General features: G+C 39.8%; 1 protein-coding gene across 4 annotated transcripts; it reads left to right on the top strand.

The window, feature by feature from the left end:
• The first annotated feature begins 48791 nt into the window (after window positions 1-48791).
• BCL11B (BAF chromatin remodeling complex subunit BCL11B) lies at window positions 48792-138600 on the top strand. 4 transcript variants are annotated; one of them, XM_008492680.2, is made up of 4 exons: window positions 48792-48894; window positions 62523-62888; window positions 90561-90776; window positions 136589-138600. In XM_008492680.2, the coding sequence occupies exons 1-4, from the start codon at window positions 48837-48839 to the stop codon at window positions 138598-138600; spliced, it is 2652 nt and encodes an 883-aa protein (XP_008490902.1). In that variant the 5' UTR covers window positions 48792-48836. The 4 variants fall into 4 exon arrangements, with proteins under 4 accessions (XP_008490902.1, XP_008490895.1, XP_008490917.1 ...); XM_008492673.2 differs by having other exon boundaries at window positions 62520-62888; XM_008492695.2 differs by lacking the exon at window positions 90561-90776.
• The last annotated feature ends 138723 nt before the right edge of the window (window positions 138601-277323 follow it).

The raw sequence follows: 277323 nt of genomic DNA, 5'->3' as shown, positions 1-277323 counted from the left end.
TCAGATTCTTTGCTTAGCCATGGAAACTTATATTCTCCCTTACACTTATAGTACATTAGCTTCCGTGGCACATACCCTGATTCCCACACATGTTAACCTCCACTTTATTTTCTATGAGGAAAAAGTAGAAGTGAGGAGGAGGAGGAGAAGTAAAGCAGTGAAAAAATAACAGGGTTGGCTTGGTTTTTAGACCTGCAACTCTCTGACACCTGAGCCAACTTGACGAACAGAATTAGTCATATTCTGTAGCATTTATTTTACTGTTTTCACCACTATGGTGACTCTTCCTCTAACCTTCCTTCTTCTTCCTCTTTAGGAAGAAGAAAGAGAAGGAGGAAGAAAGTGTTAGCCTTTGTTTCAGGACAGAGTCTCCCTTTTCCCTTAGCCAAGTCAAAGGTTAGAGCAGCATGCTCCTGTCACATATTCTCCCCTAAATACCTCAAGCCTGTCTCTTGCTGGCCCCAATGAAGTCTTAAAACTGTCACCCTTCAGGAGGAAGGGTAATTTCCATTGATGATGTGATATGTTTTCAGATTCAAAGTTCACAGTGTGGCTCCTCACATGGTAATGTCCCCAGTCCTGGCACAGAGCATGATGTGTGCATTTCATATTTTTACTTGTATCACAAGATCTGTTTTTCCACCTCTTGCCAGAGATAGTCCAAAAATTTTGTCACCTTCCACTTGGCCTGGCACCATTTTCGGCAGTGCTGAACTATGGCTGTATATAATCCACCAAATAACCTTTTAAATGACATGTTTATGCACTCTTTCCTGGGTCTAATGCATGGTGTTAGGAAGCTCAGAAGAGCTTCACTTCTTGGCTTCCTGTTCTGCAGATCTTTGAGTTAACCTTTCCAGCTTTAATCAAAAGAAGATGATGTCAACAGGAATCATACTGTAGCCTTTTCTGGTGTCTATTGTAACATTTATTGTTGGTTAATTGACAAAAGGGCTAAAAATCTGTTTCAGAATTTCTGTTTCATAAAGATGCCTCCTTTGTTGAAGTATTATCAGGGCTGGTTCAAAGTTTATTTCTCTAGCTTGCATCTATTTATTCTGTAATAATTATATTCTCACATTAAATATAGTAATTTCTTCTGCTATGCTTAAAACCACTTCCAAAGGCTTCTAAGTTTTATTTCCTTCCCATTTTCTACAGAAATAGTTGGAGTTTGTTCATTCTTGGGGAGATTAATCAAACTATATTGTAGTTTGCGAAATTCACCCAAACCAAAATATGAGCTCCGTTCCAAGACCTCCAGCAGGCTCCATTTATGTAATTAAATTTATGCCAAGGTTCCTCTCCATGAAGTAAATATATAAAACTGCATATTTGAGGGCAATTATAAGCTAGTATATTTTGATATTTCTTCACTGCAAATCTCTTAACCTTTATTAAGGAAATTCTGGTTGAATGGATTTCTACCTGAGACATATATATAAAAAAAAGCTTAAAAATTGTATGAAAACTAAAGAGAAATCTGAGGAAGTGTAAGTAAATGAAACCCTGATTTTGGTTCTATCAAACAGTGTGGCCAGCAAAAGCTCATCATTAGCAAGAACTGTTGAAGTCAGGAGAAGGTGTTTGTGCTGGGTCAACTTCACCTTCCACCTGGCAGTCAGGCTTTGCTAGTGCAGAGGATGTTGTGTTTCCAACCCTTGCTGCAGAGGTACCACAGGAAAGGTAAAGAGTTAGGGCTGGTTACAAATGGTGTAAACGCTGATTGTATGATTCCAATTAGCCAAAACAAAAGGCCTCTAATCCCACCCTCTGATTTGTTTTGAGTGGGAGCAAGACATTGTTTGGCTTTGGCTGATCTTCCCTATGTCTGTGGTTTCTTCTGACAATGGGCAGTTGAGAATGTGAGATGTGGATGTGAGGGCAGCCCTGGAGAGATGAGCAGGGTGGGATGGGCTGTGAATAGGGGCTCTGAATGAGGAAACAATGCATGGACAAAGGGACATTTATGGGTGTGTTGGCAGTAGACAGGAGTGAATGGTCCCTCAGCCTCTGGGGATGGGGGCTGATGTGCTGCCAGTGGCAAGAGTGAGAATGAGATGGCACCCATGGTGGTGGGTGCTGCAGGAGAGACACCCAAGTCCTGGGACAGGTCCAGGTTCCCACTCCTGGAAGAGGACAGAGTTATGCTGAGCCTTGCATCTTTATCTCAGATCATCTGGCCTGCTTGGTCTTTTCCTAAAATGGTTCTGGATGTCAGGGGAAAGGGATAGGAAATTTTTCCCGGGAGGCTGCAAAAAGGATTAAAGCAGAGGGCACAGGTGGGGTTCCGATTCAAATGTGTCCTGAGGCAGTAGGAGTTCCTGCAGCCACCCCGGCAGATACTGACATGTTGGTACATTAATGTGGGAAACCCCTATAATATGAGAAACAACCTAGCAAAGAAGATGCAGCTCCTGCTTGAGACAGGAGACAGAAGTGTGCCCATAGTTTGGCTGTTGTTCTGAGCAAACCCAGCAGTTTTTGGGATCTGCTGGAGGCTAGTGGTTCTTTGCAAACTATCCATGTGGTTCTGCTTTGGGTATAACCTTGAGCTTTACTGAGGGTTCTGTCCTAGAAACACAGACCAACATATGCTGCACTTTATGTACTAATAAGCTCAAGCCTGTTGAAACGCGCAAACTTGACAGCAGGCTACTAGATGAAAGCAGGGTTGGTTTACTTATCATCCAGAAATAGAAACCTCCAGAAGATTTTTCTTACACAGCATAGAAGTTTTTTCTTGTTGCTGATTTGTTGGTTTTTTGTTGGTTTTTTTTTGTTTGTTTGTTTGTTTGTTTTTGTTTTTTTAAATGGTAACCATTCTACCATGGGAACAAAAGACAGCAGGATAAAACTTGAACTTGCCATTTTAGCTGGTCAAAATATAACTTCTGTCTCCATAACTCTAACTTTCCCTTTAAATGCATGTGTTGAAATTCTGCCATGGATATTTTCCTGTTTTCTAAGAAAAAACTTTAGATGATCCATCTATAAGAGGATTTTTGACATCAATTGGTAATGGATACTGCACACTAAAGAGTCATTCTGAACAGGTCATGCCCTGCACAAACCCTAAGCCTGTTTGGCCTGACCTTCTGTGGCTTTTCCTGCCTGCAGAACAACTTACAAAATTTTTAACATTCCTGCAATTGTAACATCTGGGCCTCATTGTTCTACACCTTGGAAAAAAGGGAGACAAAGACACATTTTGCATTCACATCCTCTTTCACCTGGTTTTCTACATGTTTTGGATCAAGATGCTCAAGCGTAAATTTCTGCTGGTCATTTATGGATGCACTCCTGAGGGGCAGCTCTCAGAATGAAGGAGGGAGATAACCCAACCCAAGAGTGCTTTTCTGCATACAGCACTGGGGTGCTGTTTTGTGCTGTGTGAGCCAACAGAAGAGTCACTTATTTAAAATATGCTGGAAGATTTTTGGCACACTATTAAAAATACCAAATTAGTTCTGGCATTTGAGTTTTCTCTATTTGAGAAATTGAGATTTGAGATTTCACTAATCCCTTTCACAGATCAACAAATGTTTTTGTCTTAACCATCATCAAACTGTAAGCTATGCACATTAAGAGTCATAGAATGATTTGGGTTGAAAGTAACCTTAAAGATCATCTAGTTCCAATCCCCTGCCATGGTTTATTTAAAGTAAAATATTTTCCTGTGCTTGTTGCAAAGAGAAGTTCCATAGTTAAAAATTTTATTAAGACCCTGAGTATTTTCCTCTTCTCCAATAATTGGTTTTTTGCATCAGCTGTGGACTGTGTAAGAAATCCCATCAATAACTTGTAACATTTCAGAGGTCAGGGGTTATGATAACAATTCTGATGGACTAAAGCATTAGGGGAGCAATGTGTGTGTGTCTTGGGACTGGAAAGGGTAAGACTGAAAGTTTCAGTTGTAGACTTGTTAACTTAAGGAGTACAGTGCAGCTTTGTTGTTACAATTTGTTAGAATGCTTGGAAACAAGCAAAAGATCAGTTTGTGTTTGGGAAGGAATAATTCAGTCTCATGTGGCTGCCTTTTATTTTTAGAGAAATGTGTCTCCCTTAGACCCTTGTAAAAATAAATTGTGTGGAGCAGAGGGACATTGCCTGCATGCAGAATCAACTATTTGCCAAATGTTTTCTTTGTTTAAAATATGCACTTGCTAGACTGAAGCCCAAACTGCAAAGTTCAAACCAACACTCAAATTCTAAACAGTGCAGACTTTAAAGTCACTGAAGTCCAACTGGGAATTGTGGCATTACAAGCAGTCCTGGAGTTAAATTTCTGCACCAGCCTTTGCTTACAAAATATCAGAAGAGGTGCAAGTGCTACCACCTGTTTCCTTCCTCACTACTCCCAGCTTTTGCAACAGCTCAGTGGTTAGTGTGCTCTGCCAGGATGGGAATGACCCAAGTTCAGTTTCCAGTGAGATGGAGAAGTGCTTGAATCCACAGATTTTTAGAGTATCCTGAGGAGGTACTTCTCTAGTCAGCTGTTAGAGGTGTTTACACACTGTTCTGTAGAATAATAATCAGATGATAGAATTAAAAAAAAAAAAAAAAAAAAAAAAAAAAAGGAAAAGAATGGAATTTGAGTATATTTTTTAAAGGAGACATGGGTACCAAGCCTTACTCCAGGAAAAACTTCCTTAGGGCAAAATACTTAAACAGGGGTTGGAGCTTAGATCTGGAACCAATGTTGATATGTTTTTTCTAGGTGAATAACTTAAATCCTTGCTAAATTAGTGTCAAGCACATGCTTTGTGTCCCTACCTGGATGGGTTAACACACCGGATTAGCACAGGCCAGGCAGGGCAGGGCAGTCACAGATAGCCAAGAGATGGGAGGGAATGCAGGGGTGGGGAGCAGAGAAGGAAAGTCTCCATCAGCACAGGAGGGGCCACCCTTGCCCATCCTGGGTGAGGTACATGCAGCCACTAGATAGAAGAGGGCAGTTAATGCCCTGATATTCTTTGCCCACCCTGATTTGGTAGGCACATTTGAGGCCACTTACTAGATAGCCACAATGATCAGCAGCTGCAATCAATGACAGCCTTCAGGGGAATTTTGGGTGGCAAGAGGCAAATTCTTTGTTCATTTGGCTTAATAACTAATGAAGATCTTTGCCCATAAGAAATTTTTAAAATAAAGGATTTTTAAAATTAGCATAGCCCAGGACAATAGCGAGTGATAGTAGTTCCAGTACATGAAAACAGAGACTTTACGTTTTAACCTCTCACTGTGCATGTCTTGAACGCCCAGACCAGCACAAAGAGCTGCTTCTTAGCAACTTTATAGTGCTGTTAGTGGATGTTGGGCACCTTTATACTTCTAGATCCTTGGCCTGAAGTGACAGGGCTATCCTGTAAACCACATTCAGAGCTTTCAGTGGGGAAGTGACCCATGAAAGACTCATGCTTCCTCTGTCATTCCTGGTAATCTTTTCATAAAAGAAAAATCTGCGTCACTGTGTCTTGATTTAAATATTCAATCAGAGTTTGACTTCTTCCCTTACTATATAATTAATATAAAAAGTATCCATCTCCTGGCAGTATCTCTGGTGTGGTATGTAACATGCTAGGACTCAGACCACCTGAGCCCCAGAGGTGGGATTTGCTCCTGCCACCAAAGTGGACAGTACCAGGGGAGAAAAAAGCAAACTGAAGGAAGGCTGCCATGCTCAATGAAGTGACCTGAAGAGAAAGGCGTTGATGTGCCTAGCTAGGATGACAGCCACTGAGAGACCCCAGTGGACATCCTCAGGGAAGAAGCTCCATAAATGGAGTCCCCACCGAGAAGGTTCAAACAGCAAACCCGAGCACAGCAAAACTGTACAGCTAAAAAAAAAAGAAAGAAAAAAAGATATTTTTCATGTTCCATAAGGCTATGATTATGTGATATACATATTTTTATTCGAGATCAAAGCGTTGTTTTTAATAGCTACATATTCACAGATGCAAATGAGCCTTGATTTGCATAAAGTGATAATTATGTTATTCATTAGGACTTGGTAAATGTTGTGTTCAAATTCCATGATCATTTTGCTTTAGGGTTACTGAGAAACAAGTTTATGAGTTTGAGGGAAACCTATTGTGAAAGTAAACGGCAGAGTTTATTTCCACCAAGCCGGGATGATTTACCTACCTCCTACGTTCGCAGTGTGGCATGTCCAGTCTAGCCCATTATATCAGCTAATGTCTGTGGGGAGGCCCAGGGCTGCTGTCCCTGCAAGGTCATCTGTCAACGCCAGACAGGGAGGGGGAGCTGTCAGTCTCCCGGTGTAATTGTGTCTTCCCAGCTGCACCGCCAGCCCGCCGCTGCCCCGCTGCCCGGCCCGGCTCCCGGTGCTGGGGGACGGACCCATCTCCCCTCCCCGTCTCACTCATACACACACAGACACACAGACACACACACACACACAGACACACACAGACACACACACCTTCCCCTGGGTCAGGAGGAACAATGGAGCAGGGAGGACAGGGCAAGCCTGCGCCGAGCTGCAGACACTTGATAAATGGGTGGGCAGGCGGCAAGTGACAATATGCAGACAAGTGATATCATTTGCAAATGGATTCAGCAAGGGAAGCAAGAATATAGAAAGGGGGAAGACAAAGTCAGGGGCATGGAAAAGGTTTCTCGTTAACCCTTGCAGCAGGGTGAGAAATACGATAGCTTGGCTTGCTGGGAAAAAAAGGTTGGGAATGCTGCTTTTCAATCCCTCACCTAAAACCTCTGGGAGGATGAAGCACCCCATGAGGAAGTCACATGACACTAATGGCCTTCTTAAAAACCGCATTTTTTAATATCTATACTGTGAGCCTTCTCCCCAGATGCATAGATATTGGCATCTTGGGATCTACCTGGGTTTTACTTTATTTAAATTCTTGATTGGAGAGATTCCCACCCCCTAGTTCAGAAGCTGAGATTGGTAGCTCAGAATACGAGACCTGGTGCTTGAGCTGCACTGACCTGACTCTTTAGACATCCCACACAATGATGCAGCACCATCAGCCCAGTGAGCCAGCACCCCGGGAAGACACCCATGTCCCACTGGCAGGCTGGTGGAGATGGGCGTTATCAGGACTGCTGCAGGTGCAATGAGCTATTCGGGAGGGGCTTACTGAGCCAGAAAAATAGACAAACAGGTGCTATGCACAATTTAAATATTTGTGTATGTAAATACTTTGTAAAGGTCAGTCATAAGATTATGCCACCTCCTTTCTCCCAAACCGTTTCTAAACAGTGCTACAAGAAACTCTCATCATCCAGCAGGCTGAATAAAAAAAAACAAAACAAAACACCAAAAACCCCACCATTGAACAGTCTACGTAGGCTGTAGGACCACTTATTTTTTTTTCATTACAGAGCTATTTTTTTGTCTCTCCTGGTAGATGATCACCTCTGTCTTTTGTCCTCATGTGCATTTTTTTCTTGCCTCAGTCACACAAGAAGGCTGGCTGCATTTTATAACTCTGCTATCTGCTTCCAGTGAATGTGGGCTGTGTTCACACACTATGAGATATGCCTTTCTGTCTCAGAGGCCCAATTATACCAGTGGAGTTGATCCTGCCCTGCTGGGTTCGGGGCATTCTGGTGCACGCCTAAGGGTTTGGGCTATCTGCTTGGACAGCACGGTTAGGAATGGCTGCTGGCGCAGAACACTTTGGCACCATGGAGTTCCTTGCAATCTGCTACACAGGTAGTGACAGTATCACCTCTGCAAATAAGTCCCACACAGAATCTTGAAGACCATCAAGCATCGGGAGTGTTGTTACCTTCTGTGTTTAAAAAGACTTGTGTCACCTACAGCCACAGACTGTATGTAGAGGCAATGCTATAACCAAGTTTTTGTTTTATATTTTGTTTGATTGTTTTGAGGAGGGTTCTGAGAGCTGCTATGAACTGGGCAGATCTGTAGGATGTGCCTTTGCTGTCACAAATTGTTCTTTCGTGATGTGTGTTTAAGAGTGTTTCAGGCATAGAATCTTGGACTCATCTAAACTGCAACATAAAGAACCCCTCTGTTCCACAACAGATAGGGTTGGATTGCAGTGAACCCTAGTAAAATAAACTAGATCAGGACATGATTCTTCCCTGGTGTTATTCATGGCCAGTGTTGCACCATGAAGAGTTTTCTGGAGTGCAGTGTTTCACGATACCTCCTCTCCTCTTTGTTTCCTTCCACTCTTGAGAACAGTGTGAACTTTGAAGGAATGTTTCCAGCCCTTTTCCTGTGAAGAAATGTCATCTTCCTTTTTCTCTCTCTCTTCTGGATATCGACTGTGGTTACCATATTATAGTTATTCTATTTAATTGCACTAAAAATATAGATCAAATAGCTGGATCATCCATTAACCGCCCCATTATCCTATTGAATGAGGACTCTTCTGACTTTCACTGTGGATATGGAAAGGATATATTAGAACTTGTCTGTCATTCATAGCTTTACACACATACATACACACTCACACATCAAAATGGCCAATTAATGTCCATATCTGCTTTAATGTTACTTACTAAGTTGTATTACCTATAATGGACACTAATGCTTTTGGAACTTATTTCACTTAATTCTTGTCTTTTCTTCTTGGCCCCACATTAATACTGTATTTTTTTCAGAACCTCTCTCATTCTAAGGAGGATGGACAAGATGACCTGATAGCCTTTCCCATCTCTAATTTCTATATGCACACTTCCCTCATTACACCACTCCTGCACAATAAAAGGCAGAAGAGCAGGTTTAGCATCTGAAAAAATGTTCTCTTTTTCCCTAGCCATCTTGCTGTGCTGTTGGCCCTGATTTAGCCTTACCAGCTACTCATCTGTTGATCTTCAGGGCACTGAGAGCACGAAGATGGGAGGAGGTCAGTAAAGGTTGTACAGACTCCATCATTAGAAACAAATATTCACATCTCCTTTCGTAGCTGCTGCTGATCCTCTTTTTTAGGAGACAGAAATAGGTTTTAGAGTCAGAAATAGGTTTTACTTCTCTTAGGTCAAGAACCAGCGTTCTGACAATCAATATCATGGTCTTTTACTTAAGTCTTTTTGTGCCAGATCACTCAGTTGTCCATGGAAATTCCCACTTCTCATGCACATGGCTTCAACACTGAGGACATGCCTTTGGAGTTGCTTCATCTACATGACAATGACTGGCAATTGTGAAAAAGTAAAAAGGAGGTTGTTCTCACGGTCAAGGTTTTGGAAATGTACACCAGACACTTGGGTTTCCTTTGCTATTTTGTGTGGTCACAGGGAAAAAATCATGTAGATTTCTCTGTTCCTCAGTTTCCTCATCTGACAATCCAGGTTACAAATTTTGTGGAATTAAATTCTTCTTTGCAAGATAAGTGCAAATCACACTTGGCTGCTCCCTGTTTCATAATCTCTGCATTAGACTATGAATTCGGGCTTATTCTGGACCATCCTGGAAATCCTCATAATGACAATTTTGCTTGATCTTGAATGTGATGGCCTTTCATTTCACCTGAGGTGACTTAAAAGGAGCTGAAGAGCAGCTGAACAAACAAAAAATAGTCTTAAGAAATCTGTAGACAGAGTAAGACTGAAAATGTAATATTTGGAAAAACAGTCAATTCTCATCCTAACTGTTGATTTCTGCACTGGTACTTTGGAGAATTCCTGGTCCAAAAGAAGCAATGCCCCCTTCACTGGTTATCCTTGCAGACCTGAATTACAAGTCCCATGGGACTACCTCTATGAGAGGTATCTCTGCCTATGAGATAATTCTAGGTGTTGGTCCAGCACTGTGATTTTGAGACTTGTGAAGTGCTTACAAAGGATTGACTTCCAGTTGCTCTAAAGTCACTCTTAACATAAGGCAAATGTTACGGTAAATGCAAAGACTGTTTTTATTGCAATCCAAATTTAACAGCATAGTTACTCAATTTCAAGACAGGTGGATAGAAATAGAAAAACATAATTATAACTATCTATATGTTAGATCACCCAAGAGGTGTCTCTCTCTGTTTCATCCAGCTAGCAAGCTGTCAGATGCTTATGCAATTTCTTGGCACAGCGCTTCCTTACACAGAAGTGTAGTCTTCAGATGAGCTTTTAGATTTAGGAACAGGTTTATCTTTACAACCCCCAACCTTCCCTGAGGATCCATTCTGAACCTAATATCTATGCAGGATAAATGCTCCCTTCTGCCTTGCAGAGCAGGGGATCAGCCCTTAGCATATGACTTCTTTGTATACTGAGACCGACATTTTGTGTAACCACCTGTACTTTATTCAGCCCTACTTCTACAAAGAGCAAAATGAGGATAGTGTGCATAGTGCCTTCCAATTTCTCATCAAGATTAGACATGATGATAAGTAACCACTTTGGAGTGATAGTAGGTGTTAGCTGGGGTGAATGAACCTTGGGCTGGGCTCTGAGGCATTCTGGGGCAAGGAATTTCAGTGCTCTAGATATTACTGACTGCTGATAAAGAGGCTTACATTCCTGAAGTCATCCTTTTATTTTGTATCTGTTTAATTTTAATCTTAATTTATTATAAACATGGGGGAAAGCATATTCAAACCTCTACAAAGGCAGAAGGTTCTGGTTTTAATATTAAAATATGTCATTTGCAATAACCTTTATGGCTTTGTCATATACCTTCAATAAATGACTTCTAAGATTGATTAAAGACCTTAGCTTTGCTTCACATGTTAATCAATCTCACCAGCCAATTAGAGCTTTGGTGCTAGAGAGGAACAGAGATCATCTCTTAGCTATATATGGCAGCATTTATTGTGCTAGCCAAACCTTTATGACCTAATGCTGGTAGAAGAACTTATGATAGTTTATGGGAAAAGAACATCAAAGAATTGCAAGACTATTCATGCAGATACTTAATGAATAGATATTTAGAAGTTCTGTTTCTGAAGGAGTAAAATCTAAAAGAATAGGCTTTCCTGGACTGAAGCAGGATTGGTGCTTAAGGACAGCAGACTCCTACTTCTTAGCCACTCCATGCTCTTCCTTCTTTTTCTGACTTGGTGTATGTCAATTAAATTTTCTTCAATTTCACTGCTTGTAAAATAGGATTAAAACTACATAGTTTTCCATCTAAATGACCTAAGGATGACATACCTCATTTTGGAAGTAAACGTTAAGCAAGACATTCATTCCAGCAATACTAGAGTTTCCCCCCTGAACAATTTACTGGGAATTTGGTTGGCCAAACAGGGGTAAAACTACATCAAGCTAGTGGGCCACTGCTTCCCAGTCCGGACTGCAAAGAGCAGAGGGAGCTGCAGTCCATTTTCTTCATGTATCCAGAGCTGACCTTCTTAGTAGCTCTCATAGCAGAGAGGCCACAAGATAGACATGGAAAATGAGCACTTGTTGTGTCAGTTCAGCTCAGTGCTGAGGCACACTGATGTGCCTGAGATATACATGAATAAACAGATTATTTCAGCCACCAGGGCTACAAGCCCTTGCATATTTCAGAAGATTTTTAACTCACTCTAAACATAAAGAGAAATCCTTCTCTGTGTAGGACGTAGTGATTAAGTGTCCAAGAAAGAACTGACTTTTTAAGTTCACAAGGGGTTGTCATGTCCTGATTGGGATCTCTGAGTATTAATGTAATTTGAATAAATAGCAGTACTAATAAACTAAGAGATAAAGTAAAAACAAAAATTGAAAATAACTGAATTTCATGTTTGCTTTTTCTATGGTGAATACTTATTCCAAAATCTTTGGTATCGTGAGGTATTGTGAAGTACTTTATTTCACAGAGTATACATTTGGAAATGTTGAAAGATCAGATTCCTAGGATTCATCTGTTCTTGAGCTGGATGCTAACAACATGTTACTACTAGACTGAGGGCATTATCTGAGTTCCATGTATAGCCTGAATTCCAGACGAGACTGAAGCCAATTTTATTTATGTTTCGTCTTGGTATAATATCTTTCTGTCATTCAATTGTCTCGGTCTAAACACTGCAGGAAAGTTACTTTGAAACGAATGTCTGGGCATTAGGGTATAGTGAGCTAATAGTATAATTACTTTTGTAGTCTTTATTAGTTGAAATGTTTATTAGAAAGGTCACTTTTTATCCAATGAAAGATGACAATCTGGGTTTGATTGAGCACTGTTTGTTGTTTTAATACTGTTAGCTGTGTGAATGGGTTAACACACTTCTCATCTTCCAGAAGCTGAAGGCTATGAGAAATCCCAGGGGTAGCCAGTCCTCAGCCCACATTTGCTGCCTTTGCCAAGGAAAGATCCCATAAGATTTGCCCCCCTCCATCACTTAAGGGTTGTGATGATTTTTAATGTCACTGTCTAGATGGCCTGGAGATTTTTATCTATTGCACTTACAGGTCACCTTAATATTATCTCACTCAGAGGGGGGAAAAAGTTTCTAGTGGGATAATATTAAGTTATACAGCATGACACAAGGTCAGACTGTGAGAGACAAGAATATATGAATAAAGCCAGTGGCCATGAGAGTCACCAGTGTGAAAAAAATAAAAGAAAGAAGAAGAGAAAAAAGAACAAAGAGTAAGAGGGGGAAAGTGCTAGTGGCGGAGAAAAGAAGCAAGGAGGGGGGAAAGAAGAAGGAAGAATTAAAAGGGAAAAAGAAAGATCAGGGTCAGAGTGGATGATGTAAAATCATCCTTCTTATCACAATCAGCTGCACACTGTGTGCTCTCAGTGACCATGTTCATACTGAATTAGCTCCAGACTGTTTCTTTTCTCTGGGACTCCATCTTTTTAAAAATACATCATCAGTACAGCTCCATCCTAAAGGCATATTACACTAATGCATCATTATTGCAATGGCTGACTGATGATGTTCTGGTGTCATACATCACCAGAGCTGTGCTGTGCTCTGATGAAATGTTGGTGTGGTACATAATCAGGAAGAAGCACATGGGCCCCTTTTCTAACAGATCCAGAGATGTAAACTACCCAGAATTAAAGCTAAAGCCTTAGAGAAGGGGCATCAGGAAGAGCAAGCATCCCTGAGAGTCCAGCAGCATTCTGAACCTCCTGAGGAAACCTACGTAACTTTGAGTTACATTAGTGGAAGTGCCTGGAAAGCTGCCAAAATCCAGCTGCTGGGCTTGGACAAGAGTCACAAAAGCCTTAGCAACATGGCAGTAATGAGAGTCAGCTACCATGAGCCAGAAAGGGCAGACAGAAACATCCCACTCCCACCCTGCCTGTGAAGGCGAAATCGCAGCTTGACTGACAAGCAGATTCACAGCAAGGGAAAGGAAGGACTGGGGAAAGTGGGGTAGAGGGGATACCTGTTGTTGAGGGGCTGGTCTTGGCTCTCTTCCAGATGAGCATCTCTCCTCCCTTCCTTAAAACACACTCATGATGTCTTTGGCCCCCTGTGAAAGCCATTGGCTGCCTCAATGGATGGACATGCAGAATCCATCCCCCACAAGTAGGAGGCTGTATAACCCTGTTGTTAATCTGACTGTTTTCGGAGGGGGGTGGAAGAAGAATGAAAACTTGGCTGGCTGGCAGTCTGAAACTTGGCATGAAACAATCATTTCTCTATTTCCCCCCCTACACACACACTTCCTCTCCTGCAAAGAGTTTGCCCAACCATATGCAAACACCCCACCAGCTGTTTTGAACACACCTACATTTGCCTCAGTGCTTCCTTCCAATACAGCAATACAGCAATACACCTATCTCAGCCCCCCAAACCAGTCTCTGGTCCTCCCTCTGCTTGTGGCTTCCCAGCACCCTGCAGCAATTTCTGTCTCTGTGCCCAAGTTCCCCACCAGAGTGGGACCAGTGTGACAAACCCCCATTACACACAGTGTGGTATGGCTCTGAGTGAAGTCTCTGTTTCAGACTGTTCCTTACAAAATAACTCTGAAATAAGATTTCCTATCAGGGATGAATCTCTCCCCTCACCAGCTGTAGTCCCCCTGGGGATAAGCACAAGCAATGCTCAAGCCATTGATGAGCTTGATTCCTCTCTTAGTCTTTTTTCCATCATGTCACCTGTGTAACAGAGGGTCTAGAGTACATTTGAAGTAGATCTGTTGTTCAGAATGGAAATATTCCAGATCTACACCCACATTGCTGAGAGTTGAATTTTCTCCAGTGGTGCTAACCAAAGAGGATTTTTACCAGATAGCTTAGAAATGTGAACTGTCAAAAATTAGAAAAGGCCTCAACTCAGCATATCAAGGTATCATTTTTTCACTCAGTCTTACAAAATTGCTGTGCACCTGCCATACTTCACATAGCTTTTAATGGACTTAATATCCTGCATTTTCACAAGGGAAATAATCCCAACACAAGGCTGCAACTATATTAAGGACCATTGGTTTGCAGTGTTCATCATATAAATACCAAATTGGGCTGTGTGCATTGAGTCTGACATTTAAGAATGAATATGTTGTAGCAAAAAAATCTGAGGTTTTGCAAGAAGAATGAATGAATTTTGGAACCATTAAACAATAATTTTTCTTTTAAAGCATGATTTCTTTCAAGTCATTGCTGGCTGCAAGATCTTCTCAGGTATTTCTTTGTAAATTTTGTTCTAATACAGAAGATCCCAGGACAGGTCTCTGAAAGGTTAGCTTTAGATCTTTGAGAGATTCATTGACAGCTGGGGTTCATTGTCTCAAGGAATGATGGGCAGAGAATGCCTTCACTACAAAAATCACAAGGGTGTGTGCAAACAACAACTCCGTGAGCTGCTTATTTGCAGAATAATTGTTGTTGGGTTCCCAATGCCTAATTTGAAATTTCTGTCGGGCCATAACCAGAAGCTGGAGTAACTGCCAGTGGGTCAGTGGTGCCAGTGGGTCAGTGGTAACAGGACTAACAAACAACACCACAGGACACCTTGAGGCAAACCAGCTCCTCACAGGTACATCCCTTCTGCTGAAGGTGTCTGGAGACAGACTGGACAAACAGCTATGTTCTTGCTTTCCCTGACTAGACCTGACGAAGTTCTGTTCAAAGCTAATGATAAGCTTGAAGTTATTTATTTTTTTTTAATGACATTCACATTCAGGTGAGCAGTGCCAAGCACAGATGGGCTATGTGGGCTGCCCAAGTAGCTTTGGCCTGCAACAACAGGGACTGCAAAATTGGTCTGAAAATACCTGCTTTTTCTGATTTTTATCCTGTCAGAAGCCCTATTACAAGTCAGTTTTCAGATATTCTAGCACTGAAACTTACTGAGTTTACAACTCCTGCCCCTCCAATACTGGTCTGGACCAGGAGAGAGATTCAGAAAACAGTAATTGAAACACAGTTAAGAGAAAGGGTGATAATGCCCTCAGGGACAGACAAAGCCAAAAGTTTCAGAACTGCACTGTTGTATTTGCTTGAATTTACTTTTTGGGTTTTTTTAGCCGGTGGTTACTATTTGTTAGGACACTCACAGCTCCACAACTTTGTGATATCTACTTCATAGCTTGTGTCTGTGTCCAGTAATATAAGAAGATGACACAGGGAAGGTGCCTGAAGTTAGTCTATGAGGAGGTCATAAGGCTTGTAACACCTTTGTATCAACCAGAAGCATCTCTGGGCAAATCAGTAATGCAAATTCTTTCCTTTGGATTTAAAGAAAGAGTTAAAGCAGCGTTTTGAAAGCAAATACCAAAAAACCCCCCAAACATTGGCTTTCTCTTACAGCTGCTACCTCCCCAGTGCACTGGAAAGTGAGGGGGAGGAATCAATCTCACTTAACATGTAGAGAACAATTATTTTAATGTCTTAATTATTTCCCATGTGCATCATGCATTTCAGTCCTATTGTTTCTTTTCACAATCTGTTCGGGGTCATTGGTAAGAAGATCACTTTGCCCACCCAGAGGACTGTGGAACTCCAGGCAAATCTATAGAACTGCCTGTGTGTTTGCTGGTCCAAGGTTACCACTCCTGATGTTTTCAGCCTCCCCCATGTTCTTTGACAAATCAATTTATAATATGCAGCCTGAGTCTAGCTAAAAGCCCAGTCAAGACAATGCAACTGGTATGAAACCTATAACAGTGCACAGGTTATCAAAAATACATCAACTCCTCCCATGATCTTTGGCTTTCGAATGGATAAACATCAAGGGAAATGTCAAGCCTCAGCTATTTTCTCAGATTACTTCTCCCAGAGAAATCCAAACTAATGTTTCTACCTCCAAGATAAAGACTGAGTGGAAACTCTGAGCCCTGTGCTTCCTGGCATAGAAATTGGATTGAGTAGGGGCTGAGCTCTTTCTTGGAGAGCAAGGTGGTCCTCTCCTGCCATGGTACCATGTACCTCTTTGCTGTTCTCCTACCAGCATTACGAAGGAAGAGATGCCTGAGTTTAAAACCATTACAGCAAAATGTTTATTCCAGAACAAACTGTCCGTGAAAGATGTTTATCAGAATTTTAATGCACTTCTGCTTACTTCATGGAAAGTAAGAGTGGGTAAAGCTTGAAGTTCTCTGGATTTGGAAGATAAGAATTAAATTTGACTGAACATGTGTCTAACACCAACACTGCACCAGGCAGGTTCAAGCCAATTCTAGACAAGTATTTTTTGATTGGCAGTGTGGAATTCCTTGTCACTGTCCATGGCATTTGACATACTAATCGAGTTACAGTCATCAAACCCAAATTATTAAAATTAACATTCAGTATGTTTCTACTGGACAATCTTCTATATATGTTATGTTTGAAGATATTCCAAAGATATCTTCTTCTCAGCAGAGGTAAATAAATGAGTGACATTAGAGTATAGGTAGAATCTGTTAAAAGAGACATTAGCTGTGGAATATCTTCTGGAAAAAGAATCACATATTAATCTTTGAGATACTTATTATACAGAGAGATATGTATATTATGACTTGAGGTTATTCAATCACATGTAAGTTAACCCCCCCTTTTAGTAAAAGAACTTCTCAAGGATCAGAATAAGCAATTGGACACTTGAAAATATTTCCTGCTGCACTATGTAATGTCTCCTCATTTTCCGGTTTTACTACTTTTGCAATTCTGAATTAACATTTATTCATGGCAGTTCCTAAAGAGTCATCAAATGAATTCTGCACTGAACACCTATGCAAGTGAAACTCTGTCCATATTGCCTCCCACCCCTACTTGCAAATACAGTTGGGCAAAGAGATTTCTCCTGATGAAATTTCTTTTAGTCTGAACCTGGGGCAGAGAATCTGTGCAATGCAGCAACTTTGTCAGGTTCTTACTCCTGTTTTTCAACAACTGGACCCTGGGTACTCAAAGCACCCTGAGCACTGAAGTTCAGGATACCGTTTTGCAGAAGGATGTGGCATTGACTGTGTTATGTTTGGAAGGCATCTGCCTCTGGGGTGGATTAAAGACCTATCAATTTCTGTTCTTATTATATAAAGTATAATTATTTTTTTTTTTCCCTGAGTGAACAGTAATAGGAATTCAGTAGGAAGGCACAACAGATGAACTTGAGAGATATTTAAATCTTGTCTTCTTTAATCAGGGAAGAAGTTTGTCCTGCCATCACAATTACTTTTGGATTTGAGAACAAGGAAAGCAAATTTGGGACTTGTAATTGTTAGACAGGTCACTTCACTCTCTTAGAAAACATCTGCTTCTGAACTGGCCTAGATGAGACCTGTGGCCACCCTGGGCTCCTGGGTCTCTGTGGCACACAGGCTTCATATGACTGTGTTTATCAGATGTTGTGCTAAGCTCGGTCACCGGTGGAGGCTGTAAGCTTGGAAGCTCTAACATGCAAGGTTGTTCAGCTATTCCTTAGTCTTCCAGGCCAGATTTTGCACGCCTACAAATGATGGCTGTTAATCACCAGAAGGTCTTTCCAGATTTCTTGAGAAAGGCTCAATATATTAATGCAATGGGCATGATTCAAAGAATTTTGCAGTAAACACTTAGGAGACTGGTGAAAAAACACCAAATTCTATCTACTTTACTTCTAAATTCTTGGTTTCTTTTCTTTCACAGACAATAAATGTAAGAGGTATCACAAAACGTAGATTTCTTTTGCAAGTGCAAAGAAATTTTCAAGGAGATCCTAGGGAATCTGAAGCCCCAGAGTTGACCGCAGATGTGAATGTCCCTAGGGAGAATGATAAGAAGTTGTATCTTCAGTTTAATGGCACAAGATGGACAGAAGGGGAACAGCGTGTGGATAAGCTGTCACTTTCATCCCTTGGCAGTATCATCTGATAACACAAAATTCTCCTCAAGAAATCTTCAGGTTAGAATTTATAGCATGGCAGAAACACCTTTCCTGAACAAAGATGATGGGGAAACATGCTAAGGTATTTGAATGGTCTTTCCAAACAGTAAAGCAGCACAGGAAAGCTACAGGCATCCCTGGGACAGGAGTGTACAGGTGTTTCAGGCAGAATTGCCAGTACTTTAGGACATGATTAAGAAGATACTGTTTTCTTTTGGAACAAATTGAAAGAATATGAATTTATAAAATACATTTTACTACTGTGGACTTTAGCCACCTAAGGAGAGAGTATTTTTGACAGCCACATGTGGCCAGTACTTCAGCTTTATACCTCCTAAAGGCCCAGGTCAATGGTCTCCCTGAGCAGGCAAATGAAATGGGGAACTCTCCTCTGCCTCATCATGTGCTTCTGAGATTAAATGCCTTTGCATCGTTTAACCACGTACTGAGTGCATACATCTAACCTCCCAACAGCTCCTAGCACACCTGTGCAGCCTGAGGTGACTACATAAAAGAAGCTAATAAAGCAGCACTTACATTTCATTCATTTTATTCATCGGCTTGAGATTTCAGGGATGGAGTAGAGCACAGCTGGCCTTTGGATGTTAAATATGCTTCCTAAGCCAACACTGGTTCAGCACACAGGCAGAAGCTTTCCCATCTCATGGCTCTCCACAAGCAGTAGAAAGGAAGTATGTTGGCACTCTCACAGCTGGCAGTAGGGCTGGCACAGGAGAGCTATAAGTGCTGTGTAGGCATGATGGTGCAAGCTGCCAGGGTGAGAGCGGGTCACCATGCCTTGAGGGGCTCCTAGCCACCCGCAGGAGGGTACAATGAAGAGTGCCTTGCTCTTTTTTAACTGAACTGAAGTGAGGGGCAAAGGGTAAGGTGAGTAACTGAGATGTTGAATCAGGTCTGGCATGACAGAGAGGATGCTGGGAGTGGAGATGCCTCTGAAGAGGCTTTGGAGCAAGGAGTTGCCCATGGTTGTGACTGTAAAAAGTTCCACACTCAGAGGCACTGCATGCCCTGGGGTTTCTCCTTGGCCTAACAGAATTACCCATGAGTGCCTGCTGTCCTGAACTTTCCCTGGTGCCTAGTTTCCCTTCTTATTCACATGGCAAAGGCAATCTTCTATTTCCACCCCATATCACTTTGTAATATGCAGATGGGTGGGTATGAGAGTCCCTCTGAAGGCAACATCATCTTCATGTGATGTAGGCAGCTTCTAGAGAGGAAAGGAGCTCATGCTAAAGAACTATGTCGTGTCCTTTGAGTTTGCAGACCAGAATGTACCTTATCATCTTGTTCTTCCTCCTCAGAGCCAAAGAAATTTAAAGAGTGAAGAGGTGTGTCTTCTAGGAAAGCAGAGACAGGCTCTCTGACCAGGTAACGCCTGCATTGGCTTATCTTTTACTGCTTATGACTATGTGTACAGTTCTAGCGAATTTCTGACTTTATTAAATTATCCAAAGCAGTTCCTTTTTGGACACATGTTGAGCCCCAGGGGAACTTCCTTTAAATGACTTTCCCAGAGCAGGATGTCTGGTTTTGGAATGTGCTCTCCCTGGCTGGGTTCCCCTGCTTGTGGGGTGTGTGAGGGGCTGCCTGGTGGGACTCAGCCCTAACAGGTACCAAAATCAGTGTTCTGACACCCAGACCTACAGACTAAGTCCAGAGAACTCTCCTCAGGCAGCTGTAAACATGGAGAGCATCAGGTGCTGAGCACAATGGAGAAGTGGCAGCCCAAAACGTCCTACCATTGGACCTAAAGTTTCTTTGTTAAAACTATTCTTCTCCTCGGGGCTATCCTCACACCTCCTCCTGAAGCATGTGAATAGCCAGTCTGCAGACTCAGCACAGAGCTTTTCTTCAATCAATCCTACTTGACTAGGGTCCACACGGAAGGACCAGGCAATCCAGTTAATAACTCAGGAAGTAGCCACAGTTAAGGTAGCCCATACTGTTGTTATTTCTCACCAATAACTACTACATTTAATAGAGCGCTGAATTTCCCTGATGGTAGTTGAGAGGTTGATAAACAACAGGATTATATATACAGACTCTATGAGCAAACATTGCATCAAAAAAACCAAAGCAACAATTAAAAAGGCACTGATATTCAAAAAGGCTCGAAATGCACAGTCTGGCTCCTAGTTTCAATTGTTCCCAAGGACGCGAATGTTCAGAACTGAGATTTCATCTTGGTCTCTTGTAAAGCTGAAGAGTCATATGAAAAATTTGAAACCGAGTTCCTTAAATTCAAGTCTTTTTTCAGCCTTGACATCTCATTTGGTCCAATTTTTTTTCAGAAATGGTAGGGTCTGAACCCTCCGTTAGAGTTTGCATTGTTAAGTAGCATCCTAATCTCAGTATCACTCCATTGACACAGAAGCATTGCTCAGTAGTTTAGTAGAGTAGCCCATATGGCTGTAGAGGACCAAATTAGGGTCCATCTTTGTGATAAGATGCATTTTTCAGGCAATTATGAAACTGTTCTCATCTTCTTCTTTTTATAATAACTCACCAATATATCTGTACCTCAATTGTAGTCTTTCTTTAGACACTTAATTTTTAAAGACTCCTGAAGAATTTCACTATTTCTGAAAATTATTAAAAAAGCCCTTGGTGCCTTTGAATTCTAACACTTCAAGTATTTTCCCTGGGGCACTTGATTACAGTAGAAAATTGTCTTTTTAATTTGCAGAACTCAGAAAAGTCAGAAGATGGCAGCAGTTCATTCATGCATTAAACAATCCCTAAATCTCATGAACAGAAAAGCTCTTCCTTGAAGCTGTGTTATGCAATCACCTAAGAATAAAGATTTATAATTTAGTAAGCAAAATAATTTTGCTTACCCAGTTTCCACAGTCATCAAAGCTATTATTTCTCATATTCATTTGCTTTTTTAAAGTTTTTTTGTTGTCAACATTGCAGTAGAGAAACTTTCAGTGGCAGGGGAAAGTAAATTGTCATGAGAAGAGTTTTTAGATGAATCCTTTTCATTACAGCCATATGGTTAGGGGATCTCTAAACTTTCTTCCTAACTTATTGTTCTATTTTACGAATACCACATAAGGGAAAAAAGAGCTAAGATGGTCTTGATATTTCCAGACAACAAGAAGAAATAGGTTTTTTCCCCCTGCTTTTACACTCAAATATTTTTCTCTTACTCTATGTGAATCTACACACCTCATAATATCCAAAACATCAGCAATGGGGCCTCTTCTCCCCAAAGATTTGATAATGATAATTTTGCAGTAATGATCTATATTACTAAATTTTCTCTACCTCGAGAAAATATATCATAGTACATTTAAAGCAGAGCATAAAGGGTTAGCAGAAATAACTAAACTAAATTACAGCCATCAAAAATCAAGGCAGGCCAGATCCAAGATGCCTCAGAAGAAATGTAGTGTAACTCCATTGCTGTCAGTGGAATTATTCCTGCCTGACACTGGCTTAAGGGATGCAGAATCTGGTGTCCTAGCTTTTGTAGCACAACCTCCTTGTCATTGTGTGTTCTTATTCACTTAATTCATAAAATTCAATCAATCACAATGGGCCACCCAGCCACTAAAGTGAAGAAAAGAAAATCTATTGTATATGATATTTCTTTGATCAACTATGTCTGAAAGTGCATCCCCCCCCTTCCACCCCACAGCAGAAGAATGCATCAGAGACCAGGCTGACATTGTGGTGCTGGGAGCTGATATTTCCCTCCAGCCTCATTTGTATTGCTTTATTGACATGTTAATGACAAAGTGCTTCCCCAGGTCCTATGAAGTACAGAACAAGTCAGAGAAATTAGAATAATACCTAGTCCTAATTAGAAGCCAGGTATCTGCCTGACATGCTCTGTTGTTGTATTTAGCAGTTTCAGATACTTGTATGTTGATTGATTGCCTGCTTGCTTGATAGATTGATAGAGTGGCTCCACCGAGCTCATAGACACACTCATGAAGGGAAGCTTTTGATGTCAATATGAACAAAGATAATGATAGACTTACAAACAATGCCAAATGCTGAGTCTATGAATTAAGCATAATGCAAGCAGAAAATGTGCCCAGCACAGTTCTCAGAGCAATGAGACTGGAAGGAAGATGTGTTGTGTATGACTGAGTCTTATAGCTACAGGCAAAATTGTACTGTCAGGAAGATTTGCAGGTGATGTTTCTGATTGCCTGAAGATCTCTGCACGTAAACAGGGCAACAGAAATTAATCCAAATCCTTCATTTGCAGCATCATAAACACTGCTTTGGAAGCGGGCTTCCAGAGTTATCCTGCTCCGGGAGACAAGAGTTTCTCCAGAAAGGAATCAAATCAATTTTCTGTATGTGAAGATCACAAATGTGATTTTAAATGGGAGCTAGGGCGTTAATTGATGAGAAAGCTCAGTGAGCAAAGGACAGAAATGATCAGCAAAACACAGAACTAGAGGGCTGCAGATTCCTCTTTTCACCTCACCCTCCATCCACCCCCAAATAAAAATATTTAACAAATACAAAACCACAAAAACTTTAAGGGGCACCTTGATCCTTGGCTGCTGCTGAGCCCATCTTTCTCTGCTGCCTTTGATCTGTACTCCCTTCCTCTGTTCTGCACAGTGACAAATGCACTGCAGACAGGGTACAGAGTGCAGCACAGCAGGACAGATCCTTTTAGCTAGAGCTGTGCAAAAATGTTCATAGCAGAGCCCCAAATCACAAGAAACTTGCCTGGCTTCAGGTTTCATTGCAAACTTGGAACTCAGACCACGTTTGTCAAAAGGTTACTGAGATTTGCTAGCCCTTTGAGAAATTTGTCTCTTTCTTTTCCTTGTGCAATGCTTTTCTTTCCTTCTTTCTCTAATCTGCCTGAATTCCTAAAACTATTTCCACAGTGTTTAGGAACTAGGTATACTCACAGGTTTGGATTTAAGAACCTGTCAAAATCACTCTCTTATGGTGTCAGTTCAAAACCAGGTGAAAGTTGTTGATTCATTCCAAGAAAAAACAAAACAAAACAAAACAAAACAAAACAAAAACCACAAGACAACAGCCAAATAACATTCTTTTAGCTTCTGCAAATTTGTGTGCCACAGGCTCAGTTCACTGAGTGCTTGAACATCTTCTTTGAAAGTGTCTCAGTAATCTTAGTGACTGTCATAGTGTTAAGACCAAGATAGATTTTTTGAGCCCCAAAGTCAAAATGAAACATAGATGCATAATTCTTTTGCAGACCAAAGTGAAATGAATCCCTGTGAAATGAAACCGCAGTTTCACACAGCTGGTTTTTTTCAGTATGATGTTTAAAGACACCATGGATCAACAAAAGTTTGCATCACCTTGCTCTTACACCATCCCTGACTTGAAGATCTCACATCGCTTTGCAAAGATTATATGAGTAATTAATTGCCATGAGGTCAAACAGAAAGTCAGTGCTAAGGTTGGAGCCCAGGTCTCCTTAGAGCTGTAAACTCAAGCTCTGCTGCCTTGCTGATAGAAGTGCTGCCTATCTCTGTGCCAATGACATTTCATGATTCAGTTTTCATATTTAAAGAATAGGTGAGTGATCTCTCTCTGGACATACCTTATGTGCTCTGGTGCATATAATATCAAGTGGCATATGAATTCAGCTGAGTGTTATGCACTTTTTTTGAGCTTTTTGCACAGTATCTGAAATATCTACCCTTTTAGTACCTAACAAAGAGGCCGAAACTTATGCACAGGCTTAATGAACATCAGTTCAAGCCAGACTTTTAAGCTATGTGTGAAGTTATCACACATCAGTAGGGGATGCTTTTATTTTTGATTGACCAGACCCATGAATTTCAGAGAACCTAAGGCTTTCAGAGATGCTTCATGAACAAGATCACTATTAAGCTAACACCTCTTGTGTCCTGATACGTGTCGAGCTTCCTTTATAAGCTTGGAGGGACATTTAAAACAAAAGAAGATAAAGAGTGCCTTAAGCTAGCATGGGTTCAGTTGAGTCATTATGTTTTAATGCCCAACCCTTGTTTGTTTTCTGTTTCTCTTTGGAGATCTTTTGCCACAGAAGGTTAAAGATTACTGAGATAACTGACAATAAATGTGTCTGGCATTGTGACTTTTGACCAGTAGTTATAACTGAAATGAATCTTAATCCAATTTTATTTTACATCCTATTGCAACAAAATTGACAGGGATGTGAATTAGGACCTTAACCATGTAGATTAATATCAAAATGAGGATGGCCACTTCTCTGAGCTTTGACAACAACCCAAGCCCTTCTCATTTATCAGCAACGTGGACTGCAGTGCTGCAGTAATTGCTTAACTGCTCCTTTGCCCGTTAGGGCTCAAATGACTTGGCTTTGGAGTGGACTTGAGAAATGACTCAGAGTTTCAGCAGACACACCCAGTTACTGTCTTTCTAGTACACTGAATGCTTTCCAATATAACATATTTTTAAAAGAAAGGTTATGTATTGCTCTCTGTAGACCTGAGGGCATATATTCAGTCACAAGATGGGTGCAGGTTGAATGATAGCTGTGCAAACTGCTGTCTCACACCCTGCCAGCCTGCTTCAAGTCCTATTCTGAAAGGGAGGCAGGAGTGGAGAGAAGAAACTCTCTGTGTAAGCCCTGGTCTTGACTGCTGCAGCTACTAGGGTTAGTGACAGGCATACTTACACAGAAGTTAGTGCCCTCACGTCCTGTGTACATTAGGGGTTGCAGGTGGCCATCAGCACACTTTCTTGTGCAAAGACACAGATTAGGTGATATTTGCATAAATGATCAGTCATTAACAGTAGTCAAGGCTTTGCTGGTCTACATTGAAAACAAGAACCTTACAGACATACCAATCTGTAGAGCTTTAACTGAGGCAATCCTAGTTTTGGTCATACCTCAGATAGCAATCAGTTTTTTGAGAGCAGCATTCAGATGTGGGCAGGTAAATACCAAAGCTGTGTTGGAACCAGTAACTGAGGCAAAAGCTCAGTAATTTGCATCCTCTAACCCAAGCCACATAATCTTTACAATTCAGCCCAGGAATCAACACTCTGGTCCATCATGGTCAGCACTATATAATAGGCATACTGCAAAAATATACAAATCTTCAAACAAAATAGTCTGACCAAAAAAAACGCAAAACCAACAAGTTTCCAAAATTTCTTACATTTCTCCTGCTGTCTTTGCTTTATTTATTTATTTTTTTATTTAACACAAATTAGGTGAATCTTCAACTAGAAAAGCTTTAGGAGCACTGACTCCCACAATCAAACATGTTTATTAAGCAGATTATTATCTTTCCTGCTTCAAGTAGTTTCTAGCATTTGGGTGCCACAGAGGAAGAACAGCAGCAGGTTTAGTTATTAATAATATGTTGTCATGACAATTTTTTTTGTAGTGTTGGAAAAATGCTCTCAGTAGCATTCTAGGTACAGCCAGTGTTCAAGGTAGTTACAATGGCTGATTTCTTTGGGGAAAGGCAATAAGGAGTAGGACTTGTCCTCATCTGAAGTTTGAAAGATTTTCTAGGAGAAAACCTGTGATCTCTTTGCTTGCATATGTAATTGTCCATTCCCCTAACTGGTCCCATGAGACTTGCTAAGATTGGTACGAAGGAGAACACAGCATCCATGGTACAGTTGCGATTTGTTTATTTTCAAGTTTACAAATGCAGAACAATTTTAGAAAGGTTTTTGAGAACTTCTCTTTTTGTCTTGGATCAAGATTCAAAGACAGAAATTCTCAAACAAAAACCCTGCAATTCCCCAGAAAGGGGTCTATGTCAGAACAAAAAATGTGCTAGAAATTCCTCTGTTTTGAAGGGACGTATTGTCTAACCATAGAGAGATAAGGAGGTGGTTCTATCTTTGGGTTTCATAATCCCTAAACTCCATGAAATTTTTAAGGAAAAAACCTGGATATTAACCAAATGTGACTTCAGTCGCATCAGAGAAATAAACTTCACATTAGAGGAAGTCCTCTCAGAAGAGCAGAGTAACATTTGAAACTATTTAGATGCCCACTGTGTTTGGGCCTAAGAAGGCTGCTAAAGCAGACACGTACCACATTTTACCCCATGGCCACCACACCATTTGAAATGGGAATCAGAGACCACCTTTAAACACTTTGCCTGCTTAGTGCACGTCATCTCAGCATCGTGCACTGCCCCCAGGCAATCAGATGCTCTCATCTTCCAGTTAGTCTACTTTATATGAAAAATAAATATCCATTGAACTGGAGGAGGAGGGCACTTGTGCACGTGTGAGGGAGAGAGAGACTTACTCTGCTGCCAGAGATTAGCGCACTAATGTGAAATAAGGAAGAGAGGTCCAAATCTCTTGGCAAATAAATATTTTATTATCTACAACAAGTGGAAGGGCTTCTGCAAGAGATGTCTTGATGCTGAAAACAGTGTACAGTGGATTGGGCCTCTTATCAAGGGAAACCTGGCCTTGAGCTCAGGCAGGCTGGTAAGAGAATAACAAGCTTTCCCTTCTGTGTTTCATCCCTATCCACAGGGCATAGGAGGAGACTTTTTTGGTTCTTTCCACTTAGTTTTTATGAGAAAAGTCTGACCTGCTTTAGGCTACTATAGCAGCCCCCGGTTTCAAAGAGAGATGGATCCCTATCTGCTTTTGTGGGGCAGGAGTTATGTTAATTTTCTCTTCCTAGCAGAAATACCCCTGTTTCCTGCAAAAATAACCCATCACATAACAAATAATTTCTGTCGGACAAGAGCTGGGCATTGATGTGACACCAATAATTTCCCAGTTCACATGGGTGAGTACCCCCAAGAAGGACAGCACTGGCTGCAGCCTCACCTGAACCTGGGAGAGACACAGGATCTCTACACAGAGGAGAGATGAAGGGGCAAATGGCACATGAGAGGTACTGATAACCTGGCCAAGGAGGTTTGGTGCTCAGCTTTACAGAGGCCTTTCACTGCATGGGACTGACATGTGACTTTTGCAGAAAAGGTCCCTTAGATCGTCTGGTAATCACATTGATGAAGGAGGAAAACCTCTTAACATAGGACTTGGGGAAAAATGTTTTTTTTTTAGGAGACACAAAACCTTTTCCTATAGCTTCAGTATGTTTGTGGGAAGGACACACATCCTCCCTGTGTGAGGGATGGTGTTCATGTTTTTCAGAAGGGCCCTGTATGCTTGTGCTTTCTGGGTACATGAGAAGGGGAGACTGAAGTCTAACCTATATGCTTTGTACCTGGAGGAGAACAATTCTCTACTGTCTTTGCAGAAGAGATGACTACTGTTAGATATGTGAGGGTAGGGTTTATGAGCACTGATAAGGTAGCTCATTTTAACCTGAGGAGCCCAAGGTGTTATATATTAAAATGAGTTCAGTTTTAGCTTTGGGCTGTATGTCTTCACTGGCTGTACACATTTCCTGATACACCAGGAAACCAGCCTGCCTGTGGCTGTGTGCATCCCATGTCTTTGTATCTTAAACCCCGGGATGAGGAGCAGCACCAAAGAGGATGCTTTCATGTGAAATCAGGCATCACGCGAGGCACAAGATGTCCAAGGTGTGCTGAAAAGTCCCAGTCTGTGTAGCACAAAGAGCTGTGCAAGAGATGTTACAGCAAGAGGTACTCCATCTAGGATGTGGTTACAGGCTACAGTTGTATCTGGAAACCTGAAATGCCCATGGTGAAAGCAGCCCAGGGAGTCTCTGATCCGATTTTTCCACCGCAATCGTTTCAGGACTGTGGAGGTCCTGGCTGCGGTACCGACGGGCGCTGCTGTGGGGAGGATCAGGTTGCAGCACTGTAGCAGCTGATGCACAGAGAAGATGGCTGAGCTCCGCCTGTGTTCCCATAACATATGGCTGGGCCATGAAGGATTGCAAACACAATCTCTACTGCGCAGAGCAACTGTAGACATTTAAAGCACTGTTGAGCTCTTATTGCAGTGTGTTTCTAGTGTTTTCCCAGGCCATACTAGCACCATGTATGTTGGGGGATTAAAGCACTCCTTGGGTACCAGAGCACTATCTGTCATCTTGTGGCTATGATGTGAAGAAATAACCAGAACATATGGTTAATTATATTAATGAATAACACTTAAGGCTCTAACACCTACCTGTGCTGTGGCTAACCATGCAGCAGGTGATGTGAGCTTTGTAAGGATGAGTCATATTTTTATTAGGAAGTTGATAAACTTGGAAAGAAATCGACAGCCTCCTAGACACACAGCCCCTTCCTCCAGGCAGAAGCAAGAGCAAAAACCAATAAGCATATCCCTTAAATCATGGCTCTTCCTGCACACCTGTCCTTACTTATATTTTTATCAGGTATTCAAAACTAAAAAATCCTCTTTTTTTTGCTCCTGTAATCTAATGGGATGGCCTTTGAAAACATAGTGGGAACACAAAATAGCAGATCTTAATATGACCCTGGACACACTCTTCCTGGTGTCCTTACAGGCAGAGCTGTCTCAGAAAGGATGTCCATCACTGAAAGAGTTAAGAACATCTTGTCAAGGATATGCAGTTATCTGGAACTTTTGTTTATACAGGGAGGCAATAAAACGTTCAGTGCCTTAGACCAGTGTAAGAAGGGTCAATACAAGCTCCAGCAGTTGTATATAAATTAACCTTTTAAGTATGGCCTAATCCATAATGATTCATTGACAGGAATTATTCCAGGAGGCTGAGCTGCAACAAATTGTAGCAGTTGTAGCTAACTACGGTGTCTCACAGCTGCTGAAAGCTCAGCTGCCTCTTAAGATGAGGTATCTAAGGGAACATTTTAAAAGGCTTTGACAATGTATTTCCACAATACTTGTTAGAACTAGGATGTCTCAAATGATCTTATGTTCCTAAAGTGGAATAAAAGTATGAGGAATCTGAATATATACATGAAGGATGTTTTGAAAGATTTTGCTTTTGCTTTTACTCTAGTGCTGACAGAATATGAAAAGGATGCTTCACTCCTACACACTGGAGTGGTCACCCAAGAGAGCTCATTTCTTCTCCTCACTAGGATTTAGCCAGGGTAGTGCAATGAGTGCTTCATCTGAGAAGCCTGCAGTGTATTTGCAATTGTCAGAATTAAAAGTGAAGGAAGACAAAACAACCTCTCCACTCCCACCCTCTGTCAAACATGCCTAATGAATAGCTCCACATGCACTGTATCAGAAACCCCAACGTTGATGGCAATGTGAGGCACTAATTTGTTAGTTATCATATCTGACAAATTGTCATCATGGTTCCACTCCTTCAGAGGGTGTTGTGCATGTGACCTTGGGAAGGGCTCTTAGACTTGAGCTAATGGGTGTACAACTTGGAACAGAAGATGATGTGCCAAGATGGGAACCACAGAGTGGGCTGCCAAAAAAGAACAGTATAATTATCTGTGCATAATTCACGGCCGGAGAATAAGCTTTCCTCCAAAGTTGTCTGCTGTAGAGCTGTACCATATTCATAGCTTTTTCAGTGAGTATTCACAAAGTAGTGACAATCTGTGCAGAAATGTTCACTTCTCCAAACTTTTTTTTCCTTTTGGACTAAAATAGACATTTCTATATCACTCTTTGCTCTCAGGACTGGTCTGTTAAGACAAGTGATGACTCACAGATGTATATTCTTACTTTCTTAGATAGTTATCTCTCCCCTCACCCTAGCTAATCCCTTCACTGATGGGATTCGAAAAAAACAAAACCAAAAACCTCTGCAAGGAAAAAAACTAAAAATACCAACTACTGCAAGAGTACTGGCTCACTGAATCTTCAGAGATTCTGTTATACTGTGGCAATGGTGGTCCTAGTTCTCTGCTTCTCAGGACAAACACCCAGAGAACATAAGCCAAAGGAAAATTTGGTTTAATTCTTACCAGTTTTAGACAACGCAACTTGCTAGTTCATGCTCCTTTCAGCAGATGGCGAGGTCTGAATGCACTTGTGAACATGCAAGTGTACAGCCCCCCACTATTTCAATTGTTATTGGCCTCTATGAGAGTTATTTGATTCTTTTACCCTCATCAGAGATACCATCTTTGCATCACTGATATGGAAAATAGATTATTTTGTCTCAGCAATGAGTCAAAACTAATTTTCTAAACTGTTTTCATTTTCTTGAAGGAGATTTACCTTCCAAAAGGGAAAGGTCAGGAAATTCCTTACCTAGTAAGCCTTTTTGGAGGAGATCAGGTTGAAGGACCAAATGTCCCATAAAGACTGCTCTGAATGGGAGGGAGAAGGCTCTTAAAGAAAAGCAAGAGATGGAAAATGTTCCCATTATTGCTGGCAAGGAAGATGCAGATTTTGCTCGGGCACATTTCTCATTTGAAATCTGATCCTGTTTTGTCAGGGTAGACAAGGAAAAGTTGCCAAATTCATAGGACAACAAAGTTTGGAAGGAGTTGGCAAAATATGTGGATTTGGATTAAGTTTGACAAAATGTCATATTGCTTTAAGGCTTCTCAGGGTATCCTGAACCATTTTTGCTCCATGTAGTGCAGATTTCCTATAAAGCTTTGGCACCAACTCCTACATCCTGAGCTACTAAAAAATGTTGCTGTGGCCATGCCGAAACTGTGGGGATCCTGTCTCATGGGAATTTTCCCAAGGACTTGGTGCTGATCTCCCTCTGGTCTATGTGTAGGAACTCACCACCCATATCCCAGGAAAGTCCTGAGGAAAGTTGCAGGGAGCTTGTGGGCATGTGTATGGCATTTGTGCCATCCAGGGGTGCTTGGGAAAAGCTCACTGGATCCAGTTGGAGACTGGAGGGTACAGTGTGAAGAAGACATGAGATTTTGGATCTGGTAGTCATGTTAAGTACAAATATGCTTTCAAAGTCTGGACTATTTGCTTCTGGTGTTGGTTGTGTGAGATGATGCTTGTGCACTTGTGGTGTGAGCCTACTCTGTGTCACTGTTTTGTCTTCTCTAAATTTGATATTTTGTAATCACAAAATGAAAAATCAGGAATGGAGAAAATGTCCTGGTTCTGGCAAAGTGCTTCAGTCAGTAGGAGAGTTTTTAATTTTAAGTTTGTGCTTATTTTCTTTTCTGGATCAGGGTGCAACTTTCTTGGGAGATAGTGCAAGACTTACACTTTCTGGGACTGCTGTTGGAAAAAGGAAAAAAACTCCTTTTCCTCTTTAAATTTTTGTGAAAAATGAATAGAAACGTGTGACTATGAAATGAAAATTAATTTCCCCTTCTTCATTGTGTCTGACAAACAACGCAACGTAGCAATAAGGGCCTTACATGAATATCACGGAATGAGCTCTGCAGCCTGCTAACCTGAGTGTAAAAATTTTGGGGTATGAACATGTCCTATGGTTTGCACTCATGTAAATGTCTTTGTCAGATTTTCCAATGGCCCAGAGGGCATCAAACTGGAGCTACCTGGGGTGTCTCCTGGAAGTACCCCAGGGACAGGTTGGTGCCACACCTGAGGCTTCTGTTGATAACCAAATGACTTCAATTTTCTTCCATCAGCATTCAGAGGAAATTTAAAAAAAAGAAAAAAAAAGAAAAAAAGAAAAGTACTGGAAAATCAGGTGCATACATGTAACCAGCCCCAGCATTGATCTAACATAAATGGTAGCACTTATGAGGCAGATAATCCAGCTTCTCATTGATCTTGGCAGTACTAGTAGGGGGTAATATTTACATTTGGTTGAATTGCTCTTGAACAAATTTTCTCCACAGTATTAAATACAAAGGAGCCTTCCATTAACACCAGGAGAGCAGACCTTTTCATTCATCTATTTTTTTCATCTATTTTTAAAAAAATACATGGCCTGGTTCTCTGTTCTGTTGCTGGTCTTATACTGGGATAGCTGCACTAAGTAAAGAAAAGTAGCAACTACATCAAAGTCTGCAGCACAGAGGAGCTGGATGCTGAATATTTGCAGCAAACAGCAGAATTCTCTCCTTTTTTAAGTACAAAAGAACAAGGAATTATTATCCTTTTTCTCCCAGCGAAAAAAAAGAGCAAAATCAATATTCTTCCCTAGGTCATTTCTCTAAGCTACCTTCTTTCCTAAACACTCACCTCATGCTATCTCCATTCTCAAGATATTCTGCTCCTTTGATGAAAAAAGGAGGGAAATAAGCTTTTTTTTTTTTTTTTTTTTTTTTTTTAATTCTTTAGATGCATTTTGGGCTAACATGTAATACAACATAAAGTGCCTGTTACTCCAGGTATGATAGAATTCAAACCCCACAAATGTGTGTGTGTCTGTACAAGTCCTGCCATTGCATCTGGGCAGTCCCAGCACGTCTGGCCTATTTTCTCCTGCTGTGTGGCAAAGATCTTGATGACTTACTGTGTTCAAGCAGAGAACAAAAGTGCAAAGGAGTCTCTGTCCCTGCATGTCCCACCCCACCACTCTGGCAGCAGATAACAGTAGTGGACTATGCCTTGCTGGACACTTCCAGTCTCCTCCTGGGAACATCACGGGGAGAAAAGAATTGTAGGACAGAATCGTTTATCAGCACCAGGAAAGCAATGTCTGTGGCATATCAGCATAAACAAAGAAATTGTCTTAATAGAGAGCCACACCTAGAAGTATTGCCGTCCTCTCGTGGGATCAGGCAGCATGTGGTACATGAAACCAGGTAGTGAACCCATAGAACAAGTTTATAGAGCAGTAGCTAGAAAGAGAACAAACAAGTAATTTGAAGGGAGACGAGACCCCTCATATAGTAGCAGGGAAGCCAGATCTAAGTCTGTATGCAGAGCTGACCATGAGAGATAAAGATGAGAAAATGAAGGTAAAGAATTTTACTGTTTCACTGGGAATTAAAGGACAAGAAGAAAGTGAGGTGCTGTTGCCAGGAATAATGCCTGAAATGCTGGAATAGCTGATAAAGGTGTTTGATTAGAATCATGACCCTGCAGACAGAATGGGACTCCAGAGAAATATTGTATCTTTTACCTCACCTCAAGAAACCGGAGCTGAGATAGACACTGTCTTGCAGAGCTGCAAAATCTATAGCTTTGGAGATGTTAAACACTCCCTAAATGAAGCCAAGATCATCTGTAGGACACCTAAGTCCCTCTCACAGCCAAGTATAAAAAGAGGAGATGTAGCCCTAGAGAAACACTTCCAGATAGCAAGGGAACAGCTGACTATCCCAGGAAAAGGTCAAACCAATGCAGCAAAGGAAGGCAGTGAGCAGGAGGGAGCAGCCTACCAGTAACACAGGCAGCAGAGACCCGTGTAGGAGCTCTGTAGTGAAACAGCAAGAAAGAATGGAAGAAAAATGCCTGGCAAAGTGTAATATGCAAGAGAGGTGGAGAAACAAAACATTTCTCTCAATTGTACAGCTTCTTAAGAATTGAGATGCCTTTCAGATACCCACAGTGTTGCTTCAGCAGCAGGAGGAACTTTTTAGGTCCTCACAGCCATCAGAGCATGGCCACCCCACTTTAGGACCCACATCTTCCCTTATATCAGCAGCCAGATGGGTCATGAAACTGCAATGTCATTAAAAGAAGTGATAAGCACCAATTCTAACCTGGAGAATTGTGACCACACTATGGTGTTGTACAGTAAAACCGCCTTGAGGTCAATGGTCAATGCAGGCTGTTGATAATAAATCCATGAAACAAGAGATGTTATTGCTCAGAGTTTATAACAGTTGACATTCAAGATCACCACCCAGGGCAGAGCCCCAGGGCAGTGTACAGCCTTCCTCCAGTCACAGTACAAACCCTCAGTACCCTCCACTTGTATGAAGAGACAGACAGTCTCTGTGGGCCATGTCCAGGATTCAAACAGGACCAAAGGGCATAGCTGTGTTCCCTGTGCCACATCAGAAATGATAATAACGCCCGGAGAATCTGGCCCAGGCACTGTCTGCATTGTGATCAGAGACCTCCTTGTTGTACAGCCCTGTGTATCATGTGTAAAGAGCAATGGGGAGGGGGGAGATAAAACATTTTATCCTGACCTGGTAGCTTTGAGCACTCGTTTTTGGGCATGTCTGAATGCCTATGCAAGGTACCAGACTGGGATGGATCAGGTCCAGAGCTTATATGTTCCTTTTTCAAAAAGTGCATTATATACTTTACAATAGTACACTGCTAATTTATATAATCATCAAAAACATTTCTTCAGCTTGTATTTTTAAGAGGTGTCTAAATTTGTAATTTCACTACTGTGCCAAGAGCCTGGCACATGGCCACATGCTCTCACACATCTCTTTGCAGACTATGGGGTCAAATTCTAAAACCAGTGGTGCCATGCTACAGCCAAAGCAATTCCATCTACACAAGCTCAGGTGCAATCACAGTGGGACCAACTGTCTCTCTGCTTGGCATCAAGATGTATAAATATCTGATAGTATACAGGTATCAATATTTATCAAAGTAAGGGACATGATAGAATTATCAGTAAAAGAAAAATAAATTACACAATAATCATCACTTTCTGACAGCTGAAATTTTCATGGGGTCAGCCCTTTTTTAGTGAAGATGAGTAATAAAACCTTACCTATGCAAAGTTTGTCTCTCACTATCAAAATAGCTCAACTGACCTGTGTTAAACACTGTTGTAAGAATCATTGAGAAATAACAGGAGAGGAATAGTCATACACTTCATTCTGGACATTCTCTCCAATATAAGATAGCACTTTAAAAAGTGGCCTCATGGAACATCTTTTTTATTCCAGCATATACTAGGTAAAGTACAAAACATATTTAAATGCCTATTTCTTTTGTAAATACAATTTTTGAAGCACAGCTTGAGAGAAGACATTGGTGCAACAACTGAAGATCAACATACAGTATTTAATTCTCTTTGAAAACTTATACTTCACAATATTCTTCAGTGGGGAATTGTAGATTTTTTGTGCTGGCAGGGTATAAGCAAGATCCAAGAAGACAATTCCATGCAGAAAGTGTTTACATTGCACAAATCAGTTTCTTGTATACTGATAATGGTCATTCTGCTCTAAGTAATATTTAAATTCAAATTTAAGGGGGGAAAAAGGACAAGTTTGTTAAGGTGGATGTTGATGCTGATAGTGGTTGATACTAAGTGCACCTGATTCTCATGAGTGTCAGCCTCATGCTCTGGCCAGCAGGATTTCCTTAAAAATGGAATTAGTACCTCAGTTGAGTCTTCCAACGGCAGAAGTTCCTGGCTGATATCTCTTTCGATAGAAACAGAAAAATGCTGGGCATCCTCTGGTTTGAAGCAAAGTGAAGATAACCAAAGGAGAGGAAGGACAAGGGTAAATACAATGAAATCACCAGGATGTGATACAGCAGTGATAAGGATATGGGGGCTCTGCAGTGATGTGACAATTCCCTTAGCCTGTGGCAGGAATACCTCTCACTGATTAGACCTAATTATGAGGATGAGGCTTGAGTCTTTTTATCCTCCTTGGTAAATCTGTCTTTGATGCAGACTGGTTATAGCACAGCTCTGGTTCTAAAATGGGTTCTGAATGTCCTTCCTCCACTGGTCCATTTAAATAAATGCAACAAGCTCTCTAGGACTGTTATGCACAATAAATCTATTTTGGTTCCTGATGACTGATTTCTTTGGCTCTGAACTGAGGTGAGAACATCAGTTTTGTTTCTTTTTAGCACTATAAAGGAAGTCTCATGTAATTTTGTGAGTGCTAGAAAAAATTTAGAAAAGAGGTAAGGATGATATTTGGATTCTGGATTCTGCACCTTCTATTGAGAGACCACAACTGATTTATTGGTGAGAAAATTAAAAAATTTCATAATCAGAAACAGAAAATGACCAGTACTGAGAAAAAGATTCAGTTCTCTGTCCTAGCACAAAGCACTTAGTGAGCTCAGTCAGTTGAAATCTGAATCTGGATAAATTGAGGTTGTTAAGTAAGGTGCATTGGCTTTTAAATAGGGTAAACAATACATTGTAGAAACAATTCACTTAGGGCTGTTGAGGACTTGTCCATAAGTCAAGTCTGGGTGGCTTTCTACAATTCAAATAGGTGAGTTTGTTTGGTTCTAAGCCTGGATAAGGTTCTGCTGCCTGCATTATGCAAGTGACCTCTAGCCTTCAAACTGAGTAATCCATGTACTGGAGACCAATGGGCAGATCTCCGAAAGTTGAAAGGGCTGAATCGCATATGCCCCAGAGATATGCAGTTTGAATACCAAATGTCCCAAATGGCCACAAAATGAGCCTCCTTGAGGAATTCAAACATTTCACCATATTAATCAGAAAATTAAGACCTCAGACATATGGGAACATGTTTGTGGTGACATACAGTTCAGTACAAGTGGTACCCAGCAGCAGAAAAGCACACGTATGCTGTGTCAGTGAGCAGCAGGCAGTTCTGCACTGCACTGTGCAGTGCAAGCAGCTGGAGAAGCCAAAGCCAGGCCAATGCTGGGCTGTGCCAGGACAGCCTTGGGCCTCCCATCTGCTTCCCTATACCAAAGTTCACCCACTGAACTATGCTAGGTGAGAGGAGCATGGCTGAAGTTTGACATCTCACACAATCCATCAGGATTTTACTGCAGCTTTGTTACTGTGCTCTTAATTACCATGCCTCAGATGATGGTTTCTGGTCAGCCAAAGCTCCACAGCTCCACAGGTTTCTATCTTGGTGGCTGCTGGCCATCTGGGGAGTGATGTCAAGGGTTCGTGTTCTTGAAAGTACACAGAGCCCAACCTGATAAAGAGGAGCAATATGGTAACCACAGGCATTCGGGACTCATAAGGTAAGTCTGAGTGCTGTGCCTGTGACTGCAGAAGCATTTGCTGTTTTAGTTCCTTTTATTGTTTTTAGATAAGTGTCTTTTTTTTTTTTTCCTATGGAATGCTGAGCCTTTTGGTAGGTGCAGTTTGGGCTTTTGGCACATATATTTTTTTTTCTCTGTGCTGTTAGGAAAATTTCTTTTTTTAACTGTGAACTTTTTTCATGCAAAAACTGCCCAGATCTTAATAAAATCTGGAGGTGGCAGTAACGAAACAGGAGCAAGGCTACATCTACAGCTTCTAGGGCAGTGAAGAGATTCCCAGCCCACTGCTGAGCTGAGTTCATAAGGTCTCACGACTCAGCAAGTTGGGTCTGGAAAAGTTGGTGGCTGCAATGGCAAGCCCTGCCTCTCCAGTGGGACTTTCCAACCCTGTGCTGAGAAGAGAGGTGCTTGCCCACCATGACTTGGCTGCCTCCAGGCAGCAGCTGCCTGTGTAGAGCCCATGGGCATGCCCAGCCCTTGGCAGTGTGTTTGAGTCCCTGTCTGCAAACATGAGGAGGGAGTGGATACAGGGGAGAGAGTATTTGCAGGTTGTCTGTGGAAAGCCAATGAATACAGGGGCTTTTAAGCATTATGGTTTTACTGTGTTCATATTTTATTCCCTGTCTAATATCAGCAGGATGTATCACACTGTCCAGCCTGCTGAAAACAGATATTCTATACTTAGGTTCAGAGATAAGGTGTCTCTTGGTTTGTCAGAGTGGTAAAAGTATTATCACTGTTGTTACCTGCAGTCCAGAGCACTCCGCATTCTCTCCTGCTAGTCTCATGGCTACTCCTCTAACTTCCCCCACAGCTGAGGGAAAGTGTCTGTATGTTCAGCAAAGTTCACCCACCACCACCTCCACCAAGAACTGCCTGAGAAGCATGGCCAAGATAGAAGGTGATAAAGCAAGAGCTGTCACCGTGGGTGACCAGCACAGGGCTAACCACAGTGAAAACCACCCTGAAGAATGTGTCTGTGAGGTTTCATCCTGGAAAAGAGCACAGAACAGTTTGATATCCCAGTGAGGTGCCACAGAGGACAGGGGACAGTAGTTCTAAGTGCCTCACAGAGGCTATTTGAGATTCCCTTCCAGATTGCCTGAAAAATCCCAGGCATGGCAGCAACAGTAGCCTTGGTGAGGTCTTTGAGGGGGGAGAATGTCCATCAGCTGCACAATGTTTGCATTCTCAACTGCAGAGAGTCCAGAAGGCACACGAGTGTCCTGGCTTCAGTGCTAACACCTCACTTCCCCCAATTAGTTGTGTGATGGCTGGCAGGACAGGAGGCTGAGGGGGTTGAGCAGGTCTTCCTGGACAGCACGGTGGGGGATGATTAGGCAGGGACTGACAGCGTGCTCCTGCTGCTGCTACTGCTACCGTACGGTGCTTCACGGAGGGGATGCAGAGGCGTAGCAGGCAAGCAGCAGGAGAGTAGGATGCCACATGGCGAGGAGGAGGAAAAAAAGGGGTGGAGGAGTAGGCAGAAGGGAGATTCAGTTTAACATGGCATGCCAGGCCTCCACTGCTGCTTCCCTCCCTCAGGCCTGCTCATCATGAATTTAATTTGCGCATGGGGTGAGGGGGATTTTGTTGGCATTGTTTTATTCTTATCCGATGTGCTCCTTTGCATGGCAAACTCTGATAGTGTGCTCATCACTGTGCATATAGGCAAATGTGGCCTAGGATATACTTTAGTATATGGCCCCGATTCTGCAAACAAATGAATAAGCTAAAAAGCAAGAGGACCTAGTGAGATTCTTAAAATGACACCTGCATTTGTCTTCATCTTTCCTTCCTTCCCCGTCCCAGTATACTTTCATTTCTGGAAACTTAATTTGAGATTTGAGCTTAGCATCTCAAAATTTGAATACAGAAAAGATAGCGTTTTGTTTTTTATTTTTTTTTTAAACAAATAAAATCTTAGCCCTGCCACAGCTAAGACACCTTCTCTAGCAGGAAAGGCTCAGGAAGGGTCAGGCTCGAATTGTGGTTGGTAAGCAAGGGCTTTCCATTCCATTTGGAAAGTTTTGTCTTATTCTGATTCAGAAGAATTTAGGTATGTACTTTGGCTGATGATTTTTCATGTTCCTATTATACATGAACTTGATCTCTTAAAAGAAATACATTTGGGAAAGGATCTCTTGAGTTTTTGAACAATTCAGTGCAAGGCAGTGCAATTAGCTGTAATTCTGAAGAGGGATCAGAAAATTCACAAAAGATAGAACAAGCATAAATAGACACACACACATAACTATAGTATGTTTAAAAAATAGATTTCAAAAACCATTCCTGGGCTTTGGTGCAGAGGCTCCAAGCAGCAGCAAACAGCTCCCTCTCCTCAGTAGCTGCAACATCATTATACAGAGATACAGAGACACAGGAACAACTATTCAAATGCAGCCCCTCAACTTCATGACCACAAGTGGATTTTATTTTTGTCCTTGCTTTTGAGACTCCTTTTGATGAGGAGATCAGAGTTTTTCAGCTCTCTGACATTGCATGTTGCTGTTGACCTTACCTGCTTCTAGCTTTTAGAACTTTGTTTTCATTTTAATTTCTTTAGTGTGAAGGTTGGGGATGGGAATTTGTATTTTTAAATTCTTGGTGCCAGCTGCTGTGTGCTGTTGTACTGTGGCTGACTTTTACCTCCCTTACATTTCATCTTGTGTTTCTAGTTCTGAATTGTCCAAAGTATCTGCCAAAATGTGGCCTCTGGACCCACATATCCTGGTGACTTTGGACATGGACTGTTTGTATGGTGAATCCTGACTTGTCAAATTGGCAACAAATCCTCAAGAATTATTTAGGCACCTAATGACCACTGATTTTGGTAGCAGATAAGTCCAAAGCTCTGCAAAAATCAGAGTCTTCCCAAGACTGCTTTGTCCTTCCTTCCCTTTTGAGAAGACTATGGCTGTTGGGTATCCCTGAATGTGCATGATCCCTGGACAGTATTTCCTGAGGGCTGTCAGAAATCTTCAATCCTCTTGGATTTCATATTTCTCCAGGTAGTCTGGGTCACAGCATGGGCCATGGGGAAGCCAGAAAGGGAGAGAGACCCTGCAGTCACTGGCATCTGCAAATTTAAATGTGTGCAGGACAGGAGTAAGCCTTGACTACAATCCATGTATGAGATTGGGGTGACTTGCTCAAACTAACTCTCTTCTTGAGTGGCTCAGTACCTAACACCAACTAATAATATGACATTTTAATATTGCTGCTGTTGAAAAACAGATGCAGTGATGCTTCTGGGAGATAGATTTTTAGCAGTTAAGAGAACTATCTCTAGCCTTTGTAATCTGACATTTTTCTGTCCCGCAGTGTGGCTGAGTAACATTTGAAGGTTGTGGTAACACCTTTTGTATCTTCTTTTGCTCATCAGTAGGAGAAGTATCCCTATCATTACCCACCTTTATGAATCACCTGGAAATGCAAGTGAGACATAAATGCAAAAATAATATTATTGGTATTGTATTATTATTATTCTCCAAAAAATAGCTGTTTTCCACAAAGCAGAGCACATGATTTCTTGTTTATTGTGTAATAATGGTGTTGAGTAAGTAGGTCATAGACACAGCTTTTCAGTGATGTACAGTACCCTTTCTCATCTTTAATTAAATGCTATTGGAACATATTCTGTGGTCATACATGTTTACAGTCTCTAAGCAACTTACCATCAAATACACTAATGGAAATCAGTGCCCAAAAGCAACTTGTACCTTTTGTCCTGTACTATCTCACACCTCTCTCATTTTTATTTATTTATTTTTTAAATTATTACTTCCAGCTTCCATTTTAAAAATTAAAGGGGCAAATTAAATACTTTTGTAGGAATTTCCTCCAACCATCTCTGCTTTTGATCTAGGGACATGTACCTATCTAGCTCTCTGCCCTTCCCCAGCACAGTAACCCCATGGGATACCATAGAGCATGGAGATGATACAATTTAATAAAGTCACAATAAAATATCCAAGGCCTTTCATACTTTTTCACTTTCTTTAACTCAATTTATTTTTCATTTCATGGACAGAGATTTAGTCCTGGTATTAGTTTATGATTTTGCTGAAAGAATTACCAAACACATACAAAAAGGAAATATTATTTTTATTATTTATTTTGTGCCATGTATACCATAGGAAAAAAAAAAGAGTTGAAATCACTTCAGTACCACTGTGTTTTTCATTACAAAGTTATTACATATAGAAATTACTCCAAATTATCTGAAATGAATGGAAATTATGAGGTTTAAATTCCCTAGGTTACTGCAAGCACAGCACTGGAAATTTATTTTGTCATCTTGCTGAACATAATTGCTACAACAAAATTTCTTCCATTTTACAACCACAGCATAACTTATTTATACCAGTGTTGTTGTAATTTTACATCAATAAGTTGCATGGGAAGGAGTACACAGGTGGTAATTGAAAACAATAATTTGTAGTGGGGTCCAGGTGGAACAGTTGGCTCAGAAAAGACTTAATTTGCTGCTCTGTAAATGCTTCAGATCTTAGTGGCCTTTGACTGGGGTGCTATCAAGCCTCTGGTCTGCCCAGAGCCAAGGTGGCCTGATCATCCTAAGTTGTATTACAAAGCATCAGCAGAGCTGAGAGGAGCAACTGATCTATCACCATGGCATTGACCTGCAGCTGTCTCACAGAAGCAAAAGAAAGGTGCCTTGGGAGCAGACGAAATAAAACTGGGAAAGAGGCAAGCATGATCTTGGAATGTGGAGCAGCATCCTTGAAGGAGCTGAGGTTTGAAAGAAACACAATCCAGGCCAAGGTGTGCATGTGTGTGCACACGTGTGCTATTGGCATGTTAGGGCCAACACCAGCTGTTGCCCCTGGCTTTTCAGCTCAAACACCTTCAATGCGTGTGGTGATACATTGTCATTTGTTTATCGAAGGGAATGTTGTTATTTGATAATTTTCAATTAAGATGTGAGTAGTTGCCTGAGACACGAGCAATGACGTTCACATTCATTCTTTGTTCCACTCTTTATGAACAGGAATGTGTAATTTGGGTGCAATACACAAGCACTCCCAGGCCAGGCATCTGCATTTCTCCAATCTGTAATTGTCAACCAGAAAAATGAAACTGCAGAGGGTGGTACTAAACCTAGAAACTGATGAATTTCCCTGTTTGAGTTCCATTGCCCAAGTTAAAATAATAAAATAATAATTAACAACAATGCTAATACGTTACTATGGTTATAGACTATTTAAGTAAAATAAAGTAGGAAGAACATAGAAGAATAAAGAACAAGAACGAATGAGTTACCGTTCTTTTCTGATTTGGATTTTCATGATTCACAAGAGACAGGCTAGAACATTTCTATCCTGAGTTCAGGCTGAAGATTTCATTACAACATTCAGGGCTTACAGGCTTTGTTATTTTAAACAATCCAAAGATTTCAAATCCTCTTAAAATCACCTGAGAAAGGAAAGGGAAAAAATTGGTTGAAACTTGCACTTTAAAACAGCAGACAGCTGTATGGATCCCAAATTTCAGACTGTGTAAGTTCTGAGAAGCACCTATGGAGGGAGGAGGTGTTCTTTGTCCCCTCCATATGCAAACTGAGTTGCACATGAATCCCCAGAGACAATGTTAAGAATTTCCATAATGCAGAAAGTTTTAAAAGTACCTCTTCAGATTAAAATATCCTCAATTTCTATCAGTTTTTTCAGGGATTTTTTTAATTCTTTACAGCAAAACTAAGTACTGGTTCACAAAACTCAGCTTTTTGCACTAAGCAATGATGCCATTTGTTTTCCAAAGACACAAACAATCCTTGGACTGATTTTGGTAGGGAATATGTGCCAGCTTTTTTTAAAAAAATACAACAACTCTCCCCAGCAACAGCAGATTTAGATTTTGCCCATCTTCTTTTCTTTTCTTTTCTTTTCTTTTCTTTTCTTTTCTTTTCTTTTCTTTTCTTTTCTTTTCTTTTCTTTTCTTTTCTTTTTTTTTTGTAAATACCCTGAGTGTTATATGGATACCCAAATGGCATTCATAGTGGCAAAGAGCATATATACCAGATGGGATGCTTGACTCTTATTTACTCTGGATGCTGTAAAGCATGTTGCTCTCTACCTTTGCTGTCGGCATATGTACACAGAGGCAGACAATCCTCCCCAGGAGGAGAGAAGGAGCTGGAGAGGATTGTTACCTGACTTCCAGGAGACCCTCAAGTTACAAATGGCTGTCACTTCAGTCCCTAAGGGTCCTGCAAATTATTTCTGTGATGACACAACTGAATCTCTACTGTTGAAAAGTTGGAAACTGAAACAGACCAAACTCTGACTTTAGGAATGCAGCTTTAAATTGAATGAGGAATGCAGGTCCAAATCCTTCATACTATCTGACAAAAAAAAAAAGAAAAATCCATTTTTCTTCTGCTCCTGCTTTCTGGTTCCATGATTACTTCTTGGAAAAAAAAATTATTTATTTATTTATTTTAGCGAGGGGAGAGGTATTGCTTTGATTTTGTTTATTTTAATTGAAAAAATGTGTGGAGGAAAACTGAGCTCAAACATTTGTACTGTTATCAAGTGTGTTTAACACTTGGAAAGAGTTTGAAGAACAAGGTACTCTGCAGGAACCCACCCACAACAAAAAAATCCTAAACAAAGCAAACAAAAAACCAAAACAAAATCCCATCACAGACCATTGACTAAGCAGGGGACTATAGGGATGTTTGGGACATAAATGTTGAGGAAATCTCATTTTCCAAATTCATTCCTGGAAACATCAGCAAGTGACAGCTACTAAAAATAAGATGATACCAAATGTCTTGAAAACAGCAAAATATACATCACTTTTGCCTCTGTCCAAAAGGTCTTGGGAAATGGGGCAGAGGATAATACATTATCCTCTTAAGCCTTCATTTCACTGCACCCTCAAATCTACCAGTGTTATGGAAAAGAAAATCAAGAGAATAAATGTTGCAATTTATATATATTTGAATAGATAACAAGAACAATTTTACTGTTTACCATAAATGAGAAACCCCACCAAATCATTCCTCTGATTGAGGTTCTGAAGCTCTGTTTATGGCTGCAAAGTGATTTGATAGAAAAAAATTACACATTTTGAGTTATTATATCACCCAGAAATTTGATGCCACTTAACTATGTAATTTTCAGGAATGATATAAAACCACTGCAGAAAAATATTCAGGGAAGCCCAAAAGACCTCTTTTTATCTTTTTTATGGGTCTAAAATGAGAACTCGCAGAGATCCTTGTGCTGTATGTGAAGGCTGAACTGCCACCTCGGGAGCTTTATTAATATGTATGTAAATATGATCTGGTTAGATCCTGTGTTTCTGTGTCTTTTCACAAGGTGGAGCGGTGAACTAAGCCGATCAGATCAACGCCCTGTGTTTATTCTTTTTTTTTTTTCTCTTCCCAAGCAGCAACACTTAAAGATTCAAAGAGAATGAGGACAGCAGCCTTATTTATGTCAAGATTGTCTCAAACCTCCTTCCTTCCTTTCTTCCTTCCTTCCTTCCTTCCTTCGTTCTCTCTCTTCTCTCCCCCCCAACTCCCAGATCTGTATCAAAAACAATTTACTTCTAACTTAGCATGAGATTTCTCAGTAAGGACTGGGAAGAAACTAAAATCACATCACACAGAATCTGCAGCTCCAATTTTTCTTCCACTGAAAAGTTATTTGAGCAAATGGGGAGAAAGTGGAAATGTATTCAAAATGTGTCCAAGTGACACATCAAGCTTATCTTCTGTGAGGATATTGGGACTTCCTCTTTACACTGAAGCCACTGTTATTTATATATCTATACCCAAGCCAAATTCTAGCTGAAGACATTGAATGATTTTAAAAAGAAAAGACAAAAGTAAAAAGAAGAAATAAAAGAGAAACACGCAAGATGAACATGTGTGTGTGAAGAGTTCTTGACTCAGCATGCCTTGTTGTAAATAGGATAAAATGGAATATGTAACATATTAGATTGTTTTCCCTTATGATAAGGACGGTATTTCTAGATGAGAACACTTCAAATCCCTGGTATATTATGAAGACAGAAAAGATGATTACCTTAATCCAAGTTATTTTGTGCAAGAGAACGTTTCCCCCCATAATTTAAAACTAGGGACTATAGTACCTTTAAAGCTAGCAAAAAGCTTGTTCTCTTCTTGCAGGTTATGCTCCCCTTTTGCCTGTTTTTTCCTGTAATTTGGGGATTTTTTCTTGGTTGGTTGTTTGTTTTTTTATTGGTCTGGGAAGCTGCGGCTTCCCAGGCTTCCAGGTTTGCTGGATGATGGCAGGAGGCTGCTCCGGGACTGAGGAGTGGGAGGCCGGGGGGGGGGGACACAGGCCTCCTTTACCGGGACGAAGCCGGGCGATGTCGGGGGCCGCCGCGTCTCGGGGCAGCCGCGGGGACCTCGGCCCCTATTGCAGTGCTGCTGCCACTGACTGCGGCTGGGCGGCGGACCAGGGGGAGGGTGGAGAGACACAAGCGGGGGGCCAGCTGCAGATGGAGGCGGGTCGAGGGATAGGTCAAGGTTAGAAAGAGCCTGCTATTGATCTGGCTTTTGAACGCGAGACAGGGAGAGCAGAGAGACTAAAGGGGGAGCTGTGAGACAAGACATTAACAGCTTTCAGTGCTAATGATCACAAGTGCCAGACAGGGAAGGAAAGAGGAGACTGAGAAATCACTTTGGAATTTATTTATTATTTCCCCCCCTTCTTCCCTCTCCCTGCCCCCTATTGGGATGTATTTTCGGAGGAGGAGGAAGGCCGGGGGTTCAACCCCCGCAGCTCTGCCCGCAGCCGACGAAGCGGGGCCACCAGAGATTTCCCCCCTCGCCACCCGCCTGGTCAATCATTGCCGGCCCTTATCTCCTGAGCTCAGTGCCCACTGGAAGACACTGGTTAATCAACAGATGATGCCCAGTAACTTCCCGATAAACTGCGCTAGGAAAAGGGTGCAGCTTACTGTACCCCTCTGAGAAAACGTCTGCAGCCTCTGCGAGCCGGACTTTGTACCCCCAGGGTGGAAAGTAACATCACCACAGCCCCCCTCCGCCCTTCTGCCCGTTTTCCCCCCGTGTCGGCGATCGTAGCCCCTGTGGAGCGGCCCCTGGCGCCGGGAGGAGGGAAGGGGATGGAAGGGGGGAGAAGTGAGGGCAGCCCCCAGCCCAAATGACCTACACAGCCCCCGTTACCCGCGGACGAGGTTGCCACCGGAGGGGACTCACTTCCCTCTGCCACCCCCCTCCCCACAAGAAGGTCACATCACCGCCCCGGTCTGGGCAGGCTCGGACAACGCAGGGCCGGTGCCGGGAACACCCCCGCGGTGCCCGGGGGCCGTGACTTCTGTCCCTTTCCTGCTCGGCGGCGTGGAGCCCTAGCCATCACCACACCTACATTTCTTTGCAGGACCCTGCAAAAAAAAACCCAAAACACATGCGGAGAGCAACCTGAACAGCTTAAGAGACGTTAAATGTATTTTACGTGTTTGTCGTGGGTTAATAGAGACAGAGGGCTAAATGGGGGCAGAGAAGGGCACTTGCAAGGTTGGCCCGGAGCCCACCGCCCGGTCTGGAATCTGGGTGGGGGTGCGGCTGCCCTCGGGGTGCTGTCGGGCCGGGTTCCGGGCGGCCGGGGGCTGGCAAAGCCGAAATGCGAGCTGTAAACGGGCGTTCTGGTGCGAGGAGGGAAAGGCAGATTTGCTGGAGGAGGCGAGAGCTATGCTGTTTAGCCAAATTCTACTCGAAGCTGATTAAGGGCACCGAGATGAATTCTGGTCCCCTCAAGGCTCTTATGCGATTTAATACCAAAATATATTAATTTAACATGGAAAGTAAATGGCACGGCTGCAGAGCGGCTCTCCTAGCGTGCTCCGGGTAGAGGCTGGTTTTCTTGTGTTTCTGCTCCATCTGCCTTTAAAGCCCCCAGCCACCCCCCCGTCGCCCTGTCCAGACCTGGTGCGGAAAAGCTGTTGCACAGAACGAGTTCCTTGTGTGGGAGAGAGAGAACAAGAAACCCAAACCAACCAACCAACCAAAAAACAATGGCAGGATATGCTCTGGGGAAGTAGAGGGGGAAAAGTTAATTTCCAAGAATCTCCCAAGTTAGAAGAGCACGCAGTTGTGGGGTATTTACCTGCGTGTGAAATAGGAAGGAAAAGTGCGCTGAGATGCGGTCCCTGACAAATAGGTGTCTCTCGATTCGCGGCGAAGACTTAATTCTACAAGTAAAAATCCTCTGCCAGGATTTTAAGGGAAGGGGGTGGGATGGAGGGGAGAAGATAGGTGCGTGTGTGCGTGTGCGGATCGGGAGCGTTGTGCGCGCGTGTCCCACTACCATCACCACTTCGGGAAGGGAGAGAGGGGGGAGAAGGAAAGAAAAAAAAAAAACAAACCCACAAACAAACAACAAACCACCTCTCCCCAACCCACACAGAATATTTGTGTTGTTGTAAAAACTATTTGAAAGAAATGCAGGGGGAACGTGCTCACCGCCGAGAAGCAGCCCGAACCCCTCGGGAGCTGCCGCTCCTCAGCACGGAACCGCGGAGACCGGCCGCCGCAATGAGTAACGCTGAGGAGGCGGCCCTGGCCCCCGCCACCGGCCCCAGCCCCGGCGGTAGCGCGCCGCATCCTCCCGCCCGCGCCTCCCGCTGCCGCCGGGCCCGGCGCGGCCCCCGGCAGCCGCCCCCCGCATGGGTCGAGCCGCCCCCGCTGCGTCCGGCGCCGGGCTCGGGGAAGTTTGGCCGTGCGTGAGGATGCAGGTTTCTTCCTCCCCCACATTCCCCCCAAACCCCACACCCCTTCCCGCTTTCCTTCGCTGCCGGCAGCCGACAGCAGCGTTGCACAAAGCCCCGAGCGGCTCCCCAGCCCGGCATGGGCTGTAGTTTGTGTGTGTGCCAGTGCGTTGTGGTGTATGTGTGCCTGTGCGAGTGCGGGTGTGTGCGGTGTGTGCGAGTGGCGTTTCTTGTTCTCTTGCAGGGTACAATGTTAAAAAGCCACCACTAGTCGCCCCCAGTGCTCCTACTCTCTGGGTCTTTTGTCTCTAGTGCAGATTAAACGTCACGTCCGCACTTGAACTTGAATTTTATTCCCATTGTACAGAGGCAGCCCCAGCCATAGAGAGACAGAGCGCTCCCAGAGAACCAGGACTCCGCCATCTTCAACATTGCAATATATAATAGTAATAGCCAGCACCAGCCCAGCTGCACTGGGGGCTTCCTTCCTTCCAGTCCCAGTGCCAGGCGAGGGGGGAAAGAGTGCAAAGTGGTGCAGGAGCACTGGCAATCCAAAAAGCACCAGGGCAAAGCAGTGCCACTTGAACTGGGAAAGAGGAGGACACAGTTTTGGCTACCCCTTTTTAAAAAAAAAAATCCTCTCTATATATCTACCCTGCAAGGGTCAATCTCTGAAAAACATTTTTTTTTTCTTTTGGCATTTTTTGTGTGTGGGCAATCCCCAATTCTAGTACTTTTTTATATATATTACATTACTGCTTTTTCTTTATTTTTTTTTAATTTTAATTTTTTTTTTTTTTTTTTTTTTTTTTTTTTTTTTTTTTTTTACCCTCCTGGTGAAAAGCGCACTTGCCAATTTGCCAAGCGCTCTGGAAAGAGGGAAAGAGAAAAAGTATCACTGGCGGTGCATATCCTCCTAAGTTCAAGAAGAGATCTGGAAGTCCAAGTGGCAGAAGCAGTGGAGAAAAGACAGTGTGTGAAAGAGGAAAAAAAAGAGCGAGAAAGAGCTTTTCCTGATGATGATGATGATTTTTAATTGAGAGGAGATCCCATCCAGTTGCACCACAGCAGCAACAGAAAGGAGGCTTTTTGTTTTTCCTTTTTATTATTTTTCTTTTTTAAGAAGAAGAACTCGATAAAGAAGAAGAAGAAAGAGGAAAAAAAGGAGGAGGAGGATCGGCCCCTCAACACATCCCCCCAGACCAGTGCAGCTCTCCAGGCGATGCCAGTGTAAATGCCAGGGCAATGTCCCGTCGCAAGCAGGGAAACCCTCAGCACTTGTCACAAAGAGAGATTATCACACGTAAGTTTTGAATTGGAACCAGACCGAGCCGAAATCGAGAAGCAAAATTAGGAAGGGGAGGAAGCGGTTGGAGGTGGGGGTTGGGGAGGGGGGGGGAGAAGAAAGACTCCAGGAGCAACCAAAGCTGGTAAATGGACTTCAGAGAGAGAGGGAGAGGAGAAGGAATTAAAGAGGGAGAGGGGTGTGTTGCTAGGGGGATGGGCCTGGGTGTGGAGGGGGGGAGAAGCCCGAAGTTTGCTGTGCGTTTTTGCAGCGGTGCGGAGGTGAGGCGGGCGGGCAGGCGGTGTGGAGCGGGGCAGGCACTGCCGGCGAGGAGAGCGCGGTGCGGTGCGGGGCTCCCCCAGGGAGCGGGTGCATGTGCGGGGGGCGACGGAGCGGGGCGCGGCGCTCCGGGCCGGGACACTCCAACGGGGCTCCGCCGCTCGCCCCCGGCCCCGTTCCTCCTCCCCTGCTCCGGGGCAGAGCAAAGCGGTGGGAAAAAGTTGGCCGAACGCCTTGTCTCGGGCGTGACAGCGGGGCCGGAGGGTGGTGGTGGTGGGGAGGGGGGTGGTGGGAGGCGGATCAAGGTGGGCATCGAGGAGGGGGAGAAGCGGACTGGCCCGGGAGGGAACTTAACGGGAAGCACATGGAGGCAGTGGGCCTGACGGGGGCAGCGCGGGCCGGCAGCGAAGGGCCCCGAGCCCCCCGGCGTTGGGACGCGGGGCAGGTAGAGGGGCAGGCAGCACCCTGCCCGCCCCAGGTGCATCGCCGGCGGGGGAGATAACTCTCCTCCATAACGGGGATGGGGGGAAAGCAGGCTCTTTTCGACGAGGGCTACAGGCAGGGCAGGGGCTGCAGAGGTGCCGCGGGCGGGCGGGGGTGTCTGACAGTGACGGGGGACTCTGAGAGAGCAGAGGAGGGGGACGGGGGTGAAGGGCACGAAATGCCGGCTGGGCAAAGGCACCAGCTGAGGTGCTAGGGCAGTATCGGAGACTGCACTTTGCCGAAGCTCCCATTGTGAAATGAAAACACACACATATCGCCCCCCCACCCCCCGCCCCCCGGCCCCCTGAAAAAAAAACAGGGAAGGAAAAGATAAAGCGGGGGAAGGGAAGGAGGCACACCCCCATCCCCCAGCTCCAGCATCCCCCCACCCTACCCTCGTCCCCATTCCCACCCCTAAAGCTCCAGGAGAGGGCCGAGTGCCTGCAGGCAGAGTCGGAGGCAGGTCCCCGCGCCGGGCGCCCTGCTCCGCCGCTCCCGTCCCCGCAGGGCTTTTTCTGCGGCGGGTATGGAAGGGGGGTAGGGGGGCTCCTGCTGGGGCACGGGGCCCCCAGCGCGCCTCACTGCTCCGCCGCCTCCGGGGCATGGGAGGGGGTTGTATGTCAGGGGGTCCCCATTTCCCTCCTGTGACACCGGACCCTTTTGGGGGGGCTGCTAGAAAATGCCCGGCACGCCGTGGGGTTTGGAGAGGCGGAAGCAGGGATGGGGCCCCGCACCCCATCGAGAAGGCCGATCGGACATCAGCTCCCCCCCCCCAAGACAAGTCCTCAAGTTGTTGTGTTGTGGGGGGCGGGCGGCGCGCACGGAGCCAGCTCGGGGCTGAACCTGATCGGCGGCGGATCCGAATATTTATGTTGAGATTTTAAAGAATTTAAATAAATAAATAAAATATTCCCCCGGCTTCTCTCCCCTCCCCTGAAAGCCAAGAATAGGAGCCATCTGCCAGGAGCATTTGGTGCTTGCGAGCTCCTCTCTTTCTTTGTTACCGGTGATAAATTTCTGTTTGTAAGATTTCCTTGGGAATCAAGATACAATGTATATATAATTTTTTCCACCTCCTTTGAGATCCTCGTTTCTTTTCGAAGCAGAGAGTTGCAGGGGGACGATTTGGCTCCCGAAATTTCAATTCCTTTCTCTCTGTGTTTTTGTGGTGTGGGTTTTTTTTTGTTTCTTGTTTTTTGATTTTTTTGGGTTTTTTTGGTGTGTGTCTTTATTTATTAACCCGTTCCACATCTCCCCCCACCCCCCAGCCCATCAGCTGGTGGAACACAAATGAAGATGCATCTGATAATCAGCTCTTTCTGGGAGGCTTGTTTTTAATTCATTGTTATTTTCAGTCAGATTTGCATCACTATACAAGGTGGATTTTCCCCCTCCACCCCCCCAACTCCTTCGCCTCCGTTAATTACATTTTTGGTTTTAATCATCCGGTTAAGAAAATGCGTTTCCTTTTTTGTTGATGGCTTCTTAATTACCCCCCTTTTTCATTTTTAAATTTTTTTACAAATATTGTATTTATTTTTTTTAAGAAAAAGCTTCAACAACCTCACCTCTCTAAACCGCCGTGTGCAATTTCTCCCACTTCTTTTCTGTCTCAGTTGTGAGGAGATGTGGGGTGTTGAAAAGGGGTGTGCGGAAAATCTGGTTTGTTGCGCACGTCTGAATTTGTTTAAAGGGGTGAAACATTTATTTTCTCGCTGCTGTTGCTGTTGGGGGGGGGGAGGTAGGGTGGAGAAGAGAGCCAGGTAGGTTTGTTCTTCCAATTTGATCTCCTTCTCTGATCACTTTACTTGAAAGTAAATAATAAGGCAGGAGAGCATTAAAAGGTGCCGAGGAGCTGCGTGTACAATGGGTTTAGTGGGGAGGAATGGAGAGCAGAACGGTACACAACTTCCCTCCCTCCTCGCTTGTATTTATCTATCCTGAGGAAGCTGGCGGAGAAATCAGGATGCATACTGAACAGTGGCAGAAAAAAATGAAGGTATCCAGGGGAGGAGGGGGTGGAAGCCTGGTGGGGGGGAGGGCTGCGGCTGGGGCTGGGTTGGGGCTGGGGGAGCAGGAAGCTCAGGCGTTTCAGTGCACAGGAGCCGAGGCTCAGCTGCAGGCTTGGAGGAGGGGGGTTTTTAATAATCACACACCTCGGGAAGGTGTCATGGGGCAAAAGCAGCCAGGGAGACCTTCCTCTGCAAGGGGGAGTTTGGAAAGTAGTGGGTAACAGAATGGGAAAGCAAAACACCACAAAATATAGCCAATCTCAAGCCAAGCCCCCAAAGCTGGAATGAATTGATACTGTTATCTGGAATCTTGTATTTATGACATGTTTAGCTTGGGCTTCTCTTCCCCTTCTCTCTCTCCCTTTTTGGCATATTTCAACAAAGTTGAATTTCAGGATGGATTGGAGATCTGTGCCAGGCAAGGAAAGAGAGACTGGGAGATGGGGAGAGAGAGAGGTTTTCTGACACTGCTCAGCTGGAGTTTATTTGGTTTCATGCTCTTGGTGTACAGAGAAACGTTTAGATCCTGAGTGTAAGGCAAACAAACAAACACAAAAAGCAGAGAAACTGCAATATACTTGTGCTCCAGAGTTGCAGTGCCTCATTCACACAGTGGTCTTTAAGACTGCAAAACGGAGTGGCCTGTTTGCCCTTGCCTGGTCACCCAGGCAGTCTTGTCATGGATGCATGTGCAGGACAAAAAAGTCGATGGAGAGAAAAATTTCTCTGGACCTTTCTTCAGCGGTGTTGGACAGAACAAAGTTGGTAGCTGAACCCCCTTAAATGGGTGGACAAAGCAAAATAGGCAATTGTGTAGAGAAGAGACTGAGCTGTTGAGCTGCTTTCCTCAAAGAAACGTTATTTTGGTTTGATTCAAAGTACTGATTTTCCAGCTTAAGACCTTTGTTTTTTTAACTGGAGAATTCTGTTTTCGAACTAGCCTTGTCTTTTGCATTTGAAGGAAACATGAAAGGCGAGAGTGTGTAAACAGTTTGCTGATAGCAGTTCTGCGGACAGGCAGCAAAGCAAGAACACTTCTGTAGAGCAGCAGCAAAGATTGGGAGGGAAAGGCACAGTAAAATCATACAATTCTAGGTAGAAAGCCATATTTCCAAAGGAAGATCTTTACTACCTGGTCAACAGGTTCCCTAGGAAGACTAATAATTTCCTTTATCACTTAGTGTTTGTATGTAGTAATTATAAATAATAATAATTTTAAAAATCATAGGATTTTTTCCATTTCAAAGTTTTGCAAATAGCTTCCAGGAGCTTCTCTTAACATGCACGTAGATTTAGTGTAATTAAGGTAATTTTTCCTACAGAAAAACCCCACATCAATGTAATCCACTCTAATATAAAGAGAATGTGATTTTTGTGAAGAATTAGAGAGGAAATTATTATTTGTTTGGCTGAATTTTTCATAATACCCGCATAACTGTGCACAGAAAAACTTAGCATGCTTTTAGAAGATATTACATGTGTTTGCTTTACATAAGAAAGAAATAAGCTTGTGTGCTGTTGACTTCCAGGTTGTCTTTCGAGTGTATTTATATTTGAGTTACAAGATTAAAAAAAATACTGGAACATTTTTGTAGTTTCTGGTCTTTTAAAATATTTTTCTAAAACTGGTGCAGCATAACCGGACTGTGGATCAAGGTCGTTCCATCCTTTTTGTTTGAAGTACTCAGTGGTTTAAATACATGTAGAGCAGGTGAGAAATCATTTTGCAATTTTTTGCTTGCTGGCAGATGCAGAACATATTTTGTCAGACTTGTTTAAATTATTGAGAAAAAGAAGTCTTCAAGATTTTACAGCCTGGCTTGTTGGAGTAGGAATAGTTGGAGCCCTTGTCTTGAGCAAAATGTATGTTTCTCTGCAGAACAAAGGGTTGTCTTGTGTCATATTTGACGATAATTATGACTTAAAGAAGTGTGTGCTTGTCGAAGTAGTAGAAATTATTGATACTGGTTACTGATTTCCTCTTAGACCTCTTCTGTGGCTCATCCCAGGGCTGAGCCTGCGGCTAGAAAATCTTTTTTGCTTTCAGAAATGCCTCGCACAAGACTCTTGCTTCTCTTCCACATTTCCTACCTGGATTACTTTGCCCCCTGTCAGATTTGTTGATGGAAAAATACCTTCCAAAATAAACTTCGCTGGCTTTTTCAGTTGCCTCGCCAGCCTGCCTGGTGTCCCCGGCTGCAAGTGGCGGGTGTTGGCGACTAGGGGGAGCTCGTAGCCCGCTTGATGGCCGGGCGCGGCGCGGGATGCGCTGCCCGGGGAAGGAACAGCCGCGGCTCAGGCAGCCGGCGCTGCTGCAAAATGTGTCCAGGGTAAAGTTGTAGTATTGATTTTCATGCGAAGATCTATATAGCGCTTAGCTGAGAGGGACTGCGAGCGAGACGAATTTATTTTTAGCTAAATCGCGGCTGATTAATTGACTCGGGCAGACAGAGGTTTTTAATTAAAATTAGTTTTTAATAACGCCTTTTATTGTCAACATGCAATGTTTAAATTCTTAAATTGTTGTTGTCAGATAGCGATAGGGGTAATCATACCTGCACATGTCTCTATATATTGGTGGGGGGAAAAAACCCATGGAAATCCATTTGGTTGTTCCAGTGGAGGTAAAAATAAAGAAGGTGTGTACAGCAATAAATAAACGTACATAATTTGGTGTTGATTGCATGTCAGAAAGCCACATGTACCTCTGCTGAGAGGATCTGATATTCGGTAATTTACATTACTTATATCCTTAGGTTCTTATAGGATAAAAATCTGCAGTTCCTGGAAATGAAAATAAACATTTTCTTTTTCCTAGAGAAATAAGCACAAAATCACAAGTGTCATGTAGAAGTTGCTGCTGAGCAGCTCACAGGCTGCTCTGCTGGGCTTGAGCTGTTCTCTGCTGCAGTCAGCTTGCTCTTTGTGGACGGACTTCAACGGGATGCTTTCTTACCCAAATATGTAATTCCATATTGTACACATGGGAAGCTTTGATAACTGGATTATTTATTTCACCCAATCTGAGAAACTCATCAAGTTATGGTATTGTTAATATAGCACAAGTGTCTTCTTATTTTTAGGGTGCAATAAGTGGATGGAGGTTATCCCGTGACAGGAAAGTGCACTTTTTTTTCTAACCTGAAAGAGAAGTAAATTAGGTCAGACAAAAGATCAGGGCTGTCATCAGCTGTACAAAAACCCTTCACTCTTGGGTTGAGAGGGCCAGCAATTTATCTGATGATTTCTCTACTTGATTTAATGTTTGAATTGAGGTAGCTGGAAGCATATAGACAGCAGCCAGCTCATTTGACAGACTGGTAAACTGAAGAGCACAGTGCACAGGCCACTGCTGATATTAGTATTTTCCAGCTATGGGGAAAATCTTCCCTTCTTCCCTCCCAAAACCTCAGACTTCACTGAGTGTGACTTTTCTACCATTCCACAACTGTTAACTTTTACCAAGAGAAGCAATGATCCCCCTTTCCTTTTTCCTGGTGCCTCTGCTCACCGACTCTTTCTTTCCTCCAGCTCCCTCCTCTGCCTCCCACCTGTCCCACTCCCCCAGGTCAAAGCCTGGTGGAAAAGTCTCCCCACAGAGACCTGCTGCCCCAAAATGCCTCTCTGCCTGCTTGCTGGAGCATTTCCATCCTGCATGGTTGCAGTTTTTTTTTTTTCTCTAGAGTTGAGCTGCAATTTTCGGTTGAATTTGGTCTCCCCCCTGTAGCCTCCAGAGAAAGTGTGTAGAAATTTAAAGAAGGCTGGAGGTTACTGCCTGCTTTAAAGTTAGCAGTACTGTAAAAATGCTTGGTGAGGCATCAGCACTGGCTGTAGATGAATTTATATATATGTATCTTTCTAACGAGGGAGGGAAAAGGCATCAGTAGCTGCATGCATTGATAAATGCATGATTCATTCAGCTCCGCTTACTACACCACCTTCCTCTCTTGTGTTTATTTACTTTCTTAAAATGTATCTGGGCAGGCTGCACACCGTTCCTCAGCACCCACGGTTACAGACTCAGAAACAGCTGTATGTTCAGCTTCTGAACATCAGTTAAATTCACTTGCTGTCTGCTCTCCCTCCCGAAAAGCTGTTGCCTGCTCCATACTGTAGACTCTTGCTTGAGATTTACGTAGAAGCTTTTTTTTTTCCAAGGAATGTATAAAAAAACGCCTAAAGCAGGCTATTTGAAAACAAATTAAAGCAGAGGGACACACTTCATGCGTGGCAGGCACACGCCAGTAGAAGGGGGTTAGAAGAATATCATAATTTTACTGGCAAAAGTGACATCAGATCGGGGATTTGATTAATGGTGCAGCATTCACAGGGACTTAGTTCTGTATTTTTGACATATGCAAGTCTTTTGTTTTGTTGCCCTAGTGCAAGAAATTCCTTTTTTTTTTTTTTTTTTTCCTTTCCTGGAGCAGCTGATAATTTGTGTCTGTGCTGGATATGCCCAAGGTACTTTCCAAAGACTAAGCACTACGCAGCATAGTACAAAAAAGGAATCCAAAGTTAAGGGAAAGGCAAAAAAAATGCTGGTTTACTTAACTTTTTTATGACCCCTTTTACTAAGCCACTGGTAGAAGCCATAAATTTGCTGAATGTTATAATGAATATGCTTCAATGAAAGTAAAAAAAAAAAAGCTTAAGAAAATTGTATATGAGCAACACTGTGCCATACACAATTGAGAAATACAGCCTCTTTTGAGCCTGATACTAAAGAAAAGAACAGAACTGTTGTATGTTTAATACATGTTTGAAACTAATTACTTAATTTTGATCATGCCTTTTAAACCCTTGGGTAAGAATCCATCCTTCCAATATCCTTTTCTTGGCAGCTAAAAGCCTGTACCCAAATAGTGCTTTCTCCTTTTGTGGCACTGATCGCTGCTTTCTCTCCTTGTTGTTTAGTTTTAAATAAAACAAATGTATTCACTGGGGAACAAAGAATGCTTTTATATCACATCATCACATCCCATTTTATCTGTGGAGATTTACAGCTTCTGCAGTCTATAGAAGAGGCTATGCATTTTATGTTCTCAAAAGCAGTAAATATTTTTTATGAATATATAGTTTACTTGAGAGGAGACACGCCATTCCCTTCTTTAACACTGTACATAGTTTCTGATGAAATAACATCTGACAAGTGTTGGAGATCCTTGGATCCTTGGATATTCTTGGCTTTTTTTCTGCTTGGGTCTGGCACAGTTATTGTGTGGATTTCCTTCTTCTTTTCCTAAAACCCTGATGCATTGCCTGGCTCTTTATGGCAGCACTTCGACTTGCTTTGTCTCAGGTGTATACAGAGAGCTAAACTGCTTTCGGAGAGATTCAGGCTACTTTTGCAAAAGGTGTCTGACCCACCAGCCTTGCAGAAAAGTCCTCTAACTCGCAGCTGTGCCTAGGGCTTGCTAAAGTGTCGGAGTGACACAGATTATTTCCCTCACCCTCCTTCCACCCCTTGGTCTTGGTCCCCTGGCTATGGGTACTAGCAGGGGTGTCTCGGCGGGCCGTGCCGGGCTTCATCCCGCTGCTGCGGGCAGGTGTCGGTGGCCAGCCCGGCCAGCCCCGGGGAGCAGGTGACCGGAGGGGGGTGGGTGAGCGACCGGAGGGGGATGGTTCGGCGGCTGCCCGGGGCCGGGCACGGCGCAGCGGGGGTTCGCTGCTGTTCTCGCCGCCCTTTGTGCACTTCGCACATGCTTGAGAGTGGCTGGGAAAGTGAGGCAGAGCTGCGGCCGCTGGGTTTATGCGGCTTCCCCATCAAGTAGTCTCTTCTGCCCAACTCAGCCTCAACCTTTTACTTAGAAAAAAAAGAGATGAAAAATAAGATACTACAAACAATAGTTTTAGTTCTAAGAAAAATTTAAAAATTGATGGCTGATAAGCAGTGCCTTGTAATGCTGAGTATGATGCTGATGCAATTGGTAGGTGTAAGCTCAACTCAGCACCTTGCAGCTGCGAGGAGCTGTGGGGAGGCTCTGGAAACAGGTTATTGATAAACTTTGACAGCAAGGAGCCATGTCGCCTGCTCTGAGCAGCGTTAGTCTTTGTGCAGCAAGGATCCTGACACCGATCTCAGCGATAACCCAGCCAGAGAGCGTGTGATCTGAGCTATTTCCGTTAAGCATGTTGAAGTTACAGTAAATGTGACATGTGGGTGTTGATTGAAGGGACATAATTTTCAGGCCTGCTTTGGGCCAACACCCTGAAAAGCAAGTCACTTCTTTGTGCTCACTCCCCAGCTAGGCCGAGCTCTTTCGGGATTGCCTTCAAGGCAGCAGTGACTGTGTGGACTACGGCACGCTTGGAGTGTTGTGACACACTTAGGGATGGCTTCCCATGCCTGGGCACTATGTGCAACAACCCACAAAGGACCTTGGGCAGCCACAGCCTATCCCAGAAACGGGTGGCCTCTGGGGTAGCCTGTGATGGGCACAAGGCATGGCATCCAGGAGCACCCTTGTGGCAAAGACACTGGCTCACCTTACCTACCCTGTTATCAATTTGTGCAGAAACTGACCATGAAGGGGAGGCTTCACAGGCAACACTTTGGCTCAACACCAAATTATTCCCGCTTCCCCCTTTCTATGCCTCCTTTTGACTCTGCAGAATGGGAAAAAATAAGGAAAAGAATAGGTTGGCAGCTTTTAGATCCCTTCTTACCTTGTTTTGACAGAGCAATAAAAAGATAATAAATTACGTCTGACTGGACCCAGCCTCACCCAAACCCTGTGAGCAAGCATCCACATTTCTGTCCTTTGAGGCCTTGGAAATTATTTTTAGTAACACAGTCTTTTTCAATGTTAATGGGTTCGACTTTAAGACATCTGACAGACAGAAAGTAGTTAGCATGTGCTTTTGCTTTAATACTGGGCACAAGAGTATTGTTTGCATGGGGTACATATGCTCTAATGATGTCACCATGCTTAAGTAGCAGTGCTGGTGGTTTTGTGATAGTGCCTTTATGGAATTAAAGAGTTTTTCCACTGTATTTTGGCATGGTAAGCAGCGAGAGTGCTTGGACATGCTACTTAGAGTTCAGCCAGCAAGTGTAATACTTCTCAAAGTACAAAAAAGGAATCGGATTGTCCAGATGCAATAATTTCATGAAGCCATCAGATAACAACAGTGTCACTCATGTTGCCATAGAGTGCCCGCCCTGACTTGCTGTGCTTTTTTGGCAGGCCATGCCAAGGCAGTCCTCTTTGGAGCAATCTCTGGGAGCAGGGAAAATGCCAGGCACACCTTAACACACCTGGAAGAACCAGGGCATGAGTCCTGGCTGGAAATAGCTCGTTTACATTTTTTTCCTTTTCCCACATAGGGGAGATGAGATGTTTTCCATTCTCCTTTTTGTGTGGCTTGGTTTCTCCTTCTTAAAAAAATAGAAATTAATTTTAAATAAATACTCATGAGGAAACACCCTCCTCCCCCCAAAACCAGCTACCAACAAACAGCAATAAAACCGCAGAGTTAAATTCAAATAATGTGAAGCGACTCATTTGAAACCCACAGACACAAGTGGAGTCAGAACTTTATACTGAGACTGGCCTAAATTGCCCCATTGGTATTAAAGGACTTTTTAAACAGTCTAAGATCTTGGCTGTTGTCTTAACCAGGCATGACCTGATGTGTTATGGGCTGGACTTGCAGGCTTTTTTCACTTTCCCTTTGTGGGATTTAAATTTCTCCTGTAATGTTACTTGAATGCAGGTTTTTAATGGCTTAATTGAGTTGTCAATAGCAAGCCTTTTTTTTTTTTTTTTTTTTTTTTTTTTTTTTATTCTGTGAAAAAAAAAAAAAAAAAAAGCAAGTTGAATTGGCTAAAATGCATTTGAAGATATATTCAGTATTTTTGTTTCATTCCTTTACGTCTCTTTTCCACATCCTGGATAAGAGGATATAATACAGATTTTGCATTTCTGGGTGTACAGCTGGTCTCATGCTTGATGATTTATTAAGCTCAAAACAGAAAGAGTTGAGTAAAAAAATCTTTTTGATAGTTTGAAACCAAATTACTACTGATCTCGAGGGCTCGGCATACCAAGAAAACGAAAAACTGATTTTCGGTAATGTGACAACTGCCAAAATAGGAAGGAACACCAGATGTTATTTTAAAAAAATGCTATTGCAGAGTCCTTGGAAAGAGAAAGTGAGCGAACGCAAGTGAATAGGCATATGTGGATTTAACTAATATTCAAACAAAGTGCATAACTAAAAAGAAAGAATTTGCAACAGTTTAGCTGTTTAAACCTCCTTCATGTTTCTACAGATGATGGTCAGGACCCTTATCAAATGCAGCAGCAGTTTGCTAGTCTTTCTGAAGAACACAATTTAAATCGCAGGCCAGAAAAAAAAATTAATAATTCTCACATTAAAAATAAATGAAGTTGAGATCTGTGTTTTTCTTTATATATATATATATATATACACACACACATACACATATATATATAAATATACACACACATACATATATATAAATGCCAAAATTCAGCCTTTGCAATTTGAGAGATAGACTTTAATCAGACAGCTTTACAAGAATGTTAGAATAAACATGTATTTTACCCCTCTGTCACTGTTTTTCCTTACAACCCTTAGTTCAGTTCCTGTTTTTTTGTGTTGTCTTTTTCAGCTCTTTGTCCCATCTCCTACATGTGTATCTGTGTGCCTGTGTGCGCCTCTCTGTGTGTGGGTTGGTTTTTTTTAATATTTTGACACTCTGCTCCCCCTTAATAGGAATTCTTCCTAGAAATAGTGTGCACATTTCTAAAGGACCCTTTTCACAGTCCTTTTCTTTTGGCTATAAAATGATGTATATGTAATTGGTAATTAAAGGTGCAAGCTCTCTTCAATATAAACAATATTGCTCAATGTTAGATCATTAAAGGGAACTGTAGCACTAAATAATTACCTTTTGCATTGTGACACACTGTTCGCAGGCATCCGCTCCCTTCCCAGCAGTCCCTGTTCAGGGCAGGGTTATGGTTACATTTTCACTGAGGCAAGGAGGAATCTTTTCATGATATAAATTGGGGAATTAATTACGTACTATTGTCTTCAAATGCTTTTAAAACTTAGATTAAGGGGTAAAGGTAATTACCGGTTTTCAGAATAAGTATTGTTCTGTGTGTTTGGTAAGCTTGGTGTGAGTTAGGAAACCAAAGCCTTCCTGTGCCCATCGTCTGTTCCAGCAAAAAGGTCTGTGCTTGGGCACTTCTCTGGGGTCCCCATCCTTCTCCTGCTGCTGGTTGCCTTGCTGCTTCTCTATTTGTTGCTGTTAGTGAGCTCTGATGTGACTTGTACAGCTAGATACTAGATACATCGATCAATTATTTATTCTAGAAGGCGAAAATGGGGATGATTCTTTTTCTAAACAGCCTTATTTAAGGCTCAACCATTTTTGTTGCCAGGTAATACTTTTCACCTTCTAACTCTTGTCCCTTTCCCATGTACTTTTTTTTTTTTTTTTTTTTTTTTTCAGTTCAGTGAAGAGTGGGACAAAATTCCTTTTGTTTTTGGCCAGGACAAGAATCCAGTTCTAGATTATAACATCTATTTATCTCAGTCTCACTTCTTTGAGATACTTACGTGATTTGCTTTTCCCAGGAAATCCATAAGCAAACCGCTCAGGCTAATAGAGAACATTTTTTCCTCCTATTCCTTTAATCCTGATTCGATTAGAGGTCTCACTCGCTGATTTACATACTGTTAGTTCTTCTGTTTTGTTCAACCCAAATCCTATAGTCCTTGCAGAGGCAAACAGCCTTAGGCAAAAGTCAGTGGAAATTTTGCCTGAGTAAAGACCAAGGTTTGTATGATTTGGCAGTTATAAAAGAAAATACACCAAAAACCACATTTTGCCCTAGAAATACATTGTGATCCATAATTGTTTCACAATGTAAGAATAATCTTCAAAATGCCCAGTAAAAACAGACCGTGTTTTATTAATTGTAAAATTAGAAGTTGCTTTTTTCTTAGAAACTGATGCAGGTCACTCAGAAATGCTTTCCCAGTCTTTTGGGGGTAAGGGTATGCAATCCATCAGGTCTGTGGGCAAGATGGAAACAAAAAACAACTATTAACCTATATAGCAGCTGTAGGGGTATTTGACATCAGGCAAATAAAGTGGAAGATTTCAGGCTCAGCCAATATTCCAGTATATTAAGTAAGTACCTCATTCTCTTTTCCACTGTACACACTTTTGAAACTCCTTAACTTCTCATGAGACCATATTCTGTTTACCTTACTCTTGCAGAGAATTTGCTGTAATTTGCTCTAATGGGTGGTCATTTAACTTTGCTGGAATCTTTGCAATGTGACAAAGTGGTACTAATTTTATTTGGCACATGAAGCCTAGTCCTCCTTGGTCAGAGCACACCAGCACTCCCCCCCGCCTCTCAGAAATACAAGGAGAGGTTTGGGTGCATAAGTTTTGCTGGATGAAGCTTTGGCCAGATGGCTGGGAGATGTGGTGGGAATGAGAAGGTGGATAAAAAGAGAGGAACTATTTCTGAGAGTGACTCGGGGTTTGAATGTTTGCAAAATGGCTCTTTACTGATATTCTTGCAGCACTGGCAGCAGTGGGAAGGAGCTGTCAGGAAAGCTATGCCAGGTCAGCCTTTCCATTTTGTTTCAGGCAGACTTGGTTGCAAAATATATTGAAATCATTCTGGGAGAGTGGAAAAGCTGAAAAATAAAAGAAAGATCTAATCAGGCTTGGCTTCTTTGTGTGTGGGGGGTGGTGGCGAGGGAGGCTGGGCCTCTTGTGATAAATCCTTTAGAGTCTCTGAACATTCAAAGCAATCTCTTTCTCTTCTCCCCTTGTCCCTTTCCTCCCTCTTTCTCCTTGTCCATGTAAAGCAGAAGCTGACCATGTGGAACCGGCACTCGCCGACGAGGATGAGAGCCTGGCAATAGCAGAGCCGGGCGGCATCAGCATCGCCGCAGGCGGGACAGACCCCGACTTGTTAACCTGTGGACAGTGTCAGATGAACTTCCCGCTGGGAGACATCTTGGTTTTTATAGAGCACAAGAGAAAACAGTGCAATGGCACTGGTGGTGCCTGCTATGAAAAGAGCATGGATAAGAGCAGCCCTCCCCCCTCCTCACGCGCCGAGCTCAGGAAAGTGTCAGAGCCAGTGGAAATCGGGATCCAAGTCACACCCGATGAAGAAGACCGTCTTCTCACACCTACAAAAGGAATTTGCCCCAAGCAGGAGAACATTGCAGGTACAGCATGTTTTACACTCAATCAACTGCCTAGGTAATCTTTTAACAAGAGCCCTCTAGAAAGTGCCATGAAACACATGCTTCAGTAATAGTTCTTTATAGGAGCCATCGGTCCAGAGGATCCTCACAGCTGCAGAGGGCTCAGCAGGGCTGTTCGCCCTATCTTCCAAGGATAACTCCTGGAGAGAGGGGACTCTCAGTCCCTCAGGAGAGCCCAGTGGTAGCCTGTACAATAGAAGATTGAGGTCAGAAATTATTTCAGGAGTATCTGTAAACAGGTAGCAGTGACAGAGGAATAGAGAACTTCAGTGGGATTCTTGGTTCAGTCCAGTTCAGACACACTCTGTAACATGCAGACCTACTGGGAAGGACCAAATCCTGACCCCACTGAACACAGCAGAAAGAGTCCTCTCACTCACTGCAGTGGGAGGCGGATTTGGTTGCCAGGGCTAAAGCAGGTTTTCATTAAGTCATTGCTTGTTCCATCTGCTGGGGTTGATGTCAGGCTCCTGGTCAGCACTGCTGCCTGTGCCACTTGTCCTGAGTGTCTGTGGATGGCTGGAGTCAAGTTGAGTGACGACACCTCCATTCACATGCACACCCCAAATAGGGCTTTGGAAAGAGAACACAAGATCACAGGCTGACCAGGGTGAGCAAATTTCAGGCATTTCTTTTTATAAAATTCTGGGATGTAGTGCAGTTAACATTCACTAATAAATCTGTCTGAGTGATGATCAGGTGGGCAAGTGACGATCACCTGGGCAAGCTTCTGTGCAGAGGCTCCTGCAGAGCACCCCATGAGGGATCTCTTCCATCGTGCAGGGTGTTCCTCCCCTCTGCAGCCGTGTGTTGCTTTGTAGCAGTGAAAGGAAGGCTCTCCTCAGTGATAGTGAGGGTTTTATGTCACGTAGCAGGATCCCCCCTCAAAAAGCACTTTTTGGTTCAAATCAACTATATTCCATTCAGAAGACCAGCAGTAATTTGCCTTTGGTGCCACTATCTTGATTTCTCTAGGAACTGTCTTACGGGATTAGATCTGACAGTCCAGGATCCTGCCTGTAGTAATGTTCCCATGGGGAGATTCTGAAAAGACTCGTGAGAGGCTGTGAAGCTTAAGATATTCCCTCTTTTTAGCACTGGAGGTCTCATATTCAGTCCCCAGCATCTCTGACAGGCACAGCCATCATATATGTCAGAATGTGGACTTTGAACTTCTACAGTCTTCAGATCTCCAGAGATCTGTCTCTCACGGGAGGGCATATGCCACACATTGACTATGTTGTTGGCTTCTAGGAGTCTTTTTTTGGGCACAGTCACCATCTTGGCATGGGTAGCTCTGGGGACACTAGCAGTGGCAGCCTGTGCTGTAGTGTTGTAAGCATCCCTATTGTAAGACCCCATCCTCTTCTCATCCTTTTTCAGCTTTCCTCATCCTTTTGCAGTTATGAGTGCATTTCTTGGCAGAGATCACTATCTCATGATGTTGCAGCTTTGAGTGCTAGTTTTCTTTCCCATTTGATGGGAGCAGAGAAGTATTCAGGACCTTCTCCCCAAGTCTGCTGAAGGCCTCCTGAATGGTGCTGGGAACTCACAATAGCTGTCAATTGATATGCGAGCTGATAGCACTCAGCCCCTTGCAGAGAGTGCCCAGTGCTTAATAAGGTTGGTCTAGGAGACCTATGCAGTAGTTGCAGACCAGATCTCATCTCTTGTTAATCTGTGCCCAGTTCACCCCAGTTCAGTGCACGGACAAACACCTCAATGGCTATACCTAGCACAGGGGGTGCTGTCCCATCCCAGCATCTGGGGGTCAGCATCAGTATAATGTAACACTTTTTCCATGCAGAAAATATGCTGGGGAAAAGGGTAGGAGGATGTTCATTTGTGGAAAAGGCATACAAAATTTGGAGCACCTAATCGCTTTCCGACTAAACTGAATATCAAATGAAAATATGTAGGAAAGATTTTGAAATGAGAAAAATAAAAGGGTTTATCATTTGACTGGCATTTTCTCAGCAGTGCATGGAGATAGGGACATCCACTAAACAGTGCAGTAATAACGCTTTCTCAATTAGGAGCCCAGCTCGGAGATAAAAAGGTGCAGTGTCCTTCCATATTTTTTTTAATAGCAGCGGATAGTTTTCAATAGTAGGATAAAAGCCTCACATTACAGCCATGGAGGGTAGCCATGAAAAACCCACAGAAGTCATTCACTGGAAAGGCTTTAGTGGGATATACCAAACCCCTTATTTATATTTCAATAGAAAGGCTTTCTGCATTAGCCAAGAAAATCAGAATCTGCATTTAACATTAAAGGTATTTCCCAGTGAGCGGCTGTAGAGCATTGTTGTTAGATTTGTTAAAAAAAGAGACTAAATACGATTTCATAAAAGGGAAACTTAATCTCTAAGGCAGCTTTCTCCCACCCCACCACCCCCTCCCTCTATTTTTTTTATTTTTTTGGTAATAATGCAACAGCCTACAGTATTTTTACTTTATATGTGACGAATGATATTCTTAGCCTTTCTGTACTGCGACAGGAAGAATGAATTTCTTTATTCCACCAAGAAATATGTAAAATAATCCCTTAGAAGTATGGGGAGATATGTTTGTTCAAAGCATTTAAAATGTTATTTTAATCAAAGGCACAAAACACTCTACATGCTGTGTCAGCTAAAGGAGACCATTACATTTTAACAGCAAATCATGCTCTTTTTCCCCCTTCTAGCCAGCCCCCCCCTTTGAAAAGAACTTTTTTTTTTTATTAAATAAAAAGGCGAAAAAGATTAAAGAATAAAAAAAAAAACTTCAGTGGCTCAAATGTATAAAGTAATTTAATATGGTGGAAGCATTAATTATTTTAGCTTAATTGAATTCTGAGGACTGCAGTAGTTGCATTTTTGTAGACAAGCTCTGTTTATTATTTCTTTGTGTAGATTAACAGTAAAGGAAACATAGATAACTTTCAGTTATTTATTGTAAAATAAATGTGTCAATTCATGTGTAAAGCAAGCTGTTCAAAGATAATTGAGTCTTTATATTTGAAGAGGGAAACCAGAAATCACCCACTCGCCACTCTGGCTCCCTGAAATATGCTGCTACCGCTGCTGCCCTCAAATAGGTTTCAGCTTCTCTCCTTGATCTTGTTATTTTTGTAGACCTTCTTATTTGGTCAAAATGATTTGCGTGACCGTCTCCAGTGTGACTAAGCTGTCAAACCTTACAGTTTCCCATGTCTGAGTGTAGCGAGGATATGTCAAGCACAGAGCTTGGCTCTGGCATTGCACCTCTTCCCTCTGGGCGTGAGGATGTTGGGATGCAGCAGTGCATCTGTCCTGATGGAGGGTGCTCCAGCGTCCTGAGGTCTTTTCTCTATTTATTTTTTCTTTTTTTTTTGTTTTCCCTTTCTTTTTGCTTTTCTTTCTTGTTTGCTTGGCAGCTTTGCTCTTTCTGGTCACTGTAGGTCTCTTGATCACACAACAGACTTTGTGTCACTTCAAGGGGGGCAGGTATACAACACAAATCTCCAACTGACATTTTTAGATACCAATAGAGACAAAGGAAACTTCATCTCTGCAATTAGCTTTTAAAGACCTGCTGCTAATGAAGTCTATCATCTTTTCCTGACTTGTGACTTGTAAATCTGCTCTTTTCAAGGAACTTCAGTTTAGTTAACACTGTCCATAAAGTGTTAGCTGGCACTGGGAGGACATGACTTGCTTAGGAGTAGTTTGTCCTGTAGAGTCTTCTTTTTTTTTTTTAATTGGCTGACCTGTTTGATAATGAATTCTGCCTCTTGTACAGAGGGTGCGATAGCATCAAACAGCTGAACCAATGAACCAGATTGTCATACAGCAAAACACAGCCTGGGAGGTATCAATCATTGCTTCTTTCATTTCACCACTGGCAGATATTTTGGAAAAAATTAGGCTGCTGTTGTATTTTATACCTCTTTTTAGCTTTCATATTTATTAGATCTTGGGCACTGCTAGGTGACCTGTCCTTGCTGAAGAAGGCTCTGGGGATGTGGGTCTGGCTGTCCTTTGATTGTTCCTGTCTTCCTCATGAGCCCTGCTGCACTTGAAGGCTACCAGGTTGTTTTTTAGCAGGGCTCTCTGAAATGATCCAAATTAAAGCAGAAGTACTTTGGGCTTGTTTTAATGGTGGATCGTTACAGAGAATCTCAGGACAGAGGAGGAAATCTTAATGGGGCACCACATGGACCAGACCTTCTCCAGCTTTCCTGGATGGTCAGCATGCTCTGGGCAGTATATATTCTCACAGGCAGATAACTACAGTGGCAGCAGAGGTTCATTAAGACAGTGTAGTTAGTTTCTACAAATTAGAGGTAGAGAGAAGACAGTGCTAGGAATGGGGAAGGAGTTGATTGGAATTCCTCGTTCATCCTGTCCCAGTCACCAGTGCTGGGCTCCATATATTATGTACTTGAACTAGATGTGCATCGTGGAAAAAGGGTCCCTGTCAGAGGCAGGATTTAACTGCAACCCCTGCTCCATGAATGTTCATTTCAGTCTTTTGAATGGTAAAACTGCCAGTGAGAGAAACTAAATAACTCGCATGTGCTGGAAGCCAGAGATAAACACCACCGCAGGTTGCCATGAAATAGGCTATTTGATATATTTAGAATTGTTATTTTTCTCCAAATTAAGATTAGTTAAATCCATGTGTGTTGTGTGAGTGATTGTTAGCTCAATGGCATGGATTATCCTTTTTTCAAATCATGACAGCTAATTATTATTGCTGTCTACCCTGAGACATTCACTTACAATGTACCATTATGGACCCGCACACCCATATTAACTTAGGACTCAAAACAGCCATCATGATGCCTTCACACGTGAGGGGAAGAAAACATGAGCTGAAACACCTTGAAGCTGGTGGTGGTCATCTCAGGCAGGCTAGGAAGTGCTGTCCTGAGCAGGGCCAAGACAGCAAAGGGTTTGGAGATAGGTCTCTTCTGAGGCTGCCATGGCACCAGGGCCTGATGCCAGCACCTCCCCAGGGCAGTGGGCTTTGCAGGAGTGACTTGACAAAGCCAGGCCAGGAAAAACACTCTGTAAGGAAGAAGAGGCTTCCAGAAGTGTGTGGTAACAGTGTCTGAGAAACTAAGGTTGTAGCTGCAGTCCTTTTCATGAGGCTTTCCCAGGCTTGTTTGTTCCCTGCCAGGCTTTTCCTGAGCACAGAGTTATCTGGCCTCCTCCTCTGCAGCTTCACCAGGTATTTAGCAATGTGTTTTGCTACTTGGTGTTGCTGAGAAGTACTGGGGAGGGGGGAAGGGAGCAGATGACACATAAAATGTGTCATTTGCAGTTCCCCCAAGAGTGGGGTTAATGAGTGAGCCTCCTGTCCCCAGGGCCTCCACCGAGGTTGTGGGGAGACAAACAAGCTGGGTGATCTCACACAGGGCTCTGCTTGTGCACAGGCATGTCAGGGGGCATGTCAGGGGACCCTGGCTCTCCTCTGGGGACAGGGCACCCCCAGCCCACCCCAGCCTACAGGAGTTCTGTTCTTCTATGGCTTCAAGCATTACCAGGGGCTGTCGAAGCATCAACAGCTTAAAGTTTTAGGGCCTCTGGTGAGGCCAGAGGTGAAGGCTTTCCATGATGGGTGATCTCCCTTTTAGGGGACCCTTAAGGGGGACGGTGCCGAGGGGATGCCGTAGCAGCTAGGCAGCCCTACATCATCGGCATGTCCCCAGGCTGGCAGTGAGATGCAGGGCTGTGGCTGCTCCCACCAGGGCAGCGGTAGGCACTCTGCAAACCCGGCAAGAGTTAAAGGTGAGAAACCTGCCGATTACGAAACCCTTTCTTCCCCTCGCTTGAACTCCACCACACCCATGTGGCGCGGCTCCAGCACCCTCTGCCGAGCCCCGGCCTGGGGCCACTGGCCACCCTCTCCCTGCCTCCATCTCAGCTTGCCCCTAGCTGTGTCCTGCCTGGGGTCCAACCCTGCCAGGCTCTGAGGCTTTCCCTGCATCCCTGAGAATCACTAATGAAATGAATCACACTTGAGTTTTAAAATCAGACTATAAACATAATTTGAGGAATATTATGTCCTTTATACTCCCTGCCGGTTTTAGCTTTTTGTTTTGTTCCTTTCACCATCCTGTTTTTCAAAGTTATTTTTTGCGCCTTGTGTGCGGTTGGCTGGATTCCTGCGAGGCTGGGATGGTGGGTGCTGATGCTGGAGCAGCATTGGAGGGTCTGGCTCATCCCACTTCACCCTGGTTTCACCTAGGATAATTCCCATAACTGAAACCAGTTGTGCCATGCCAGTTTGATTCGGTGGTGCAAGTGGGGACCTGTTCCCAAATGCATGGGGTGCAGAGCTGCAAAATGGGAGCTTGCTGCTGTTATTCTCTCATTCTCTTAACTCTCTTTGTTATAGTCATCTTTAATTTTACATCTGACAATGCTAGGTAAAACCTTTTTGACAGAAGTGCCATTCTGCAGGCTGATGAGAGGGGATTTAAGAAGTTCATTCAGTACACGTGGCCAGATTCTTCTTGCTGCGGGGTGCATTCACATCAGGAATTGCTCCTTAAGAGCAACACTTGCTTGTTTGCAACAGCTTGGCACTGCTGTTACTCTGTTTTAATTCAGTGGAAGGACCTGGCTTTACTCAGAGGTAGAACCCAATGAAAATATCACCCAATACAGTACTTTTTTGCCATTATTTTGGCCCACTTGTGAAATGACTTGGGCCATGTTTGGGAAACACACGTATCTCTGTGTATCTCTGATTATCATTTGCATGGAAAAATTAGTAGGTTTTTTTTAGACAACACTAATGGTAGATGATGAAAAGGCACTGGTCAGCCAGTCATTACTCTCTTTTCTTTACAATTTTGTGAGCAACTGTAAGGAGCAAAGTAAAAGTAGTGCCCAACCATCCCATAGACTGCTTTGGCATTTGTGTGGATGTGACTAATAGCAATAGGCTTGTGCTCAGTGGAGTACTGACTGCAAAAAAACCAAGTTTATGCATTTACATAGGCAAATTTTGCACTGGGATGTAGCTGAAGGGAAGCTAGTTGCATGGAAGTACTATAAAGCAGGAAAGCTACCACATGGATGGAAAAAGTTGCTGTTCCTATGCTATGGTGAATAAATACATAAGGGCACAGAAACGATTCCTTTGCTTCAGCAGGATAGCATGAGACTGCCTCCCTTCATGTCTTTTCCATAGATTGTTTTTCTTTCTCAGACCATGTTTGAACTTCACTGCTTATACACAGTGACCAAATCAGCTGTGACATAAAGGTTGAACCTTTCTGGATTTTTTTTGAGACTAGAACATTTTTCTATCATAACTGAAGAAAAAAAAAACCCTGTGAAGTAATCATACTTTTTGTACAAGAAAGGCTTGGATTTCTATGTCATGTCACATAACTTCAAAGGGCATAGATTTAGGGCCGAGTTTCAGCACTGGCTTCAATGGCCGAGTGGGAAGATGGGAGCCCGGAGGGTGAGAAATAGAGGAGAGAAGCCAGTTATAGAAATAAGCTGTTTCTCAGCAGACAGCCCTGGAAGCCAAGAGAAACTGGGTAGCGCTAGCTTGGGAGGCATGCGAGTGCTTGCTCATTCCAGATAGAGCATCCTTTTCAGCATGGTTTCTTCTCCCCATTCTCTCCTAACCTCCAAATGGTAATTGGTGGGCTGTGCAGTATAACTGTTATTAAAAAAAAAAAAGAAAAGAAAAGAAAAAAAATGGGTGGGTGGGGTATCTAGGGATTTGGTGTCTAAACTCAGGAGTTAAGCCGGAAATCCCAGAGATGTAATGAAAACAAAACGGACTTTTCACTCGCGCTGTGGCATTCTGGCAGTGAGAATGCTTTCGTGAGCCAATGTTTTCATTGTAGGTTTTCTCGAGAGAAGTAGTGGAAACGAATCGTTAACCCCTTAACAGGAACAAATGCGGTTGCTGCAGCGGGGAGAGGAGAGCTCTCTTGGCTCCCAGTTGCCACGCTGAAGAGCTTGGGGGTGTGTGTACATTTGTGTGTAGTGGGGAAGGTGGGGTAGATACTGCTTGTAAGAAGTTTAATAATCTTAATGGCAGATGTGAAGTGGTTACTTAGCGGTTGTTGTTTTTTCCTCTTTGCATGTGTGCCTTTGCAAAAAGATTTGAGTGTGATCAGCACAAACCACCGTTAAGCCCAACAGCTCTTAAACTTGCTTTTTCTTCTGGCATTTGATAGTCTATTTCTTGAGCAAGAAGGGGAGGACCCTGCTCGCTGGTCCTTCATCAGGGTCATAAAAGCTGCAGATGGAAAAGACCTACCAAGTAGCAGATCTCAGTTTTCTTGGAAAGTGGAAGTACAGGATGTGTCTGTCACAGGCATGTTACATATATAACTTTAAATGTCCAGCAGTCTTGGACAGGGTTCAGCTATACAGGAATAAGCCCCTTCATTAAAAATAAGGGAGTCTGGGGAGGAAGGGAGTGGGAGTGATTAATCTAATTTACCTTAACAGCCACTTTTGGTGAAGAGATTGTGTATCCCTGTCCTCCATGCTCTGATTAGGCTGCATTTTACTCTGATATTTTATTTCACCTTTTGATCACGGCTGGCACTTAGCATATTTCTCTCTTCACTGTCTCATTAGGGTATTTTATCTGCACACATTCTTTCGAGCGGTATAGAGCATCAGCCCCCTGCTCTAGCTAAAGAGCATCTCATCTACCCTTTAGCATCTTGGAAGAGCAATTAAAATCATTATACAACTTCTTCCAGCTGCCTTAGATCCTCTGGTCCAGCCGTTGGATGCAGGTTGCAGGACACTTGGTGCTGTGTAGACTTTGGATATAATTGCATAGCTGCTGCAAGGGGCTTTGTCTCCGCAGCTGACCTCGCTCAGCGCATCTGGCCTTTGAATAGATGTTTGCCTTCTTTCTTCCCACTTTGACAGCTTCCCCCACCACTCCAGCCCATCACTCTGTCCCAGCCCACTCCTTGTCTGGTCACGCTGGGAAAGCACTGTGGCTGCAAGGTATTTGTGGTTGAAACTGCGCTGGCAATGGGCAGAGGCTGAGGAGAGTATTGGTTCTCCTGAATGCTGCTGTTTGAAGAGGGGAAAAATAAAAAAAGGAAAGAGATGCAGCTGAATGGCAGCTGATGCATGCATACTGATGGTTCAACATGTTTTTTATACCACACTGCTTTTGTAATGGTCATTTAAACAAGGTGGAGTGGTGGAGAAGGAGAGAAAAAGATGAGCCTGCAGACAGGAATTAAACGGCCCTCTTCTTCTTTTAAGACTTTTATTATTTTCAGAGTCAAACCTGTAGCCAGCTAATGTAACTGTAAAAGTCTCCTTTAAATTATTGGCAAGGCACTCTGAAATCTTCTATTTTAACTGATGTACTTGCGTGCAGGCAAAATCCAGATTTCAATTTAGCTCTTACTTGTTTTATTTTCTTTAATAAACCAACTCCTGGCTCATTTTTTTTTTTCTTTCAATACCAGCTTTTTGTTTCTCGTTTTCTGGAGTGCCCTATTACTAGCTCATAAAAAGACTTAGAAACTGAAGGGAAGTTTCCTGAGCAAGAAAAAAATTTTTTTCTTTTTTCTCTCTCTTTTTTTTTTTTTTTTTTTTCTTTCCCCCATGGCTTGGCCTGGAGCCAACCTGTCTTTCAACAAGTAGAGAGCCATTCCAAGTTGAAATTTATAGAGCAGAGTCCAGGTTCAAGGGCTGAAGCCCGCCAACAGCTCCAGCCTCTTTGTTACTGATTAATTCCGCAAGCGGTTCAGCTGGTTTGCTCACTTCTGCCCGCTCTTCACAGCACTGCAGCGCTTCCCAGCCGGCTGCCGATACTTCCCCCTCCTCTTCTTCCACCCCTCACTGTACAGCACAACACCCTCCCCAGCCCCCTCAATTCATTTTAACCCCATGCAATCCAATCTGCACAGACTTGGCTTTACAGTAAAATTATAAAAAACTTTTCCCTCCTCTTTATTTCCTTCCTCCCACTCCCTCCCCCCCTGTTTTTTTTTTTTTTTTTTTCCCCTACAGCTAATTTTAAATGTCTGGAGCTTCCTATTTTACTTCAGTTCATATTAATGATTGCTTTTTGGCATCATCTGGAAAAAAATTTTCTCAGGTTTTAATTAGTTTACTCAAAAACATCCTGCAGCAGGGCAAAATGGTTTCTTTCAGCTTTACCTGTAAAGGATGTTTTCCATTTGAGCAAAGGGGTTTCCCTCACAGAGGAATTGTAAAGGCAAAAGTTTTCAAGTGGTCTCAGTATGGGGCCCCACAGGAGTGAGTGTGGGAGGTGGTGTTGGGGCAACAGCAGGAAGAAAAAAGGAAAGAAACCAAACCCAAGAGACTGGGAAATGAGGATGGTCCCAATCCTGCAACAAACTGGGTGTCAAAGCATAGCCTTATTGACATCAGTGAGGGGTTTGCCATTGGCTTTACCAAAGGCAGGATTTCATCCTTAGCCTGAGCCAAGCTGTAGGTGCCCCAGCAGTCCCCTCGCAGTCAGCGGGATTACTGATGTGCAGAAAGTTAAGCGTGTCTGTAAGTGTTGGCAGGATTAAGATCTATGCTGGTATTTTCAGACCAAGTGAAATGCATGTGGGAGGTTTTTAAAGAAGAAAGTGCATGGGAGTTTTAAAAAAAGGAGAGTATAGCCGAGCCTGCCATTTTTAAGTGCCTTGGGGAAAAACCTTGGTTGCTATTAAAAATATTGCAGGATTAATGTGTTACTAATTGTGACACAATTAACTTCTTAAAAGTATTCGATTGTGAGTCCCAAGAAAATAAAAGATGGGCATGAATAGCTAGGAATTCAGGCCTGTGTTTCAGTTTAAACATTTATTTTTTTCTTAGCTAGAAATAAAAACAAGCCTAGAGGTTTTTACCGTACATCTTGATTACTCTGCTCCAAAAAGTCTACTTTTTAGTAAGTTATTTACAAGAATTAAAAAAAGGCAACAACAAAGAAAGGAAGCTCAAGCCCAGTAGCTGTCTGAAAATTCTATATGTGGCTTTACTACAGAGCTCTTAAATTCTTGTTTAAACGTTCCTCCAGAGCTGTTAGTCTGGAAATAAAAATGTGTTCTGTTTGTCTAGAGCAGATTAAAAGTTCACCTTAATTGTGACAGCTTCTCAAATCTAGTGTCAGAAACATGCCTCTATTTTATGGTATTATGAAGCAGGTCTGGAGCAGAAACAATATATTTAACTAAGAGAGAACAAGACAGAATTTGTGGGTTTCTTTCTTTAATGGTTTATAACCAGAAACCATTTCTGTGTCTGACTCTGAAATTTTTGTGCATACAAGTGGCTGGCACATGTAAACCACACTCTGAAATGTAACAGTTGGCCTTAAAAAATTTAAGTTCATCAAAATGGAACTTTTTATTTTATAGTCTACAGACAGCTTATTGTAATGATCTGGCAGAGGATTCTAAAATTTTTTTTCTCTTTTTTTTTTTTTTTTTTTTTTTTTTTTTTTTTTTTTTTTTTTTTTTTTTTGTTTTTTTTTTTTTTTTTTTTGTTTTCCTCCAAAACATTCATAATTTCAGCAGTAGAAACTGAAGCACACCCAGGCTCTGAGAAGGCTCTCTCACGTCTGCCTCCGCCTGTGTGCCGATTCCCTGGGGTCCCATTTATAACAATCTAACAAGATAGAATCTGCCTTTGAGTATCAGTAAATATGGCTAAAGATCACAAAACTGTACTCATAATTGTTCAAGACTAAAAAGCAGAATACAGTGTTTGATTAATATTTATGATACAGCACCTCTTGCAGAAAGAAGTTAAAACAGTAACCCCCAAACCCACCTAAGAAAATGTCTGAACCTCCCACTGTAGCCCCCTCAAACTCTGCTGAAGGATGCTGACTTCATTGTGCAAATTATACAAGATGATGCACTTTATTTTTGATATTGAAGTTGATGAAGGATACCCAATCAGAACTGTTACTTTAATAAGATGCAATAAGGTACTTTTCTGTTTGCAGCGCAAGCACACGGGAATGAAGGACATCTTTGCTGGAAACCCTAAGTACTCGTCCCTCAGGTCAGGGTTTTTTAGCAGTGTCTTATCTTGGACTGGCCTCATCCTTTCTATGTCTGTTGTGTGGATGAGAAAAACACTTTAAATCCTCAATGCTTCTTACCTGAAGAGGTTATGGATGCAGCAGTATCTTGTGTCTGAGACCCCTACCAAACTCACCTGCTTTTGTGGAAAGACTGATGAGCTGTATTTATGAGGTCTACTTCGGTGCTGGACCCTTGCTGATGCTATGGCTAGGGTTTGTGCTGGATGACTGGCTGCTTCCAGCAGGCATAGCTGAGGTGGGGTGGTGCACCAGCGACTGAGTTGCCCTCAGTCCCTCAGCTGGAAGCTGGGGAACTTCTGTTGTCTTTGCTGTTGGGAGACTTCTCTGATGTCTGGAAAGGTTTATTTTTTAGAGTGATAGGGGGTGGAGAAAGTAATACAGACGGATCTGCTTTGCTTTCATGAGCTCTTTTAAGATGCTTGTTTAAATGTGTTTTCTTTGCTTTTCAAATTGTAAATGTCAGTGTTCCAAATATCACTGTTAAAAGGAAAAAAAAAAAAAAAGAAAAAAAACCAACTCCCCCCCCCCGAAAAAAAAGGTCTTTGGAACAGCCCAGGCCAGCACTTTGTTAAAGTGCTGGCCTAGAAATGGCAAAGGTGAAATGGATGTGCATAAGATGGGATGAGAGGGGAACAATGGATACTTGTTTACATTTAGGGCAGGTCCCTCTTGGAGGCTCCTGCCTGGGCAGCACCCAGAGCAGGTCTTGGGGCGGGAGCCTGCGTCAGGGGAGAGCTGCAACTGGTAAGTGGGGCTGGGTGCAGGGATGTGCTGATCTGATGGCTATGACTTCTGCAGTGAAATACCCATGCTTTGGGGAACAGGGTAAGGGTGCAGAGAGGAAATGTGAAGAGGCAGATGTACATAAGTTCCAGCAGAGTTTGTCTCTTACGAAGAAATTGTGGCTTTGGGGCAAGACACTGACTTGGGTGTGCAGGGCACTGTGCTAGCATGAATACCACCCCAGAATGCCATCATGGGAGAGCCTTGGCACTTCCAAGATCACTCTTGAATACTTCTATTTCCAGCCTCCTCTCCCTACACTTCTTCCATCCCTGGCTATGTGATGGCAGTGCTTGAGCAGAGCCTAAACCCCATGCCCTGTGAACCCTCTCTGGGGCAGGTCCGTGTGGTTTAATGGGTAAAGTGCAGAAGACCATCAGCCCTTTCTCCAACCCTGCAATCCCACCTTTGTTTCCAGGAATGGAGCAAGTCCAGGAATTTTTAGTGCTCATTGCTGTTGGTTTTAACTCTCTCATATCTTTGCCAGTGCCAGCTTTAAGCCGCCCACTGGAGATATGCAGATAGGCACTCTCATTGCTCAGATGAGGCAGAAAATATGTGAATGGCTTAATTTTCCAAAGTACCCGGCTGCATCCAGCAGGGGCTTGGGGCAGCCTACTGTGCTCGGTACCTCCCTGGATGGGGCCAGAAATGCTACCATCCGAAATGACAGCAGGGAGTGGCTGGTGGCAACAGGGCTATTGTGAGGAGAGACTGCCCTCTGGGTCACTGCTCACAGCCCTACCCTATTGTGCATACACTGATTTTTGAACAAGCCCAAATCCCTCCAGGTCTCTGTGCTGTTAGCAGCTTGCCCCCCTCCCCAAAGTCCTTGGCAGAATGGTTGTATTAAACAAATGTGAAATCATAGTCAGGGCACTGGGGAAGGCAGCGATCTTACCTGTCCCTTCTCACAGCTCACATGCTGCTTGTGAGGATGGATGGAGAGGTGGGAGTCTCTGTGCCACTTCCCACAGCCTTGGCAGCGTTGCCACTATGGACATGGAGCCAGAAGATGGCTACTGCCTCATAATTGAGTAAGAATCTAAGGAAATTTCACTTGCAGGTGTGTGATAGTGCCCTTCCCCGCACAGAGAGATGGCAGAGTTGGGTGCCTCAGGCAAGATCTTGTCTAAGTTTGGCTGGGTTGGGATGAGGATGAGTGTCCTTGCCACTGCTGTGGGTATTGGTCCCAAGAGGAGCTGGGGCTCTTCTGTGCTGCATGCCTGCAATTGGGTGCTGAAGAAGAGGAGGAGGCAGGGGGAAGGGGGGCTAGGAAGAAAAGATCTGTGACAAAATCATGCGACACCCACGTAAATATTGTTTATATGAATTGAGTCCTTCATCTTTTGTTAGCAGCAGCTTGTTAATTAACAGCAGATTAGTGCTGCTTTCTTCTGACACATGAATATATTTTGGGCTAGAAAATACTTGTACTCAATAAAACTGTGTGACTGAACAATTCAGAAAGTACCAGTGGAGCACAGTAATGGATTCCCTTTTCGTCCCCTCCCCCTCACCTCCTCCTCCTCCTGCTCTAAATGCAAGCAGATTTCTGCAGTCTAGTGCAGAAGAGACATGTTAAACACAGCTAAATAAATCATGTTTACTCTTGGCGTTCTTGGTAGTGAAAAATCTGTTGGCTGTTTTTACTTCCTTATTTCTCAGCGTTTGCTTCCTACCTGTTTTTGAGCCTGTGCCCAGAAATAGTAGTTTTGTCAAGCGAGTAGATTATGCCAGCCAGCAGTTCCCTCTGCCAAAGAAGCTGCTGGATCACAAAATCTGGTGACTTCTTTCTTATAGTGACACTGAGATGTTCCTTCTCCCCCCAGCCTTATTAGGATACAAAAGAAAAGTATTAAATTCTGTAGAAGGAGAAAACGTAACCAGATCCTGGCAGTTTAGGAGCCCAGATTTAGGAAAGTTGAACTTCTGTTCCAGAAGCCCTCCTTTGAGCTGTTTGAGGAGGTGAAAGCACTGCAGACAGAAATAATAGGAACCAGACATTTTCCCTTTCTCGTTATCATTCCTTGTCTTGTTCCCCCCCAAGTGGGTGTGGGTTTTGTTTCACTGTTACTTGTTTTTTTTCACTCCACAGAGAGCTTTGCAGCTGGGAAGGACAGGTAATTGAGCCTTTTATTTTAACCAACTCAGCCTGTGAGCTCTGATGTAGCAGGCAGTGGGTGAACTCTGGTTTTGGGGCTGAATTCTGTCCTGACCCTCTGTTCTGGGTGGCCCCATAAACCTCTTGCTTTAATGAAGGCTGCCAAAGGGGCTGAGCTTCTTTTGCAAGGTGGGGTGAATGCAAATATGACAAAGCCATGCATATTTGCGTGAATATGGCACATCTGCTATTGTCAGCAGGACTGTGTTGAGTGGAGGGGAATGTAGCCTGAAAGGTAATGAACTCTGTTCTGAGAGAATCCTGGGTGTGTATTAAACACTCCTCTTTGACCTCAGGTGGCAACTTTTTCAGCCTGGACCCATCCTCCTCAATGCTGTTATCCCAGATGTCAGTGATCTCAGATGTGACAGTAACATGGATTATGAGCCTGGTGGACTCTGCTTGTTTGGTTTTAAAATTAGAAAAAAGATCCTTTTTCCCATCAGAGCTTTGCATGTATTTACTCTTTGATCACATTGGAAGGGCCTTATCCTGTCTCCAGAGGAGCTTTAGTTCTGCTTTCAGTGGTAACCGGGATCTGGCCCATGCTGAATATTAGCATTTTAATGGCTTACTTAAAACCCCACTGCTGGTGCACTCACAGGGCTCCCTGCACGAGCCGAGTCCAGCCCTGGGGTTTTGCAAAGTGATGTTGCAGGCTGCAATGCCTGCTTAAAGAGAGAACCAGGGATGGCCCATTTGTCATAGATTATTAGTATTGTCAATAATAACATGACTACAGAAGTCAAATTAATTCCTTCTTCCACTTTACTAAGTCCAAGAAATGCCAGATCAGTTTCAGAGAAGGGGAAAAAATAAACAGAATCAAAGTTTGTAAGCTATGATTCCTCAGAATATCTGGTGGGAATACTCTGCGATAGAAATGGTATTTCCATAGAGGCATTTGCTGCCAGTTTGCTTAATTACATTAAATAGTGGTATAAACCTCAGCAGAACATAAAACCTCTGTTACAGCCAGTCATTAGAATATTGAATCACGAGGAATAATGATACCAGTACTAACACATTACAACAGTCTTTATTATTTTAGAGATCGAAGTGTTATTTAAAAAATAAGGTTTGTTGTAGCCGTTTAGGTGTGCATGCATATTTTCTCTGATCACCTATTAAGAAGGTGAAGACTGGATTTGAATTTATTACAAGGAGAAAAAAGGCTTGCTTAGAGGAAGAACTACTGGACCGCTGCTTATTATTTTACAGTTTCCTTATCCTTAAGAAAGGTTCATAATGCTTATTTTGGAAATGCCATCTACATCTAGAAAATGAGGGTTAAAAGGACTATTTTGTTGAAACTAATTACAAGGTAGTTCAGGTTTTTTTTGTTGGTGACATTTTAGAGATTTTGCTCGTAATGCAAGAGGTTGTAGAAAGATTTGGTTAGACTGGGATATATAGCTATAAGCTGCTGTTGGAGTATATTGGCATTTTCATCAGAAACAAAACAAAAACCCGCTAGCCACTGTTTTAATGAGGTAATAGTTGTATATTTAATACCTCTTTCTCATCTTGAGTATGGATGTTGGAAGGATTTTTTTTGCTTCATCTTGATTTGTACAGTATTTCTGTTATAAATTTTCTTTTTCAAGAAACTTTTCGTGGTAATCAGTTTTGATTTCAAGCAGACTTGATAATAAAAAGTCTTTTTTGAATTTCATACTTTTATCTCATGGAGAAAGATGCTATTGGCAATTCACAAATAAATGGATGAATTGCAAATTACTGAGAAATCTGGTCCAGAAAAAATATGCCTCAGAAAAAATGTCCTGTACAGAGAATTGTTTTTGTAGTTGGCTTTGCTCTTAGCTTTGTGTCATACTGGAAGGAGTAAGTAATTCTTTTAATAGTGTACTTGCATTTTACCGCTCCTGGTGCAGGGTTCAGTTATCCTGTATAATTAGCTCTTGTGACTGGCCAAATTTGGCTTGGATCCAAATCTTTGGGTGAAACTTTTAATTGTGCTGTTTAGCAGCAGTATTTGGCGCAGGTTTGCAGCATGCTTCCTTAAGCAAATGAAACCTCGGTTTATTAATTCCCTTTTCTAACTTACATTGTAGTCTGAACCAGATTCCTGGTTGCTGGTTTATTTGTCTGCTTTCTTTTGTTACTGAAAAGCTAATTAATTTTCTGGCCTTTTTACCATTCAGAGAACATTATTTACTCAGTTGTGCTGTGCCCGGTAAATTGAGGACTGAAGCTTTAGATCCTCAGGGTTCCCCTCAGTTGGTGGATTGTTTTACCATCTCCAGTTGATTGCTCTGCTCATTTAATTTGACAGATTCAGTTATCAGACTCAGGCCTGCTTGTACACATTCAGCTGGATTGGTTTTCCCCTGGGAGATCCAAAACTGAAAGGCAGTCCTCGTTTTGAAAATATCTGTTGCTTTTCCCTGTCTCTAAATCACTTGCCTTACTTTTCTTGTTTAAGTTCACTTGGTGTTAGTGAAATGCTCTGCTGAGTGTGAACATGCTCTGTGCACAAGGGAAAATTTGCAAATTGTAAAAATGTGCATGTTAAGGGGGCCTCCCCAAACACTGCTATGTTACTTTAAGTGTAATGTATGAATGTATCATGCTAAGCAGGTAGATTATTTTTCATATTGAAATTCAGCACTTACCGTGTGCCTACATTATGTCTGCATATTAGTTTGTCTGCTTTGCAGAGGCATCAACATCACCTTGTGATCCTCCATCACATTTCCAGCGCTGAAACAGTTAACAGTGCTGCTGCTTAATATATTGCTTTTACAACGTCTTTTTAGTTTCCAGGACATTGAATGAAATCAGGTGGATGTCATTAGCTGATTTTAACAGATGGGGAGACTGAGGCACAGAGGGGTAGGGTGACTTCATCTGCCTCTCTTTCTTTCCCCAACTTCCCTCCCCTTCTAGAAGCTGTTTTTTGCTGCCAAACAGCAGAAGAGTTGCTAAAGTCTCATCCAGTTCAATATTGTAATGTATTTTTTTTTAAGGTGTGAGATAGAGGAAAAATTAAAAAATACTAGTAGAAGGCAAACTTTAGAGGAAGGAAGAGATACTTAACCAAGCAGCAAATCCTGCTATTGTCTTTTCCAGAGGCCGTATTCTGCTTGAGGATACGTGAGTGCAGTGCAGTGTCTGCCAGTGTGAGCAGGGCTCAATCCTGAATTGTCAAAGCAGAGGAGAAGTCTAACAGTGTTATGGACTCCTGCATATCTGGGGCTTTTCCCTGACTACTTCACTTCCTTCATTTTAGCCTCTCGACCATGCTTCTATGGTCAAGCCTTCAGATTATCTATAGTGGTATTTCTCTCCCTAGCTGCCTGTATGTATAATTTTGCTCTTTGGAAACATCTCTTTTTATCCACTGAATTCCTTTATTAATTCTGCTTGTTAAATTGCAGTCATCATCCATTGGGGTGCTTATATGTTTCTATTACAGCAGGAATATTTGCTGGTATATAGAAATATTCATGGTCTAATGAGGACTAAAAATTTTAATCCCTACAAAGATTTTTAAAACCACTGAAACTCCCCAGGACTTAATTACAAGAATTGGGGAACAAACTTGGGAAAATTGATGAACTGTTTATTGTCAACCCTTTTTGCCTTCTGGAAAACAAACTCCACAAATGATTATTGTTATTTGTTAGTTTATTGTGGTAGCTTCTGGACACTGCAGCTCAGATCAGGGCACCATTGTGTTTGGCACTCTGCACCTCTGCAGCTAAAGCCAGACTCTACTTTCAAGTCTTTTGGGGCTGAACAGATCAGAGAGGGGAAGAGTGGAAAGGGTAAAGCTGAGCTCCAGGACCAGTGGCTCATGCCCTGGGGTGTGTGCTGTGGTTCCCTTCCCAGCCCAGAGCCCTATATGTCTGCAAGGCCACCCTCCTGAGGTGAGAAAATGCCCTTGTTTCCTATGGTATACTTACATCATGTCTGTTGATGTTATGCCTTGTGGTGTTTTAGGCCCAATCCTGCCCTTCTTTCCCTTGCTCTTGCTCCTATTTGCTCTCATAGCAGAGGGATACAGTACTTCTGGGACAAAGACTTGTTTCAGTCGGATGGTCAGAGGGCACAGCAGGAGAAAGCAATGAGTACAGCCTTGGGGTGTGCAAAAGTCCTTTTTTGTGTGATTAATTGGGATAGGCCAAGATATTTCAATTTTTTTGCTTAGCTTCATGTTCCAAGCACAGAGGGCTGGGAGCAGGTTTGGATGAGCATCAGGTGGGAGGGGGTGGGGCGTATGGGGTGGGAGCCTTGCAGGGACCCATCTTGTTGAGATGCTGCTCTGTGGCACCTGAATGCCTCTGGGCCTCCCACCCCAGCGGCTGAGCAGAACCAGTGACAACCCACACCCCCATTTCTTAAAAGAGGGGTTTGGCACTGAATAATCAATCTTGCAGGCATAGTGTGGGCTACTTCTTGGAACTCACATGGTCTCTTAGGTAAGTAAAAATCTCCACAGACTGCTCTTGTCTGAGCCACTAAAATGCCATTCTCAAATATGCAGATGACCTAAACTGTGGATTTTTAGGCAATGAGAAGAGTTGCATGCTCAAACCAGGATATTTAGATGTATTAGGATATTTATTAACCACACGGGGTGTTCCAAGGTCAGTTTATATGTCTTTGTAAAATGTTTCCAGATCTGTGTGGAAGGCACTTGGGAAATGAAAGGCATATTTTTATTATTATTGTTATTATTATTATTGTGGTTTTATTATTCTTACTATTATTACAGCATCTCACTACTGACGGGCAACCACAGCTGCATGCTCAATTCAAGCCACTTAAATTTAAGGTCTGATTTAACAATATTGACTCTTTTTTCCCGTTGAATCCATATGCTGAAATGTGTGTTCACCTGCAGAAGTATCATTATGAAATATGTAAATGAGGTTCTTTAAAAGAAAGAAAGAAAATGTGGAATTAATATTAAGTGTTCACGTTTATATGGTAGGACTCAACTGGGCTTCAAAGCAACCAACTATATAAGCTTGTGGTTTCTTTTCTGTCACTAAGAAAGAAAACGCATTGATTAAAATAAAGCCAAGACATCTCATAGACAAAGGATAACATTTACAGTGTTCAAGGGTCTGACACAAGCTATGAAGAGTCCACAAAATGGAAAGCTGGGTTTCACAGTCAAGTGTTGTAGTCAGTATGCTGCCTGTGCCTTATGTAATATCACACCTTGCCCACCCACACACACCTAGAGACAACAGGCTTCTCTGAAAGGTCTTGGCATTATTCAGAGGAAAGACTCCCAGCAGTCCCCCTGCACAGTGTTTAACCTTATCTTTACTTACACTTAGGAGGTTTTTAGGGTTTTTTGGGGTTTTTTATTTGTTTTGTTTTTCTTTTTTTTCTTTTCTGTGGTACATCAATAGTTGGTATTTTTGTAGTAGATATGGGGGGAAAAATCCCATTACCCATTAGCTCCATGGTGTGTTTTCATGGCAGCTCTGAAGCTTCTGGTCATGGCTGTTATGTGCATTTTGTAACATTGTCCTCATGCTGTTATGATTATTGTTATTTTATTTCTTAAAGTAGAGATGAAATGTTACATTGTGAAGACACCTGCTAATTATTAAGTGGTACCTAGACTATGCTTTCTTTAGACTTTAAAATAGGAAATCATTAACCAGAGGTTTTAAAGATCTGCAGAAAAGACAAACAGGCCTGTGAAACCCCAGGATCTAATAACAAAGAAGGTGAGTCATTTTTCCAATGCCCTATGAGTTTGAAGACATCCTTACTCTGTTTTTTGAGTAACAGAGCTCAATCACATTTCATCCTGGTATAAGTTAGCCCTGAAGTTAACTGTTTTGCAAAAAAAGAAAAAAAAAGGAAGTTGCTGGCTGCTAATTAGATGTATTTTAACTGCAATGTCATTTTAGCAGCTAATATTGGTATTATGTGCTTCAGTGTGAATCCTTTGTGAAGCTATTAAACTGTGAGAGCCTGAACTTATCAGAAATTTTTTAACGTGGCTGGATTTTTGTATCCTTGTTCAGAAACCTGTGGGGAGTGGAGGACTTCTCTGGCTCAGGCACACAAAACACATTTCTTATCAACTGATTACCGATATGGGCAGCTGAGACCTCCTTACACCTTCCTTCTGCACTTTATTTTTTTCACTTTTTTTTTGTTCTCCTGGCAATAATATTTCTTTGTGTTGCACTCTCCCAGGCAGTGGTCAAGCCCCACGATTCACCGTCTAGCTGAGGAAAGGGATTTGACAGCAGGTCTTGGCTATTTCAGGGTAATTTTGGCTCATGCCAGTTGTATACAACAAGTTGGCAGTTCCCAGTAGCCAGTAGGCTCTCAGCATCAGGCAGGCTCCTGCTTTTGAAAAGCAATGGCCCACAGCAGATGATGGACTTAGCCATCATTTTCCTATCAGTTTCTCACCCAGGTTTCTTACTTTATAATTGCTGGGTTGGGTTTCTTAGGGTTTGTTTTTCCCCTCATCTTCTTGCATAGGTTGCTTTTATTCTCTTTGCACTCTAAAACAAAGCGACTGATACAATATCCAAACTGTTGAAAAAGAAGGGGATTTTTTCCTCCCCCCATTTATTTGCTCAGATTTGAATTGGGTTATCTGCCTATCTTGTTTATGAAATTTTGTGCTGTCTTTTCTGCACAGACTGTGACTCCCAAATCTTCCACAGCTCCATTTCCATATTCCTGCGTGCTTGTTCTTTGTTAATCACTTGGCAAGCGCTTATTTGAATATTAAAAATTTCTTTAATCATCAAAGGCAGGAGCACAGCTTCATGAATATTCATATTTTTTTCCTCCTCAGACTGGATTCTAGTTCATTACCCTGCAGTAAAGCCAAACAGTCATCAATCGCGCTCATTACAGCCGCTGGCGTTTTGATTGGCTGCCTGCTGCTGGTAGCCCACGTCCCCCATCCTCCCGCTCTCCTCCATGAGCTGTCGTGTACCTGCCAACAACAGCAAAAAAAAAAAAAAAAAAAAAAATTTAAAAAAAAAAATTTCAACAATGCAAGAATAAATTTCTCTGGTTGAAAAACAACTTTGCAAACTTGTCAAACACTCCTTGTCACTTTTTTTTTTTCCTTTTGGTTTTGCACCAAAAAATTAAAAAAAAAATTACAAGGGAGAAACTTGAGCTTTAGAGATGAATATTTGTCAAGAGAGTTGACGTAAGTTTCATTTGCATAATGACTTTGTACTTCTGCATTAATAAAATTTGCATATGAAGCCATGTTAATTACTCCTGATCATGCTTTTTGCATTCATGCATAGTAATTTTCTCCGACTTGTGAGAATTAATGTCTTGGCATGGGGGGAGGAAGGGGGGGAGTTGGGGTTCTGTCAAATTTCTGTGCCAGTGCCCCTCACTCACTCTTTCTCCTTCTTGCTTGCCATGTCGCTGTTCTTGATCTATGACTCATTTATATATTATAATTCAAAATTCTTGGGAGAAGGAAATGTATCAATGTATCAAAGGGAATCCTTGTCTGCCAGAAAAAAAAAATCCCTGAGCAAAATACTGCAAGAAATCATTTCCCTACTCTCCTTCTTTCCCCAGTGCAGCCTTTCTATTTCCAGCTTGAGCAAAGTTTTTGGTTTAGCATCATAAGTTGGGGAACTGCTCCAAAACCTCTGTGTGTGTGTGCTAGGGGAGGAGGTGAAGGCTGGTGTGCAGGTGTGTCAAGACTGAGCACTGGATTCCATGCATGAGTGTGTGTAGTAACGTGTCTGCCTGTACCACTGAATCCTTCTCAGGACTCCCCCTTCATCTTTCCTATGGGGTGCTATGCAGGACTGCCACTTGCAGGTTCTGTATGCATAGCTCTGCTAGTTGCTATTGGAAATGTTTGTGCATATGTGTCTCTTGTACACCCTTTGTGTGTGTGCATACACATGCATGTGTTACATTTGCTTTGTCACGTTTGGTGTCTGTGCTAGAAGACATGGCGGAGAGATAATATCAGGTGGGAACAGTCCATAGGGGAGAGTGTAATGCAGATGAGACAACATGTTTTGGGAAAAGCCTGGAAAAAATCTGTTGGAAATTTTAATGAGTAGATCCGTCTTTTATTTTTGGATGTGTCTGTTCAGAGCTGCTGCAATGGTACATGTAAAATCCATCTCAGAACATCTGCAGTATTCTCCCTGAACATGACAGGCACAGGGCAGGGATGAGACTGCAGCCTGCAGTCTGAATTTGTTGCCGTACACTGTTTGAACAGATGTTTTTCTTTTTATTGAAAGAGAGTTTTTTAATAATGGAGCTGAGCTTTAGTCTCTAACCAGCTATTGATTGATTTTCCATCGCCAGACAGGCACAGAGAGACACACAGAAAAACTTGGTTTGTGCCCTGTTAAGTGGCTTACATTTCTGCCTGCACACCTGCCTGTCTGCCTGTGCACAGATATGCAACCAGGCACCCACTCAGACAAGCACACAACATCCCCAGGGATGCACCAGCTATGTGTGGCTGCATTTATATGTGACATGAGACGTGAAGATAGATCTCTTAAATTAAGATCAGGCTGCCTGGTCTGAGCCATTCTGAGGTGGGATGTTGTGAATGCTGCCTGTGGCTCCATCTTTGTGTTTTGCTCAGGGACTTTTCTGCAGATGTGCCACAGAATTGTGGCATTCTACATATACCATATCGTATGGCCAGTCATGCCTAGGTGCAGGGAGAAGGATAACAAAAGGATGCAATTTATGCCTTGATTGTGGCTTTTGTCATGTTCATCTAGGCTCTTATGCTCATTTCCATCTTCTGGGGTCATGTCCAATTTGCCTTATTTTCTTCTTTGCAAGTTTCAAAACAGCAGGGAGAAAAAATTTACTCTTAGCAGTGCCTGGGAGGCAACATACCCTATGCAATATGCCAGGTATAGGCAGTGAGTATATGCCAAGCCTGTTTAAAGTGTAAAGACAAAATTCTCCTTTACCATCAGCAATGCAGATATTTTATTTACATCGTGACAGTCCCTGTGTATGTTTCACACTCATACTATGTGCAAAATTCCCCCTCACATCCATGCAGAATAAAAGCAGAATATATAATTGAGATCTGCAGTGCAGGTGAGTGATTTCCCAGTGCTGACCCAAGAGAAAAATTGAACCTTGCACATCATGTCAGTGATGTCCAAGCCACACAAAACTGCACATATGTGCCTGCTTGCAACAACCAGATCAGGTTTTTGCCTCTAAAGCTGCAGGACTGTTCCTGTAGTCTGCTTTCCCTCAGTGCTTGTTGTGGCTGTGGCCTATGTGGAAGTCAGGGCCTCACAGGAGTGTTTTCTTTTTGAAACCTGTGTGCAACATGATGTGGTTGATTTGCCATAGGATTGCAGAGACTAGCTTCCTTCCATTGCCTGGTGCTTTGTGGGTTGAGCAGAAAACTGTAAACATCACCTTAGGATGTCTGTCTATCTACCTATATCTATTTATCTTTTTAACTGTTTGTGTTTGTCCATCATCTGTAGCATTTAAGTTGAAGAATGGTAGAGTTCTTTTCTTAATTTTCAACTATAAATAGAGACATTATGGGGAAGAAAAGTCCCATAGAAGAGGAGATGGAGAGGCAAAATAAGGGCATGTTACTAGCAAACACAAGCTGAGTTTTTCTGAGCATCACTGTTATTCTTCCTGTAGCTGTGAAGAAGCATCCCATACCTAATGATGGAGCACTCCTTTTTATCATGTTTTTCCTTGAGGCTTTGATATAATTTCCCTCTCCATGATTGGTCACATGATTTGATCCTATAGCACTGTCCTATAGAATTTGTGTCAAATTTGTTTCAAAGAAACAATGTGGTAACAAAGAGGAGGAGTCACCTGGTTTTATGTTGCTTGTCTTTTAGCCGTGGACTTGGGAGTGGTGGTGAGACTCCATTTGCCAGAGCATCTCTTCTGTGACTTTTGCCAGAGTCCCTTCTTTTTCTCCCTTACCCATCCGTTTCTTTCTAACACTAGGTTAGCACTTTTTAGATTTCCTCATATAGATATCAAAGGACAGAAAAAGACCTTCAGAGTGACATGTTCAGTTCCATCCATTCACTGGCAGTTGGTTCATGTAGTCCTTTCCAGAAATTTGTTAGGCACCTTGTTAAAGCAGATTGCTGGCTTGCCCCCAGTGCTTCTGTTAGAAGGCTCTTACAGAATCCGTTTTCCCAGATGGCTTGAAACCTCCTATTTGTAACCTTAATTTTCTTTTTATGTTAGTGGAGGCATACTGGATCAGAACAAGGAGGGCCTTCCTGTACCCACTTGATGAGCATTTTCTTGGGCTCCTCGGTGCTGTGCAGACTGCATCAAATTCATTGCCAATGGAAACACGGGATCCATCAGGACTAGAGTAGAGGCTATTACTTGCAGAATAGACTTGTGTGTTAGGACCCGTGCACCTCCATGTTAAAACCCCATGCAGTTGTGGTTGACAGTATGCTTGATGGGCTTCATATAGTTCTTCTGTGTGATGATCTGCTTCAAAACCTGGAGTATGGCACCATGATGTGCACAGGGCCAAATGACTGCAAGACCAGTGCTCTTGGTCATGGTGGGGCCACAGGCATGTCAGATGTAACCTGAGATGTTGCTGCCCTGTGGCCCTACTCTAAATCCTGATTTCAAGCTCACAACTTTCCCAGCAAGGATGAATGCCCAGAGACCTCACCATAGCCTATTCTAATCTAGTTTTAAAAATAATTTTAGGAATATAAAATGCAGTTGTTAAGTCATCGTAGGGAATATTTGCTACTTTTTGCTTGTTCCACGAAAAATAAAAAAGAGAACTAGTTGCTCATATATGTTAAAACATCAGATGAGTTGTTCATATAAACATGGAAATACATGTCTAACATTATTTTTCCCTTGCCTGGCACATTGTCCTGCCCAAAATGCAGCATAAGTATGACCTTCATAGTAGTTATCATTACCTACTTGTGTAGTACTTCCAGGGAGATCAAACAGTTACAAAAGCCAAGAAACTGAGGCCCCCCTTTCCTCCAAAAAAATCCTTCCTTATCCCATGAGCCACAGAAATGGCTTCTATTTAAAACCAATCCTCACAAAAGAGCACAAATTTTATCCTTGATGCTTGAAGCTCAAGTATTTACACAGGGAATTTAGGCTCTTCACTTGTGGTTTTGGCAAAAGCTTCACACAAATGTTTTGCACTGGTGGTCTCTTAGCCATTTAAGATAAATGACAAAATCAAATGCAGTCCTTGCAGACTGGAGCGCTGGATGCCGTGCCAAGGATGAAGTATCCCCGTTTGCCCCACACGTGTAGCTGTCAGATCAACATGCAGGCCTAGTTTCCAAATCAGGACTCTTGAGGTGGAGAGTCTTCCTTAGAAAATGTTGCTTTTCTAGGGCTGGGGAGAGCGTGAATAAATATTACTCCTTGCTGCCATGGTGTTTGCATGTATTTGCAAGGTGCACACTCATCTAACAGACAGAATTGCCACCATTAAAAAAAAAAAGAACATTTGCCAGAAGTTACCCCACAATTAGCACATGTATTTCCTGATCTCAATACAGGGGGAAACTGCGGTTTCTGATCTACCACTGTGTGGTAACAGTTGGCAAATGCCAACTTTTTAATGCTGACCACTACACCACACATCTTCATTTAGAAATTGTCCTTGTTTAGTACCTGCCCTTTATTTAATAATTAAGTGGTAGGCATAGTTTAAAATAAAAGGGTGGAATACTTAGTGAATGTAAAGTGATGTAATTTTCTCGACTTCCCTTTAAACTGTGAATTTACAACAGCCAAAAATGTAGCTCATACTTGATTCCATGTGTATGTTTGTGCGTATCTTTATTTGTACAGGTGTATATTGATATTTAAAACATGTATCTTAGTTTTTCAAAGCCGTGCAGCTCAGTTTGGACTAGTGCCAGGAGGAGCGAGCGTTTCCAGCAAAGCAGGAGAAAACTCTTAAATACAGCTTTTAACCGGCAGGTGATTCCTAGAGGGGTTAAAAATAAGTAATTCTCTTGAAAGTTACAATAGCATCTTATAGTTACCAGGAAAAAGGTTGCTCCCTCCTTCACAGGCTCAACAGGGAGGTAGCCTTCATAATCGGGGCACGCAACATGCACAACTGACCACAGCTCAAGCGGGAAGGCAGCACAGTGGCCGCCAATGCTTCCTTCTGGGAGCTTGGCTTCTGGCACCTCTCTGAAGCCATTTGAGCTCTAAGTCACCGCACTTTGTCCAGGCTGGTGTGTGGAGCCGGCTTCGGCGGCAGCTCAGCAGAAAGCCTGCCCAGTTTTGTGTCGGCTCAATGCATTAACACAGCCGTAAAACAATAATCCCTGTTTTGATTCAGTCCCTGAGCAAGTCTGCCTCCTCCAGCTCTGCTCCACTCCAGGGCCAGCCACTCCCCAGCGCTTCGCCCCTCTCTGTGCCCCCTGTGGGCCCCCAGCCCCAGTCTGTGAGTCCCCCAGGTCTTTTCTTGCTCTTCCCCCACCCGTCAGCCTCAGCCACACCCAGAGAGGGGTTCAGACCAAATGTGTAGTGCCTTAGGCAGCCAGCCCTGTCTCACCTGTTTCCCCTGATGATGCCTCCTCTGTCCCTTCAACCTTAGATCCAACTGACAGTTTTTTCTATTGTTTTTTCTCCAGGGCCGTCCAGGCCTGCAAACCTGCCGGGGGCTCCCATAGCTGCCTCCTCCCACCCTCACACATCTGTGATCACGTCACCTCTCCGCGCACTGGCCTCCCTCCCGCCCTGCCTTAGCCTGCCCTGCTGTGGTGCACGTGCAGTCTCAGTTGGCGGGACTCAGACTGAGATTCAGACTGAGACGTCAGGCACATTTGGATGTCATTGTCAGTTGTCAGGTAATAGAAACATTATTTTTTTTTGTTGCTATCTGAAGGTCAGTAGTGCTGCCACGTGATGTCATCTTTGCTGTGGGAGAGCTGCTTTCACTGGGTTGTGTGTGGAAGGCAGAGAAAATGCCCTAAACCACCCACCTCCACTTCTTCCTTCTCCCTCCACCATGGCAGAGCATGGGGAGCAGGAAGGGGTGTCCAACTCCCTCCATATTCCCATCTCTCCCCCCTTCCTGCCCACCTTCAGCTGTCACCAGTGGCTGCTGCTGGCCTGATGGTGCCACACTGTGAACAAGTGTCTGAGACTCCTCACAGAATGTGATACACTGGTATCAAGATTTCATCTCTCTGGGCTGTTTGTTTTAAGCTTAATTGGATAACATTTAACATCTGACATAGTTTTTTTTTCTCTTCCATTTTTTACCTCTCCTCCCAAATCATTAGAAGTAAAGACTCTTTTCCACGTCCATGTGCACATGAGATGTATATACTCCATCCTCTTTTCTCTCTTGCTTAGAGAAAATGCTTCCTGGTAACTTGCCATGAATCCATCTCCTCTTTCCTCTCAGCTTTTCTTTTCCTTTATTCCTTTTGGCTGCCTGACTTTTGTCACCACGAGGAGGGGAAAGTGATGTGGAAATGAGGGCTCACCGAGCTAGCCAAAGAGTACATGGACATATTGTTGCCAGACCCCATCGTTTCAAACCCAGTGATCTCTTTGAAATCAGTGGGTGTTTCTGAGTGTGGCTTAGTTGCAAGATTGAATCTATGGTGAACTGCAGGCTGCAGAGGTGAAAATGGGGAAGGCTTAAAAGAAAATACAGCTGTGACAAAATCCACAAGCGTTTATGGAGTCTCACTGTGGTGGGCCAAACCCTGCAGCTCTCATTCACGCTAACGTGTGTGGACTTTTAACAGGGAGTTTCAGAATGATTCTGGGTAAGTAATGCATGGGGACCAGAGGATTTAGAGAAACAGCAGCTACTGTCAGGAGTAAACCTTTGGGAAATGGCTTTTCAGGTCCTCCTGAAGCAGGGAAAACTTTGCTGCACTCAGCTTTTTCCTTCCTCAAGCAGTGGTACACTATATCTCATGAGAACATCCCTATACATCCTTGTTGTAATAAAGCAATACAAAGTTTTGCAAGAAATTTAAGTTTGCATCTTGGAAACCTTTGGTCCTGAATGATAACATATTCTCAAGAGGAGGCTGAAAGCCATCCTCAGGGTCCTGTCTCAACCCTGGGTGTAGCTTAGGGTAAAATGAGGAGGGCTCTCATGCTGTCTGGGAGAAGCTCAGCCTGCACCCATCTGCTTGTGCCAGGACACAGGCACTGGGCTTGCAGCAATACTCTGTGTGGTGCTGTGCATTCAGTGAATCCAGGAAATTTGGTCAGATTTCCTATCTGAGCTGCCATACGCAGCATAGATGGAATGATGTTTTAATCAGGCTCTGCTTCATTGGCCTCAGCGGATTGACCAGCTGTCTTGAGACAGGTATAGTAATAGGCTCTACTGAATGGTGAGAGCTGGATCAGAAAGTCAGATATCTCCCCTGTCTCCCCCCTTCTCTCCTCCCCCTAACCTGTAAATAAAACTGGAACTGATCTCATGTTTTGCTGTACTTTCTCTTCATGGGTCCAGTATACATTGTAGGTGCCTTTGGTACGCAGGTAGTTGTAACAGTGAACTGGATGCTCAGGTTCCCTGTTCCTCTTGTTGCCAGCAGCTAGTGGTGAGGGAAGCAAGCACAACTAAAAATATTATAAGAAGGAAGGAATAACTTATTAAAGAACGTGGGAAGGCAAGGCTTTTGTACTTTGGGTAGTTTGAGTTCTCACTTTGGAGTTGTGTTCTGTGAGTCTTCAGAATTGCCTGTTTACTGGGAGAGCAGTGCCAGCTCTGTGGAGAGAGAGACCTGTTATCATGGCTGCCTGTAATTACTGCTGCAGTACGCAGCACTTAGAGAATAGATTATATCAAAGTGTATGCTACATGTTTATGACAGTAGTTGGTCAAGTTCTTCTTGAAAGAAACATTTTCTTTTCTTGAAAAAGGAGATTATATCTACTTAACCCTTTTTTACCTCCTACAATATGCACTGTATGAGCCTGGCTGTGGTTTAAACCTCGTGGCAAGGGTGGTGGGGTCCTTGGGCCCCCCAGAAGTTATGTGGAAATGAAAGAAAAGCTAGTTCTTTTTATTGAGTAATAACCTAGTAATGATCTCTCCATTGTGTCCTTCATTTAAATGTAGACATCTACAAGTCACTTGCTCCAGCTTTAGAGTTCTGCTTGTCTCTCTGACTTGATGAGCCTTTTACTCCATCAGCCCTTTTCTTGCTTCTGAAGAATTGTTTCCTTCTTTGAACAAAAGCCATCAGCAGTTCTCAACTGTCCTCCTTCATAACTTCTTACCTTTCCTGTTTTTCAGCATTCATTTAATTCAGGGCATGGAGTTTTGTGCCGTTCTCAAGCAGACTGTCAGTCTGAAGACTTCACGTTGCAAATACTCCCAAATCTTTGCTGGGCACTCACAAGTCTGGCCCACAAGAATCCCAGCAGTTTTGTGCTGGAGAATCTAAATTTCTGGCTGCCAGTGGGATCTGGGGTACGTGCGTGTGAAAACTACATTTGGAAATCTCCAACTTAGATAAGAGCAATCTCCTGGAATGCTGTGTAACATTCAGTCATGCACAGGGAAAGTCATGCTGCCTCATCCAGAGCTGTTTTTGATCTTTAGAAAATGTGTTGTTGATAGTAGCTTCAATCACAGTAAATGATGCTGGGGAGTTGGCTTGGGTGTCCGCTGTGCTGCTTGGCCAGTTCTGGCTGTGGTCCTCTTCGTTCAGTTCTTTGTGTTCAGGGCTCTACAGGGTGAGAAATTTGTGAGTAAAGGTCTGTTTTTCCACTTGATTTTAAAAAAAATAATCTACCACTGAAATAATCTCACTCACAGTCTCTTTATTTATTTATTTTTTGACTCAGAGGCTTCTGTCTGTTGAATTGGGTTCTCCCATTTAAATGTTTTTAGTGCCTGTTTAATTAGAAGTTGGAATACAGTCATGAAATTCACAGGGTTGTGTAGCTTGGATCTAAAATATAAATGGGCAAAGCATTCATTTTGCTTTACCCCTTGCCAGATTAGGGTGCTTTTTTGAGCCTGCTTTTTATTTCATTTCAATGAATTGCAACTGCTCAGAGTAACTGTAAAACACACACAGGTTTTTTTGCATAACAGAGACATGCAAATGATTGTTGAGAGACGTTATTATGTAAAGAATAGTATATGCCTGTATGCATGCACACATACACTGCAATACTTTTTGTGAGGCTATTTTTTTCACAATACATCTTCATAAGGCTCTTTTTATGATGCTGATTTATTAATATTGTACATTAAGGCTTAAATTGTCAAAGCTGCCTTGGAGATTTGGATGCCCATTTCCCATTAAAGTTAACGAGAAATGAGCTTTGAAAATCACAGCGCAAAAGTGCATGGCACTTTACAGTGTGCTCTCCAAAGGAAAAAGTCCCTGCCCTGAAGATCCTACAGTGCAAAAGCCCCAGACATGGAATTATAATCGGCATAAGACAAAGGGGATTTTAATAGCACAGATAATAATATTTCCCCTATTCCTGCAGTCCTGATCCAAAATCTTTGGACCTAGGCCTATGGGTGAGCTTTTTATATACCTCTGTACAGATAATTTAATCTGTCCGGTGCAGATACATTCAGCTAACCAGTGAAACTGCTTCCTTCCCAGGTATAGACTCATGGAAGGAGATGGAAAGCAATTATGATACTTAGTTGCACGTATAAAAACAGCAAGTGGGCATGGACAGCAGTGATTAATGGATAGGACTGTGAAGTTCAAGGTATAAAATGGAGGACAGCATGGGACCATAGCTCAGAGGAGTGGAACAAGCTCCTGTTAATTCAAGCAATCAGCTGTATTAGTCATCAGGACATTCTGAAAATCATGCAGTCATCTTGTAAAGTTTACAGCAATTTACTTGACTACTGAAATTCTACTTACTGCATCATTTAACTAGTCTGGTGTTTTCTTGGCAAAGGTTAAGGTAACAGCAAAGATAAAAGAAGTACCTGTAAGTAAATAATAGGTTTTATAAGAATTATTTCCCCTCCTTCAATTATATCACTGTATTCATTTTGTGTTGGCTTTATAACTGGAGTCAGCCAATAAGAACAGCTAGATTAGACCACCTTGCTGTAAAAAGCTTGATGCAATTAATACATCCTGTCTAGAAAGCAGTATTATTTCAAAAACTTTTATGTTAATGATATGGTATGCACTCGGCACATTTCTTACTAGAACAAGAAGCAAGGTTTTGTTCATTCCAGACTGGGTTTTATTAACACAGGAGGATCAACGGAAAACAAAACAGTAATCAGAGTGGAGAATGCAAACTCATGCAGCAAAAACCTCCTAACTCATCAAGTCCCAGGAAGATGTCTAATATACTTCATTTCTGATTGAGTGGAAAAAAAAAAAAGTCTACAAAAATTTATTTCTTATTAGCTCTGGGCGCTTTTTGGGAGGAGAAAGAGGAATTTGATATATGTGTCTGAGAGCAGACAAAGACCTAGAGTTTCCTGTAGGCCCTTTGTAAATGTATATTTTTCGTTTTGCTGCATGAAGAAGAGGTTTGCATAAAGTACTGGCTAGCATCCAGAAGAGATGTCCATATTAGTCATGGCTATATGTATTTATCTATTGCAGCAAAATACTGAATGTGTGCTGTAGTAGAATTGACTTTGTGGACAGTAGTTACAGAGTGCAAAGATGAGTGAGAGATGTATATACTAAAAAGGGTAATGCATCACTCTGAGTGTATGCATCCATCTTTTCATCTATCTATCAATCTCTGTGTTCATCCATCTATCCAAGTATTAAAATCATATGTGACCTGTCTGTCTATGCAGCTCTCTGTCTCACCAGATATTAAAATCAGATCCAAAGTCAAAATAGATGGATCTAATCACTAACTGATTTTTTGACTGAATGGTGTATTTGTCAAGAGGCAGCAAAGAGATGGTGAAGAGGCAGCTAAAATTAGGGTGCTGCATGGGGCAGTGGTGCTGGCAATTTGAGCATGGCTGAGGCTTTGTTCTAGACAGATGCCCGATCATGATATCTTTGTAAGTCCTAATTATGTCAAGTTAGGAACCAGCAGGAGCAAAAGCAATATTTAAAGGTGCTTTAGAGTGGATGCATGCCATTTCCGGACATCCCAGGAAAAAAAGAAAAGTCCTTAATTTTAATATTAATGGGTGGAACTGAATCTAGTAGTCTTGGGACAAAAGGGTTCAAGGCAACGTTGCTTGCGGTAAAGACAATGTCCCCAACATTGAGAGAGTTAACTTGATCGCATACCACTATGCTGAGCCTGAGAGTCTGAACTCTTCAAACACTCCAAATGGAGAGCTAAATCAAAGAATCCTGTTTCAAATCCATCCAAGATGTTGCTGTTTTTCTCCTCTGACAGGAGAAGCATTTGGAAGTGCAGTTTCTTTCTTTTTTTATAGCTGTCTTAAAAAGGAGTTTGGATGTTTAGCACAGCTGGTGCTCATTACATTATGCACTATCAATAAAATAGCATGTGTAATTAATTTTTAATGCAGTGCTGTATGCAGCGCTTTAAAGCAGTTACTGTATGGGGAGAGCCGACACCGGTCACTGACATCAGAAATATTGAAATAGAGGGCTAGATTTTGCATTTTTAAAGGGTGTATGTATGAGTGGGGGAAGGGTAATTCCCAGCCAACAATTCTGTGGCCATAATGAAATTTAAAAATATAGGAACAAGATGGATGAAGGTGTTTTTATAATTTGCTTATTTGAATGAACAAATTTATTTCCTTTTAGAGTTTGCTGAGCAATGGCTGGGTTGCGAGTAGGTGACTTTAGAGTATAGAGTAAGCACCAGGGACTGCACAGCAACTGATCCATCTTTGTTAAAGCATGGACAGGCTTTGATGGTATCAGGTGGGAGTTGAGGCAAAAGGGGAGGTTATGGGAAAGCAAGGGAAGGACATTTCTGTTCTGTCTCATTGAGTGGGCCTTTTCTTTCTTTTTTTTACAGGGATCCTTTTCCTTTCTTGTGCATTGTTCCCATTAGTAAAAACTGCTACCCACACCCCCATCCCCCACCTCCCCTTGATTCATTAAATATTTGGGAGTATCAGTAATTTGGTAGTGAGAGAGTAGCTTGCCTACAAAGAGGCACCACTGATGGCAAGGTGCCTGCAGCTCTGACAGAAGACCCAAACAAATCACAGTCTTCTCTTTCCTTGGCATTTGTGCAATACTTTCCAGAAGACACCAGCATAAATAAAGACTGCTTTAATGGGACACAGCAGGCAAGGTTTGGGCACCACCACAGCTTTTGGCAGGCATTATGTTCAGAAACACCTCGGTTGTTCAACAGAGGAGCAGACCTATTTTTAAAGTTGCAGGATGTTACATGTTTGTATTCAGCAAAGGGACAGGAATTAATTTTGTTTTATTTCAGCAGAGTAACCACCAGGGGTGGTTCTCAGTATAGGACCAGCCTCTCCTTGCTACCTCCTTCTTCCCACCCTTTTCAGGGAGTTGAATGTCTCTTGGCGAACACTTCCTGAAAAGAGAAGAAATCAGCGTCAGAAAGAGAAGGAAGGAAGCAATCACCTACAAAGCTACAAAATGAGGGGTAGTGTTTATCAGGTGCCTTGCCTTTTGGTGGGGCAATGCACCAGCTTTCTAAGAGTGGATTTTAAATTTTTTTTTTTTTTGTACGCATGCACAAGGCATAAATGTTTGCAATTATTCTTTTTTCTTCTCTCAGTAAATTACCATTCATTTGTACATAGCATATGCTAAACAGTTCACTTGTACAGCCTCACCTGGCATATTCAGGATGGAGTTTTCTTCTGCCCTTTCAGCAGCAGCTTTTTGTCATCACTTTTCTTCTTGCTTTCTGTCAGATACGTGCGGATGTGTTTGTATGTCTGAGCCAGGAAGTGAATTGTGCTATTTGGTTTGTGAGAACAGAGATAAAGCTCTTCTGCACAAATACAATGCTTAGTGTCAAAGGAAGTAGGGCGAGCTATGGTGCATGGTGTAGATACTTGTGACGAGAACTGTTTTTTAGTTCTCATCCAGAGCTGAAAATCTGGAGGCAGTAGTGAGGCATTGTACATTTTACAGTGAAATATCTTTATTTTATTTTATTTTTTATTAAAGGAATTTGACCATGGGGTGGCTCAGAGAACTGCAAATAAATTAACCCATTTTTCCTCCAGAGCTGCCTAATTCAGAGGACCTGGGTTCTTTTTTAATGAGTACTCCATAAAAATAGATGAAAGGAAGAGTCCTCTGTTCAGGTGGGATGCTTTATATTCAGAAAGGTTTTTAAGTCAAACAATCCATGCTGATGCACTTTGTATGTGACCCATGGGACTCCTGGGTGCTGCATGTTAGTCCTTTCTGCTGAACAGTAAACAGCTGAGCAACTGTTAGCAACATACGTTTTTATGCTGTTTGCTTTCTTTTGGACAGCCTTTTTAAAAAATTTTTTTAGTATGTACAGAAATCTGGTAGACTAGAGTGTGGCATGTGCCTTTGCTGTCTTTATTTCCTTCTTGTTTTTGTTGTAATCAAATCATTTCTCTGGGTCCGTATTCCAGCGAACATAGTGTGCCCTGTAGCACAAACTGGGGAATCGAGGTTCAATGACTTAATAAAACATGCACTTGGAAGGAAGGAGACAAAAATCCCACGTAGCAAGGGTTTACATTTTTTATGAATTCAGTTGTAAGAGTCAGAGGTCCTGGGTCTTGTGGAAAGAGGTTAATGCAAGCACTGAGCAAGGCAGTGGGGAGACATCGGCACTGAAATCACGCCATAAAATGGTGCTTTCTAAATTATTGTCTTTGCTATTAACATAAACAATCTTTGGTTAGAGACAGGCCAGTTTGCACAACATACCTGCAGCTTTAAGCTTGTTTAAACGTCACTTGGCTATTTGGAGCCAACTGAAATTCATCATTTTCAGAACATCCCCTGGCAACACGAGGGGAGCATGCTATCCTCTTTGTGTGTCAGGCTGTCTCTGTACATGTCCTGTATTGACCTGGATTACTTCACATGAGACCCAGATCTAAACCTGATTCTTACATCTTTTCAATGGCTGCGTGACAAGCGTGGTACTTCCAGGGCATACTGTACCATGCCAGAAGTCCACTGAGGAATAGGTTAGGGGCTGCCTAGGGATGCTTAGCTGAGCATCTTTCTATGAGGTGTTTTCTGACTTCAGTGGTGTTCTACTGTTATGCCAGCTATGAACATCATCTATGGAATACAGGGATTTAAGTAAGAATCAGACCATTGTTGTGAAATACATACCATTTAAAACACTCCATGGTGATCAGGGTGAAAAAAATAATTAATGGAACCCTTTAAGATCTCAGCATAGCATCAGCAGCCTTTGCCTGTGAGGAAACTTATTTTTTCAGTTTGCAACTTGTAACATAGATTTTTTTTTTCCTCATCTCCTCTGAACAGGGAGAGAGTATGTTCATTTATTATTTTACAGGCAGGCTTATAATGCAAAGTCTGTCCAAAAATTAGGTCTGATTCTTTATGCATTGATTAATCCAAATCCTTTATAAAAATGTGTGAAGTGTTGATTAAAATGGGAATAGGATCATTGTGGTTTTGCCTATGGTTAGGACAAGATTAGTGAATAACTTTACCTTTCTGCAAAACCCTATAAAATATAATAATAATTGAAAGAGATGCTCTTTATCTTTTCTGGTAACTCCTTAAATTGAACTAATGCCTCTGCTGACAATATGAGGTAGAACTGTTAAAACTCTGTAGCCTATTGAAGCCAGTCATTTCAGTATCATTATCAATGGATACATAAGATAGTATAAAATAATCTTGTGAAATCGCTATCAACTGTCTTCCAGTTTCCTTCATACCTTCTCTGCATGTTCTCCATGAGGAGCAGTATGAAAGCTGCAGTGGTGTTAGCCACTGCCTCTACCAACACTGTCAATATTCATTAGTGCATTTGAGCACACTTATAAATGTCTGAGCTCTTCCCATATTTAGAGCACTCTAGCCAGCAAACTTTCCCTTCTGCTTTTCCTTTTTCAAGGAAACACCCATTGGCCAGGGTTTGAGTTGGGCATTTGAGGTATAATTTTATTTCTGTGGCCTGGTATCATCGAGAACTGTAAGGGAGAGAGAGTGTGTGGGAGACAATATCATCACTGCCTTAAATAATTTCTTCCTTGCCCTTTCCTGCTAAGTTTCCAGTCTGTGTCTTGTGATTATAAGCTGAGATTTCTTAAATTTATTTTCTCCTTAGTAGCTAAAGATGAGTGAATGCCGTTTCTCACTTTCTCCTCACTCTGTTCACAGGTATCTCTGCTGTCTGGGGCTTGCTGGGACTACTGGGGAAGTATTAAACAGGGTATTTCATTGCCTCAGGGTTAGACTTGTCCCTCTCCATGGCAGCATGGGGCTGTATTGCATGTAGCTGCCTTCAAGCAGGTACCAGTGAGTCATCATCCCAATTGCTTGACTGTCTGATGGCAACAGGCTGCTCTGATTCTGGCTCCGCTGGCCATCGAGCTTCTGCCCACATGCACCTTTCCCGTGCTCTGCCCCAAACTTTCTTCTTTTTTTCATTAATAGGTCATTTCAATTTTACCATCAGGTAGGTCCTTCATTCATTGCTGTCCTTTCCAGTGGTCCCTGCAGTACTAATTACAGCATTTATTTTCTTTTTTATAAAATAAGGTCCAAAGTGAATTCACTGTTTTTTTTCTTGTGGATTTTTGTTTTGTTTTGTTTTTTTTTTAAACTTTACATTATGAAAGTGACTGCTGAAAGTAAACACAGCTTGCAATGTGCAGACTTATTGGGCCAGCATGCATTTCCTTAATAAGCTGGGGTATGTGTGTGTGCTCGCACACGTGTGTTTTTTCCCCTCTTAAACCTTGGAATAAGTGTGCTGTCTCTTTAAATCCTAACTCAAACTTTACTGGCGATTTTACAGAGCCTGGTTTCATTTATAGTGGAGCCAGACTTGCTGTGTGAGAGCCGTCCGCATGCTGGAATTAGTCTTAAGCTCGCTTCTGTGGCGTTGCCAAATTCCATGTTTGTGTTTTATTTAGAATTCTTTTCACGGCCAGTCGAATCTGTTCAAGCACACATAGGCAGTGTTGCGCCCCATGGAGAAAATAAGCAAGTTTGCGTTTTCCTTGGCATAGGCCATGGCCACAAAAGGCTGCGGTCTAAAAAAACATTTTTTAAAAGCTATTTTAACCCATAGCAGATGTATAAAGTAGGCACACACATGCCAGCTTCCTTAGTTTTAATTAAAAAATAATTATGGCTTTAATGGTATGCTAGTGACAAATTTGGATGAATGGTGGGTGACATTATCTCAAGGCTTGCTTCAACTTATAAATTAGTGCATTTCTCTTGGCCAGTGGTACAGATGAAATTAAACGAAGGAACAGATTATTATTTCTTATAGTTACATTGAACCAAATGAAAAATCAAATCAAATAAAAACCCAAGGCCCCTTCCTCTCTCCCTTGCTCAGATCCAGTTTGCATGAGATCACAGAACATGGAGGAAAGGTTATTTTCCCTGGCTAATAAATGATCTGACTAACAATAAACTGAGCTTAGCTTTGCAAGGTACCTGTCCCTTTCCATAATTTCACTTCAGTAACCACATCACCAAATTATTGTGATTAATGTCAGCAGGTGCTTCTATTTATAACCACATCTAACTAGCTAACACAGTACCTCCGAGCCAGGAAATCTTAAATATAAAACCATCCCTACGTGCTGCATGTTGCAATGCTTCTCTCTCCATACCTCGGTTAACTGGCTGCCTTTTGGGCTGCAGTGCTGGCTGTAATTCTTGACATCTTTAGGCTATTTTCAATTTGGGGCTTTTAAGGTTCACCAGAACTGGGCTAGATGCACAGGCTTGGACAGGTAACAACAGTTTATATTTATAGAGAAATAAACAAAGGAGTAAAACATGTAATGAGCTAACCCCAGATGGTATCTCTTCTGTTACTACACTCAGGTGAATAAAGAGCTGGGGAAGGAAGGGGGAAGGCTGTGGATAGGAAGCAGGAGAAGTTTGATGGGTCCACCGAAAAAACTGTCTTTCTACTTCCCATGCAAGCCTCTGTCCTAGCTGTGGACACACTGAATAGGTGCTGAGAGGAGAGGTGATAAAGCAGCACGTTTTTTTCATGGTATGCAGCAGGACCAAATTTCCTCTGGACATGCTTATCCCATCCTTGTGCTTTCCAGTAGCAAAGGCAGCCTGATGGAGGATGGGGCTTTCTGGGCAGGAACAGATGATTGACTTCATGATCACAGGCAGACAAATATAATCTTGCAATTGGATGGCCAAACTCTGCTTACCATTCTCAGACATGTTCTTTCTTGAAACTTCTCATCTGCTTAACTTTTAGCCCCTCCTTACAAAACCACTCTGAAATGTTGCTGATACACGTAATCTAGATGGTGATAACTTTTTCACGTAGGCATTGCCAGTTTTCTGTAACAAACATGATTTTTTTTTTTCTCATTAAAATATAAAAGCAGCTTTTTGAAAATGCAGTTTTCAAAATTTACAGAGATTAAAAAAAAAATTCAAAAGAAAGAAAGAGAAAGTGAATATCAGGGGTTTGGTGGATTACTGCACACCTTGCTCTAGACCAGTCCAGGTTTTTGTGGTGATCTACATATCTTTTGCTACTGATTTCCATGCAAATACGGCAATGTTCCCATCTTGCTTTCTGGAAGCTGTTCTTCCATGTTAAGATGAGACACCTCAACAAGAGGAAGCAATTCTGCTTGGTTACAGCTTGTCTGGAGAATTGGAGCTCATAAGGGTGATCTTCTTGATCCCTTGGGGAGAGCAGTTTCTCTTCTCTTGTGCAGGATGTTCTTTATGTGAAGCTGAACCAAGCCAGTCTCTCCAAAGATACAATTCCTAGGCTTTGTTTAACTGCAGTAAAAGAAAAAGACATTTTTCTTTGTCGACTGAATGAGGATTTCTGTGGTAACATTTCCCTGAGCTTGAATTCCTCATGAGTGAAAATGAAGTTCTAGCATTAAAAACATGAGTCATGCAGTGCAGATGAGAGTAATTTTTGCATTCCTTGAATTTTTGGAAGGGAAACATTACATTCACATTAATCCTTTCAATTACACGTTATTGCTAAAATAATCCAGGAGGCATTCTTCAGTAGAGCCCTCTGCTATTTGGTTACAGTTGAGGCTTTGAAAATAGCACCTGAAAGCTTTTAGACTCCTGTGTATCAGTATCTTAATTTTCTTTTTATGTTGCTGCACACAGGATGGTCTAGTGTCTTTTTTGTTTACTCCTTAGGATTTTTTGTTTAATAAATAAAGCTAATTTGATTTGTTCTGATCTGTCTCAAGTATCTAATTGCTGCTGTAGAGAATGATTAATGTCCAGTTGAAAGTATTCTACATCTATAAATAAGAATTGAAAGCAGATGTTAGTTTGATGAACGTGTGCTGCCCATTCCTTGTCTACACTGACTCAGAAAGCAAGCTGCTGATATATCATTATCTATCAAAAGAGAGATGTCAGATGCCAGACACAGTTCAGAGTCACACACCTATCATGAGCTGAGTGAACAGTTAACAAATAATGTATCCCAGGTAGTTTTTTTTTTTTCTGCTTGTGACATATCTATACATAAGACACTGTTATTCTGCAATTGTCAGACATACTTGACAAACTCCAGTTCAGGAGAACTCCCTGTGAATTGATTATAACCAGGACTTTGTGTCTCAGCTTTTACTCAGATAGTAATGTCGGTGTGTTGTCCGAGGGCAGGTAAATTCAGTTTGCAGTGCTACTGCATGTGCAGTTCTGACTCTGAAGTTAGTTCAGTCCATTAAATAAAAATATTAGGCTAATGCTGTTCTCTTTTCTATCTGTGGACTGGTTAGGTGCTGAAGCATTTCTGGCAAGCCAAGACCAAATGCTTTTCAGTTTGCTTGCTTGATTTCATGCAGATCTGTGGGGAGCAGACAGTAAAAGAAGCAAAGGACTTGTGCTTGGGCACAAGATCAGTTTTCGTAGTGTCCACCAAACTTTGATGTACACCTGCACGCAGTAAGTGCAACAGCTTTTTAGATAAAAGTGGGTACCAACCGGATCTTTTTCTGTGGGCTCTCCAGTTTTGTAGCTCATGGTGCTCTCCTGCCTGTTGGAGTGCGCCTTCCCCGCAGTCTGTAACAGCAGCCAGTGCGTGCCTGAGTGAAGGAAGAGAACTTTTTAGCCAAGAGCAGGCATTTCTGATAATGGCAGAAGGATTTCAGTGTTTCAAAAAAACCAGATAGCACTTGCTTTTTAAACCTCTTCTATAAATCTTTCCTGTACTTCTAAAATGTTTTCCAGTGGTACTGTGGACAAAAGAGAAAAAATAACGTATTTAGTCACCTTGTTTTTTTTTTTTCTCTCTCTTTTTTTTCTTTTTTTTGTGAAATATCCTCTGCATTTTTATTTTTTGTTAAATGTCTATTCAGGTAATGTCTATGACTAGAAAACTATTTCACAGATGGACAGACAGAGATTTAAAGACCAACACAAATCTTCCTTGCTGTCCATAAATCAGGCTGTCTTGGGATGTATTTGTACGGCAGGAGAGAGAGGGAAAGAGAGAGGAGGGGAGATGGAGGATAAAAAGAACAGAGACAGGACACAGAGTCATGGAGGATAGTACTGGCATCCCAGAGCTCCAGCTATGGCAGCTTCTGTACTGTACTATACTTCTGTACTGTATTCATGCCAAAATTACAGCAGAGTACTGCCAATGGGACCTTTTGTTCCCCTGATACCTTAATATGACTCTATGTACAGCAGGCAGGTGAGAACAGAGGGGACACTGGTTGTACATTTAGCTGGCTTTTCGATTTAGGAAATATTTATAATAACATTATTTAAAAATACAATTATTTTTTCTATGATTATTCAACCAAAATCTTTGCCTTTTATTTCATAGATGTTACTGAACTGATCAATAAGATTTTCTCATTAAAAGTAACTGCACTTAACTAGGGTAAAACTGGCCTTTTTATATTGTTTCTGATGATTTTTCCTGCCTGTGCTGTCATGTCAACAGTTCCCAACTGATACACCTCACAAAGTGACAAGAAATCTGAAAGTGGACAAAAGAAAATAAATGGTAGTTCTCTCCCTATCAAGAAATAGTTTCAAATTATTAAAACCCAAAATCTGCTCTTTGTCTTCCTTTACTTCTCTTTCTCCCCTCTCATTTTAGCTTTTTTTTCTTGTAGGGAAGAAATGTAATTGATGCAAACACATCATAAATCAAACTAGTAGGATACTTGTGTGGCTGATATTGTTACTGTTCAGCTTGTATTGCATAGTAAATTTAATTTCTGTGGAGGAGAGTGAGGACTGAAGTAAAGAAATGGAGAATGGCTCAGAGTGCAGTCAGCAAAATGTGTTTCAGTTTCTCTTGGTGTAGTCTCCTGACTGGTTGTTCTTGCATCCTTAAGTGGTGGAGGAGGAAGCATCCTTGAGAAAATGTGTGAAGAAAGCTATCCTTTGTAACATGATGGCTTTCTTCATTGCAATGAGCTCAGCCTGCAGAATGAGCTATGAATGTGTAATTTTTGCAGGACAGGGCTTGTCCAAAGTATTTTACTTTCTGGAAGTGGTCACTTGAGCAAGTATACATGTGCTATGAGTCAGTATTGGTTTATTCTGGCTGCTTCTTAGCAGGTTTTCCTATAAATAAAGGTGTGCCTGGCCCTGAGCAAATTGTGGAACTCCTTTGTGTTGGCAGCAGGAAGGTGTAAAGTTGTTGGGAACTTCACATGGAACACATAGCTCAGTGCACATCAGAAGCTCAGCGTCAGGAATCTCATGTTTGCTCTGCATGAGCAGATACTCTGTTGGCCTTACACAACTGAGGGCCTGGCTGGAAGTTTTAATTATGCGTCTAAAATCAGAGGAGAACATTGCACAGGGAACGTTCCTTGGAACAGGCAGATTCAGGAGACCAAGAACAGGGTCTCTTTACAGCTGGAAGAAAATAAAGTATTCCTGTCCAGGGATCCCCAGTGACATCAATGAAAGGACACTGTATCTGGCTAAAAAAAAGAAAATCCAGTCTGAAAATTATCAAGAGAAAGTTTGAGAATTTTCTGTATGCTTTTGCTGCTAACCAGTGAAAAATATTAATAAAAGGAGATACTTGTATCTCATGTCCTGTTCCTTACAGTCTGGGAAATCTAAATCCTAGTCTTGTTTCTCTGTCAACTTGGAAGTGTCCCTTCATTTTTCATAGAAAATCTCTCACCAATTCAGTAAGGAATTCCAATTCCTCACTGTCTGATGCGAGTATTATGAGCATAAAGATGTGAAAGTTTCTGAGTTTTCAAATGCTAAGAGAATAAAAATATACTGAAGTACATAAAATGAGTGAGAGTAGTTTAGACTAATTTTTGAGGAACTGCGTGTCCTAGATTTTATTGAATGTGGTGGAAATTAGACTAAGGTCATTGATGGTGACTGATGTTTGTCCAACTGTTTAAAATACTCACAAGTGTATAAGAGGTACTGCTGTTACTCCTTTCTGTGAAAACGGTGGATCAGATTGTGCTCTCAGGTACAGCAGCTCAAGACCATTGCAAATTAAGCCACTGGATATCAATGGGGTTGCACATTTGTAACTGAGATCAGAATTTGGCTTGGCCTTTTGTGGTGCTCTGTGTGTTAATTCTTGCATCTAAACCTGGAAGAAATGGCTTTTTTATTACAGCAGTTCTTGAAGAGACCCCAGGAAAGTAAGGTGTAAATATTAGAGGCTGCCAACAGCTAGTGGCAGTTTCAGCCTAATAAACTGGAAGTAAATAACTTGGTGATTAGCTGGAATTGGCAGGCCACTTAAACACAGCACTGACTGACTACATGTTTTTCCCTGTTCACACCATAATACTATGAAACAGTATGTTGCATAGATGCCTGGAAGATACATGAGCCTCAGCAGAACTTGTTCTGGATCTTCCTTGACACTTCTGTTTGTGAATAATCTTAATAACAACAACAATATGTACTCAGCTATAACCTTTCATCTCAAGGAGCCCAGAGCACTTCTCATTTGAAGAGTGAACAAACAATAAACAACAACAAAAAAAGAGTCATTACAGCATGGATAATTTTGCAGCTCAAATGCTGAACTGCAAAGAATTGGGGTTTCTTGCTGTTGACCCCACCACACAGTCCATCTGTGAACCCTTTGCCCCAGTGTGCCTCTGTGGTGAGGATGTGGAAGGTCTAATAACATGCGATGCTTAATTCCAAGCAAACAGCTATGCAGATAAAGCAAGCACTGCAAGAAACGAAACAGAAATATTATGAATACACTTTATGTTCAGAGAACATAAAGAACATCCTTGGAGATCCACTCTAGGAAGAAATATAATCAAATAGCGAGGAAATAAATGAACTCTTTCAGGGCAGGACATAGATGAAGTCCATGGGAGTTACCAGAAAAATCAATTGGTATTGATTTAGTGAGCATTAGATCAGGTTTCTTGCTCTCTGACTGCCATTAAGTTGTATTTCAGGAGACAACAGGGCATTTTGGCAAGGGTATTAGGAGAAAGTTTGGCACAGTTCACTCATTTTTACCATTGCCATGCTACTGTCTCTCTTCTGCCTCTTTTTATGCCTGTGTATTGTATGCAGCAAGAGTAGATTGTGATTCAGTTGTCATTTGCTGCATTTCTGAGTCCCACTTCAGTACACAGGCTTGCTTTAACATTTTGATGTTCCCGTGGATGACTTACTTTTTTCTTTGCAGCAATGAGGTTCCTACTGCAAGGAGGAATTCCCCTCTCCTTGTAATAAAATGACCAGACTAGGTTGGCATTTTGTTCCCAAGAAGAAAAGGATATAAAATATTCAAGCAGTGCCAAACTCCCTAACAGAATTAACACTTCACAGTATTGTGTCACTCCTGCAGTCTCTACTTTTCGGTTACCCATCCCTCTTAGTCATTTTATTACTCATTATTTTTGGCAATGGGTGTTGTGATCTGTTTTGATTGGAAGGCACCAAGGTACAGTGTCCAGGTTTGTTATTTGTTATTTGTTTGAATAATGGCCATTAGATTGACATGTAGGTTTCTAAGATTTTAAGCTGTGTAATGGTCAAGGACTATAGTGTTTCTTGACTCCTTTGCTCTCCGTAGTGTAGTCTTTTGGTGGTTTTGAAATGGAGCAATAATCCTTAAAAACCACTGCAACTTGCTTGAGACTGTGTAACATAGTTCTTCTTTGTGGTTTCTCCTAATCAGCCCTCACAGGTGAGTATGGCCATTTTACAGGCAGGAAAAAAAGAAAAAAGGGGCTTGGGCACAGACTTGGTTAGTATTTTCCCAGTCTCTAGAACTCTGGTCTGGTCATGTTGCTACATGAACAACAGGCATAAAATGAATGTATGGTTGAAGGTGATTTGCTTTGGGTTTGGATCAGGACCATAATCCAGGTCAGCAGTTATCAAGTTATCTTGCAGAAGAGAAGAGCATTTTGGCCCAAGGTAGTCAGAAATGAATGTGTGACGGAAATGCATTTAAAATTCCCGCTAAGGAGGGCTAAAGCATATGCATGGAGATACATGAGCATTTCTGGTCAAATCATGGGATCTGCTAAGCTTTTACCTTGTACTGTAATTGAAAAGCAGCAAAAGAAAAACAAAAAAAGGGACCTGAAAGATTTAAATATAACTAAATTTATCTTGTTGAGATTAAGTATCTGGAGCCCACTAGGAAAGCAAACTGGGGCTCTACAGTGGCTCTACAGTGTGGCTCTACAGTGTGAATCTCTGGGTTTTGAAGAAGCCAAGAATCCAGAATGGCTGCTTTATGTGGGATTTCTTCATCCTCTTGGGTGAAAGTCAGAGCTGTGTGGAGGTAGGTGTGCGCGGTGTTTTGCAAGCAGACACGAGCTTGTTCTGCCCATGCTCCAAGCCAACTGGACACAAGCCAACCCTGCACCGGAAGCCATACAGCTGTGTGAGTGAGGATGTTGAGCCCCATCTCTCTGCAGGGCTTGTTAGCTTGGGTTTGGGTTTGTACTAACCGCAGGTACATGTCCTCTACCTTGGTGCTGGCTTGTGTCTGGCCAGGTTGGAGTGCAGGCAGGGTGAGCCTTTGTCAGCCTGCCAGATACCATGTAGACATACCCTTCCTCACCCTAGGTAGCAGTTTCTCAGGCACTTCATTTTCGTTGAAGTCAGCATGAGCAAACATTAGTCATCTTGAGTAACGGTTGCCAAAGGAGGTCCTTTGTGTAATGCACAGATTTAGCAATCTAGGCATTGACTTTGCATTACTAATGTTTGGTCTGCTTTCTTCCAGGCCTTTTCATTCTCTTGGTCACTGTCAATCCCCTTTCCTGCTAGCTGCTGCAGTCTATAATTGCATCTGACTGCAGTGATACAGTTGTCAGCCCTGGAGAAGTCTCTATACTTTATCTCTACCCTCGCTCAGGCAATCTGGTTTGCCACCAGCCCTGAGAGGCTGATTTGGAATTCTTGAAATTGCTGAGATCTCGATAGTGCATTATGGTGATATTACCATTTCTCTCCACCTTGAAGAAGGGAGTGGCAACTCAGCCATAAGAGAGGAGTGACTTTAGCAGGCTGATGTTTCTTCCCTAGGGAGTAAAAAAGGTTTCTTGCTGGAGGGTACAAACTATGCTTCACAGAGTTATTACAAAAAGAGTGAAAAAATAAAGTTGGTGTTTGTTCGTGTTTTCAATTAGCCTGAGGTTTTTAACTGGTTTCTGTAATTCAAGGAATTGTAGAAGTATACTTTACATTTCCTTTTATTTTATTTTTTTTTTACAAATGCACTAGTATTCTTTTCTACTTTGCTTCTAGCTGAGGATACTTGAACTTCATAGTGATACAAAACCTTGAATTTGCCCAGAAAAGTCCAACTTCCTTCACCTTCACATGTAGAACACTGAACCTGCCCCAACATTATAAAGGTGTGAAAATGGTACTTTCAAACCACTAGAAGCTTTGTGGTGACTTCTGTCAGGTTTCTCAGAAGGATCTGCATCCTAAGAATTGAGAAGAATAGCAAATGTTCACTTTGCATCAATTATTAATATTTCAAATTGTTTTACTACTTACTGGAATAAAACCAAAACTTAGGAGATTTCTGAAAAATTGAATTTTTCTTCAGTTTTAACCTCAAATCATGATATTTTGGTTCAAACCTGTTGTCTTCTGTGTCAGTATCAATGTTGCTTCAGCATCTTTCTCACAGATCATTTTCAGTCTAATAAAACAAGTCAGGTCTCGTGACTACCAGGGCACGTTCCTGACCAGTAGGCGACTCCTTTTGTTGCTCTTGCACATTGCACAGTCTTTCTGATGAACATTCACTGAAACTCATTTCTCAAATTGGGTCATTTTAACTGTCAAGAATCTCTGGGAAAAATGTTCTGAGCAGCTCTAGTCCATGGTCTTCCAACTTCTTTTAACTTTAGTCATGTAAGTCAAATCTGTCAGGTAGGATCTGTGATGTCCTGTAGAAACAAAATTTATGCATTGATTACATTGCTTGGCTGGTACAGTTATCCTGCAAGAGCATTTAAAATGTGATATTCATAACAAAAGCCTTCTGATTGTCTCCTCCGTATCCTGTCTATCCTAGCTGAGTTCCAAATAGGATCTGAAAGTCCAGATATGGGTCACTTAGCCCTAGAGTGTAACAGGTGCCCTCAGACCTGGCAGAAAGGCAGAGGAAACATACCTTGTAGAGTGCATGCACTTCACAGTAGGAGAGATGTAACCTAATTTGTCAGCTCTCACTAAACACTCAATTCATTTCCATTGCTACAGTTTTGGCTAGAACTGTTCAAGCTCTGCATGGTTCAGTTCACAAGGCTGTATGTGAACTGAGGGCCTGATCTCAGGTTGAGGAAAGGTGGGTGGAGAATCAAACCTTTCAAGTTTGCTTAGAGGGATGAGTTTGAGAAATTCACACTTTTAGAACTCCTTATCCTCTTCCGCTACTTGCATTAGCATGGAGCCCTTTAGTACTTTTTTCTCAGGACTTCATAGTGATCCTGATAGTGCTTTCTATTTGTGGTTCTGGCTTTCTCTGCTGAGTCACTCAAAGCTCTGAACAGTGCTTTCCTCTCCTTCAGGGCTCTAGGTGCTGCTACTAACTGGCTTTTGCATTATTATAAAGTACATTCAGAATCTGCATGCACTGTAGGTTACCTTATTGCAGGTTTGATTTTGGTAATTCATGTGTGGAATCTGGCTCAATATCCAAGTTCATGAGAACTGTGGTTTGTAATTTGTAGAAAATATAGTAAGGATACAGTAGTGCTTAAGCTACTGATAGCAAGCACCAGTGCAATACTGTGACTCATTAAGATTGTTTGCATCTGAAAAAACCCCCAACCCCAAATCCAGTAGGCAAAATCTCACTTCTATTCCACAGTCTTGGTGTGGCATGTAAAATGACTGATGTCATCTTAATTCACAGTTGTGTCCCTATCAGTGTACACTCGTCAACATTCATATTAATCCCAGCTCTGTGTTGGTGTGTTGGCCATATTCTGCTCTTTCTTACACCCTGCTGATTAGCAGGAATTAAATATTTGTATTAGCAAACCATATGAAAGGTGAGATAATAGAAGAAGAGGATTTTGTGTATGGTCCCAATTACCTTATCAAATGTATGTATTTTTTGTTTGGCTTTGCTTTATGAGCCACATAAGTGTTTTTATGTGGCTCCTCAACTTGCCACAAAGTGACTTCCTTTCTTCCCTTCCCATAGTTGTCCTAAATAGGAATATTCCAGGCCTGTGAGTGACTTAGCTGCATGGTCCACCTCTCTTTTCTTACAGTGACAGAATCATTTCTCCATTTCAGTGTAGTACAGAACATGTGGCTTTGAACATGTGAATTTTAGTGTAAGACAGACAGATTCCCTCTCCCCTTGATGCTAGAAATAGCAATAACACTGAGCAGTCAAAATATTTCAGTCTCTTGTTCTAACTGTATTTGAGTGTGCCTGTTTCATGTCCTATTATCATTGAAGGAAAGACTTTCCCATCTTTGATAGCTTTTTGGGTGCTTTTTGCAAACATGAGAGTGAAGAAGTAAGGGGGAGCTCTTCCACAACAAATATCACTGCATGCTCTGGGATCTTTTGGAAAAAGACTTTTTTTTTTCTTTTTTATATATTTCTCTTCCAACAGTCCTTATTATAAAGATATTCATTCTTATAAAGAGACGTTAAATAATTAAGCCTGTGTAAGGGGCAACATCAACAAATGATGGAATATATTTAAATAATGAAGAACATCTTTAATTTGCACATGTAAAATAATTGTAGGCCGGTGGCAGGTTAAGCATTCATATTTATTAAAATGTACTTGCCTATCCTTTACAGGAAGAAAGTTGTTTCCTATACTCTTGTCAGTCTGAGTAACTTCAAGGCTTTTTTCTCTTCAGTCAAAAAGAATCAATTATGTGTTGTGATTGCTTTGCCCCAAAATACTTTGATTGCCTCATTTTATTTTAGCTGAGAGTGCTTAAGTAATTCCTTTTTTTACAGGAGGGAAGAGAGTTGGAGAAATTAGCCAGTCTGTAACCAAATAACCTGGCCCTTAGTGCAGATTCCTAGTGATTCAGAATATTGACAGCAATCAGGAGTCTCAGGCTGTTGAAACTTCCCTTCTAATTGAACTGGGAAAGGTAAACCAGTTTCAGTGCTCTGCACGCTGTAATTGCAATAATTTAATTTAGCTATTTAACCTGTAATTCAGTGGTATTTATTAAAGAGCATAGGAGAAAATGAGGCCATTAGGAGCCAGAGATGAATACATTGAAATGAAAATGAACGCTTCTAACTGCTAGTTGACCTTCGTTTTGTAGCAGTTTTTATTAGGCTGGTCACGGTAATTACTGGGACGTGAATCATGGAGAAAAGTGAATAATTCTGTAATGAACATTTTTATGCATTATCTCATATTTTCAGGAACCAGAAAAGTATCAAGTAAAAGTATCTCCTATGTTCTCCTTTTGTTTGGTTTTTTTTTGACAAATAATGGTTTGTGGACAATAACTGGGTGCAAAACATCACTTAAGCGTGAGAACTTGTGTCATGCTGAGTTGATGGGCCCACGGTGTTCCACACGCAGTGTGGTGGGCTGCAGGATACACTCAGGGAGACTGGGCAGCATGTAAATCCAGCAGAAATGGTAACAGAAGGCACAGGACACTCTGGTTACCTGTGTTAGAACTTAGGAGGGCACATTTTGGGACTGGCTGCAGTCCTTTCACCCTGCCAAGGTATGGTTTGTTTGCAAACAGGTCTTCCTGAGGGTCAGTGAGTAGTTTTGGGGAGGAAAGTCGCTGTTGATAGAGGCTTCAAAATGTAAGGGAAAAGTGAGGTTTCTCCCAACACCACTGTGAGAACAGTAGAGTGAGTGTCCTCCATTCTTCTCCTGCTTCAGCTCACGTCAGCATTTCCAACATCAGCCTTGCTCTGGGGTGCATGAGCGGCATCCCTGGGGTCTGTTGCAGAGGAAAGAAGATGGAAGGAACAGGAGTGAAGAGACTTGTAGGTCTGCCTCTTACACACACTGCTTGGGGACTGCCATATCTCAGGGGACCAAGGAAGGGACCAACACCCTGCAAGGAGATGGAAGCCCAGGTCTTGCCCTGCCTGCACTGGAGTCTGTGTGCTGAGTAGGACAGTCTGCCAGGTGTCCTGCCACCCAAGTCCTTCCAGCCATGTTGTTTCATTAAATCTGATCCTTTGCTGCAGCAAATTGTTTGGGGTTAGTGTCTCGGCAAGGAGAAGAACAGGCAGTGTTTCAGCAGTTGCAATGTGATTGGTATTCTGTTCTCTACTCTTGAACACTCTGATCGTTCTTTTTACCACGCTTGTTTTCTTACTAGTGTTATTAAACCAGCCAGACTCTACAGGGACCTGGCCTCCTGCACTCCCATAGTTCACAAGATCTGGAGGGGTTTTTCTTTTGGTTTTCTGTTTTGATGTTTGTTTTTTTGTTTGTTTTGTGTTTGTTGGGTTTTTTTGGGGGGATAGGAGGGGGGACGGTGTTGGGTGGTGGGTTTTTTTTAGTCTTTTTGGTTTTGCTAATTACTGTCCAGTGCCATGAGAAGTAAGTTCAGAGAGAGCAATGCAGTGAGCCCGGTTACTCCCCAAGCCCCCCTAGCATGTCTGCACTATCATGGTCACAGTAACTCTGACATGGAGGAAGAGGGTAAATTTATTGATTTTACTTATTTACCATGAAAAGGATGTTAATAGTTCCAGGTTTGAATCTCTGCATGCTGGAGATGATCTTTGCCAGGCATTCTTTTCTCTACTTAAAAGTGTCCAATAAACCTACACTAAGCAGCAGTGATGAAAAATTCAAGCTGCACTTATCTCTTAATTTCCTGAAGTGTGTGTTTTTTAACTTGAAGCTCTTAGATTTTTCAGCCTGACTTTGAAAAGCAGCACGGATCTCATTTAGCTTTAAAGGTTCCCAGTGATGCACATTCCCATGATAGTTTCCTAATTTCTTTCACTGTCTTCACTTTGAGGCTCATCTCAGTCCCACTTGCAAGACCTGGTATTCAAATGGCTAAGGCTATATTCTCTGGGCTTAAGGTGGTAAAAAAACAAATGGATTTGTAAGTGGTAAATTTTGAATACCTTCAGAAACTGTATGTAACTTAAAAAACTGGGACTGAAGGAACATGCTTATGAAGAGGCATCAAGGAGCTTGACTACCAAAAGACTATGTGGTATTTTCTGGTTGGTTGATTTTTCTGCCATATCCCCTTGCCTACAAGTTACCTCTTACTGCACAGGCTAGAATGTCAGCCTGGTAAAGATGTCACTATTTGCACCAATTTTCTTTACCTAATACTGACTTAACCTCTACCTCACTGAAGAGTATAACCTGAATGTTGCTGGGGATTGGAAAGCATTCACCCCTCTTTGGAATTTGGCAGCATGTTCTCAGGGTAGCTTGCCAAGGCCTTTGTAGCGGGTTTAGTTACCTATGACTAGTTTTCTTTAGAATACTGCCACATTCATTTGGGCCCCTTTTGCTAAATGGAGATGTACAAATGCTGGTATGACCACCCGCACTCAGTGATCAGCCAGAAAACTTATCTTAGGTCAACTTAATAGGGTAGAGTTTTATTACTAAAAATTTTCATCCGTAGTAGCTAGTTAACAATTACAGATGATTTGTGAATGCTGACTCAGTATTGCCAGATACTGAAGGATTTTAGAATGCTTAATACAGCTCAGAATTTTGAAACAATTAGCAGATTCTTTGCTGAATTTCTTTTAAACGAATTTGCCTTATTTATTCAAATGGGTAGAACAGAATGTTCTTACTATAGATAGTCATTTTACAACTCAGGAGTTAAAAATCTTTTGTACTTTTTTCTGCATCTGTGTGAAAGATACTTTAGTGGTGAGATTTATAGACATACCTGTACAAATGGATAAACATTAAACATACTCCTTTTATATTTGATATGTAATGTGGATATACAATAAACAATTTTTCTATTACATTTTTTGCTTGGAAGCAAATGCCACTCTGTGATAATGGTATACTTTTTCTAGCATAGGGTCTTTTAAAGCCATACACTGTGCCACTGGGGATTGTACTATGAGATAATTGACCTCCATGTGAGTTATGCGTCCTGAGTCTAAAGCAAGGGCGCACGTGGTGGCATCAAAATCAATTATCTCACAATCCATCCCCCAGTGGAGAGGGCTACTGCAGATAGAATAGATCCATGAAAAAGATTTAGATATTTAAAATTGTTTTCAGTGACTTAATTCTTATAAATAAGGTTATTGTATTATACAAAGAACTAGATTAATGGTGGTGGATTAATCTGTGCTAAGTGTGCCTACCGATGGACTCTGTAGAAGCATTCACTAGCTGGGGATGAAATCTCATTGGGGTATCGCTGATGGGTTATCACATCTCACCAGGGCTGTATTAACTGGACTGCCTCCATTGCTGCCATGCAGGTGACTGTTGAGTGGATGGATCTTCATTTCATCTGTAGTCATCATCCTCTTGAATGTGTCAAAGAGCAGCAGGAGTAATAGAATTGCTAAGCTGTGAGGACAAAATTCTGCCTCAACCAAACCTTCCAACCCTTGCCAGGGTAAATGTATTTGGAGAGAGCAAAGGTATTTAACTCAGAAAATAGGGATGACGTTCTCAGTCAGAGACTGATCATCCAAATGATCACAGCTAAGCTATCATGTACTGGAACTTTAAAACTCTTCAATTGCCCAGTTGCTTGGTTACAGGATCGTTTGTCATCTATTCTCGTAGCAGGGTGAGGGGTGGGGGAACTGGAGGAAAGGGGGGAGATGATTACATGTGCTGTTGAAAATGCAATGAGCACATTCGATCATATCTAATTCCCATTTATATTACTGTGGACATCCCTACTGCCCAGCTGCCCTCTCAAAGACTCAGAGCTATGGGATTTTTTGATGCATGAATGAAGACTGGGAAGAGGGCCAGCATGCTCTTCATAGGCTTCTTCATCATTTATTACCTTCTAGTTTTAATTGTTTTCCCGCTTCTCTTGAGATATTTATCTAGGAGGAATTGTACTATGCAATGCAGACACGTGAGGTGGCAACTGAAGATTGCTTGTTAGCTCAGTGCACCATAAAATAGATGGATCTTAATAAAATAGAGAAGACTATTTACATTAATAAAAGAGGCCCATTTGTAAACCTTTTATTACTTAAGTGCACAAGTTTGACTCCTGTTGTACATTATAGAGGTGTGGGTTATGTAATAATCACCACATAACTACACTGTCTGTATCCTTACAGGAATGGCAATCAGATCTCTCCATATGCCACTCTTTTGCACCCTATTGTGTCCGCAGGGCTACATTTATCTCTGGTAAAAGGCTCTCGTAGATTTCCAATAGGGTAAAATTTGGTCTGCTTAGTTTCTGACTGGTACTTCAGCAGAAGAATTAAAAAGAAGCCACCAGAACAGATACTGATGGTAGGATGTAAAATGAAGGGGAAGTTGGCAAAGGAGGGAAGGATAACTAGTAAGGAAAAGATAGAAATGGAGTGTATGAATCAGTGTGAGATTCAAAGGGTGGTATTCAGCTCTCTAGTCATCTGTAGCTTCAATGGAGCTTCACTGTCCTCTTCTGTGGGTAGCCTGCAGATGACTCTTCTCTTACAGCCTGGTGGTTTTTTTGCAGGCAGTATGTCTGGGTACCTTTCCCAGTCCGTCCTGCTTTCCAGTCCTGCCCATTCTGCTGAAATTGTGTGTGCACCACAGCCACATATTCTCCTCCAGAGATAGCAATGTCTATGAAAGGGGCAGCACATGGCTGAGGCACAGAGGGCCTTGTTCTGCCTTCAGTCAGCCTACAGCTCCAAAACCTGACACAAGCACATCGGTGTACCCAGGGGACAAAGAACTGGGAGTGTGGAACTGTGTGAAATATGGCTCCAGCCTTTTCCATTCACTGCTTTGTGCTTTCAGAGCACCCCACACTGTGCAGGAGATGTGACAAATCGTTCCAAATCTCTGAGGAAGGTCAGGCCATAGGCTGAAGCAGGAGTGACCACTTTGATTTAAGTCCTCTTTGATTTGAGGAATAAAAAGATGCAAGTCCCTTTTCATGCTTTGAGGGCTAGAGAATTAGGGGAGCTTTCATGCCTCTGTCCCATTTTAGTCTTCAGGAAGGCAAAGTTAATGCATTTTTTCTTTTTTTCAAACACAAGAGTGCAGTTGAGAACAATTGTGTGTATTGGTGCTTGGAAGAACTGAAGGCTACTAAATGCAGGGGATCTTAATAGGTGGAGGATGCAGAAATAGAAATTAGCATTTTTTAATTGATACCTCAAAAATTATTATTTCTTCCAACATGTCAATGACCTTGACTGTTTATCTTACCTCTTGAGGGAGCGGATAGGGCTGTTCATTTTGTCATCGTGAAAGTTCATGTTATCCACTGAAGTGGTTAGGACTTCTCTGTTTTCTGGTACCCAGCATTCGCTGTTACTTAAATGGGAGACGATTTGTTGACTTTGATGGGTCTGTTGAGCAGAGTCCATTTTGCCAAGTTCAGCAGACTAAGCATATACACCAGATTTACCCATTCCTCATCCATCTTGACAAAGGCATAAATATTGACTCAAGTGTTCATTCTTGTTTCCCTTCCCTCTGCCCCTTGCAGCAAAACCCAAAGAACATGTTTTATGGATAGACCTAAATGACCGAGCTTAAAGAAAAATACCTTGTGCATGTAGATATGGAATAGAATAAATTAGTCTAAGTAAGAAGCCATCTTGCCTGAGAAAGCACATATCATTAGGTGTAAAAAGATGATAATATGCAATTTATAAACATGTATCATATGTATTTCCTAATGAGCTAGGGAAAAAAATCTTTCACTGTCATATATATTTTAATTGTATAATGAATTTTAAAGTATATGAATCAGCTTGATTTAAAAATACAAAAGAGCGGAGGTACCCTAATAATAAATCTCTAGGTGTGTGTTGGGAAAGAGATGCAATCTGTGTGACTGATGAGATATTAACAGTTTTGACCTGATTTCCCAGTGATTGATATTGATAACACTAATTTCTAGAGCTCACCAAGGCTCCCATACAACACAGCCTCTGTTGAGGTTGGAGGGGATGTGTTCAGCTCATGTTGAGTCCGGTGTTTCTAAATGGGGTACTAGAAGCAACCCAATTCATTCTTGTGAATCACAGACATAAATTTAGAAAGCAGAAAATGCCTGTTTCTTAATGCCAGCCTGGTGCTGGCAAGGTGACATTATTTTTGTCATATACTCTCCAGGGCTCCTCCTCATCTGAGACGCCACCAGCTTGGGGCTTCTCTTAAGGATTTGCTGGCCTCAGAGTTGGGAAACATTTTCCTGATAATCGGCCTAGACTGTCACTGGCCCAATTAAATCCCATTGCTTCTTGTTACACCCCAGTGGGATTCCCCAAAGAATTCCTTGGCATCCTCACTATCTGTCCCTTGTCAGACACCCCTGGATGCTTATCTGGTGCTTACCGCCAAACTCCAGCTATAAGTCAGCCTGATTTCTCTCTGCTCTGTGCACATCCAGGGCCCTTCTTGCTGCTTTGCATCCTATATCCCTCAATTACATTTTTTTGTAAATCTGGCATGCCATGATATTTTGGTTAGAAAATAACTTCTCTGTAGAGTTAAGCATCTGCCTGAGATTGATAAAGGCAAAACAGTCTAGACTGAAGGCTGTCAATTAATCCCTCCATCACCCAGCTCTTCCTGCCTTTCTCAGGGGTTGAAGAAGTTCTTGATCACTGCTTGATCCAGGGACAATGACACTGATCTGTGGAAAATACCCAAACTTCTCATTTTGTACACTATTATCATCCTTTATTGTGCACATGGGCCAAATCTGGTCATCAGTGTCACCATCCCAGAGGGTTCTTGAAGTCAGAATTTGATCCTCTGCAAGACTAAATGGGAAACTATTTTCTCACAGAACAATGACCCAAGACTGTGTAATTCTGTGCACCTTGCTAATGGGAGGGTGTTGACAAATTGGAGGCAATTCAGAGAAGAGCAACACAAGTGAATAAAAAGTTGGCAGGTAGGCTTCATAGGGAAAGATGAAAAGAAATAAATTCATATCAGCAAGTTAAATAAGGGGCAGGTAGAGGAAATATGATTCAAATAACAAGCAACAGAGATTCAGCAGTGTGACACGCCCTCCAGGCCCCATTTCCAGAAGGTCTGGAGTGAGGTTATGAAATCTGTGAAGCCAACAGGGTTTCAGTGTCAGCTTGCTGCTACACATCAAATGCATTTTTAGAATGAGAGTGCAGCCATCGGTAATAGGTTCATTGAGCTACATGTGAAATGAGCTTTAGGAAAAAATTTCAGACCAGGACTGATTTTCAGATTGTATCCAGCAAAGTACTTCTACCCAACTCCTAGCATTGGTGAATACATTTCCTTTGTTTAAAGCATTTAAACTTAGACTAGATGTTAAAACTAGAGTAGGAGCAGAATTAGAAACTGTTCAGTTGATCAGAAATCAAAAGCAAACTGTCTCAAGGGAAGATGATTTGGTAAGGAGCTGCCATATGTGACTTGTGCCCACTGTTAGTAAGAAGTCAGTCTCCCATAGAATCAGTAGGATTTGGCTGAAGTAAGAACTGTGTAAAAGCAGAGCATATGAATTTACTGTCCTTAATGCTAGGAAGTATTCTTTAACAATCTGCTGCCGTGGCACTCAGGTGTCCCTGTTCAGTGCCCTCTGAGTCAGGCAGAAGACCTAAAGCAAATGCCATTTTTTTTCTCACACCTCATGCAGGTGTGGAACTCACTGCTGGAGGATGTTGCTGTGGCTAAAAGTAACAACAGGTTCAGAAAAGGACTAAGCATAGTCAGAAACAGCTGGTGGGTGGTTAATAAAAATGCTAATCTTGTCTGGATCAACCCCTGATACTGAAACACTCTAAGTCATTGATTGCTAGGAGATGGGAGGTCTATATAGGGTCTAATTGTGAACTTTTTTCTACTGTGGTTCACATACTCTTTCCCTAAACTTCTGCTGGTGTCCATGTTTGATAATGGGGTCCCTCATGGGGGCATGACCCAGGGGTTTTGTTTTGTATATGGGCATGAGTAGTAGTGTCTGGCTGACAGGATCTGACCAATTTTACTCTCCCTTCAAAGAGACTTCAAGGTTCCAGCCCAGGATTCCATCATTTGTCTTACAGCCTTCCTGTGTGAAGTCAACGCAGCATTTGGGTCTGGCTTGAACACTCTCTTCCACTAATTAAACTAAAGGGGTCTTTCAGACTGATAATCTAGAGTACTTCAGAGTATAGATGGTTTTAATTGATTGCCACCCCAGTTTAACTGACCTGTTTTGCATACGTATATAAGTTTACAGTGAGAAATTTCCTGATATAGACAGTTTTAAGCTGACAGAAATAGAGGCTACACTGGGTTTTGCACTGGTTAAAGTGAGTCCTTTTGATTAAACTGGTGCCAAATTCTATGTGGACAAATCCTCATATTGTAACAAACCCACACATCCTCCCTTTCCTCTGACAATCATATCAGTCTGGTGAGTTCTATGGACCCAATCTAATAGAAATGGAATTTTTACCATGCAAATCTTATTACCTAAAGTGCCAATGAAACTAATGGGATTTTGGATAGTAAAAAATACTCTGTATGTGATACATAGTTTGGAATATTAATTGGGGGGAATGTAAGGAAAGGAGCTGTTATTGCACATGGTCCTTTGTGACTTTGGAGGACCCATTGGTCCCAATGCCCCTTATCTCCCCCTTGATTTCAGTGGTGTTTAGTGTCTGCCAAAACACTGAACTCCTTGGCAGAATTTGGTTTTCAAAATACACAACTAAATGTCTGCTTGTTTTAGAATTAATTTGAGGGAGGGGAACAGAAATAAAAAATATCTCAAACACTCCACTCCACTGCCAGACATCTAGAGAAATATATATTTTTCCAAGGGGAATAATTTTTGCTATGGAGGTTGACTGGATATGTCAGGAACACGGGGAGCATTTGGACATATTTTGACAATCCCCATAAGAAACCAGAAACAAACAAAGAAAGATGAATCTATTTAGATAATATTTTAATTTATGCACCTCCTTCCCCCACTATGCAGACATGCATGTTGTGTATATTTTATATATGCTGGGGTCCTCAGGCTGTCAACCGCTATGGCAACTCTCAGACTGAGGACAGTGTCAGCAGATAGATCCAGAGTTAGTAACTGAGGTGCTGTAAGCACTGCAAGCCTTAAAACTCACTCCTATAATTCCTCTATGGTCTGATAGTACAGCACAACTTGTAGAGGTTCCAACATATCTTGTCATTGTTTGGGCAGAATTCCTACCGATTTATCAGTCAGTAGCTTAGTTTATGAGTATGTTCAGGCCTTAAATATTTTAAAGTAAAATCTTTTTAATAACCTACAGCATTGTGCCATTTGATAGTGATGGTGATTACTTGGTTTCTTGTCATCTTGGAAGCAAAGATGCAATAAATGATACCTTTATTTTTGTATTTATTTAAATGAAACAGACAGAAAAGGCACTTTAGAAAAGTGGAGGAAAGAGGAGAAGGTCAGATAAAAACAACTGCAGTCTGATGTTCGTTTTTGTGGTGTTGATAGTTATTATTCCCAAAGAAAATAATGTCCTTTTTTATTTGCTTTTAACATTTTGCCCTTGGCATCTGTTCCATCCATTGTGGACTAACCTAGACTCTGTTCTCTGACGATGGGTTAAAGCGAGCACTTACTGAAAAGCATTCTCTACTTAATTACTTTTCCTTCTTCTGGAAGCTATTTTTTTTTATAGTCACATGTTAATTGTGTATTAGTAGGCCTTTCTGATTAGTTGAAAACATAATGAAACCTTTGTAAACAACAGAGAGAAAGAGGCAGAGGGAGGGAGGGAGGCAGCGGGAAGGGGGGAGAAAGGAACAGGGAGAAAGAGAGGGGTAAAGTGGGGGCTGACCGGTGGGGGTGGGAATTTTGAAAGGCAGAAATAATGCCAGTGGAAATTTCTGGTTTTTTTGAATGACGACTTCCCTTGCCCAAATTAATCAACTTACTTAATGAGAAATGAGATGCATGGAGATGCAAATTGCTGTCGAACTCCAAAAGCAGGGTGGCAAAGGCAGCAAGTTGGAATGGCGTGGAGGGGGGCTGAGCTGCAGCTGTCCACTAACAAGTCAGTCCTATTTGTAAAGGGCACGGAGCTGAATAACGGTTTTGTTATTGGCTTTCTCTCTCTCTCAGCCGTAGGTAGAAATGCTGCATTTGTTTCCTGCAACTATTTCAGCAGATAGATGTCCTCCTCTTCCCTCTTGCCTGCCTGTTTGATTCCCACAGTAGAGCCCTGTGTTCCCTGTGTACCCCAATCTCCCGCCCTGACGGGGTGGAAAATTTGGATGCGCAAGGAATGCAGGCTCAGGTGCAGGGTCTCAACCACGCAAGGTAATACCAGGCATTATTAAATTATCTGCACATCTGTCAGAAGGGCAGGAAAAATTTTTAAAAAACAGAAAATAAACAATCCTTACGACTCAATTCAGTGACTCTCGGAATTTGGCCAGTGCAGATCAGATGTGGTGAATCAGCTGAATCAGGCCCTCTTCTCGGAGATGTTTTTTGTTTTTCCTGGAAAGCTGCTCCTTAAACACAATTCACATTGGTTGTTTTTAAAAGGACTCTCCTCTGTTTGCAGCGCTGGATTTCGAACAGGCAAAGCCTCCCCCCCTTCTTGTCCTCCACCCCCCACCCCCTTCTGTTACTGCTTTAAAGAGCTGTGCTTATAGGGATTTTTCAGCTCTCCCTGTGTTATTAGAAAACGTGTGGCTGGGACGGTTAAAATGGGAGTGCTACTGTATGCAAGAGCAATGTTCACTGTAAGCAATCCAAGGAAATCCTGCCAAGGCAGTATATGAACAGCAGCCAAACAAAACACAGGCGCCTTTCCAGTGAAAACCAGCACACTTCTGCAAATAGAGGAAAAATTGACTTTTTGATTTGGAGTGTCTCTACAACTAAGAAGAATTGCTACAGTGATTGTTCTAAAAATATTTTTCAGCAGCACATTCTCAAAGGGCTTGGGATGCTTAACATTGTTTAATTATGCTTCTCTTAGGTGATCAATCTGTATTGTGGAAAAATAAAATAGGAAGTCTTTAGGATCTTCTTTTAAGTTGACATAGACATTATTTTCTGCCATGTTATAGTGACATAAACCACCACTTATTTAAGGAGCAAAAACTGTTTTTATCTTTGCACTTCAGAAAGTATTATTGGAGATTCATCTTTTGCAACTTCATGGCCATAGATTGCAATTTAACTGCTTAATTTAGAGCAGCCCCCAAGATCTCTGCTTCTGTAACTGATGGGTTTTACTTCTCATCTAAAGCGTTTTTATACCTTCCTCCTTCCCTTGTGCCCATGTCACCCCCATATTTAACCTTTAAAACCTTCTGATTATTTTGCTTCTTTGTTCACCCAGTCTGGGATTTTCCTTTGCAGGACTTTCTGAGTCCTGTAGGAAGCCCTTAGTGTCTGCAGACATTCTGAAATTCACAAAATTTCCATAGCGATGAAAATTGAGTGGCATTACACAATTTTTTTTATTGCCAAGAATAAAGATGCTAAGATAATAAACATTTTGCTAGTATAAGCTACAGTATTTTCAAAGAATTCTTAGTAACAGAGTGTAAGAATGCAGTCAGTTTATCTAAAGTGAACTGAAGAAATAGGATAGATCTACAGAGAATTATTACTATCCATTTTTTCTTCCAAAACCCAACATATTATCAGTTTAAGAAAAAGCAAAAGAATGGTAAATTATTAATTTCAGTTTATGTATTTCCCTTTTCAACTGTCTTTCTTTTAACTAAAGAAACAAAAGATACTTTGCTAGACAAATCTCCACTTACTCTTCAAAAATATTTTCATCTGAGTTCTTTCTGCTTATAGCTATCGTGAACTCAGTTCTCTTTCACTACACCACCACAAGCCAGATTTATCCCTACAGTGAAGACTGTGTCTTGAGACAAACCAGTCCCAATGTGGAAAAAGACCCTGATTCAGAGCACGTTGAAGCCAGCAGAAAGATTCATATGGGCTTTGGTGAGCTTTCATGGGATATGAAACATTTTTTCTCCTTCTTTTGAATTAACTACTCATTTTCAGGGTGAGATACTTACTACTTTATCGAATCTTAAAGTTGCCCTAATTTACTAAATTAACTTGTGCTATAATTAACATTCAGGCAAAACTTTCAGTATGGTGAAACTGTTGCATATGCTTCTCCCAAGATATGATTGTGTTTTTGAATAGCTGAGGAAGAATAGACCTCTGCCCTGTACTCAGTTTCCTTTCTTCTTTGTGCACAGTGCTGTATTCATAGCCAGTCTTACAGGGAGCAAATCATGTATATGTACATAGAGACAGAAATACATATAGATATATACGTATATCCACATATATGCATATATAATAAGAAAGCTTGGCAAGACACACATTTCTGCCTTGAATGTGAGGGATATAATTTGATGTGTTCAAATTAGGACATGGAAGTTGTGGCATATGCCATGTAGAGGCACAGCAGCTCAGTTCTGTATCTTTAAATGTTGATGCACAACTGTGAAACCAGGTGAGATCTGGCCCCAGGTGCTGGCTGCTGCATGCATTGCTGAACAATTTTTAAGGGATACAGATTGGGTGGTTAGAGGAAAAAGTAGGTCTTTTTCTGAATAGATTTTTTTTTTGTGAAGTATGTTTTAGGTATTGTGAAGTATGTTTAGGATTAAAACAAATTATCAACTTAAACTGTGTACTTTAGTCTAACAGGAGCTTGGTATAATCCAGTCCTGACCTGGCTTTTCCTGATGTACAGTAGCAGTTCTCATGGAGCCCCAATTATGTCAAACTGAGGGAAAATTTTGTTGAGACCATGAAACTCATTTCACTGGTGACCGAACACAACTGCTGAATTAAGGGTCTTTCACAGGTAAAGTTTGGATGCTGAAGAGTGATACAAGGAATGCTTCTACTTTCCCTGTCTGAACATCAAGAGCCTACATGGCTTGAAAAACAGCTGAACAGTGAAGTCTTTTCGTTCGTTCCTTTCAGTGTAAGCAGTTTTGAATCATTTTACCTTCCAGTCCATAGGTTCAAATTCTGTGGTCACCAGAGATGAGGCATCCAGGTAAATTTGCAGATACTTTGGACAGTGGCTCATGCTGAAGGTGTGTAACTTCTAAATCTATTTAGAAGTGTAATTTGTTGCAGGCTAAAATTATTGATATATAAGGAAGGTTTTATTCAGAGACATCTGTAGGTTGGCAGCTGTGCCAGCCATGTCTGTTCTTCTTTTCTAAGTAACGGAAACCATGCAGCAGGGAATAGCAGTGTTTTAGTGACAAGTGTTGAGAATATTGGTTGAATTGCACTGTGAAAATATTTTCATTATTTTTCTTATTGCTGTTCTGTAAGCGGATTTGAGATACGTGTCTGCCTATGTCTTTGTACACAAGCGGATGAGGTAGAGAGAGAGGGCTGGTTTTTTTTGGTTTTTTTTTTTTATTTTCCAGTCATGCCTCCTTAGCATTTGGTACATATCAACATTCTATCTGAGCGATTTGCTAATTGCACTGGAAGACCCACTTTAAATTCAGGAATACTGAAACTTTGAAACTGTAACATTTTGACTGGCGAGAATGACCAGTCTTCTTTTCTCTTTTGCAGTGAGCTAGTTGAAGGAAGCTGGCATTGTCGCAGAGTGAAAGCTCTGCAGAAGTGCCGCAGGTTTTTCATATGGAAATGTGAAATAATGGGGTGATTAAATAGAGCTGTATATTAAAGTACATCTGACATTAGAATTAGCATAATGTGCTCTAGCCCTAGGCTGAGTACTTTATTTGCCATCTGCGTCGGACCAAAATCCCCTGGGGAAGCGCTAAAATATTCTGAATAAACTCAGCCCGAGTTCTTATTGAGAGTAAAATACCATTTGTGGCACGTCGTATTGATTCGTCTTAATTGCGGTGCAGAAAAGAACATTCAGTTGCTGATGACTTTTGTACTCTGTGACAAGTCGGCTGGAGTTATTCTAACACTGCAGTTGGTTAACCTGAACAGACTGTCGTGCTCAGAGAAGGAGAAAACCTTATCTTCAGTAGCATAAACTACAGTATCATCTCTTGACTTTGCTCCTTCCTCTCTCCATGCAGCATCCTTTTTTTTTTCTTTCTTTTTTTTTTTCTTTCTTAAATTTATTTATTTTATTTTTTTATTCCCATAAAACAGCAGCGAACAAACTGAAGGGGGAACATGGCTTCATTGAATCAGTCCAAGAAAATAAAAATTCTTACCTAGTTATTCTCCCAAGTCTCCCTCTCCATACTTCCACCCCCACAGCTTCTTAAACAAAAATGCAGAAACATCTGACCAGCTTTCATGTAAGGGAGTGAAAATCAGTGGAACTTGTCCTTGAGGATCCATCTCCGGAACCATTAGTTCAAGAGATTTATTATGTATATTTTGTAAAAAGCTGTGGCTTCTCCTGTGCATAAGCCCACAGTCCTAGTCAGTTGTAATGGTTTGATTTTTGTCGACTCTCCACTCAAATAGGTTGCTGAATACCTTTGAAAAAGTGCTTATAACATGCATAAAGGATAAATATTTCATCTGAAGGAAAATACTTTGATGCTCTGTGCAATTCTGTAACATTCATAAGGTCCAGTTTTTACCCTATAATTGCCTATCATTATACACAATTTACATATTCAAACATTCTCTACAAACCTTAGTCTAGCATGTTTTTATTACAAATTCAGATCAAGGGAATAACCTTTAACTTCAGAGACAAATGAGACAAATTTACAAGTGCATGTCTGCTGTTTTCTTGTGTTTTATAAATCCCTGCAGACCCGAACACTTTTGCTATAACGCCACTCAGAACAATATACATATATTACTACTTGTTTGTAGTGCTTCAGTAATGAGTCCCCTTTGTATTAGATAACCTATATAATTCAGCATCTAGGCCCTCCATAACGTCAATTATCTCCTCATAGCTAAATGTACATTCCATTAAAACAAGATTTACAGCCTTTATAATACTTCTTAGGACTGAACGTGGAGATTTTGTGGATTTAAGGAAGCAGAGATGGGAGTTAGCATTTGTTAAAGAAGCAATGAATTAAAACAAAATGCTATTTCATTTGCTAACTATGAACAGACACCTTATACCCTTAAAAATAGTGGTAGTAAGACAGTCTGAAGTACCCCTGGGGAAAAAAATCAGGAAAATTTGTTTCTATCCCTTAGTGTTTTTTATTATTTCCTAATTTACTCTTTATTTTGCAATTATATGACATGGACAATTTCCTTTATGTATCGTCCTTTAAGTTCCTATTCAGATTACTCAGAACTGTTGCTTGTAAGATGAGAAAATGGCACCTTAGAATAGTTTGTGGCAAAAAGAAAAAAATCCCTGCACTTGCCAGTTTTCAAACAAAACTACTTACAGGAAACCTCTTTAAAAGGAAGCTGCTGGCATATTTCATATGTTTTAGAAAAGGCTGACATTATTTTAAATGCATTTGAATATCTTATGCAAAGAAAAGGCCTAAAAGTGTCCTTGAGCAGTACAAGGGTTTTTCATAACTGCTGTAAGTGGGATCCTATATATTAAACTGCCAGTCATGGGTAGTAGTATGGTCTTTTCATCTCATGTGTTAGTACATTTTCCTCCCTCCCCCCCATCTTAAATTCCCTGTTTTCACTGCTAGTTTTCACTATTTTACACACCAGGTTTATAAAGCAGTCTTTGTCTGTTAGCTGATGTCCTAGGTTCAGAGAAGCTAACTAAAGACACAAAGCTGTTTAGATGCTAAAGGCAGAGTCAGTTGAAACTGTTGTATCACAAAGGGCTAATTTAAAAGTTAACTCATTCACTATTGATCTTTTAATATTGATTTTGCTGTTTGCTCCTCACTTTTCACACTTCTCCCTTTCTCTGCTTTATAAATTGCCTTTGTATTTTTTAATTTAACACCAATTAGAAGAAAGTGTTCAGAGATGACAAATGTTATTTTCCATTTTAATAGCGCTTTTAGATCAAAATCCCTGTGTTGTGCATTTCAGATTTTGCTATACATCTTTCTTCCTTTTTCTGCACTAAGGAAAAGCACTACTTACACTTCTGTGGGCTGAGCATTAACTTCCTGTAAGCCACAAGCTCTTTTAAGGAATGAGAAATTGGACATCCAGAAGGAAGTTGCCCAAAATGACTATTGACATTTTATACCTAAAAATATAATATTGCCATTTTGTAATGGCACTAGAAATTAAACTGAGCTGTGGATTTGGCTCATTTATGTGAATCTAGCAGTACAGATCTGAGGTATGATTAAGTCTCGCAGAAAATGGGACTATTGAACACAAGCTGCATCTTCAGCCAAAGGTCGCCTGTGTCCATTAAGAAGCAGGAAGCATCTGTTTGTGTTATGTGTGGCTGTAGTCTGCTTGCACTCTCCTTCTTTTTTTGTAAGTATAAATGCCAGAGAGGACATATAAAATGCTTCTAGGGAAAGTTTAATGAAAAAAAATCACGACAATATATTCATATAAGCCTATTTAAGATCCTTGTTCATGATAACCTGGTGTAGCTTATCTGGAAAAATTCAGTGTCTTCATTGGTGGTTATCAGACCTACTTTGATTTCATGTTAGGGTAGTTCAAATCAGAGTTTGGCTAAGAGTATGATATTTAAGGTACCAGGTATGTAATTCTGGGTCTTCATAGGATTCATGCTCTTTGTTCTTGGAATTATGGAAGGATTGGCTTTAGACATTATGATATTCTGATTTCTTGAATATATGGCTGGTAATTAATCTGTTTGGTTTTCCACATGTATCACAAAACAGTTCATTTGATGAAAAAAATTATTATTATAAAAATGGTAAACAGACAATTTGCAGTTCTGCCTAACAGAAAAGGAACACCGCTGAAAAGCACAAATGGCTTCAAAAAATAAAATAGTCTCCCAAAAGTGGGGAAGCTTTTAATCCACCAAAGAAAAAGCTTGGTTAATAGTACATTTCTAATAGTGGTGTAATATTAATTTGATATATTCGTGTTAACTAGTGCTATTGTAGATCTTTTTCAACAGGTAGAAAATGCTCTCGAATATTTGCATCTGTAATTAAAATCAGTGTTGGGAACAAGAGGAACTTGAGGGTTTTCTTGGTACAATGCTTGTTGCATAACCTCTGCAGAGAACTTGCAGTCTCACTAGTCAGGTAGAAGCAGGATGAGGAAAGCTGTAAAACACTCAGGCAGTGTGTGGGAGAAGAGTATTGCATGAAGTCGTGATTTTTCTTCTGTTTGAAGATGGCACTGGAGGAGATAGGCTATTCAAGAGACAAGGTAGGAAAAGAGAACAAGGACTGATATGGGGAGGAAACAGGGTTCTGTTACTGAGAAGTTACTTCTCAGTTACTTCTCCTTTCTTCAGAAGCCCTTATTTTTCTACCCATCTCTTAAAACAATTTTATTTTTGTTTTTGTCACAGTCTTTTCCACCAACCTCATCCTGAGATTCCCCATTTCCAGATGATGAGAGGCTACATGGCTCCTCATGCTTTGGCTCTTGCATCTAAACCTTGATCTCCTATCATTGACTGAGATGCACTATGTATCAACTGAACTTTACAAGGGAGTCTGTTCCTCTGAGTGGAGCTGGAGATGCTTAGGCTGTGAGACTGCAGACATCTTGCTAAGTCATAAAACACCAACTTCAGTTGCTAGTTGATGTTTACTTTGTGAACTGTTGGTGACAGTCCCCATCTACTACAGCAGGGTGTGATCCAAGACTCTCCTAAGCCCTTTTGTTAGGCAAGGCAGTGTAGGGATAAATGCACTGCTAGCTCTGGGGATGGAAATAGGAGTTGTGCTTATTTTACATCTTCAGCTCACGTCAACACCAAAATTAAAATGAAGAGGGACACACATAAAAATTATTCTTTTGCATTTGTTGTTTAAAGCTAGTGAATGGCATTGTACTGGCAGTGGTGAGTCTTCCCCAGGCTTGGACCCTACTTAACACCTCTGTCTTTTTTATTGGGACTGTCAGTCCATCTAGAATGAAAGCAGCAGCACTTCCGAACACTCCAGGGAATGCAGGGAGGCTAAGCCTCTCAATGCTGTGTGTGCTCAGCATGTGTTTATTCAGTCATAACCATATGTAAGTAAATGTTCCTGCTAACTTGGGTAATTTAGAGTGGTAATATAGTTTATAAAGCATCTTCAGCAGAAATACCTACATTAGAGATATTTTTGAATTCTCAGTCAAGCATTGGGAATGAACTGATATAGTTCACACTGCATATCCACACTTGCAGACACCTGGAAATTATTTGGCCCTTGTCTGGGTGACCTGTCAAACCACATATAACCATATATTTTCTTCACTATGAAACACTAAATCTTTCCAGTATTTAATGTCCTTCTCTTTAATGTCAGCTGGTCTTGTAAGTTATGAGACTTGTTAAACTAGTGTTCTCAATTACAGCATTTTAATTTTAATAATAATTCAATTAAAGGTGTGTTTTTAATGGAGCATCCACATTACCTTTATTGGTATTATAAGTGTAACCATCATAATAACAAGGAATAATTATTAAAATACTCATTAAAAATTGAGTGTTGGAGAAGAGAGTAACACTAGTGAAAGGATTGTATGAACACGATACATGTCTGTTCCTGAGAGCTACAATAAAAGATCTCCTTTCTTTAAAGCTTGCAAGTTTCTACTGTTCCTGAACTTCTAAAGGTGCAGTAAAGCAGGATTGAAACCCCCTTACATTTTTATTGCTGCTGTTGTAACTTTTGTAAAGGGAACCAGAAACACTATGTGGCAAGTATTGCTAGAGGTAAAGAATGGCCATGGTTATGTGGACCTGACTGTAGGTCCTCACAACAGTCATGGCAGGAGATACAGGTGGGTGATTAAAAAGGGGGAGAGTTTGTTCTCTGTTACAGCTAATGGAATTAGTCACGCATGCTGAGGGGAAAACTCACTGGATGTCACTGTAGCCCAGCAGAAAATAATGAATTCTCAACAGTTCTTATCTCACTCTGATTACTGTTTGATACTATCCAGAATAACTGAGGATATTTTTTTAAAAATTTATCTCCATGGAAAAGGCACTCAGCATACATGGTATATAGAAAGCCATGTACTAGCTGGGCAGGAAGATCTGTCTATCACTGAATGTTACAAGTCAGACTGCAAAGGACAGATAAGTCAATAGTCAGGATGCCTGGTGCAGTGGGATGAATGTCCACAGACGCAGGCTACTTTTGTTCTAGGATGGGCAAACTGACCCATCGTTTCTCATCACACCCTGCAAGGGCAGAATTTGGGAGGCAGGATCTGAATTTCTGTTGTTCATGAAAGAGAAGACCTCTCATTATTGCTTTTAGACTTTAAATGGAAAATACTCTGTGATGCAGTAATGGAGGGAACACATTTTAGTATTTCTGGAAAAGACCATCTTTTGTCATAATATGAACAAAAGGCAAGAGTGTTCAATAAGTTCATAGTTTATAATAATCTGCTTTGGGAGAAGACACTGAAGAAATCTTTAAACTACCAGATTAAACAAGATCCAATGGTTGGCAGTTGAACTCAGCAATTGCAATAAGAAATAGGATTTTTAATACTGAAGATAGTCAACCATTGCCACAGTCTACTCCAATATATAATGAATTATCTCTCACTTGGCATTTCCAAATCACATTGGGGCAAGGAGGTACTAAAAGACATGAAATGGTTCAACTGCTGGTCACTGGGCTGGATTACATATGTATGCGATGTGCAGATTAAATTGTTTTCTATGTTTTTCATGTGCACGTAGGTAGGAAAAAATATTAGGATCTTAAATTGCAGGAAGAAAGATTTAGATTGGGCATTTGGGGAATATTCATGATGGTAAAAGAGTGGGAAGGTTGTAGACTATCCAGATAGCTCTTGAAGTGGGGTAATGGCATCTGCCATATATATTAATAGATATAGACACCCTTTGGAACTGGACAAGGGCAACCCTTTAAGGTTCTTTAATTTCATGGTCCTTCCTAGCCTTCAAATCAGTATTTCTGAACATATACATCTGTGTCTCAGTAGGATTCAGCCCTTCAAACCTGTCTCATGTTTGAAATTCAGTGGCAGTGTTTGTTTGGCTTTAGTGCAACCTTGAAGCTACTATTGGCTGCTCAGAGCTTGTGGCCTGGATGTCTCATCTCAGTACATAAACCATATCTATCAAGTAATGCAAAGGTAAATAATTATACTTGAGCCATTAGCTCCTAAAATCATGCTGAGTTACAGACTGTAGGGTTGAATCCACATGCAATTCATTGAACAGTGTTAATGAAGTCTTACCTATGCTTAACTCTTAAGCACATGAATAATTTCATCACTAACAGAGCACTTCAGCCTATGCTTATGTTTCACTGATGTTGATTGCTCACATGCTCAAAGTAAAGCACATGCTAAAGCGATAAAGACCACATATGGTAAAGACTGTATATGTTGTTGTCATAAAGTGGGTATTTAGACAGCCTTCAGACAGGCAAGGGATTAAGATAGCCATATATCAAAAGTAGCCTTATAACAAAGAGTTTTATAGCGTAGGTGCACTGCATTATTAAATATAAGGATACGTGTTGAGCAATACATGGCTGTTTCTGGGCATGTTTAAAATATTTAGCAAGTTTTTTAATATGAAAATGTTCAGAGTGGATCTTCAAAGACTTTTTGACATTGTTCTGTTCTTAAAAGTAAGCATCTACACTGCTCAGGGCAACTTCTAGGCAAGATAACCATGAAGTGATAATATGGAAATGAGCATTTTTTTTTCTTTCTTTTTTTTTTTTTTTTTTTTTTTTTTTAAACAGGGAGTCTGGGGAGAGTCTTTGAGGGCTGTGAAAGTTAAAATATATATATAAACACAGGCATGCAGACACTGCTTGTGGAGCAGTTAGAGATTCGTAGCCAGGCAGCCTGCAGTCAATTTTGCCATCGTGTTGGGGTCTCCTGTACAGGACTATTAAGGAGCATAAAAGCTAAGCAACAAAAAAAGGAAGACTGTTTGATGACTTCTAGCTTGAAAATCTTATATCACCAATAGCAATAATTTGCTCTGCTTGAAAGAAAACTAAAAAGAGAGGGTTTTACTTTCCTCATTTGAATTACATGGAGGTGAAGTTTTGTAGAACAAAACACACCAAAACATCTTAGTTCAACGAAACATGTAGTAGCAAGCATCCAGCCAGCTGCCATTTTGAGGGTAATTTTTAAAATCAGCCATTTCAGTTTTAGATTGGCCTTGATCCTCAGACTGCTCAGGAATTTTTCTCCTTAAATGTGTGCCTTTGCTGAAGTAAACGTGTTGCTGCTGTTGTCACAGTCTGATACACAGCTGCTTGCTTCATCCTGTCAGCTCTTGAGCTAAGCAAGGAGCATGCATGCACACATGCACATGTTCAAATACTTTATTTTTTTAAAAGAAAAAACCCACAACAAAAAAGGAATGCATGCTGTGACTTTAAAAATGGAAGAATTGAACAGCTGTGGGTAATAAATTGATTAATTAGAGTGGATAAAATGAAGGTGAAGGGTGCAGAGCACTCTTTAATATGAAGATATATGACCTTGTAAGATGCTGCACTTCATTTGCTATTAGATCACACTTCAGAGGGGGCTTTATTAAAATCTATTCTAGGGTGAGCTGAGGTAAAACATATTGTTAAAAAAAGCTTTTGACAGGGTATGTTATATACTTTAGTCTGCTTCAGTGATTTCTGTCACTTTTTATACTACACATGTTGCTGTGCAAGAAAAGTTAAAGGTCTAGACATTTTCATCATATTTCTGTAAGAAACAGAAATTTAAATATTTGAAGTAATAATGGGAGCATTTACTGTTGCTTTGGCTGCAGAGCTGACATAAAACTCCCTAACTGCCTCAGTGCTGAGTAGATTTTTAAGGGATAATGTATCAGTTCCTTTCTGTATTTGTACGTGGCTTTCATTAATGTCAATAACAGTTACAGACAGTTTTTCCAAGCCAAGTGCCATTCCCAAACTTGTGCTTTTTCCAGTAGCAGTTATTAGAGATTATACAAAGCAACTGGGTCTGTCCCGAAAAGATGCAGTGTGCAGGGCTGAGGCACGGGGGGCTGTGTCAGACAGGCAGAAACGCCTGCTATGCTGTGTATGTTTTTTCTTGGCTATGGAGTGCTGGCTTCTCAGAAATCAGGGTCTGAAGCTGCTATCCAACAGCAATAGACCTACTAAATCAATAGGAGCGTGAGGAGCTGCACTGCATTTATCACCTACCTTTGTAAATAAGTCTCAATCTGATAGATGCTCTTTTCTTTACGCTTTTGTAGATGTTCACTGGGCGATAAGATTAGATAGTCTGACAGGCTGGTAGGTAGGCAGATAATCTTCTAGCCTTCTTGTATAAGGTTTTGTAGGTTTTGTTAGCAGCAGCTGTTCCTGCAACAGCCAGAAGAGGGGAATTCAGCCAGCAGCAATCCTGCTTTGAGTTTAAAATTTAGGTTTTTTTTTATTTATTTATTTTTTAACTTCTATGAGTCATTCCCCTTTACATAGGTAGCTTTGATAACACAGTTCTATTCACCTTATAAACTCTCATTTTCAAGATAAAGCAACAGGGTTTTATGACTCTCAATTTCCCTCTCCCCCGTCTAGAAAGGAGTTGTGTATTTCAGCTGTGGATCTGTTATGAAGATATGGGTCAGGCGGAAAGCCTAGTGGAAAGCCTAGGTTATGAAATTTCAAGAGGCTTAGTACCTTTAGGTGCAGCAGGACCATCGCTAGCCAAACGATATCCTTTCATAAAGAAGCAAACAAAAAAACTAACTAACAGGATATTAATTTTAGATTTCCCAAAATGGGTGTCATTTTTCTGGGAACCTCCTTCTCTTTTAAAAAAAAGAAACAAAACTCAACCAAATCCTGGGTCACAGTTTTCAAGGTGACACATACTTATGAATTTATCAGAGTCTTGCAGAGGCACTGAAAAAAGGGACGGGGGGAAAAAGTGCTTTTTGAAGATAGCACATAGTTTATAGTATGCCCAGGACTGGAATTTTCTAGCTAGCAAAATTCTGACTGTAGTGCAGGCTTGTCCACACCTGTCCTTTATGTAAAGCTGAATCAAGGTTGAAGGAATGCTTTCCACCTTTATGCAGCTGTTCAAAGAGGCTAGAAAGGCAAACAGAACAATGTTTTTGGCTCCAGTGAGTGTTTCTGCATTGGAGGGCAGGCTCAGGCTCAGAAATTCTTGGGACCTGGTTCAAGCATGGCCTGACATTTGTTACTCTTAATTGCAACTGTGCTGTCGGCTTTGATTACCGGATGTTTCATTTGAGTGGCTTCTTGGTGTTTTGGCAAAAAGAATTTCAAAGTGGTTTATGCAAGAGTATGTTTTCCAAGCTCCTGTTGACTTGAACAGGACTTGTATGGCTAAATACCTACATGGTATTTTAAAAATGGAAGTGCTGGCACGACTGAAGCATGTATAAATTAAATTCAGCAAGATCTCAGGGGAGTGCTGCATGAAGTATATACAAATATAAAATGAAAGAGTAAAAATGACACTGAAGCTCCTTGCAGGTGCCTTGTAAAACCTACCACACTGCATTTTCTTTGGTTTTCATCTGTCATCATAAATCCTTTGAAACAAATTCCTTTTTGTGGAATAAACACATGAAAAAATTTGGATCCTTATGTGTCATACAGGGAAGCTTTATTTGCAAGTTAGAAAATATAAATGTGTACAGCACTAGTGCGTATGTGTGATATTTGTCATACATGTTAAGTGAATAAGTGTGGTGAGTAAATGTGCTGTTCAACAATTTATATCATTCAATACATTGCAATTAAGTCCTTCTTTCAGAAATGCCAAGGAGGAAATGTGCTAGCAAAATAAAGCACATGCCAACTGTATTTAAATGTTCTCCGCTGTATTATTTTTTGAGTGTTCTTTCTGTTTTTCTTTTATAGGTAAAGATGAGCCTTCAAGCTATATTTGCACAACATGCAAGCAGCCTTTTAATAGCGCTTGGTTCTTGCTTCAGCATGCCCAGAACACACATGGATTCCGCATCTACCTGGAAACAAGCCCTTCAAACAGTTCCCTTACTCCACGCATCACCATTCCTCCTCCTCTGGGACCAGAGACTGTTGCACAGTCCCCGCTGATGAATTTCCTTGGAGACAACAACCCTTTCAATCTTTTGCGGATGACAGGTCCCATCTTGCGTGAACACCCTGGCTTTGGTGAGGGTCGGCTCCCAAACACACCTCCACTGTTCAGCCCACCGCCTCGTCATCATCTGGATCCACATCGCCTTAGTGCCGAAGAAATGGGGTTAGTTGCCCAGCATCCCAGTGCCTTTGACAGAGTTATGCGTTTAAACCCCATGGCAATTGAATCCCCAGCGATGGATTTCTCCAGAAGGCTTCGAGAGCTGGCAGGAAACAGTTCCACCCCTCCGCCAGTCTCGCCCAGTCGCACCAACCCTATGCATCGCCTGTTGAATCCTTTCCAGCCAAGTCCTAAATCACCTTTTTTGAGCACCCCACCACTGCCCCCCATGCCTCCCAGCAGCACTACACCTCCCCAGCCTCAGGCCAAGAGCAAGTCCTGTGAATTTTGTGGGAAAACATTCAAGTTCCAGAGTAACCTTATCGTGCACCGGCGCAGTCACACAGGAGAAAAGCCCTACAAGTGTCAGCTCTGTGACCATGCTTGCTCCCAGGCTAGCAAGCTAAAACGCCACATGAAAACACATATGCATAAAGCTGGCTCCATGACAGGCAGGTCAGATGATGGGCTGTCCACCACTAGTTCCCCTGAGCCAGGCACAAGTGAGCTCACTGGAGAGGGACTGAAAGCCAGTGAGGCAGATTTCAGGAATGAGAGCGATCCTTCCCTGGGCCATGACAATGAGGAAGAGGAAGAGGAGGAGGAGGAGGAAGAGGAGCTTGAGAATGAGAGCCGTCCAGAGTCAAGCTTCAGTATGGACTCAGAGCTGAGTCGTAACCGAGAAAATGGCTCCAAGTCACTGCCAGACGAGAAATCCCTCGTCCTGGGAAAAGTCATCGAGAATGTAAGTCTGGGTGCCATCCAGCAATATAATGACATGCTAGCTGAAAAACAGAAGAGGAGTAGCTTCATGAAAAGGTCTTCCGACCAGCGAGACTTGTGTCCTCGAGACCTCTGTCAGAGAGATCCAGGTGATGAAGACTCTGTGGTAGGAGAGCTGGACCGCACTGAGGAAGGGACAGTGAATGGAAGAAACTTTGGCCCAGGTGAACCATTCCCAAACTTGTTCCCCCGCAAGCCAACACCTATCACAAGCCCCAGTTTAAACAATTCCTCTAAAAGAATAAAGGTAGAGAAAGATTTGGACTTGCCACCAGCAACGATAATACCTTCTGAAAATGTTTACTCCCAGTGGCTGGTAGGGTACGCAGCATCGCGGCACTTCATGAAGGATCCGTTCCTCGGATTCACAGACTCCCGACAATCTCCCTTTGCAACTTCTTCCGAGCACTCCTCGGAGAACGGGAGCCTGCGTTTCTCCACCCCGCCGGGAGACATGCTGGACGGGGGGCTCTCAGGGCGCAGTGGCACGGCGAGCGGAGGCAGCACCCCCCACATCAGCGGTCCCGGTCCCGGGCGACCCAGTTCGAAGGAAGGGCGCAGGAGCGATACATGTGAGTACTGTGGCAAGGTCTTTAAGAACTGCAGCAATTTGACGGTGCACCGTCGGAGCCACACTGGAGAGCGGCCTTACAAATGCGAGCTCTGCAACTATGCATGTGCCCAGAGCAGTAAGCTGACGCGCCATATGAAAACACATGGCCAGATAGGGAAGGAGGTCTACCGCTGCGACATTTGCCAGATGCCCTTCAGTGTTTACAGCACCCTGGAGAAACACATGAAAAAGTGGCATGGAGAACATTTGCTGACAAATGACGTCAAAATTGAGCAGGCAGAAAGAAGCTAAGGCCCCCCCCTCTCCTCACCTCGCCTCTTCCCCTGCCCCTCCCCGCCCCACTAGGTTAAATTTCAGGGGTCTAGGTAACATTTTATTTGTACAGTTTAACTATTGCCAACTGAGAAAAGATGACCTAACTTGCCTCCGTAAACATAACATAGCATAACTATGGTAGGTGCCAGACTTTGGCACTTAAAGTATAACCTGTGTCTACAAAGTTCTATTAAACCCGAGGGTTGATTAAGGCAGTAAAAATTGTGGAGCCTTTTAACTGTGCAATAATTTCTGTATTTATTGGGTTTTTGTAATTTTTTGGCATGTGCAGGTACTTTTTTTTATTCTTTTTGTTTAAATTCTTTTAAAATTTTGTTGGGTATCCCTTTTTAATTTTACCCAGTCGTAGCCTGAGATTACTTGCATTGTAGGGGAGAGACATATCTTTTTAAATTATAATTTTTGGGCCGCTGCTTTGTTGAAATTTAAGCTGAGCATATGTAATTTCTTGTGAAGAAGCCACCATTTGAAATATTTTTTTCTTTCTTTTTTTTTTTTTTTTATTTTAATTTTCCTTTCCTCTTCCTAAATAACCTTGGCGATTAGGGAAAACAAAATTGTACAGCGAATAACAATCTTTAAAATTAGCACTTTCTTTTGGAATTGGATCGAATATGTAGCACTGACAATGTCGCTCATGATAGAGGCCTTTTCTAGATGGATTTCATCACTAAAGTTATGCCAACGAAAAAGACAGGTGCAGAAAGCAGCTACATTAAAAAACCAGAAGTATTCATAATTGTCCATTGCAATCAGATAGTTTCTCTGTGTTGTTAAAAGTTATGGCCATTTTGTCACTTTTGAGGGTGTTTTTCCCTCCCTCTTGCCCTCCCACCACTCTTCTCGGAAACAGTAAAGTACATCTTGAGTACTGTAATATTCTTTTCAGATCTTTGAGGAGCCAAATGTCATCCTTTTTCTTTGTAAATGACAAAATCATAATCTTGAAAGGAGGACATATACTTTCGTCCAGATTTGCTGGAATTAAAATAATTATTGGAGGATGGGAAAGTCTGAAATTATCAGTATAAAGCCTCAACTCATAGGTATTTAGTTTATGAAGGGAAAAATTAGAACTATCTTATATAATGTACAATGATGTAATTATAAGGAAGGGAAAAATAAATTCTTTTCAATTTACCTTTTGATTTTTATAGTCTGCTCCTCCTAAAGTCGCTAAAAGTTTTCCCTTTGACTTAATTAGGAACAGAATGGAATTGTGTTCAGAAAAAAAGCATTACAACAGGAAAAAAGTAAAGAGAAGAAAAATGCACCTGCTCTACTTTAAAATTCAATTTTTTAAAGCCTTTTATGACTAATATTAACAAACAGTGGACAATTGTGGTTAGAGATTTTAATTATGTTGACCCGCACTTTAAAGCTTTTGTTTGTGGTTAAGAGAAAAATGGCTTCTCAACAAGAAATTGCATGATATTATTCTGCTTGGCCCAAAGGTGGGTTAAACTGTAAGGGAACAGCTGAGATTAAGTGTCAGTGTTGCTAAGCATGGCATTCACAATACTGGCACTATAAAGAAAAATAAATAAAAATAATTTATTGGACAGTTTTTCTACTGCCATTCAATTTGACGTGAGTGCCTTGAAAACTGATCTTCCTATTTGAGTCTCTTGAGACAAATGCAAAACGTTTTTGTGAAATGAAAAGACTTTAAAAAAAAAAAAGTAAAAGCATGAAAAGTACATACTTTAGAAAAAAAACATTTACTAAAAAAAAAAAATAAAAATTACTGGTTGAAGATAGTGGACATGAAAATGCCATAAGACCCAATCAAATGAAGATGTATACCCAGCACAACTTCGGACATCCATTAGCTGAATTATTCTCAGCCTTTTTTTTCTTTTCAGGACAACGCTGCTTAGGAAATGGAATGGAAATGATTTACTGCTGAATTAAAACTCAAATGACACAAATTACAAGTTGTTATCATTGAATGAGAAAAAACAATTCAGGAACAACGGCTAATTTTTTTAAAAGTTAAATTTAGTGCACTCTGTCTTAAAATACGTTTACAGTATTGAATACATACAAGGGTAAAAAAGAAATTGTGTGTATGTGTGTTTGAGCAATCTTTTTTTTTTTCAAAGTTTGCTTAATAGGTTATTAAAAAAAATGCCATAATGGCCATGTGTATATTGTTTTCTTTTGGTGACGGGGTTTTAGTATATATTATATATATTAAAATTTCTTGATTACTGTAAAAGTGGACCAGTATTTGTAATAATGGAGAATGCCTGGGCATTTTACAAAACCAGAAAGAAAAAAAAAAAAAAAACTTTTCTTTTTTCCTTGAAAATGTTGCAGTAAAATTTAAATGGTGGGTCTATAAATTTGTTCTTGTCACTGTAACTGTAAAGTCTTGAGTTTTAGTAAATTTTTTTCTGCCTTGGGTGTTGAAATTTTATTTGGAAAAAATGTATAGAATCTTGTATTCGGGGATTAAAAGGTGATTGCTACACCATGTAGAAAAAGTATGTAGAAAAAAGTGCTTAATATTGTTATTGCTTTGCAGAAAAAAAAATCACGTTTCTGACCTGTACCTATTTTTCTCTTTTTTTCTCCCCTTCTCCCCTTCCCTTCTCCTTCTGGAATGGATATTGATATTGGTTGATTCATATGATGTAGGCACTTGCTGTATTTTTACTGAAGCTTGTAATTTTTTAACTGTACGCTTGTCCTTTTAAAGGGATTTAATGTACCTTTTTGTTAGTGAATTTGGAAATAAAAATAAAAACAAACAAACAGGCTGCCATAATATATTTTTTTAATTTGGCAGGATAAAATATTGCAAAAATAAAAAAAAATTTGTATGTGAAGTCCTTATTGTACAGGAAAAAGGGGGTTGTTAGACGACCTTTGAGTAAAAGAAACAAAACAAAATAATTAATTGCTTTTTTATTTTTAATTTTTTTGTTGTTGTTGTTCACAAATAATTTTAGTTGTATATATATTTTTTTTGTCAGAAATGGCCTACAAAAAAGTGCTGTTCCCACAGGGCTCTAAATAACTTCAAAGTTGCCTGGACCCCTTGCATCAAGGTTTTACCAGGTATGGTTAAACCAGCCTTGATGGTTCTTGCCTGTTTGTGTGAAATGAAATTCCCGTAAAGGTGTCTGAGGTGACATCCCACAGCTTCCCCACAGATTCAAGAGAGAGAGAGGAGATTTTTTCCTCCCCTTCCAAACAACAAGGTGTGCAACACATGTTCCTTCTCCCAGCCATACTCCCTACTCACTGCTCCCTTCACCCTGCCATCACCTTATTGAAGAAAGTAGTTTTCTAGCAAACAGTGAGAGCTGTTGCATTCACTTTGATGTAAAATGGGCTGCTGTTGGTACAGCTGTAACCAGGTTGAAGTAAATTGGTCCAGGCATAGCCCTCCTCTTCCCTGTCAGAACAGGACCTACTCCATGTACAGGTCTTGCCAGTCCATGTTATTAGCTGCTTTGCTGCTCTTCACTCCTAATTGTACATTCCATAAATTTTTGAATGTTTGAGGGACTGGGATGAAATTCTGTGCCTTTTGATTTCTCTCTGCTGTTCACTCTCTCTCTCTCTCATATGCTCTCTCCCTTTTGGGTCCAGGGTAAGACAGGTGTCAAAAGAGGCACTGATGCTCTAGTGAAGGGGAGAAGGAGAAAATGCTCACCACTCTTGCAGGAAATGATGGTAAAATGAAAACACAACAACAAAAAAAACCCATTGCCATGCCAAATTCTTCTGCTGCTTTCATCTGTGCAGAGCTGCTGGAGTGAATGGAGAGGCATTGGTGTAACAGCAGGGAGAATTTGGTCCAGCTACCTAACAGACAAGCTGTATGTCTTCCTGGCTTGAACAAGGTACCCTTAAGACTTCTGGAAAAATTCTGGATCTCAGTTAGGCTGATATAAATCAGGAATTTTTCATCATTCTTAGTCCTGGGTTATTCCAGCGTAACTGAGACTGGAATGTGGTCCCTTAAAGGCACAATCTCACTCTGGTTAAAATTCAGATCTCTGGCATCCATATAAATCCAGAGTCATGTCACAGAATTCAGCAGAATCCCTTGGGCATGTAAAAAAGAGCAGAAAATAATTGCATATTTTCAGTCCATAATTCATTGATTTTGGAAAGAATTTTACCTTTCATTTTAGCATAAGTTGCTTAGGAACTCTGGTGTCCCTGTTGTTTTTAATTATCCAGGATATCTAACACCAGCAGTTGTCTCATTTTGTGACTTAAATCACTGAAACTAACAATAAGTCACCCAAAAGCACAAGGGTTGTGTTTCTGCAGACTGTTGTGATAATGAAATGGCCCTCCTTCTTGCTTAGAAGAACTGTAGTTTACTAGGCCATAAGCACAATATAACAGACAAAAAATAGCTAGAATGCTGCCATAGTTCCCTTCACAATTAAAATAGATTTTTCTTATTATTTAAGGTTGAATTTACTAATTTCATTGTGTCTAGTCCTGCTGCCTTTGAGGTCCAGAGCAAAACTGCAGTCAACTCCCCTGACAACAGGACAGGTTTGAGAACCTGGATTTAGAAAGGAAAAAACCCCACATTTTTTTTAAGAAAAAGGTCAAAATATCAGCATTTCATCCCAGTCCTATATAAAAGACAGTCCAAGGTTTTGTTTATCACAGGCAAACTCATTTTTATGGTGCTCTTTGTATTTTAGAACTGCAAAGCAAAGTAACATTGATTTAAGTTGTTTGCATTTGTACCGGCAAGGCAAAATATTTTTATTACCTTTTTCTATTACTTATTGTATGAGCTTTTGTTGTTTACTTGGAGGTTTTGTCTTTTACTACAAGTTTGGAACTATTTATTATTGCTTGGTATTTGTGCTCTGTTTAAAAAACGAGAGCACTTTTTTTTTTATTATGGATAAAGTGTTGAGATGGCTGGAGGTCATTTCAATATGGCTTAGTGAAATATTTATTGTTCCTTTTATTCTCTGTACAAGATTTTTGGCCTCTTTTTTTTTTTTTTTCCCTTACTGTCACAATGTTGAGTTCAGCATGTGTCTACCATTTCATTTGTACGCTCGTTCAAAACAACGTTTGTTCCAGTTTCAAGTTATAAAAATAAATTGGACATTTGACTTGATCTCCAAATCTTGTCTTTCCTTTTTCTTGAAATTGAGGGGTGGGAAAGAGAAAAAAGAAGGGAGTAAGGAGCAGAAGCTCCAGTACAAGTGATAGAGCTTGTGCCTTGTTTTCTCTCAGTTGTTGTGGTAGTCCCTCAGGAGGGAATTGCTGTCTGTGGGGGGCATGTGAGCACCTGCATGATGCTAAGCAAGATGACCAAGACCTGCTTTCATTCCTTGAATTTAAAGATAATGTAAAATATTTCCTGACTAGGGTTTTTGACAGAAAATGGTAGAATAATGCTTGAAGCAGTTAAATTTCTTCTATGAAATTGTGCCAAGTTTGGGGCAATTAGTACAGTTTTCTGAAGACAATAAGAAGAGCTTTGATCTTGTGTTTCAATCCCCATAAACTTAACTGTGTGCTGTATGCATCTAAGTTTGTTAGTGTGCTTTGCTTCTTGGATGCCAGTGTAGAGAGGGAGAACACTTACCAGTTTAACCAGGGGCTGAATTTGGGCCCTGTGGATTATTATGTGAGAAGCACCAAAATGTAACTGCAGCTAAACATCTGCTCCTCCTTCTCAGCAAGCGACAAAGACATGCACAGTTAAAGGCAGATTTTTGCACATTTCGCAGTTTGAGGGCAAGAGCTGACAGCTACAGGCAGTTCACTGTCCTGATACTCTTTACCAAGCCAACCTCTTAGCAAATGCATGGAAACCATAAATGAGAGAATTGTTATTCAACCCATTATTGGAAAGCTCAGGAAAAATTCTGATTTCCTGGAGGCCCTGGTCCAACAAACCCTGTAACAGGCTTGTGATTCAAAGCAGGTGGGTAATTGAAATTCATTTCAAAGGAACTGCTCCTGGACTTTAAAGTATTTGGCTCAACTCAGAAGTCAGGAGGGGAAGCTAAGTAGTTTGTGCTACAGAAGATCTCCTGCAGATGGTCCCATCCTGATCTCAGGCTCCCTGAATCTACATTCTAAATTTAGGTATGTGTGTAATGTAAGTGCTTTGCTGGATCAAGGCTTCAGAGTGATATAAAAGTTACAGGCTTTGAAAAGTTGCACTCATGAGAAACCAGTGAAAATGAAATCATAACCCAACACTGACAATTATATTGGGCAATAGTTCACGCTGTAATTCCCTAAATGCCACGTTTGTTCTGAATGCCTTCTGCAGTGAGTTGTAAAGGCTGTTACATTTTACTTCTAAATTTTGCACAGTTTGCATTTGAATGGGGTGTTTTTGACACCCCATAAACATGACTTCACTCCAGTGGAGCTTTACACCACTGTGTCATTTTGTCAGCTTTAAAGGCATTGCAGGCCTTACAGATGTTGATGGGGTGTTAGAAGATTTAGTGGCAGCAACCGCTGCTGTGCATCCTGGGCTGTTTCTGGGAGAGTTCAGTGGCACAAGGGAACTTCCCATCCACTGCTCTGCTAGGGGGAGATGGTATCTGCCTGGCAAAGGGAAGCATGGACCTCCTGGAAGTGGTAATGCTAATTTATCACTGTTGGATCTGCTAGAGCATGTCTGTCAGTCTTCATTACCTTCACATGTTGGCATGAGGAAAAAAGCAGGATTAGGCCCTTTTGACAGAGGAAATGTGAGAAATCACACAAAAAAGACTGTGAACAACTAAATCCAAATGAGTCTCTTTGCGGAATCCTAGGGTTGGATGCTTCTGTTTCGCAGATGCTTGTGTAACCCAAGAACTCTATTATAATCAGTAAAGGAAAAAGATTTAGAAAAATCTTCATAAAATACAAATGGAACCAAAGGAGTTCCAGCTCTGGTATGAAGCAAGAGATACCTTGAGTCAGTATTGTAGTTATTATAGTGAAAAAAAATCTGTGTTATAAAGGCAATATGATTTCTCAAGGACCTTATTCCTCACATTGATTTCATACCATATTACTTCTTTGGGTTCAGTATATTTACTCCTGATTTATGTATTCCATGGAACTGAATATGGCTTAGTGTTTTTACATATAAAAACCATACATAAATTAAAAGAATATATAACAATAGCAGTAGCAATTGGACCATAACTCCATAATTGAGATGTTTTGACCAGAAAGTGGAGTCAAAGATTTACATTTACCCTACCAAAGGGCAGAAAGATACCATGTGATCTGTACATCCAATTAAAACAGCTTGAAAATTGAGCATTTAAAATTAAAGTCTTGTGAACAAAGAATTATACACCAAAATCATTCAGGAAATAATTCTGAATAATAATAACATTTGAGAAAATTGCCATCTATTTGCAGACAACTTGTAAGCAAAAACAGAGGCAACATTTGTCTAATAGTTCGTTTTCTTTGAATTATTCCCCTCACTCAGCTACACACTGACCTTTAGCTACTCAGTGACAACATGCATTGCACTGTCTTGAGAGGTGATGGACCATTCTCTCCAATTACACATGGCAGAAGTGGAAAAGACCTGTTCATTCCTTGTGCCCCTCCACTACAATGAAAAATTATTTCTTTCAATACATTTCCTAAACAGGATGTTGTGGTGAACAGAATCAAATACAATTTTACATTTATCCATTGAAAAAAAAAATGTCTGGTGAGAAAAATTCTTCTTCTAATTTTGTCACTATCCACAGTGGTTTAGTCACAGGATATAACAATATGGTGCTACATTTATGGAGAGCAGCCACATGCTTCAGGGCTTGGTTGGACTGTAGTTTGAGGTTAAAGACACTTTCAAATGAGTCTTAAGTTTCCCACAGTACTCAGGAGCTCGTTGCATTATACAGACAACATATTTGACAGATATACAGATTATGTTATTAATACAGATTTACAGATTATGTTTTCTCCACAAAATTAAGGTTTCCTTTTATGTGTCTCTTTTTACTTATTTCCTATTGTGCTAGGTTACCTGTGATGAACCTCCTGTATAAGTGAAGACCACTTACATATTTTTATGTAGAGCTGGCAGTGACAGTGCTTATTATGGTAGAAGGTATGCATCAAAGCTCATGAAAACATGAAGGAAAGCAGCAATGCTAATAACAATAATGCAAAAAATACATACTGATTTTCAAAAATATTTTAAGCCTAAAGAATGGATGTCCAATGACTAACAAGTTACTCATGTAAGTGTCCACAAACTATGTATACATCCCTGTGTACATAACTTAGATCCAGATTTCAAGTATACTTGAAGAAACTAGACTGTAATATTGATTTCATTTGAATTTCTCATGACCAACATAAGTGTAACTGAGCTCATTTTAGTCCACAGAGCTATATCCTTAAGCTTTCCAGTTACTTTAGCAAAGCTGATTAAAGATGGATATTACAGTGATAAATGAAGACCCCTTGCTTCCCTTCTAGAAATTACAATTGGAGTAGGCATTGCAGACAGGCAATGTCCATATAACATTCTAGTAGACACTATTAAAATGCCTAAGATACTGTTTTTTACTAGAAAGCCATAGATCATGCAGAAAAGATCAGTGACTAGCAAGACTGATCTTAGGCATGTGAAATTTCCACAGTATCACTAGGAGGTATGTCTGTAAATTTTTTTTCCTTGCTGTATTTATTAATTTACATGAAAAAATGGATATAACTACCTATATATTCAGGGAATGTGGGGTTTCACTCATCATGGTGCATAGGACTTCCAACTGGTATGAGATAAGGAGAGAAAAAACGAAAATATGATAAATTACAAAAGCTGAGCAGATGTGGAAACACTCCAGAACAAACTCTCATCATTTAACTCCCTGTGATGTGACAATGAGAAGAATTTTTGGAGTGAAGAAGGAGGTCAAAGGAGTAAAGTCTTCATATGGTATATTCCCAATGTGAACTATCAGCAAAGCCAGGGAAAATTTATATTGATAGCAACAGTAGTTTCTATTCAGGATGCGGCTGCAACAATCAAATCAGAAAGTGGGCACTTTTCACAGAATTCTTTGAATTCTGAGAAATGATGTAACATAATGCAACTTCACTGAGAAAAGCACCATTCCTGCAAAATACCCCCAAATGACTGACGGAACAAACTGATACAATTACAGAATTAGAAGAAAAGAGGGAAAGACATGTTAAGAGATATAAACAAGGGATAAAATCATGTTTCACATGGTAATAATGTTCAGATGAAAGGAACGTGTTGAAGGATCATTGATGAATCAAGCCTGCTAAACATTTCAAAATACCTAAGTGAAATGGGAGTTTAAATCATATTTTTGAGGTAACTAGGTTCTAAGTTCTAAGTAGCACTGGCTTTTTAACAAGCCTTCCATTCCCAAATGATTTTTTAAAATAAGGCAGCTTTCCAAAGTTATTAAAAAAAATAGGTCCTGTCATGGATATTATTTTGCTCATATTCCAATGGCTTAAATTATTACATTTAATGTCTGAACATTTTTGAAAATAGGTAAATTAGAATACCAGACTCATCCTGTCTCATTTTGTGGCTCAGCCTCATCTTTACTGAAGATATTTAGAAGTCCTAACATGCCATATTCCAGGTCTGTACCCAAGAGATAACACAAATTCAGGGTAAACATATCATGGCCAAGATCACTGTGCCATCATTTCACTAGTCATGAAGACTGTAGAATGATTTCCAGATCAGCATGGCTCATAAATGTTCCAGTAGTCCTATGGAGAAACTATTGAGAAGTGCAACCTCTCATTCTACAGGGTTTCAAATTTAGATCTGTATTTTAGGTCTGTATTTATATCCTTAAGCTTGCGAAAAGACTCTTGAAGTAATAATATTTAACCATAGCCATTTAAAATGCCCAAACTACTAGTGACTATCAACATGATCTTTTTTGTTAAGGAAAACCCACTTTGAGTGCAAGTCATGTCTCTGTATGACAGATATTTACTGATGAAAAGGTTTCTATATATTTGCTAGTTTTGAATTTTGATATGTGAAGTACCTGCAGTTACTCCTCTGCCATATTTTATCCTTCCTGTGAAAGTTGCAGGGTAGCTCACATGAGCTGCTCATTCAGTTCTGTGAACATCTTGTTCTGTAATGGATGTTTGACTGTGGCTTGAGACTGTCTTGTCCATTACTTGTCCATACTATAATACTCCATAGCAGATATACGCAGAATGGGGGTAACAAATAGTGGAGAAGGGAATGTATCTGTGAAATTGGTTTGTCTCCCCAGATTACAATCTGAAAGAAGATTTTCTTTTGTTAGTGAGTTAAAGAAATGCACTTTCTAATCTTGCTTTGTGGGGGAGAAAACCAAAATGGGACATTCCCTGGTGCAATCAGCATTATTCTGTTGTGCCAAAGCAGCCAGACTTGCTTACTTATTACTGGAGAGTTATTTTCAAATTTCTGCTATCCACCCTGGCTTGGTAAATGCTTTTAATACCTGATACGTTTTTCAAAAAGACAAAGGTGTTCTTCAAATTAATAAAGCAGAAATTTTTAAAGCAAATTACCTTGATTGCTTTGTGATACTGTGTGTGACTTCCCCAGTAAGTCATTCCTCAAAGACTAGTAGGAAGCCATAGCTCTTGGTAAATTAAGTAGACTGTGCATGTCAGTAGGAACTTCTATGATGTAGGTGAATGATCAGCCAGCAGAATAAAGTAGCTTTTTTGTCACTTCAGTCTGATGTAATCTCTCAGGCAGTTTTTCCCAGTACCATGCACTTGTCTTGATATGTAGAAACTCTCGCCGCAAAGTTCACATGATTTTCCATATTCAGAGACTGTTTCTTTTGTTAGCTGTTATTCAGACATGATTTCATGTTACCACTGTAATCCTGGTGATGAGTGACTCCTCAATGTAAAACCGGTATGCTCCTCTTCATCTGCTGTTTTCCCACAGATGAAGTTTTGGTCATTCTTCCTGTGACCAGACAAGACTGGACATTGACTTCTCCCTAAACTGTTTATGTCAACAAATTTGAACAGCCAATTGCATCTCAAGTCAAGTTTGTTGTTTCCTGAGACATACTCCTGGCCCAGAGCACCAGTGATCTGTTTCTGCATTTCTCCCACAAAACAGCTGCTTAAGCAAAATAGCTTAAGCAAAAATGAATTCAGATCCTCTGAGCACAAAGGACACTAGGAGAGCCTGCATACCTACAAGTTTTTGTCTTTCCTGTGTGGCCACCAGCCACACATCATATTTAATTTTTTTTTTTTAATTCCTACATGCTCCTGATTTTCTCTCCAGGGAGAGAAAGAGGCATACAGCCTGAGGGGAACAAAACTGTTTTATAGAAAGGGTAAAAGCCAGAGGAGATTTTAAGGGGTTAGTAGTGAGAGCAGTCCTGTGCTATGTTTCATTAAAACCTCAGATGCTGGGATGGAGACAACATGTATTATATTTGCACACCAAACCAGGCTGGGAGAGATCAACAGGGTAGTGGAAGGTGGTGGTAGTGCTCAGAGATTTTAATGTCTCATTAAGTTCACTCAACAGATCACTGGTGAGAAAAAAAGGGCATGAAGTGACAAGTGACAGGGAGACAACAACATGCTGTAGGATGTATCAACAGAAGAACAGATTGCAAATGACATGGTGTGCTCTGGCCAGCATTTGTGAGGACTTTGGACATCTAGTTGTGGGTTCAGTTCTTATAACTCAAGAAAAATTTAGGACAGTTAGAGGGTTGTCCTGAAGGGAGCAAAGGAAAGTAGACAAATTGAAGGCAGGAGATAACTCTTCTCAAGTAGGGAAAAACGTGTTGTAAAGATGGTACCTGGAAGAAGAAAAATACCCACTGCACCTTCACAAGGAATTTCATTTTATGCAGCTCTCCAATCCTTTCCATTGTAAACTTTCATTTCCTCACAAATATGTGGTCATGGCTCCCTTGATTCACATCTTAAAAGACCAAAGATTTTTTAAAATGTTCACCAAACAAGGAAGCTCAATGGCAACACTTGCCCTCACCCAGGATTTATCAAATATTAGTGACCTCTGGACTAGATTCAGACCTGCTGTAAGCTTGTGCAACATAACCTTTGAGAGTTACCCCTTCTTCCACCAAACCTGAATTTAGCCCTTAATCTAACAGAGAAAAATGCAAATTAGCCTAATTAAACATACATTTCAAGCAATCAAGATACTGGTTTTATACTACATTGATCTATTTTAAAATATCAACGTAGGACAGTTAAAAGCAAAGGGGGCAATTAATGTCTTTCCCTGGAAAGGTGAGAAAGGTACCTGTCAGGTTTCATTAAGTATATTTATTCTTTCCTTTCAAATTATCTCTCATTTGAGCGGACCACTCTGCTGGGTTAATGGTGACAGAAGACAGCAGCACGACTGGAAACATCCCACACAGAAAATCTAGCCTATTAGCAAAAGAGGGGGAATCCTGAAATTAAATACTTTATTGTTGATTGTGCTGAAATACCCCTCATGCCTATAACTGTCTCAGAAAAGCAGCACTGGAGCTTTGTGAGAGATTTAATATCTTTGGGTGGCACATATAAATAGCAAGAGAAAAAAAAAGTTATTATAGTAGCTTTATGAATGGGGATATGAATCACAGAAAGGTTAAGTTATTTGCTCACGATCATACCAAAAACTCTATGAAGCAGCCATTAGTTTTGTGCCAATCTCCTGAGTCCAACTCTGGTGGCTTTTGATCTTGCTCCTCAGTCCTAAAGGAAATTCCATCCTTTGTTTCATTTGTTGTTATAGTAAACAACATCTGAAGGTGTAAGAAAGCTTCACTCAGATCTTGTCCAAGTCAGTGAAAAATCTCCCATTGCTTTCAATGGGTCGCCTAAAAACTGGAAGGGCCAAGGCCACCCTCCACTTTTGGGAGGAGCACACCCAACACTTTTGTGTTGGACCACCAGGAATTAGCCTGACCCCAGCCAATCAGCACAACTGCCCTTCGCTAAGAAAATGTGAAAAAGCAGGAAGGAGCTGGGTAAGTTTTCCTACTGGGCTTGCTGGACTGGAATGGATGGGGCTAGAGGTAAAAGAAGGGAGAAGAGGGAGGGGCAAGGAAAAGGGTCTTACTATATTTCCTGTTGAAACCTGTGCTGTGCCTTATATGTATTTCTGTGAGTTCCTCTGAAGAGAGTACTGCAGGACTGTGATCACAGCCATACAGTTTGCAAATAATGAGCAAATGTGAGCAGCCATAAGGTTCTGAGTTGTGACCTTTGATGGTGAAATAGATTTCCCTCATGATGCTGAAATTCTTTGACAGCTGAGCCTGACTCCGAGTTTACATGTTTTGTCAGGCCAGCATTTCTCCGGGTTTGTGGTTAGGGTGGCCTTGGTGACAGTTACTGTTTTCAGTTCAGGTCATGAAAAGAGATGCTGGGCCACAGCAACAATTCAACAATTCTTTGGATATTTCTACAGCTGAAAATCTATGCAGCTCTGAGCTTCACATTTTCTTGTCAGTAGTTATGTATTATGTGGATTTTTAAGAAGCATAATTTTGCCAGTGCCATTTAATGATGCACCTTGAACCAAAGATAAAACACTACCCATGTTGCTTTTGATTTAGCCTTTTTGGCCTGATTGCTGCAGATGGTTTTAGCAAGGGAAAGGTTGTCTGCAGTATGAATCCCCCAACCAGTGAAACTACTTTGTCTTAATTACCTCAGGACGAGAGAGTGCCCCTGAAGCAATCATCTTTGTTTGTTAACACACCCTATCTGCTGCACTACTCCCCATAAATAAAACATGACCAAGATTACAATGTCATGTTCCCGTGGACTCCAGACCCTGGTAACTGCTCAAGTAGAATGCACAAAAACATCCCACAGCAACCCAGAGCATATCGGAGGGCATATCGAAGGGATGTTTCTCATTCCTAAGCAACCACATGCATACCAGCTTCTAATATTAAACACGATGTTTGCTTGAATGCTACCAGGATGTATAAGACATACTCGTTCTTGCCTTTGTTGCGGGTAAACAGCAGATCCCAAGCCAGATCTATAGCATCTAAAGATCAGCAGAAGGTCGGAGATCTGGCCCAACTGTTTGCCCTCTGCAGATTGCCTAATTGAAGCCCATATCCACAGTGTTAGCAATTCATATGACATTTATGGGAGAGGGTTGCAGGTGATGTTAAAGATGATTTAAGGATTTGCAACCATTTTGTCTTGATTTTCTCTTGTTTTAATCTGTGTTGGTCCATTAGTGCTAAGCTAGCATTGCTGTGTTCCCCAGACAGGATAGCACTTGATTGCTTGGGCTGGGATGAATGAATACTATAAACAAAGAGATGCCTCTTAAATATCTGTGAGGGGAAGGTAACAGGTATCACCTGTGAAACAGTTACCCAGGCTTTGATTCTTAGAGGTGAAAATGGATGGTAGGGTCCCTCTGGGGTTGAATGGTGTCTTGATCTGTTGTAAATGTCACTAAAATTAAGGGGTGCTGTAGGGTTAAAGATGGTGGTTAAGATTAGGGCAGTGTAAAATCACCTCCACTGAGAATCATTTAGAGTTAGAATAAGGGATGGAACGAAGCTGCCCAAGTATCTCAGAAATAACCATTAGAAGGAAAGAATACTTTGCTGCCAAAGTCCTTGAGGGGCTTTGTCTTTTGGTGCAGTAACAATCTGGATCAGTGTGGTAAGACTGTAAGGAAGAAGAGCTGGACTGAGATTTGGCACCTTCTGCCTATCCTGCTGGGCTCTTTCAGAGCCCCATGGCTTCAAAAGGTTGAGGAAGGGCTCTTTTGACCTCCTTGCTCTACAGACAACTTCTATTACAGAAATGTTAATTTTACATCTGTGTTGCACATCTACAGATGTGTTGGGGCCAAAAAAATTAATTTCATTGTGCTCTCAATTCTCTCCTGCCTTCTTAAAGAACAGTGTTTTCCATCTTACTTCTGTCCATATAAAACTCCCATTAATCCAGAGATGAAACTGCTTTTCCCTGGTCTACTGATCAGCTACAAAGACTATTGTTGGTGCTTGGTTTTTCAAGTGGTTCAGCATTGTTCTTATTCTGAAAAGGGCCACAATGAAGATCCAAGATATAAAAAGAAGACAAACCAGAAAAGGTGTCTTCAGACTGTGAAAGATATATCTGAGGTCTGTAAAAACATGTGAGTGGATGGGGATGGATGAAATGATGCTGGATGGGGAAGGTCAGAACTATTTTTTAACACTATTTGCAGGTAAGCTGAAGAAATCCTTGCAGTATGTTTTTAGAGGTTTACATGCCTCAAAGGTTTTACAAGCTTGCAGAAAAGAATCCTACTGAGGATTCCTAAATACACAGAAATCATCTCTATCTTAGGAAGCTGCACAACCACAATGGGCTGGAGCCTGGAAGACTATTTAGAGAAATGTACTTGATTTCTCTACATCTCTTGATGTAGAGAAATGCTTTGATCATAGATATTTCATATGTACCTGTATTTAGGCCCTGTTGGAGAAAGAATATGCAGACCTTTGTTCTTATGCCACACTTTGGTGCTCTGGTCACACTCAGGTGCTGACAATTAAATCTGTATTGCTGGTGCATGTACTTCATGGAACTTTTCTATATTTTTCTGAAACAATCTTCAAAGGGCCTCCTACTTGCGTCTTTCTTGTATACTTGCAGCTGTGCTACTTTGTTCATTCAGAATATCTCTGAATCTGTGGCCTATATTACTAGAAAAATATTAAAAGAATAAAAAATTACTCTGTCCAGCCAGCTCGCAGCTTCTCTGCTCAGAGAATCAGTTGTGCCAACTGCCCTGGTGTTTTTTGTGCGAGAGATAAACACCTCCTGCAAGGGGAACCAACAGCTCTTTTTATATGGGACACCAAAAAGACATCAGAAAGGGAACACTGCTGTCTGACAGGCTGTTCCATGGATTATCAAAGGCAACTGCCTGCCAGTGCCTTGACCTTTAGTATGCTTTAGTCAGGCCACGCATTTCATTCATTTGTGATTTCAGAGGGGCTTTTTGAAGACAAAGTCTTTTCTCGACTAGTTGCCCTAAACGCAGGACTCTCAGTCTCTGTAGAATACTCCAGTCCTTTCAATGATTTGTGACCTGTCACAGAGTTCTGTCTTTTTCCCTGCACTGTAATAAAATATTTCCCTCTCATGTGCTTTCTTCCTACTACTGTACTTGTTTTGTGTGTTCAGTGTTGTCTTGATAAATTCAATATTGTTGTTCCTGGTCTCTTCTCTCATCTTTGTCTTTATATTGTTGTCCTGATTTACAAAAATCTGCTTTATTTCTTGAGCTTAAATCTCTACATCTGCCTTCTTATCTCTTGCAGTTGCCTTGTTTCCTCAGCTACATCCGTGGCTTTTATCTGGCATCTCACAGCCTCTCTTGGCAACTTTCTGCTAAGTGTCTTCTATTTCTTCATTTGTAGCACTATTATTCAGGCAGGTTTTACTCTGAGCTTTGCTGGCTTTCATCATTCAGGGTGGCATACTGGAAGTTAGGTAAGCACTGAATTTTTTTCTTTAAAACTTTTCAGGTTGGAATGTGTAAAAAAGAAGAGGGAGAAAGAGAAGGATGATTAAAGCAATAGAATAATCCTAGTCAAAGTTTAGTGTGAGAAGAATCTACTGGACAACAGCTTTTGTTTCCAGGGAAATATAGGGTGGGGTGGGAAAAGCAAATCTCCATATTGCATCAAATCTGTGACGCTCTAGACCTCCACAGCTGAGGGCTTGGCCTTGGCTGCTAATTCGTTTATCTTGCTCAGACACCTATCATCTACAGAGTATTTCAGTCATTTTGCAGCTGGGGAAAGAAACCTGTTGGGGCAGATTTATGTGTCCATGCAGAGGAGTAAGGACGTTATGAACCCGCCTGTGCCCAGGTGTGCGGTGCTGCAGGTGGAGCTCCTCAGCTGCTTCCCTCTGCCCCAGGCAGGTGTGTGGGCAGTGGCTCCAAGGGACGGCTGAGCTGTCACCGGGAAGGGGTGTGGGGGGGAGTACAGGCTGCTGCTGGATGAAAATGGTGGTAGACAGCACTTTCTGCCCCGAGGAAAGGGCAGAGGGGGGAAGACGACTTCGTCTGTGAGCTCCTCAGCCTCCCAGGGCTGCTCCTGGGCTGACTCTTCATCACCTACTGCTGTCCCTGGGCTGTGCCTGGAGGCAAGAGCTGAGCCATCATCTGTGGATGAAAGGGTCTCGTAATGCAGATAGTCTGAGTTACTGACCCCTCAGTCCTGGTAATTAAAGGTTGGAGGACCCGAAAAATCGGTTTGTGCTGTGCAAACGTTGGCTGTTAGAGGCCTCTGCTTTCACATGCTGACGCTGTCCTGCAGACAGGCTGGAGGAGCTCACGGGCAGGAACGGGCCCTGTAAATCTGAACTGCCAATTTTTTGCGACAATGAACAAAAATGTAATTGTTTAACCAAATGTATGTGTCATAACTTGGTGACCTCAGTGAATACAATTTAATTAAGTCCTTTTGTTGCTTTTCAACCTTTCCCCTCAGGCAATTCCAAGTCTTTGAAAACAGACAAACGATGTCTGTTGTGATTGTTATGTATCTGACAACTGTGAATGACCCACAACTGTAAAAACACAATATACCAGCTCCCGTCTTTGGCTTGTAGGCAGGACTAGCAGTAGCCATTACTGAAGTAATGAGAACTTCTCAATTCTTAGTGTGATGTGCTGCAATTATTCCTTAGGGTGAAGCTGTGGGTGAGCTGCTCAGCTACTCAGAGTCTGCACCATTTCCCTGACTTCTAATGAGCCAAGAGGATTCATATCAGTTTAGGATTTGGCCCAAAGACATTTTACTGTAGTTGGAAATCTGGCCTAAAGGCACAGGAGATTATAGGAGCCGCAAATGGCATGGAGATGCAGAAGCCCTTCAAATAGGCTTGAAGAAAAAGTTTGGAAAACATGGGTAATATGTAAGATACAAAATAGGGGAAAGACCAAAAGAAACAAGGAAAGAATGAGTAATGCATGGGAGCAAAATCCAGGCTACAGAATCTGGAGAGCAGTGAGAAAGAGCCAGGTTTTGTGGGAGATGAGGATCAGCAGAGTGGTTATATGGATTTCAGTGCTGGGCACATGAGCAGGAAATAGGAGAAGGAGGAATCATTTGAAAATTGAAGTGCTCCTTGCCCAGTTGGGATAATAAGGAAAAGAGCACCAGGAGGTCCCAAAATGTGGTATAATCTGAGGCAAGGGCTGCTGGTAAGGCTTGTGAAACCCATTTGAGTTTTCATTGCAGAAGCAGGTGGAGAAATTAGCTTGAACAAGTAATTATTCTACTTTTGCAAACCTATGGAGAATTTTCTAAACTCAAAAGAGGATCACAAAGAGGCAGAACATTGAAAGTAACTAAGTGGATGATCTCATTCCATTATTTTTAACTTCATATACCATTGATAATTAATTTGTCTGACCATATTGATTTCCTCCCTCTTGTTTTATTGTCAGTGTTTTGTTTGCATTACATAACTGGTAAAGTTACAATTAACCCATGTTGCCCTGTCCAAACACATCTGTGCTATGTTTAGAAGCACAACCTGAATATGATGGCTTGAAATGATGCTTGAAATCCACAGTAAAATGCTCATGACTGCACTACTGAAAAAAAACTTATGAGAGGGTGTTCACATGAATGAAGGCTAGAACTGATTCTATACTGAGTCCTGCTTGGTGAACATAGTAGATATCCCATAATTAAATTTTTCAGCAATATCTAGGGCAAAAGATCTGTACAAAATATTCAGTAGATTTTTACCTAACTGATTAACATTTCTAAGGTAATACTTGTGTTCAAGCCAAATCAGGACACTTTGCATTTCTTGAAAGAACTTCCCCTCTGATAACATTAAAAAAACTTGATATGCATATGCTAAACATGTGATTCTCTGTTTTTTCTTGGTGGCCTGACATTAGCTTCATTGTCTTAAGCGTAAGCTTTCTTGCTTCTAGAACAATGGATTCTGTTTTGAATCTGCAGGATAGCTCGTATGCATATGTAAACACAAAGGTTTTTTTTTTAACTTAGCCCTTCAGTCCCACACTGTGAACCTCACCCACCTGGAACAGGAGTACCTTTGGGTAATTTACAGCAGAATAACCAAAATGCAAAACCCAGACACATAGCAATTCCCCTCTGTGTGTCTTGGCTCTTGCATCAGTTCTGCATGGCAGAATGGCTTGGCTTTGCCATCAAATGCACAGGTTCATTTGAATACAGTCCCACAGAAGCACCTCCAGGCCACGGTGACAGTGCTCACAGACTCTTTCTCCTCCCAGATGTTAATTCCACTGCAACTCAGATACCCAGACCCTCCAAAATATTTAATTCATCTGCAAGTTCCCTGATGACTGCCCCAAACTGTCCTTCTTGGCTGCCAACAGCTCTCAATACATCCTGGACAAGATGACTAAACATCCTCCTTCCTCTCGTGATATTTGCCAGCAATCACAGCCACGTGGTGTTGTTGCATCTTGTGACTGCTACTTCTGGATTTTACATAACGTTATGGTCCTGTGGGAGCTGAGCCCTAAGGTTCATTTTTATTTGACAGTAAGTCTGTGGTTAGTGTTAGTGCAATTTGGGTCCATGTTGAATGAGGAAACTGGCATAAGAGCCTGGGCATCTGGGAGGACAAGTGGGTGCTAAACTCCCAGCCTCTGAACACATGGGAGTTTAGTCTTAGTCACCAAAGCTCTCCTGAAGTTAAATGGTGTGAACATTTGTTGCAGAGGTTGCTTCAACTGTTAAATAAAGCTACAATACCTATATTTTGCCTTGTTGTCATGGTTTACAGTATGAGGATCATTAGGCTTAGTCATTTCTGATCATAAGTGGGCCCAAACCACAGCATCTCACATGAGTTCTCTAGGGAGCACCTGGGATTTATCCACTGAAGTTTGTAGAAAGCTACCTAAATGGCATTCTGGTGGTGGACACTGATAATTTTGCTCTTCTGGCTCAAGACAGCACTCTTCCATTTGGGTAAAGCCTGTCTGTGAAATAAACACAGCCTTAGGAAAGCTGTTAACTAAAACAAAAGCCTAAGATACTAATGACCATCACGAGCCTTCTACTCCAAATGCTTTGTGACCTTGCTTTATCCAGCATACTGCAACATGTGCAGACAAAACCAGAAAAACAAAGAATCCCTAGGAAAACAAGAGGCCTGGCACCACATACTCCTCCTCCATGGGGAGATGATGAGAGAACAAAGAACATGTGATGGATGTGAGACATCACATTATATGATGTCCTCAGATAGTCAGATGAACAAATATCCAAGTTTTGACAGGACAGAAAGACACCTGAGTTTCTGCAGTAGATTTAAATGAAAAGTGAAGGTTCTGGGGTGAATATTCTGGGGCTCAGTACTCATCCTGCAGTGAATGACCATGGGTCATCAAATTTAGTGGTTAGTATAGATGTTTTCTTCTGGACATTTCATGGCATTCCTGACTTTATTAAAATCATGTGCTGTACTGCTTACTGCTGTTCTTTTTTTTTTTTTTTTTTTTTTTTTAAATTTTATTTTATTCTTCCTTGTATGTAGAATGTCCTAGTTTGACTGCTGGTCCGGTGGCTATTTTCCAGGAAAACTGTTTTGTAACAGCTGGCTCATGTTCCTTGACGTTAGCTCATAGACTATCAGAGTTGAAAGTCTGCCTGTAATCATGTAATGGAGTCAGAGCATGTTTTTAACTTACATAGTGAGGCTGAAGCTATGACAGCAAGTATCACTTTCCCTGCAGAGAAAGCTATAGATAGACAGAGAGATGAAAATAATTGTGACCAGAGGAAGAAGTTCTTAAGTTTTGCTCCTAGATTGAGTAACTGGAAGTCTGTAGGTGCATATTGTTCTTGCCTGATGTGACTAATTTCCAGTGGGAGGTAATTTTCACACAGAGGGATTAATAACAAACACTTCCAACACTTCCCAAAATCAAGACCTGTTTTCACTGGGAAAAAGAAATTTCTTAGCTTCTTTTTGGAAGTGGAGCTTTGAAGAGAACCCTTCTGGAAATTAAACTTCAGACAACCAACATCCATCATTTAATACATATACAGTTTCGCATAAATCACACAGAGAGAACTGAAATGATAAAGGGTTTTTGAAATTTGCTGCCCATAACCACCAGGCATATCTGATCCAATTTTCCACCACTGTAGGATTGTAGAGATTGTTTAATGTGATGCTTTTTGCAAGTCCAGATAATCTGAATTAGTGATTTTTCAGAGTGTACTGAAGAGAGTGGTTTAGCGGGCAAGAAATGTTTCTGATGTATTTCAGGGGAAACAATCAATGTATTTCTTTGTTCATCTGAGTGTTGCCTCATCTGTTGGGGTTTGGGGAGACGTATAATGGGAAGGTCTGACAGGGTTAGCACAGGAGCTGCCTGTCTTCTTCACTGATCAGCTGACCCCTCTCACATGATTTACATTGCTCTGAAAGGACTGGCTAAAAATTCAGGAGATTTGCAGCAGCACTCTGGCTTGTCTTTCTGAATTTGAGTTTGAGACAGGACAAATTCTGGCCTGAGAAGGCTGAGCCTGACTCTAGGTACATTCCCATTGCTTGCTGCCTGGAGCTGGGAATCAGAGGCTCTGCTGACCAGTACACTGCTGGACAAACATGCTGTCTATATCTGTTCACCATGCTTGCGTGTACTGGGGTCCTCAGCCCCTGTTTTGTTCTCTTGTGTGTCATCCTCCCCTGCATAAGACAGCTGGCATCTCCAACCAGGTACCTCATGAAATGAGACACACTGTTCTAGCATAGATCCAGTCTGCCTATTGTAAGGATTCAATCTGGAAAGTGGGCTCCAAGGCACATATTTAAAAAGGAAGTTGAAAATTACTTAGATGTGAGTCTTAGCAGGAGAAAGCTGTAAACTGAATGCATGTTTTAGCTCAAATATTTAGTGGCTGTAGGTACACAAAATGAAACCACTGGCCTGGCTTCCTCTCGGAGGTGGGTGCCTTGATACGGTATGTAAGCTGCACATTTGTTTGACATGCAGGAGAACATAACCCTCCAGAGCTACAAAAAGTGGGACACCATAAGCAATGGGACAGTAGTCTGCCTTCTTGCAGTTGGCATATTTGGATTCATCATCAGCTGGGCTTATTAGGTCTGGTTTTGTGCTTTGCTAACTGTGGCTGAGTGGAGTGATGCTAGCTCAGCACACTGGCAGAGGGTTTGTGTAGACCCTACAGTGCAGCATATATACATGGTATGTGGTTGTTCCTGTGCTGAGCCGAGGTTGGTCTCAACAGAAAAGCTAAACCAAAATATTTGAATTTTCTATTGTATGTAATAAGGAATGGAAGTGTTAGATTTTGTGTCCCTGTACGAAACACTATGGGAAAAAGAACATGCATTGTTCCTGCAGCTAAAACCAAAATAAACTGCAAAACAAAGGCTTGCAGAAGCCAAAGGAGTTTCTAGAGATAAATGTGAAATCCACTTGGAAGAGGAAAAAAGCATTAAGTCAGCACAGCACTAACAGGTAACACAGAAGGTGACAAGTAACATATCTCTTCAGACCCCCAGACAATGCCTTCTCTTTTATAACTGTTGTCATTTCATTTGAAGGACATTAGTAGCTTCATCTTTACTGCACTCATGGGGAGAAAGGAGAAGAAGCAGCAGCACCTAGAAGTTACACTGCCCTGAAAGGAAGTAAAGGTTATTGGGTAAGCTAAAAAAGTAAACTAAAAGTGAAGTGATGGCCTCAGTGTTTGATGTTTAAGCATAAAAAGAGAGAGAGCCAAAGTGGTGCATAGTTCAGGTTTTAGTCCTTCATGCACGTATAGGATTCTCCCTCATGAGACACTTGCTGAAAGCAGAGATTTTGAAGATATCAGACATCAATGTGTCCATAAGCAGCCTATCAAAACACAGTATCCCTTCTTGGGAAGCCACCGTTCTTAATGTGCTTTTTACCATATTTAAAATAGCAATATTGGATGTGGTTAGCAGGGCTCACACACTTAAAATTCTCATCTATTATGTAACGTAACATTGTTTCACACCACTTTCTTTTACCGTTTTTTTGAGCTTCCAACTCACTTTGAGAATTAAGGTGTTTTCTTCTGGTTTTAAGCGAGTTACTTTTTTCCTGCCAGTACTGTACAAAGTCTTCTGTTTAGCTTGCAAGGCATCTTGATGTTGGTGCCAATGCAATTTATTCTTGTGATGATAAGAGACTGGCTTGTACTTGGTTCTTCTGTTAGCAGGGTGTTTTGAAAGTCTGTTCTGGTGTTTACTCGTTGTTTGTCTGCTATGTTGCTTTCCACATCCTGCTGACTTAGTCTCAGTACCACCTTCATGTTAGAGTCCTGAGTTTGTAATAAGTATGTATCTGTGATATTTGTGAGCAATATGCCCAGGCACTGCTATGCTGTGCTTCATGATTGAAATTTTATCTGATCAACACATGTATCTTCACCGAAAATACATTATTTCTCCTGAGATTACATTTGATCCCAACAGGGTCTCCTGATGGTGGTTTTGGGATGCACTAGCTCATCAGTTACTTTATGCTTTGAGCTTTGGAAGTCCTAGTTTTGTCTTTCTTACCCTTTAACTGTTGTGTCCAATAAAGCTCAAACAACACAGGGATTATTGACATTCATCTAGATACCAAACTAGAACTTGTGTGGGACCGATCCTCTCCCACTATTTTTTTCTCATTGGGGTTTTCTGTAATAGGCTTGAAATGTTTTCCTTTCTCTACTTGACCAGCTTTCACATTTTCTGGTAAATTGCTCAAACCCATTGTGAACAAACTAGTGTCTATTGTCTTAAATTACAGAGTGTGGGATAACATTCGTGATGAAATGCTTTACTGCTTTGTTTGGGATGGTCACTGTGGTCATGTCTGACAGTTTGTCTAGCTTCCAGGAGGAGGGTTTTATACTAAATGGTTTAGCATGAGTGTATCCCTTGTTTTGACCAGATTGCTTTTTCTAAAGATGCTGTTCTCTGCAGTGCCCTGGCCAGATTCCAAGTCAGGGAATAATTTTCTGTCTATAAAAATCCTACTCAAAGTTACAAACAGTCAAGTCCTAAAGACTCTGGAATATAATTTGTCAGGCTAAGGAACTGTCATCTTAAGATAATGAGGAGAAAGCCTGAAATGTTTATTCTTTTTTTTTCCCTATTTTTCTAAATTTTGAGAAAATAGAACTTCAGTTTTTATTAAAAATCTGCGAAACATTTTGGACTGTTGAATGCGTTTCTCCTATTTTTTGACGTGCCCTCTGTTTCAGGCAGCTGTTGGGGTGTGTATCTCACAAATCAATCTGTACTTCTATCATGAAAAAAGATGTAATGGTATTGAACTCTTCCGTCATCCTGTAAATAATATTTTCCAGTGCAATGAATTACCAGTGTAAAATAGCTTTGTTTGTCTATTTGTTTAATAGACATTTGGATCAAAAATAATTTTTTTAAGAAACCCTAGCTATTCATAAAAAAAAATTCTCACTTCTCATTTCCTCAGTTTTCACCAGCTGAACTGAGAATTGTTTACATGCAAATCCTTTCAAAATAAGATTTTATCAGTTTTCTTATTGCATAACCAAAATTGGCTAATCATCTCCAACATTTGATTAAAAGGTTTGCAGAATGTCGGCAGTGAAGAAGGGAGGTATGATTTATGAGCAAAATTTGGCTTGTATTTGAGCAAAGATGCCTGTTTATCAAGAACACACAGAATCCTAAATCACTGGGAAAGAAAAACCCAAACAAATGCACACTGACAGGTTCATGAAAAAGAAAAGAAAAACAGGAAATTTAAGTATCTCTTGTACTGTAAGGAACAAAATAGTTAAAGGTTGACATGTTATTTTTTGGAACAAGAAAAATGAAATTAGTGACAAGGAATTTGAGATCCTTTGGGATGGAAGATGGCACATCGTGGCAGGATGCACAGTATTTGCTGTATTATTATAATCTTTCTAATTGTTCAGAGAAATAAAATGTACTTTGCTTGCCATCCTGTCCCTCAGATTTCCATCCCCTCTTAGAATATGCATTTGAACAGTATAAAATGATGTTTTGGCAAGCCCTGTTGTAGATAATTACACAGACACTTTATTTAGGTCAAAGCAACTGGGACTACAGTTTCTTCTTCCAAGTTCCTAGAGATTGTTATTTTTGTGGAGGGGTCATCTGCATAACTTAGAAGTGAAGAGGCCCTTTCCTCATGACATTGTATATGAGGCATTGTATATGAGGCTAATTTTTTTTTTCTTTTTGTTTGTTTGTTTGGTTTTTTTTGTTGTTGTTGTTTTTGGTTTTGTCTTTTTTCCTCCTATTTGCCTTTGATCTGCATAGAATGAGGAAAACGTCCTCCTCCAGTTTGAATTTCAGAATTACACAAACTCTGAGACTGAAGAGTCCCACCATGTTGGGAAGAAAAAGGAGAGTGGGTTAAGCCTCTATAATACTTCCTATATGAAAGGGAGGAAATATCTTAATAGTATGTTGCAACAACAAGTGCATTGTGTGTGTGTGTGTGCACGTGTGTGCACGAGTGCATGCACTCCAACTTTGTGGTTGGAGTTGGCACAGAGAACCCAAATATTAAATAAAGCTCTGATGGGTTGTATTAATCACTGCTACTCCTGGAATACCACTTTCATAGGTTTTAGTTTGTAAATCTGATCCATTACTCAGATGTTTAGTACTCTCCTTCTGGGGAAACATTTTGTAAACCACATGTGTTGTTTAGCTTCTGTAAACAGAGGAGGAGAACCTAATTTTGGGGCTCTTCAGTTTTACAAGGTAAATTTTTAAATTTGCAAAGGCTAGTCCCAGGCAATGCACTAGAAGTTACAATTACTGATGCATCCTGAGTAGACTATGAGTCTTGTTTTAAATTAAAATTGTCAGTTACCTTGTGTGATGTGTAAGCATAGGAAAAGCTATGGAAACTCAATTCAACCATCATCCAAGTCGGTGATGTTCCAGAAGAGGTGAGCTTGTCTCACTCTTTTTTTCATGCTAAAGTAACAGCCTAGGAGTGATGTGATGCCAGATATGTTTCTGGTTTTCAAATAAGTGAAGAGCTATGATCTCTTCATGCTTTTTCACTAGCTGTGTATCTAATGTGTCCTATATAAAATTATTAAATAATAGGACATAATGAACACAGTTCTTTTGGTCCCTGACATTAGAGTAGATAATTTACCTATGTTTCTATATAGGCCCTGTAGACTTATTCATATCTTTAAAATCATAACCATATATTTTAAGTTTATTATTATATATGTATTTGTTAATAAATAAATAAATAGATGTGTTTACATTTACCTTAGTATATATTACTATAAATATAATAAAATGTCAGAGAAACTCTATCTATCTCAACACTACAAGTGGAAAACAGGATTTCTTTGCAATGTCAAAGAACTCCAAAAATCCTTCTTTAAAACTGCAGCTGTGTGGTATTCTTTGGCTAGGAGCCTGTGCAGTAGAAGAATATCATCAGACTTCTGCCATTACTTACCAAATGATTCTCCCCTTAGCTCAATGCTGGGAGAATATTCTTCTTTAGTTATCCTAGCTATTATATATATATATCTATAAAATTAATTTTTGGCAAAGAATGGAAGCCTACTTTTATCAGGAACAGGAGAAAGTTAACATATAATTAAGTAAGGATATCTTGGGGAGGTTTTTTTAAAAATAAATATTCCACAGGGATGCTGAGTTCCATAATATCCTATGTTACTTATTTTTCAGCATTGTTTTCCATTCTTGTATTTCTTACCTTTTGATCATCTAAGACCAAGATGAAAAAAGAAATGGAAGAAACTTCACTCAAATGATGGAAGTTTGTGCAGTGCTTTATTTATTCAATCAGAGGACTATATGGCTGTCCTGTGAAGTGGAATCATTTAATTAGGAGATGGTACAAGTATTCAACCAAAGTGCTACAGCTAAATTCTGTAATTGCCACATGGAGCATCAACTGTGTCTTCTTGTATGCTGTCTGCTCCTATAAGACTGCACCCGTATGATCTACCATGCCATCAATATTACTGCTCATTTTCAATAGGAACTCGCTACTGAGACTCAGCAACCTTGTCAAACTCCTGAGTAACTTGGAATCAGGTTGGTTACAGCATTATCAATTATTGTGAAGGAAAATTATTAGAAGTTTCATCTGCCAAAATGCTAACTTTTTTATCCATTAACTTCTCATAGAATAGAATTTCATAGAGGTGAGACTAACTGACCCATTTTGACTAGCATTCATTTAGTAGCTTGGCATTTAGATGGCAAAGGAAATTAAATAGTGGTAACTTGAAAGTAGTTTTAGAGGAGAAATCTAAAATTCTTTCCTGTTCAGATCTATATGTCTATGGACAGGATGGTTGGTACCCAGAGATGTTGAATCATTTGGGAGAGTTTTTTTCAAAAGGATCAGCTCAAGAAAGGCAAAAGGGGACATTAGGAATATTAGGTAAAGAAGAGAGAAAAAAACCAAAGGCATCATTATGTTATCATGTATGTTCATGACATTTCACTATCTTAAATATGAATGCAGTTGTGGTTATCCTATCTCAAAAGAGACAAAGGTACCTGAAAGAGGTACAGAGAAATGCTATGTGTTTTATCAGATGTAGAAGTGCCTTCCATACACCATGGAATGGAAAGAATTGGACATTTTATGTCAGGAGAGAACTTCTGAGGGAATATGACAGCAGTCTACAATATAACTAATATCACAGAGAATGTGATTATGGAAGGATTAGCCTCTGTTTTTCATAGTCCAGTGTCATTATTAGTTTTACACAAATAAATCCTTTTTTTTTTTTTTTTTTTTTTTTCTTTTTCTTTTCTTACAGTGCATAATCTAAATGGAGAATAGGATATAGTGGAAGTGAAAATTAAAAATTACTTAAAAAAAGTATTAGACATATTCATTGGAGTCCAGTGGTCATTGTTAAACCTTATGTGTCAGAAACAAACTCTGCTTAATAGAGCTTGTAAAACTGACTGAGGGAAGCTTGGAAGCTAAACTGGAGATAAGTCCAGCCTGAATCTCTGCTTCTAATGCTTCCCCAAGTATCTATCATTGGGTCACAGGCTAGGCATATTGTTGTCTGACCCAGGATGGGTTTTATGTTCCTATGTGTCGAGTGCTTAGAAATACTGTTTTATACTAGATTTATTTTGTTACTTCTACTATTTTTTTTTCCACCAGAGGCCTTTTATGTGCTGATTTTCCCACCCTCTTAGGTCCAGTCAAACAAACCTGGGAAACTGTCCCTATGTTAATCAGTTTGAGCATAAAATGATCTGTGGGAGAAACCACAGGAGCCTGGAGAAGTAACTTGCTCTTGCTCATAGAAGCACTGAGTGCTAGTCAGGAATAACTTCATTTATCTGTGGTGAATTCTTGACCTTGTTAAAATCAATGGCATAACTACTGTTGGCTCCAAAAGAGCTAGCTCTTTCCCCTTTGTAATGAAAATTCTGTAGCCGTTAGTATCCTGTATTCTGAATTATGATATATATTAGAATAGGCTAGTCCAGGCTAGAAAAGTAATTAAAAAGTGCTCTTTCCAATTAATGGAAGCCTATTTACCTTACCTTGAGAAACTCTGAACTGCTTCCATCACTGTGCGTGATACTTATCACAAGCTGCCTTGGTGATTATCCAGTAAGGAGCTGTAACTGTGAACTCACAGAGAGCTCTGACAACCCAGGAGAGGCAAAAGACAGCTTTTAAGAGACAGCATGCATCTAAAAAAATCAGTGAGTTCATCCATTTTTCAGGTATACAGATTCCTGCCCTGCATGTTGGTGTTCCAAGTCTCACTCTATCTGAATTATCTACCTGCATAAGTTAACTTCAGCATGGAAAACCCCTAGGGAATGTAGCAGTGCCTGTGAATGGGGACCTGGAAGTTCTTGATTGTGAGATGTATATCTCAAATAGAGTAGGAAAGATTTTAATCCAGATTATGACATTTGTATTCTTTTCAAGTTAGTCTGCATAAGGGAAAACTTATTAACTTCTCAGATCTATGGTAGAAAAAATATTTTCCGTATGAAGATATGTTAAATTTTACTTTTTTGTTTGTTTGTTTGTTTTTGTTTTTCTTTATGAGATTTCTCTTGTCCCAGTGTAATTCATGAATAATAATCTTAAGACTTCAGAATAACAATAGCACTTGGATTTTCTTCTACATTAGCTGGACTACATTTTTTGAACACATGCTAGAGATTTGGAGCCACATCCTTGTGAAAACTGACTCAAAAGAGCTTTGTAGATATTCACAGTCTGAAGATTTTTCTCTGTATTCTGGGCTTTGCCTCTAGCCCCAGATTTCATGCTACAAGAAACCATGAGAATTTCCATCATGACTGTATGACTGGGTCTATGCTTCCAAAAGCTAGGAGAAGGGGAAATACAAATGGTCAGGAGAACATTAGGTCTAGAAATTGGTTTAAATTTAGTAGCACTAAGTGCAAAATACTTAATTTGGGAAACAATAAAAAGAATTTCTTCTAGAAAAAAAGGAGACTCATTTAGACAGAAGACAAATGTATGCATTCATTAGTCATTACAGACTAATACATAGAGATATGTCTAAGCCATTGGCCATGATGTGGATGTGAAAAAGGCAAATGAAATCCCAGGTAAGACATGCTTAGTAGAAATAGCAAAATACAAATGATACTGCATATGGTTTGAGAAGGATCCCTGAAGTAGGGTATACAATGCAATCCTATACAGTCTGACTGGGTAAAGATTAATTTGAATGGGAGAGAAAATGTAGAGGTGAATCTACTGGGAAGAGGACAGGGGAGCAGCCTGTTTCAGGCAGAGGGAAAGAGCTTGGCAAGAGAAGCTATTGTCCTGCCTCAGCCCTCCTGCTAGAGAGCCTTATTTTTAACTGCTCAAGAAAAATGGTATCAATATAACCCAGAGCACCATTCTGTCATCAAACAATGGCTGAGAGTTACATGTAAACCCTAAAAACAATTGCTTCTGATGTCCTTTGAGATTTCACAGCTTGCTTTCTCACAGATGAATTTTAATATATCCACCAGTCCTCTTTAGGTAAGAAAAGTAGCATACAGTATTCAATGCTGAAGCTATTTCTTCCCCTCTCTCCATATGGGTAGTGTCAGAGTAAGCTGCTTCACATAAAGATATTCTTAGCAGGAGCATAACAGCACCTGTGTGAGGATTGAACAGGGGATTAATTCTCCTTAACTGTAGGTGCCTAAGGTGCTTCACATAGAAGCCTGGTTGTATCCACAGGGCAATCAGATCTCAGGTGGGTTGAAACACCGTGGGGACAAGTCTCTCTCCTGACTAGGCAGCGTGATTTGGCACTCAGGAGTGGTGTCTCACATGCTGGCTCTGTATTATGACACAGGTGAATCTCTCTCCTTCATGCACAATCGCTGGTGTGCTGCAAATTCTTACCTCAATGTGAATTGGCATCAAGATGAAGATGAAGCCAGCAGCAAGGAGCAACATCAATGGTTGCTTTGTATCTGATTTGAAGGCAAGATGATTTGGTTTAAATTAACATTCCTACCCACAATGGCTTCTTAAAATGTACACCTTGCCATTAATTCCTTCCTCTCAGTGTAAGAAGATGATAGTTAACTGGTTCTAAGTTTCTTTACTGGTTGGTTCTACATGATTAATTCAAGCCTCTGAGGAAGAATTACTTCCAGGTTGACTTTTCCACCGGTTGGAATCTCTCCTGTCAGGATTATGAAGCTGTCTCCCACACAGTTTAAAAATCTCTTTGATGTAGCCTGTATCTTGCTCTAACTCTACAGCAAATACCTGGGAAATTAAACTCTCCAATGGGGAGGGTATCCTGTGGTTACAAGTATCTTGAGAGTTGGTCCAAGAATTATTATTCTTGCTTTCCTCCAGTCTTGGTGATCTGTAGCATTTACCTCCTGCAGATTCCCCTTTGATTTTCATCCCTTTTGTCTTTATCCAAGAATTTCACTACTCTATTCCCCATTTTCATATTGTCGTCTGCTGGCATTGGAGATGTTTTTCACATACAAAGCCATGCCTCCTCTGTCTCTTCCCATTGTATCTCTTCTGTATAAATGGGACCTGTCTGTACTGATATTCTGGTTATGAGAATCATTTTACAAGGTTTCACTTGTACTCATACTTTCCATTATTTAGTGATACTTCTAGTTCTTCTTGCTTGTTTCCCATACAGAATTTCCATTCACATAAAGACACTTTATGACTTTAGTACTTTTATTATTCATCTCCTATTTCAGAACCTCAACTTCTGTCTTATTTTTTATGTTAAAAGCACACACTTGATTCTTTGGATTAAGTAATCACTTCTCCTTTCAGTTTATTTTGAAGCCCACATAACAAGCCAATTTTGTACCTGAGAATTTGTCACTGTGTCTGTTTTAGTGGAGACCATCTAAGCAGAGCAGCCATCTCTCATCATAGATGATAGCCGAATGCTCTTTAATTCTAAAATATTTTTCTCTGTGTTGTGGGAGAATATAGTGATCTGTCTCATCTCCATTTTTGCTTTTCTTTGCCAATGTATTGTATTGGAAGGCTCTGAGAAAAAGTCACCTGGGTTGATTTCAGGTTGGTTTCTTTCCTTGTTTCTTTTCCTTGATCTCTGAGGAGGTCTTTCATCTTCCCTAAACAACATTATAGCTGTTCCTTAAGTCAGAGATTGCTTATCAGGAAAAAACTTTCCTTCTAAAGAAATAAATAAAGAAAACAAAACTAGTTGACTATGAAACTAATGCTTCACATGTCTGCATTTATCAGTATGCTAATGTCCTTACTGCTCTGCATTATTAGTGAAATACTGCAGTATTACTGTGGAAACAGTGATGTGGGTTACTAAAAGAAAGATGATCTGTCAAATGGCTGCCAAAAAAAAAAGAGGGGTCAGTTTCTTTATGAGCCTTTCCATTAAACAGAACAGCAGAAAAGTGAAAGTCCAATCTGATTCATATTGCTGAAGATTTTGAGGAGTGAGATCAAGGCATCATAACAAAATTACAGCCCCAGCAGTCTGGGAGATGTTCCTGGGCTATGTGGGATCACTGAAAGGATAAGCAGAAATATTATTTGTATTTTAAGAGATAAATGTCAGTCATCTGTTTTTCTGTTTTAGCAGGGAATTTGTATGATGATTCTTGAGTTTCTCTGAGGTTGGTTCACTTAGCAGCACTCTTTGATATTTGTGAAATGCCAGCTTTCTATGAATATAGGAGTTTGGCAAAGAACGAGAGAACTATTCATTAAAATTCAAAAGTACATAAATGACAAATAAGGAAGTAATTTAGAGGATGTATTTGGCATGTGGGGTGTGGAAACCAACCAAGTAGCCTAATGCAACTTTGACTATATTTGAAGTTATGTATTTAACTCACCCTTCTGATCCCAGGCTGGCTGGAGTTCATAGAGGAAGCATTTTCAGCCCTGTGAGAGGCACCAGGTGTGCTTTTTACTGAGGTCAAGTGATGGCCTCTAGACATTATCGAGGCCAGGGTAAAGGCTGAGGAGCTGGGCCATCTGCTACCCATGCTGCATAGAGCTGATGGAAAGTGACAACACTGATGTAACCAAGTGACAAATAGGGTAAATACAGTGATGTAACCAAGAGCTTAATTTTTTTACATCTATTGCCACATGAGGCCAGGAATGGGTGTTGTCCAACTGCTGGCAATTTTTTCTTAAGAAAGGATGAAACCAACACATTGTTATGTTTTCACAAGGTTTAGAAGAGCTTTCTTTGTCTCTGCTGTGCTTGCAGCTGGCCTGGTTTTGTATCTCTTCTTGAGCAGGGCAACTTGAGGATGGTGTTTGCCTCACCTGGAATAGAAGCTGGGATGCTGAATATTCATTGCTATTTGTAATTGGAATAGATAGATGAAATCTATACTGGGATCACCTGTACATGTCAACTGCGCTTCTGACAGCTAGAAACAAAGATATTTCATGTTGTCTACCAATCAAAAAGCATCTCAGAGACGTCAAAGCTTCCTTTGCACAAGCAATTGTCTTTTCATGCCACAATGGCTGTGCCAACTGCATCAGAGGGCTAGGTGGCTGCCTGGAGTTTGCAAACATGCCTTAGCTCCCTTTTTACAGGCAGTCGCTTGCATGGGAAAAAGCTAATGAGTCCAGAGGCAAGGTTTGCAAATATGCAGTACCATGAAAAATATTACAGAAGCTATCAACTTGAATGACAAATAAAGAGGAATATCAATATATTATTCCATTTAATAAGCTAATTGGGACACACTAAAGCCAGGAATTACCTTTACTGGCTTGCATGCCATTTTAGGGTACACAAACTGCACTGTAACTTCATTGTTCACAATGGTAATTAAGTCACTACATTATCTCATCACAATGAGTCACTTAACTGGCATTACTCTTGCAAGATGGGAAAATTTACCAGGCTGGAAAATTATGGGTCAGATTAACTCCTGGTATAACATTCAGAAGTATTATGCCCTGAATACATTTGGCCCACCCTTTGTGAATTAGATGGTGTTTAACGTGCTTCGGAGAGGAGATGAATCAGATCTCCTGTTTAAAAAAAAAAGAAAAAAAAAAAGAAAAAAAAAAAGAAATGAAACCTGCCTTATGCTTTTAGTTTGCCCATTCCTTAGGGCAAATGGATGTTGAAGTTGTGGAAATACTCCCTTGTTTTTTCAGAAAAGGACTACCTGCAGCTTCAGCAGTAGATCACCAAGAGAGTATATCTTCTGTACCAGGTCATGGGAGTTCAGTGCAGAGTTGTATAGTAGAAAGAGCATGCCTGCAGTCTCTTAAAGACATCAGACTTCTGTAAGTCAGCCATGCACATGGCCCTGAAGGGATATCTACAAGATACTTAAAGCTGTAACATCACTTGCAAAGGTCTGAGATGGGAATTGAGTCTAAAATACCTAAAATATACAATTACACTGGAGATGTGTTTAAAACAGTCCATGTTTTTGAAACCTCCTGTGACTGAGCTTTCTTTTTGACCATTAAATATTTTTAAAAGAAGGAAAACAGAAACTGTTGATACTGTAATATTTTTTACTGATGACTCTTATTATGCTTGAGTGACAGCTCCTTAATTCAATTGCCGGAAAATCTGGACATCATGCCCAGGTAAACACTCATTAACTTCTCTTGACAGCCCTTTCTAAATTAAAGGAAAAAAAAAAAAAAAAAAAAAAAAAAAAAGCACTTCTAGCTGCTGCCAAACCTGGCAGCTCTGATCTTGTCCCGACTATAAGCTCAAAGAGCGTTTACCAGATTTTGTTCCCAAGGACCCTGGTGTGCTCAAGGCTGAGCCGATGCCACTGTCCCCAGCAGACTTGAGGCTTTGGTGGCCACCACCACCATGGCCTTCCCAGATGAGCAAAAGCTGGGAAAAGTGAAGAAAACCCCTCAGAAGGTGCCAAGTGGTTTTGGTTTTGCAGGAAGAGTCAAGTGTTTAAAGAAAAGGGTTCAGGGAAGGAGAACCTGATCCTGTTAAACTTGTTTTTCTCTCCCCCAGAGCTACCCAAGTTTACAGTCAGTGGCGCTATCAGCAGGGCTTCAGACAGAAAGAAAAGGGAGGCAGAGAGGTTCCTTGACAAAAGCCTGAAATCCTGGTATCTCTTTTGTTTTCATCCTAGTCTATGGCCACTGACATTACTCCCTTACACCATGGATGGATAATAAGCCCCCTTCGCAGGAATAGAAAAGCTCTTATACATTTTAATGTGACCTTAGACAGTGCTTTTCAGAAATCACAGGCACATCTGACTACACTTGAGGTTGAATTGAGCTAATGGCATTCACCTCATCTTTAGATGCAAAATTGGAAGATAAAAAGACCTTGATGTGAAAAGGAAAGGGGGGTTGTGGGGAGCGGGGGTGGGGGGAAGAGAAGCAGATTAGAGATATTGCTTAAAAATCTTATGATTGCTAGTTGATAACGAAATGTCTCCTTCTCTTTCTAAAAACCCTATGGGCTTGCAAGATGTCCTTGTGCTTTTATTTTTAATGATAGAATCTTTTTATTCCCTGGCCAAGGAAATTTCAATGTTGCTGCATATGTGGCCAGGAGATACGTTGACCTTTAGCAAATCTTATTTTTAAAATCAGATGGAACAGTTATTGCAATATTCCAACCCTGTAAGATTAAAAAAGAGCTTTCTTCCTCTGTAATCAGACGTGGATTAAATTTATTAAAGGTGCGGTATCTCTTTTTTAAATGACACTTGCCAGTCACACTGAATTCTAATAAACCATTTGAAGATTTTGTATCCTTCTGCTTTTATTTTTTTTAATCTGAAACCAAGGCATTATAAAAAGAGTGGGATAACTTCTTCAACTAGCAAAGAAACTTATGTTAACAAGAGAATGGCAGCAGACAAAAGAAAGCATCTGAAACATAAATGAATGATAATGCTGAGCAATGAAACATGCAAAGGAGCATGCAAGGAGGAAATTCAATGAGGAAAACACAATTTAAAGACCAAAGTATATCTACTCAGTGAAAAGGTGCAACTGGCACAGAAAAAGGCTCAAAAAAATCAAGTGGTGAGTTGGTTATAATAATTTGAGTTCTATTCCTGAGCCTATTGGGTGCACTATGCACATTTGAGAATGCAAGACCAGTCAAACCTATTTGAATGTGTTTGTATTTGCAAAGTACAAAGAGTTGCTTGGGGTTGTCCACAATATAAGTAAAGCCATAATCCTTCCTCTCGGGATTGTGTTGTTGAAATTTTCAAAGCAAATTTGGAGAGTTATTCAGCAGCTCCTATTAACATGAATCTATTCTGAGTCTTCCTTGAAAATCTCAGCCTTTAAGTGTGGGTGCAAAAACACTGATGGCACAGGAAATGTAGAGTGTACAAGGACACTCAGGGGAAGTTTCTTGTTAAGCAAATCCATCTTTTCAAAATAATTAGTAGAGTCCTAATTAGGAATCTGATCTATTCTCCCTGATTGTGCCTAGCAAGGAGTCTTTCTTTATGACCTTTCCAGTCCTACTTATCCAAAATGTTGGTGTTTCTGAACCTGCTTGTGTAACCAGCCTGAATGTGTGATAATCACGTCAGGAAACTTCATGGGTGGCCTCCGGAAAAAAAACAAACAAACAAACAAAAAACCAAACCAGTTTTGCCTCACTGCATGCAGAGCCCTGGGCTGTGAGCAGTGCTGCAACCTTGGGGTCTGGGTCAGGTTGGGGCTGCAGACGCTCCCATTGGGGCCTGGCTGCTGACCCAGAGTTACTGTGCCTTCTACACCTGTCGAGGGGAAGCTGTCCAGTGCCAGGTGTTGACCGAGTGCCCTCTAACATCCCACCCTGACCCTGCAATTTCTCCTTCTGCTTTCCATCTCTTATTATGTGGGAGAAGCCCATTATTGGAATTATATAGGACAGTGTGATGCACAGAGCCTAATGTATCTCCAGGGTAATTTTGCTGACACTAGTAGATTAGCATGTGTGATAAATCTGGCCATTCCTGTGATGCAAAAACTCTTCTTTTTATCCCTAAATAAACATTAATTAAAAATTTTACATACAAAAAATATATGAAGGTAAAAAAAAAAAAAAAAAAACCAACAAAAAACGGCTCCTGGATTAACATTATAAGAAATATCACTTACAGCAATGAGCGAGGAAATGAAGTAATTCAAGCTAGTCTGGAAAATCAAAGCATCAATGCCAGCTAACAGGAGCTGAGAATTAGCTACCTGACTGCAATTTGTTAGTCATATTATTCCCTTATGATTTCTATTATATGCGGGAAAACAGCCTTATTTCAAATGTGTGATTTTTTAAAAACCCAGATGCTTTTGGAGCCTTAAAACTTTTAAATCAAAACCAGAAGAGATTTTTCTCTAAAAAGTGTTTCTTTCCCCTTCCCTCTCCTCTCCTCTCCTCTCCTCTCCTCTCCTCTCCTCTCCTCTCCTCTCCTCTCCTCTCCTCTCCTCTCCTCTCCTCTCCTCTCCTCTCCCCTCCTCTCCTCTCCTCTCCTCTCCTCTCCTCTCCTCTCCTCTCCTCTCCTCCTTTCCTTCTTTGCATCTCTTCCTGTCTCTCTCTTTCCCCTCTTCTTCTGTCTCTTTTTTCTTTCTGTCACCTTTTTTCTTTCTCCTCTTCTTTAGCTAATGGGAATGCCTAACATTAGGCCAGTGTTCTTGTCATAATTTTATAAATAAAAATTATTATTATTAGAAGGTTGTCCATTATTGCCTATATTTTAAAATGTATTTTAAATTGCTTTTATGATATAGTACAATGCCTCAAGCACTTCAGTGGGGGAGCACTTTATAAATAAAATTATTATTATTATGCTTAGTGCACATGTCAGCAAGTGTTCATAAGAAATAAGTGACTGGTACCCTTGCCCTCCAGAGACTGAGAGCCTTATTTCTTTAACTTGACTTTCACCGTCCTGAAGTCTGGGTAAGAATTAGAGTCACTTCTAATCTTGTTCTTCCTATTGGCACAAGAAAATGAGCTGTCATAGAGTAGCACTGGCAATGAAGGGCCATTTTTATAATTCCTTCTATTTTCTAAGCTATAACCACATTCCCCCTTTTTAATTTGAGGTTGTAAAGTTGTCAACTGGGAAAAAAAAAAGAAAAAAAAGAGTTTTCAAAATTTCAATGGGACCTTCTGGAAGATTCATGTGTGTTGTGTTCATGGAAGCGTAGGTGGACTGGAAGAAAAGCAGGAATAATCTTAGATCGTGTTAATGTTAAAGCTTAATAAGTAGTTTGGTGCAGTATATGGAGAAGGTGTTGGTCCTAAGTTCTGCTTGTGTAGTTTTTGAAATCTGCAATTCTTTAATAGATAATTTTTCCCCCGTTTAGATGAACTTTAAAGAAAAATGATAATGTAAGCACTGCTAGTTACTCTAGGTTGGGATTTAAGATTACAGAATTTAGTAAGATTATATATTTGATGAACAAGGAGAGGTGGTGTGTGTCAGCCTTTGAAGGGGTTACCTCGCTTAGGAAGTGAGTATTAACAGCATCTCAGCCCTACCAAGATTAATGTCAGTGGAATCAAAACTGGCATTAGCAGAGCACTGTTGTCAGGAAGCTCGTGACGGTTCAATAACTTTAACACACTGGGTAGATTTCAGTGTGTATGTCAAAGACTAGTACTGCTTAAAAAGGCATGTGGCAAATGGGAAGTTTTAATATAAAGATCATAAAAGATTTGAATACCAAATGTACAAGTGTTGAGTATTACTTGTGGAAACTTGAAAAAAAAAAAAAACCCACATTTTTATTTTCTTCATCACCCCCTTTTTTGGGGGTGTGTGTGTGAATTGTGATGGGAGGGAGAGATTTTACATGGTGATTGCCATCTATGAGGAATCGGTACCGGAATCTAACACAACCTGTATATATAATCTGTCATGTACACATCCAGCTGTAGATCAACCAAGTAAGAAAATGTGGTTTGTTAGCTGATGACAATAGGAAAGATGTGTAAGGGAGGGACAAAAATGGCATTTGATGGGTTTGTTAAAAATGATGTTAAATGTCTTGGGTTTGAGTTTCACTTTTATGTTTTTTCAGCTTTGGCAATATTAGGGAGTCCAAGAATATTAAAAAACGGACTGAAAATGACTCCTTGCTGACTAGAAAGGTGCTTTGCTGATCTTCGAAGCTAGAGGAGCATTGATGAAAGCTGGTGATAAGTATCTATAAATGTCTTTATAGGGGCACGTAAAGAATTACAGATGAGGACCGTCCTCCTCCCCACCTCCTTTCCTGAAGGAAGAAACGAAACAAGCCCACGCTTCCATCCCAAAGGAAGGCCGAGAGGCCAGCGGCTCCCCGGTAGCGCTACGGAGCGGCGGGACCGGAGGCTGCGCGGGGAGCGGAGCGGGGCGGGGGGAGCCCGGGGCCGGCTGGGAGCTGCCCGGCCTCGGGGGATGGAAAACTGGAACGGGGATTTGTTTGTGAACCGTCTGAGGAGCTGCTCTGCGCTCTTCCCTCCCAGCCTTTCCGAGAGTGGGGATTGCCTGTTTTTAGTAGTGATGTATATTAGGAAATATTTTAATTTTTTCGGCTTGTTTTGTCACCCCTCTGGAGCTGGAAGCACGAGGCTGCGCTCCGTGTGATTGCTCCGTCCAGCTCTGATTTACCTATGTGTGCTTACCGTGAGATTCTTATTTTGAATTGGGAGCTGCAATTCAACACAAATACTCGTCCTTCTAGGCAGGAATTCGGGATGAATTTCTATGAAACAGCAGTTCAGTTTATGGGATAAATTTAGATAATATGTCGTGCCTTGTAAATTTGTAGAAGTGGTAAATTTGAGGATGTTGTCTGTGTTTTTGAGAGGGGAAGAAAAAGAGATGTAATTGTTTTCAGAAGAGGATTTTTTGCTAGTGTCCTGCTAATTTTTCTAACAAAAAAATGAAATCTTAGAAAGATAAAATGAAATTATATAAAGAGCATAATGTGCTTATTTGCCTCTGATATAGGCTTTTTATGGTTAAAGGATTTTGGCTGCAAATGATCTAAAGTAATATTTTAGCACAATCATTAAACCACACACTATTTTTATCTATTGCCATGCTTCTCACTATATATATCTACAGATATTTTTCCTGTCCTTGCCATTGTGGAAATGCAATGTTTTTCACAACTTTCTTTTCTGTAAATTAGTGGGATTTGAAAACCTAAATTTGACTTCTGGTCACTCCTGACTCTTCAAAAATCTAGAACTACTGGGAAGAAAGATAAATAAATAATAAATAAAATTATTTTCTTTAAATGCATGACGTATTCCAATAATTCTAAACAGTTTAATTTAAAATTTAAACTGCAAATCTTCAACCCCTAATCACTTCTAAACTGAAGTGGTTTTAACCAAATGTGAAGTGCTTCAGAGTTTGATATGATTATGCCTGGAGTAGGTGACTGTAAACTTTGGAGAGGGTTTCAAAGCATTATTTATTTATTTATTTATATATAATTTTTTTTTTAACAAGTGAGCACTGAAGCATTCCTGCTGAAGAAGGTGAGGGGCTGACAGGGAGTCTTTATCAATACTGCAAGTCTGAAAAAGTGAAAGGAAGGAATGATTTGAAAGTTTTCAGAGTTAAGGGTGTTCAGTGTCAAGCTGGGGCAGACTTAGAAAACTCTTCCCAGCCCTTTGAACCCCCGTGGGGCAGGGGGTGTGCTGGTCTGTGGGTGCAAGATAGGGAGGGTGCTGGGGGTTGGTGGTCCCCAGGCTCCTGCACCACGGGAAGGCAAGCCTCGGCAAGGCTCTATGGAGAGGAAGGCATGTGTGCAGCAGGGGCATGGTTAACACTTCCACTTTCACAGCGATGTTTTTAGGACTCTTTCCAGCATTAGTGTCTCTTCAAAATTTTTATTTTAGTGCTTTCAGTCTTTGCATTATGTGTTTTTCCTGTTTGAGGGAGAGAGTAAGAAACTTAAACTAGAATTCAGAAGCTGGTCCAGGACTCGGCTCCAGCTGGAAAAACACATGTGCTGGCATTCAGCTCCTGTAAGCTCCTTTCTGACTATTTTGAATGCTGGCATTGTTACAATAGGCAGGGGAACAGCCATGATAGCCCAGGGTGACAAATTGCTCAGTCTTGTGCATGTATGTTTTTGCCTGGCTGGTTTTTATTAGCATGTAAGCATCGTCTGCAGATTGCGCATTCTTTCCTTTTCATTTTCATGACCCTGTCCAGCTCAGACGACTGACAGATTCACTATGTGATTTCCAGCTTTTGATGAGTAACTTCTTGACAGTGGTCCTTATCTTTTATTTAGTATTATTATGATGATTATTACAAAGGGCTGCATGTCAGGCAGCATGGAAATCAGACTGGGTGCTGCCTCTTTAACTCTGGTGATAACTTAGTGTCGATTTAACAACAGAACAGAACAAAATTTACTGTATTAAATGAGGAAAAAGGGAGACAACTGCCAAATCTGATTATTTGGGTTTTTCAATAGGTAGCTATTCTATGTCAACAGGTAGCTATTTTATACCCTGTTCCTTCAAGGACTTTGGTACTTTCCTCTAGTGAGTAATCCCATTGACTTAAGCAGGGCTACACATATGTTTGTAGGGGCCAGGGCCTTATTATGCAGAGAGGATGTAAATAAACATCTACTTTTTCCCCTTTGGTTAAAAGGAGACTCTTGTAAATGAATGAAACCAAATGAACAAACAGAAAACAGATGAAAGAGAAAACATCCCTTCTTCCTGAAAGGAAAAAATGTTACATGCATCACTTCAGATTTGGCAGCCTCTTGTCTCTTGCAGACTGTTTTTGTTTGCTTAGAGATGGCTGAATTACTATTTTTGATACCACTTAGGACCATGTGCTAGAAAAAGGTTCTCGTCAAAGCCTCCCAGCGGGGCCAGACAAGATCTCTCAAGCATGCTCCATTCTCCAGCAGAGACGATGGGGGAAAGTGGGGAGGGGTAATTTTTGCTTTGCAGTTCTTCTTTTGCATAGGAATTTGCATGAAAGATATAAATACACTTTGTGTGTGCAAATCAGGAATAGTTGCTTTTTGGGCATTTGCCAACAGAAATGCTTTTACTTTGCAGCTTGCTTTCACTGCTGGTCCAAGACCCAAAATCTCTTGTCTACCAGGTAGTCTTTAAATTATCTGTGTCTATTGCTTTATGTTACAGGAAATTTTTGCTTAGTTTTGCTGTCTTTCTTGAAGAGAAAGTCTGGCAGAAAGATGCAAGATGTGGAGGAACAATTTCTTTTCTACTCCAGGGTCCATTTGGTGGAAGACCGACTCCCCAGTTTCCCATCCATCCTTTCCCCACATGAGTTAGATGCTGCTTTGTTGCTTTGATTTGAAACAGCTGCTACGGGAATCTTTGCCACTGAGGTTTTGCTGACAAAATGGAGATTATATCCTCACACTCCCTCCCAGACATGTCTCTTTCTTTCTCTGCCTTACAGGGAAGAAGGTGAGGTTAGGATTAAGAAATGCCTCTGGGGGTTTTATGGCAGTAGAAAATATTCCTGCTTTGGGAATTCAGTACTGGCAAGAAATGGAAGCATGATATCCCCTTTTCACCACTGAAGACGAGTGAAGGGGTTGAGTCAGGGCAGAATGCTGAATCCCCGTTCAGCAGATGTTCCTCTTTCATACATTGAGATTTTCCAATCAGTACATCTCATGGCTGGATTCAAGCAATGCAAGATAAAATCAGTCCTTTTAGTGGGTGGAAAACCAGTCATGAATGTGTGAAAACTGTCTGGGAACATCCACGCTCATCATTAAGGTCTTTGTGTTTACTGAGGCTGATGGAAAACCTCCTGCCATCTTCTCTGAACCTTGGATCAGGCTTATACATAGATTTCAGTGACCAGCTGAGATCTTGTTGCATGTTGCTGTCTTGGCTAAAGGCTGGAGGTTGACCTCCAAAGGTGCAAGGTCTGAGCTGTGACAGTGCAAATTAATAAACTGAGCTTTGATTTTTCTAGCGAAAACAGACGCATATCCTACAGATCGACTGCCAAGAAGGACCTTTAGCAGGCTGTGCTAACTGTGAATCTAGTCAGAGCTTTTGTGCTGAAATATTTCTATTGTTAAAATCACACTTGTTTGCTGGCACTGAGACATTTTAAAAGAATAGGCCTGTGCTAACACATCTTCCAAATGATTTCAAAACTGGACAGCGAAGCAGTTTTCCATCAAAAACAGGCTGGCTCCTCACTGCTCCCTCTGTTCTGTCCACCCCATCAGCTCTCTGGGCCGGAGTGGTCTCAGACTTCACCCCTGCCACTGGTGTGACCCTCCTGCAGCCCCATGGAGCCCTGGCAGCTCCCAGTGCCAGACATGCCTCTGTGGCAGCAGGAACCATCATTGACCTGGAAGTGTCTGTGCTTGGGCTTCCCTGCACTCAGCACTTCTAACCAAACTATTTCAGTCGTTTACAGTAGCTTATATTTTCCTTTCCATACCCAGTTCTGGAATATCCACTTTTCATTCTGATGTGGATTTTTGATTCTTTCAAAACTGTAAAATTTCAGAAAAACAAAAATATTCTGTAAAATCCCTCAGAAAAATCATCCTGGAGGGCAGCTCTGGTCTTGTTATGTGCCTGGCTGGCAGTCCATGTGTGGGAACGTGGACTGGCAAATGGAGAGGGGGATTTTCTGGGGTCAGAAAATAGGTAAATAGTGCCTCACTTGGCAAACATGTATTGTGAAGTGCTTATTTGGGGGGGGCAGTCTAAACACTCAAATGAGTCTGCTCTGAGAACAAATGTGGAACTTTGGACCATGACCTTGTGTAAGTCAGCATTGCTCCTTCTGGTAAACAGAGTAATGAACTTGTGGTTCTGGCTCTCTGTTTTGTGGGAGGCTTTTTCAGAAAGTGGCTTTCAGTGCAGTTTCATCTGTTGTCTAGGAGCTGCACTAGCAGCTCTCCGGTTATCATCACCTCCTGGCTTTTGGCCAGCTAGAAAATCAGATGTTCCCTGCTGCTGAGTTCAGTGGGCCTGAGGGACACAGCATTGGAGAGGCACTGTGGACAAGAGCCTGCTGAAGAGTTCGGCCCTTTCCATTGCTGCATTTTTCTGTCGGAGAGGTAGAGTTTAATTTGCTGGCTAACCTCTGGTGGTGAAATTCGTTTCTGCTCTGTCTGTTTAGATCTCTGTGATACCCTGTCCATCCTGGCGCCCGCTGCACCCTTTGGCTGCCAGGCTCTGGCTGGAGTGGAGAGAGCAAAGGTGCTGGCTGTTGGCAGCTGCTTCACCCCTGAGCTTGGCCCTGGTGCTTTGTGAAGAGATAGGGGTTGGCTCAGACATACCTGCTTCCTGTGCAGAACTCTATTAAACTCATCACAGTGTAAGTGACATTGGAGGTCTGAGATAGCATGCATTCTGTCCCTGACTTAGTGGGTTTTAGGACTTAAATAACTGCGACTATCCCAGCTCCTCCCCTTTTTTGGTTTTATTTGTCACCTTAAAATGTTCTCGTATTGGGTGAGGGAGGAATGCAAACAGAACAGAAGGAAAAGGTGAAGGCTTTCTGGGATTGCTCACATGGGACAATGCAAAACTTCTACTGCTTCCCTAGTATTTTGGTTCTGGTTTTAATAACTTCTAATCACTTTCCTCATTAGTCTGATTGTTCATTTTTCAATATGCTTCTTTAACTACTTGTGTACCTCACAAAGAATAGTGCAGAGAAAGCAAACTGATTTAATAGAAAAGCAGAACCACATGGCATTCCATATTGGGCATATTTGTGATGAGCAATTAATTATTTCTATTTTCTTTCTCCCCAGTTTAAATACAGTTTAAGATGTTGATGTTAATAGTATCAATCCAACATTTTTATATCATTTTCCAGGCTTGACAGAATTAAGTGGATTTCTTTAAGTGATAATAGACATAATTAATTTGGTGCATAAGTTGCTTCATCGCCTTTGAAGTTAAGTAAAAAATGAGATGTTAAGACTGAATTAGTGATATTTAATTGGAAACCATTATAAAAAATTAGCTACATATACAGTAGTTCCATGAAATAGAAAAGAGAGAGTGTAGGTATAGCTGCAGAAATTAACAGTTTGTGGTTGACTGTTTTGCTTTAATAGCTGCAAGGGTGCAGCAGGGATTGTGAGCAAAAGGGAGAGGAGAGAAGGCAGAGTGACACAGAAAGGGCAGGACAGAGCTATTTGAACATGATTGACAAGAATAGTTACGTGAAATTTCTTTATAGGTCATGCAAACAGACAGAATGAAACCATTGCTCTTGGAGACAGTGCAAATGTCTCATTTTCCTTATTTCATCTTTTGTAGTCCTATAATAAATAGTGGTTTTATGCAACATTAATACCTTGAAAGGATGTTAGGTTCAGCCATGTGTCTCTGTGCCTGGCTTGGTAGATACCTGGAAGATAGAAGAAGACGTTAGCATGTTTAATGGCTTTTAACATACTGCACAGCTTATCAGAAGCACATTCTGAAAAATGATATGCCAAGACATGGCATTCTTCTGCGCATCAGCTGGACAGCTTGGAAAATCTAATCTCTGATACCAGCATTATAAATTAGATATTACTCTCAAATATTATCAACTGATTATCAGCTCCGTCCTGTGTAAGGTAAAATTTGGCTGTTTATTAAATTGGCTAGGTTTCCAGCCTGCCTTTTCTCACAGAAATAGCCTGATTTAAGTCTTAGGCTGCTAGAAGAAAGCTCTGGTTTATATTCACCCATGAGGTTAAAGCAGAAGATTATGTGGAAGGAGAGGAGAAAGGATGAATATGACTTTCCTCAAATGAAAGAGACCAGCATAGTAAAACCTGTAATTCTACCTAATAACAGTGGTTTAGACAAGGTTAAAAAAAAAAAAAAAAAAAAAAAAAGGATGCTAGATATATTTCTACACCACTGTGGTGAACTGAATGCACTAGTTTGTATTGGATGCCAGTTAGGTAAAGCCAGCTGTAGGAAAGAGATTACAGTGATGCCTACAAAAGGATGAAAACTAAAGCTTTTTATTCCACCTGAATTTTCAAGGAAATAGTGTGGATTATAATACCTAAATTCCCTTTTACCCCTCCTACACCCTTGTTGACAGTGAAGACACACATCAGGTTCATTCTTGGTCAAGTATGTGCCCGCAGACCTCTCCAATCTGGGTGGAAGAAAGGGGGGGTGCTGTTGATGAGTAAACACAAGATGCCTGTGGTCACCTTTAAATTACTGTTATGGTGGAAGGTGCTAATAGCTGCCATCAAGTGAGCTTTTGATCCAAAGACAATAATATATTTCATTAAAATCAGTAGGTTTGCCAAACACACCTTTTTGGGCTCTGAAGAAGCAGCAGCAATTGAATCTCTTTAAGTACGAAGAAAATAGAGGGGAGAGACAATGGAGGGATTTCAAATAACACACGGCAGGTCAGAGATGAGCATATAGGCTGGGGGATTTCCTTGGTGGCAAACATGAGACTGGATATTGGATTGCAGTGGCTGGGCATTCAGCAACAACAAAACCACCCAAAATCCAGGAGGAGCAGCTGAGAACAGGGTTGGGATGGCATGAGCTGGACCAAGGGTCTTGGGTGCAGAGCCTCAGTGGTCCTGGACAGTGAATTCTGCATACAGAAACTGTGTACAGAAGCTCCCTTTCTGTTCAGAGAAATGCACTTCTGGTTTGGTGTAAAAGAGCAAAAGTGAAAACACTACATAGAGAAGATCACTATACTGTGTCACTGTTGGTTTTTTTTTTTTTTTCCTAGCCTGGTCCTGGCAGAACTGAATTCTGCTAAGACCAAAGGAGCAACAAGGATGCACTTGAAAATCAGTGAAGTCTGTGGAAGACTTCTGTTGCCTTTTGTGAGCTCCAGATCAGGTCAGGGCTGCCAAGAATCTGATACTGCTAAGATGATTATCTCAAGGGGATGTTTCTGAGGGAACTGTACAGCAGGGGAAACAATACTTGCTTTGTCTGCTTTTGACAGTATGTCACATTGGATGGATGAGCTCTTCACTTTCCAACTTTTGACAGACCGTAAAGGCTAATTAAGCAAATCTACTAAATTCACATGCTTCCTTCAAAGGAGCACATATTTATCCTGCAAATAGTTAATACCTACTATCATGGGTATGTAACTCGTCAGTGTGATATAGCACATATGTAGAGCCTACTGAAGGCAGATATTGCCAATTAACAGGATATCACCAATCAGTATTCATGCCATTTATAGAACACGGTCTCTTGCTGCTACTGTAGCTTCAAGATCCTCAACAGTATAAAATAATTTTTAAAGTAGGATCTTATGTCAGAGAGGAAGTAAAGCTCTGTGTTGCTGGAGAAATGGGAGAGCAATGAAGGGCTGAACTCTGTCGGAAAGGAGAAGCACTTTAGAAAAAACACAAGGTCTCTGCCCAGAGGGTCCTACAGTTGCAGGCTGAGGAAATTCTGTGTATAAGACATTAGAGGATGGCAGTAGGAGGGAGGAAGACAAGGTAGTGCGATAAAACACAGGTGTGTACCCTGGAGAACTGCTTTTTTGTATTGTGCTTTGCCAATGGATTGCTGAGGTAGGAGGAGGTTTCCATCTCATGGGCAGCATCAGTGGGAAGCAGCAGGAAACAGACCAGAGGAATGTAGTTTGGAACAGATATTTAAGAAAGGACAATGAATGGGTAAAAGATCACTTTCTGCTTCCCCGGTGTTGAGCTGCCTGGAGAAAAAATAATTCTCCAGGCAATATCAAGCAGCTTTGTGTTGCTCTGAGTTATGCTATCCCAGAAGATACTTTGTGGACATCTGCTGGACTATATTTCATTCCTCCTCACTCAAGAAAATGGTGTTTCCTTGCTTTTGCTTCCTCCCTTTGCTATCACAGCTCTCCAGAAAATCTTCCATGGGCTCCTAGAGTTCTTGGGACCAGGGTATGTTATTTTCCTCTGTCTCCAAAGTATACTTAGCAGCACAGGTTCCCATGTGTGAGGGACTTGGGAATGGCAGCCCAGGAGTTAGTGAGAGGTATGGACAAGCTTGTCAGTGAGGAGACATAGGAGAGAAATATATATAGATATATGCATACAAACATATACATACATATATATATATATATATATTATAAATAAAGATACATAAAACATTCAGGAAATAGACACTGCAGAGAAATAATACTGCCTAAAAGTGGTTTGACATACTATTTCTCACAACACATTAATATATGCTGTTTCTAATGATGCAGTTTGCAAGCATGGCGAGTAAAAATGAGCCAACACCTTTTGCTGAAGCAAGACAACCCAAACCTGGAAAGTCTGAGAGTATCATCCTTCACTGTCCACTTTTTCTCCTTACTTTGAGGAAGACCCACTGGTACCTCCTGCTACTGTTCAGATATTGGTATAAACTGGTATTGGAATCTCATGAGAGATGTGGGTTTTTTTTTTTTTTTCAACTGGGGTGCTGTTGTATTAGGTTTGTATTCTCTTGATTCTAAATAATCACATTGTTCTCACTCAGTTTGCCAGGAGGTGACACTGGAGCCTCTGAGGTAACTGGACTTGAAAAGTTGCTAAAAAGAAAGGTGAATAATTGCTAGGAGTATTTTAGAGGTGTTTCTGCCTCCTCTGTAATTAAGAAAAACACAGCTTGGGGTTTATATAGGTATTTGCACACTCTTTTTCCTACCTCATTTATTTGGAACAAGAGCAGTCTTGCTAGTGCTCCCTTCCTTCATCTCTTTTTCTAAATGCTATGGGTAAAAAGAAACGGAGTGAAATCAGAAAAGTCACCTCTGTAAATGTACCTTTTCTCTCCATCAGCTGATGGGAAATGTTTATGGGAGGTAACTCACATCCAGTTTCTCATTAGTTCTAGGTTCAATAAGAAAATGATGGGAAACCCAAAAGTTTGTAGTGAAGGTGTCTTCCTAATGCTTCAGAGTAGTCACTTTAGCCTTGAGAATTTTACATTAAAATCATTATGTTCAAATATCTAATTTTATTCCTTTGTAAGATTCCACTGGTCTCCAAGTTCTAGTCTTGCCAGTCATCTTTAATAGTTTGCAAGATCTGGCGAACTTTTCTCTGAGCATTTTTCCATTTCTTGAGGCAAGAAATTGTTTCCTCTTCATGGCCACAATGGAAATTGCCAGGGGATTTCTGTGAGTTAAAGCAGATTCTGAGGATGACTTCACAACACCGTTCTTGTAAACACAACCATATAACTCAGGTGGGTTTTCCCCTCAGTAGAACCTACTTAAAAAAACCCACAACAAAACAACAAACTAGACAACACCCCCAAAAGTTTTTTATCGAATACTACAACACTGTAGTAGGGCTCCACATTTTTCTCCTCTCTCTGGTGAATGTCAATACTGAGCTAACATAATGTAAAAAATTCACATAGAAGTCCAGAGAAAAACATTTGAAGGAATTATTTTTTTTTCTTTTCTTTCAGCTAGTTTCTTGAGAGAAAAATCAGAATTGCAAGGTAGCTTTCCTTTCTCAGGTTTATGTGAGTTCTGATTAAAATGACTAGCTTTTTTTTAAATAAAAAGCTGTTTGCTTTTACCAAAATTGACAAAAGCAGCAATTTTCATAGTCTAGGAGAACACAGGAAATTTTGAAAATCACAATTCTCCCTACTTCCAAATATCTGGGGAAAAATCATAGACATTTGGTTAGCTTTACTGAGCACATAATGTGTTGTTTGGCCTTCAATACAACGTTTCAAAGTATTTGGATCCAAAATACCTCTCTGAGCCATGCTGAATATTTTATCTTCAATGGAGCGGTCCCATTTATGGGACTGGGAGCTGTGATAATTGATCATTAGAAATTGAATATTACTAACGTTTTAACCATAAACGTATTATAAAACTCGGAAAAAAAAAAAAAATCAGTATCTTCCCTGGAGTGGATTGAAATGCATATTTTACAGAGGCCTGATGAAATTCCTGAAATTGCACAAGTTACATGAGATTTCCTTTTAAACTTCAGGTTCTTTCTGTGTTAATTTTATGAATTAATTATGAATGGTTTTACTTTCATTTGTGCCTGCCATTTAAAGAATAAATTATGACAGATGTGCACCTTTGTTTTTCTTCCACAAACCCTCCCAAAGTGCAGAAATCCAGTCAATCACTTTCACACACCCACAAAAAATAATGGCTTGACCTGCTTGTGGCCAGATCTGACATGCCCTGCTGTGGTGGGAAAATTAATTCACCTCACTACACTGCAGTCACCCTCAGCTGAGTCCTGCAATTATTTCATTATGATCTAACTAAGGCTGATAACAGATCTCATTTGATACCATGGATGGCTGGGGGGGGCAGCACAGGGGTGGGAAGTGGATGCCCTCACATGTCAAGCCCTTGCATCTAACCAGCTGAGCTTTGTGAAGCTTTCTTGCCTGATGGAAGTGGGGGTGATTAAAGACATGTTGTGCCTGTCTCTGTAGCTTCCACAGGATTTTTTTTCTCCCCTAGGTGAAGTAATGTGCAGTTAGCATATTTGAAAATCTAGAGGCTTTTCATTTTCTGCAGCAGGAGGGCGGGATGTTTTTGATGGACTGGCTGGAGGAGCACACTCAGAGTCCAGTATTTTCTGGAGGAAGGCTTCATTACCATCTTTTTTTTTTTTATTATTTTATTTTTTTTTTCTTTTTAAATTCTCTTTTTCTAGTTTTTTTTTTTCACCTGTGCTGTGACAGATGGATGAAGGAAGCCCTGGAAAAGTGTTAATTGCTCTTTTTTTTTCATTCAAGTGGTTCGGAGGTTCAGGAGACCCTCTAATTAAAGAATCTGTGAGTGAGCTGGGCATCTGGCCTCTGCCATTTTAATCAAACTTGTAATATGAGCAGAGGGCAATGGTTGCCCCATTACTTGACAGCTTGAAGATGTATATATAGTAAGCAAATACATTTGCTCAGAAGATGCCAAATTGTCGTAACAACAAAATGCCTGATATCTATTTTATGTTTATCCTTTCTTAAAAAAAAAAAAAAAAAGCTGGATGTGAACCCCCATCTCGATCCACTGAGTATCTCTCTGTGGTTTATAAGATTCTTCTGCATGATTTAGCATCTGCAACAAAATTGGTATGCAGAAGTTTTGTAATAGATGTAAAATCATGATACTGAGTCAGAGAACATTTTCTCTGATATGACAAAACTTCTGAAGTTTTTTATTTTTGAGTAAGCTGTGAAATATCTAATTTCACCCATTTGCCTATAGAGACTTGCCATTCATTTGAATAAAGAACATAGCTCCTTTTTTCCTGCTTTTCAAAGGATCAAAATCCTAGCTCACACACCTGACATTTATCACAGAGTATATCGAGACTCCTTCATGTTAGTGAACATCATGCAGAGTATAAAATGATGTTATGCTGTTTTCCTGACTCTGATGACAACCTGAAATGATTTCTGACCAATGTGAACTTGGAAATTCTTCCTAAATGCTGTTAGATCTATTATGTAAAGATAAATGTTCAAATAACATCACTGTTACTTAAATATCCAGGATCATGCTGGATCAACTGAATTCACATTATTTCACTGTCTTTCGAAGGGAAACAACTCAAAAAACACTCATCTCATTACCACAAACTACATCCCATATTCTTCGAGGTGAGATTCTAGTGTCAAAGTAATCAAGGCAGATGCTTCTTTAATAACTACATGTTTCAGATTTATATTTAATTCATTAAAATGTCAGCATCAAGATACTGAAGGAAGCTGCTGTGGACTTCAGAGAGGACCTTGTTGCAAATATGATTTGTATCATACTTACTCTGCAATGCAGATGGCTCAGTTTCTGGCACCAGCTTTTCTTCTGTTGGTCTTTGACTAAACATTGAGAAGCACATAAAAGTTTTTTTTCCCTACAAGCCAGTCAGAACTATCACCTCTAAAACTCATCTTTAAAACTCTCAGCTCTATTGTAAATCTCAGCAGAAAAGCCAATATAAGACAGACTGTTAGACTCAGTGTGAGCTCTTCTGGAACCTCTGTTTGCACTGAGGAATGTTGCTCCAACTCCATTGCAGTGCTCAAGTCATACTTTTATGTTCTGAGAAAACAGAGATCTCGCCACTTATTATATTTTTACATACATTTATAATTACTCCTGATATTTATTTTAAAATTTCCTACAAGAAAGGTCTCTATCCACCTCTGTCTTGCATACAACGTAGAACGCTGGCGACTGTTGGTACTTTTATATCTGGCCACCAAACCATCAATTTGAATGAACAAAGCAGACTATTTTCTCATACTTATAAGACCTACATTTATAGTATCCACATGCTGGGGTAATTACTGCTAAATAATTTAATACTGTAAAAACTGACATATCCATTTAGGTGTATGCCTGTTATATTGTTAAAATGTATTGAGGTTCTGACCTCTATTAGACAGCAAATAATCTCACTAAAGACTGGTCATTCTCTCTCTTTCTCACTCTTTTTCTTGCTCTTATGGTGAATTTTTCTCATAAAGCTTAGAGTTTTGCAGCCATTCTCATTGCTGTGCGATTAGGAAGTATGCACTTGTGACAGCACTAAATATTCAGTGCAATCACAATCATGTTTGATTACCAGTTCAGAAGGATCTCACTATCTAGCTGCAAGGATAATTTTTCTCACTGTAAACAGCTTGGAGAATTGTGTGCGATCATGTTGTGTGACCAAAAAAAAAAAAAAAAATCGAATTAGATTATTTGCTAAATGCCAAGGCACATTAAATATTTTTGACAACAATGAAGATTCTTTGTAAATTGTAATTAGACTGGAAATTATTGCACAGAGCCTGCTTCTCTATAATCCTTTTAAATCAGAGTAGTTGTAATTGGCCTTAGAGACTCAAACTGTTCCGTGTTTTATTTTCTAGAAGTTCCGCTTCTGCATATGTAATAACAAAATCCTTTGTGGATACAATACAATAGACATGTGTGTAGGTTTATTTAAGTTTATTTGTTTTGGTAGTGAGTCAGATAAGCAGAGAAATAGTACACAGAAAAGAAAACATGCTGAGTGCTTCTGGATATGAATGGTACTTACATACAAAGCAAAATGCATAGAAATCATAATGGGTCAGATGAGGATGAGGTAAGCAGCGAAGCCCTGCTGGTTAACATCTGCTGGTTAATATCTGGACCTATATTTTGCCAATAGCACTTCTGGAGGCTTCAGGAAACCTAATGTTTTGGGTTTTCCTGAAAACAAATGGGGTTTTTTTGCAAGTTCCGAAGTTTTAAAATCTTCTTTTTCACATTTAGAATTTTTTCTGTTTTGGTTTTTGGTTCACAGGAATGGGAACTTCAAGAGAGCCTGTGGGAAAGGATGAATTTTGCTGCATCCATTCTACATCAAAAGAAGGCCCTTTTCAGTAAATGATTCTTATGATACCAATGGCACTGGAGCATGAGCATGCCTGTGTGTTTGTATAAATAATACCTGTGGGAATGGGAGGGAGCAGTGGCAGATAGTCAAGGAGTTAAGTGGAAGTCAAAATTAAGTGGGAATTTTGAGGCTTATTTGATGTAACACTTGGCTTTGAGGATGGAGGAAGTTGGACTTGAAGCAAACCTGCAAATTACAGCCCAGCCTCATTAGAAATTAGCTGGTAGTAATCAGAGAGCCTTAACTGAGTGTAAAAGTATCTTTAATCTAGAGTTGTGGGATTCTATTGGGTGACTATTGCTCATGCTGGCTATGGGGCCATGCTCCTCTCCGGTCCTGCTCTTCTCAGTTCTGCAGCCACTGCCTTTCCAACACAGAAAAGGACTTTGTAACAGGACCCTGTGTTTTGAAGTGAGTAGAAGTTTAATATGAAGAATGTTACATTTTTCAATATCTATCCGTGTCTGCACGTTATATGAAAAGAGGGAGAAAGAGACTTTGCACACATGCCTGCACATATATGTTTACAAAGGCTGAACCTTTTAAAGATAAAATAGTTTATAAAAACAGCAGTGAGATGGAGTCAAACTTTGGGGTGTAGCACTTGAGCTCTGGTCTCTGGCATTGTGCTTCTTGTTAGTGTTACTATTCTCATTTGAAAAGTTATTTATAATGATACCATCACCAGACACCTTACTCATATCTGTGATGTAGAGGTTAATTAGCTATGAATTTTGGAAGCTCAGGGAAGATGAAGAGTGCTGTAGCGTGCTGTTGCTGCTGTGTTGCTGTTTGTTTCTGCAGTAGCTCTGGCTGACCATACGCTGTGTACCACCATGTGCTGCTGCCAGTGCAGGGCTGTGATGCATGTGAACCACTGAAGGTATTGATGAATAATTAAAGGAATCTGGTAATAGCACCTTGCAGAACTGGTGGGGACCACAAAACTGTAAAGTTGCTGTGGGTACTGTCCTCTTGGTTTTCCCTGATTTGCCAGCTGTGTCTGTGGGCTGGGCACCTGCTGGTGGCAGCTGTGTGGTAAGGCAGTGCAAATCAGGATTGCCTCATGTCCTCTTTCCAGTTTTGTTTTCTGGGGAGAGCTGACTTCTTTTCCTCCTCTGCCCCTTCTGTGTGCTTGCAGCTCCTCTGGCCAGGACAACTGGTGTGGGTGGCTCGTACCCCTGAGCACTGTGAGGAACTCCCTGACTTCCTTCCCTGGAGCCAAAATGTCTCCTTTGATTTTCCTGATGCCTGTAACCCTGACACTGCTGCTGCCAGTGTCCCCCATGCCAGGGACACTGCACAGACAGGAGTTCTTCGTGAAGCACAGGGGTTAGAGAGAGCCTCTACACAAGCCTACATTCACCACTGGTCTCCACTGTCCCACCATGATCAGGACTTGAAGGGTTGAAGTTCAATCATCTCCGTCTCTGCCCTGTTCACTCCACTCTGTTCAGCGGCTACTCCCTCAGCCATGGGCCTGATGTTCCTAAATATGTGACTGATTCCATCTTGTCACCCTGCCACAGCTCACCCTCTTGCTGATGTGAATGGGTACTATATTTACCCAGGAGAGTAATGAAAATTGCCATGACAATGATTGTGGTTGCTTGGGAATGCAAGTAGCTAATTTTACCTGAATAATAAGACAGTCATTTGTCTTCCTTGGTAAAGCAGTGAGGAGTTTATGCAGGTGAGAACAGGTAATCTTTGTGAAGGCATAATTGCAAAATACAAAAATGTTCCTATATCAGTTCAGACTGGTGACTAATAAATATCTCTAATATGCTAATGGCTGAAGTTTGATGCACTCAATTGTTGTGCTTCAGGTCTGTAGGAAAACTGAGCATCCCTGCTCCCTTGCTTCACTGCCAAAGAGAAAAAAAAAATCCCATTAAAAAAAAAAAATTTTAGCCTGAAAATAACTCTCTACTGTACATCTTCGCCCAGGGCAAATTTTTCACTGGTGAGTAACAGCATTTTCACAATCCACCTTTTATATTTATCACTCTATAGCTATGTAGTATGCCAAAGTTCACTTAAAGTAGACTACAGCTTTTACTTTTGGAAATCTGGAGGAGAAGAACAAGTTATTTACTAAATTCTGAAACTTTCTCAGCTAGTGCTTTTCCTTCTTCATCACAAAACCTCTGAAAACCTGTTTGGTGAAATAGTGTCCAAGGTCCCATCCAAGCATCGTGAAAAGGCACTAAAAAAGGTTCCCTGTTTGTTCCAGGAATGTCCTGATGTCTCTGAAACAAGCAGAAAAGCCAGTCCCAGCAATGTAGTAGCCCCAGAGGTTCAGGGATTTGGAAGAGAACAAGCTGTGACAGATGGGTTCTTCCTTCATGAGCACTGCAGCCACTGACCCACAGGCTCAGGGAATACGTGCCCCATACATAACTCCATCACTAATAACAATAGGAACCTGATTTTTTAGAACGTTTAGACAGAAGTGTTTTCAGATATCCATTAGCTCTTCCCAACCGAGACACAGCAGTTCCCCTTGAAAGCTGAGAAAGTGTTTTCTGCAGTTGCCACACCTGACTGCAAGTGCATCAAGGGAATGCCTACAGGAATGAACCCACCCACCCTCCCTCGCTAGTGTTTCTTTTGCCCCAGCATAGTGGTTTATGGCAGCTTGCAGCTGTGTCTGAGACACTTCTGCGCTCAGTTTCAGTCTGTGGGAGCAATTAGCCTTCAAAGGCATTGGTCAGACTCAGTGAAGGGTAGTGGTGGCTTTAAAACTGTTCCCAGGAATCAGATAAACAAACCTCTTAGGGCTCAGAGGAAATAACTCTCTGACTTAGATTTTTTTTGGTGTCTTGCACTTTTAGTAAGTGACAGTTTTGCAAATTGCTAGTAAAGAACTTAAATGTCTAATTAAATCTCAAAGATGTACAAGAGTTTGAAGAGCGTGATTGATGCCCACAAAGGTATGGCTGCCTAATGGAGTCGTCCTGACAGCAATCGCGAAAGCCCATTTAACGGCTGATGTCTTGTTGTGATCCATGTTGTCATTTTTTCATTACTGATTAAAATTAAAAATCTGCTTGGCAAATCCATTGTAAAAATTTCCTTCATGAAAAATCGACGGGTACAAATTATTTTGTCAATCGCCTGGCAATCAAACTGTGACTGAAGACTGTTTCATGCCCATAGATTTTAATTTTTTCTTTTTGCTCATGCCAGTGAGTTTTCATAGGAAAGTTTTTAAGCGTAGGTGGCAGTCTTGGTAATGTTTTAATTTTTTTTTTAAATAAATAAAGCTGCAGCTCTATGTTTAATGAAATGTTTTGTTTGTGTTATCTTCCCATTCCCAATTGAAAGCAAATGGGAATGTTCCTCACTCTGAAAGTTTGGCTATGCTACTTAATTGTCTAATGCCATGTAATGACAGGTGAATAATAGTAATAAAAGCCTTTATTAGGATAAACTGTGTTTTGAGAGTGGAAGTGTAAGCTGTCGAAAATGTAAAACTGAAAAAAAGGAGCAAATCCAATCAAGCCTTGCAGTGCCACATTTATTATAGTTAGAAGATATTTATGGCTCCTCTTCCTGGGGTTTCCAGTTTGGTGTTCCTGTGTATGAGTGCAACAGACCTGCCTGGGGGTGAGCTCAGCCCCTAACCAGGGTTGAGCTGCAAACCCTCTGTGAGGGCTGAGCCCTGGCACCACATCTGGGGTACTTGGGTACCTGCTGAGACAGCATGGGTGGAGTGAGGTCCAGTGAGCACTGATGTACTCTTTGCAGAAACAACCCTGTGGGCTTGGGAGTGTGTAAGTTCACTGTCAGAGGAAAGTTATTTAGAGATCCTAATTTCTCAGTGAATTTCAAAAGATGCTTTACTCTGCCTAAAAACAAACGCACAACTCAAGCAGCAAGAAAAACATTATTGCTCCATTAATAAAATTTTCTCCCACTTAATTGATATTTCCACTTCTCATAATTGAATCTTGTTGCTTAGTATAAATCAAAGATGATAAAATAACTATCTATTGCTGAAATTTGTGCTAGTTTCAAGTTTGATCTCTGTTGCAGTTCATGCTTATCAAATCTAATCTAATCGTATCTTTTTCAGCAGGTTCTTACATCATTACTTTTTATTTAAGAGAACAAGAGAAAAGGAATGTTTTGTTTAAATTGCAGAGTTGTTTCTTTGTTATGATCTTTAAATTAAAAGGTTGAGATGTATTGTGTGCCTCATACTTTTCTTCTAAACTTTTCTGAAACAAAGTGCATTGTTCACTCTGGATGAGTAAAAATTTTCTAAATCCTTTTCTCCTTGTTTTAAATTTATTACAAAGCCCATCATGTTTTTAGCATGAGAATTTTATTAGTAACATCCTTAGTGCTATGAAATATTTAGAGTAAAATAAAGGGATTGCAAGCAACTCTACAGTAAATACATTTATGTTTATATTAAATGGGTTGCAGTTTTTACTTGTCTGCTTGTGGCAAAATGTATTTATGTGATGGTGTTTTTGGAAAGGACTGATACACTCTACCTTGGATTAAAGTGGTGTAAAATAATTACATGGAGAATGTTGGCTGCCCAATTCCCAGTTTTAGACTCTCCTGTGCTTCTGGGGATATACATTAGGTATTTAGTACCTGGAGCTGGTATCATTTATTGCTGCTTAAAGTTGAACTTTGTAACAATATTAATAAGAACAATAATATTTTTTCCTTGAAATTTAAATTTCCAGAGTAAATTAGATTTTTTAACCTTTCCTGTAGAGAGCTGTAAAAGTGTGTGCTTTCAAAATATGTGTACTATGCATCTACCTGGGACCTGGCAGAGAACAGTCTTCTGGGGAGCCATGTGCTGTCTACATCTTGGTGCTAAGTCCCCCTCCAGAGGGGACCTGCAGAACAGATGACTGTCATTCACAGTTTGTTTTGAACTGAGGTTCTCCAGTCTTTCTAACTGGGAGATGCAGATCTGAGCTACTGCAGACTCTTTTTGGTAATCTTGCAAGATGAACTGGTACACTGGGCTGCAATACTGGCAGCCTGATGGGATTACTGCTGATCTCCAAACAATTGTACAGGGTTTTTGCTGCTTCATCAGTTATTGTTCATGGCATGGGTAATAAGTGAAAACAATGGGTTGGAGTAGAATAAGGAAACAAACAAAATAACAATACAAAGGCCAAAACAATAACAGCAAAAAAATCCCAAGTTTACATGTTTTTAATAATGTTGATGTGACTGAGAGAAAGGCCAAGGAATTTCAGCCATGTGGGACATGTCACTCTTTATTTCTGCCTCTGAGGCAAAAGCAAAACATAATACTCAATAGTTTGAGCTTGGAGCAGGGTGTCAACCTCAGTTTATGAAGGTTATTATTTATTTTACAGTAGTGCCCCAAATGTGCCAGCTGCTCCATAAAAATACTGGAAAACATGTTTTTCCCCCTGAGATTTGTCATGATGTGACTTGTCTTTACGACTGTCCACAGGGTCTGAGTCTGAGGCTTACGTGCATTTAAAAATGTGTACGCACTGAGAACTTTCCCACTTTGCAAATCATAGCATGTCCTCCATCAAAACAGGGACAAATCCTGGCATGGACCATACTATATCCCACAGCCTTTTTTCCATGGAAATTAAAATGGGAACGCTGGATTATAGACATGCTGGGAGCATTAGATGACAAAATCTCTCGGTGTGTTATGGTCCATTTTGGCCATGAAAGTTTGACATAAACAGGACTTGAGGGTACAAAACTGAATTTGGGTAGGTCTATACAAAAATATAATTCAAGTCCAACCTAGCCCCATGCCCTTTAAACTAATTTACAGCTACATCTAATAAAATTACAGCAAAATCTCAGCAAATTGATATCTCTCTAAGAGTGAACTTAGTGCCTAACTCACACGAGGTTGTCAGTGGTTCTTTGAGAGCAACATGGTAAAGGACATAAATGTTCAAAAGTTTTGGGGTGTGAGATAATCTTTAATTAACAGACAAATGTTATTCACTTGCTTAAACGTTTGGGCTTAAGTTGTTACTGAAGCTGCATGTATGTATAAACAAACGTAGAAGTGGAAATCATTGCAGAGATTATCTGCCATTATTCTTTGTAAAAATAATGGAAGATCCAATATTCAAAGCCTCATAGACTTACAGTGTCATCTGACTGAAGAGATGTTTGGGTTAGCACTGTAACTTGCCAGAGTTTTATTTTAGTTAATGCTGTTTAATCAGAATTGTCTGATTCATTTTCTCTCTCTAAAACAGTTTTTGTTTGAATGTGTATTACATACACTCAGTAAGTGTCATATATAATAAATATGAGATGCATGTACACTGGAGTATTGTATAATCTGTGCAAATACTACATACTAAGTCACTCTATACTTTTGTATAGCTATAAGAGGCTGAATGTTTCGAAAAAAGCCAGAATCTTTAAAGATTTTTTCCCTTGTGGTTTTGTCTGGGAGCTCCATGGTGTTCAACAAGAGCTGGAACCAGTGGTATTTTGTGTATCTTTCTTCAATGCTTGGATTCACTGCACAAGCAGATGTGATCTTGTCACAAATATTAGTGAACCATAATCTAAAATAATCTTTAGTAGGATTACATTCTGATTCTCATCATTAACATCTCAAGGTAAAAATTTTGAGAACCCTTGCTTTCCCTTGTTTTTCCTCTGAACATGAATGACCAAGTGAATCTGGTCCTCACCTTCCTGAAGATTCACCTCCCAATCAGCTCACCACGTGAGGTGCCTACACTTAGCTGCAATATGTGGTAGGATGACATTTCACTATGGACTGTACACTACTGATGGAGACACCAGGTTCTCACAAGGTTGAAGTCTCTGCTGTCATGTTCTCTGCTTCTCTGTTACCTGAGGGAGCTGGGGTGGCAGCAGCTATGTCTGTCTGTCTGGAGTCACACCTCTTGACTGCAGCACAGAGGCAAACCTTTGTGTTCTAGAAAAGATGTGTGACATATGTATGACATACCTATCAAATATTTCAACTTTTGCCCTAGAGTGTGTCAGTAATTGTCTGTACGTGCTAAATACATTACCATTTATTAAATTAATTATCCTTTATTCTTACATTAGACATTTTACTGTGATCCCATCAGTCTAGTGTCACTGAGTTGATAAGCACATAATAACTTCTAAATCACATAATATTTCACATGGAAACATCTCCACAAGTTATTTACCTTTAAGACCTCTTACATTTAAATATTCTTGTGCTGCTGAGATCTGTCTAGACTAAAAATGGTTTAAAAGGAAGGACTTCATATTTGAATAGGGAATTGGGTTGGCAAATATTTTCACTAGTGATGGAGTTAATTCAAAAAAGCAATGTAATGGAAAATGTTAGAGATTAAGCAAACACTCATCTTTTCCCCCCATGGTTGTAGGAATTTCTCTATAATATTAAATATCTCAAAACTAATGAGACAGTTACCACTTACAAACACAGCTAGTACATAATCTTGAAGTGTGTATGATTCTGTAAAACAGCACTACACGATCCCAATTATCTACAGCTTTTTAATTACCGTTCAGGGACATGCTATAGCTCATAAATCTCTTTTCATATTTGTAAAGTACATGATCGCTCCCAGGAACAGTGGTTTTGGAAAAGAAAACAATTTTTTTAGAGCATATAAATACTTGAAAATGAAGAAGTTCCTCTCAGTGTGGACCACTATAACTGAGGTCAAAAACTAGACCCTTTCACTTTCAAGAGCTAGTAGGTTAATGCCTCATTACGCCCCACTAGTCAAGGGATTAACAGTGTTTCCATTACATGCTCCTGTTTTGAGAGGTTAATATCTCAGCCTATAAAAATTTGCAGTGTGCTGAAACTTGGCACACAAGGTCTCAGCACAGGAGAAACTTGTTTTTAGAGAATATGTTTTAAATCACTTGGATATTTTTTAGGTTACAAGAAAGTAAAACAAAACCAAAACCAAACAAACCAAAACATCAACAACAACAACAACAAAAAACAGAGAAAAAAAAAAGACAGAAGTTTGTGGTTTCACACTGGTATTTTTTTACGGTCCTAAAAATGAAAAACTATCTTAGACTTAAGCAATGTAATTTTGCATAATGTAAGCTATTGTCTCTCAGTATTAAGAAGAGCCTTGCAAACTTCTGCTATTTCAGGTTCCTGACCACTTTTTCACCCCCTGTTTTCCATCTTAGCTTTCACTTCTGATTAAAGTTAATGTAAAATCTAAAGTGAAACCAGACTGAAACTGTATTACACTTTGAGAAAACATCATGTTTCAAAAGAACCTGTCAAGATTTCTTGATGTTACATGAGTGTTCCTTAAAATTAAGCTTGAGATGCCTCAGACTCACCTCAGCATTTCTCTCCCAGTGTTAACATACCCACAATTGTATTAGTGATGCTCTGTAGAACCGAATTTTGAAGGTAAGACATTTTGTTGACATTTGTGAAAAACTTACAAGTGAACTTAAGCTGTTTTAGTGCTGCTGCTCAGATGTAAATGGTCATTTATCTTGTCAGTCACAAACACACTTCTGTCGTTTATCTTGTCATTCACAGACTCACTTCTGGTTTTTAGGCCAACATCTGCAGTACCTATAACTGCACTATTAAGGCAAAAACATATGTCAAATATATTTAATAGTAAGGATCAAAAAGTTTTTTAACTTTAACTGTTCATGCATCTGATGTATCTTAAATCCCATTTAGTTTTTCTGGCATCACCATTTACCCTATTGTGGTTAAAATATCTTACCCCACTTGAGGAACTAGCATTCAGCTTTAAAAATGTGCTTACACTGGAGATTTAGTATTGAAACCATCAGCTTAAAATAAGTCTTTAAGAAAAATTAGGAATAATACAAACTTCGACATTAAGTACATGTAAATCCTGCAAAACTTGTGGGATTTCCAAACTTTGATGGTATGTTCCAACTTAAAAAAATAATCTTGTTCTGTTGACTTAAAAGACAGTACTTACACAAAAAGTCTACAAGATGCTCACTGGGACAAACAAGTAAATGGATTGAAGATTCCTGTGTTTTGCTTGTGTAAGGAGTAGAGCTGGGTTCTGCTAAAAGAGCAATGTTCATTTCAAACAGTAATTTGAATAGTTGGGGCAGAAAGAAAGTGTTGCAATTAATTAGTTATTTTGTTTTTTTTTTTACATTCACATCTTTTTCCATTTTCTCAATGGGAATATTTAGCACTCCAGTTCAATTTATGTGCTGCTGCTGGTAAGTGACATGAGAGATTGTTGTGGTTTGCAGGGCCATAAGCTACTTTTAGAAAAATCAAAATGAAGTGAGTTTGAAAGGTAGTGTGGACAAACTTGTACTTCTGTGAAGCCAGCTAGATTCAGGGATGACACCATTGATCTGATCAGGGTCCAGCTCTCCTGCCAGTACAACTGAAAGCTGACCTGAGTGCCCATGTGGTACTGGAGCACTGGCATACGGGGCTCATAACTTCATGTCCTTTCCCTACAAATGTTACACACAGCTGTTGAAGTACATGTGCAGATTTAGTATGTGGTATCAGTGACACAGTTTACAAAAGGGATGGGAAAAGAATGCTATTAAGCATCACCTGATTATTCTGGATTCAGGTTTTCCTGTGAAACTGAAAATTTGTATCTTGTTAGCAGGCTTAAAATACTAATCTCCAGCCATGCTAATTAGATGAATTTAAAAATATGAAGAAAAAAGCAATAAAAAAGGGAAATCAAATTTCCCCACAGGACTCTATAGAATGGATCAAAGTTTCATGGTGAGAAAATGTGTTGTCTGTAGGAGCTTTGAGACTTAAACTTGTGCTGCTGGACATGTGTTCTCTTCCCAGCCCACATTAGCAGTGAGGTGGAAGGCATCACTCAACAGTAAGCACTAAGACCAGAAACAATCTAGACCAATAAATAGAGGAGGGATTTCTGTTGCATATTGTTGGTTCCCAGCCAAGTCCACATGAAAAGCATTATTTTTCTTTAAAAAGGTAAAAACAAACATTTATTTTATGAGTCACCCATATAGAGTGGAAGAGAGAAGCTAGGGTGCTCCGTGAAGGGTAACAACAGAGATAACCTCTAAGTGACAGTGATGGAAATATTTCCCATTATTTTATAACTCTGAAAAATCTGAAGATACCTCCTGAGGTCAGGCAAAAGAAACCTTGGTCAAAAACCTGCTCCTGTGCCAAGTTTCACAGTCTAACTTCAAGCAGTGACTGTATTTTAGTATTCTGATAAAGCTGTTGGAGGGCTTTTAATCATGAACTATATTAGGCAAACTAAGTGTAGGAGTCATTGCCACTTTATAGTACTGTGCTGTAACCTAACTAACACATTTATATGTATATATGTATTTTGGATGACATCTTTGTGGAACCTTTTCAGATGAACTTTACTGTTCATTATTGCATCTTTGCAGTGTATGCTTGAGTAATCTTGCAAGTAACTGGTTGGCATAGAAAAATTATTGTAACCACAGCCCAGCAGTAACTTACACTTCCTTATTTTCAGTAATTTTTCACTTTTTATATCTTTAGGAATAATGTTTTCAAGGTTATGGCCATTACACCAATTATTTTTCCAATTTTTATTTAGTATGACATGCTACTCCAAGGCAGCCTAGTGAGGAATTGTACTGCAAGTGATGTGAAAGCATTTAAAAGGGAATAAAAAAGACATAACTTCGGCTAGCGATTTGTGACTTTTTTTAAGTATAAAAAAAAATAACAAATACGGATTGGGTTCTCTACAAAGAAACTGTAACATTCAGTCCCATGCCGTTTCAAACAATATCGCTTTTTTTTTATATCCCTTTCTGTCCTAATCTCTTTTGTGACATTGTTGTGTTGTATTGTGTTGATAAGAGGCTATCTTGGGGCCAGCAAGGGATAAGATGTTAATAAAATTCTTGTTTGTTATTACAGAATCAAACAATTTAAGTGTAGTTTGAGGTTTCATGTCAAATTATTGCTGGCTTCTCTTTGTATCAACCACTGTTAGAAATACCTCTTAACCCTTTATGGAAGCACAACAAATAAAATAACTCACAAAACTTTCAAAGGTGTAAAGAAATTAAGTTGAGAAAAAAGAGCTTTCATTTATTTATTTTCTCTTTAGCAACTCTGAGTCCTTTATGGGGAGGTCCTGGCTTGTCAGCCTCTCTGATGAGATGACATTTGAAGTTAAATGAAAACAGCAACTTTTTTAATCACAAAAAAAAAAAAAAAAAAAAAAAAGCAGTTCCTTTGAAATCAAAATGCCAGACTTTGATTTGGAAGAGAAACAAACCACCTTGCTTCCACAATTTAAATTGAAAAGTTTTCTGTTTTTTTTTTTTTCTTTTGGGGGTATTCTATATATTATATGTGTCATGGCAAAATCACAGGGTAAAAGTTAATATGAAAAGTTTGCTGTTTTATTGCAGAAATATTTTTTTTCATCTCCAATCAGTTTTGAGGTAAATTTCTGTTAATAATTACTCTGAAAATCTTCAGAAACATTTCTATTACTCAGAATAATCAATAAATTTGTTTTGTCCACGTTGGCAGGAAAGTCCAACCAGAATCAGTATATCAACCAGCTATAATGTCTAGAGTTAAATTTAGGTGTTTTTTTTTTTTAAATTAGAAATGGTTGAATTTTTCTAGAACAATTGTTGTTACTGTGACAGTTTTTTAAAAAGAAGAAAGGACAAAACCAGGAAGCATGAATAAATAATAATAGTGGCAGAAAATACAAATTCATTTTCCAATGCATACTTTTATAAGCTTCCGAGTTTCTGGGAAATTGCACAAGCACAACGGAGAGTCTTAGGCACAGAGAAACTTGGCAAAATTTTACCAGGATCAGTCTTCTTAATGAACTGTGATTACCTTGCATCTCTATTTACAATTCTCAGAAGTGATACAAAATGTGAATTTGCCTGGCACCACCAACACAGAGATAGAGAGGAAGGTGGTGTGGTGGGAAAGCAAAATGTTAAATTGGGATGCATGGAAAAAAAAAAATATTTACATCTCAGATACCATTTAAGATTCAGTTATAGTCCATTTACAGAGTGATGCCATCTGGTTTCTACCCACCTAGATAGGATGCTGTGGATGATCAGAAGTGCCATGGCGAATGATGCGGCTCTAGACACTTGTATGATTGGAAATGGCCATATTGGTGAAACTCATTTCTTCCAGACTATTGATCTCATGGGTTTCTGTAGCAAATACCAAATAAATGTTGTGGAGAAAAAAATAAAAATCTCATATCCATGTTGTTAAAGTGAATAGAACAAAATACATTCTGGAGATTTGAGCTGTATAGATTTTCTCTTATTTCTAGACTTTCTGAGCTTGTTGTCATGCCAACTTGTGACTTCACCAGGTAGCTCAAGGACACCTTAGATTAACTACTTCAATAATAAGTAGGCAAAATTGACCAGTTTCTACTAGCATTCCTCCTTTATATGACATTAAAAAAAATAATATAATACGTGAGCTGGACTTTTGCAACCTTGGACAACTTTGATTGCAATTCTCTGGATAACAATTGTCAAGTTACTCCAAGGGGTAACAGCACTTCAAGACCCTCTGAAATTATAGTGTTGCACAGAGATGGTAAGGTTTGTAAAGAAAGTGAAGACATTCTGAGAAGGAATATTAGCAACTCTTACTTGAGGAAAATCACTTATCTTTTACTTTTGAAAGAAGTTTTGTTGTATAGTGATGTGTGACAGAAATACAGAAATGCAACCAACAAAAAACCCATCATTTTGTTTCACAAATATTTTAAATCTGGATCATATCTTTGGGGTCTATTCTCCACCCTCAAACAACTACTTGAAAATAAAAAGGAAAAAGAAAAAGAAAAAAGAAATCAAGGCCAAATCCCACAAAACTTCTTTCATTCAAATTTCATTGAAGTTGGATGAGTAAAGTCTACTTTAAGATATATAGCTTGTCAAGAAAGAATGTAGAATCCTTTCTCTTCTCTCCGCTCCTCTCCTCTTCCCCTTCTCTCCTCTCTTCTCCTCTCCATCTTCTCATAAATCTTAGTCTACTACCCTTCTGAAAATTTAAAAATAAAATTATTTCTGGATTTGCTTATAAAAGAAATAACAGTAACATGAATTTTTCTTGGTCATGTATTGTTCTTATTTTGTTTTGTTTTATATTTTTAATATTTTAGATGAGGGGCTGATACCCTATACAAGTGAAAGAGTCTGACAATGCAGCGTAGGAGGGAACTGGTTTTAAAACTCTTTCCTTATGCAAATGAAATGTTGCTTCAGTTATTCCTCTTTCTTCTGCATCCAAGCTGCTCTCTGTCACAGTTTGTCCTGTCCCCACTCCCCCCCCCACCCCCCTCTGAAACCCTTGTACACAAAAGATTTTCTCCTTTATGCCTGCAAACCCTGCAATACCCTTTTTGGACAGGAGAATGTAATGCATGTAGAATAATTTAAGTGACTTTCATTTACATTTTCAGAAAGAAACTAAGCTATCCAGGGTTGCATGCATATATCTCAGAGAGAGTTCTACCCATAGAGCTGTTTGGTCCATGTTTGATACAGCAGTGATGTGACAAAGGTTATGGCAAGTGCTGCACAAAGATTCTGGGTATTAAGGGAAATTAAATGGTTTTAAAATAAAAGAAACCCCATGGTAATGTGTTTTTTTAGCAGTGGGTTGCATAGTGGTCAAATTCAATGACTCTAACACTTCTGAAAAGTGTAGAATACATATAATGTCAGATATAAACTAGTCTAAATGAAAGGCTTCTATACTAACATTTGCCTTTTATATAACTTGTTACTACAGTAATAGACTTCTCAGTAAATTTCAAACAAAATTTTCATCTCAAGTGTTTTGGAAGGGTATTATTACAGACCTTCTAATTTCCACTGCAGCTAAGCATGTATTAATAACAAGGAGGGCTAAGGAAACTGCTGATATATCCAGTAGTGTTTGACATTTAATAGATGAATTGAAGTTTACAGTCAAATTGTTTTTTAACTAAGAACTCTTTCTTTCTTTCTTTTTTCTTTCTTTCTTTCTTTCTTTCTTTCTTTCTTTCTTTCTTCTTTCTTTCTTTCTTTTCTTTCTTTCTTTCTTTCTTTCTTTCTTTCTTTCTTTCTTTCTTTCTTTCTTTCTTCTTTCTTTCTTTCTTTCTTTCTTTCTTTCTTTCTTTCTTTCTTCTTCTTTCTTTCTTTCTTTCTTTCTTTTTCTTTCTTTCTTTCTTTCTTTTTCTTTCTTTCTCTCTTTCTCTCTTTCTCTCTTTCTCTCTTTCTTTCTTTCTTTCTTTCTTTCTTTCTTTCTTCTTTCTTTCTTTTCTTTCTTTCTTTTTCTTTCTTTCTTTCTTTTCTTCTTTTTCTTTCTTTCTTTCTCTCTTTCTCTCTTTCTCTCTTTCTCTCTTTCTTTCTTTCTTTCTTTCTTTCTTTTCTTTTTCTTTCTTTCTTTCTTTCTTTCTTTTTCTTTCTTTCTTTCTTTCTTTTCTCTCTTTTCTCTTCTTTCTTTCTTTCTTTCTTTCTTTCTTTCTTTCTTTCTTTCTTTCTTTCTTTCTTTCTTTCTTTCTTTCTTTCTCTTTCTCTTTTTCTTTCTTTCTTTCTTTCTTTCTTTCTTTCTTTCTTTCTTTCTTTCTTTCTTTCTTTCTTTCTTTCTTTCTTTCTTTCTCTCTTTTTCTTTCTTTCTCTCTTTCTCTCTTTCTCTCTTTCTCTCTTTCTCTCTTTCTCTCTTTCTCTTTCTCTCTTTCTCTCTTTTTTTCTCTCTTTCTCTCTTTCTTTCTCTTTCTTTCTTCCTTTCTTTGTTTCTTTCTTTCTCTCTCTCTTTCGCTCTTTCTCTCTCTCTCTTTCCTTGTCTCTTTCTATCTTTCTATCTTTCTATCTTTCTTTCTCACTCTTTTTCTGTCTTTATTTCTCTCTTGCTTTTTTCTTCTCCCTCTCACCCACACCAAATACATCACATGCTGGTCTAGTGAGAATCACTTAGAATAAACTGTCCTCGAATCAAAATTTATCCTTGAGGAATTAGGATTCATAATTGCATAACTTGGGCTAAATTATGTTCTCATTTACACCCCTACTGTAAGTCAGTGAGGCTGTGGGAGTAATAACTAGGAACCATGAGCCAAATTTTTCTTTCAGTCATATCACTGTAAATCTGCAACGATTTATTTGAATTTAATAGCCAGTTATGATCTACCTCTACATATATAATGAAAGAATTAAGTTATTAATCTTTATACAATAAAGTCTATTTAAGTAAAATTAATATTGGGAATATTTCAGAAAAAAGCATTTAACAAAAATAAAATACTTTTGTTAAAATTTGGGCACACTAAAAACAGCCTTGTAACTCTGTGATGACTAAAATGAAGAGAAGGAAAGCATGATTAATGTTTCATTGTATCCATTTAATACACCTGTGTAATGTGCATATTTTTCAAAGCTGTCCTGTTGTCATTTCTTCCCATCTCCTGACCATGTTTTATGACGTGTTCTAACAAAGAGTATAAAGCAATGCCAGGATCTGTGCTCTTGTTGAAGTGGTTAATATGGATGGATGCCAACTAACTCCACTGTTCTCTTTTCTCTGACATGTCAAGAGTTAAAGTGGCACTGCCAAAAGGTTTTACTTCCCTCAACAATTAAGAGCACTTGAAATGAAGATTTTTCAAATAAATTTTGTTTTTTTGGCTCATTCTTAAGTATTTTTTCTGTTCTGTTATTAAACTTGTGATTTTCTCTAAAAACTAGTGTTTTCTGTGCAGGGAAAGATTTTTTCACACAGCGTCTCTAATGAAGGATAATGTCCAAAACAATAACTGCATATCAACCAGCTTTTGTGGAGGTTCTGACTATGGTGACAGACAGCAAGAACTTTTCTCTGCTTTTATTTGAAAGCATATGTGGGTGGAATGGCTGTTCCTGTCCTTGGTTCAGCCATGCCCTTCACAGATACTTGAACAAGTTAATTATAGTTTGTTACCTAATGACATAACTATGCTTTCTGCATCTCACAGAATGAAAATTCTTGGTCAAAATGTTTCTTATTCTTGCTCATCAGTAAGAAAACAACATAAAAGCAACATGCCCATACACATAGAGAAATCCTTTCCTTCCTTCCTTCCTTCCTTCCTTCCTTCCTTCCTTCCCTTCCTTCCTTCCTTCCTTCCTTCCTTCTTCCTTCCTTCCTTCCTTCCTTCCTTCCTTCCTTCCTTCCTTCCTTCCTTCCTTCCTTCCTTCCTTCCTTCCTTCCTTCCCTTCCTTCCTTCCTTCCTTCCTTCCTTCCTTCCTTCCTTCCTTCCTTCCTTCCTTCCTTCCTTCCTTCCTCCCTCTCTCCCTCTCTCCCTCTCTCCCTCTCTCCCTCTCTCCCTCTCTCCCTCTCTCCCTCTCTCCCTCTCTCCTCTCTCCCTCTCTCCCTCTCTCCCTCTCCTCCCTCTCTCCCTCTCTCTCCCTCTCTCCCTCTCTCCCTCTTTCTCACCCTCCCTCCTTCCCACCCTCCATTGTTGTCTGCCTGCCTTGATTCCTCCTTTCCTCCCTGCTGCCTACCTTCTTCTCATGCTTCCTTCCAACCTGCTTGTCTTTCAGGACCTAGGTAAGGACCAAATGTTCAGTCATCCTGTTCAGATTTTTGCAAGTCAGATTCCAGGAGAAGCAAAACCCACCTGCTAGTCACTATTCATTTTAATAGTTACCTCACAACCACAAGTGGCAAAACAAGTAGCTGATTCTGTATTACAGGAAGACTCAGTTCATCTAGCAATCAGCTTTAAATTCACTTTTAAAGTGTTTAGATTTGGTTAAGGTTTTTACCAAGCATTTCTATTCTATTGTCTCTCACGCAATATGGGACCCCATAAATTAATTTAAGTAGATGAGCTGAGATCTGTACTTCCCTCTTCCCCAAACCCAAACAGAAGCTCCCCAAACTCTGCAACAGAAACTGCTGCTCATTTGTGTTTAAGGTAAGTATTGGATGGACTTTTGATAGATACAAAGTCTTCACTGTGCTGTCAAGGTAAGATTATAATGACTCCTGGTCATCTGTAGGTTATCAGTTAGATTAGTCCCTTCTTTTTCACAAAATTACTGGCTGCTCCAATAGGACGTAGACCACCAAGCATGCAGGGTTATTCAGAAGCTGTCCCTAAAGCAGACCATATGGGAAATCACCACCCCTGTACATGTAGCTAATTCTAGGAATATTTACAGCTCATATCCACCTGAAATCTTACTAAACTTTTGCCAGTCTTGTACAGATATGCACATGTCATCTGCAACACTGTGTTATGTTTAGACCTGAGACATTTCATTCTCCAGTGCAGGATCAGATCTATTTTAAGGCCTTCCATTTAACTCACAAAAAATTACAATGAATTATTTACCTCTGAAATTAGCTTAACTTGTACCTTTAAAATTAGATACTCCGAAATGACTGTTCAGAATGATAGCTATAAGCTTCTAGAGTTTTCAAGCTGATGATGTGTTTCTCAGTTTCAGCTTCCATTTTACAAGCAAAATCTAGCATCTGGTTATTTTTCTGGTATAAAAGAGGCACATGACATGCTGCAGGGCAGAAGCTTTCTATTAGCTTTCCAGAGTTGTACCTAAATCACCTTCTTTTTTTTCCCACAGTATCTTCTTTTATAATGAAGAATGCAAAAGAAATCTTAAAATGAAAGAAAAAAATTGGATTTTTCTTTTACTTGATTCTAGATGTTTATTGCACTATATAATTTTTTAACTGACAAATGTCTATACTTTCCTGACATAGTAGCAGCATATAGTAGACAATAATTTGTTCAGAGTCAGTTTTGAAATATTAAAAGCCATCTTTACCGCTACTGAGTTTTGCCCAGATGTATCCATTAGCTTTCAGTCAAAAGGTCTTTGAACTTGTTAAGAGAACAATGTAGTTCCAGGTTGTTCCAGCTACAGAAAAAAGCCCTAGGCAAGTGTGCTGTGCTAGGCTTTGTTCTGATACAGTGATCCTTGATGAACAGAAAATACTATAGAAGACCATGGCAGAAACTCAGAAACTCTAGTAATTAAGCAGATCAAATTTATCCAGTGGGCTTTAATGCTTAATTCCAAATTCTTTTCTTAGTAACTGTCTCTCAAGACTCTGCTTTACTGTCCTAGAGAAAGGTTTGCATTACTGATGTGATAATAATGTAAACATTGTGATTGCAAAGTACTGCATTTGTGGGTTTTCTTGGCTTAGAAAGTCTCAGTCAAGGGGGACATTTTCTTAATATTTTTAAAATTAATTCATCCATTATCAAGAAATCTATATGAATGCACTAACCACAGAAGTTTAACATTTTATGATAATGTTTTCCATTTGTGTGTAACTAAGTAAGTCATAAAATAGATTCCAATCCAGTGCTGTCTACTCCACAACTGTAAGAGTTCTTTCAAAAATCATTCACAACATGCTTGATGGTAAAAATAGATAAAGACATTTTTCTGGTCTGTGAGTATAAATATTATCATATAATTACACCAGTACATTTATATAAATCATGAGGTAATGTTCAGTTCAAAGGAATGTTTTGGTTAGAAGGGAATAAAATCTTAGAGTTTAGTTTTTTCCCAAGACTTTTGAAAGGATGTAAGAATAAAATTTTAAAAACTTAATAATGTGTCAAGCCCTTTTTAAAAAAAAATATTGTTCACATACTGATGGATACTAATAGTATTATATCGTAGAGTACATGTATACACGTTCCACCATTGTACATCCAGAAATACACACAAACACACAACAATAACAGTGAGTTATGTTAGCTGGAAGAACTGTAGTACATTCTGAATCTTAGGACCATATGAACAAGAATAAGTTCCAAGATCTATTTATGAATTTCTAAATTTCACTGAATTTTCTCCACAAGGCAATATTTTTATCCAAACATGCATGTATGTAGTTCAAACACTTTTACAGCATGACTTGGTATTTAATAAAGGAATAGTTAACAATTATGGTTATAAGCTTAGTGAAGACAGAGATGGAAGAAGAAACCTGTGATATAGTGTAGCTCCCCATTTTCCACTGTATATATTTGGTTTGCACATTTGTAATTCAAAAGACCAAAGAAAGAAGCTTTTTCCCTCTGGTCATGTATGAGCATAGTTTTTACACACACATATAATACCCGCTCTTTATGATTTTTGTTATAGCCTTTTCCCTACTGTTTTGTACCTGTGGTATGTGAAGTTCTGGGTAAAATCTGTTGGGAGTTAAGGATGCTATATTATGTGTATTGAAGGGGAAGAGAGGGCAGAAGTTCTTGTGATATGAATTTTAAGGAGTTGTCTGGAAAGGGTTAAAATGTTTCAAACTAGCCATGCATTGCACTCGAGTGATTAGGTGTAACTCCCAATTAAAGATCAATAAAGCCTTTAAAGTGATTTATAAAAATGGATTAGTAAGAAATGTCCATTTAGAAACTACTGTGAGTAAAATCACTATACTCTCTGTCATATTGATCGGGCCTTTATGTCTAAACACGCATTAACTGGGGCAGACAATAAAAATTAATCCTCTTCTTTTGTAAAATGGAAGGTCATTTTCCCAACCGTCCCTAGGGGGAATGATGTCATTAAACATGATACTAAGACATTTTATTAAATCTGACTAGCCTGTTTGCATAAAAGTAAATTAGAGCAGTCAATATTGGAAAGAAAGGGATTTTAAGGAGCAGTAACTAGAGGTATTTATTGGAAGTGTATTATACAACAGATTTATAATTAAATCCAAAACAACTAGATTAAAATAATGTTAAGGGCCTGACTTAAAATGACAAAAGGCAATATTTTGAGAGCCCTATGCATGCCTGTAGTGGAACAGAGCGACCAGGTGCCTCTGATCATCAAGAAGTGGGTGTGAGCTGCTATCAACTCCACCTGTGCCCAGCCAGGGCAGGGCCCCTATGGAGCATGTGCAAGACCATGGGGCCAATAAATAGTGAGGCTCACACCCACCGAGGCAGCTCATTCTAGAGCTAGCTTAGAGAGCGGCTGGTTGCTTCCATAGCAGCAGACCATCTTTGCTAGTTCCACGCTGTGGGCAGTAGACTCGGATCACATCCTACGAGTCTATATCATCGTATCGACGCTTCAATCCCGGACAAGAGACTCTTTTCCGGCAACACATGCCCTCTTGTGTCTAAGCATTTCAGGGGCTCCAAGCAGTAGGGGATTTGACATTCCATATGTGCTGATATTCTCTTCTCTCTGCACCCAGGATAATGTTATTTATAAATAAAACCATTGAGCAAATGGTGAAACTGTGACTAGCACCAACCCCACTGAGATGGTGCCCTCAATAAGGCATCTGCAGGTTAGGTTCCAGCATGCATCCCTTTTACACCCATCTTTGCTCAGACAAGAAGCATCTTTCAACATCAAAAGAAAAAAAAGAAAGCTGAGAAGTCATCTACGGTCATGCTCTGCTGAGGGTGTGTGGCTGCTGCCCAGAGGGGTTATTTGTCTGATATCCAACAGGAGCAGAGATGGGAGAGTTTGACTTAAGTGTACCATCCATGGAACCCCATCCTAGCCCATGCAACCCTTTGTGTCTGAATGCACCCTAGGGCCACTCCTGGGCCAGCTATTTTATGAAAAACATTTTTTTGGAAGGTAAAAGTCAGAATTTCTAATCGCATTTTTCTGTGTCCTGGTGTAGAGCAGATCTCACTGCAGGTCACTTCACCTCTGGGTAGGTGACCACTGAATAGGTGACTTTCTTCCTATCCCCTCTGCTCTGAGGCCTGCAATTGACCTCAGAAATTCAACAGGGCTTAGGTTGCTGAGGCCACTGCGTATTGTACTGACCACATAGAACTGCATTATCCCCATAATCTCTAGTCAGCTCTACACATCAGTTTGTTGTCTCTTATCTCTAAGTGAGATAATTTAACATATGAGACATCACTCTGTTAATACTTTAGCAGAAGGGAGGTCTTGTACATGGCCAGAGGACTCGGCTCCCATATTATTTCTGGTAATACGCACCCTAATACTGCTCTTATTATAACAGTATGCTTTTAGTGTACCACCATTGAATGAATCTTATATTTTGTTAAAGTTATTATATATAAGATAAAGATGAAAGATATTTTCTCCCTTTTACCCTCAAATAACCTAAATTAAATGAGGGCAATAGTTGAATCTGAAGTTTGAATGATAATTTAGCTTAGTTTGACAGATAAGAGAGAATCTTGTGATTGTGAAAACCAGACTTGAAGTTGGGGTTTTATGCTTGGCTGAGTCATAGACGGCACATTCCACAGAGTAATTGCTACAGTGTAATCACTTTGGGTCAGACCCCCCAGAAATCCTGAGGTGCCCTGTGGTGGCAGCTGTATAGCTGTTTTAGCAGGAAATTCGTAGGGGGGGCATAATCTACCAAGAGGGATGAGGAGCAGGATGGATGCCATGGGCATTGGGAAGGCTGCTGATCATCATGGGACTTGGAAACATGGATATAGAACTGGCTGAAAAATATAATGAGTGCCTCTGTCTTGTGCCCACTACAATATGAGTTTTTCTATTTCTGTATTTTCCACAATATTTTGGAAAATGGTTGACAGAGAAAAAAATTACTAGTCAGCAATGCCATTTTGACAATTTAAGATCTCTTCCTTGCAAAAATGATTATGATGATCTTTAGTGGTTATTGATTAAAAAGAAAAAAATAATAACTCCATCATATCTACCAGTTTTCTAAATTGCTTATCAAGGGATTTGAACATATACTGACTTCCTGGTGACATTTACATTTGTTTCATGGCCAGAATCTCTGACAAATGCATTGAACAGTATGACAATAAAACTTTGACATGAAAAGAAATAAAACATTTCATAAATTATTTGCTAGGTAAATAATTTTGTGCCATGTACCTCTTCAAGAGAAATATTTAAGCCAGTCTTATACATTGTATACAGTAAGCAATACACATAGAATCAGCTTTGCAGAGCATACGGATAGCATGTGTCCAAATTTGAGCACACTAATCCTTTTTTTATTTTTTTTTCCACCAAAGCTTCAATATGCATCTGATCTCAGGATATTGGATTTTTCTTTGAGGAAAGAAATAAATGACTTATCTGGGGAATAAACCCAGTCTTCTCTCACTGTATTGCTCACCATATATATTGTGCTAAAATAAGGTTCACTGATTCTAATGTAAATCTCTAAAGCTGAACCCTGATAATATGTATTTCTGCATTTTGTGTGGTAGGTAAGCAGGTTGCATCTTTGAAAAGAAGTAGTGAGAGAGATTACTGATTGTACCTAAGGAGAAAGGGAACAGGCTCAAATACCTTTAGGGTCTGAAACTCATTGACAGACGAGGGAAAACTGTTCAGATACATTTGTTTTGGTTTAAAATTGAGATGCACCTTGCAATATAGCTTCTTTCCTCAATCTCCCTTTTTACACACACATTTTGTGACATCAAAGCTTGTACAAACCAGCTTTCATCACCAATTAAAGATCTGAATCTGTAATACCCCATTCTTTATATGAATGTCATTGTCAATATTTTTGGGGAATTTTCATTCTTTTCAGAAACAGGAATTAATTTATCATCCAAACAAGTTACACGGTAGCACATTGCTGTCTGACATGATGTTTTCCCACATGGCTTTGCTGCTATTCCCAGATGCCAAATAAGTTTACTGAAATACCTTTTTCTATCCTGGATTCAAGACAACTGGGTGAGAGCTCTCTATGCTTGCACGGACAGGTTCAGCTACTTTGCATGTCCAAACTGTCTATCAAACATACCTCACATGATCCTCCACCATGCAGCACACTTCTTCAGTGTCCCGAGTAGGCTGTGGATCACATTTCTCCCTGGGATGCTGCAATTTGTCAACAGCACCGATTATAGAAATGAATGGGAGAGTGACTGCACAGGATCAGAGTTCAAGGATGGCTTATCAGAACAGAAAGGAAAAATGTGGAGCTCTCATATTGGTGTGACTGTATTTTACCTTGTTACACCAATTCTGATGGGATTTCAGGATGGAAACGTTGTTATAGATTTAATCCAATCTGATGCAAATAGGCAGGAGGATTCCAGTAAATGAACAAGAGACAGCTTTTTTTCAGGAAGGAACTTGGCAGACAAGGAGCTGTTTGATGTTTATCAGTACAGCTGAGACTGTGCCGATTGCTCTAGCCACTGGGGCTGCCATTCCCATTGTCACCTGTCTTTTGGTTTCTGGGAATTCTCAGGATGCCAAGAGCATGGTAGGAAAGTCTGGTAAGCACCATAGCACTTACAACAGCACTGTGCTCTGCGATACAGACTGAATATTTATTGCCATGATGGACATGGGCATATTGTGTGAAAGTCAAACAGTATAATTTTTAAATACCACTATTTCTCTTTTGTGGCATCCCTGGGGATCTTGAGAATTCCAGTACAGCCTGTGAAGGGACGCACTGTAGAAGGGGCTGCCTCCACAACCTGTAGTTATTTGTCACTGATACCTTTACTGATACCATCATTCATACCTTCCCTCATCAAGCCACATCCCAGCCTCCGCATCAAAACATCTTTAGAAAATAGTATACTTCCTATCTATTCTCTGCTGGTCTCATTTCCTTCCATCTGGGCCAGATTTAAGAAAGCATACTACATCATGTGGTTGTTGAGAGCCATCATTCCATAGCTGCGTTATAAAGTACCTTTGATCATCTAGGAAATTAATCCAGTTAGTCAGTGCATAATTATTATCAGTGCAAATCTTTTTTTCCTTTAAAGTACAAATATTGTCAGGGCACTTTTTCCAATAAAAATAAAAACCTTAGCAAGATTTTTTTTATTAATGTGAATCTAAGAAAACACTTCATAAGTTGAACTTTAGCTTTTTTTAAAGCTAGCAAAAAAGTGCATTACAGCAACTGCCAAGAAAGATAGGCAATATATCATATAGCACTAGTAAGTCAGAAAAGCCTTAATGCCACAAAATAATTTGAAAATGTCTCCAGCTTTATCAAGTGACATCTGAAACTCAGAAGAGTTCAACACTTCCAGAGTGAATGCAGTGTCTCTTCTTTATCCTTTAACTAGTGAAAAAAGTCCTTCCTGCCATGAAGATCCATAGAAATTATAACTTGGTTGAATAACAAGTTACCCAGGGACCTGTAGAGAACAGGCTCCTATTGAGCAGGAGAAAAAGAGTTATGTTGGTGTAAGCCTATCTGTTCTACAAGGAAGTCTAGGGAAACACAGAGAGACAAGTAGATGGTGTTCATGGATGGAATATATTATTCTCAGAAAACATTCTCTGACAGACTAGGAGCTCCTATTCTATCTCTTCCCCCTTAGGCACACTGTTGCATATCCCAGTTTTAGGAAACTTGTCGTGTTAAAAAGAACAATTTTTGGTTTGTTCTGCTATCACACTTTCCTAGCCTGGCAGGGAAAACAAATGGTAGATGGCAGCTCTGATTTCTTTGATTCTTCTATCTCAGATAGTGGGGTTGAGGCCAATCACATCAGACCCTTAAATTCCTCACCAACCTCTAACAGCAAAGCCTAAGCCAGTGTCTAGGATGCCTTTTTTACCTTTTCTCAAGTGAGACAAAACTTCCACATTTTGTCTTTTAATTCAAAATCTAGTAACTAGAATTGCTTATTGCATATTTAGAGGTTAACAGATTTAAAACATAATTTTTGAATATTTTTGCTGGAAGCGTTCCTGCCTACCTAACATCATGGTATAGAGAATGATTTAATTCATACCTAGATAAGTAAAATATAAAGTGAAACCAGGAGCTTTGAAGAGACAAGGGCAGTTGTTTTTTAAGAGAGGAATTATGTCATTGTCAAAATATGTTGTACAGGTACCAAGTGACTGTACTTTTTTGTATGTTTTTTGCATGAAGTAGAGAATTCTACACTACATAAGGACTTTAATCCATAGAAAGGAGTGCAGAATACCCATAGTGGTGAATGCACACATTGGATGACAAACTGTTTGTGATAGCAGGGGTTCATAAGGGTATTATTGAAGTGCAGATGCTTGTTTATGCAAACGATGGAATGATTCCTTGATATGCAGATTTTCTTGAGGAGATATACACTACTGACAGGTAGTTCAGTAATGGTTCTACATGACAGGATTTATAGAACAAAAGTGGTGAGATCCTTATTTTAATCTGATTTCATTAAAGGGAGGATCCAAGCAGTATGTCCTGTGCTAGTAAAATCTGAGGTAAGGCTGGATTTTTCTGCCAGGGGAGAAGAGGACAAAAAGAGAGATCGTAATGTGCTGGTAAATAGTTGTGTGCATACAGGGTACTACAAGGTGGAAATATCATGTGCAATATTGCCTAGAAACTGCAATGCAATTCTCAGAAAAATCTTTGACACTACATGTTCTGTTGAGCTTGTTTGCTTAATCTTGAAGTATCTAAGTAAAACTAAGGAATTTATAACATTATATATTACTATCTGAACACAGTTATTCCTTGCTCTGAATAATAGGCCAGCTAAAGAAATTCTGATTTTATAAAGGCTTCCATTATCCTACAGGTGCTCTCTGTTCTTTTCTTGTACTTTCTCTTTTTATTCTTTACGTACTCATTCCCCTCTCAACCAATGCACCACGATTTCTGTGATAGTTCCTTCTGCGATATTCAGTGGGATGATGATGTCCTCTCTGCACTGCACACCTCTTCCAATTTTCCCCCCAGCCTTTCTTCAAGAAAATCTCCACTGAAGCCCAAAACAAGCAGAAACCAAGTAAAGAACCTCCATGGAGTGTATTTTTTATGTATAAAATGTTATTATTTTCATTTTCTTAGCTGAAAGCATAATTCAGATGCTAGTACTTATGTTACTGGGCTGGTGAGGACTTCTATCAGTTGAAAAGCTTCAGGAACGTAGTCATGGCAGTCATGGTAGCATAACAGAGGGAGTAAATGGCATTTATAAGTCCTCTGCTTTCCTTGTATTGTATTTTCTTAGTGTAATTTGTTAATGATAGTCAGGCTTCTCTGAGTTTTCTTTAATTAATTCTCTCATTAGCTCAGAGATTTAATTCTCCCCTTACTTTGATTTAAATTATCTCAGCCCCAAGTAGACTATATTGCATCTCATATCTGAACTTTCTTATGGACCTAAAACAGGGGGAATATATTGTGCTCAGTACCTGCAATTGCAACTCACAGCAGTCTAGTTCAGAGGGATCTGTATGTCATTGAACCATCACACCTAGGTCAATCAAATGTTTATCTATATCCCATAAGAAATTTAAGGCCTGTAATAAAGACCAACATTTCCTAATATAATTTGTTACAAGAAGGGAATGGAATAACCCTGGAGCATTGCTACTAGCTGTGTGTTTGCAATAGTCTGGCTTCTGCTACAAAGCCAGTGTGATCCTACATAGCAAATCAATAAAATACCTCAAGATTCAGCATCCAACAAATGCAAGACAACCACCAGGAACACTTAAATTTGGGATTAATATTATAACATGAGTGTAAGGCAACTCCCTTGGATGTACCATGACATAATTTAATCCAAGAATTCCCATGATGAGTTTTAATTTTTGATCCTCAGGTTTTCTGTCATCTAGTTGCAAAGTGCTTTTCCATAAGTTAATCAGTGTCGATCTGAAACAATAAATTTTTTCTGCTGGAAGACTGTTGTAGAGCTTTACACATTTGGAATTTAGAAATGTATTTAATCTTTTCTTAGTGTATTCATGATTGAGTTTGATTGTTTGATCTCATGATGATAGTTTACCTTTAATAATTTCTTATCACCAAAAAGATTCACAGGAGCTAATGACCTCTTGACATGTTTTCTTTTTCCTATCCAGCCAACTCCATCAAGACTGACCTACCAAATTTTAAAGGCAGCCATGGCAGGTGAGTGTTTCATGAATGTAACTGGTGAGTTTGCTGACAGACCTGAGGTTTCACAAGGACAAATGATTCCCTGGAAAGAGGTCCACAAGGTTGCCTCAAGTTTGTTGAAGGTTCTTCTGAATTTTTCTTGGGGTAGTGACCTATGGGCATTGACAGAAAGCTTAAGGCAGCAGTAGGACACACTTAACTTGGTTCTCGTTCTTCCTTCTGTCTTGTATTGATATGAGTAAAGGGAAGATGGTGAGGAGACACTGTGGCATAGACAACTATTTTTCTTGTGTGCTGTAAGGATCATTACAACCATGCAGCATTGCAACTGCCACAGGGATTGATCACTGAGTATTTAGAGTAGAACACACAGACTGTGTGTGTTACATCATAAAATAAATATATTTCTCAAATAGCTTTCTTTTGGGGTTAGTTTTGGTTTGTCATTGGGGATGGATGGAGCTGAGGGGATAAGGAGAAGACAAAATTTAGTTCTGTTGCAGAAAAATCTAGGGGCTTCCATGTCCTTTACTATAAGTTTAGATTTATTTCAGGAGTGCTTTAAATTGGCTCTGCAAAAAAGACACTAAGAGCCATAACCTGTCTTCTAGGTAGGCTGTCATTTCACTCCACATGTCCTTCCACTGAACTACTTCTTTTGCTTTGTGGAGATTTCTTGTAAGCAGGTTACTATGAGATACCCTCTGTCAGTCTCTTTCTGATGCCAGAATGACTGAAAGACTTCTGATGTAATTCAAAATTAAGAGGCAGGCAAGGCTTAAAACCACCTCTGTATGAATTACCAGGTTCCTGAGTTCATGTTCCAGGTGAAGAACAGAAAGTCTAAGAATAAGGTCTCCCAATTCTTGTTACATATCTTTAACAATTTTAAACAAAGCATACATATTGCATGCTTTTATTTGGTACAATGGATTGGTTTGTTTTACAAAACTGTGCCTGTCCTTTTTTGCTTGCAAAGCCATGAACCCGGAATGTAAAGGCAGTGAGTCTTGCACGAGGTGAAGAAGTTATGGCATGGAGCTGGGAGAATATGGCCTTTATCTGCATTCTGGGAATGGTTTGTTCTGCAATCTCTGCTGCTGTGACAAGGAATGACTAAAAAGCCTGGACACTCAGACAAAAAGAGGTCCATTTAGCCTTTTCAGTTGAAGTCTAGGATCCTTGCTGAGGGATTATTTACACAGGCCTGTGTTTTGGCTAAGGCAGTTCTGGTTTTTACTCAAGCCAGGCAGCAGATGTCAGCCTCAGAATTGCTCACAAATGATGACCTTGCTGGGTCAAGGGTCTATACAACCTGCTTCGCCTCAAGCTGTGTCAGACACAAGTGGGAGAAAGACTTACCCCAGGCAGGCCTGTCTGGGCAACCAGCTATCCCCAGTTTTCCCTGTAGTTGGAATTCTTGTGAAATTCTACAGCTCTGAGAAAAAAAATCCTGACAGTTAACTTGGCTTTTTCTTTTTATTTAAGTAATGAATAAGGCAGTGAAGGTTTTTTAGGGGGTAGAGGTCTAACACATTATTATACTATTTTGTAGTAACAATTTATATTGTCAGGAAAGTTTGTTTGGGGTTTCCATGTGTTGACTAAATACTTGAATACAGATAGTTTCAAATATAGAATGAAATGCTTAAAAAAACGAATGTGAAAGGGGAGCAGTGTAAGAAATGCAATCTATGGCAAATTGACATTGTGTATTGTATGTAAATATCTTCAATGTGATGATCTTTAGAGGGGGAAGAACATCTACTGTGATTAAGAACATCAAATTATATTTGCTATAGTTATTGTCTTATTGAGAAATATTCGCTGTCAAGGGTTTTAAAAATGTAATAAAAAGTGGATCAATATGTGTTTGAGGATTTCATCAATTGCATATTAACAGTACTAGGCCTTCTGACCTCTTTTCTTTGAGCTATTTCCCTTGATCAGAGCACAAACGATCTAATAAATTACAGGTTTATTCATCCATGTGCTGAATTCTGTTTCATATTTCTTTTTATAATGACAGATGAATATTGCATTTTTTATAAGCAATGATTTCAAACAAATTTCTTTAAAAAAAATAAAGATTTTGAGATCTATTGTAAAGATATTTAACAGTTCAATTTATAGATGAATAGCTTGGCAAATCATTGATAGTTGTCAGTTTCACATTGAATTTACATCTTTTTGCACAGGTTGGATTTCTGCAAGTGGATCACAGGAATTCTGGAAAAGTTTTGTGTTTTGTTTTTCCTTTTGTGCATTTGTGTATCAAGGTCACAGGAAGTGGTAGTCACTGGATGTTGCAAATCAGATATGTCTTCTGTATTTGTGGGTGATCTGTATGTGTCCCTTGCTTTTGGTTCCTGAAAAAAAAAAGTTTTTCATTACAGGAAAGCACCATATTAACTTTTCAGGGACTTCATCAGACTGAGGCAGAAGAATATGCAAGATATTTTGTTTCCTTTTCTATTCCTTCCTGAAGAAATCAGGCACAACTCACTTTACATGAATGAAATTGTACTTTCTAGTGAGACATCTACAGGGATCTGAGTTCTTCTATAGACAGAAGCACAGAGGCAGAGACTGATTGCAGCATCTTTTTGTTTGAATAATTCATATTTTGTGAATAGAATAATTAGCTTCATGTAAAACCATTCCATGCCATATAACAGTGACTCAGTGCTGAATTTGACCTAATATTTATTTTTCAATTTGTCTGGGTGAGCAAAATGTTAATGAACTTCTGCATAGGAGTATTCTGAGTTGCACATGTGCTAGAATGCTGCCAATTAATAATGCCAGTAAGGGTTTTTCATTGACTTGAATGGAGCCATGACTTCATGCCTTTTATTTGCTACACAACATTTTCTTTTCAGTAAGAGTAAAGCATTTCTAGATAGAGTATACTGAATGTTACGTAAGTTAGAAATAACATACGCATTTTAATTCACTTGTGTATATGAATGTATATTAAACCCACAACTAGTCCCTAACTCTAACATTTTTATAATATGTTCAACTTTGCTGAGGCCTCTGTGCTTTAACATACACTGTTTCTCAGGGAACACAATGCTGAATTCTAAGCAGTAGTTTGCAAAACACTTATCTGTCCTAGGTCCTCTCACCTGTTATTTCCATTTAATTGTGGAGAGAGGTGTTAGAAACCTGAAGGGAATTTATGTTTTCTCCTATACCAAATCTACTTTAGAGCACATAGAATTGAGAAAGGAATGTTGGCTTAGGAAAAACTTTTTCTTCTTGAAAAAGATTTCTCTACGTCGTGAACTTTTGGGTGTGCCTGCCATTTCTGGTGTAATTTCATTTTGTGCTTTGTACCAAAGAGCAACTATACTCACGCTCAAGTGGTACTGAGTGGTTCCCGGGACAGGGCTATTGTTGTACTGCTCCCTTTAACCCCAGACTTTGTTCAGAGCTATTAAAAAGGGAAAAAAGGGCTTGCACACGATAATCAGGGGAAAGTTAACATATCTGTCTATATCAAAATCACCAAAAGTCGCATAAAGATCAATGGTAAAATCCCAATTTTTTTTAGTAGCTAGAATTGACTTGCACTGCTCTGTTATCCTGGAAGAGAACCGCAATTTCTTTTAAAAATGTCAATTTTAACCCCTTTTCCTCTCTCTGAAGGTGGCTATCATGAAAAGAAATTAAGATATAAACTGGGAAAAAAAGAAGATATTTGTAGTAATGCAAAATGGTTATTCCTCTCAATGTCATCAGATATTGATGAATCAGCAGAACTTCATGACAGTGAGCAGAGGACAGGTAAAAAGAGATTCTCTTTAAAATCACAAGAGAAAGGGAAGATGAAAACCAGTATGGAGCCTGTAATCGTGAGACAGGCATGACACTATTTGCCTTGAGTTAAATGAGTGCTAGACTTGTTCATTCTTGAGGAATATTACATATACATTTTAGTACTAAGGTAATATGAAATGCTCAGCTTGAAAAGAGATTTTTCTTTTTCCACAGGAACCTAGGATCTCATCTTCAGGTTTTGTCATGTCATTCTCCTACTGGAGAATTGTCATTTGAAATTAATGAGCTTTTGAGCACCGAAGTTTTAATGGTTCTTTGATGCACAAGTAGAAGCAAAACTGTCTTACACAAGCAAAAACTATCACTGCATTGTTTTTGTTGTACTTCCTTCAGACAGAATTCAGTGCCTCAGAGCAGATACAACATTAAGTCGTCTTCATAATATCTCAAAATATTTAACAGAAGCAACCTGGCCTTTTTTGGTAACATTTGGGAGATCAGCATTGCATCAACCCAGAACATACTTAGTTTCATATGTCATACATTGAAAAAGTCAGTAAACGGTAGTTACTAGATCTAGACTGATTACAGGTATTCTGGGTGTTTAATGATATGCAACATATGGAGAGATACACCCATACCTTTATAAGGATGTCATTCATGTAGGCACATGCCTGGTGATGGGACAGAGTGGCTGGGGACAGAGTGGCTGGAGAGCAGCCAGGCAGAAAAGGACCTGGGAGTCTGGATCGACAAAAGCTGAACATGAGCCAGCAGTGTGCCCAGGTGGCCAAGAAGCCAATGGCATCCTGGCCTGTATCCGGAACAGCATTGCCAGCAGGTCCAAGGAAGTGATTCTGCCCCTGTACTCAGCCCTCGTGAGGCCACACCTTGAGTACTGTGTCCAGTTCTGGCCCCACCAGTTCAGGAAGGATATCGAGGTCCTGGAGCAGGTCCAAAGGAGGGCAACCAGGCTGGTGAAGGGACTCGAGCATAGACCCTACGAGGAGAGGCTGAGAGAACTGGGTTGTTCAGCCTAAAGAAGAGGCGGCTCAGGGGAGACCTCATCGCTCTCTAACAACTACCTGAAAGGAGGGTGTAGCCAGGTGGGGGTTGGGCTCTTTTACCAAACGACTTTCAACAAGACAAGAGGGCATGGACTTTAAGTTGTGCCAGGGGAAGTTTAGGTTAGATATTAGAAAGAATTTCTTTACGGAAAGAGTGATCCGTCATTGGAATGGGCTGCCACTGAAGTGGTGGATTCTCCGTCCCTGGAGATATTTAAAAAAAGACTGGATGTGGCACTCAGTGCCATGGTCTAGCAACCGCAACGGTGGTTCAAGGGTTGGACTTGATGATCTCTGAGGTCCCTTCCAACCCAGCCAATTCTAATGATCTATGATTCTATGATAATAGGGATGGGTTTAACATGTACTAAACACAGAATCTCTGATGTCCAACTGATTGATTTATGCAGTTCCTGGTCATCCTTTCTAAAATAGAAAGGACATCTTCGACTAGCCCAGGTTTTTCAGAGCCCTATCTAACTTGGCCCTTGAATTATACCAGGGATGGGGCATCTACCACCTGTCTGGATAACTTGTTCCTGTGCTTCAGCACCTCCTAGTAAAAAAAATGCTTACTTATATCTAGCCTGAATCTATGCTCTTGTAGTTTAAAAACTATTACTCTTTGTCCTGTTGGTACTGGCCATACTAAAAATTAGTCCTTATCTTTCTAATAAGCCCCCTTTGAGTACTATGGCAATAAAGTCTCCCCAGAGGCTATTTGCTTAGCCAGATTATGGTTGATTGGCAGACTATTCCATACCTCACAGTACTGAACTGTCTTTTGACTCAAACTACAAGTTTTCTTCATATGCATTCATATTGAACTCTTAATCTCCCATTAAGCAGCATAGCAGATGTTCATGGTGAAAACTAATGTTCACTTCCAAGGAAAGAATAACAATTTTCCAACTTTCCTTTCTGCTTGGTTTCTGGTCATATAGAATATACAATGCATGAAGCAGAGCTCCTGTTGTCTGGGACCTTATGGAGAAATAGGGTCTTGAATACAGATGTCCTTAGTTCTGGTCCCATAAAAAAAGGCAAGTTTGCCTTGTGGTAGGTCCAATTGTACCTCAGTTATATCCATTCAAGCCCTAGGAGCTGAGAGATGAATTTGGCCCTGTATCTGTGCCTTCCTTCAAACCACAGAAGCACTGAGAGGAAGTTAGTCATCTAAGGATGCCAAAATTTACTGCTCCAGGTATGAATGTTCCACACAGGAGGAGATAAAATGAAAACAACTTAAAAAAATCAATTAAATTGTCAGAGACAAGTAAGTGCTTGCCCAGCTATTCCCGAGCAACAATTTATTCCTAGGGTGGTATGAGAGACTCAAGCCAGCGGTCAGCAAGCTGACAAATCTGTCAGCTTTGCTGGGTGGCTGTCAGTCAAGCCAGGTGCCCGCTGTGTGTTGTGGCGCTCCTTGTATTAACATCCTGCTGAGATAATTCTTTTTTATCCTTTTTTTTGCCACCAAGAGGGTCTGCCACCACACTGCTGTTTTTCATCTTGTTAATTGAGTCATTTATTTCGTTAAAAGGTGAAACTTTATCAGGGTTTATGTGCCAAATGTGAGAAGGCATATTTAATGATACACCAAATGTTAGAAGCATGCAGGTGCCTCTGTGTATTCTCTTTAAAATGCTGAGAAGTAAGGTATTTCTTGTAAATTTAAATCATCTGATATTAACTAAAAATAGGCATTTTGTTCCCAGGCAACAATGCAAATATAGTCTACATATGTGTATGTGTTTGCTACTAAATATATAAAGTGCATGGATATTTATATTTAATTTCAATCAGCAGATTCATGCATATTCGAAAGCAGATAATTGGAGAAATAAACAATACAATATCAGAATTCAAAATATTGTCAAAAAAGTCTATAATTTCTAAGGTGGCTGCTAAAAATGTTTGAAAAAAACTTTCAAGCTTCTCCAAATAAGATTTCCCTATAACTGATTATTACCACTCTTCCTAGTGTGATTGTTTGGTTTGGTTTTTTGGGGTTTTATTTTGGTTATTTCCTAGGAAGGTCATTTAATTGGTTAATTAGAGTCTGGACAAGCCTCCAAGGAAACAAATGAGAATCTCTCCACTGCCATCAATGGCTGTTGACTCATAATTCCAGGTCTTCTTTCACAAGGGAAGGAGTCTGGAGTCTTCAAAGAAACCTAAGCTCTACTGAGAGCAAACAGGATTTTGGGCCCTACACTCCTCAGATATCCAGGAAATCAGTGCAGATTCATCAGCAGGTAGGTGGATTTCATAAGATGAAATCTATCCTCCCATAGACAAAATGACAGTAAATGTCCAGGAAAGGGGACTACTGAGATGGTAATCTGTGCTAGTGAAAACTATGTTCTGTCTTCCTCTTAATGGCTTTTACCTTTTAGTAGAACTAGAAGAGATGGACAACAGCTGGCTGTGCCTTTCTCTTTAAAAGGCCTGTGTCAGTTGCAAAAAGAAGTGTCAGCTCAGTAAATTTTTTTTTTTCTATTTATTTTTTAAGATTTCCAAATTACTTAATCCCACTAACAAGCAAAAATTGCAGAAATTCTGTCTTTGGTGAATGGATTTCTTCCCCTGGAATCCTGCTAGTGCTGCCCTCCTGTTTGGGGTTGGCCACCCCTCCCCCAGTTCATGTCCCCCCCATGACTACCAAGCTCTCATTAATTTTGGAGGACTACTACCATCTGTGTCTGAAAGACATACTCCCACATCGTTTACTTAATCATCAGCTACCAAATTATTTGCCCTGCCTTTCAAGGGTGGGAGTAGGTGAGGACATCTGAGATCACACCACTGAGATCAGGCTAGCATTTCTGAACCCAACTAAATGAGTGGGTAGGTTGTGTAAGTAAGAGGTGCCTCACTTTGATTTCAGCATTAGTCACTGAATTAATTTATTACTTGAAAATGTTCTTGTCCAGGTGAGTAGTTCTCATTCGTGCTGCAGAACTAGTTTGAAAAACTGTACTAGAACACTTTGCACCTTTCTCATCTAACATGCTTGTTCTTTCCTTGCTTCATTCCACAGATACCAGAAAGTGTACAATCATTTGGAGGTTGGCCTAGATGATCTTTCGAGGTCCCTTCCAACCCCTATGATTCTATGATTCTATGATTCTATGATTCTATGATTCAGATAAATCATAGAATCATAAAATGATTTAGGTTGGAAGGGACCTCTAAAGGTCATCTAGACCAAACTCCCTTCAAGTAAGCAGGGAGATCCTCATCTAGATCAGGCTGCTCAGAGCCTCATCAAGCCTCACCTTGAATATCTCCAAGGATGAGGCCTTGACTATCTCCCTGCGTAACCTGTTCCATTTTTCCACTACCCTCATGGTAAAGAACTTTTTCCTAACATCCGGTCTAAATCTACTCTTCTCTAATTTAAAAACATTGCCCCTTGTCCTATCACTACAGGCCCTTGTGAACAGTTGCTCTCCAACCTTCCTGCAGGCCCCTTTCAGACATTGGAAGATCACTATTAGGTCTTTCACAGGGCCTTCTTTTCTCCAGGCTGAACAACCCCAGCTCCCTCAACCTGTCTTTATAGAAGTGTCACGGTTTAACACTGGCCCAAACCAGGACAAGAAGAGGTGTTCCAGTCCCCAGATCATCTTTGTGGCCCTCCTCTGGACACACTCCGTCAGGTCTGTGTTGAGGGCTCCAGAACTGGACACAATATTCCAGATGAGGCCTTACCAGAGCAAAGTGGTAGAATCACCTCTCTTGATGTACTCGACACACTTCTTTTGATGCATCTCAGGAAGTGATTGGCCTTCTGTGCTGCAAGGATGCACTCTTGGCTCATGTCCAGCTTTTCATCCACCAAATCTTTGGTTTCATTGCAATAGCCATCAAGCATATTCACTATGAAGAAAAGTACTGTGTTATCTGCTTGTTTCTCCAAAATAGTTGAACCACAGTTCAGCTTTTGAATGGCAACTTCTTTCTCAATAAGCCCACTCCTGTGTGAGTTCATAGTCCTAGCTCCTCTGTGAGTGATTAGGAAAAAAAAAATGTTCACTGGTTTTCAGTCCCGAACAGGCTCCAGGGGAATAAACCAGTCTAGGAACAGAAGTTACAGCACCAGGACTTCTAAGAAGTGATAATTTTAAGGACAGACAGTCAATCAATGACTTTGTTGACCTGTTCCCTACTTAGAGTAGGAAAGTTTCAAATAGGACAGACATGTCTTAACCTCAGCAGACAATGCATTTTTTCCCCTGTGGCTGATGTGGTAAAAGCTCTCTGGTGTTCTGCAATTACCAGTCCTCTTCCTGGAGAAGGCATGTGTCCAGCCCTGCTTGTTTTCCTTCACATCAATGTGCTACCATCAGCTGTTACTGTGGCATGTAAAGGGCTTTGGGTGACACTTGTTGCCCCATGTCCCTGGCCTGTTTCTGACAACTGTCTTGGTGGATTCATATATTTTGGGACCGTGCTGTTGGAGATGTCTCTTGTTTCACAGTTTTGAACAATATGAGGCACCCAAATGTGAACAAAGTTTAAATGAACAATACCATTGGGGTATGCCAAGTCAGAAAACTTTGTCTGTCATTACAAACATATTTAAATAAAAATAGTACAATCTCACACAAAGGGGACACAATAAAATTTCTATTGCCTCACAATGGTCAAAATTGTTTTCCTATTCATATACTAATGAAACAGCTTCTCCACCTTCTTCCTACCAAAGTTGTTTATCTGCATCTAGAAGATAACTACAAATAAGATTATTATTGTACTGTAGGAACAGAGAACAAAATTATTACCCCAGCTCTCCAAAATTTGTAATGTAAAAATAAGATAGAGCCATGTAGAATGACCATGCTGCTTGCTTAGACTCAGTTCATCTACCTCCATGTGCTTGTGCTAAAGTTGTTGAAGAGGATGTTTGAAGGAAAAATAAAGGAGATAATGCAAGCACAAAGCAGTGAATATAGAAAGTAGCTTGGTGAGACTGGGAAATACAATGAAACAATCTATACAATCTGGTTTGATAAGCACTGCATAGCTCATGCTAGGAATGTAAGGGGAAAATCTCAGCTAAATCTCTGTCTTCTCATTTGTGGCAGTCTGTAATGGTGTTGTCTACTTCTGGGTGACAAGACAAGAATGTTAATTCTTACAGTATTGAGATATTAAGTAGATAGAACTGAATTTTATTTACAGCTGAAGGAATTAAGTCACAGGAAAAGTGTTCATGAGATCAGTGGCAAGAGCTGGGTCTCATTATCATAAGAGCAGGCTTTCTATCGTTTCTCTCTTGTTACCAATAATCTTTGCCTGTATTTTTCTAGTAGACAACTTTAAAACTTAATAACTCCCTTTTTTAATACTAACACTGTTTAGACAGCATTTGCTATGCAGTCCCACCACCCTTTTCTATGTCTATTATTCTCTGATTTACATGCATCATCTGGGGGTTATTTTCCCCACCATCACTCTTTCCAGTAATTAACCTGTCTTTTGTCCCCTACTTCCTGGGACTTTCAAAGAGAAGTGCTAGTCAAACAGATTATTTTACTTAGCAGAAACATGAATAGCTGAAAGGAGGTAGCAATATGAAATCTATGACTCTTTTAAAATATTCTCTGAACTTCTGTAAAACCTGATGTTTTTTGGTTCTATGCAGAGCAGAAATAGTTATCCAAGGGCGCATGCTCTGTCATGGTAATTTCTGAAAATTAGAGATGGTTGGGAAATGTGTTTCTATCTTGCAACAACTTATAACAAAAATACTACTGGTTTTGCTTTCACTGAAATTATTCATCACTAAAATTTTCCTACTGCCTCAACTCACAAATTCTATCATGTTTTCTTGTAACTGAAAAGCAGTAGGCAAATGAAAGCAAGGTGTCATTTTTTCCCCCAGAAATCTGCACAGTATGTAGTCATTAGCTGAAAATTCAAAATTCATCCCAGAAATAAGGCTGGAATATTTTTTTTATTTAAAGGTTTGTCTTCTCTGTCAGTATCTTAAAACCACACTATTAGCAAAATATATAAACCAAAGTGTTCAGATGGGGAACTTCTTTTCAAAATAGAAATCCTTTGGCTTATTTACTGTGCTTGCCACTTTCCAAATGAATATGATAAAGCAAAATTGGTTTAAAATGTGTAGTTCATTAAGTACTGACCAGAAGCGATAGTGCTGATTTTTACCCCAGATCCTTTCTCCTAACCTTTTACTGTGATTAATACCCTGTGAAGGTTAGGTCTATTTCTTTTCTTCCATCCCGTCTGTATCAAGCTTACCACAGCTTACACACTGTAATAAGATAAAACCAGCTTAGGTAAGTAAAGCCATAATCTGACAAAAAGCTGGGCCTGGAGGCCTTTTCCTTAGATTTGGGTCATGATCATGGTCCCACTTACTACTGGCCCATCAGGCAAAAGCTAATGATTGTAAAATTGCCACTAGTTATCCGGGTGGCCTCAGGCCATAAGATCTCAGCTAATTTTGAACTCTGCTGATAGAGTCCTGGGCTTTATGTCTGAAGATCACCAGTCACCTTTCTGTTAAAGGCAAACTTCACACTAGAGCCACTGATAGAGTAGTATTAAACTATCCTTGTCACCCAGCATGTAAAGTTTGCTTGATAACGAATCATACAGTTCAGAAAGAAACACTTGCGCTAAGAAAGTGAAAAAGATCTCATCCAGTGTACCTGCACCAATTTCCATGCTGCCTATTTATGAAGACATTAATTTAATTTCCACTGTGGAGTCTTTTAGTTGTACTCTCTGCCTCTTACCCTGGACATGGAGGGACATACAGAAGAGCAAAGTGTTACCCTGGATCTTGTTGCTCCACTTTGTGAGAAGGAAAAAAGTCAGATCACTGCCTTTACTTAGTCAGAAAACAAATTTCACTACTGTTTGAAAATAGAATACCATTCAGAGCACACTGAAATCAACATGTAGGCATTTATTTCATGGGGCTTGAGATAATATATTATGGTGAATAACAAATTCTGATTTCTAGAAGTTAGCTATTACAAAGAATGGGGGGTGTTATAATTACAAATTTTACTTCTACTTTACTTTAGCTAGGCAGGAGATCTCCCTAGCTTATGTTTCACTCATGATTATAAAATCCTGTGGTCTCATTTAAAAGGTACACATTTTTATATGTTTTCACATGTAGAAATGTTCTTCTAGGCTAGTCTTCATTGCTCAGTTCCATGCTACGCAGAAAGACTTTGCTAATTTAAAATGAGTTAACTGGGTTAACTTCTGTGACCACAGTACCACTATGGCTAAATTACAACCAGTAGCATAGACGTGCTGCAAGAGTATCACACATCTGTAATAGCTGTCATCTCCTTCTGTAGGTCTTGGAAGGAAATTTGGTGTCTAAGACACCACATTAATATAATTGTGGGTAAACTGATGATCTATTTTCTTGAGTAACATGTTTCATTGTCTTTCCTCCTCTAATTACTCCTTCTCTGCATAATTTTCCCCCTTCTTCTGTGTAACAGTAATTCTTTGACATTGCAATGATGTTCCATGGTCCCAAAAAGCTGTATAGACAACAAAAAAAATTAAACAGATCTTTCCTCAAAGGATTGAGAGTCCTTTCAGACAAAACTCTTGTGGCCTTTGCAGAATGATGAATTTCTTAACCTATAGAGGAAAAAACTAGTATGTTCTGGTTCAGGACCTGGGTTCATCTTTCTTGATGTTTATTTGCAAAATCAATTGATCAATAAAGTCCTCCTACTGAACTTATGCATTTGGCAAGGAATGAATTATGAATCCTCTAACATGGCTGATTAGCACCTTAACAAAACCTCTCTGGAAGATAACAAATTGTTAAAGTAATATTTGTCAATCAGATGTCAAAACGGTTTCCACGGGAGCTTTCTGAAACAATAAAGCAAAGATTCAAAGGTATTAAGTATGCATTTTTCTTATTTATTTGCTGTTTTAAGAATTTTTGTTACAATATTCCCATGTATTGGGTTTTTTGAATGGAAAAATATGGCAGATTTTACCTGAAGAAAGACAAACAGAAAAAAATTCTTCATTTTACATCTCTTCCATTTCTTCATTTCTTTTCTGAAAAATGAGGAAAAAAAGAGGTAGAAAATCCTCCTTTTTTTTTTTCCCCTCTTCCACTAACACTAAGATAGCATCAGGCTCTTTAAAGTTATTTTGGGACAGCATTCAACAAACCACAGTTTCTTCATTTGCTGAGATTGTAACAGTTTCCAATTTTTTATACTAATTTTGCTAAGGATTTTTGTCAATTTATAAGAGAGAGATACTACAAAAATTCTTACTGCTGCCCTTTCCCTGATGTGGGCAGGGGGTTTATTGCAATTAATAAAAAGAGGTTTGGATCTCACTGTGATGAGATTGTACTGACAGTTTAGTCCCCTATGGCGTTCACCTAGAATGGAACCCTGAAACTAAAGTGAAACCCTGAACTACTTGGTGCTGCCCAACTTCCCTCTGCCTACATCCAACCTGTTGCCTGAATTGTACTCCCTGCTCAGGTTAGAAAAACACTTCACATCTCGTTGCAAGTACAAGTGCTAGAGCAGTTCTTTTGATCTTCTCATATGCACAATCAATATTATTTAATTGTATTCTCCTTTTAAGAGAATTTAACCAGTTTTTGAAAGCTCCACAAATATCTCATGAATGCCCTGTCAGACTTTTCCATGTTTGATTTACTGGTTTTTTATGCATTAACTTTGAGCATGTTTTTAAAAACAGCTTTTACATCAATGCACCTTCACAGTCATCAAATGATATATTAGATAAAACACAATGTTACTAATATTATATATATATATATAGCTATACATGTCTCTCTCTATATATATATAGTTATTTCTTACAGTAGGCTTTATATAAAAATGCATTTTTTCCAAAAGACCCCAAAGTTTCTGCAACATAAGAAAGAATGTTACATTCAAGGAATTTCGTTGTTTTTGTTAAGTCTGCTCACACTGAACTGTATGTCAGTGATGAGTGGGATCATATGAGACATTCAAAAAGAGAAAGCAACAGAGGTAAGCAGTTTAAATATTGTAGATTTTAGTTTAAAAGTTAGTATTTTGCATGTAATAATTTGACTTTACCTATGTAGCTGCACTCAAAGTGTATATATTAAACACAGACAGACAAGGAAGGAGAAATATCTGTGGTATAAATATTGTATCTCTTTGTTTAGAAGCTACCTTCATTTAGTAGCTGCACCTTAGCCATGCACCTTTACTATGTGAGCCACAGGGGAAAGTAATTAAATTTAATAGCTGCTGCCCTCGTTTTGAAGTCACCCTCAATATAAAGCTGCACAGGGAAGTAATTAAATCTGATAGAAGGTGCAGATTCTAAACAAAGATACATGGTGTAAAGTCCATATAGTTCTTGGAAAAAGTTAATTTCCAGCTGTAACAGGCCTGTCACTTGAAATATTCATGTTTTTGTAATTGTTTGAATCAAATCTCTAGCTACAAAGGAACTTTCTCGATTTCTGAAATGATGGAATGATGAAGGATCTGTGCACGTGATTGAAGACCACCATAACAAGAATAATAACAACAATAATAAAAGAATGAAGAATAAAATAAGATTATAGAGGAAGCCCCCCAAAAGTCACACGTTAATATTCCACTCTCATTTTCATCAATCACTGAAGCAATACCCCCTAGATCAGTGCATTAACTTGTTTATCTTTTACAACAAGGAAAAACTTCATAGCTTCATCATTCATTCCAGAGTGAGGGGAGAAAAACAAAAGGCAGCCACCGAAATTTGCATGGTGCTCAATTATACATTAGTGAACATCACTTGGCAATCTGTTCATATCAATTTAATTGGATTTTAATACTGCCTCTGATCTTGTTTTCTAATTAACAGCAGTGCCTGGCAATAAAGCAGAACCATGCACCCAGCAACACCTTTGATCTCAACCATATGGAGCTCCTCCGTGCTCTTGAAAAAATTTTTTTCTCTTGCCTCCAATGCAGGCTGAGAGATACTGGGGCCCCCAGATGGCCAAATACCACTCATGACTGTGACTTCATTGATTATTTTCTTTCCTGATTGATCCTGATTGAAAAGAAAGAAAACATGCACTTGGAACTGGATGCAAATTGATGTCACAAAGTTTTGGTTATGTTGATGGTTTTCTCTGCTCTTTTAGATGACAGGTGCTTAAGTAAACATTAATTGACTGAATGGTCTACATTTAGGAGCCTAACTTTGGCAGAAGGACCTTTTGTTTCATGTGTAGTTACTGTCCAACTACAGCCACAATTTAACTGGGGTTGAATAGAGTTAAATGTTCACGCTTTATCTTTCTGATGTTATCATCAGAGACAAGATTTGAGCTCAGCATTTGGATTTTATCTGCTTTTTCATGATTTTGTCATGACACATTTCTCTCTCTTTCTTTCTGTCTGTCTGTCTGTCTTCCAGGACCTAGGTAAGAACCAAATATTGCTATTTCACATTTCACATGTTCTACAGACAGAGTTCTCTGACACACAAGGAACCAACTTGGCAGATTTTTCCTAGGGTTCAAAAAGGAATATAAAACCTGTTCCAGAATGCTAGTTTATGTAGTAGACTTGTAAAAAAACATTTTAAAATGCTATCATATATATATTTGTCTGTATATGTTATTTGATTTTGGTTATTTGGGTGAGCAACTAGAGGGAAAAAAATTGCTGTGGTATTGTAATAACCATTACATAACAATAGCACTGAGAACAATTTGGACTTCTAGCTTTTGGATAAATAAAGAGAAGTCATGCTTCTCTTCCTTCGCCTTTCACTTTTTGTTCTGAACCTTTTATCTTAGCCTGTGCTTTGATTTGGATACGACCCATAAGCAAGGTCAGGTCACTCTTCTCTTGAAGAAAAAGACATCCAGTGAAAACCTCAATGTGCTGGCACAGAAGCAGGTGCTGCTGACTGTACAGGTGACACCTTTCCCTTTGTGTTAACAGTAACCCAACATAGTGTTAAGGACACTGGCTCCAGGGCAGCTGTTTCTCATCTGAGATGCAAACCACCACCCTTACCACTTGTATTCATTACTGAACTTGCAGTCCTACTCTGCTCTGCTTGTAAACCATGTGCTATTTACACAGTGCATATATGGTACCATCTCCTTTTGTTTCAGCCACATGCTTTTCTTTGCATGGTTCTCATGCAATATTGTTTGTGTGGTAAAAATCATTGATACATACCAGTGACACTGCACTATGTGTTGCCTTCTCCTTCCCCACTTTGAGATACTAAGTTGAAAATCCTCAGATGCAGAAAATACATTAATCCTCTTGATTTTGCTGAAGTAGTGTACCTTTTCTGTATCAGCTTCAAAACCCACCTGATTAAAATATTTCTTTTTAAAATTTAACCATTTTATTATCTAATATTGATTAGAAGGTATATGGCTTCTATTTTTGTAGAGATATACTGATATAGATTTACCCAAGGCCAGAGCCAATGAGCCAGTGAGTAAAATAGATTGATATTTGGGATGCAAGCAATGAATCCATGAAGACACCAGGTTCCCTTCTCTGCAAACTCAGAGCCAAATTCTTGCTGGTTTTGGGTTACATTTCATATCTGTTATTTCACACATTTACGGCTTTTCAATTAGATTCTGAAAGTAAGAACTTCAGAGGCGAGAAACAAGCCTGACTGCTCCTGACATAACCTTCCTTTACCATAAGAATAAAAAGTAATTTGGAACCCATGTTCCAGAGAGATGCTGGAAAGCTCCTAAAGTGAGCACATCTTCACACAGTTAAGAGGACTCTGCAGGTGGAAGTGTCTGTACTACTGGATTGATGTAGAAACAGGGATTATGCATTTGTACCAAACACAACTTTAATATGGTTTTACCTTGTTTTTAATTTGCTTTCCAGAATTTCAAGCTACACTCTTGCATTTTATCATGTAGGGTGAAAAATAAAACACCGAAAGAAATAAATTATGGAAAAGAAGATAAAAGTTTCACTTTTATTCTGCTATCAATTCGCTAATAAACTAATACAGTACTAGCTTCTGTGGAGTGCAGTGACATGTTTTGATCAGGGAGCAGAGCTGATAAATGTGAGGGTTTCCTGTTGCACCCTGCAAGTAAACGGCTGCTGATTAGATGTGTTGCACCAAGATTACTTCTGTGGTCTTCTTGAGCATTGAAACTCATAGACATTGTCAACATTAGTATGCTGAGACACCATTTTGATCTTTGCTGCTGATTTCCTTGATCTGATAACTTGCTAGCTGCTGTCATGTCTGATTCCTGAGTTGCTTACTCCTAACTTTGTATTTAAACTTATTTTGTTGTTTAGTTTTTTTTGTTTTGTTTTCTCTCTCTGTTTTTGTTTTGGGTTTTTTTGTTTTGTTTTGTTTTGCTTTGGTTTTTTGGGGTTTTTTGGTTCTGATCTTTGGGTATTTGACTAACTACTGCCCTCATTTTCGATATACGAGTCAGAAATGCATTTTAGTGTGTCACACCACATACTTTACAATAAAGGCTGCTTTACTAGCCTTTGTTTGCAGAAAACAGTTCTAAACATTGATGTATAATATTCACCCCACATATTCACACCCATACTATTCAGATCTTTAAATATGAGATGGGTATAGATTTGTAATCATGCTTGAAAATGTGTGGCTAAGGGTTTGAAATGCATGGGTAGTATAATATCTCAGATTTCCAGCCTGAAAGTTTTCTCTGACCATGTTCTCAGATCCTGCAGTACAAAAGACACTGCTCAGTGAGAATTCAGGACAGAATTGTCATGTAGAAATCTCTTATTCCCCTTCTTATTTTCTTAAAGAATAATACATGTTGGGATGTGCATGCAGTTGATGAGCTGTAAGAAATGTGGATTCCTCAACATAAAAATAGTGAGGCATAGGTGTGGACTTCATCTGCCCAACACTGCATCCTGATGCAGAGTTTGTGAGCAGGCTGTTTACATCAAGTAGATTACAGGTATCCAGAGATCATCCAAACCATCAATGAGTTTTCTCTGCATACATGTAATTTGACTAGGGGGTGACTGTAAGTAGCATACTGGTTAGTTACACAGCCATGGCTTTAATAGGACACATTCTCCAGATTCTTGGTGTGACTGTTTCACTATGACTAATTTTTCAGGTTTCCAAATCTGACTCTTCCCCTCACGCAAATGTGCTCATACTTTCAAAACTACATTTGTCTGGAAATGTTACAGAGTAAGTAACTTAGTTTCTTAGTCTCTGGGTCTATGCTCTTGTGAGTGTCAGATATATTTTTAATAGGATGGCTAGAAAATTAACATAAACATTTTTTTGCTATAAAACCAATATTTAGTAGATCATGGGAGTTGCACTAGATAATAGGAGGAGGTTAGTTAGCTACCCTACTGACATAAACCTTTAGTAGTGTTACTGGTCATTCTATTGTACACACCTGAGAGGTATCTCCATTTACATGTGCTTTGTTATACAGGATACCAAGGGTGTACTGCAGAGCTGAGTCTACCAGCATTAGAAACAATCTAATTTCAGTCTTTTGCATTCTCAAAATCTACACATTCTAGTTATTTGTACTCAGGCCAAAATGATGAATTTTCACAGCAATCACTGCTGAACACCAATATTTGATATGTTTCTTCATAGTTCTTTTAATTTTTAAATACTGTTTCCTGTATTTATTCTGAACAATGTCGTCATGTTTCATTATCTTATATGCATTTTATTTTGCCCTTTTGCTTTTGTCTGGGGCAAATGTAATACTTTGCTTATTATTATTTCACACATTCATTAATGTACTCTATTGTTAAAGGGAAAAAATATGAAATGATGGGTGGTTTCTTCCTTGAAGTCTTTTTCCCATCTCAGAACCATTAAGCATATCGGTTACTCTCTGTGCCTTATTTTGCTGATCTGGGCTGTAGTTTATGGGTAATAGTGAGTTTTCAAAGTCCTCTTCTTGTCTAGTTATAATTATGGCAGACTCTTGTTGTATCTATGAAGCTGAAAGAGAACCAACATCTTCAGAAAGGTACTTCCCTATTTCCTCAGCTTTAAACCTACTAAACAAGGTGACCCTGGATGCTATGTAAATTAATGACTTGTGAATGTTGTTGATTCTGCTGGCTTACAAAGGGTATCTGTGTGATGAGCTTCAGCCCTCTATGATAGTCATAGTTGAGCTATCTCTAGCAATGACAAACAAATATATCAAATTAGTGCAATGGCTTTAAGACTATATCCTCAGCTTCTTACAGCTCTGAAACATAATCATCTTCAATCTGCTTGCCTTGTTTCAGGCTTTTAGGTTAGCACATTAAATCTACCACTGTTCTTGCTGTTGTTCTCAATTTGTTATCAAAAAGTTTTTTGGGCCCGACAGGCTCCTATGGGCCTTCTCAACTGCCCCTCTTCCCCTCTTTTTTATTTAAATTTACATGACATCATCAGAATAATATCTTCACAAGCCAGTAAACATCTTCGGTGAAGCTATGCTGAGTTTTCTCTCTTCCAGCCACAGTATGCTGGCTTTGATATTTCAGAGATGTTTTTGTTTTCACTTCTTTGTGAAGGGGAGTACAACTGCTACATTATGGGCAAGACTCAGAGACTCAAAGAAACTTTCACTGAAAGATTTGAGCTGGTCTTCTTTAGCTAGTACTGTGTTCTCAGTGGAAAGTAACCCTTCCAAGTAGGTCTAAGTTGGCATGAGTAGCTTCTGCAGAGGTGGCTGAGAAGGTTCCTTGTATGGCAAACCAGGAATGAACTACTTCCACCTGGCAGTGTAGTCTTCTTTCCAGGGCATGATGCTACTAGCAAGACTTTGTAATACAGGTGTGTAAGATGACACACATACCCTGGAGACAGTATTCATGTACTTCTAAGACTAGAAGCAAGTCTACTTGGTTTGTTTGGCTTTGTCTTATGATTTATTTCATTTCTTCTGTGTAGCAATGGTTCCGTTTGCCAGTGGGGAAGAATCATCATTCTACATTTCCTCCTCTGAGCCAGAACACATACAGCTGAGCACACAGGTCTTCTCCAAGCTGGTGTCCTTTGTTATTGTGTTCTGCTTCTTTTGGTCTCTTGTCATCCTCAAGGGAAACAAAGGACTCCATCCATGTCAGCAAATCCAATTTTTTTCCCGCTTAACGCAGTGAAATCCTGGGTGCTCTCTTGGCTCTCCTTCATGCTCTTTCTCCCACAGCTAGACATGCCCTTCTGTAGATGAAAGTGGTTGCCTTATTATCTTGGGTTATCTTAAAAGGATAACCAGTTCCTCAACTATCAGTTGTTGGGCATGAGAAAGGACTTGCAGCACTGATTTTTCCATTTCTCCCTTCCTTCTCTGCTCAGAAATGAGACATCTTGACTCAGTTGTCTTCTTCCTTGGTGGTACCTTTTTTCTTACTGACAGAGCAATTCAACCAAGATCCATTAGACTGACAAGGGAAGAACACCTTTTTTGACTGTCATACCAATATGACCCCAGAAAGAAATATCTAGAACATATCCACTACATATCTACTATATATTCCATTTCCCTAGTGCCCATTAACATGATTTCTTACTTAACTGTCAAGCCTTCCAAGAGTTCTTCATGTGCTCAGCATAGCTATGGAGTAACAATGCAAGTCGATGAGTTAAGACTTGAGTGCTGTGTGTACAGTGAAATGGAAGTTACTCTGTCTGTATAATTCCTCTGTTCCCCCTCTTTGATAAAGACTAAAGGCAATATAAGTATCTCTTAATTTAAAATATGATTATATAATATTTATCTTTCCCTGCTGTTTAGTGAAAGCAGGGTCAAAAGCTTGTTTGAGCATTCAGATGTGTACTGCTGAAAGGTGGGATGCAAAAAAAAAAAAAAAGAATTAAAGCATTTATTAAAATGGTATGTCTATAGGCAGTGGAAGGTTGTTGTGTTTTTTGTTGGTTTTTTTTTTTTAATTGGATTACACTTAGTGAGTGTGGTTATGTTATAATTAGAATGTAATTAGATTGTCTTTATAATTTTGGTTACTTGTAATTAACATTAATGCATATGAGGAAGTAAACTACATATCTGAATTGCTTATTACTATCCTGTTAGAACTGGAGCCTATAAACATATGTGGAAGTTTACTCACCAAATATTTTCATTGGCTGTCACTGAATGACTCATGTGACTAAAACCATGAATGGATGTTTGTAGGCAGCAACCCTTAGATTCTGCCTAAAATTAACATGAAGTTAACTGCACTAACCACTTTGGATTTCCCTGCTGCAATTACCCTGAAGTTACACTTTGATTTTTTTTTTTTTTTTTTTTTTTTTTTTTTTGTGGTAGGCTTGTAAAGAGTTGGTTCTGCTATGTTGTTAGTGCTCCAGGTGTACAGAAAATAATAACCACAATGCAAGTGTAGTGGAATCCCAACCACTTCTAACTTTACCATAGAGTGGAGCAGATATTTATTTGGACACACTTGTTTGTAACTGAAATTTGGCTTAACACTTCATATTTCCAGAAGGTACTGTTTTTTAAAATAGCTACTAGCAATAGCATGAGCTGGGGGCTCTGTGTACATGTCAAGATCCAGCAATTCCAACCTTTCTATATGTAGCAGGACCTGTTTCTATCCTGACATTCCTAAAGGAAATGTAAGAGAATTAGCATATTTATAATAAGATGCCTTGTGTATCTAGCTACAGTCTTTGAAGAGCTCAGGAGGGAAAAGAAAGACTATTCCCTAAAAACAAGGTTACTTCTTTCCTTTTCTTTAAAATCTTTATTCTTCATATGTAGAGAAAGAAGAGGGCTTAATCTTAATGATTTGGATAGGGCCTTGAGCAACCTGATCTAGTAGAAAGTGTTCCTGCCCATTCAGGTTGTTGGAACTAGGTGATCTTAAGGTCCCTTCCAACCCAAACCATTCCATGATTCTATGATTCTATGATGCATGGAGAAGGAGAAATTTTGCATATAAAGATGTATCTATCATCTATGTTAGAAAATACATGTCCAAATGCCATAAGTGTCCAGTCTTTCTACTCATCCCCAATATATATGATAACCTTTCAAGGAATGAATATCATATATATCATCTATAGATTAGATGTGTGATAGAATGCAGTGCTTCTGAAAATCTATTGTGGTAATGACCATTGAACTAAGGAGAATTTACATGACCAACTATTATAATCGATACAGTATGTATTTTAGATTGTCCCTAAATACATATAAATGTGAAAAATGGAAATGGCTGTACAGTTCAGGCCAATAAATTGTGCTTCAACATGCTTGTAAATACTTATTGACATATAAACTGCTCAAAATGAACCTTAATTTCATGAAGTAGAACTGGGATTTTGAAGTCTCTTAAAAAAAATTGTATTCTGATAATTGCAGATCCCACTTGGTTACTTAAAGTCCTTATGAAGGCAGGAAAGGCTTCCTAGTGAGTAAACTAATGTCACATATATGGTCAGCACTGTGGTTGTACATGGCCAAAGGTCAGGCAGAAGTAAAGCTAAAGGAAGCCTTCACAGTCATTACTTCCCTGCAGTATGAGGATTTATTAGTTTTGCAGATTTTTTGGGGTCTCTATTCCCCCTACACACCATGTGAAAATTTCCATTCTAAATAAGAGATACTATCATAGTAGGCTCCTAAGTTTTGCCTCTCAGTGATCTCAGGGAAATTCCCATTCTATTTCAAGTGTGGGGAAGCGTCGTGTGAGTGTGTGTCTGTGTGTGGAGAGCGTTGCCAACCTGTTTACATAAGCCCTTTCTGGGGGACTGAGAAGAGGAATGGAGATTTTGGTACTAGGTGTACACACTAAATCAGGTTGTAGTATAGGCCATGAACCCTTTGCTTTGTTAATATTATTGTTATTATCTCTAAGCATTTATCACAACTATGTTATGCTGCCTCAAGATACTGATTGCTGCTATTGATTACAGTTAGTGTTATCTGTTATTGAAATAAAAAATGTCACTCGCTATGGTGGGAACTTCTTGGGTTCAATGGGAGGTATTCAGTCACTTGAATCTAGGTATGTCTGCGTTCCATATGCCTTGGGTATCTAGGACATTGTCATGGGACTAGTAGGACCTTCAAGAGACCCATTACTTTTGGAGTGGGAGCTGTAAGCTGACAGGGAGACTCCAAGCCATCTTATCTGCAATGCAGGCACCAGCCTTGGGCAACCGAATCCCATCTTATATTGCAGGTCCTCCCACTTCCCCTACAGGTCCATCGCCCTGAGGGGGTTTCAGGAATATTCAGAGTGACTCCCAAAATGTTTTAACAGCAAGGAACAGATTACTACCTTTCCTTTCCAGCAGTCAGTGCTGTTCATTCCTTTGAACTGAAAGAGTCAAGGAGTTTCCTACAAGAAAAGGTAGCAAACTGCTCTCTGGCATTCACAAGCATTTGTCTTTGCATGGAAAGGAGGAGTTGCAGTCAGGAGTTACATCAAGACATGTGAACCTAAAGAAAAGGTGAAATGTGAAGATCTCATTCTCAGTTGTGCCATCCTCATTTTAACATCTACAAAGGAAATTTCAAATGGAAGGAGGATGAGTCCTATGGGTATGGTAGTATTTTGTCTCCAATATGCATAGGTGCAGAGCAAGACAGAAACAGTTCCAAAGTCTGAATTGTTAGCTTACTTGATTTGTGATAGTTTTAAATCCTTAATGAAAGTCATATTTGTTTGCTGAAAAGAAGCTCTTAGGTATAAATGTAAATTAAAATTAAAAAACTTTCTGTTTTTTTAAATCAGAAAGCAAAGAGTATTTGAACATAGTGGTTTTTGTTTGTCTGTGTTTTCCACCATAACTGACTAGACAGGATACTTTACCTTCCTTTCCTAAAACTAATAGGCTTTAGCATGCAGTTCTTCCTATAAAGAGTTAATTGAAGCAAATAAAGTTCTTAAATTGTTAATAATCCTCCCAATTTGATCTTGTTCTTTCCCCCCCCTCAAGCAGTAAGAGGATAAGTGCGAGTGATAGCCAGATTTATAAATTATTTCTTGCGATCTGAATGCTTTAAAAGGGAATATAAAAATCTGTTATGTGTCAGGAGATCCATGGAGGCATTAGCAAGCGTGGCTGATTCTCAGTCCCCTGAAAGCAGGAGTGATAATTTGTAAATCTAGGAACTGTACGTGGAGAATGGTAATTTGTCATTAGTAAGATTAACATGATCAAGGGAATAGAATAGATTACTTACATATAAAGTACAGAAGATCATTGATGCAGCAGTGATGAATAAATACATTTTGGTAAGAAGAAGTTAATATTTTTGGGAATCAATACAAGAGCTTGTAGATGTCATATAACACTGCAGCTTATGTTTTATGTTGTATAAAAATTATATTGCCTATTTAAGGATGGCTATATAGATGGATTTTTTTGGTCTGGGCTTCTTTGTTTAATATACTTGTAGAGCAAGCCTTCTGATAAACTGTACATTCAGCCACAAATTACTTTTCTTAGTTCCTTTAAAATGAAATACCATGTAGGATGTAGACTATCTGAACATTCATATACTATTTAAAGGGACATGACATTTTTATTATTGCAGTTTCATATTCTAGTTAATTTTTTTTGTTCAAATAGATTTGCCTTCTTGCAGAGAGAAACTATCACAAATAATTTAATACATTTTGATCATGTTTTCAATGCTGACTGAATTACAGTTGCTGACATGGTTCATTTACTTGCACAAACTGTTCTTGTGCTCACACTGATGCTCAAAAATTCAACATTATCAGGTGAAAAAAATTACATGAAGATAGGAAGCCATTATCCTGACCACTAAGCAATGCAGAATGAAATATCAATTGGCAAGTTGTTAACTCTGATTTTCAAATACACCATTTGCACTGACTTGTAACTACCTAAAATAAGTGGTTATAACCTTTTTTGGTGTTTTTTTTTTTAAATTTTCTGAAAGCTTCTATGTGATCACAGTGTTTAAAGAATTTAAAGCAAATTACTTAGGGAATATTGCTCAAAGCAAGTGCTATGCGAGGCAGTAAGTGACTTTTGAGGGTGACTGAACACTGAAGCAGAGCTATGAGGTTTGTTAATGTAGACACTGTTTATTTGCAGGAAGATTCCTTTGCCACAGATGTTCTCGACAAAACCAGTTCTTGATCTTGCTGATGTGAATATGTGCAATGCTATGCGTGTGTAGACCCAGGGAGTTCAGTGGGATTGCTCATGTGCATAAAATTACTTGCTTGCCTGCCTGTCCAAGGCTCAGGGCATTGGAGAGATTTAATCATTAGAAGGTGAAACAGAGGCATTTTTGTTATACTTCGTTATATTGTGAAAAATCACAAGTCAGTCTTAGTTACAGGATTACTCTTCTCACAGAACAGGATATCCAAGAAAATAAAACAAACCAGAAGACAGCAATGTTTTGTAGAAATATAGGCATTGAGCATTCTCTGCCGTAGGTTGCTCAGACTTCCATTGACATCATGAGGGGGCTGTGTTTAGGTGAATAATTTTTTTGGCAAGGGCAAAGAAAGGAATAAATGCTCAAGGCAGAGCTAGGCTAAAAGAAAAGGAGGCAGAAATCCAGGACTCATGCATGTCAGGTTACTATGACTTTACATGCAACAACAGTATCTCACTCAGTTACGTGTTTTTGCTTGTAATCAGAACAATTGACTCACAAATGTGTTACTCTGCAATAAGTACCCATTTACTGACCAATCTGTTGGCCATAGAAAATTAAAAATGGCTCCTTCTGCACTATTATGGAGAAATGAATAAAAAGGAAATGGATGCGTGCATGCATGCACAGGAAGACATAAATATTATGGATTGTCTGAACAGTCATCCCACTGAATATAGCTTGGCAGAGAAAGTATTAAAGAAAAATATAATTTTCTATCATCAGCTTTCAGTAGTAAAGGCTTGACCACATGGAGATTTCTCCTATCCTACTCCAAAATGGACCTGGATGTCTTCAGTGACCAGATCGACAAGTAACTCCATAGAGATTGCAGATACTTCCTGAGCTTCAGATTTATGATTTAAAAGAACTGTGGGTACAAAGACTAAATATTTCCTCATAGCAAAACCTCAATGAATTAATGTTCTTCTTGTTTCCTCCCCATCTTGAAATCTAGACAGAAGCTGGGATTTTCAGAGAAAACTAAGGAATTGTGAAAGATGTATTGAGGTCTGTATTTGTTGTTCTTAAACTGAAGTATTTATCCAGGGGTTGAATTTTGTAGGACTGTTAACATAAACTGATCACATAGTCAACACAGAAAATTAAATCTTTTCACTAATTGTGTAAAGGAGAATATGGCAACTGTTTGCAAAAATTAGATACTGAGTAGAGGGGTAAAAATATTCCTTGGATTAAATTTGGGCTTTGAGTGCCTGGGAAATACCCAAACACGATTCTCATGCTGAAATGAGCTTCCTATAAGATTCTTACTGAAAAATATTGCAATCTAACTTTCAGAAATAAGGATCTGTGGTAACCCTTCAAATTAAGTGTCTCAAATGAATAATTACTTTCCCAAACTAAAGAGTTCAATTTAGTGGGATATTTATTGTTTGTTAATTAAAGATTATCAAAATAATATTTTGGGGAAAATTTAATAACTGTGTAAGAATGATGTAGATAAACAAAAAGATACATACCATCTGCTTTCTTGTTAAACCAGCAAATATTGATAATAATTTAATATAATAATAATTTAATATACCCTTCAGAGCTTCACTTTATATTAATTTTGTTTCTGTTGTATACCATAGAAACAAAAGTGTTTAAATAGTGCAATTTTCACTTTAGCCCAGTCTCATAACTCAATATTCTATCACAATGGATGAAAAGTGGTCATGCCCTCCTAAATACAGTAAGAATTTAACTATAAAATTTATAAATAAATTAAGAGGAAAATGCTCATTTCAAATATGACTTTTGGGCATTAAAACAATCTGCAAGAAAAGTGATGCAAGCATCTCTATTGTGGGTAGCTCCATAACCAACAACGTAGGCAAAAGGTTTCATCAATGTGTTCACAAAACAGAGCTGTAAAATATGTGACATTTTATACAGTAATAAAAAAAAAATCCTATAGAACATTTCTAAATCAGATTGGCAATGGTTTTGTAGTTGCTGGTTAAAATGTACACTAATTATTTTTATATTATTGGAGTGGTGTTTTTTACCTGGTTTGACCTAAACACCTTTTATTTCCATTGATGAATTCTGGGGGTTCAAATTTTACCTGAATAAGGAATGGAATGTTTAAAACTAGAAAATTATCTAAGAACTATATTCCATTGCCTCTGGCTCTGTTAGCTGTGATGGGAAGAAAGAGCCTCTCAGCACTAAAGAGCATACACTGTGTAAATATACTCTGTGTGAAGGTGCACTAGTCTGCCATATCTTTTAGAAAACTGAGCCTTAGGCTTGACTAGATCTTGTGGTGAGAATGTGCTGTGGTGCTCTGCATATTTGGGAGAGATAGATACTCTCTCTGCAGCAAGGTACTTCCACATCCTTACCTTTTCTGTGCTTCCAGGATTCCTGGCTTTCCCTGCAAGCATTTTTCTGGGACTCCATAAACCAGCCTCTTTTCACAATTATTCAAAGTCCAAAGAACTCTGCAGGAAGGAAAATTGTCTCACAGGTCATATGAAACTTTTCTCTGGATTCAGAAGAAGATGGAATTTTTTTTCTGTTTTGTCTTTGGACCTACTGAGTTCCACCTGGCTCATGTCAAATCCATGTAATACCCCAAGTTTTATATGGTTTAGGAAAAAAACATAAATCGAATCAGAATGACTTGAAAGGCTAAAATTTAGTGAACTAAGGGACAAACTTGAGCTGAGCTGCCAGCTTTAGTGAAATCTGAAACCCAAGTGGATTTTGCCTAGCTTCCTTTGACATTCATGAATTTTGAAAAGACCCATAGCATTGCCAGTTTTTACCATTTTATCATGAATTTTGCCCTTACTGATGTTTTCTTTAAAGTCTCCATTCTTGAAATGAAGTGACCATACGAAAATCTCATCTTTAATCTAAAAGAAAGCAAAAGTTTCCAGTCCTTGCGGTTGTGGCAAAAAGCTTGAACATGTGCCCAAGTGTACCAACATTTCAAAACCAAAGGTGACTCTAGAGACTCCAGTGTGCACTTTGTTATTTTAAACTCACAATTTTAGGGTCTTAGCTAACAGTTTTAGAGCATGAAATCTAGCCCACCAACTGTAATCCTACATTATAGCCAGAGGACATTAAGGTCTCCCTCCACCCACTTTTTTTCTTATGGTGCTTCAGAAAACAGCTTCAAAAGAAAACACTGGATTTGGGTATTAGCAAGCCTGGCTCCAGATCTGAGGGCTGTGGCCATGTCTCTGCTGAAATCCTGCATCCCTGTGTACCTGGATTTTGTGTAACCAGTGAGACAAAATCCAGAGAAGTGCCTGACTCTTCTAACTCAGTCCTACATTCAGTAACCTAATTCTTTCCAATCCTCAAGTTTATTTTAACAGCACTGGTTTCCTTTGAAGGCTATAGGTATTTCACTCCTCTTTAACAATGTACAGATGGTTTCTGGAAAAGCCCCTTTGTTTCTTCAAATAAATGACATGGATAGACTTACTGATTATGCCCATGTAGGGCACTTTGTTGTGCTCTTCATCCACCAGCTGATTGTGCCGTTTATTTTGACATGTGACCCCTCTGGAAGAGTTAAAAACTTTTCTTGCTCATGCTCAGAGAGTTAGTTTGATTCCATAGACAGGGAGTTTCCTTGGTATAAGAAAGTTTTACAATTTTACATTAAATACATTTCATAGACCAAAAATGCCCCTCAATGGATCACACACCTTTTCTAAATTTTGCTCTTTGATGTTGTAACTTCTTCTGAAAATTCAGCCCCATAGTAAATGTTTAGATCAAAAAAAATGATAATCACCAATGCAGAACATTTCAGTACTCCACTAGCAGAAAAGTTTTGGTTGGGAAACTTGGTCATGTTTTCATGTTATTTAGTATGGGAAAATTGATAATGCTAATAGTTGAGAATTAGCTGCCATATCTGAATTAAGCTCAACCAATTATCAGAAAGTTTAACAAAACTAAAGGCCCAATGTTTTGTACATCAGTTTGTTTTATTTAGAAACAGTAAAGCTATCATAGTGTTATGGAACAAGATCTCCTTGTGCTAACAAAGATAGTGAAGTTATTGTTTCAGGAAGAATACAAAGCCTAATAGCCACTCTTCCTAAATTCATATTGTATAAACATTTATCTTTTCTAAAGGCTTATTTTAAGAACCTAATAGTTCTTAAACCTAATCAATCTGCAGCTCAGATGTAAAAATACCAGTTGTGTTAGCCATGAAGATTTAAACTAATCTTGTAAGAGTACACTCTGGTAACAATCAAATGAAAATTATGCTTCAGGTGGCAACCAGTTTTTGGAGGGACACCTCAAAGGCCAGCATGGAAAGAAACTCTCACAAATCTAAAATTATGTAAATTGAAGCTTCTTGAGACAAAATATAATTTCTCTTTCCATTTTACCTCATATGACTATAGCTGGAAATAGTTGGGCAGTCAAACTAGAAATATGGACTTCAAATTACTGAAGTTTATAAACAGTGACTTAGAGGGCAGTGATATGCATTAATTTTCAGAGCTTCATTTCAAGTTCCATTAGCTTCAGTGAGAAATGTAGTTAATCTGCCCTTTGGAATATAAGGTCAATATAGTGTACTAAAGAGTACTTTGCACACACACCTCTTTCTGTATTCAGAAGCTTCACAATACCACAAATCCTTTATCAGATATGTCATGAGGGATCATTTATTTAAATATTTACTTTCTTTCTATTTACATCTTAAAAGATACAAAGAAATAAGCATCTGTGTGGTGTACATAGTTAAAACTGATCTCTTATCTCCATAAATAAGATGTAAACAGTAATGTAAAAAAGATTGTGCAAATGATTAAACTGCAAACCTTTTCATAGTCAAATATTTAATCCTTAAATGTGATATAGTTTTAAAGGTTAACAAATCATGTTAGAATTATTGAGTATTTGCTTTAAGTAAAGTTCCTACATTATTTTCCCTTCAGAATACAGGATATGAGGTTGAAATATTGTATAGTATGCAGATTAAAGACAGATTACATACAGATGAGGTTACATTTAATTACCTAGAATATCTTTGTATGTTGAGTGAAAAACACAGTTTTCGTCAACACCATATTAATTATTGTTGCCTAAAGCTGTAATTGACTACTGTGTTTTTCGGCTCATGAGTCAATGGTGACTAAATGTTTACTTTACTGCTCCTAATTGCTTGAAATGAAGCACTTCTTTTTCCCCAGAAAATCTGTGCTGTAAGTTTTGCTCTTGTTTTCATGCATATAACCCCTCAATAATTTACATGTATAGCTGAAAGCACAGTTTGGATTTAAATTTCCCGGCAAATATGGTATGTTAAGAGTACTAACTGTCTTAGCATCCACTATGGAGTAAAGGGAAATGATGTGTCAATACTATTCCTCTTCTGGCTATGCTCTTCCGTAAGGGACCTGTAGGAATCCTGAACTTCTGTTTAGATCAGGGTGCCCACAAACCTCACTTGACCTTGTGTCAGCTGAATTCAATATGCCTGTGGTAAAGGTACCAGCTCATTTTCTTGTCTGCTTTAAGCATGTAAGGGAATATAATATACATGCCAATGGCTGAGACTATTCTCAGGATTTTCTGCTGCAGAAACAGTTTTGTAAACATGGAAACATTGGAAAAGGATAAGAAGTGGACTCAGGTTCTTCAAACCACAGGGATTAGACACTTCACCTTCATAAGTGATAGGAGCAATATCCTCTCACAAGAGGAAACAGAAGCAGTGTCCCCGGAACCACACTGCACATCAGTCGGAAGTGCTTCTGTAACAGGAAATTTGAGAAACTGCATGGTGGAATTGGTAGCCTTGAACTTGTGTGATATGTCCATTCAGAACCATACTTCATCCTGTGGTGAATATAAAAATATTTCAGGAGATGGAGTAAAAAATAAGAGGAAAGAAGTGGCCAGCTCCATCTGGGAACTTGGAGATTAGCTGTTGGGTAACAGAAGAGAACTTATTCTCTTTTTCAAAAGATTAAAAAAATAACCAAACAAAAAAAGAAAAAAAAACAAAAAATGGGAGGAAAAAAAAGTGAGTGATTCAAGGAGTCTGAAGACCACTGTCCCTCTTCCTTCATCCCGTGATTTAATCAAATGACAATTACTGTTCCAATAAGAAATACCCTACTGCTAGAATGCCACCAGTAGTCCAGGCTGCTCTTATCTTTACATGATTTGAGGAGCATCACTGATATTCAAGAGCCTTGGGTTTACCGTCAAAAGAAAGAGAAGGAATTTTTAAAAAAATGTCATTCCATTCCACAGGTCTTCCCAGAAACCTAGGAGGACTCTCTACTCTAGATTTCAGCAAAATCCTATCCCAGTTACAGCTGATAAAAAGAATTATAGCATGGAGTCAGTTGAGGAATCTGTTCACTATTACTAGATTTTTCAAAGTTACCAGAAGTAACTTGAATCACATTGCATGGACTAAGAGGCTCCTCAGGCATAAGACAAAAAAATGCCAAATGAGAATTGTGGACATATTTCCACTGTTTCCTCTGCATCAAGTACTGATTGTTAAAAAAAGCATGCATTCCCAAGAGAAGCCAATCTGCCCATTGATAACAAAATGGTTCTGACACAGGTTTCATATCTGTACTTGTGAACATAAAGTAGAAGAGATTCAGGGGAGTGGATGAAGAGTTTTGTGCTGTTTAGGTAACTACAGCAATGCTGACCCACAATGACAAAGACTTGAGTAAATGAAACAATTAATGTTTAAAGAAAATAAACAGGTTAAATGAAGTGAGATGTCAGTAAGCCTTTCTGGAGTTTAAACAAATCACTTTTACTGTCCTTTTGACAAATGTGTGTATCTGCGGTGCACAAAAATAATTAAAATATATTGCTGTATATGCTTTTTATATTTGTTAGGTGATTTTAGCAGTGATTTGTATGTGTCAGAATACATTTTCAGTAATGACTGCTTTCTTCAGCCTTGTAAACTTGTAAACTTAAACCTCTGGAATAAGATTTCATTCATGTTATCAAGTTCTCATTCTTTTTCTTCATTATTTTTAAAGTGTCTTGTATCATCAAGGTTTTTCTCCCTCTAATGGTTATGAAGTTTCTTTTCTTGGATCTCTGTACAGACACTGTGTTCACTTTCTTGTATGTTGGGGGAACCAGTCTGTGTTCAGATACACATTTTGTTCTTTCTTCATATCTCAAGACACTCCCATAATGGTTGTTACTATCCTTTCAACACTTCTTTCCTTGCCTTTGTGATTCTATATCATGACAAGTATTCCACAGGAAAATAAAAGACAAGATCTTTATTTAGTGATGAATTTATGATTCACCTGCACAGTTCGCCCATAGAAAGCAAAGTTGACACAGATCATTTGGCTTCATATGAATTCTTCCCATTGAAGGCTCTAACACAGGAGGAGTGGATATATGTGGAGATGTCCAAAATGTCTCTTTCTCTCACACAGGGATTTTGCTGTTGTCTCCTCTAGATAGTGACCACTGATTCACTGATTTTCAGTATTTGCCAAACTTTTATTATTGATATAATAATTAGTGTGTGAAAAACAGATGCATGAAAATGCATTTCTACCTATATATATTTGCTGTCATCATATGCATTTACAAACACACACATGTGCTGTCTTGTCCATATCTTCAGCCTTTTAGAAGCCTACATTATTGGAAAACAGTAGTTTCCAAAGAAGAATGTTACAGAAAGAGGCACGGACAAGAACTCAAACCAAGAGCAAAGACTGGGTGAAGAATACATACGCATGTAGATCTCAAAATACCAGAGGGACCAATTTGTCATAGTTTCCATAGAATATAGATTTCAGTTTCTTTCTCTAGACAACTCAATAGAAATTTAGATGCATGCTTATGAGCATCCATATTTTGAAACAAAGCTGGTTGTTTTTTTTTTTTGAGTAGACGTGAACTTTTATTGGATAAAGATTTTGAAACAGAATCACCATGATGTGACTCTTCATCAGTTCACAATGAGATCTATGTGCCTTCTCACCTTCCTTCAACTCCATTAGAATGACAATATATAGTTTGCCAGTGGTCGAAAAGCAAGGCTGGTAGCCAGCAGCCCCTAAGTTTTAATCCCAATGCAATTTATTGAATGAATTCAGGCAAGTTATTTAACCTCCTAGTTTCCACCTCATAAAATTGTGATAGTAAAAGTATTTTTCTGAAGAGCAATTAGTTAATGCTTGTTCTCTACTCTGAAGAGAAAAATGAAAAGCACCGTGGAGGTACTAAGCCTTATTCTTAAATTCTAATAATACCAAGGACTCATTGTGATCACCACAGTTAAGTAAACTGGTAACATTATAGAAAGTGTACAGCCCAAGTAATCTTCTGACACTTTGGATCTGTGGGATCTGCAAGGGACCTGTCATCCACATTGACCCAAGAGTGACATGTGACAGGTTGAAAAGCCAGCCTGTGGCTCTCCATGATATTTGCCACTATCTCTCAGCTTTGGCTATGCTCATGTGCCCTTGCATGTGAGTTGCTAGGCCATACCATGACCATTTTCAGAGTCAAAGGATACTGCTGTGAGACAAATGTCCAGATGGCACTGAATGTAAGGCTGCTGTTTAAATCTCACATTGTGTTTAGGTTGTATGTTTGTGTGTGAGGATGAAAAGCAAAAGTTACTCCTTCTGAGGCTCCAAAGACAACTGGTGCCCATTTAAGTAGTTCCAGATCTGCTTTGTATAGACAGAAACATAGGAGTAATTTAAGTGTTTTGAGAAAAATATCCACTTCTTCCCAAGCCTCCTCTCTGTTGGAGACCAGCCATCACAAACGTGGAGGACATGTAGATCTGAAGATCCATAATTTATGGAAGAGGGTGGAATACCAGGCAGATCAAACGTCTGGTGGGGTAGCTGTTGTGAAGTGCTCAAAAGTTTAACTGATTGCACTTGTCAAAGAGCTGTAGGATAGATCTGAGGGGAGAGTTTGGCCCGTAGTGTTGCTGGTTTTCATCCCATAATTTTGAGAGTGTTCTTTGTGCCTTGTTTACTGCAGAATATGATTAGATTTTAATTTAACAGTTGAGGAATGTATCTTTCATGTGGCAAGTCAGAAGGGCCTTAGAGCTTTATAGTGGGGATGGGGGGATGGGGCAGGCTCTTGTTGTGAAGCAGTGGAGAGTCCTGCTATATTGCTCATCTTAAGATGCTGTTTATAAATAGGTCCCGCTAGTCTGGGGCATAATGATTTCAATCATTTGTGCTGTATAAATAAACAGGGCATTGTGAGCTTACTTGTTCAGGAATTGTCCCTGGCTTTAGTTTTGGCCACAGACTCCCAGAGGCCTGCAACCAATCTAAGCCGAAGGCTTTAAAGAAACAGTCACTCTCTGATCTGAAGCCACAGGGGGAGAAGAGAGAGCCAGTGCGTCTGGAGGGGGAAGCAGAATGGGGAAGGGGGATCTTCCAGAGGGTGCTGATTTCCTCTGGCTGGGGAGGCGAAGCCTGGGTGAGCCTCTGGCTGGCCTGCCATGAGTGGGATGCAAAGTGGCTTCTTCATGGTCGATTTCACATGGGCAGTCTGCTGGGAAGGAAACAGCTCCTGCCTGATGTGGTGTGAGGCATGGGAAGGTGAGCCTTGACTGCTGCATGGTCTTTGTGGGAGGCTTTAAGTGTGTGAAGTGATGGAAAAGGACAGTGCTGCCTTGACTGGTGCTGTCTTACTTCATGTTGTCTGTAGTCAAATGAGGTAACCAGGAGGGTGAGGCTTGAGTGGCGCAGCGTGCAGCCGGCTAAGCACGTAGTGACACACCCCGAGCAATGCTGGAGGCTGCAGGTTCGAGACTCCTCAAAGCCTCACCCTGCTGGCGATGAACTCTAGTGGAGCAATAAAGGTAGTGCAGTGCTGAAAGCAGCACTTAAAGCCAAGCATGCTGAGATTGTGAGTTCCAGTGTGAGCTGAGCCTGTGTCTTAGGTCTTACCTTTTATTGGCCCCCTGGTCCTGCTCATGCGCAGTGGGGGCCCACCCTAATTAGGCACAGGTGGGCTTGACACAAGCTCACTCCCTGGCAATTAGTGGCACCTGGTTGCCTCATTTCACTACAGTTGTCCCTCTTCACCCTGTGCTGCATATGCTTCCATGAGCCCCTCTGTGGGCACAGGCTACACAGCCCATCTCAACCCTGTGGCTTTGCCAACTGCTCTGAGGGTAGCCAGTGTTTCAGTTCCTTCTTGATTTGGCCCCATGGACTTTCATTAGAAGTAAGGTTTGACTTAGAGAACCATCTTAAAAAAGCAGAGGCTTCCATGAAAACAGTAAATACACTACAGGTTTCTGTTACCATCACCAATAGGCTTTTATTTGTTACACAGCACTAAAAATGTCCAATTCAACCTTCTCAGCAGATCCTGGCACTCCTGTGCAAGCTCTGCAGAGCTGGGAAGGAGCATCTCCCATATTCAGAGCTGTTGAAGAGGGAGACATGAAGTTGTCCTAAATTCTACAGTTCTTTCCAAAATCCTGGTATTTTTGTACATACAGTCTTTAAGTCCTCATTTCCCACATCCTTTACTATTTGCCTGTTTGTCTGACACCTCTATGGCATTCTCTGCAGCATGATGGAGAAAAAATGGAGAAGACCAAGTAGCCTATGGAACTCCAGTCCTTGCGCATGGTCCCATTCTCACTCCTTGAGGTCATAAATGGATTTTCTGGGTTGATAGTGCAGTATCATGGCTGTATAGTTGGACTAGGCCACTCACTTCCATGGGATCAGAAGGTATCATGATGGCATGTTCTTGGGCAAGAAACATTGCCAAGAGGCTATATTTCCTTTCATAAGGTAGGAGAAAAAGGAGAAAAAATATAGCTGATCTTATTTCCTTGCAGCTTGAGGGAGCACTGCTCCTGCAACGACTTAAGAGAATTTTTATTTCTGCTTAATAAGAGCAGATAAATAACATTCCATTGAGAAAATAAGTAAAACTTGCTCTAGCACCAGTCAGGAAGCTGGAACTGATACCATCTGGTCTGTATTTATCGTGTCTAGCAGACAAAGTTTAATAGCTGACTAAGCATTTATTACAAAATATTTCTTCAGCTTCCTGATATATATATCTAAAAAAATCCTCACAAATAATTAAAAGTTTCTTTATTATTTCTCTAAATTGTTTTCAGTATCACTACATTTCTGGAAACTTGAAATAAAAAATACAGTAAGTGGAAATAAAACCTTGTAATTGAATATTTCATGTATATCAGTCTTCAATTTACCTTCCAAATTCTGTGTATTTTGTATTGAGAACAAGATCTTCTTTCTTTCTTTTTTTTTTCTTTTTTTGACTCAGTTCAGTAAATATTACAAGCCATGCACCTCTGTTTGAATTCCTGTCTTGTTCAAAGATTAACCACTAAATATTTCATTTGTATCTGTATATCTTAAGATTTGATTTTGTACCAAATATTATAGCATGGAAAGTTAATGAATTATAACTAAAAGGTTGTCATTTGGAAAATTCTGTTTTAAATTATCAAAACCAAAGAAATGGTTTCTTTTTTATGTGTATATAAAATTATTGCACTTTCCATTTAACAGTCTAGCTTTCATTTTCATTATCAAAATCATAAAAAGTTATTGAAGTGATGGTTTCTTTTTAAAATGTAAAGTGTTTCATGCCAGAAGTTCTGAGAAATTAGATTTGCTTTTTCTATTTGCAGGTATAAAAGGAATTATATCTGCTTCTTCTATTTTTTTTTTCCAACTCTATTTTATTCTGCTTTTCAAATGTTTCCTCTGCTGTTTACAAGTGAGGAAGAAAATCACTACAATTACTTTTAGTGAAACAAAGAGAGGGAGTGAGGAAGTTTAGATGAAAAGTTAAATTTGTAAAGGCAGAATAGAGAGGCAATTCACATTAATTCAAAGCAGAGTCTCTTTATTGGATTATGGGCTGATTGTGTTTACAAATACACTGCCAGAAGGGTTTTAATTTTGGGGCAATTTCATTGTTCATAGATAGATATCTATACATAGATATCTATCTATGAAATGATGTGGTTATGTGTTTTAAATGAGATGCAGCTCCTTACTGCTTAATGTAATATATGCTTCCATTTTATGACATAGAGCAAAAGCAGAGCAATTTTAGAACAACTTAGCTGAAATATCAGCATAAATGAAAAATGTAAACAATGTTACGCTTATAGATGCAGTTTAAATTTGAATTCATTGGAACTTGGTGATCTCTTTATTTAACAAGGATGGACTTTATTATGAAAGTGCAATCAAGCTGCGTACTACCCCTTTGATTTCAGGCTTTTCAGCATTTACTGGAGCAGGGTAAACATAAAAATGTACATTCTCAGCCAGACCAGTTCTCCATCTAGCCCTTATTCTAACTCCAAGAGGAGTTAGGAAAAAAATCAAACCAAACCAAACCAAAAAAACCCAACCCCCCTCAACCAACAAACAAACAAAAACCAAAACAGAAAAACAAGTAAATATAGAAGGATTTCTCTTAGAGCCTACTCTCCCAGCTTCATGCACACAACAATTTAGCTGCTTCCTGAATTGGAGTTTGTGACTAGATTTATTTTAAAAAATCCACAACAATACTTATTGGACATTTTTATCCTTCTGGACTTCACAATATTCTACAAAATTCAGTTCCAAAGTTAAACTTGTGTTAAGTCATGCTCCTGTTCATTGAATAGATCTCTCCCTCTGTCCATTTCTTTGCTGAATTTGAGAAGGCTCACGATATATTGAAGGTATGTTTAGGAAGGAAATCATCTTAAATGGTGCTCGGTCCGTTAAAGGAATTTGACAAAATCAAAGCCACATTAAGCATTTCTTTGCATGTGTATGAAAGAAATAAGGCAGAGAAAGTTCTTTTACATCTGCATACATTGTTGTGTAGGGAAGACAAAAACACATAGACACAAATGTGTGAAGCACAGCAGAATATGTTTGGAAAGAGAGGGAGACTGAATTAAGGATTAACTACAGGTCCCTATTGAATCATTCATCAATCACAAACTAAGCTATTGAGTGCATTTCCACAGCCTTTTCACACTCAAAACTCCCGTTAATGCCATTCAATACTTATGATGTTCATATATCTCCTACTGTAAAGAGGTAGGACACAGACTGATTTACTGGAAAAGATCTCTGCTGTAAAATTGGAGGATTCTCTCTGACCACAGTTTTCTGGAAAAAGTATATATAAAAATAACCAGTGAAATAAAATCATCCCTGGATGTTGTGTTTTCACCATGAAGACAGTCAGACGTTGGAATGGTCCAAGGGGAAGTGCTAGATTACTCCACTTTGGAAAGCTTTAATCTCAGTTTCACAGGTGCTAAGACCTCTCATATAAACTGTAGCATTAGAAGGGTTGGACCAGATGATCCTTGAAGTTCCTTCCAACCTGACATTTTATTTTAAAAATATTAAAAATAATAATTGAAAAATCACAAATTTTAATCTGATAATTTGACATTTGGAACAGTATCTGCAACATTCAGGTTTCATTGTTGTATAGAGACATGTGAAATGGCTGTAAAGAAACCTATATGGTTGCTGGAAAAGTCTATGGCACTCAGTTTCTCTCTACATAGTATTCGGTGTGTTTTATCCAGCCTTTGCAAAAACAAGATTATTCTGTGTGAAGTATTATGTTTACCTCAAGTCTCTATCAGCAAGTGGATTTCAGAGGAGGAAAAATTTTTTCTCCTGTAGAAGTCAGACCAATTATGGAGAATGTTAAAAGCAATGATCCCGTGAAACATATAACATTTTATCAAACTGCAAGAGAATACACATGTATGGAAAAACCTCAGAATACAGCAGAAATTAATTTGTTGAGACCTTCTACAGACAACAACATCCAACAAGTGTTTGGTGTACTGAGGGATTAGAGTAAAAAACCTGCATGTAAACATATTACTGAGCTTGTTTAAACTCAGATGTGGACAAACCTGTCCTCTAAGCAAAAAACTGAACTGAAAGGTCGGGTTGGAATGCCTGTAAAGTGTTGAGAAAATAAAAAAAATCAAATTGACACCTATGTTTTCATTACCCATTCCATATATTAGTCAAAGCTCTTTTTGATAAACATTTTTTTTTTTAAATTTTCTACATAAAATGTGACAAAATGTAATGAATATAAAGTCCTTTGTTCTTTGGCAGTGCTGTAGTCTTTACAAATGTTTCCTATTATTTTTGTTGTTGTTATTACAACAAAAGAAGAATAATTAGGTTGACCCAACCATAAAGATTCTTTGAGAAGGCAAGTTAAAAAATTATTGCATTTTCTTTGAGCATGCTTTCACTTCTTTTGAGCACTTACTTTGGAAAGTGTTTATACAGTTTCAGAATCTTTTCTACTCCTCTTTCAGCTCTATTTTGGTCACTTTTTGACCTCATAATCTGTCCATGCATGACATCACAATCTGTTGCCATGGAAAGGACCATAATATCAAAGAAGTAAGATGGCCAAAGGTTGCCTTGCAGAGGAGAGATAGAGATTTCATAGGAAAAATCCATTAGTACTTAAATATAGTGCAATGGGAAATATCATACTATCTTTAGCCAAATCAGTTACATAATTTTAAAAGGAAGCACTCATGTTGGCTGAGCTCTTATCTCCTGTCAGAATTCTCTATTTTCAGAGGTAATTGAAGTTTTATAAATATATGTTTTTATATATAAACAACTACAAACTCTGCATGCTATAATATCCACTGCAATCCACTGAGTTGTCCTCTTCACATTCATACTGAAATGAGAGAATTTAATTGTACACATTTGCAAGAATCCTGAATCTACCATGGATTTCCTGAGTGACCCAGGTGCTCTGTAAAAATGTTAGGCTTCTTGCTAGCAAAGACTGAATTAAGTCAATGCTTAAGAATACATGTAGTGCACTGAGCTTCTTCTAGGCTGACAGTGCTACAACCCTTCAGAGTGAGTTGGAGGACATGACCAAAAAAAAGTCACGCATGTAATGAAGAAGAGTGAAACAAGACACTAAAAGGAGTCACACAAGGTCAGTTTCACTGTTCTTTCTGCTGCCAGGGGGATCAGAAGGCTTGTGGCAATGATATCTGTCTCTGTAAGGGTTCCCACTTGCCTCATCACCTGCATACCATGCATCTCAACACAGCTGCAGCAGCCAGTCTGGCTTTCTATGGCTGTGGTGTAAGCAAAAGAAAGAGCAGAGCCATGGTTGCTTTCCTTTCTGGAAATTTGCTATCCAAGTTAGTTGTTTGTTTTGGTTATTCCTAGAGCTGATCCTGTATGCATAGCAATTATCCTTTACTATGCCTTTGAAATTAGTCAGTGGTAGGATATGGCAGAAGTAGTGCTGCTTTAATGCTTGAGAAGCTTTTATGGACCATAGGTGTGGCTGTTTGTGTTTATGTTCCTAATTTGTAGTTGGTAACCTCATTGAGGTACTAGACCTCAATGAGCACTGAGCCATAAATAAAGGTTTTCTTTTCTGTCTGTTGAAGTTTTACACCAACAAAATTTTTAGAGAAAAAATACTTCCTCTTTGTTTTTGTCACACTCAGAATGGCTATATTTGGACAACACGAGGCCTGCAAGTGGCTGGTAGGATTTTATTTAGTCTTCCAGAGAATTTTTCTTGGTAGAAAGTAATAATGAGAAGATTTCACCATCAGAGACTCAAAAAATTTAGGGCTGTCTGAAGGCAGAATATTGCTACTGCAATAGCTTATAACTTCTCAGTAGCATTAAGGAAGTTGACTTTATCAAGATTTGGCCACTATATGTTATGCAACTGCCCTCTGTGTATTAAACAAGCAATCACTTATATTTTCTTTATAAAATAATTCATACAGTTGGTGTAACTACACTGTGTGTGCTTCTGGCAAGGATGAAAAATACATCACTACTTGTATCTCCAAGGTAAATTATTCTTCAGGGAAGTGTGCCTCTGGGGAGTATTTTCTTAGGAGACCCATGAACAATGAGAGATTTTCCACAGGGAGTGCCCACGGGGTAAACTGTACTTCAAAGGAAGAGATCCAAGATGAAATGAGACTCTTCAAAGGCCAGCTCCACTTCCCCTCTCAACAAGACAAATGACTTCAAAGAGGAACCCACCAAGGTTGTAAATAACTTTTCCTCATAATACAAAAACCTTATTGAAAGCAAATTCTCCCAGTAATGTGATATTTTTAAAGAAATCACCCAAAGCCAGGTGAGGTCTAAATTCATCCAGTGACCATCACTATAAAATATTTTTAATCCTCAAATAATTATATGACCATCTAGAGATCTTAGGGAGTTGAAATGTGCACTATTTGTTTCCTTTTCACTTGTATAAAGTTATAGTAGGATTTAAAGCTTACAGTTCTGATGGCCTAAGGAACCATGAAAATCTAGCAACAGCTTTAGAGACCCCAGGGACCATTTCTAGCCAGTGTAGTTTATCAAGTTAGCTACAAACAAAAAGTCAGTGAGGGACCAAGATGACTCTATTTTTACATAAAACATTGCATTTCATGGCAGCTATCTGACTGAAGTCTCAAACTATATTACAGCAATATCAATTAAAAATAAGGCTTGTTAATGACTGCTAAGGTTCTTTCACTAGATGGACATATTACAGCAAGGCAGTGTCTGCAGTTATGTCTTTGTACAGAAAGTGAATTTCAAATAAAGTGATATAATTATAATACAATTGAATAGTTCACTTTGGAAGGGAACTTAAGAGGTTTCTAGTCCAACATCATCTAGTCCAACATGCTCAAAGCAGGGCCATTGAATTCAGACCAGGTTTCTCAGGACTTTGTCCAGATGGTTCATGAAAACCTCAAGGGATGAGAGCTGTGTTTCAATCTCTTTGTTGACTTTTGTTCATCCTGCTATTCCCTGCTGTGAAGAGTCTGGCTCAATCTTCCAATAATCTTCACCATGGGATTAGTTCCCTCTCACATCATCTTTTGTCCAAGCTAAACAACAGCAGTGGAAGAAGAAAAGAGAAAACAGTAGCATCAGAGATGCAAAATAACCCTTGTCATTAGTTTTACAAAGTCCTAGGTGAAGAAAACAGCTACTGAACCTGTTGTCAGTGAAACAAATCGTAGCTGAGGACCAGCTAAAGGAATGTCTTAGGGTAAAATCAGTTAAATTTCATAATAAATCTGAAAATAGTACTCTCATCAAGCCTTGTAATGATAAATAAAATCCTAGCAATTTTTGTCTACCCTCAGAGATGTACTGTACAAGAAATTAATGCTGACCTCATCAGATACATCATAGAGAACCAGTCCCCTATTACTCACCATTCACAACCTCACACATATATGCACCCTAATGGAAAGGAGCCACACACAGTGGCACCAGACTATTGATATTTCTACTCTATTGTTTAAGTAATGCACAACATTTAATATGTCAAATGGCATGACCATTAAAAAACCCAACTAATTACTAGATGCTCTTCTCACCAATCAATGATGTAATTTAGAACTCGCCTGGACAAAACAATGGGGGTTGTATACACTAAGAAACAATGCTCCACCTAATGCTGGAGGTCTGGAAGAGTCTTAGACCCTGAGAAGTCTAAGGTTTTGCTGAGGGCATATAATAATGGTTGTACTTTCTGTATGTGCGATTAGTACATGATTATGTTTCAAACACATTGGCTAAACTCACCAAATTTGAGAGGCAAAGATCTCAAATATATTAAGTTCCTGCAGATTTTATGAAAACTGACAGCTGTGCAAAGTGGAGAGCCCCACAGATGGAAGAGCTACTGTGTAGATCAACCATTGGTTGACCTCAGGGATTTCAAAATGAGTCTCCAGATCTAGTTACAGGTTTTCAGATGTATGTTCTGTTGCTCACACAAGGAAATGGCTAAATTTAGATTGATTGACTCCAGTCTGAATACTTGTCCAGCTGAAAAAGTTCTGGATGTAAAGACAATGCATTATGATGCAGTAAATATCTGTGACAATTATTTCAATCCAAATATTGTCTATTTTTACAAAAGCTCATCAGTGCTCTGACACGACTTTCCTCAAATCCTTTGTGTGGCTTTTTATGAAGCCATCCATAAAAATACCACTTCTGAGCCAAACTTTATGTCCCTTCCTACTTTTCCTAAAAAGGAGGCTTGAATTTTGGCAGAAAGAACTTCAGTGCAGATTAGTCATGAAGTTCTCCAAAAGCCTTGCTTTCAAATGCAACTGAACCACTGAATTGAATTTTTCTCATAAATAACAAACTTGTATCACAAACAGATCAAGTGTAGCAATATTATGATTGTGCTCCATGCTGATACCAATGAGATGTGTATGGTGTATGCCCGATCATAGATAATAGTCCATCATGAAATGCTTTGCAAGGAAGTTATAAATATATATATTTTTAAATGCAATTTAACCAGAGAGAGTAATAAGCAAATGATAATCAGAATTAAGGAGAAAGAACAAAAACCACAATTAATATGGGGCTGTGGTTATTTAGTCATGTATGCCCTGCTGGATTTTTCTGGGAGACTAGAACAGAGTGTGATCCCTATGAAAAGGCATGATGGATAGTTTCCTTGGATTGTTGGTTTGGTCATCAGGTCACAGTTCTAAAGGGAAACGTTGTTTTTATAATTGTGATATCTCCTAGCACCCCTTTGAATGATAACTAAGCAATAACTTAAGATGCACTTTCTGAAGCTCACCAACAAATAAATTCTCTTTGTATATAAAATGTATGTTTCATTTAAATACTGTGTTCTCAGATTGCTGAGAAAATTCTTCCTAGTATTATCAAGAAAATATTTTTTTGTGTGTGATGAGTGTAAGATGTTATTTAGATAACCAGGTTAAAACAGTTTTTTCTTGGCATGGCTGAAATGACTATCATGAATCTTAATTTAGAAAGCACTTAGCACTTACTGGTTTAATGGAACTAAATAATCGCAGGAATCAGAATGGATAATAATGGGTCAAGATACCTGAATTAGAATATGAGTAGTTTTATTGCTTATGGATTTCACTAAAATTGCATCTGCTGTTTATGGACATTGAGCAGAAGTATTGTTAATAAATAGAATGCTAAAAATTGAGAAAGCTTCACATTCACTTTCTTTATGACACGCATTTTAAAAATTGAAAAATATTCATAGTAATAATAAGAAATAAATTTAAGTGGAAATTTTGATTATTGTGTTTTCATCATTACTCTCCTTTCTTTGAAGTTTTATACCCAAAAGGTATCTAACTAATCATCAGGTATTATTTTCCTCTTTCAGTGCTTTATAAAAGAAAGAAAATAAATGAAATGATCTCAAGGATGGAAATAGCTCTTGTTGCAGTACTGACAGTGAATAACCATTACAATTTATCCAGCAAGTTGAAAGCTGTAGTGAAGTAACCTCCAAAGAAGTTGTGGGTTTGCTGCAAAGGACTCTGGGGATAAAAACAAATTCTAGGGAGCTTACTACAACGGTGACCACATCCGGATAGACTTCATCTGCTTGTGTACCTGAAAGCAGCTGCAGCATATCAGCATCAGCTTAGTCTGCAGCCTGGCTTTGGATGCACGGCTCGTTTTTGATTTGACTCGTCTGTACAAGTTCAGTGCTCCTCGTTTCTCATCTGTATCAGTCAGTTGGTCACTTCATAGCCTGATGTGTGAATACAAGACCTGGCGTGAAGACATTTCTGGCTTAGAGCATTCCTTTCTGAAATCTTTTCAGGCTTCAGGAGTGGAGTTTCTGATTAAAGCCCTGTAGAGAGCTACAAACTGATAAAAAGGTTTTGCTCTATGTTACCGGAAGACAGAACACTTTGACAGTGATACAGTTTTTCTGGTCTAGCTCCTTGTAACACGGTCAGTTCAGCTTCTGGGTTCACCTGAGTGAATTGCAAGCTGGAAACAACCTTGGAACCAAAAGAAAAGAATATATGTTAGGTAAAGAGTTTTCTGCTAAAACCTACTTTTTTGATACAGTAGCAGAGTGACTCTGTCATGTGGATGAACAGGGGTCATACATGTCAGTTATATGGTGTTTCAAAAATTATCTGTATTTCCTGCTTGTGCTCACTTAATTTTCCTCAAAATAAACTGCTTGAGCACAACCCCTCCCAGACTGCTTTGAAAATAACATGAGTAAACATTATTTATTTATGTAATTATTTTTCAACTTCTCACTTTGTTGCTTCTGAATTTTGCACTGTAAATGGGATATATTTTCAAGTTTTTGAACTAATGGAAACTTAGATTCTTACCAACTGTCTTGACTTAAGACATAAGGACAACACCTAGATATCTGATATTGCACAACTTGTGATGTGAAAGTGTAGCCTGAGTATGTGAAGGATACAAATGGGGTTCAGTTTTAGGGTGCATAATACTGATTGCTTACAGAAGTACTTTAACATGACCTTTATAATCCATGGGAGAAACAAAATAAAGATGCCTTTTTCTGAGAATTCATGTTAGGGACGATTGTAAGCAGAAAACATACACATAATATTAATAAGAAAAAATAAGTCATCTGATATTAGTTCACTCATTTTTCATCCTGATTTTGCTGCAAGGCTGGGTGGGGTTAGAAATCTTTGAAGTATGAACTAGTGACAAGGAATCTCCAATGTCCTGTTGTGGTCGGGACAAGGTAACCACAGACCATGAACGTGAAATCAGAGAAACATCTCACACATCTCAGCAAGAAGGTACAAACCGTCCTGAACTGAAAAGCAGCTAAATGTTTTGCAGTGCCTTGGCTTTTCCTTGGATTCTCCATTCTACTTATGGCAAAGCTGTATTCTATCTAGCTTCCAGAATCTCACATTATCACAACCTGAGGCTGTAGGGCTGCAGTGGATCTTGGGAAACTTGTTTCAGCAAATCTTAATTCAAAAGCTGACCACATCTTGGACAGGACAGAACATTGCCTGGCTAGCAGATGTAGTACTTGAATGTTGGCTGTGGTTTCAATACAACTATGTGTAATGTCTTACATGGTCCTGTTTTTCTTTCACATAGTATCTGCGTAAATGGAATATTTTGTATGAAAGATACTGTTATTTTTTTCCTTTTTTTCTTTTTTTTTTTTTGTTTTGTTTGGGTTTGGTTTGGTTTTTTTTCATTTCATTTTTAAAATCTGTTTAAATCAATTTAAATGTTAATAGCAGTTGGTGTGTATGTCCTATAAGCAGCAATGGAGATTAGATTTCCAAAATCCTACTCTGAATTTTCAACATTTTGTATCAGATTTTTTTACTATATGTAAATCAGATAAAACAATATTTTACTTACACATCTGAATTAAATGAAAGATATTTGGTTTTCATATAGCTGTACCTGCAAATGTACCAAGATATATTTTAGCAAGCCGGAATCTACCAACCTATATATATATATATATATATAAAAATTAGAGATCCTTCCTTTTTTTCATCCGTTTGCCTATTTATTCATCTCTGTATACCTTTTATTGTTTTGTAAAAATGGTGTTTCAATAAAGCATTTTCACAGATGTTAAACTTCAAGCCTGAATGACCTGGTCACTGAATTGAAGTTGTAGCATTTATGTATTTCTCTAAACTAACGGGTGAAGAAGGAGCTTGGAATAGGCCTGACTCAGTCCTCTAATTTTTTGTTACCCAGAGGTAAAGGTGGAAATAGTGAACAAAAAAAGCAATGTAAGTTTGTATTTATATTAAAAAACTCAGACCTATGTGAGGTGTTGAGTGAAATATATCAATATCTAATAGGTAGAATTATTTATACAAGGCAAAGCATTGATATATAAGTGAAGGAAAGATTTGGTCTATTCATGTAATCAACATTAAAAGGACTATGCTGATCACACTACCAGCATTCAATCTATTGTAAGTGAAGTCAGGGTGCTAAACATTAAAAAATTCCCTGCCATGTAGCCTATTAAAGAGCTCCTCGCGTTTTTTGAACATGCAGACTTGAAATCAAAAAGTATGACTTTTCAGGCACTACTGGAGTTGCACAGGTATCCATAGAAGCATTCCTTTGACATTTTCTTCTTTTTGTGCTGTGATATACTGTATTTCCTGAAGGTTCTTGTGGTTCCCCCCAAAAAGTTTTTATGGAATCCATTGTCAGAAGAGGTCAATACTGGGACTAACTTGCTGATAAGTGAGATTTCCTCCAATACTAGGGAAGATAGTTTCCTAACTTTTTACTATTTTCATTTAAATCACTCTAGTTCCTGTTCTTATGATAGACGCTGGCATATCAGTTTGTTAGCATAAACCTCTTGGCTTCATATGTTGATTGAAAAATTCCTTTGGTTGCAATTTTGCTTCTCTTTATTTGCACAAGTATATAGATCAGAGCCTGAAAAACTTGTTTAAAAATACAGAAAACAGAGAATCAAGGACATAGGCAGGGACACAGAAAAATAAAATGGAATTGTCAGGGAAAACCTGTATGTGAGAAAAGAGGAAAAAATGAAATAAATGCGGTACATAAAACAAAAGAAGAAAAGATCAGAATGAACTAGAGTCAGCTGAAAAGAGAATAAGTCTAGATAGATGGCAGAAAGCCTGAGGGAGGCCTGGAGAAAGAAAACTACAAGAAAAGGATATAAGAAAAAAAAAGGAGGGGCTGAAAGAGGAGAAATGTAAGACTAGAGACGATGAAATCCATGAACACACAAAAGAAAAGATGATATTTTGAGGCTTTTTTTTTTTTTTTTTTTTTTTTTTTTTAACTTATCCAGGGCTGAAGGTACATTTTTAAACATTTGTTATTCCCTGAAAATCTGGGGAGTCCAGCTCCTGCTAAAAGGGTCTCCATATACTTGTGGAAAAAAATTTTGTTTTCAACAAAATTTGCTTGCTTGTGTACAAAAAAAATTGCTCATCTTGCTTCATGAAAACATGGACTGCAATGAAATGGATAGTGAGGTGCTACTAGTTTTATTAAAAATAAAAATTTGCAATTAAACTGCATGCATGCACACACACATACATGTGTAAATTTTTTTCTTCATATAGCAAGAATGTTGTATGTAAAAATTTAAATTAATTTAGCCATCCTTAATATGGTATTGCCAACTGCTTTTGTTACAAATAAATATTTAAAGATCAATTTTCATATACAATCAAAGCTTAGGAACAAACCATTTCAATATGCCAAGATTCCTTTCATTTTTCTCTCTCTCTTCCCTCCCTTGCCCTTCCATCAGTGGCTAGCTATTAAAGATAAAATGGTCGTAATCATTATTATAATAGATCCCTCTGCATGATCATTCTAAGTGGGCCTAATCCTCTGCTTTTCTTATTGCATTGCAAAATACTACTATGGGAGTGGAAGAGATGACACAAAGGATTATGACTACTGCGTATGAAAAAGGAGGACCAGAGTGAAAGTTACTCTTTACACAGAAGTGCTTAATAAACATTAAGGTTTCACACACAGGCTGATAGGAATAAAAGCCACATGAAATGAGCCTCTTTAGCACAATGTTTTCCATTGCAATTGCACTGGAAACACAAGTTAATTAAAACATACACACATGAAATACCCTACTTTTGAGTTCTAACTATGAGACGAGACCATACTGTATGCATACAAACTGTAAGAAATAATTTATAGGACAAATTCCCCATAAGACCATTCAGGGAAAGAAAAAAAAACAAACCCTAAAAGAAAGAGAAAGAAAAAAAGACCTGGCTCTTGACACTAAAGGCTTAACATCAAATACGGCCAGAAATCCATTTTCACAGTTTTATTGCCCATTCTGGACGCTTCATTTCAAAGGGAAAGAATTTGAATTCAGACACATAAAATTCCCTTTGTTCTCTTGCCCTCCAGCCTTTGGTGCCAGTGTGGACGGTCCTATAGGGAGAGGTTGAGATCAAAAAAAAATTTGCAGCTTAGATACCTGGCCCCAAATGATGCCCCTTGGCATTCTTAATTAAATCAGCTTTGCAAGAGATTGACAATGCACTGTCAATTATAATCATTTGTATTAACAAATGCAGTATTTTTAACACTTTGGAAATAACAGAAGTTCAGTAGACCTGGGGAAAAAAAAGCTATAAAATTATACCTCATGATGATCACATTTAATACAGTGCATTGGATTCTAGGTCACATAGCATCTTATCTTAATATTGGTTAAGGCTGATGTGATTTTGCACCTCTTTTCCCATCTGAAAGGACATTTTCAGTTAGGTTCATCTGGGTTGTTCATGTTTTTCTGTCAGCTTCAAAACAGAAGTTGAGTGTCTTGTAAGGGGGTAGTAAGGAGGGGATATTGCAGCCCTGTGATGGAGGGAACATTTGTTATAGAGAAAGGACCTGATCCCAAGTCTGCTGCATTGGAAGGAGGTATTCTTATTGATCTCAGTAGGCTTTGGACCATACCTGCAGAGATTATTTTCACTGAGAGTTCTGAGGTGCTTTTGATATTAAAATCTGCACAGGCATATTTATGAAAGGAAGATATCTCCTTTGCTAGGAAACGACATCCCGAGTTGTACTGATGAATAAGGTACTTTCTGCTTTCTGCAGTGTTATTTCTTTATGTTTTAGCCTCATGCCTCTTCCTATTACAGTTAATTTGGAATAGATACAGATCAGCTCTCAGAATTCAGAGTGCAAATTGATCACCTGGAGAGGTCAGGAAGGCATTTTTTCCTCTCCACATATAGCACTGCACAAGAGATTAGAGGTCTGTGTAACAATGCCTGCATTTCCACTTTCTGTGGAGTTTATAGGTACTTTTTCCTTTCTTCTTTTTGGAACCCTCTGACTATGGTATTCATTTTGCTTTAGTGGGTTATGCGTGACTTTTCCTTCAAACATTCATGTAGGTTGATTTTGATTTTCCTGTATGAAATATAGCTCTAACATTGAATATTATTATGAGAGAAGATAAGTTGCACGTTGGCGGACTATGTTTGTATTTGGTGGCAGTTAATGGATGCTTCTCTGCTAAAGTTACAGACATAGGCAATTTTTAATTGCTTCTTGGATTGATTTATAGAGAGGTTGTCACTACAGCAATTAAACAGAAACTTATTGCTAACCTTGAAAACAACATGATTTTCCATAAGCTACCCATGGAGCATGCAACTTTGTTTTATTTTTTAATGAGATTTAAAAACAGTTGTTGTAACTGGGAAATACTGATCAAGTGTTGTTGATTTCACCCTAATTAAAACAGTTTTCAAGTCTTACATCTTAAATTTCAAAATTGGCAGATTTTGACATTTCTCTCAACTGTATTATTCCCAAGCTCCTGACCATTAGAAACCTCACAGACATCATATCAATTAGCTTGTCCAGAACCAGAAGGTAAGCTTAAGAAATTAGAAAGAAGCTAAAAAAGTATTGTGACCTGACCTGAACTGTGGAAGAATCAGGACTTGAAATTTGAGAACTGACCTTCAGAATGACCCATCATACGTCCCTTGGAAATTATTCTTGTGCACTGACATCAAGAGTTTACAAGTCAGGACCTGTCCACCAACTGTGATACAGAAAGGGAAATGGCATCTCATTTAGTGTGGTCTCTTTTGAAACATTTTAAAGACATCTTGAATAGTAGCATATTGAACTGCATGTGAAAGTGAATAGGGGGAAGACTTTAGACTCAGATAATCTGCAAATAGTTATGTCACCATGGTGGCAAGTCGTTGGAATGCGTATTTGTGGGAGATTGTAAGCAAATGCAAAATTGACCTTGTTACAGTAGTTGATCAGTAGTAGAGATTTATTGATTAACTTTATATATTAGTGTAAGATCAAAATATAGATCCATCTTGTCACTGCTGCAGTCAGACATACTGAAATTCTCTCCCTTCATCTTTTCTTTTCCACTTTCCTTTTTCTTTTAAACTGTTCTTAGCTTTCACTCATCTTTATACTATTTGTCTTCTTCCTATGAATGTATATTAAATGCAGGATATTTTAAATCTTGCCTGCAAAGCCAGCTGTTTCCTGTAAACACATCTTGTGAGAGCAGTCATTGAACTCTGAAGACTATTCCTCTTCTGTTTCCAACCTCAAATTCCTTCACAAGTTTGCATGCAAGGCTGTCCTCTCTTTTTAGCATCACTGGACATGGTCAGGATTTCCATTCTGCTTTGGTAAATCCTTTCTTTTTCTTAGGTAGTTCTTATCATCCTGTTTTAGAATTTCTTTAACCAGTCTATCTATTTCTTCTAAATCAGCAGTATCTGCCAATAAGAAACTTCTGTTAACTCCATGAAATGAGGACTAGTCTCCTTTTATATTTAAGCAATAATTCTCTGAATTTCTGAAGAAAACTGAGGAGCATAGTAAGTAATTCAAGCAGCCATTAACTTTGTGGCACATACAAAAGCAGAGTTTGGTAACACCCTGATGATGTCTACTCTGACATAGTTTCTTTCCACAGATCTCTAGATTAAACACATCAGAAATCAAGAAGTTTTCAGATAGATTATTGATATACTTTGAAATCTAGTTAATCTGAAATAAAACAAAAATAATTAATAATTTTATAATAATTTTTTTTAGTAGAGATCTTATAGTTTATTTTTATGCACTCTGTGAAGGGCTAGTGACTGTTGCTATAGTTGAGTCCAACACACATTAAGTTCCTGTAACTTTTGTGTGTCCGGAAACAGTGGTGCTGCAATGGATTCAAAAGTATCATACTCTCAAATCATGCTGAATTCACTTAATTAAAAAAATGTGATCTTCCCCATTGCAAATGTTTTCTCAAATATTTCATTTAAAGAGTGTCAGATTCTTGGAGATAATTTCTCTGTACTACAAATAACAGCAATAATAATAAAAAAATCTAACACCTGAAAGCTGAAAAGATTTTGACTGAAAATATGGATGCAGTACCATGGGAATTTTATTTCCGGTATTGCATGGTTCCATTTTACTTTTTGTGACAGGTTCTTTCATTGTACATCTTTAACAATGCCCTGTAACTGTGCAAATCCTAGGCTGCACTGAGATGACACAAGAAGAAAGGAGACCCTCCAGGAATCGTAGTTGTGCTGGAAAGTGCAATATTAATAAAAATAAGTGGGGGAGAAAGAACAGTTGAATTGCAGTTCTTGTAGGGCATCATGTTGGCACTCATGGTTCAATATTTCAAATCCGTAATTTTGAGTAAAGATACTGAAGTATTGACTCCTTTGTCTGTGCTCTCCACCCCCACCCCAAAAAACAAAACAAAAGAGTAAAAATGTCTTCTATTTTCAATGGCCCATATAAGTAAAACCTTAGTGAAGTATTTTTTTAAGCCTTCCTGTTCCAAGTGGATATCTGTGAAGATTTATTTCCTATGTAGATCCAATGGTAATTTAGCATGCTATATCTCCCAGAGACAACTCTCAACAGACTTCGTGGAAATGCATGCCTGAAGCTAATTTTCTCCAACAGTCTGGCTTTTCATTTTCCAGTTATATTGGCTTCTGAGAAGTCCAGGCCTTTGTTTCCTGGAGAACCCAACAGGGATTTTGCTTTTCAGAAAAGACACAGGGTCTTACTTGTCAGGGGCATACATGAAAATGGTCCTGTAAGGGGTTTCCTGTGAGTATATGTGTGGATGGGAGAATGTTCCCATTGAATCTCTTGTATCATAACTAATAGAATTCTAATGTACAGTTATATAAAATAAGCTTGAAAGACAACCAAAAATGCAGATCTATAATTTTCTTCAAGGGCTGGATAAGCTGAATCTAAACCAGTCTTGTCATTATCTAACTTGCTTTTAAGAACTTCCAGTGATACAGATCCCATCATCTCTTTAGATAACATATTCCAAAGCTTACAGTTATAACATCCTTTCTTTTTCTGGCTCAACAGAACAGATTATTCCATTTTGTTTTTTAACATGCTTTGCTGCATCTTCACTGGTTTTTACTGTCCTGTCCCACAGTTTCTTCAATGAGTTTATATCATCCTTGAAGTGTGGGGCCACAGCTGGATACAGTTTTCCTTTTGTGGGTTTATCAGTCCAGAAGAGGGGACAGATTCCTTTTATCTGACATTTACACATATTTTACTCATTAGCCACAACATGGCATACTTTACTCATGGTGAGTATTTCAAGGTGTGTATAGAGCTTTATCCTTGTCATTAGAAAGTTGTATACTAATTTTTAAAGTTATTTTTTCATCAAATTAATTTTGAAGTCTGATCCAAAGTGCCTGAACTTTGGTTTAGCTTCATGTCTTCTGTGTATTTACTGCAGGCATACTTTTTTTCTTCTCCAAGTCATTAATGGAATCCAAATTAGTGCCAAACACAGGACAGGCCTCCGTGTAACACTCAATGTGTCCACCCTGAATAAGAAGAAAATACTACATATGTCGGCCTTAGTTAAGCTTCACTAATATATATTTCCCTGCTCTTCATCACATGCTGCAAGTATTTGGTAAAATTTTAGTTCTTTCAAGTTATGAAATTAAGAACTCAAAAACTGGGGGGGATGTCAATTCATATCAACAAAGTTTAGATTATTTTAAATTTAATTTTCCTCCATGTTAAACCAAGGACCAAAAATATACCAACATCATTTAAGTGAAATTTGGACCTCATTGTGACAGATGAGCTGATCTATATGTAATAATTTTTGTTGTAACTTAGAAGCATATTCAGCTTGTTTATTGGTTTACAAGTATTCCTTTTCTCCTATCCCTGCCCACCCACCCCCTATTTTCCCCTTTTAGCCTACAGTGTAATTAATAATTCTCTTAGTAAAATAAATAAAAAAAAAAATGTAAGCAGTATAAATAAGACTACATCTTACAGGATGTAAACTCTATTTGTTCTAGAAAATGAATGAGGTCTGATTTGTGTTCCTGATTCTGCCCCAGGCAAATACAATAAAAATTTAAACTCTATCTATGAATATAGTCCTCTATTTAATATCATTATTATATAAACTATTTCATACAGGTTCACTATTTTGTATTTTTTAGTACCTGCTTTTTGGCTCACTTCATCTTTACATTTCATTTGGCTTTTTTTTTTTTTTTTTTTTTTTAAATAGGACACTGGGGGACAGCCCAGATGAGTAGCTCAGCACTGTGATAGAACTCAACATAGTTCACATAGTTTCTCAAACAAGACTGCAGTGAGGTCTGTTAAAAATAACATTTACGATAGCATGGTGCAAATATCTCACAGTGGAACACACTCTTAGTGAGGAAATACTGTGGTAAAATCAATAGCCCGGAACAATATTATGCTTTCTAATGGCACCCACTGTTTGAGAGGGAACATGTACAGATATTTCTACATTTCTTGTGTCCTGTTTAGGACTACAGGAATCAAATTACATTTAGGTCAGCAACAAAGGCAGATTTATGCCGTAGACTCCAAGCTCCTCTGAAGCAAAATTTGTCTGAGGCCTGGAATCTGACCCCAAAACCTACTGAATTTGGGGGGCATATTTCCCTTTTCTTCAGCCATCTCTGAGATAACTCTGAAGGAGACAGCATCCAGCACAAGGAAAGTGGGCAGTGTGGTTCATTGAAACATGTCTGGCTTTGGGTCCTGCACAGTGTCTCCTCAGAAAGTGGAGGGGTAGAGAGAGCCAAGTGTTCTGGCTGTGGCCAAATGTGACAAGCAGAGGGAAACTCCACATCAGAGAGGAACAGTGGGGTGTGGAACCTCACTCCCTCAAGGATGTGTCTCATGCCTCTGGAACCAGGGAGTGTTTTCACCCTGGGGGAGGAATACACTAAGCCCATTACATACCTTCCTGAGCTGCAGTCTGAGTGGACAGGCAGAATGGGCACCTCCTGCCTTTGATGACTCACAGCAAATTTACACATCTTTCAGCTGTCCCCTGTCAGAAGTGTCCTTGTCCTGGCATGCTGGGCCCAGGCAGTGAGGAGCACAGTGCAGTCACAGTTTGGATGTCAGCTTCTTAGTCCTTTAGAGCCACTCAGTTTGGGGCCTCTCAGATGCCAATAGTGCTCGGGTTAAACTACAAAGCCACAAATTTTTTAGATTTTGGAGAAGAAAACTGGTGTATGCTTGTGACAGCCTATACTAATTATTAAAAAAAGCTGGCTCTTATTTTCATTGTAATCACACTTTTGAACACGGAATTGATTTTACCTATGTAAATACTATGTCTTGGAGAATTTTTCTAGCAAATATGTAAAAAGGAAGAATTCTGATTTTGCTTACTCCTTAAGAAGTGTAAATGCTCCATGGGATTAGCACAGCTGTCATTGTACAAGACAAAATAAACTTTTGTCTGTTGGAAGGGGAAATGATTGAAATTAACCTTTATGTATTTTACTACTTCCTTGTCATTGTGAACTGTAGAAATGGAGGGTAAATTATGGCATATGAAATAAAAAAAACCACTTTGTTAGGAATGTTCTTATACATGTATTATTCTTTGATTTTGTTAGGAACATTTCGTAAGCACCATGAAATACCTGTATATTTATAAATACTGCACCTTTACGAGCGTGAGAAACTAAATATACTGTAATTGGATAAAAACAATGAACCTTTACATGGCTTAAATATTTAGCATGTGGTCAAATAATTTAGCTCGTGAGCAGACAATGACCCCAGTTACAAATAAAAATGGCCTTTGACTTAAAAAATTAAGGAAGAATTATTGTGGAGACAATTTATATATATATATATACATATACTTGTATACTCAAATATATTTCAGATTTAGAATTTTAAACAAACATATCAGGTGTGAGGAAATGTGGAAACTAATAGGTAAAAACCATCCTGTTGATAAAAATTTCTCACCAGTTGGATTTTTGTCCATTTCATATTCTATTATTTGTGAGCGTGCTTGAAGTACTTTATGAAAGATTCAGGGGCAAACCCCCCACATTGTATAGTGTTTAAATAATTGAATGCTGGCAGAAAGGTGGGGTTTTGATGAGTCTGCAGTTTTGAACTGAAATCAAATATATTGTAAGCACAGGGAAACACAGCTCAGTGCCCTAAGAAATTCTGGTGTCATGGTCAACATTTGAAATTTGCATGAGAGGTTATTCAAAAGAAAGACAGGAGACTTTCCTAATGCATTAGCATGGTAATGCAATTCTTTGTGTTTATTAACCTGATCCACACCAGCTCTGGTATGCACAGGGTCTGGGTTTTTATGGGCTATAGGCTTTTATGGAGAGATATTTTATTAACCTAATTAAAAGTTTTATAAAAGTAAATTATATTTATGTTTGTGTCTCTTATTTGCAATCATTAGGGAACTTAGACCACCTTTGGTGGCTTCGGAGAGGGCTGGTCAGGCGCCATCTGTATAAATCTTGTGAATTGTCATAGGTTCATTGCATTTGATTTACATGTGAAACCTGCGGACTGAGCACAAATGCTAACCAGACAGCTGATAAATAACTCAATACCAAAGCAGCACTTTTGCATTTCTTTAACTCCTTTCTTACAGGGGCCTCTAAATGTTTTTTCAGACCTTAATAAACTAACCTTCACTATGAAAAGATATCTTTACAATAATATCCACGTGAACATACTAATGTTTATATACTTTATTATGTTTAGCAATTTGACGACTTGTAACTTTAGTAATGGACTAGGACTCATCGTGTAAGTTTTCTTAACTGCAAAACAAAAAACTGGGCTGATTCCAAGCATCCCACAAACTAGAGGCTTGACTGGTGATTTGCACTGATTGACAGAGGGAGTCCTTTAAACTTACCGCCCCTCTGCTGAGACATGTCCCTGTAGCTCTGATGCATGTGAAAACCAAACAAGTTCAAGATACTCAGGAAGTGGCTTAAATTTGTTGAGTTTGGTTTCAGGCAACCAGTTTCATTTTGTATTTGCCAACAGGATAAGTTATCAAGTCTCAGCTGAGGGCTGAACCTCATCTGCTTGTGATTGGCTTCCTCATACTCTAAAGCTTGCAGCCTTTCAGATGATGAGACTTAGAATGAGGTAGCAGTTCCAGATTTACAACTATTCACAAAGAGAAGCTGTACAGAAAGCCGATGGAATCAGATATTAAATCAAGAATGAAGGTTTATTTCCCAGTGTGTAGTTATAAGTGCTGGGAGACCTATTGCACAGCCCAAAAGCAATTAACATTGGTCTTTGGGAAACAGGTTCTAGGTAATACCGAAATGGGCCAGTGTTTATGCTAAAACTCACTCGGCTTAGCTGCTTCTTTTCTATGTGAGAACCTGATCCACCCTCCAGTAATGCTAGGAGGTAGTCTTGCAAGAGATGCCTTCAGAAAGACATTGGGCTAGACTAAGATTTCTCTCGAAGGAAGTAAGGAAGGAAGGGAGAAAGAAAGGAAGAAATGAAGGAAGGAATAATGTGCTTAGTGATGGTATAGAGGAGAGAAACTGCAGAGGCTGTAACAACCTGCTGCTTGCTGTGATACCAACTAACATCACACAGGCACATGGATTTGCATGACTGATAGCCCTAGTCTTTCTGTCACTGTACCTCTTCATGCACCTTTGACCTTATCCAGACAAGCTTGTCAGTATGACCTCTGAGTCTTTATATTTTTTACTTTGGCTTGTCTAGCCCCACTGAACTGTATTCAAAATTAGTTCAGTGGGTGCTGGATCCGGCCTTGGTTTCTCTATGAAACAGCATTATGTACCTAGGTTCAGCAGTTCCTAAGGGGGGAGAAACAGATGCCAGGAGTGTAACAGAAAGGAGCTTTTAAAGAAAAAGCTGTGAAACAGACCTATTAGCAACTGATACTTGCAGGGCTGAAAGCCACCTTGATGGTATGGGGACATGAACAGCACATTAGGTGATGTGAACCATGCACTGCACTGTTTGCTGTTCATGGGTGGGCAAAGGGAACAGACGCCAAATTCCTGTCTGCTTTGCAGCAAGCCTTGATATAGTTACTGTTGATTATTTGGAAATATTTCCTTTACAATTAATACAAAACCTAAAGGTTACTCTAGCTATCTAGAGAGCACAGTTTTGATGGTCACTGCTGCATGAAAGTAGCCTCTTGATAGTGTTATAAAAATAAAACTAAACCAATTTGAAATATTATTATAGCGGTATTTAATAACAACAAAATAAAGCAATCAGATTTAGGTAATGCCAGAACTGAAGTTCACAATTCAGCTTTAATTTAACTCACTTATGCAGGTATTTTATATTATTATTAATTTTATAATTACTTCTTAGTTTTCCTATCAACCAAGGGCTTATTCTGAACACAGAATGAGTGGTGTTTATAAAATAAGCTGCTATTCCATAGTTTGTTTTATTTCTATTATTTGGACTGTGTAATTTTAATGTACTTTGATCAATAGGATGTATTACAGATGTATTTACTTTATGAAAACTTGTCAATTTTACCTGCAAGTGCTTTTTCATTTTGTTTACTTATTTCCTAAATGTTTCTGTAATTAGGATGTTTGCAGAATATGTAATTCTGCAAAGCCCACAGAGGTGCACAACAAACACCATAGTAATTGTCATACTTCTAATAGGACCTAATTGGGATGCTGTGAAGACCACATTAATCAACCAAGGCCAAAATGTGCCCTGTTTTATTTTCACCACTGTTGGGTCAAATGTCACCGGGGTCACTTGTAAACACAACTTTTTACAGTCTCCTGGTTTCTTTGAGATCTAACATGAAGTTACATGGTTTTCAGCCCATGTCCTAGGCTACAGAGGCTCACATCCTAGAATCCTGTTGCTTTGGCTCTACAACTGTGCCTTCACTGTATGATAACTGAAATCCAGAGTTACTGCATGGTAGCAAAGAATACCCATGTTATCACAGTCAGGGTAAGTCTGATCAAATTAAATCCTGAGGAACAGGACACATTAGCTTAGCAAAGTTGTGTCTTAAGCTGATAGCTCTGCCCATGACCCTGACTTAACTCATTTAAGTGTCCCTCTAT

This window comes from Calypte anna, chromosome 5A (assembly GCF_003957555.1).
Source record: "Calypte anna isolate BGI_N300 chromosome 5A, bCalAnn1_v1.p, whole genome shotgun sequence".
NCBI lineage: Eukaryota > Metazoa > Chordata > Aves > Apodiformes > Trochilidae > Calypte > Calypte anna.
Note: the sequence above shows the minus strand (reverse complement) of the source record. Positions and strands in the feature narration are given on the sequence as shown.

Excerpts from the sequence above, each read along its gene's own strand:
- BCL11B (XM_008492673.2), top strand. The coding sequence starts at position 48,837 with ATGTCCCGTCGCAAGCAGGGAAACCCTCAGCACTTGTCACAAAGAGAG. Across the intron at positions 48,895-62,519 it reads ACAAAGAGAGATTATCACAC|CAGAAGCTGACCATGTGGAA; the intron begins GTAAGTTTTGAA and ends GTCCATGTAAAG. Across the intron at positions 62,889-90,560 it reads CAAGCAGGAGAACATTGCAG|GGCCGTCCAGGCCTGCAAAC; the intron begins GTACAGCATGTT and ends TTTTTTCTCCAG.